At 41.6% G+C, this 288,358-nt stretch overlaps 3 protein-coding genes and 1 pseudogene across 15 annotated transcripts; 2 read left to right on the forward strand and 2 right to left on the reverse strand.

The window, feature by feature from the left end:
- The first annotated feature begins 47,308 nt into the window (after window positions 1-47,308).
- Window positions 47,309-72,322, forward strand: LOC101436850 (serine/threonine-protein phosphatase 2A 56 kDa regulatory subunit gamma isoform-like; annotated as a pseudogene).
- A 23,443-nt stretch (window positions 72,323-95,765) lies between these two features.
- CBX3 (chromobox 3) lies at window positions 95,766-108,856 on the reverse strand. 6 transcript variants are annotated; one of them, XM_004459949.5, is made up of 6 exons: window positions 108,752-108,856; window positions 107,258-107,309; window positions 104,024-104,166; window positions 101,434-101,596; window positions 97,598-97,692; window positions 95,766-97,160 (listed from the first exon to the last, which is right to left on the reverse strand). In XM_004459949.5, exons 2-6 carry the CDS (start codon window positions 107,279-107,281, stop codon window positions 97,034-97,036), a joined length of 552 nt encoding a protein of 183 aa, XP_004460006.1. In that variant the 5' UTR covers window positions 107,282-107,309; window positions 108,752-108,856; the 3' UTR covers window positions 95,766-97,033. The 6 variants fall into 6 exon arrangements, with proteins under 6 accessions (XP_004460006.1, XP_004460009.1, XP_004460008.1 ...); XM_004459952.5 differs by lacking the exon at window positions 108,752-108,856 and adding an exon at window positions 108,467-108,663; XM_004459951.5 differs by lacking the exon at window positions 108,752-108,856 and adding an exon at window positions 108,344-108,517.
- Window positions 108,857-109,297: 441 nt separating this feature from the next.
- Window positions 109,298-119,554, forward strand: HNRNPA2B1 (heterogeneous nuclear ribonucleoprotein A2/B1). Of its 7 annotated transcripts, none has more exons than XR_001118695.4 (13): window positions 109,298-109,758; window positions 112,473-112,508; window positions 112,606-112,716; window positions 112,905-113,051; window positions 113,378-113,588; window positions 113,728-113,829; window positions 113,905-113,985; window positions 114,634-114,696; window positions 115,957-116,076; window positions 116,338-116,460; window positions 116,916-116,998; window positions 118,371-118,506; window positions 119,032-119,554. XR_001118695.4 is itself a non-coding variant. In XM_004459957.5 (12 exons), the coding sequence occupies exons 1-11, from the start codon at window positions 109,753-109,755 to the stop codon at window positions 116,975-116,977; spliced, it is 1,062 nt and encodes a 353-aa protein (XP_004460014.1). In that variant the 5' UTR covers window positions 109,298-109,752; the 3' UTR covers window positions 116,978-116,998; window positions 117,156-119,371. The 7 variants fall into 7 exon arrangements, 3 of the variants coding, with proteins under 3 accessions (XP_004460014.1, XP_058152844.1, XP_071071214.1); XR_009185781.2 differs by having other exon boundaries at window positions 118,371-118,443; window positions 119,032-119,245; XM_004459957.5 differs by having other exon boundaries at window positions 117,156-119,371.
- A 1,834-nt stretch (window positions 119,555-121,388) lies between these two features.
- On the reverse strand, window positions 121,389-169,618 carry NFE2L3 (NFE2 like bZIP transcription factor 3). Of its 2 annotated transcripts, XM_004459953.5 has the most exons (4): window positions 168,839-169,618; window positions 141,170-141,349; window positions 130,317-130,400; window positions 121,389-123,843 (listed from the first exon to the last, which is right to left on the reverse strand). In XM_004459953.5, exons 1-4 carry the CDS (start codon window positions 169,382-169,384, stop codon window positions 122,587-122,589), a joined length of 2,067 nt encoding a protein of 688 aa, XP_004460010.1. In that variant the 5' UTR covers window positions 169,385-169,618; the 3' UTR covers window positions 121,389-122,586. The 2 variants fall into 2 exon arrangements, with proteins under 2 accessions (XP_004460010.1, XP_023445020.1); XM_023589252.3 differs by lacking the exon at window positions 141,170-141,349 and having other exon boundaries at window positions 168,839-169,491.
- Between the last annotated feature and the right edge of the window lie 118,740 nt (window positions 169,619-288,358).

Here is a 288,358-nt window from a genome sequence, read left to right on the forward strand (position 1 = left end):
GGAGATGAGGTGGCTCAAGCAATTGAGTGCCTCTCTCCCACACCAGAGGTCCTGAGATTGGTTCCCAGTGCCTCCTGAGGAGAAAGACAAGAAGAAAAGACAGTCATGGAAAGAACACACAGCAAATGGACACAGAAAGCAGATAGTGAGTGCAAACAACAACAGGAGGGCAGGAGAATAAAAGTACTCACTTCTGTGAGGGAGTGGAAATTTTTAAAAATATGCACTAGGGGGAAGCAGACTTGGTCCAATGGATAGGGTGTCCACCTACCACATAGGAGGTCTGCGGTTCAAACCCTGGGCCTCCTTGACCCGTGTGGAGCTCGGTTCAAACCCCAGGCCTCCTTGACCTGCATGGAGCTGGCCCATGCACAGTGCTGATGCATGCAAGGAGTGCCATGCCACGCAGGGGTGTCCCCCGCGTAGGGGAGCCCCATGCACATTTGCAAATGGACACAGAGAGCAGACAACTGGGGAGTGGGGAAGGGGAGGAAAATAAATAAAAAATAAATCTTAAAAAAAAAAATACACATCAGGGAAGCAGATGTGGCTCAAGTGATTGAGCTCCTGCCTACCACATGGGAAGTCCCTGGTTTGGTTCCCAGTGCCTCCGAAAAAGAAATAAGGAAGATGAACAGACACAGGCACAGCAAGTGCAAACAATGAGGGGGTTGGGAGAATAAATAAATTAAATAAATCTTTTAAAAACACACACACACATTAGAAGGAAGCAGATGTGGAATAAGCAATTGAACTCCCACCTACCAGACAGGAGGTTCATGGTTTGGTTCCCAGTGCCACCTAAAGAAGACAGTGAACTGGTGCAATGGGCAGGTGTGGCAAGTTGACACAACAAGATGACTCAATAAGAGACACAAGAAGAAAAACACAATGAGAGACACAACAAAGCAGGAAGCAGGGATTCCTGATGCCTCCTAAAGAAGATGAGCAAGACAGCAAACTGACATGGGTTCAGTTCCCAGTGCCTCCTAAAGGAACAAAGAAGATAGACACAGCAAGTACAATCATCAAGAGGGTAGGGAGAAATAAATAAATTGATCTAAAAAAAAACCCACATATATTATAGGCATACAACAGCAGACTTGTAATGATAGAAGAAAGAATAAGTGATACAGAAGACAGAACAGCTGAAATTGAAGAGAGAAAAGAACAGCGAGAGAAAAGAATGGGAAAAAATTGAGCAGGGGCTCAGAGTTGAATGACAACACAAAACACAACAACATACATGTCATGGGAGTTCCAGAAGGGGAACAGAGGGGAAAAGGGGCAGAAAGAGCATTTGAGGAAATAATAACTGACAACTTCCCAACTGTCATGAAAGAAATAAACTTATATGTCAAGAAGCGCTCTACACCCCAACCAGAATAAATCTGAATAGACTTACTTCAAGACACATTCTACTCAGAATGTCAAATGACAAAGAGAAAGAGAAAATTCTCAGAGCAGCGAGAAACAAACCATCACATACAAGAGATGCCCAGTAAGATTTAGCAAGGATTTCTCCTCAGAAAACATAAAGCCAAAAAAGACAGTGATATGATACAATTAGGATACAGAAAGAGAAAAACAGCCTGCTGAGAATTCTTTATCTAGCAAAATTGTCCTTCAAATATGAAAATGAGTATAAAATATTCACAAACAAACAGAAACTAAAGTATGCAAAAAGAATCCACATTTGGAGGAAATATTAAAGGAAGTCTTAGAACCTGAAATAAAAAGACAGGAGAGAGAGGCCTGGAGGAGAGTACAGAAGAAAGAAAAGCAAAAAAGAAAACCAAAAGAGTAAAAAGATGGACAAAAATATGATATGACATACAAAAACCAAAGAATAAAATGGTAGAAGTAAATAATGCATTTAGAGTAATATCATGGAATGTGAATGGATTAAACTCCCCAATCAAAAGATACAGGCTGGATGAAAAAACATGAGGCGTCCATATGCTCCATATGCTGCTTACAAGAAACTCACCTTAGTTCCAGGAATACAAACTAGCTCAAAGTGAAAAGTTGGAAAAAGATACTCCATGCAAACAGTAACCAAAAAAGAGCAGAATAAAACTAAGGGGAAAAAAAATAAAAACAAAACAAAAAACAGAAACAAAAGAATAAGAATATTTTTAAAAAGAGCAGGGGTAGCTATACAAATATCAGACAAAACAGACTTTAAAAGCAAAAAAGTTGTAAGAGATATGGAAGGCCATTATATATTAATAAAAGGGACAATCCACCAGGAAGATATAACAGTCATAAATATTTATGCACCTAACCAGAGTGCCCCAAAATACATGAGACAAACTCTGGCAAATCTGAACGGAGAAACAGACATCTCTACAATAATCACTGGAGATGTCAACACCTCAATCACATCATTAGATAGAACAACTAGACAAAAGATCAACAAGGAAACAGAGAACTTGAGCAATATGATAAATGAGTTAGACCTAACTGAATATACAGAATGTTGCATTCAAACTCACTGGGTTATATATTCTTCTCAAGTGCCCATGGCTCTTTCTGCAGGATAGACCATATTTCAGGGCACAATGCAGTTCTCAATAAATATAAAAAGATTGCAATTGTACAAAGCACCTTCTCAGATCATAATGGAATGAAACTGGAAATCAATAATAGACAAGAAACAGGTAAATTTGCAGATGTGTGGAGGTTAAACAACATATTACTAAATAATCAGTGGGTCAAAGAAGAAATTGCAAGCAAAATCAGTAAATACATTGAGACAAATGAAAACAACATAACTTATCAAAATTTATGGGATACAGTGAAAGCAGTCTTGAGAGAGAAATTTATAACCCTAAATGCCAATATTAAAAAAGAAGAAAGAGCTAAACTCAAAGATTTAACTGAACAACTAGAGAAACTAGAAAAAGAACAGCAAACCAACCCCAAAGCAAGCAGAAGGAAAGAAATAAATGAAGTTAAGAACAACAACAACAAAAAAAACATTAGAGAAAATCAACAAAACCAAAACCTGATTCTTTAAGAAGATCAATAAAGTTGACAAACTCCTAACTAGACAAACAAAGAAAAACAGAGAGGAGATGCAAATAAATATAATTAGAAATGAATAGGGGAAAGTTCAACTGGCCCTACAGAAATAAAAAGAACTATAAGAGGATATTATGAGAAACTGTAAGCCAACAAATTAGACAACCCAGATGAAATGGACAAATGTCTAGCAATGCACAACCAACTTGCATTGATGCTATTAAGAAATAAAAGAACTTAACAAACTAATCACATTTAAAGAGATAGAATCCGTCAAAAATCTCCCAGCAAAGGAAAGTCCAGGACCAGATGGCTTCACAGGTGAATTCTACCAAGCATTTTGAAAAGAATTAACACCAATCCTGTTTAAACTCTCAATTTGCAAATGACATGATCCTGTACTTAGAAAATTGTCACATACCCACAACAAAGCTATTTGAGATAATAAATGAGTTCAGCAAAGTGGCAGGATACAAGATCAACACAAAAAAATCAGTAATGTTTTTGTACCCTAGTACTGAACAATCTGAGGAGGAAATCAGGGGGAAAATTCCATTTTCAATAGTAACAAAAAGACTCAAATACCTAGGAATTAATTTAACCAAAGAATTACAGGCCCTATATGCAGAAAACTACAAAACAATGCTAAAAGAAATTAAAAGACCCAAACAAATGGAAAGACATGTCGTATTCATGGATTGGAAGAATAAATATCTTGAAGATGTCAATCTCACCCAAACTGATTCATAGATTCAATGCAATACCAATCAAAATTCCAACAGCCTACTTTACAGAATTAGAAAAGGCAATTACAAAATTCATTTGGAAGGGAAAGTTCACCCAAATAGCCAAAAGCATTCTAAAAAAGAATAGCAACATGGGAAGCACTTCACTGCCTGACCTTGAAACATATTGCAAAACTACAATGGTCAAAACAGCATGGTACTGGCATAAAGACAGACACATCAATTAGTAGAATAGAATTGAGACTCCAGAAATAAATCCTCACTTATACAGTCAACTGGTTTTGTTGGTTTTTTAAAATATTTACTTTTTCCACCCTCCTCATTGTTTTGCCCTCGCTTTCTGCTCTCTGTGTCCATTTGCTGTGTGCTCTCTGTGTCTGCTCGTCTTCTTGTTAGGAGGCACCAGGAACTGAAACTGGGGACCTACCATGTGGGAGAGAGATGCTCAATTGCTTAAGGCACCTCTGCTTCCTGCTATATTGTGTCTCTTAATATTGGTCCTCTTTGTTCTCCTTGTCTGCGTCATCTTGTTCCATCAACTTACCATACCTGCCCATTGTGCCAACTTGCTGTCTTGCTCATTTTCCCTGGGAAGCATCGGAAAACAAATCTAGGATCTCCCATGTGTTAGGCAGGAACTCAGTCGTTTGAGCCACATGCACTTCCCTTTACTAGTTTTCTTTTTAAAATTTATTATTTATTTATTTCTCTCTCCTTCTTCCCCCTCCCCAGTTGTCTGCTCTCTGTGTCCATTCACTGTGTGTTCTTCTGTGACTGCTTCTAGCCTTATCAGTGGCACCAGGAATCTGTGTTTCTTTTTGTTGCGTCTTCTTGTTGTGTTGCTCTCTGTGTGTGCAGCACCATTCCTGGGCAGGCTGCACTTTTTTTGTGCTGGCCAGTTCTCCTTACGGGACAGGGCTCCCCTACATGGGAGACACCCCTGCATGGCACAGTACTCCTTGAACGCATCAGCACTGCGCATAGGCCAGCTCAGCACATGGGTCAGGAGGCCCTGGGTTTGAACCTTGGACCTCCTATGTGGTAGGCAGACGCCCTATCCATTGGGTCAAATCTGCTTCCCTCAACTACTTTTTGACAAACCTACCAATGCCATGTTAATGGGACAAAACAGTCTCTTCAACAAATGGTGCTAGGAGAACTGGATATCGCTAACCAGAAGAATGAAAGAGGACTCTTATCTCACTCCCTGTATAAGAATAAACTCGAAATGGAACAAAGACCCAAATATAAAAGCCAGGGTCATAAAACTACTAGAAGAAAATGTAGGGAAACTTCTTCAAGATCTTGTGCTTTCTTGTGGTGGTTTCTTGGAACTTATACCCAAACCATGCACAACAAAAGAAAAAAAACAGATAAATGGGATCTCCTCAAAATTAAACACTTTTGCACCTCACAGGACTTTGTGAAAACAGGGAAAAGGCAACTAATTCAATGGGAGAAAATATTTGGAAATCACATGTCCGATAAGGGTTTAATAGCCAGGATATACAAAGAGATGTTACAATTCAATAATAAAAAGACCAACAACCCAATTTAAAAATGGGCAAAAGACTTGAAAAGACATATGTCCAAAGAAGAAATACAAATGGCAAAAAAACACCTGAAAACACAGGAAAAGATGCTCAACATGAAAATGTTTTCCCTAATGATTAGAGAAATGCAAATCAAAACTACAATGAGATATCGTTTCACACCTTCCAAAATGGCCACTATTAAAACGACAGAGAACTGCAAGTGTTGGAAAGGATGTGGAGAGATAGGAACACTTATTCACTATTGGTGGGAATGCAGAATGGTACAACCACTGTGGAGGACTGTTTGGCAATTCCCGAAGGAGTTGAATATAGACTTGCCCTGTGATCCTGCAATACCTCTATTGGGAATATACCCAGAAGAACTGAGAGCAGGGACACAATCAGACATTTGCACAACAATGTTCATAGCAGCAGTATTCACGATTGCCAAAAATTGGAAAACAACCCAGGAGTTCATCAACCAATGAATGGATAAAGAAACTTTTGGTATATTCACATGATGGAATATTATGCAGCGGTAAGAAACAATGAAGTCATAAAGTATATGACAACATAGAGGAACCTGGAGGACATTATGTTGAGCAAAGCAAGCCAGACACAAATGGACAAATACTGTATGTTTGTTTTACTATCAACCAAATATATTGTATAACATATTGTATGATTTTTAAAAATTTTACGTATCCACTACATTTAATTGAGAAATGTATGTTTTTATTCAACTGTCTTTCTTTTTATTTTTAATTAGTTTGTATTTTCAATTATTAAACGTACAAAATAAAGTTTAAAAAAATTTTTTTAAACTAAGAAAAGAAAATATTGAGGGAAGCAGATGTGGCTCAAGCAATTGGGCTCCCATCTACCATGCAGGAGGTTCAGGGTTCAACTCCTGGGGCCTCTTGGTGAAGGCGAGCTGGCCTGTGCGAAGAGCTGGCCCATGTGGAGTGCTGGCCCTTGTGGTGTGCTGGCCTTCACAGGAATAGTGGCCCTCGCAGGAGTGCTGGACCCGCAGAGAGTCGGCACAGCAAGATGACACAACAAAAAGAGACACAGAGGAGAGACAATAGGAGAGGCAGCAGGCCAGGGAACTGAGGTGGCACAAAGATTGGGCACCTCTCTCCCACTCCAGAGGGCCCCAGGATCAGTTCCCAGTTCTCCTAAACGGAAGAGAAGCAGACACAGAAGAATACACAGTGAATGGACACAGAAAGCAGACAGCGAGTGCAAACAACGAGGGGGGTGGGGTGGGGAGAGTAAATTTAAAAATCTTTTAAAAAAAAGTATTGAGAGATTGGAAAAAAAAAAAACTGACAACAACAACAATAAAACAAAGCATGGCATTACTGAGAAAATTCTGACATAAATCCAGTTCCGTGTCATCTAGCTTCTAAACCTTTGAAATAAATTGCAGTATGGTACAATTAGTACTAGCCCTAAACTAAAGAATAAGAGACAGACAGAGAGGCTAATTCCCTTGAATGGAGCAGCTGGGGCTCCCTTCCTGCGCGGCATGTGCTGCGGCTTTTATTTTGTGTACAGTCCTAGTTCTAGCTCATAGGTGCACCATGGTCAATGGCCATGTGGAGGAAGCAGCTTGCAAAGGTTAAGGTTCAGGCTCCGCGGGCAAAACCTAATCCCAAACCCATTTAGTAGCCAGATGGCCTTGGGCAAGTCACTTCACCTCTCCAGGCCTTAGTTTTCTCATCTGTGAAAGAGTAACTATCCAACAGGGTTGTTCTTAGGAGATAATAAGTACAAATAACTTAACCCATTATTGCAGGAGAGTAAGACAGCTTCATAAATAATACTTAGATATTATCATCATATATATCTCTGCAATATATATCAAATCTTTCCTGAATACTGGTTGCAAAAATGTCAAAATCACATCATGACAACTCTTGCAGAAGAGGATATGCTTATACTCATTTATGTAATTTTCTGCGCATGGACATGCTCAGGCATACACTTTTTAAAAGAACCAGCTCATGTATATTTAAAAAATATTTCTAAAAGAACACATTTTGGGGAAGAGAACTAGGGTGTGGGGGGAAAGGGTGGGAGGAAGATTACTTTTTACTCTGTATCTTTTTTGTTTTTTTTGAAAAGGAGGTATTGGGGATTGAATCCAGGACCTCTCACATGGGAAGCAGTCACTCAACTGCTTGACCTACATCTGCTCCCCTCTATATCCTTTTGAAACTTTCAAACGTTACCGAGTACATTCAAAATCATGTAAACAGAGTGAGAAATAAGCAGTAAAGATATGAACAGAGGATTCACAGAAGAGGAAATACCAAGAACTGGAAGAAAGTTAAATGTCTGCCAGCAAGGAGATGCTTAAATAATCGATGATACACTCATAGTGTGGAATACAATGCATGACTAAGCTAACTGTTGAAAAATGTATTCTCTTTTTATGTTTATTAGCTCTTGGTATTTTTATTAGTCAAAAATTTTTCAGTTGTACCAAATGTTAACAACAGGTATTTTCATGCTCTGCTCAAGAGAAAGGTAGGTCCAAACACATTGATGTTGAAAGATCTCCAAGATATTCAGTGAAAAAGCAAGACATAAAATAATATAGTGTGCTAGTATTTATGCAAAGGAAGTTTGAAAATGATGAAACCTGTTCTTTTTCCTATATGCACATATATTTATGTATGTGTATATGTGGTCTAGAAGGACAACATCAAGCTTTTAACAGAGGTTACTTTCTGGGAGAGGGACGACCCAGCACCACTCGCCAGCCCATGTAACACCTTTAGGAGAATTAGAAAACGGCTTCTTTTCTTCCAGACAATTTACTGCCATCTGCTGGAAAACATCATTCAAAAAGTAAAAATTAAGTACCAAGGGAATAGCACCGTTATGACTGCTCAGGACACAACCTGTACAACTATACCTTGTAGTTATCTAATTATATCCAATTATAGTTATCTGTAATGACTGGACATTTTATAGTAAGACAGAGATCAAGTTTTATTCTGAAGTCTAAACAAAATAAGTTAAACTGGCCACATGGATAAACACTAGTTGTTTTTTAACATGCTAAACTTTAGCACGCCGTACTTTTCAGTGCATAAAAGCAGCAACATCCCACAGCGGTGAGGTTTCTGGGTGAGGTCACTGCCAGACTCAGAGATATCCTGCCTCCAGGTGCAGGGAGGAGCTCAGTGGCAGCAACGCTTGAGTAACACACACCAGACAAAGTAATTGCCTGTCAAATCCTTCCTTTCAGATAGCAGGAATGCAGTTAATTCTTGCATAATGAAATCAAAAGAAGTATTGTTTTTCAGTAGCATCAGGTGTCCATTTTCTTGCTTCTCTGTATGTTTCAAATCATATTTTGGAGGCAAGAGGAATGGTAAGGTATTTACACCAACTGCCCATGGCAGCTTAGAACATTTTGCAATATTAAAGAGTCCAAATTATTATTAAATTTCTATATATGTGAATTTAGGCATATGAATGAAATGGGATACTGACAAGCCAAATGGACATTGAACATTAGAATTGCAAGTGTTTTTTAAATCTGGAAACATTAAGTAATATTTTGTTAGCTTTTCCAAAAATCAAATTAAAATTTCCAGTTTTAAATAGGTTTATTTTTAAAATGTGTCTATTAATTTACATTTTGCTTTTTAATTTTGGTGGATGATACTGAATGTTTTAGAAGAAGAATTTTTGAAAACCTGATGAAATTTTTGATAAAAATATATCCAAATTTTGTTCATTTTGACTATAAACACACATCTTTAAATTCTTTTGATTGTTATATTAATAAAAGACAAAATATGTATATAAAAATCCTGATTATAACAACAAAATTAATGATTTTGCTAAAGTGAAGTTAAAGTAACTTTATGGATTAAATATATATAATACCTTAGGAATTATGAATGCATTTATCTTAGCACTCACACAAGCATATCCAGTCCCTCAACAGAACACTGAGACATGCCCTATAATAATTAAATCCAGTCATCTTTGGTATTTACTAAATGTCAATCACATACAATCATGATTGTAAACTTATTTTTCAATTTTGTCGCTATGAGGAAGATCTGTCAAGATGGGAGACTAGATAATATTTCATTTAACAGTTTGTCAGCTTGATTTATAATGTTAATATTTAGACTTATGATATGTGTCTCCATTTTACTCTTGGCAAGACCTACAAGTGTTATGGGCACATCTATGGATAAATATATGGAAACTAAAATTAATCCTGACCTGAACTTCATACCGTATAGGAATATTGTTTCAAGACACATCATAGACCTATATGTGAAAGGTAAAACTATGGAGATATTGGAAGGAAATTTAGGATGCTATTTGCTGGACTTTGGTGTAGGCGAAGATTTTTTACAACAGAGCATAAAAATTATTTCTCATGTTCTAATTTGACCCCTCTGTTAAGGTGCTGACTGCCAGGTATCCAGGTACATTTTCTACTTTGAAATTAGAAGTAATCTTGGGGTGACATTTTGGCACCATCAGCATAAAAGTTTTTAATTTTCTGTTTTCCACTTTCTGTTTCTCCTCTTGTAATTCTCATTTTCCAATTACTTTTTTAGTATCTGTTTTACCCATAGTCTCTGTTTTATGTTTTTTTAAAAGATTTGTTTTTTATTTATTTCTCTCCCCCCCTCCCAGTTGTCTGCTCTCTGTATCCACTATGTGTTCTGTGTCCGCTTGTGTTCTTGTCAGCAGCACCAGGAATCTGAGTCTCTTTTTGTTGTGTCATCTTGCTGCGTCAGCTCTCCATGTGTGCAGCGCTACTCCTCGGCAGGCTGCACTTTTTTCCTGTGGGGCGGCTCTCCTTACGGGGCACAATCCTTGCACGTGGGGCTCCCCTATGCGGGGGACACCCCTGCATGGCAGGGCACTCCTTGCATGCATCAGCACTGCGCATGGGCCAGCTCACCACACAGGCCAGGAGACCCTGAGTTTGAACCCTGGACCTCCCATATGGTAGCCGGACACTCTTATCAGTTGAGTCAAATCTGCTTCCCTGTTTTGTTGATTGCTGTATTCTGGTATATAATATGCGCACATTGAGTATTTGGGGGGAAAAGGCATTTTTCATAAAGAAGGCATTTTTCATAAAGAACTACATTAAAATTAAGAAGTTCTGTTCATCAAAGGGCATCATTAAAAGAATGGAAAATTAACCAGAGGGAGAGAAGATATTTGCAATACACAAATCTGACAAAAGGCTTGAATCCAGAATATACAAACAACTCCTTAATATCAATTTTTTTAAAAGATTTTATTTATTTATTTATTTCTCTCCCCTTTCCCCTCCCCACCCCAGTTGTCTGTTCTCTGTGTCTATTTGCTGCATCTTCTTTGTCTGCTTCTGTTGTTGACAGTGGCACGGGAATCTGTATTTCTTTTTGTTGTGTCAGCTCTCCGTGTAGGCAGCGCCATTCCTGGGCAGGCTGCACTTTCTTTTGCGCTGGGCGGCTCTCCTTACAGGGAGCACTCCTTGCGTATGGGGCTCCCCTACACGGGGGACACCCCTGCGTGGCAGGGCACTCCTTGCACGCATCAGCACTGCGCATGGGCCAGCTGCACACGGGTCAAGGAGGCCCGGGGTTTGAACCGCAGACCTCCCATGTGGTAGACGGACACCCTAACCACTGGGCCAAGTCCGCTGCCGATATCAATTTTTTAAAACACAGAAACCCAATAGAAAAATGGGCAAAGTTTTGAACAAGCACTTCCCAGAAGATAACATTCAAATGAAAATTACATGTATAAAAAGGTTTTAAATCTTATTAGTCATAAGGGAAATACATATTAAAACCTTTCACCAGAAAATTGAAAAGACAAACACTACTAAATTTTGCTGAAGATATGGAGCAACTGGAGCTTTCATAACTTATTCTGGAAAATCATTTGGTGGTATCTACTAAAACTGAATATGCATGTACCCTATGGCCCAGCAAATGCACTCCTGGATAGATACCCAACAGAAATCCACACACATGTGTTCACCAGATAACATGTACAAGATTGTTCATAGCATCACTTCTCACAATTTCCCCAAACTGTCGACAAGCCAAATGATCATCTGTATCAGGAGAGAAAAATAAATTGTGGTGTATCCACACAAAACAGCACAGAGTGAATGCAGCTGGTGCTATGCCCAACAACGTAGCTGACTTTCATAAGCAGAATGTTCAGTGAAAGAAGCCAACACCAAAAAGTATGTAAAATACAATAGGGCGAAACTCATCTGTCTCGTTATTAGTTATGGTAGTAGAAGCTGTTGGGGAGGCCACAACTGGAAGAGAAACCAACTGGCTTGATCACGCTTACACCTAGGGACTTACACCTCACTTCCTGCCCACCGTAAAATTATAGGACTGTGCAATTTCCCTCCTGCAAACGCTTTATCATCCCTATAAAGGTTCTTCCCAGGACTCCCTGTTGGGGATGGAGCACTTTGGTAATTCTTTAGGAGGTCACATGCCAGCGAGTATGAGATGTCTTCCTCTTGCACCCCAGGGCAGCCCAAAATAACCCCTGAGGTCAGGTCTGTGGTTACACTGGCCCCGACAGTGGACCTGGCCTCTTCTTCATGAGATTGTTTTCTTGATTCAGTGTTTGGTAATTTCCGTTGCCTCTCCAGTGTCCTGAGGAGCATCAATGGAAAGTACGTATGAAGCGTCAAGAAATTCCTGCCTCAGCATTTACGCAAGTATGAATTGCAACGAGAAGAACTTGAGCAGTACATTTTCCATGAGGGTCTTCTTTCACCATAGACAGAATTTCCCCTGGCTAACCTAGACTGGCTTTCCAGCCAGTGAAGTGTGCCTGTACCAACATCAGATGATTTTATTTGGTTGACTCTCTTAAAGCAAAATAAATGATCTTTGTGAGCAAAGTTTCTGCAATCCCAATTAGACTTGACTATTGCATTAATTCCCACACAGTGACACATTTTTTTCCCATTTAACACTCCTTGTGTGGTTTCTTGAACCAATGCCAAGGCACACTGGCTCCTGATCCACAGACACAATTGATGACCTAGTGCAGGTGGTGGCAGCATCATCATCATTATCAATGAGGGCAGTAGCAGGGACAGCTAATCAAAAGGAAAAGAATGTCGGATAGGGCAAGACTCAGGGATGGGGTGCGATAGAGCAAGAGTATCTTTTACGTATATTAATTGGTCTTTTTTTTTATTTTAAAAGAACTCAAATTTAATGGTTCATTATTTTGTCTGCATGAAAATACAGCATGTCAAAACATCAACATCAGCTGCAACTAGCTGGCACCAAGACAACTATGTTAACAGGTCACGTACTGTAATAAAGAGTCTGGCCCCATTTTTTGATGTTTGACTGTTGACAGCTTTTAAGCATCACCCCCCTTTTTTCCCCCCCTTCTGTTCCACATCTGGGCAAGATGATAAAAAAGTCCAGTGCTCCCTCCTTTGGCACCAGTGGGAAGTTCAAGCACATGCAGAAACCCTCATCTCAGTGCCACCTCCTAACCATGCAAAACCCAAGTCAGTCCCTGCGGCAGTTTGATATTGTTTATGAACTCCAAAAAGAGATATTGCTTATGTTTGTAAACTGGTCAGTTCCTCTGGGCATGATAACCTTTGATTGATTTAAATTCAATGGCTTTACATTTACTTGATGAAATCAAGATTAGGGCTTTGATTTGACCACATCGTTAGGATGACTCAGAGTTGAGATCCCCACCCCTTTGGTGGGCTGTATGAATGGACACTCAATCATGGAGACAGAAGCAGAAGATATACAGGCATAGAGGGAGATTCCTAGGCGTGGCAGAGGAGAGAACTTGATCCTGGAGCCCCGGAAAGAGATGAGCCACAGTTTGCAGCTGAAGAGACCAGAGTCCTGAGCAGCTAAGAAGCGCCCCCCGCAAAAAAAAAAAATGAGACTTCCGGCCTACAGCTGAGATTGGAAGAAGCTGGGCCCACAGAGCCCTAAGAGAGAGAGGAAGGCTGAACCCTTGCAGACATCTGCTGCCATCTTGCTTCAACACGTGGCATCAGACTTTGGTGAGAAAAGTAACCTTGAGTTGGACTCTTCAGGGCCTTGTAACTGTAAGCTTTTACCCCAAACAAATACCCTTTGTAAGAGTCAACAGATTTCGGTACTTTGAATCAGCACCCTTGTGGCTGACTAATACAGTCACCTTTCCTTGCTATCTCAGGCTATTTTTGGGCCTGCTTAGGAGCCACCCTACTCTCCCCAGAAAGCCTCATTATGTGAGGAACAAACACTTCCATGTCGTGTGTGTGTGAGAGAGAGAGAGAAAGAGAGATTGTCAGTCTTGAAATCTCAACTAAATCCGGGTGGGGGCCGATTCTGTTTGTTCAGGGTGACCACAATTTGTATCCTTGGCAAATGTCAGTTTCTCAAAATTCTCAGGTAGTCAATTATGCAGATGTACCAGATGAAGTCCCTTAAATAAACCTGATCTGTAAGTGTAAAAAAAAAAAACCCTGATCCTACATTAATGCCCAAATGATAATGATTTGATCTCCAGCTTCCCTCCCCAGGCTATCTTTGGAAGCCCCCAAAGGAGTGCCTCACATGTCTCTATAAATCTATCAGCCCCAGTCACCACCCATCACTATGTTTTTCCTCTTCTGCTCCAACAATCACTGTTATTGCCCACTGTCCTTGAAGTTTCTTCAAGAAAGTTTGCATCTCTTGTGGTGATGGAGGCAAATTGGAGAAGAACCCTTGTCTAATTCCTGTCATGTAAGCATCAGCTCTGACCAAGCCCAGACATTCTCTCAAGTTGCTCTCAGTGTATGTGACAGAGAGCACCAATCAAATCTGTCCACTGCTATGTCACTAACAGTCACAGGAGAAGAACATTAGGCACTTTTCTCAATACAAGGAGGCTTTGAGTAGCTTTTCAGGGAATCAGACAACTTGACAGCTTCAGAGTGACTTTCTGTGAGACATAAAACCCATGAACCATGATTGAGCATGATTTCCTTGCTGCATCCTGGCTGGCACTAGCACTTCTTGACAAACTTCCCATCAGCACACAATCTCTGTTTCCATGGCAACAGATAAGCCTAAAGGAACACTCTCTTCACCTTTTCCTCCATAGGATGAAATCAGTGCTCACAAATAAGTTCTTTAAGGAAACAAAGAAAACTGGATAAAGAAAAAATCCTTTCTAATCTCAAGAATGAACAAACTAAAAGAGGAAAATGAAGTTAACAAAAGCAAAAGAAAATCTGTAAAAACAGAAAGACAGTCATATTATAATGTCTAGTGAAAAGTCAGATTATAAAAGTGTGAAAATTATGCTTGCATTTTTGTTTTCTTAAAGAGATCATGTCTAGTAAGTATAAATTTACAGCCACAATCTCATTTTTGCAAGAAATGACCCATTTCTTTATTTTATTTATGAAAGTAAGTCAGAACTTAAATCCTACTCCACTGCATGTGTGGGAAAGTTGATCTCAGGCTCAACTGAGGTGCCTTCGAACCCCCTCCTCCAACCCAGTAACTGTCTCCATGGCAAGCCAGAAAGGGTCTGAGAGGTCTTACTCAGAGCTAAGTATCAGGGGAGGCTTCAGGTCTTCAGTCTCCACTGGCTACATCAAGGTGACCATGGTCCATGCCCTGATAGCCCTTTCATGTTACTTCTGTACCATGGAAATTTGATGGAACTATATATATACCAAATAAATGAATGATATCCATTAAAGAGAAAAGGAAATTATAAATCCAAAATAGGCAGAAGTAAAACAAGAATAGGTGGGTATGAAAAAAATTACCAATTAGAACTCTCAGAAAGGAAAACTGTGGCCACTGAAATTTAAAACTAAATACACAAAATAAACTTTGGGTTGGACACAGGTGAAGAGGGAATTAGTAAAGTGGAAAAAACAATTGCAGCATTTGCCCAGAATGCCTCGCTGAGACAGTTAAGAGATGTGGATAATAGATTAAGAGACTCAATCTATTATATAAACATTCAAGTGGTGCTCCAGAAGAAGACACTGGATCAAAGAGTAGAGAAACAATTTTCTAGGTGATGATAGTTGGGAATTATGTTGTTGAAAGGTATGATTCTTCAGATGGAAAGGGTACTATAAAATCCAAGAAGGAGAAGGAAAATTCAAAATAAACCCAAACCTAGACTAATTGAAGTGCTATTACAGAAAATCAAGGATAAAAAAATCTTTAAAGCTACCAGAGGGAAAAAGGTAGATTACAAGAATGATTTCCATGGACAACAGATTTCTTGGCAGCAGCAAAAGATTCCAGAAGGGGAGCAGGTGTAGCTCAATGTTTGAGCACCTACTTCCCATGTACTAAGTCCTGGGTTCAATCCCAGGTACCTCAAAAAAATAAAATAAGGTAAGCGTACTTGGCCCAATGGCCCTACCACATGGGAGGTCCACGGTTCAAACCCTGGGCCTCCTTGACCTGTGTGGAGCTGGCCCATGCACAGTGCTGATGCACGCAAAAGGAGTGCTGTGTCACGCAGGGATGTCCCCCACATAGGGGAGCCCCATGTGCAAGGAGTGTGCCACGTAAGGAGAGCCACCCAGTGCAAAAGAAAGTACAGCCTGCCCAAGAATGGCGCTGCACACACGGAGAGCTGACGCAGCAAGATGATGCAACAAAAAGAAACACAGATTCCAGGTGCTGCTGACAAGAATACAAGCAGACACAGAAGAACACACAGTGAAAGGACACAGAGAGCAGACAACTGGTTTCGGGGGGTGGTGGCGGGCGGGTAGAAATAAATAAGAAAAGAAATCTTTAAAAAAACAAAAAATAAAATAACATAAAAAGATACCAGAAGACAATAAAATCGGATCTTCAATGAGCTCAGGGAAAATAACTGGCAACCTAGAATTTTTTTATCCAGCTAAGTTATCATTCAAGAGTAAGGTCAATTTTTTAAAAAAATAAAATTTTATTGAAGTATATCATTCATATATGAGCATACATAAACAATAAATGTATAGTAAAATTTGCGAATTTACAGAACAAACATGCGTATCATCGTACAAGGTTCCCAGACATCTCCCCCACCACCACCACCTGGGATTGTTGAGAAACATTTGTTACAAACTATGAAAAAACATTGTATTAGTCTGCCAGAGGGGTGCAGATGCTAAGTACCAGAAAACTGTTGGCTTTTATAAAGGGTTTTTGCTTGGGGTAAAAGCTTATAGTTGCAAGGACCTAAAGAATCTAACTCAAGGTTGCTTTCTCACCAAAGTCTGTTGCCACGTGTTGAAGCAAGATGGTAGCTGATCGCTCCCCTCTGAGCTTCCTCTCCTCTCAGCTGCAAGCTGGCATAGGACTTGCCTCTCAGGGCTTCCTCTCTCCCCTGGCATAGGGCTCATTTCTTTATGAACGTTCTGTATCAGTCTCAGTTCCCTTCCCAAGGTCAGCTCTAAGGTATCAAGCAAATGCCTCATCTCTCCCCAGGGTCTTTGCTATTTGAGCCTTCTCCTCTCTGTCACATGGCAGGATCAAAATGACAAGTTCTCTCCTCTTCCCGTATGTTTTCTTGAGTAAGTGTCCATTTATATCAGGCCACTAAGGGGGCAGGGACTTAACCTGAGGTACGCCTTTCTGACATAGCCCAATCAGAAGCCCTAAACTGATTTTATCAAGTAAACTTAATCAGAGGCCCCTCGCTGAATTTAAAACAATTAAAGGGTATCACACCCAGAGGCATAGATTACTTCATAAACATAATCTTTCTCTTTTTGGGATTCACAAAAATAATCTCAAACTGTCATAAACATTGTCAAAATATTTATACTTACAATAATATTTAGCTCATATTTCCCCCCCAACCCACCTAATTATTAACACCCTATTTTACTATTATATAATTGTAATCATTCAGGAGAAAACGATCTCATATTTGTCCAGTTAACTGCAGTCCATCATCCAGCACTGAATTCCCTGTGTTATAGAGTCCCATGCTTTGTAAAATTCATTCAAAGTATATACTCAGTGACACTAATTTTCATTACAGAGTTGTGCTGCCATGACCTCAGTGAACTATAGAATGTTTTCACTACTCCATACTGCCTTATACATATACCAGTATTGCTGTCCTTTAGTATTGAAATGTCTTCTTGCCATTGTTGCAAAATATTACAATATTACTGTTAACCAGCATCCACAAGTTGTATTAGTTGTAGTTTTCTCATTTATCACCATATTCTTAGCACTTTGTAAAAGAAGAGCATTCTCATATTTATATTATTAACCACAATCTTCATCCACCACTGAAATCAGTTATACAGCCCCTAGAGTATTCTCTAGTTTCCTTTCAATTGACATTTACTTCCACATATCACCCCTTTCAGTCACAATCACATTTATAAATCAGCAGTGTTAGTTATATTCATTATAATGTGTTACTCTTAGCTCTACTCATTTTGACGCTTTTACAGTTAACCTTTTTAATACTACTACATACACTGAGCATCATCTCCCATTCTCAACCCACATATTTCCTTGTAACCCATACTCTAGAGCAGGAGTTCTTAACCAAGGGTCCATGAGCTTGAATTGAAATTCAAAAAAAACCATTATTCTTGTAGGGACATATTGGTGCAGGTGTGATATATTTATTAAATATTACACAGTATAGTGTGGACTTAGTTAAGGAGTCTGTGGTTTTCACCTGACTGGCAAAGAGGTTTGTCGAATAAGAAAGATTAAGAATCCCTGCTATAGAGTTTACCTCTGTGAATTTACTCATCATATTTAGTTCATATTAGTAAAACCATATAGTATTTGTCCTTTTGTGTCTGGCTTATTTCACTTAACATAATATCCTCTAGGTTTATCCATGTTGTAATATGCATCCCGATTACATTTCTTCTTACAGCTGAACAGTATTCCATTGTATGTTATACCACAATCTGTTTATTCATTCATCTGTGATGGACACTTGGGCTGGTTCCATAGTTTAGCAATTGTGAATAATGCTGCTATGAACATCAGTGTGAATGTCAGTTCAAATCCTTGCTTTCTGTCCTTCTGAATGTATCTCTAGTAATGGGATTGCTGGATCATACGGCAGTTCTATAGTCAGTTTCTTGAGGTACTGACAAACTGTCTTCCACAGAGGTTGCACCATTCTACACTCCCACCAACAGTGAAGGAGTGTTCCTATTTCTCCACATCCTTTCCAGCACTGGTAGTTTTCTGTTTTTAAAATAATGGCCATTCTATAAGGTGTGAAATGGTATCTCATTTTAGGTTTTGATCTGCCATTTCTCTAATAGCTAGTGATCTTGAGCATATTTTCATGTGCTTTTTGGCCATTTGTACTTCCTTTTCGGAGAAAAGTCTATTCAAGACTTTTGCCCATTTTTTAATTGGGTTGTTTGCCTTTTAAGTGTTGAGTTGTATGATCTCTTTATATTACATGGATATCAAACCCTCATGAGATAGGTGGTTTCCAACTATTTTCTCCCATTGAGTAGGCTGCCTTTTTACTTTTTTGACGAAGTTTTTTGCAGAACAAAAGTGTTTAATTTTGAAGAGGTCCCATTTATCTATTTTTTCTTTTGTTACTTGTGCTTTGGGCTTCATGTTTAAGAAACTACTGCCTACCACAAGATCTTGAAAGTGTTTTCTTATATTTTCTTCTAGGAGTTTTATGGTTGTAGCTTTTATATTTAGGTCCTTGATCCACTTTGAGTAAATTTTTGTATAAAGTATGAAATAGGGGTCTTCTATCTTTTGAATATGGATACCCAGTTCTCTCAGCACCATTTGTTGAGTAGACTCTTCTGGCCCAGCTGGGAGGGCTTGACAGCTTTGTTAAAAATCACTTGACAAGGGAGTGGATATAGCTCAAGTGGTTGAGCGCATGCTTTCCATGTACAAGGTCTGGGAACTGATCCCTGGTACCTCCTAAAAACAAACAAATGAAAAAACCAGCTGTCACTGGGGAGCAGATAGAGCTCAGTGGTTGAGCACCTGCTTCCCATGTATGAGGTCCAGGGTTCATTCCTCAGTACTGCCTGGGAAAAAAAATATCATTTGACCAGAGATGTGAAGGTCTATTTCTGAGTTCTTGATTCGGCTCCATTGGTGAATATGTCAATCTTTATGCCACTACTATGCTGTTTTTACCCCTGTAACTAAGTAATATGTTTTAAAGTCAGGCAATTAGAGTTCTCCAACTTTGTTCTTCTTTTTAAAGACATATTTGGCTATGGGGCCCCTTGCCCTTCCAAATAAATTTGAGAATTGGCTTTTCCATTTCTGCAAATAAGACACTTGGGGTTTTTGTTGGGATTGCATTGAATTGGTAAATCAGTTTGGGTAGAGTTGACATTTTAACAGTATTTCATCTTCCAGTCCATGAAAACAGAATTTCTTTCCATTTATTTAGGTCTTCTTTGGTTTCTTTTAGCAATGTTTTATAGTTTTCTGAATATAGGTCCTTTATGTCTTTGGTTAAATATATTTGAAAATATTTGATTCTTTTAGTTGCTATTATAAGTGGATTTTTTTCCTGATGTCCTCCTCAGATTGCATATCAGTAGTATACAGAAACACTACTGATTTTTGCATATTAATCTCGTATCTACCATTTTGCTGAACTCATCTATATGTTCTAGTAGCTTTGTTGTGGATTTTTCAGGATTTTCTAGCTACAGTATCATATCATCAGCAAATAGAAAAGTTTTACTTATTTCTTTCCTATTTGGGTGACTTTTCAAAAAAACAAATCCGTTTTATTGATACATATTAATAAAGCCTATATCTGAGTGTACAACCAATGTTTGGTATAATCTCATAATTATGCATTTATCATGGGTGCCTTTTATTTCTTTATCTAGCCTAATTTCTTTAACTAGAACTTCTAGCACAATATTTAGTAACAGTGGTGACATTGGGCATCCTTGTCTTATTCCCAGTCTCAGTGGGAAAGTTTTCAGACTTTCACCATTGAATACAATGCTTACCAAGTTGTTTAAAAAAAAAAAAGATTTATTGATTTATTGATATATTTTATTCCATTCCCCTTCCTCTTCTCCTCCCCCCACCCTCCTATTTTTGCTGTCTGTATCCATTTGCTATGTGTTCTTCTGTGTCTATTTCTTTTTTAATATTTATTTATTTATTCCCACCCACCCCCCCTTGTTGTTTATGCTTGCTGTCTGCTCTCTGTATCCATTAGCTGTTGTTCTTCTGTGTTTGCTTGTCTTCTCTTTAGGCAGCACCAGGAACTGATCCTGTAAACTTCTAGAGTGGGAGAGATGCTCAATATCTTGTACCACCTCATCTCCCTGGTCTGCTGTGTCTCTTATTGTCTTTCTTCTGTGTCTCTCCAGCTTATCATAGTCTTCATCCATGTAAGCGTCAGTTCAAAACCTTCCTCTCCCCACCCCCCAAATTCCTTTAAGCCTATCTTCCAGTCTCTAGCTCTCTGAGACAGCTTGGTTTGCTTGTTTCATATCAGAGAGGTCATGTACTATCTGTCCTTCAATGCCTGGTTTGCTTCACTCAATGTAAAGTCCTCAAGATTCATCCATGTTATCACATGTGTTTGTACTGTATTCCTTCTTATAGATGAGTAGTATTCCATTGTATATATATACCATATTTTCTTTGTCCATTCATCTGTTGATAGGCATTTGGGTCAATTCCAACTTTTGGCAATAGTGAATAATGCTGCTATAAACATTGGTGTGCATATAACAGTTTGTGGCCTTATTTTCAGTTCTTCTGGGTATATACCCATCAGTGGAATTGCTGGGTCATATGGCAAATCTATAGCTAACTTTTTCAGAAACTGCCAAACTGTCCTCCAGAATGGCTGGATCCTTCTGCATTCCCACCAGCAGTGGATGAGTGTTCCCATTCCTCCACATCCTCCCCAGCACTTGTAATCTTCTGGTTTTTTTATAGCTGCCAGTCTTATGGGAGTAAGATGGTATCTCATTGTAGTTTTGATTTGCATTTCCCTAATAGCTACTGATTTTGAGCATCTTTTCATATGCTTTTTAGCCATTTGTATTTCTTCTTTAGAGAAGTGTCTATTTAAATCTTTTTCCCATTTTTTAAGTGAGTTTTCTTTTTATTTTCACAATATAGGAGTTCTTTATATATGCAGCATACCATTGGGTATGCTCTCTTTTCACTTTCTTGACAAACTCCTTTGAGGTGCAAAAGGCTTTAATTTTGAGGAAGTCGCATTTATCTATTTGTTCTTTTGCTGCTCGTGCTTTGGGTGTGAAGTTCATGAAGCCATTTCCTATTACAAGGTCCTGTAGATGCTTCCCTACTTTGTTTTCTAAGGTCTTTATGGTTTGGGCTCTTACATTTACTTCTTTGGTCCAACTTGAGTTGATTTTTGTATATGGTGTGAGATGGTAGTCCTCTTTCCTTCTTTTGTGTATGGATATCCAATTCTCTAGACAACATTTGCTGAAGAGGCCATTCTCTCCCAGTTGAGTGGGCTTGGTGGCCTTGTCAAATATCAGATGAGTGTATGTATGAGGATCTATATCAGAACTCTCAATTCACTTCCATTGGTCAGTGTGTCTATCCTTGTGCCAATACCATGCCATTTTCACTACTGTAGCTTTGTAGTATGTTTTGAAGTCAGGTAGTGTGATCCCTCCAATTTCATTTTTCTTTTTCAATATGTCTTTGGCAACTCGGAGTCTCTTTCATTTTCAAATAAATTTCACAGTTAGTTTTTCTAGTTCATTAAAAAATGCTGTGTTGATTTTTATTGGGATTGCATTGAATCTGTATATCAGTTTTGGTAGGATAGACATCTAAATAATATTTAGTCTTCCTATCTATGAACAGGGAATATTCTTCCATTTATTTAGGTCTTCTTTGATTTCCTTGAACAGTGTTGGGTAGTTTTCTGTGTATAAGTCTTTTACATCTTTGTTAAATTTATTCCTAGGTATTTGATTTTTTAATTTACTATTGTAAACGGTATTTGTTTCTTGATTTCCTTCTCAGATAGCTCATCATTTGTGTACAGAGATGCTACTGATTTTTGTGCATTAATCTTATGACCTGCAAGTTTACTGAACTCATTTATAAGTTCTAGAAGCTTTGTTGTAGACTTCTCAGGGTTTTCTATGTATAGGATCATATCATCTGCAAATAGTGAAATTTTTACTTCTTCCTTTCCTATTTGATTCTTTTATATCTTGTTTTTGCCTCAGTGCTCGAGCAAGTACTTCTAACACATGTTAAGTAGAAGGGATGATAGTGGGCATCCTTGTCTTATTCCTCATCTTAGAGGGAAAGATTTTAGGATTTCACCATTGTAAATGATGTTAGCTGTGGGTTTTTCATATATACCCTTTATCATGTTGTGAAAGTTTCCTTCTATTCCTATCTTTTGCAGTGTTTTTATCAAGAAAGGGTGCTGTGTTTTGTCAAATGCTTTTTCTGCATCTATAGATATCATGTGATTTTTTCCCCGTCAATCTGTTTATGTGGTGTATTACATTAATTGATATTCTTATGTTGAAACATCCTTGCATACCAGGAATGAAACCGACTTGGTCATGGTATATGATTTGTTTAATGTGTTGTTGAATATGATTAGCAAGAATTTTGTTGAGTATTCTCACTTCTAGGTTCATTAGAGAGATTGCTCTGTAATTTTCCTTTCTTGTGGTGTCTTTGTTTGGCTTTGGTATTAGGGTAATGTTGGCATCATAAAATGAGTTAGGCAATATTCTTTCTATTTCGATATTTTGGAAGAGTTTAAGCAAGATTGGTGTTCTTTCCAGAATGTTTGGTAGAATTTACCTGTGAAGCCATTAGGCCCAGGGCTTTTCTTAGTCGGGAGGTTTTTAATGACTGATTCTATCTCTTTACTTACGATTGGTTTGTTGAGATCATCATTTCTTCTTTCATCAATGTAGGTTGCTTATATGTTTCTAGGAATTTGTCCATTTCCACTATATTGTCTTTCTTGATGAAATACAGTTTTTCAAAGTATCCTCTTATGATAGTCTTTATTTCAGTGGGTTCAGTGGTGATATCCCCTTTCTCATTTCTTATTTCGTGTATTTGTATCATCTCTCTTTTTTTCTCTGTTAGTCTAGCTAAGGGTTTGTCAATTTTATTGATCTTCTCAAAGAACTAGTTCTTTGTTTTATTTATTTTTTTCGAGTGCTTTCTTATTTTCTATTTCATTTAGTTCTGCTCTGATCTTTGTTATCTCTTTCTTCTTTCTTTGGGGTTAGTTTGTTGTTTTTTTACTAATGCCTCCAATTATGCAGTTAGTTCTTCAATTTTAGCTCTTCTTTTTTGATGTATGAATTTATGGCTATGAATTTCCCTCTCAGTACAGTTTTTGCTGCATCCCATAAGTTTTTTTGTTTTTTTATCCCCTAAGTTTTGCTATGTTGTGTTGTCATACTCATTAGTTTCAACTGATTTCTGTTGAGATTTCCTCCTTGACCCATTGTTTTTCTAAGAGTGTATTGTTTAACTTCCATTTCTTGGTGCCAAATCTGGGCCTCTGGCCCACAGATTTCCAGCTTCATTCCACTATGGTCAGAGAAATTATTTTGTATTATTTCAATCTTTCTGAATTCTTTGAGATTTTCTTTGTGGCTTAGCATGTGGTCTATCTTGGAGAATGATCCATGTGCACTTGAGAAAATGTATGTCCTGCTATATTTTGGTGCAATGTTCTGTATATGTCAATTAGGTCCAGATCCTCTAATATATTGTTCAAAGTCTTTGTTTCTTTATTGGATTCTCTTTTGAGATGTTCTGTCCAATGGTGATAGTGGTGTGTTAAAGTTCCCCACTATAATTGTAGAGGCATCTATTCCTTCCCTTAGCTTCTCCAGTGTTTGCCTTTGTTAGGGGCATATATGTTTATAGGATTTCTTTAGTGTTTGCTTTTGTTAGGGACATATATGTTTATGACTGTTCTTTCTTCTTGAAAGAGTGTCCCTTTCACTAATATATAGTGTCTATCTTTGTCTCTCAAAATAGTTTTGCATTTAAAATCTATTTTGTCTGATGTTAATACAGTGACAGCTGCCCTTTTTTGGTTATTATTTGCCTGTAAGATTGTTTTCCAGCCATTCACTTTCAATTTCCTTGAATCCCTGAATCTAAGATGTGTTTCTTGTAGACAACATATAGATGGGTCATATTTCCTTATCTATTCTTCCAATCTGTGTCTCTTAACAGTTGAGTTTAATCCATTGACAGTCAGTGTTATTACTTTCAAGGAATTACTTATATTAGCCATATTTTTTTTGGATTTGTGTTGCTTGATTTTTTTTTCTCTTATTGTCATTTTAGTTGTTCTTATACTCTCCTCCAACTCTGTCTCTCCTGTTTTTTTCTTTCCTCTTGCAGAACTCCTTTTAGTATTTCTTGAAGGGCAGGTTCTTGTTGGCATACTCTCTTAGTTTCTGTTTATCTGTGAATATTTTGAACTCTCCATCATTTTTGAAGGCTAGCTTTGCTAGATAGAGTATTCTTGGTTGGTAATTCTTTTCTTTTAGGACCTTGACTATGTCATACCACTGCCTTCTTGCCTCCATGGTTTCAGATGAGAAATCAGCACTTAATCTTATGGAGCCTCCCTTGTATGTGATGGCTCTCTTTTCTCTTGCTACTTTTAGTATTTTCTCTTTGTCTTGCACACTGGATAATTTGACAACTGTATGTCTTGGGGTAGGCCTTTGGGGTTTTATGCTGTTTGGGGTATGTTGTGCTTCCTGGACATGTACATGCATCTCCCTCAATATGTTTGGGAAGTTTTCAGCCATTATTTCCTCCAACATCCCTTCTGTCCCCTTTCCCTTCTCTTCTTCTTCTGGCATGCCTATAATGTGTATATTTGTGTTTCACGTTGTCATTCAGGTCCCTAAGTCCCTGCTGGATTTTTTCTATCTTTTTATCAATCAATTCTACTATCTGTTTGATTTCAGATGTACTGTCTTCCACATCACTAATTCTTTCCCCTGCCTCTTCAAATCTGCTGATATTTGCTGAGAGTGTATGTTTGATTTCTTGGATTGTGCTGTTGATCCCCATCATATCTGTTATCTTTTGGTGTGTGATTACAATTTCTTCTGTATGCTCTCCAAGTGTTTTCTTAATATGCTTATTCCCTTTTTCACTTCATTAAATTGGTCATGATACATGTTTTGAGAGCTTTAATTAGTTGTTCAATGTTCCATTCCTCTTCCTGGTTTTTAGTTTGTTCATTGGATTGGGCTATGTTTTCTTGATTATTGATATGGTCTGTATTTTTTTTTGTCACTGTCTTATCATCATTTTATTTTGTTGGGTTTATTCAGTTGATTAGCTTCTTCATCTCGGGGTTTAATTAGTGGTTTTTTTTTTTGAGTGTGTGTTAAGTTTTCTCTTTGTCACTTAATTCTTCTTATTCTATTTCCTTGTTGTTGGCTATGTTCCCTTAAAGGAAAATGTTAGGGCCAGAGAAAGCAAAAGGGGTAAGAAAAGAAAAATATAATAGTAGTATTGATAGTGAATGTTAGCCGAAGAACCATGTGAGATATAAGAGAAAGGATATTGAACTCATGTAAGCTGTGTAGTTATAACAGTAAAAAGTGGAGTACCTATAATGAGATAGTAAACTGAGTATGGGGAGGAATATAGTATGAGTTAAAAGGCCAGTGTGGTCAGGAGAGAGGGAAAGGGAAAAGAAAGAACAATAATAAAAAGAGTGAATAAAAGAAAAAAAACAGAATAAAGGTTTTAGAGATAAAAAGTCAGAAATATTGGGGGCTAAACAGAGAGGTGGAATGTAAGAGAAACAATAAATGATGGAGGATAGAAAGATGTAAAGGAAAGGGGATAGTGTTGGTAGCCAAAATCAGTACAGAAAAGAGGAAATTGAGAATGAGGAAGCACAGATAATAAGAAATGTTGCCTGCAGCACCTAATATAAAAAAAGAAAAATGAAAAAGAAAAAAAAGGCAGGGGGCGGGGAAAGCAAGCAAGAAAAAGAGAAAGGCAAAAAAAAAGGGCCCTTGAGGAAGCACTAATTTTGTTGCCGTCTATCCAGCTCGATGTCCAGACATTTCCTGCTTTGTAGGTTCTGGAAACACCCTGCTCTGGCAGGATTTCATCACCACTCAGCCAGTCGTGAACATAGGGATGCATAAGTCCAAATTCTGCATGGCAGGCTGCAAACAAGGAGCTCCAGTGAAGGTCCTTGATGAGTTCCCAGGATGCTGACTGTCTAAAATAGAGATGGAAATTCTCTTTTTATTTTTCTTTTTGGTCTTCTCTTCTCATTTTTTCTCTTCTAGGATTCACCAGGATTTGATCCTGGGGACCTCTGATGTGGAGAGAGTTTCTCTGTTAGCTGAGCCATGTCAGTTCCTGGTTTCTGCTGTGCTTCACCTTGATTCTCCCTTTTATCTCTCTTTTGTTGTGTCATCATCTTGCTGTGTGACTTACTTGCATGTGCACTGGCTCACCACGCAGGCACTCTTGCCTCATGGTCACTCAGCTCTCCATGAGGGCATTTGCTTACCATGTGGGCACTGCCGCACTGTGCAGGCATGCTTTCGCTTCTTTTTTTTTCCACTGGGAGGCCCCAGGGATTGAACCCATGTCCTCCCATATGGTAGGCAGAAACCCTATCCCTTGAGCCACATCTGCTTCCCTAAGTATAGGTTTTTAATATATGCACTTAATCATATTGAGAAAACTTCTTTCTTTTCCCATCTTTTGGAGTATTTTTATCAAGAAAGTATACCATATTTTCTCAAATTCTTTTCTAAATCAATGGAGGGAAGTGGACTTGGCCCAGTGGATAGGGCATCTGTCTACCACATGGGAGGTCTGCGGTTCAAACCCCGGGCCTCCTTGACCCATGTGGAGCTGGCCCACACACAGTGCTGATGCGCGCAAGGAGTGCCGTGCCATGCAGGGGTATCCCCCATGTAGGGGAGCCCCACGCTCAAGGAGTGCACCCCTTAAGGAGAGCCACCCAGTGCGAAACAAAGTTCAGTCTGCCCTGGAATGGTGGCATACATATTTACTGAATTCTCTTGCAACTTTTTCTTTGACCCACTGGTTATTTAAGAGTGTGTTGTTTAATCTCCATGTATTTTTGAATTTTCACGTTTTCTGTCTGTTATTGATTTCCAGCTTCATTCCATTATGATCAGAGAAAGTGTTCTTTTTACATTTATTGAGACCTGTCTTGTGACCCAACATATGGTCTATCCTATAGAAGGATCCATGAATACTTGAAAAGAATGTCTATTCTACTGTTTTGGAGTATAATGTCCTATAAATGTTTTTTAGGTCTAGTTCATTTATTTTATTATTCAAGTTCTCTGTTTCTTTATTTATCCTCTCTCCAGATGTTCTATCCAATGTTGAGTGTTGTGTATTGAAGTCTCCAACTATTATCATAGAGACATCTATTTCTCCCTTCAGTTTTGCCAGTGTGTGCATCATGTATCTTGGGGCACTCAGGTTGGTGCATAAATATTTATTATAGTTATTTCTTCTTGGTGAATTGTCCCTTTAATTACTATGTGATGACCTCCTTCTTCCCTTATAAGTTTTACATTTAAATTCTATTTTGTCTAATATTAGTATGGCTGCTCCAGATCTTTTTTACTTACTATTTGTGTGGAATATCTTTCACTTTCTTTCTTTCTTTTTTTTTTTTAAAGATTTATTTATTTACTTAATTCCCTCCCCTCCCCCGGTTGTCTGTTCTCTGTGTCTGTTTGCTGCGTCTTGTTTCTTTGTCTGCTTCTGTTGTCGTCAGCAGCACAGGAGGTGTGGGCGGCGCCATTCCTGGGCAGGCTGCACTCTCTTTTTTGCGCTAGGCGGCTCTCCTTATGGGTGCACTCTTTGTGCGTGGGGCTCCCCTACGTGGGGGACACCCCTGCGTGGCACAGCACTCCCTGCGCACATCAACACTGTGCATGGACCAGCTCCACGTGGGTCAAGGAGGCCCAGGGTTTGAACCGCGGACCTCCCATGTGGTAGACGGTCGCCCTAACCACTGGGCCAAGTCCGTTTCCCTCTTTCACTTTCACTTTCAACCTGATTTTATTCTTACATCTGAGATGATTCTCTTGCAGACAACATATAGATGGCTCATTTTTTTTTTTAATCCATTCTATCGTCTATGTCTTTTGACTGGGGAGTTTAAACTATCAACATTCATCATTATTACTGTAAAGGCATTTCTTATTTTGTCCACTCTTCATTTGGCTTTCCATTGTCATACCTTACTGTTGTCTGTCTTTTTACCATTCCGAATAATCTTTTTTTCTACATTCTCCTCCAAGTCTCTCTCCTTTGTTTTTTCACTCTCAGGCTACAGCACGCCCTTTTTTTTTTTTTAATGATTTATTTATTTATTTATTTATTTCTCTCCCCTTCCCCACCCCACCCCAGTTGTCTGTTCTCTGTGTCTATTTGCTGCATCTTCTTTGTCCGCTTCTGTTGTTGTGAGTGGCATGGGAATCTGTGTTTCTTTTTGTTGTGTCATCTTGTTATGTCAGCTCTCCATGTGTGTGGCACCATTCCTGGGCAGGCTGCACTTTCTTTCGTGCTGGGTGGTGTCCTTACGGGGCACACTCCTTGCGTGTGGGGCTCCCCTACACAGGGGACACCCCTGCGTGGCAGGGCACTCCTTGCGCGCATCAGCACTGCGCATGGGCCAGCTCCACACAGGTCAAGGAGGCCCGGGGTTTGAACCGCGGACCTCCCATGTGGTAGACGGATGCCCTAACCACTGGGCCAAGTCCGCCACCAGCACTTCCTTTAATATCTCTCATAATTCTGGTCTTTTTTTAACATACTCTCTCAGTTTTTCTTTGTCTGTGAAGACTTTAAACTCACCCTCATTTTTGAAGAACAGTTTTGCCAGACACAGAATTCTTGGCTGGTAGTTTTTCTCTTTCAGTACCTTAAATGCATCATACCACTGTCTTCTTGCTTTGATAGTTTCAGATGAGATGTAGGCATTTGATCTTATTGAAATTCCCTTGTATGTGATGCATTGCTTTTCTCTTGCTACTTCAAGAATCCCTTCTTTATCTCTAGTACTTGTCATTCTGAATAGTAGGTGTCTCAGAGTAGATCTATTCAGATTTGTTCTGTTTGGGGTGCATTGTCCTTCTTGGATATTGATATTTTTGCCTTTCATAAGAGTTGGGAAATTTTAGGTCATTATTTTCTCAAATATTCTTTCTGCCCCTTTTCCATTTCTTCCCCTTCTGGAACACCAATAATGCATGTATTTGTGCATTTCACATTGTCATTCAATTCCCTGAGACCCTGTTCTATCTTTCCATTCTTTTCTCTTGCTGTTCTTCTGTTTTTTCAAGTTCAGATGTCCTGTCCTTGATATCACTAATTCTATCCTCCATCAACTCAAATCTGCTGTTATGTGCCTCTAATATATTTTCATCTCATCCATTGTGCCTTTCATTCCCAAATGGTTTCTTATACTCTCCCAGTGTATTTTTAATATCCTTTATCTCTTTAGTCATATTTCCTTTCAATTCTTTGAATTGATTTAGGAGACTTGTGTGATTATCATTGATTTGTTGTGTTAAATCTTGTACCTTGTTAGGATATTTGGTTTGTTCTTTTGGCTGGACCATCTCTTCCTGTTTCCTAGTATGTAATTTTTTGCGAATGTCTAGGCACCTGATTACAATGGTGAGTTTACTCTGATGCTCAATTTCTCTCTCTTGTGTAGGAATTTGGTAGCAGGAAACTGTCTTACTGGTGTTTTTTCAATTCTTGGTTTAACCTGTTCTAGGTCTTTAGGATTGTCTCTGTTTAGTTGCTCAAATCTGGGCCACGGACCAGTAATGAGTTACAGACCTGGGTCAAATGGCCTTGGGGAGGGAAGCTATAAAGTCCAGAAAAACCCTCTTTTATTCACTTTTAATTTCCTCACATGCAATTCCTTGGTCCACCAGCAGATGGTGCTCTTTGGAAGCCCTCTCAGTTCAAACCCTGGTCAAAATGAGTTTGCTGCAACACTGACTATAACAATGTGACAGAGGATCCTACCAAAAGACTCTTTTATGCTTTGCAAATCAAACTTTCTCAGAGGCTGTTCCCCAACATTTGCTGGCAGGTCTCTTCCTTTTCCTGGGTAGGAAATTCCTCTCCCTCTCTGCAGCCTCAATAAATAGTCCCGGGTCAGTAGGGAGGTTGTTTGTGAGAATCAGGTCTCTTTCATTTCCTGCTGGCTCCTAGGGCAAACAGCGGCATGGTCCCACCCAGACTGGAAGGGCTCACAGGACACAGCAGACAAACTTGTTGGCCAGAAGCTGAATCAGCCTTAGGTTGCATTCCTCTCTCTTCCTTTTACTGGGGAGACAGGCTTCCTCTGTCCATAGCCACCAAACAGGCTGGAGAATTCAAAGCTGTCTGCTCTGAGGGTGGGGGGGGGGGGGATGGGCACCTGCAGCTACAGCTGCAGCTTTTACTCACAATTTTTCTGTTGAGATTCTTTTCCTTTGTCCCGTCTCTTCTGGGTGGTGTCCAGCCTGCCCCTGGTGTACTAATTCCTAGAACATTTTTTGCATGCCATTTCTGCCTGTCATCTAGCTATTTTGGAGAGAGAGAGGAGAGTTCTATGTTCCTCTAATCTGCCATCTTCCTGGAAGTCAGTAGTCTTTTTAACAAACAGTGCTTGGACAATTGTATAGCCACATGCATTTACTGAAAACAGGAAACACAAAAATAATGTGCACACCATATACAAAAATTAAATTAACATGGATCATAGGCATAAATTTAAGAACTAAAATTATACAACTCTTAGAAGAAAACATTGTAGTTAATTTTTATATCCTTGGGTTAGGCAATGATTTCTTAGATATGACACCAAAAACACAAGTAACAAAAGAAGACATAGATCAATGAATAAGTTACAGAAGGTATGACACCTTTTTAAATGGTTAAAATCGTGCAAAACAATATTAGAGTTTATTTATGGAGACATATCTAGTAATGCTATAACAGATGCATGGAAATGAAAACTACCAAATTCAATATGGTGGTAGAGAGGAACATAAGATTCAGAAGGGATAAATAGGGGGTTTCAATTTCTGTAATATTTAATCTCTTTAAAAAATCTGAAGCAAACATGATATGACATGAAGATTTGATAAATGTAGGTGGTGGGTAGATAAGTGTTCATTATATTACATTCTATGCATTTCTTGTTTAATATTTGAAAATGGAAGGTTTTCTAGAAATCATATGCCTAGTGAGTGGTATGAATGAGTACTTTACTGAGGTAGGAAAGGCATCCTGAGGAGACAACATTTTACCTGAGACCTAATAACCTAAAGTTAGCAAAGCAGGGGAAGGATGTTCTAGGTAAACAGAACAACAAGAAAACCTTAAAATGGGAAGGAATACTGGATTCTTCAATGAACTGCAGGAAGGTTGGCATGACACGTCATTTTTCCTTACATACACGGTAGCCTGATCTTATCAGTCAAATTAAGGATTTGGGACTTTATCTTAAGGAAGCTATTGAGGGGCTTTAAATAAAGGCAACAAGTTTGCTTTTTTTTAAAATTTTTTTATGATGGTCACTTTGGAGGCATGGAGAATGGATTAGAAGTGAGTAAAAGGGAATGCTAGTGATTCCTGCTGGGAGGAATTTCTAACAGTCCATGGAGAAGGCAGTGGCTTGGCCTCCAGGACTGGTGGGAGGAATGGGTTTGTGAGCTATTCCAAGACGGAAAGGTCAGGATTGGTGGTGTATGTCAGTGAAGGCTGAGTCAGACAAAATTCCCCAACTCTTGTTTTAAGCAATGGCCCCAGAGTTCTTCCATTTACTGAAAACAGGAAACAAAAAGATAAGAGCAGTTTTGGGGGACAGGGGAGATGGAATCCAGGAATTTTGTTGGTGTCCTCTAGGTGGCTGTGTGCTTAGCACCAAAACAGGCCGAAGGTGTTCCTAAGAGTAGTCCAATCTGAGTTTGTAGATTAACAAGAAGTTAAGGGAGTTTCTATCTTATTGTTTTTATTTTTCTGTGTGAAGGAGGCAAGGTCATTTGTCAAAAAGGAGAGGCAAGGGGGAGAGTTGAAGTTTTAAACAAAGTGAAGATATGAAATATTCATTGCAGGGGTTGACCTTATTTAGACACTGATTTAAAAGAACATTGGGGTCAGGGAGAGGAAATTGACCCTGCACTAGGTATGAGATAAGATTAAGGAATTATTATTAAATTTGTCAGGTATGATTAAAGTACTGTAGTTTTGTTTGTTTAAATCCTTACTTGCTAGAGATACAGATGGAAGAATTCACAAGTGAAATGAGAAGATATCTGGGATTTACTTTTTTAAGATTATTTATTTATTTCTCTTCCCTTCCCTGCCACCACCCCACCCCCGCCAGTTGTCTGCTCTCTGTATCCATTCACTGTGTGTTCTTCTGTGTCCGCTTGTGTCAGCGGCACCCAGAATCTGTGTCTCGTTTAGTTGCATCATCTTGCTGTGTCAACTCTTCATGTGTGCGGTGCCACTCCTGGGCAGGCTGCACTTTTTTTGCGCTGGGTGGCTCTCCTTACAGGGTGCATTCCTTGCACGTGGGGCTCCCCTATGTGGGGGACACCCCTGTGTGGCACAGCACTCCTTGCACGCATCAGCACTGCGTGTGGGCCAGATCATCACATGGGTCAGAAGGCCCTGGGTTTGAACCTTGGACTTCCCATGTGGTAGGCAGATGCCCTATCCATTGAGCAAAATCTGCTTCCCAATGGAATTTGCTTTAAAATACTCCAGCTCCTCTGCCCCTTAAGGTAGTTCAAGAGACAAACTTCGGCAGGATGTTTCTGGGCCCCTCTGGGGAGATCTGCCTCTGTTTGGTGAGACACTGTAGCTGAACTGTCGAGAAAGATACAACAAGCTTGATGCAGTTGGACATCAAGGTCATGCAGCTAACCTCATGTACAAACAGCAAGGACATGATTATAACTGAGTTTTCCCTGGAATTTTCTTTTCCTCCAGGGAGAGGATGAGTTGAGCAGCTCATATGATATCCTATATATTCAGAAATTGTAATCTTCCTTGTGAGTTAATAAGTTGTCAGTGTAGTTGTCCTGTGAGGCAGATCGGCTCAGAGGTCCTGGGCCAATTCCGTCTGGGGAATGTGCTGACCGTGGCATTGTAGACTCCGCCCAGCATCAACCTGGGCCTGTGCAGTTTGCACATTTGTGGGACAGCACAGAGAGGTGCCAGACAGATTGAATCTTGGCTCTGCTGCTAACTAGCTGGGAGACCTTGGGCAATCTCTTAAACTGAATTTAAACAGGTATCATAAATAACTACACATAGCTCATAGGTTTGTTGCACGAATTAATGCATATTTGCTTTTTAGCGTGGTTCCTGGTACACAGTGAGCATTCAATAGCTCTTCGCTTTTGTTGTTATCCCTAGATGATTTCTAGCAGTAACACTTAGACTTAACAGAAAATGAAGCTATAAATACAGATTAAAACATAAAAACAATCTACAAACCCACTGTTTCTAACAGTATACAGGAGTCTATACCTGTACTTTCTTCAGAATAATCTGGACATTGCTAATTAAATAAAGGCACAGGTCAGCTTTCAAGCCATTTTGGCAGGAACAGGAAGTCCACATGCTAATGTGTCAACCACGGGACCCTCTTCAGTGAAAAATATAGAACGACTCACTGGGGAGAGAGGTTCCAGGTTCGGTTCCCAGTGCCTCCTAGAAAAAAACAAGCAAAACAAACAAAAAGACCAACTCGGGGGAGCTGAAGTGGCTTAGTGGTTGAATGCCAGCTTCCCACATACAAGATCCAGGGTTCCACCCCCAGACCCTGGTATCTTAAAAAGAAAAACAAAATAACCCCCCTGACTCACTCTATTTTCCCACTGACAAACATTATGTGGAGGTAAATTTCTGCTGCTCGTGTTTTTCACAATAACATTACTAGACTTTAAATAGTGCGAACGTTTCAAGGATAAAAAAAATAAAAATTCAGCAGAGCAAGGACAATAGTAATCCAAAAATTGTAGGTCCTCAGGGCCTCTCAAAAGGGGCCTCGAGGAAGCCAGGGACTGGGCCCACAGTAAGATCGGGTGTTGCTGAGGAAATGCATCAGCTAGATAACAGTTGCCATGCTGGCCAGGCATTCTCAGATTCCATTTTGCTTAATCCTTCCAGCACCCCTGCGCTGCACGGGATCAAAGTACATAAATGTCAAATAGGAGGGAATGCAGGCATTCCTGTAATGTGCTTAATATCTTTGAAGGATAAAGTGTTACACATTTTCCAGATGACTAAAACACCATCCCTTTAGATAACAAAACTCGAAAAGAATTTTTTAAAATTTACCTTGAGATAAAAGAGAACAGAATAACAACCTCTCTTGCCTAGAGGCCCAGGTACAGGCCATCACAATTGTCTGGAACGAAGCTCTACCTACGATTACTCTAAAAGAAATACAAGTTATAGAAGTACAGGTAGGAGACCTTCAAAACTCACAGAGTTCCTTTCCTTTTATTTGCTGCTGTTCTTGAAGAGCTGGCAGCCCAGAAAACAGAAGGAGACAGGAAATGTGAGAAGTAGACACCATGTCACCAGGAAGGAGAAGAAAGAAAAACTGAAAAGCAAATCCAACAAGAGCCCTGAAGACCCCACATCACTACCAGGCTGCCCACCTTCCTCACCAGACTGTGAGCTTCCTGAGGGCAGGGCATGTGCCTGTAGACAGTTGTGGTTCCAGACACAGTGGCCAGCACACAGGCCCCCAATAAATAGTCATCAGGTGGAAGGAAGAGAGGATGAGGGGAAAAAGGGAAGAGGGAAGCAAGCTGAAAGAACACCCTGGGGATACCCTGCCGAGAATGCCCCAGTTGGCTTGACTCGTTTTTATTTCCTAAAGAAATATATCCCCATCTAAATACTAGGAGAGTGTGGAGAAGAGAGATATGCCATACGGATTTTTCTTGTAATTTCTATTCCACAAAGCAAAAGGAAACTTGCAAAGAAAAATGCAAGGTTTATGAGAAAACAAACAGCCCAAATCTTTGCATTAAGTCTTCCCCTGAGTCACCTAAAAAGAGGGTCTCTTCTTCCCAAGATGCATTTTGGTCAAGCCCGAAAGCGATTATAGCTTGTTTCTGGAATGTTTTAACATTTTACCATCCAGAGAGCTTGTTTCAGTTTCCAGTTGAGAGAAAATAAGCCTAGCAACAGGAGCATTCGTTCCTTCGATAATCAAGCATGCAGCAATGAGAAGAAGTTAGTCACGGTCGGTCCTGTTCCTGTGGATCATTTAGAACATTTCTCATTCTTTGGTTTCACTGTGATTCACTTTTCCTGGAAATTCAGGTGGACCAGATGAAGTCAGTCATAGGCTGTCCTGGAATATTTTTCCTATACAGAAGTGACCATTTTTTATTTTTTTGCACATCAATTTTACTGATATGTATTAATAAAGCATACAATTCCTCCAAAGTGTACAATCAATGATACTTGGTATAATCACACAGTTTTGCATTCATCAAGAAGTGACCATATTTTACCTGTATAACAATACCCTCATATAAAATATCACCTTCACACCTATTTTTTTTTTAATAATTGAAATGTCTCCTTCTTTTCCCCCCACAATTGCTTCTGTGTAAGAAAGACCATAAAAGTAAACTCAGAACCATAGATAGTCAACCTTCCCCTTAGCCCTTGCTTTGGTTTATATTTACCATCTTAAAATGTATTCATTTAGTCAACAGGTATATATTGAGCACCTATTGTGGGTGAGTCCACAAGATAGTTTTGTTCACTAGACATTATCCCTTACTTCGTGGAGGTAACAATCTAGTAGGAGCGATAGATATTAATCTAATAACCACACAAATTAGTGAGTAAGCATAACCTGTGTTAAGTACGATGAAGAAATGGTACTGGGCGTTATGAAAGTAAAAACTGAGGGAACTGGCCTTACCTGGAGGGAATCAAGAAGGCTTCACTGGGAAAGTGAGATTGGCACCAGAGTTAGAAGATCAGGATGATGTGAGAGAGTGTTTCAGGTGTTTGGAACATGTGTAAAGACCCTGTGGCTGAATCACAGCGCTGGGAGGGGAACAGCAGATGAAGCTGCAAAGGTGGTTACAGGATAGATAGTGCAGGTACTTGTAGCTAAATTAGAGATTTGAGGCTAAATCCTAAAACATCGTGAAATCAGAGAGGGATTTTAAATAGAACAGTAATATGGTCAGATTTCTACTTTGAGATTATTCCAGATAGTATTTGGAAAATGGAATGGGGGTAAGGGTGGGAAGAAGAAGGGGAGTTGCCAGCAGATTAGATAGGAAGCTATTATAAATATTTAGGTAGATGATGGTAACTGGTCTAGGGTGTTGGCGTTGAATGTGGAGAAGGTGAAAAAATTGGGGAATAATTTAGAGGAAAAAATGGACGGTCTTGGTTAACTGCAAATGGTTTACTTGGCAGCAATTTCAGAAATAAAGAATACCATTCTCATCATGCTTGAGAGGGAGCAAGTTAGAATGGGAAAACCCTAGGTTGTGGAAGCAAAAGTGCATTCCATTTTCAGTTGCTCTTGGATTCTTTATCCTCTCTGAGCTTTAATTTCTTTGTTAATAAGTAATTCATGTTACTATCACTCAAACTTGTGTATACAAGAAAGATCTTGACTTTCTTTCAGTCAATCAAACTATTGGTTCTGGTTTCCTATTTCACCTCATCCGAGGCTGGGCAAAGGTCCTGGGGTCTTACATAGTGCTGAGGCATCAAGGAGGACTTGGGGCATCAGCCACCCATTGTTTCAGCCTGTAGGACCCTTCAATGTTTGCCACGTTTGCCACCAGAAAATGAAATGCAGCTACTAGTCCTTCCAGACAGGCTTGACAAAGAGGAACCTGCATAGTCAAGACAAATTACTTAACCTACAGTCTAGAAGGGTGTCAGGAGCTCAAATATAAACATGTGTAAAGAGTCACAGCAGGGGGAAGTGGACGTGGCTCAATTGATAGAGCATCCGTCTACCATATGGAGGGTCCAGGGTTCTATACCCAGGGCCTCCTGACCCGTGTGGTAAGCTGGTCCACGCGCAGTGCTGCCTCGCACAAGAAGTGCTGTGTCACACAGGGATGCCCAGGAGTGGTGCCACACACATGGAGAGCTGACACAATAAAAAAGAGACACAGTTTCCCAGTGCTGCTGGATAATGCAAGCGGATGCAGAAGAACACACAGTGAATTAACACAGACAGCAGACAATGGGGAGGAAGGGGAGAGAAATAAATACAATAAAATCTTTAAAAAAAAAATTCACAGCTGGGGTGCGGATGTAGCTCAGTGGTTGAGCAACTGCTTCACATGTATAAGGTCCTGGGTTCATTCCCCAGAACCTCCTGAAAAAAAAATATTCATAGCTGGTGCACCTTTGCTGGGGAATCCCCAATTTTGGGGGGTCCTTCTTGCAGGATCCACAGACCCAGCACCTAGGAAATTTCTCCTTTTCATTCTGCGACTTCTCGAAAGCATCCTCTTCTCTCAATCTCCTAGACACCTCTAATATCATCTCTGTTAATGACCTCACCATGGGTAGAATAACACCTTCCTCTCAGGGTGGGCTGGGAGGAGGTTGGTAACATGAGTAAATCTCCTAGTACAAAGTTTGATACTCACTGTTCTCCTTCCCTTAAGATGTTGGAAAAGGAATGCTTCAAAAGTAGGAAAAAAATTGTTCAAGACAGAACAATGCCCTGACAATGGTATCTGCAAGTGCAAAAGGTAGTTATAACCCATCCAGCCTCAGTGCTCTGCCCCAGTTGGTTCTCAGCCCAGTGCAGCAGTCCCATAAACATAGAATACTGGAATGGAACCACAAGAACCAGCTTAATGGCTCCTTTTAAGACAGAGGTAAAATTCTAGGTTGGTCCAAAAATAATTGCATTTTTACTTTGTTGAAATTTGCCTTTTGATAATGGCATACATTCATAAATAAATGTGGTTATGTGATACATCATTTTATTGAGCATTTCTCGCTTTATGGTTTTTTGCTAATGACTTATTACTTGCTATTTATTTTATATTTATTTTAGACTACGAAAATGATGTTAGACACATTTGAGTGATTTTGAGTAGAAAATGGGTTGTAAAGCAGCAGAGACAACTTGCAACAGCAACAACGCATTTGGCCAGGAACTGCTAACGAACACACAGTGCAGTGGTGGTTCAAGAAGTTTTGCAAAGGAGATGAGAGACTTGAAGATGAGAAGCATCTCGTCTTCTGTGATGAAGCCATCTTCCGTGGCTGGCCATCAGGAGTTGACTATGACAAATTGCGAGCAATCATCGAAGCTGATCCTCTTACAACTCCATGAGAAGTTGCTGAGGAACTCAACATTGACCCTTCTATGGTCAATTGGCATTTGAAGCAAATTGGAAATGTGAAAAAGCTCGATAAGTGGGTGCCTCATGAGCTGACCAAAAATTTTAAAAATCATAGTTTGAAGTTTCATCTTCCCTTATTCTACGCAACAAAAACTGAACCATTTCTCGATTGGATTGTGATATGTGATGAAAAGTGGATTTTATATGATAACTGGTGACAACCAGCTCAGTGGTTGGACAGAGAAGCTCCAAAGCACTTCCCAAAGCCAAACTTGCACCAAAAATAAAAAGGTCCGTGATTGGTGGTCTGCTGCTGCTGGTCTGATCCACTACAGCTTCCTGAATCCTGGCGAAACCATTACATATGAGAAGTATGCTCAGCAAATTGATGAGATGCACCAAAAACTGTAATGCCTGCAGCAGGCATTGGTCATCAAAAAGGGTCCAATACTTCTCCACGACAACGTCCAATGGCAGTTGCACAACCAATGCTTCAAAAGTTGAATGAATTGAGCTACGAGGTTTTGCCTGATCTGCCATATTCACCTGACCTCTTGCCAACCGACTACCACTTCTTCCAGCTTTTCGACAACTTTTTGCAGGGAAAACGCTTCCACAACCAGCAAGATACAGAAAATGCTTTCCAAGAATTCATTGAATCCTGAAGCAAGGATTTTTATGCTACAGGAATAAACAAACTTATTTCTCATTGGCAAAAAAAAATGTGTTGATTGTAATGGTTCCTATTTTGATGAATAAAGATGTGTTTGAGCCTAGTTATAATGATTTAAAATTCACGGTGTGAAGCTGCAGTTCTTTTGCATCAACTTAATACCGGTTTATGAAGGAGTAGCTGCTAAGAAGAGGAAGAACAGTAAGCAGTGAGTTAAGGCAAACATAGGGTTAATCCTGACACTGAAAACACAATAAGCCAAGGTAGGGAGAAGAAAGAAAGAAAAAGGATGCTGCAGTATAATTTTTCCCCAGTAAGTATCACTCTTCCTTGTGTCTTAAACTCATCTTTTCTCTGTACTCCAATATCTATCAGGTTTTTCTCCACAGCAATTTAAACCCAGTATATATAGTCAGGGAAGCAAATTATATCCTTAGATGGTCCTCAGACTTTTTCCAACTTTCTTTAAATTCTTACGCTCTGTTCAGTTCTCAGGTCTCCATTTGGGAGCAAGAACTAACCATAAAGGGCAAGAGGACTACACACCACAGAGAGGCTGGGGCTGAGGAATTAGCCTCCATGCAAGGCCTGCCCTCCATGCTCTAAACTCTAGCCATAATGTACTCTTATGGCAGGATTGTATTTTAAAGGTATTATCTTGTATTTTTCCTCTTTAACTCCCGCCCACAGTGTTTTCTTTTTTTCCCCATTCAAACTAAAATCAGAAATATTATTGGGTCTCCTGGCTTTGGTTTCCAAAAGCTCACACCTATAGAGATTAAACTAGTATCCTTGGGTGAAACATCAAGTGAAAGGAAATACTACTATTAAGAGAATGCATTGGGGGAGCACATGTAGCTCAAATGGCTGAGCACCTGCTCCCCATGTACGCGGTCCCAGATGCATTTGGAAACTAACAGAGGTTTAGTTAAGAGGAATTTCTTTTTCTCACACATCAGGAAGCTTCGCTCTTTAGGTTCAGAGGCTCTTTGAGACCAGAGTTCTGGGTATCTCTAAGATTCTCTCTGCCTTCATTTTACAGATGGCTGCAGCAGCTCCTCGCATCACATCCTCACAAGATGATTTCAAGAAGGGAAGCGAGGCGAGTGGGGCAGATGTTGTTAGTACCTGCTCCCATCGCTTGGCTTTTTACCATTTTCATGGATGCTAGCCCAACTTCAAAACTCTAGCACCTTCCACTCCTTGTCTGAGGGCTCTCTTTGGCCTTTCGAGACTGCAGCTGCGGAAGGAAGGGAGGCAGGGCATCTGGGAGCAGTTCTCAAGGAATAACTGATGGCAATTGGTGAATAAATCCTTCTCCCTTGGGAGGACGTGATCTCTTTGAAGCAATGTTCTACACTATTTCCCAGAGTTAACTGGTGAGATTACACTGCAGCCACCCACACTGAGAACTTGCTTGATAGTTTTCTTTCCCTTCACTGTCTTAACTCCCACACTCCTCCACCAACTCTACCACTTACAGAGTCTTCCTGGGACCATATTCCAAATAAACCACTGGCACTTAACCACTGTTTCAGGATATGCTTCTGGGTGAACCCACATTAAGACAGCGGGTGAGTGACAGCAGCAAAAATGGCACTCTCTTGCTTTTGACCTGGGAAGAGAGAATTTCCCAGAAGCCCTCATGCAGACTTCTCCTTACTGCCTATTGGCCCAAAGGGGTCACGTGGGAAAGCCGCCAAGGGAGAACGGGATTGATAATGGCGTTCACCCAGCTGGTGTGTTAGGGTTAAGCTCAGTGGCGAGGGACAGAAAATCCAAAAGAAGAGTGGCTTAAACAAGATGGAAGTATATTTCACTTTCGTATTTAAAAACTGAGAGGTAGTCACTGCATTGACGTCATGCTTTGACTTTGTTGCTCTGCTGTGCATGGCTTCCAAAACCAAAAGAGCCTCATGCTCTAAGACAGGTCTCCTACATGGCTGGCACTGTTCTCAGCAATTTTACATGCTTTATCTCGTGCAGTCCTCATAACAACATCCCGTGAAGTAAGTGCTATTATTATCTCCTCCATTTTACAGATAAGGAATCTGAGACTAACTTGCCTGCACTCTTACAGCTAGTAAGTGGCAGAGCCACAGGTAATTTGGCTCCAGAATATATGCTCTTAATCACATCTTTAAATATCCTCCCATGAACATGTATATCTCTGCATATGTTTAGTTCTTAAGTTACTTGTGCGTTTTTTATTGTTTATTACTACTTTTTTTTTTTTTGCTATTAATACTATATTACAGAAATCATTTTCTTTATGGCTGGCATATCTAAATATAATAGTTTTTCAGTATATTGATTTGCTATCTAGCCATCATACTAAACTCTTATTAATTACAGTAGTTTGTTCAAAGAAGCTTTTGGTTTCCTTTGCAAACGTTCATATCATCTGTGAATAAAACCAATTTGTTTCTTCCTTTTCACTTCTAATACGTTTTATTTTTTTATTTATCCTTAGTCTTACTGCACTGGCTAAAATCTCAAGTAAAATGTAGACTAGAAATGATAATAGTGAACATCCTTTTCTTTTTCCTTATGGAGAAAGTTTCTAATGTTTTATTGTTTATTTTTAAGCACAGGAATCTGTGTTTCTTTTTGTTGCATCATCTTGCTGTGTCAGCTCTCCGTGTGTGCGGGACCATTCTTGTGCAGGCTGCACTTTCTTTTGCACTGGGTGGCTCTCCTTGCGGGGCGCACTCCTTGCGCGTGGGGCTCCCCTACGCGGGGACACCCCTGCGTGGCAGGGCACTCCTTGCGCGCATCAGCACTGCGCATGGGCCAGCTCTACACCGGTCAAGGAGGCCCGGGGTTTGAACTGCGGACCTCCCATGTGGTAGATGGACACCCTAACCAGTGTGCCAAGTCTGCTTCCCTCTAATGTTTTATTATAAAGAATGATGTTTACTGTAGATGTGTTGTGGATACTCTATCTGGTTAAAGAAATTCCTCTCTATTCCTGATTTTGCTAAGGAGTTTTTCACAAATGCTTTTTCTTTTTCTTTTTTTTTATTTCTCTCCCCCCCACCCCCACCCCAATTGTCTGTTCTCTGTGTCTATTTGCTGCATGTTCTTCTTTGTCCGCTTCTGTTGTTGTCAGCAGCACGGGAATCTGTGTTTCTTTTTGTTGCGTCATCTTGCTGTGTCAGCTCTCCATGCGTGCAGTGCCATTCCTGGGCAGGCTGCACTTTCTTTCGCGCTCGGCGGCTCTCCTTACGGGGCACACTCCTTGCGCGTGGGGCTTCCCTATGTGAAACACCCCTGCATGGCACGGCACTCTTTGCGCGCATCAGCACTGCGCATGGGCCAGCTCCACACGGGTCAAGGAGGCCCAGGGTTTGAACTGTAGTCCTCCCATGTGGTAGATGGACGCCCTAACCACTGGGCCAAGTCCGCTTCCCCACAAATGCTTTTCCTATAACAATTGAGAATATATGATTTTTCTTTAATCTGTTAATGTTATTGATTACATTTTAAAATTTTCTACTGTAGATGAAACTTATATACCAGAGATAAACTGAATTTAGTTACCATGTATTATCTTTTTTCACATATTGCTGGATTCAGTTTACTAATATTTTGTTTAAGGTTTTCAATTCTATGTTCATGAGTGAGACTGGTCTGTAATTTTTCCTTCTTGTACTATCAGTATCTGGTTTAGGTATCAAGGTTACACTAGCTTCACAGAATAAATTGAGGAATTTTTCTTCATTTTATAATCTTTGGAACACTTATATTCAGGTGGAGTTATCTGTTCCTTGAAACTTAGTAAAGTTTTCTTGTAATATTTGCTTGTAAGCCTGGTGATTTATTTGATTTTTAAAAACATTGTCTTAACTTTTTGTTTTTAAAAAATTTTAGCTTATAGTAAAGTTGTAAGCATAGAACAAAGAACTCCCTTATATTCTTTACCCAGATTCCCCAACTGTTAACATTTTACTTTATAATTTTCTCATTATATATTAAGTATATATATATCATTTACATTACATATATTATTTATATTTTTGAACAGTTTGACAATAAGTTGCAGACATACTGTCCCATTATACCTTGACGTTTCACACAGCATATTTCCTAAAAACAAAAACACTCTCCTACATAACCACATATAACCATTAAAATAAGGAGATTAATATAGATATAATATTTTCATCAATCCATAGACTCTATTCAAATTTCACTGATAGTCCCCATAATGTCCTTTCTAGGTCTGGAAGCCAATCCACAGGGACACGATTGCACTTAGTTATGTCTCTTTCATCTTTTCAATCTGAAACAGTTCCTCAGTCTTTTATAACCTTGACATTTTTTTAAAAAGAACAGCCCAGTTACTTTGTAGGTGAACATTTTGTAAAATGTCCCTCAGTTTGGATTTGTCTGATGATTCTTCATGATTAGATTCAAACTATGCATTGCTGGCAGAAAAACACACAAAGTGATGCAGTGTACTCAATGCAGCTTATCAGAAAGTACTTAATGTCGACTTGTCCCATTACTAGCAGAGTTAATCTTATCACTTGGTTAAGATAGTGTCTTCCAAGTTTCTCTACTGTAAAGCTAAATAGTAAGTATTTTGTACTACTAATTAATAAGTAGTGAGTATTTTGTGAAGAGATCCTTGCACACTATGTAAATATCCTATTGCTCATCTAACTTTCACCCATAAATTTTAGCACTTATTGATGATTCTTGTCTGAATTATTTATTACTCTGGTCTTTGGCAATTGGTGATATTCTAATTATGTCATTCATTCCACATTTATTAGTTGGCATGCAACTAAAAGGTAGAACTTCCCTTCTCCCCCATTTGTTTATGTAGTCATTTGTTTATATCAGAGTCAATTCAGGGGTCCCTATTATATTCAGTAGGTTATAATCTGATACATGGGGTTCCCTTATCTTCTACACAAAAATATGGAGGGCTTCCCAGGTGTATGGTCTATAAGGAGTGAAATGGTGTCATAAAGATATTTATTTAAACCAGGAAGTGGACACTCTAATTCACTTTAAGTGGGAATGCAGATTGGTAGAACACATTTGGAAGACAATTAGTACATTCTATTCAATTTGATAAAGCATATACCTTTCATAAAATTATTTCCCACAACTAGGAATATATGCTTTCAGTTATGCAAAGGACACAAATCCAAGGATATTCACTTTAGCATTGTTTAGAAATGATCTAAATGTCCCTCACCAGGGGACTGGTTAAATAGATGGAATGTACAGCTGCTTAAAAAAGAAAAAAGAAAAAAAGAATAAAGGGTAAGTGAATTATGACCTGAAAAGGAGTGACTTCCAAGTTGACTTTTTAATCACTTGGTTAAAAATTATGTAGAGAGACTATTCCCGTGCTTATACATCCCAGGAAGGATATATAAGAAATGTAATTTTTAAAAAAAGAAAAAGAAAAAAAATGGAATAGTGGGCTGCTGTGGGTAAACCACCCCTACGGCCAAGGGAGCCACACCCACTCAGGGATCAGACATGAAATCTTGTAGCATAGCCAGTGACAGGGGAATGATGCAAGGCCCTTTGATTGACCCCTGTCTCTTTGTGTCCGGTAATTTCTACCTCTCTACAATGAAAACATAGGGCAGTGAAATTAGATTAAACAAACCGACTGGGGAGCCAGACTATTTGGGTTTGAATCCCACCCAGCTCTACCACCTACAAATTGCACAAACTTGGGCAAGTTTAACTCATCTGTGTTAGTGTTCTCATCTGAAAAATGAGCATTGTAAACAATACAGCAATACATATTCATATTCAGAGAGTTGTAGGGGGTCTCAGTGAGTTGATGTTTGTAGGCAATTTAGTTTCTGCCACAAGTAACCACTCAAAAAATGTGAGGGAGAGGATGTGGCTCAAGCCATTGAACACCTGCTTCCCACATGGGAGGTCCTGCTTTTCAATTCTGTTTCCTCCTGAAAAAACAAACAACAAACAAAACAAAGGAAGAAACCAACTCAGGGTAGCCGATATGGCTCAGTGGTTGAGCACCGACTTCCCACATATGAGGTCCGTGGTTCAATCCCTGGTACATCAAAAAAAAAACAAAAACAAAGACTTAGTTATTCTTACTAGTATTATTAGACCCAGAGAGAGAAAGAAGGTAGTCTCTAACTCTGGCAATCTCCAGACAAAATTGCTTCCATTTTACCTTATAAACATTAATAATATTTTATTTTTTAAAACCAAGTCCGTGATTTCCTTCAAGGAAAAAAAAATTATTCTGCTGAGTTATGAAAAAAAAAAAAGTCCAGGCTTTGGACTTCATTCATAACCTTGCATTTGAATGAACTATCTGGCTCTACCCCAGGTTATGCTGGGCAAATCATTCATTCATTCCACCTCCCCAACTCCATAATACTGGTTAAAGTATACCCAAATTACCATACAGACTATCCACTGTTAATTCTTAAAGCACAACATAAATGTCAGGTTTGGCCTTTCTTAGGTATAATCACTTCAGACATACCCTTAAGAGATCCAGATAATCTTAATTGGCTTTTTTTTTTTAATTTTTTAAGGAGGTGCTAGAGATTGAACCCAGGACCTCATACATAGAAAGCAGGTGCTTAACCACTTAACTGGATTTTGACTGCTCTGAGTGCTCCAATCCCTCTTCACAATTTAGTTCGGACCTAAGTACTTCTCACCTGGTCTCCCTGGCTCGAGGTCTACTCCCTTAACCTACCTCATGAAGCTCCTGCCCCACATCAAGGGAAAGTTCACCTACACTGTTCTGGGCTGTGAGCAGATGGCCACTGCCACATTGTTCCTTTCTCAGGAGAAGAGCTACAAGCTGCCCAGCGGGGAGGTCATCCACTGCCCCAGGCCCTCCTCCCAGCCTTCTTTTCTGGGTATGGAATCACGTGGCACCCATGAGACAACATTCAGCTCCATCAGGAGGTCTGATGTGACATCTGCAAGGACCTCTCCACCATAACAGGGCTGTCTGGTAGTACCACCATGTACTCAGGCATTGCCCACAGGATACAGAAGATCACAGTGCTGGCTGCCAGCACAGCAAAGCTCAGGATCATTGCTCCCCTGAGGACAAGTACATGGTATGGATTGGTGGCTGCATCCTGGCCTCACTCTCCACCTTCAAGCAGATGTGGATCAGCAAGGAGGAATACTAGCCGGACCCCTCCATCATCCACTGCTAACTCTTCTAGCCTAAATGTTACTTAGTTGTGTTTGACTAAACCTAACTTGCTTACAAAACAAGATGAAATTGGTGTGCTTTTATTTGTTTTCTTTTGTTTTGGTGCTTGACTCAACATTTTAAAAACTAGAGCAGTGAAGGTGACAGCAGTCATTTGGCACGAGCATCCCCAAAGTTCCACAAATGTGGCTCAAGGACTTTGTGCATTGTTCTTTTTTTAAATAGTCATTTCAAATACTGTGAGACGCATTGTTACAGGAAGTTCCTTGCCTTCCCAAAAGCTGCCCCACTTCTCCCTAAGAGCAGCCCAGTCCTTGCCCACATCCAACTTGGAAGAGTGACAGCATTGTTTCTGTGTAAATTATCTCATCCAAATTTATTTTTAAATCTTACTCCATAATACTTGTTCTTTTCATTAGTTTAGTGTGAATGGCCAGGCATCTTGTTCACTGTTTGTTCCTGACGTTAGCTGTGTGAAGGCTTCTGGTCACCCCCGGAGCTGGTCATGACGTCGGGGCAGTCAGGGCTTCCCTGTACGTTGCCTTGAGACCGGATCAATAACGGTGCGCACCTTAAAGGAAAAAATGTTTGACCCATGGAGGGTATTCAATAAATATTAATTGTCTGAATCACTGTCCATAAATTAGATGGAAAGAAAAAAACAGGTAATCAAACGGATCATATATTCCTGTTTTTGTTTTTAAAAATCAATTTATGGGCCGCCGCCGCTGCCTCTGGGCACCCGGAAAGGGGACGAGACGCGACTCGGCAGCCCCGGGCGGGGGCGCTGCTGCTGTGGGCGCGGCAGGGACCGGGGTGGCCGCCCGTACCGGCCTTGCCGAGGAAAAGCAAGAAGGTCAGAGACTCATCAAAAGCAAGGAAAAGTGGGAAAAGTTCGAGAGAAGGACAAGAGAGTTAGAATGGAAGATTCCCAGCAGGAAAAACGGTATTGCTGTCCCCCGATCTGCAGTATCTAGTAAAATAAAAACCAGTTCCTCAGCCTGTAAGGAAGAAAGACAAACAGCAAACTTCTTGCAGGCTTACTGTCAGCAATACTAGGGAACTTCAAAAACAACCAGCTTTAACAGGTGTTCCTCTGGCTCATCAAGAGAAGCTTTTTATTCAGAAGTTATATCATTTTGTGGGATCTATGTATCTTTTAAAAATAAATTAAAAATATATTAAAAAAAAAAGTTATATCAGTGTTGCATCCTCTTTGCCTTTGTTTCTGATTGACTAAGTGACCCAAAGTGGATGGAAGTAAAACGAGCTGCTTTAAGGGAAACGGTAGAATGTGTCACACACATCGGAATGTGATCACGGAGTCTATTTACCCAGAAGTCATCCATATGTTTGCAGTTAATATGTTTCGAACATTATCCCCTTCCTCCAAAACCCTATGGGAGCAGAAATTGAACCAGAGGAAGCCGAGCCAACGTTAGAAGGAGCCTGGCCTCATCTACAGTTTGTTTATGATTTTTTCTTATTATTTTTTGAGTCTCCAGATTTCCAACCTAATATGGCAAAGAAATATATTGATCAGAAGATTGTATTGCAGCTTTTAGAACTCTGTGACAGTGAAGATCCTTGAGAGAGATTTTTCTAGAACTAATCTTCACAGAATCTGTGGAAAATTCTTAGGTTTAAGAGCTTACATCAGAAAACATATAAATAATATATGTTTATTTATGAAACAGAGTATCACAATGGCTTAGCAGAATTACATGAAATTTAATGGATTTGCCTTACCACTAAAAGAAGAGCATGAGATTGTCTTATTGAAGGTGCTATGACCACTGCACAAAGTGAAGTCCACGAGTGCCAACCACTCACATCTAGAGCTTATCCTGGTCCCTCCACCGAGGAGGCATGCCATGAGCCTGTGCTCTAGGACACACAAGCCTTTCAGGTCCGTCAGAAGTTTTTGGCATGGGGCAAATTACAGAAAGTGGATTTTAATGGCATTGGCTTAGAGTATTCTCTCCAGTTGCTATTCATGCCAGCATACTGTGTAGTACGGTTTTAAGGAAAGGACTGCACCCTCACTGGCCCAGTGGTAATGGCATTTCTCAAATACTGGGTAAAGACTCATGGTCCAAAAGAAGTAATCTTCTTAAATGAATCAGAAGAAATTTTAGATGTTACTGAACCATCGAATTTGTGAAGATCATGGAGCCACTTTCCAGGCAGTTCCTTAATGAAAAAGTAATATGACAATGCTCAGCCTTTGTTATTTTCTAAGGTATTATTTCCTTTCATTAATGACAGGAATACAAATTACGCGTCTCTAAAGCTGTATTCCTGTTTCCAGTCCACATTTCCAGGTGGCAGAGCGAGCCCTGTAGTACTGACACAATGAGTGCATTGAGTTTGATCAGTGACAATGCAGCAGAGATTCTGCCCATCATGTTTCCATCCTTGTACACAACTCAAAGAGCCACTGGACCAAGGTACACAGTGTATTAGCCAGCCAAAGGGGTGCTGATGCAAAATACCAGAAGACTGCTGGCTTTTATAAAGGGTATTTATTTGGTGTAGGAAGCCACAAAGCATAAGTTACTTCCCTCACTAAAGTCTTATTTTCACGTGTTGGAGCAAGATGGCTGCCGACGTCTGGGAGGGTTCAGGCTTCCTGGGTTCCTCTGGACTCAGCTCCCCTCTTTTCTCCACAAGGTGGTCTGTAGACTATGAGGCTCTCTACATTTTGCCTCTCTGCACAAGGTCAGCTGTAGACTTGTGTAAGGAGCCATCTCTATTCCTCTGTGTTCTCCTGGCTCAGGCCCTCTCTTCCTGGGGATGGCTTCTCTTTCCTCTGTGTGCTGACTTCCTGGGGCTTAAGACTTTAGCATCAAATTCTAACATCAAAACTCCAATATCAAAACTCCAACATCAGAAAACCCTCCCTCAGCTCTGTCCTTTGCCATGCCTTTCATCTGTGAGTCCCCACCCACCAAGGGGTAGGGACTCAGTGTCCTAATGACGTGGACCAATCAAAGCCCCAATCATAACTCAATCATTGAAAGCAGGAGAATTGCATCCATCATCCACGTGGAATCTAAGCCCCCTCTTGATATAGATGTGGAGTGGACAAACCATTCCAGGGTCCACAGGATGGCGGAATAGAGTATGGATTAGAGTGGACTTACTGATATTCTATTCATGAACTATTGTGATTAGTAATCGAAGAAAATGTAGCATTGATGTGGAGAAAGTGGCCATAGTAGCTGCTGAGGGTAGGGAGTGAAAAGAAGAGATGTGATGTGGGGGCATTTTCAGGACTTGGAGTTGTCCTGGGTGGTACTGCAGGGACAGTTACCAGACATTCTATGTCCTCCCATGGCCCACTGGGTGGACTGGGGGAGAGTGTGGGCTATGGTGTAGACCATTGACCATGTGGTGCAGCGGTGCTCAGAGATGTATTCACCAAGTGCAACGAAAGTTCCACGATGATGGAGGAGGTTGTTGATGTGGGAGGAGTGGGGTGAGGCGGGTGGGGGGTATATGGGGACCTCATATTTTTTTAATGTAACATTAAAAAAATAAAGACAAAAAATATAACTCAATCATGCCCATGTACAGACCAGATCACAAACAATCCAATGTCTATTTTTGGAATTCATAACCATATCAAACTGCTATACTTGGCTTAAGATGTGCTGAAACTCTTCATGGACATGAACCAAAAACTGTTAGATGAAACAAACAGTTTAAAGCAGAGAAACTGAAGCACAGAAAGATGAGAAGACTGTAAGTCTGAGCTGCCTCACGATACCCTCACCAAGAAAGCCTGGGAAGCCCACTGTGGAGCCAGGGAGCTGCTCTCTCCCGATTGCAGTAGCCTCCCAGAGCACCACGACAGGATTCTGGATTCTGTAGAAAACGCATCCTTTTTGTGCTGCACAAATCTGTTGGGCTAAAGTCAGAGCTTTCTTAACCCAGTTCTGTAGGAACCATGTCCTTCCATGTCAGCCCGAGATTAGGAGTTCAGGCAGTGGTGGGTGGTCTGAGGCCAGGCAGATGCCCCCTGGGAGTGCGCAGTGGGCTGCATCTGGCCTGGAGCTTGCCCTCACAGCACCAGCGTGTTCTTAAGAATCTTTCACAAAGGCAGCTATAGGAAAGCACCCTGATGATCATCTTCCAAAATGTTTAAAGTAGATGGTTCTAGGGCAGTAACAATGTTTTTCAAATCAAAGGAACAATTTTTAAAACTTTTGGAGGATGGGAAACGGATTTGGCCCAGTGATTAGGGCGTCCGTCTACCACATGGGAGGTCTGTGGTTCAAACCCCGGGCCTCCTTGACCCGTGTGCAGCTGGCCCATGCGCAGTGCTGATGCGCAAGGAGTGCCATGCCACGCAGGGGTGTCCCCCGCGTAGGGGAGCCCCACGCGCAAGGAGTGCGCCCCGTAAGGAGAGCCGCCCAGTGCGAAAGAAAGTGTAGCCTGCCTAAGAATGACACTGCACACGTGGAAAGCTGACACAACAAGATGAAGCAACAGAAGGAGACACAAAAGAAGTGGACAAAGAAACAAGATGCAGCAAATAGACACAGAGAACAGACAACCGGGGCGGGGGGGTAGGGGAGAAATAAATAAATAAATAAATAAAATCTTAAAAAAAAAGTTTTGGGGAGTGGAAGTGGCTCAAGCAGTTGAGCTGCCACCTCCCACTTGGGAGGTTCCGGGTTTGTTCGAGGTGCCTCCTGGAAAATAAACAAACACCAACAAGCAAAACAAATGAATAGTACAACTCAGGGAAAAAGATGTGGCCCAGTGGTCAAGTGTTAGCTTCCCACATATGAGGTCCCTGGTTCAATTCCTGGCCCTGGCACCTCAAAAAATAAAAATAAAAAAAGGTCTATGTCATTTTTAAAGACTTTACAATCTTGAAATTGTTATGCAAGTGGGTTTTTTGTTTTGTGTTGTTTTTCTCTCTTTGAAATGGTTCTTTGCTTTCATGTTCTATTGAAAAAGTACCTTGACAATCCTCAGCCTTTTTTACTTTCTAAGGTGTTTCTTTCCTTTCATTAATGACACAAATACATGTTCTACTTTTACATATATCTAAAACTGTATTCCCAAGTCTGTGATACAGCACCAGGATTCCAGGAGTAAGCTGGTAGAAGACACTTATTTTTAAAATAATGTCTTTCTTCATCAGCCTGACTGGAATTGGAATTTACAAGTGATGTGTTCATATTTTTATCTGCGGAATTTTTTTATTTAGACATTGTTGCCCTTTCACAAGGCTCTTGATTAATAAAATTAATCTCTAAGAATTCTGTAAGTTGTAGAAAGTTAGAATGAGGTCTTTCTGAGTTAAATAGTTCTTGACCTAATGTAAACTGCAGCTGCCTTTCAGCATAATGCAACAAAAATAGTCACAAAACAAGCCTCAATAAACTCAAAATATTGAAATTATGCAATGTATCTTCTCCAACCACAATGGCGTGAACCTAGAAATCAATAATGGACAACTGGAAAATCCACAAACATGAAAATTAAACAATGCAGTCTTGAAGAAATCACAGGGAAATTAGAAAATATCTTGCGGCAAATGAAAACGAAACCACAATATACCAAAACTTATGGGATGCAGCAAAGACCATGCTGAGAGGGAAACATATAGCTCTAAATGCTTGCATTAAAAAAGGAGAAACGTCTTAAATCAGAGACCTAACCTCACAACTGGAAGATCTAGAAAAATGAAAATAAAACCCAAAGCAGCAAGAAAGAAGGAAACATCCAAGATTAGAGCAGAGATAAGTGAAACCGAAAACAGACAAACAATAGAGAGAATCAATGAAATCCAAACTTGGTTCTTTGAAAAGATCAGTAAAATCAACAAACTTTAATCTAGACCGACAAAAAAATATGAGGGCACGAATAACTAAAATCAGAAATGAAAGGGAGGACATTACCTTTGACCCAACAGAAATAAAAAGGATTATAATAGGATATAATGGGGAAGCGGATGTGGCTCAAGTGATAGAGCTTCTGCCTACCATATGGGAGCACCTGGGTTCAATCTCTGGAGCCTCCTGGTGAAAAAGAAGAAGAGAAAGCATCCCCGCATGGCAAGCCAGGGCCCATGCAAGTGCTCGTGTGGTGAGTCAGCACCCACGCAGGTGCCCACATGATGAGCACAAGTGCCCATGCAAGCGAGTCTCGCAGCAAGTGATGACACAACAAAAGAGAGACAAGGGGAGAGTCAAGGTGAAGCACAGCAGAGACAAGACCAGGAACTTAGGTGGCACAATTGACAGGGAACCTCTCTCCACATCAGGACTCTCCAGGACAGAATACCAGTGAATCCTAGAGGAGAGAACATGAGAAAAGAAGACAACACAGACAGCAAAAACAGCAGGGCAGGAGGAGGGGAAGGGAGGAAAATAAATAAATAAATAAATCTTAAAAAAAAAAAAACGAGGATATTATTACAATTGTGCATCACCAAATTAGATAACCTAGATGGAAATGCCCAAATTCCTAAAAACACACAAATCACCTACACTGACTCAAGAAAAAATAGAAGATTTCAACAGACTAATAACAAGTAAAGAAAATGAATTAATAATAAAAAAATTGCCAACCAAGAAAAGCCCAGCATCAGAGGGCTTCACTGGTGAATTTTACCAAACATTCCATGAATTAACACCAGTCCTACTCAAACTCTTCCAAAAAATTGAAGAGGGGAGAACCTTCTTAACTCATTTTATGAGGCCAATATCACCTTAATGCCAAAGCCAGATAAAGATACCACAAGAAAAGAAGATTCAGATCAATATCTCTAATGGATATAGATTAAAAAATCCTCAACAAAATATTAGTAAGCTGAACCCAACAGCTCATTAAAAGAATTATATGCCATGATCACGTGGGATTTATACCAGGTATGCAAGGGTGGTTCAATATAAGAAAATCAATTAAGGTACTACACCAAATTAATAGAATGAAGGGAAAAAAAACACACAATCATTTCAATTGACACAGAAAAGGCAATTGACAAATGCAGCATCCCTTCTTAATAAAAATACTTAGAAATCTTGGAATAGAAGGAAACTTCCTCAACATGATAAAGGGCATATATGGAAAGCACACAGCTAACATACTCAACAGTGAAAGACTAAAAGCTTTCCCTCTAAGACTAGAAACAAGACTGTCACCACTGTCACCACTATTACCCAACACTGTACTGGAAGTTGTAGCCAGAGCAATTAGGCAAGAAAATGAATAAAATGTGTCCAAATTGACAAGAAAGAATTTAAATCTTTCCTTATATGCTTATGACCTGATCCTATATAGAGAAACCACTGAAAAAATCCACAAAAAAGCTACAAGGCTAATAAATTAATTCACCAAGTGGTAGGGTACAAGCACACAAAAATTAGTAGTGTTTCTATACATAATGTGATTTAGGGTAGGGGATTTAGATCAACCACATGGGTAATCAATGAGTCTTGCCTGTGTACTGGAGCCTCAATTTAAAAATTTTGAATGCTCAGGCTCAGATGAGCTTCCCTGGTTGGCAATAATCCATGCATGTTTTCACACACTGATACTGAGAAAGTAAAGAATCTTGACTCCATGGGGAGAGGACAGAGGAAGCCCTATGCTAGGGTACATCCCAAGACTGTCCAATTCACTTCTCGCCTCAGCTAAATTTAGTTTGTATCCTTTCCCTGTAATAAACTGTAACTTTGAGTATAGTAGCTTTCAGTGAGTTATGTGAGTCCTGGAAAATCACTGAACCAGAGTGTGGTTTTAGGAATCCCCTGAACCTGCCATTGTTATCAGAAATAAAAGTGGTCTTGTATGGATTGTGGTCCCTTTAACTCTTGTAGTTGGCCCTAGACTCTGAGCAGCATCTAGTATGATCCTAAGGGTTGTTTTTTTTAAATGTATGTATGAAAAAGATTGGAAGAATATATGTCAATAGATTCATAAAAGTGAATATTTTTATTTCTGCCCTTTTTTTTTAGGAGGTATCAGGGATTGAACTTGTATATGGGAAAGGAATTCAGCTACTGAGCTACATCCATTCCCCAGTGAAAGTTGTTTTTTTGTTTGTTTGTTTTATTTTTAGGAGATACCAGGAATTGAACCCAGGACCTTTTATATGGGAAGCAGGCACTCAACCAGTTGGGCTACATCCACTTCCTCTGCCTTTCTTTCAATATCTTTTCTACAAGAAAAGTATTACCTCAGATATTGAAAAAATAGTTCTGTTAAACATGTTTCTGAGCACAGATTTTTCTGCTTTGCTTTTTTTTTTAAAAAAAAAAAGACTAATTTATTTATTTCTCTTCCCCTCCTTATTATTTGTACTTGCTCTCTGCTTCTGTGTCTGTTCTTGTGTGTTCTCTGTGTCTGCTCATCTTCTTTTTAGGAAGCACCAGGTACCAAACCTGGAACCTCCCATGTGGGAGGGAGGCACCCAATCAGTTGTGCCACATCTGCTCCCTGCTTGTGGCACCTCTCGTTATGTCAGCTTGCCACGCCAGCCTGTTGCATCAGTTCACTGTCTTACTCATCTTCTTTAGGAGGCACCTGGAACCAAATCCAGGATCCCCAATGTGTTAGGCAGGCCCAAACTGCTTGAGCCACATCTACTTCCCCTCTGCTTTGCTTCTATTTTTAAGATTTATTTTTATTTATTTACTTCCCCCCCCCCCCCCATTGTTTTGTGCTTGCTGTCTGCTCTCTGTGGTCATTCACTGTGTGCTCTCTGTGTCTACTCATCTTCTTCTTAGGAGGCACTGGGAATGAACCTGGAATCTCCCGTATGAGAGAGAGACACCCAATTACTTGAGCCGTATCCATACTCTGTTTATTGTGTCTATCTCTGTGACAGCTCACTGCACTGACCCATTGCATCAGCTTGCTGTCTTGCTGGTCTTCTTTAGTAGGCACCTGGAACCAAATCCAGGACCTCCCAAGTGGTAGGCGGGTGCCCAACTACTTAAGCCATATCTGCTTCCCCTCTCCTTTGCTTTTGATAGGATATTGTAAATGCTTAATTTTCATTTTGCAGCTGAATATGAAGGTGTTTCTACTAATAGTTATGGACTCAGCGAAGCATATCTTTTTCACTTTGTATTAAGTCCAGTTTTCTGGGAATTTTTCTCTCAATTATGCTTGAAAATATATTTTTCCATGTTCCAATGGAGGAGGCAGAAGTAGGCATTGGAGCCTGTTGTCATGGATATAGATGATACTAAATTTGTTTAAAGGTATGCAATGACAAGATAATAGAAAGTAATTACATAGTCTGTGAGACAAAGTAGTCCTTTAGAAAAAACAATTGTTGGTGAAAGAAAATTTGACAACAGTTTTCATAGAGTGTTTTATGCTTCCATTGTTCTTTATTTTAATTATATGGCTATGAGGAGAGATAACTGTTAGTGTGACAGTCACACCTTCAGGTGATACAAAGTCCTGCCCTGAATTGTGGTCTTTGCACTGACACTAATTTGCTATGTCAGAGGTGCTCTGAGCCCATTTCCAGAAGGTTTTAAACCAGATGACCTGGCAAGGCCTTCCAGCGTTCAAAATAGTGCCTTAGGACTGGATGGTATGGTTTAACAACTTTCAAAATCTTTTTGCCTGCCGTTTCTCTTGTCCTTTTCAGAGTACTGTATATTCTGAAAATGACAAGGTATTATTTAATTTATAGATGAGACATTGAGAAAAAGAGAGATTAAAAGTTGACCTCGAAGCGGACTTGGCCTAGTGGATAGGGCATCTGTCTACCACATGGGAGGTCCACGGTTCAAACCCCGGGCCTCCTTGACCCATGTGGAGCTGGCCCATGCACAGTGCTGATGTGCGCAAGGAGTGTCCTGCCACTCAGGGGTGTCCCCCATGTAGGGGAGCCCCACATGCAAGGAGTGCGCCCCGTAAGGAGAGCTGCCCAGCGCGAAAGAAAGTGCAGCCTGCCCAGGAATGGCGCCACACACATAGAGAGCTGACATAGCAAGATGACGCGACAAAAAGAAACACAGATTCCCGGTGCCACTGATAAGGATAGAAGTGGTCATAGAACACACAGAGAATGGACACAGAGAGCAGACAACTGGGGTGGGGGAAGGGGAGAGAAATAAATTTAAAAAAAATTTTTTAAGTCTAAAAACAAACAAAATAAGTGTATAGTAAAGATTGTGAATTTACAAAATAAATATACATAACATCACACAGGGAACTCGTACATCACCCCTCCACCAACTCTTTGCATTGTTGTGAAACATTTGTTACAAACTCTGCAAGAGCATCGTCAAAATATTACTACCAACTATAGTCCTTAACTTACATTTAATGTATTTTTCCCCCAACCCATACTATTTTTTTAAAATATATTTTTTGTCACAGATATTGTGAACTTGCAGAACAATCATACAGAAGTATAGATTTCCCATACAACTCCACACCCTGGTGGAACATTTGTTACAGATTATGAGACAATATCATCAGACTATTACCACCAATCATGGTCCATACCATATATTTGACATACTTTTTCCATACACCTCCATTATCAACACAGCACAGCTTTGGCATTGATGCAAGAATATTATTGTTGTTAACCATAGTACACCAACTGAAGTTTCCCATGCTTCTCCATATTCCCATCACCCTGCAATAGTGATGTATATATGCTCCAGCTCACAGAAGTACTCTCTTACGTTTGTGCCCTTAACCACACTTCTCAACCGCCTCTAGATTTACTGTGTTATTCAGTCCCTAGATTATTCTTTAGCTTTCTTTCTATTGACATTTACTTTCCCAGACTACCTTTTTCAGCCACAATCCCATTTATAAGCCAGCTACTCACTATACTGTGTTACTATCAACTCTATCCAGCTCCATACTTTTACAGTCAAGTTAATTAAAACTTCCACATACATTAAGAATCCATAGTTCTTCTCAACCCTCCTCTTATCTCCTAATAACCTATACTCTAGGTTTTAATTCCATGTGTTTATTATTTGTATTTAGTTCATATTAATGAGACCATGCAATATTTGTCTTTTTGTGTCTGGCTTACTTCACTTAGTATAATGTCTTCAAGACTCATCCATGTTATCACCTATGTCCCAATTTCATTTCTTCTTACAACAGCATAGTATTCCATCGTAAGTATATACCACATTTGTTTATCCATTAATTGGTGGATAGACATTTGGATTGTTTCCATCTTTTGGCAATTGTGAACAACGCTGCTATGAACATTGGTGTGCAGATGTCTGTTTGAGTAATAGTTTTTATTTCTTCTGGATATATCCCTAGTAGAGGAATTGCTGGATCATATGGCAGTTCTATATTTAGCTTCCTGAGGAACCACCAAACTGTCCTCCACAGAGGCTGCACCATTTTACACTCCCACCAACAGTGAAGGAGTGTTCCTATTTCTCCACATCCTCTCCAGCACTTATTGTCCTTTTTAATAATGGCCATTCTATGTGGTGGGAGATGATATCTTATTGCTGTTTTAATTTGCATTTCCCTGATAGCTAGTGATATGGAACATTTTTTTCATGTGCTTTTTGGCCATTTGTATTTCCTCTTTGGAGAAATGTCTATTCAAATATTTTGTCCATTTTTAAATTGGATTGCTTGCTCTTTTATTGTTGACTTGTATGATCTCTTTATATAGAATGGAAATCAAACCCTTATCAGATAAGTGGTTTCCAAATATTTTCTCCTTTCTACTGGGCTGCCTTTTCACCTTCTTGATGAAGGTGAAAAGAATCACAGAATGTTTAAGTTTGAAGAGGTCCAATTTAATCCATGTTTTCTTTCATTGCTTGTGCCTTTGGTGTAAGGTTTAAGAATCTACCACCTACCACAAGGTCTTGAAGATGTTTCCTTACATTTTCTTCTAGGAGCTTAATTGTACTTCCTTTTATATTTCGGTCTTTGATTCATTTTGAGTTAATTTTTGTATAAGATGTGAGATAGGGATCTTCTTTCTTTCTTTTGGCTATGGATATCCAGTTCTTCCAACACCATTTGTTGAATAAACTGTTCTGCCCCAACTGGGAGAGCTTGAGAGGCTTGTCAAAAATCACTTGGCCATAGATATGAGGGTCTGCTTCTGAATCATCAATTTGGTTCCATTGGTCTATGTGTCTATCTTTATGCCAATACTATGCTGTTTTTACCACTTATAGCTAGGTAATATGATTTAAAGTCTGGAAGTGAGAGTCCTCCATGTCTACTTTTCCTTTTTAAGATGTTTCGGGCTATTCTGGGCCTCTTACCCTTCCAGATAAATTTGATAATTGTGTTTTCCATTTGCTTAAAAAATGTTGGTGTAATTTTTATTGGGATTGCATTGAATCTATATATCAATTTGGGTAGAATTGACATCTTAATGATATTTAGTCTTCCAATACATGAGCATGGAATGTTCTTCCAATTATTTAGGTCTTTTAAAATTTCTTTTAGCAATGCATTGTAGTTTTCTGAATGCAAGTGCTTTGCATCCTTGGTTATTCCTAAATATTTTATTCTTTTAGTTGTTATTGTAAATGGAATTTTTTCCTGACTTCCTCCTCAGATTGTACATTATTAGTGTACAGAAACATCACTGATTTTTGCATATTGATCTTGTATCCTGACACTCTACTGAAATCATTTATTAGCTCTAGCAACTTTGTTGTGGATTTTTCAGGATCTAGATATACAATCATGTCATCTGCGAATAGTAAAAGTTTTAATTCTTCCTTTCCAATTTGGATGTCTTATATTTCTTTTTCTTGCCTGATTGCTCTAGCTAGAACCTCTAGCACTATATTGAATAACACTGGTGACAGTGGGCATCCTTGTCTTGTCCCTGATCTCAACAGGAAAGCTTTTAGTCTTTCACCATTTAGTACAATGTTAGTTGTGGGTGTTTCATATATGACCTTTATCATGTCGAGAACATTTCCTTCATTTCCTGTTTTTTGTATTATTTTTATCAAGAAAGTATACTGTATTTTGTCAAATGCCTTTTCTGCATCAATTGATAAGATCATGTGATTTTTCTTCTTTGATTTATTAATGTGGTGTATTATGCTGATTGATTTTCTTGTGTTGAACCAGCCTTGCATGCCTGGTATAAAACCCATTTGATCATGATGGATAATTCTTTTAATATGTTGTTGAATTCGATTAGCCAGTATTTTATCGAGGATTTTTGCATCTGTATTCATTAGAGAAATGGATCTGTAATTTTCTTTTTCTGTAATATCTTTATCTGGCTTTGGTATTAGGGTGATATTGGCATCATAGATTGAGTATGGTAGCCTTCCTTCTTGTTCAATTTTTTGGAAGAGCTTGAGTGAGAGTGGTATTAAATCTTCTTTGAATGCTTGGTTGAACTCACCTGTGACACTGTCTGGTCCAGGTCTTTCATTTTGGGGAGCTGTTTGATGACTGTTTCAATCTATTTACTTGTGATTGGTTTGTTGAGGTCTTCTATTTCTTCTAGCAACAGTGTAAGTTGTTTGTACATTCCTAGGAATTTTTTCATTTCATCTACATTGTCTAATTTTTTAGCATAAAGTTGTCCATAGTATCCTCTTATGATCTCTCTTATTTCTGTGGGGTCAGTAGTAAGGTTCCCCTTTTCATTTTTTATTTCATTTATTTACATCTTGTCTCTTTCTTTCTTAGTCAGTCTAGTTGAGGGTTTGTTGATTTTGTTCATCTTCTCAAAGGACCAACTTTTGGTTTTGTTAATTTTCTCTATTTTTTTTTTTTTTTTTGTCTCAGTTTCATTTATTTCTGCTCTGATCTTTGTTATTTCATTCCTTCTACTTGCTTTGGAATTAGCTTGCTGTTCTTTTTCTAGTTCCTCCAGCTGTGTAGTTAGGTCATTGATTTTAGCTCTTTCTTCTTTTTCAATATAAGCATTGAGGGCTATAAATTTTCCTCTCAACACTATCTTTGCAGCATCCCATAGGATCTGATATGTTGTATTCTCATTGTCATTAGTCTTGAGGTATTTACTGATTTCTCTTGAAATTTCTTCTTTGACCCACTGATTATTTAAGAGCGTGTTGTTTAATCTCTCTCTATATATGTTAATTTTCTCTTTATTTGCCACTTGTTGATTTCCAACTTTATTCCATTATGATCAGAGAAAGTGCTTTGTATAATTTTGATTTTGTGGAATTTATTGATATCTGCTTTGTGACTCAAATATGGTCTATCCTGGAGAAAGATCCATGAGCACTTGAAAAGAATGTATATCCTGCTGTTTTGGGGTGCAATGTTCTGTATATGTCTATTAGGTTTAGTCCATTTATCATATTTTCAAGCTCTCTGTTTCTTTATTGATCTTCTGCCCAGATGTTCTATCCAATGCTGAGAGTGGTGTATTGAAGTCTCCAACTATTATTGTAGAGATATCTATTTCTCCCTTCAGTTTTGCAAGTGTATGCCTCATGTATCTTGGGGCATCCTGGTTAGGTGCATATATATTTATGATTGTTATTTCTTCCTGGTGAATCATCCCTTTTATTAATATATCATGTTCTTCCTTGTCGCTAATAACAGTTTTGCTTTTAAAGTCTGTATCATCTGATATAAGTATAGCTACTCCAGCTTTTTTTTGGTTACTGCATACGTGGAATATCATTTTCCAACCCTTCACTTTCAGTTTATTGGTATCCTTGGGTCTAAGGTGAGTCTCTTGCAGACAGCATATAGATAGATGGCTTATATTTTCTTATCTGTTCCACCAGTCTGTGTTTTTTGATTGGGGAATTAAATCCATTAAAATTCAATATTATTACTGTAAAGGCAGTTCTTATTTCATCCGTTTTGATCTTTGTGTTTTATCTGTCATTTTATATTTGACACTTTTAGTTACTGTTACGGATATAGTTGTCGTTTCTAGACTCTCTTTCAGGCCTCTCTCTCCTGTCTTTTCTTTTCAGGCTGTAACACTCCCTTTAGTATTTCCTGCAAAGCTGATCTTTTTGTTGTAAACTCTCTCAGTTTCTGTTTATCTGTGAATATTCTATCTCATCCTCATTTTTAAAAGGTAATCTTGCTGGGTATAAAATTCTTGGCTGGCAGTTTTTCTCCTGCAGTATCTTAAATATATCATACCACTGCCTTCTTGGCTCCATGGTTTCTGATGAGAAATCGGCACTTAATCTTATTGGGTATCCCTTATATGTTGCGCATTGCTTTTCTCTTGCTGCTCTCAGAATTCTCTCTTTGTCTCTGGCATTTGACATTCTGATTAGTATGTGTCTCGGAGTTGGTCTATTTGGATTTATTTGGGTGGGAGTACATTGTGCTTCTTGGACATGGATCTATGTCCTTCAATAGGGTTGTGAAATTTTCCACCATTATTTGTTCAAATATGCCTTCTGCCCCTTTTCCCTTCTCTTCTCCTTCTAGGACACCCATGACATCTATGTTTGCATGTCTCTTGCTGTCATTTATTTCCCTGAGACCCTGTTCAATTTTTTCATTCTTTTCTTCATCTATTCTTTTGTTTGTTCACTTTCAGAGGCCACATCATTGATCCTTTCCTCTGCTTACTCAAATCTGCTGTTATATGCCCCCAGTGTATTTTTTATTTCATTTATTGCACCTTTCATTCCCATAAAGTCTCCTATTTTTCTATGTATGCTTTCAAATTCTTCTTTGTGCTCATCCAATGTCTTCTTAATATCCTTAATCTCTTTAGCCAATCTCATTGAATTTATTAAGGAGATTTGTTTGAACATCTAAGATTAGTTGTCTCAGTTCTTTTATGTCATCTGCAGGCTTATCTTGTTCCTTTAATTGGGCCATCTCTTCCTATTCCTTGGTATGGATTGTAATTTTTTGTTGGCGTTTCCACATCTGGCTTGCTAGATGTATTTATTCTGGGTACAGTTTCTCCCTTTAGTTTAGGGGTTTCTTATCTTTTCTCCCTTGCTGGTTGTGTAGTAGGAGCCAAGGATGTAGATGGTGCTGTAAGCTATGGAGGCTGAAGCTACCCATGTTACCCCAGGAAGTGATGAAGCTTCTCCCACTGTTCTTCTCTGTCAGGGGTAGGAACAGAGCTACAACCATGTATAATAATCCAAGTTGGGCACAACAAGACTGCCTGTAGTCACCCAGAGACTTATGAAGCTTCACACCCCTTCCTCTTCTACCTTAGGCAGAGATGGAGCTATCTATAATCACAATCTATGCTGTGTGGGTCCAAAATGACCACAGTTGCTCAGGTGAACTGATATAGCATCAGACTCTCCCTGCCAGGGGTGGGAATGGACCCTCTGGAGTGTCCAACAATCTAATCTCTGTGGGCCAAATATGCCTGCAGTTGCCATGAGAGGTTGAGGGCATACTGTCCCTTCTGCCCTTTAGGGGGTGGAAACAGAACCACAAATGCTCAACGGTTCAGTCCTGAACTGTTGGCTGAAAGTACCCACCATTGCCCAGAGAGGTTGCAGAAGCACCAGTCCCCTCCTATCCTGTTGTGTGGTAGGGGTGGTTCTATGGGTGCTCGACAGTTTAGTCCCTTTAAGCTGAGAATACCTGCTGCTGCCTGGATAGGCTGAGGAAACACCAGGCCCCTTCTTTCTTCTTAAGGTGTAGGATTGGATCCACAGGCACCCAATAGTTCAGTCCCTGTTGGCTGAAAGTACACGCCATTATCCAGAGAGGCTATGGAGACACCAGACCCCTCCTATCCTATTTGGGGTGGGGGTGGATTCATAGGCATCCAATAGTCCAGTCCATGCAGGCCACAGGTCTGCCGTTGCCCAAAAAGGCTGTGGAAAGACCAGCCCCTTTCTTTCCTATTGGGGGGTGAGGGTGGGTCCACAAGTATCCATCAGACCAGGCTGTGTGGGCCCAAAGCACCTGCAGTTACCCAGAGAGGCTGGGCAAACACCATCTATCTCCTGTCCTATTGGGGATGGAAATGGTGCCACAGGTGCCCAGCAGGCTTGTGCAGCCCAAAAATGTCTGAAGTTGCCCTGAGAGGTTGAGGCAACATCAGCTCCCTCCTATCCTATGGGGGGACAGAGGTGGAGATGGGCTCAAAAGCACCCAACAAACCTGTTTGTGTGGGCTGAAAACTCTTTGCCATTGCCCAGAGAGGCCGAGGATACCTAGCTCCTCTCCTCTTCTCTTGGGGTATGGGGATGCAGCCCCAGGTGTCTGACTATTCAGCCTGTGCCAGTGGAGAGAACTTGCAGTTGCGTTGAGAGTCTGGTGCAGGTCCTGCCTGCTACCTGTCTGCTGGAGGTGGGGCTGGAGCCTAGGCTAGGGCTGTAGTCCAATCTTGGTGGAAAGAAGCCCATCTGTAATTTCACTGAATTTTAGTCAGCCCAGCTTCCTCTAATGCTGGGGGGTGGAGTCAAACGGTAGCTACTGGACTCTTTCCTGCTTGGACACACTCAGACCCCAGCTGTCTCCAAGATTATACTTTAGCCAGCCGAGTCCACTAATCAGTACCTGAGGTCAATAGACATCTGCCTCTTTCTCCACTATTTATGGGAAATGGAGTTTCCAACTCCAGCCACGGAATAGCTCCTGAGGTGGCTTATGCCTCTAAAGTAGGATGGGCACCAGCCTCTGCAGTGTGGCTTTGCAGTTTCCCAGAGAGATGGTGTTACTGGATTTTATCTAGGTTCTTGGCTATGCTGCAGACATGAATTTCAAGAGCATGCTGGGTGAGTTAGGCCAGTAATTTATTCAGGTAGGGAGGGAAGAGAAATGGGAGAAAATAACAGAAAATAACAGAGCAGGGGTCCTGGGTAGTGAGGAAGGTGATGACAAGGGATGACGAGGGCTGATTTATAAGCTACAATTTCCCATTATAGATTATAAATTTCCAGGGTTACTCATGTGGCCACATGGCAGAGGGAAAATGGTGAAAGTGGTGCAAAGAGGACAGGGAACAGGTCCAGAGGCAAGAGAGCAGGGCAAAAAGCCCATGCTCCAGTTTGGGCCTGGCTTTTAAACTGTTAATTATTCCACCCCTTTTCTAATGGCAGGGGAGGGGATTCTAGCTATTTGCTGTTTCAATTGATTACCCTACCCATCAATCCCTTAGTGGGGATCCAATGATAAACTTTCTAGGGAACATCCAGGCTTTTCCTTGTTCTCAAGAAGGAGTCTTTGTTCTAGGTAGCAGAATCCTGGGGGTGGGGCTCCTCCAGCAGACACTTTGGGGGTTTCTGATGTCCATATCGACTCCCTGTCAGGTTCCAGATCCATCTATTTATTCCCTATCTTATTAGCCTGCTTCAGTGGTGCAGGTTCCCCCAGCTTCCTCCCTGCCGGAAGTGGAACTGGGGTTTAGGCTAGACCTGCAATCCAGCCTGGGTGGAAAGAAGCTGGTCCTTACAAGCATTATGATTTTCAGTCAGCGTCGCTTCCCCTCATGCCTGGAGCAGAGTCAAAATGGCGGCCACTGGCTTCCCTCTGACCTGGACAGGCTCAAAGTTTAGTTGTTCCTAGGACTCTACTTCGGCCTGCCAAATCTACTAATCAGTAGCTGAATTCGGTGCCACACCGTGTTTTCCTCCTGTTTTTAGGGGAAATGGAACTTCCATGTCTAACCATGGAATAGCTCCCGAGGCAGCTTGCATGCCACAGGCACCGTTGCATTGAGTGCTCTACTCACGATTCCTCTGTGCGGATGGGTAGCCTCTTCCTTCCACACTTTCAAGGATGTTGCAGGATACTCCTCTGGTCTCCTGGGTCCTCCAAACAGGTGCTTTAGATAGCTCTGGGTAACCACCAACTGACTTGTTTCATGGTCTGACTCCAGGAGGTCCTTACTGTGCTGACATCTTGGCTCCACCTCCTCCATGCCTTAATTTTTATTTTGCTTATTTTTATTACAAAAGTGATATGCATAATGCAGAAAAACAGAAAAGCTAATACAGTTGTTAGATCATTGCATTTTTTCTTTTGTTTTTTTCCTTTTAATATCCACTTAATTTTCATTTCATCTTCACATCATCTTATGAAGTAGGTACTAACATTATTAACATTATGTCCATTTCATAGATGAGGAATCTAAAGCATAGAGGGGTAAAATAACTTACCAAAAGTTATATTAAGTGACACAGCTAGGATTTCTGACTCCAAAACCTACTGACTATACTATTCTCTGAGGAAATATGTCCCAATCTACCTGTCCTACCAAAAAATTCTCTATAGTCTCACCTCCTAGAGATAATCACAAATAAAATTTTATGTATTTCCTTTTTTCCTTTAATGCATATTTTTTATTACATAAAATAAATATAAGTAGGGTAATACTATATATGCATAGTTTTATACTTTAACACTTGTATTAGTCTGCAAAAGGGGAGATGATATAAAGTACCAGAAATCTGTTGGCCTTTTTTGTTTTATTATTTCATTGTCTTTTGTTGTTGGCTTTTATAAAGGGTATTTATTTGGAGTAAAAACTTACAGCCTCAAGGCTGTGGAAAGTCTAACTCAAGGTACCATAAGAGGTTCTCACCGAAGTCAGCTGCCGTGTGTTGAAGCAAGAGGGCAATGATCTCTGCCTGGTTTCTCAGGGCTTCCTATTTCAATCTCTGGCATAGGTCTCAGTTTCTTTCCGGGCCTTCTAGGCATCTCAGCTGCTCTCTTCTCTTCAGCTGCAAACTATCAGGCAAATGGCTCATCTTTCCCTGGGCCTCAGGACCAAACATGACAGAGCTCTCTTTCTCTTCTTATGTGTCTTCTTGAGTGAATGCCCATTTATATCAGCCCACCAATGGGATGGGAACTCAACCTGAGTCATGCCCTACTGACATGGTAAAATCAAAAGCCCTGAATTGATTTTATCAAGTTAACTTAAAACCTTTGAATTTAATACAATCAAAGGGTATCATACCCAGAGGAATAGATTAGTTTACAAACATAATGTTTCTCTTTTTGGGTATCATAAATAATCTCAAACTGCTACAGCACTATATCAACAACATTGTCCAATTTCAGTGTTCTTAATTAAAATTATTTCAAATGGCTGCATTGAGTCAGTCATATTAATTTCTCCAAAGAAAAAGTCAATAAGCATATGAAAAGATGGACACCATCATCAGTCACCAGGGAAATGCAAATCAAAACCACAATGAGATGCCACTTTATATCCTTAGGATGGTTGGAATAAAAAAGCACCCTGCTAGTGGGCCCTACTTTGGAATTTATGCTCCCAGTGTGACAGAGTTGGACTCAATTGTGGTTTCCCTAAACATGGCTCTTCTGCCCCTTCTATTTGAACCTAAAGTTACTAGAGTTTGTAGGTCTATGTCCAAGAGACTTAAATCTTTGGGTTTTCCATGTGCCAGTTGGGCCCTGAATCTCAACAGAGTTGCAACACCTGCTTTCCAGTTCATTGGACTCTGCCAGGACAACTACCAAGGAGATGATGATGGACAAGGGCCATTCCACAGAACAGAGAGAATCTACAACTGCAAGCAAGATAGTCCCATCCTCCTACACTAATGAAAGAAGTTGTTGATATGGGAGGAGTGGGGGTGTGTGGGAATTGGGGTATATGAGAACCTCTTATATTTTTTAATGTAACATTGTGTGTGATCTATGTATCTTTAAAAAAATAATAATTTTAAAAATCTGTAAAAAAAAAAAAAAAAGATAGTCCTATCCATCTGCCACATGGGATCTAAACCCCCTCTCAATTAGAGGCAGAGTGGGTCTCAGCATCCCAGAAACCTTAGGATTGGGGAATGAACAATGGGCTAGAGTAGACTTGCTGTTATTCTACTATATATTTATTATTCTAGCAATGGAAGAACTTTTTTCATTGATGTGGAGGCTGTGGCCACCAGAGGTTCTGAGGGGAGAAAGAGGGGAAAATAAGGGTAATATGGGGGCATTTTCGAGACAATGGAACTGTCCTGAATGACGATGCAATGATAGATACTTACAAAATTGTGCGGGAGAGTTTAAACTATAATCCACAACTTATTGGCAATGCTCCAATATGAGTTCATCAATTGTAACAAATGTACCACACTAATGAAGGATGTTGTTAATGGGGGAAAGAGTGGGAGGGGTAGGGAGTGGGGCATATAGGAATCTCCTACATTTTTTATGTAACATACATGCAGTCTAAGTATCTTTTAAAAAAATTAAAAAATATATATATATTCACACACACACACACACCACAGTGAACTTTACATCCTTAGAGCGGTTGGAATTAAAAAGCCAGCTCAAATGTGGCCACTCTCTAAGCCAAACTCAGCATGTAAATGCATTACCTTCCCTCCAGCGTGGGTCATGACTCCTGGGAATAAGCCTCCCTGTTGCCGAGGGATTACTACCAAGCACCAGGTGATGATGTAATTAGAAAAAGACCTTGAAAAAAAGGGTCAACTCAGACCAGCAGAATATCTCAGCCTATATGTAATATCAGGTGTTAAAAACTATTTTATGACCTTGAATAAAAGGAGGAAATGGAAAGGACAAGTGAGTTTATATGGCTATGACTCTCCAAAAAAGAGTCAGGAGGTCATCAGAGGGGTCTCACTTATGCATGCCTCAGCAGGGTCCCAGAGACAGCCAAAGTAGATACAACCCCAGGTACTGGTTCTCCTGAGGTCTACAGAGACCCACAGGTTCTATGGTCATGGGAGATGGCTCTGGAGTTCAGTGCTATGTCAGTTGGCCCTACTTTGGAGTTTGTGTCCCTGAGTGTGATGGTGTTGGACTTAGATGTGACCTTTCTATACATGCCTCTTCTGTCACTTTTACTGGATCTGTGGTTGGTGCTGGGGTTGGTGTATACGCAGGAGACCTGAATCTCTGGACTGTCCATGTGACAGCCAGGCCCTGAACCTCAGCAGACTTGCAACTCCTACCCTCTGGTTTATTGGACTTACCCTGGCCAGCTAACAGGGAGGTGAAGAAGGTCAACCACTACACCAGGGAGCCAAGAGTGCCTATAACTGCAAGCAGGAGCATTGCATCCATCATCCATGTGGAATCTAAGCCCCTCTTGATCTAGAGATGGGGTGGACATAACCATCCCAGGGTCCACGGGATGGAGGAATAGAGTATGGATTAGAGTGGACTTACTGATATTCTACTATGGAACTATTATGATTAGTAATGGAAGAAATGGTAGCAACGATGTGGACAAAGTGGCCACGGTAGCTGCTAAGGGTAGGGAGAGGGAAGAAGAGATATGGGGCATTTTCAGGACTTGGAGTTGTCCTGGGGGGTACTGCAGGGATAGATGCTGGACATTGTATGTTCTGCCATGGCCCACTGGGTGGACTGGGGAGAGTGTAAACTACAATGTAAATCATTATCCATGTGGTGCAGCAGTGCTCCAAAATGCATTCGCCAAATGCAATGAATGTCCCACGATGATGAAAGAGGTTGTTGATGTGGGAGGAGTGGGGAGAGGGGAATGGGGGGTATATGGGGATCTCTTATATTTTTTGAATGTAACATTTTTAAAAAAAGAAAGAGAAAAAATAAATAAATAAAGGGTATAAAAACTGAAAGAAAGAAAGAAAAAAAAAGCCAGGTAATAAGTGTTAGTGAGGATATAGAACAATTGGAAATGTCAGGCACTGCTGGTGGGAATGTAAAGTAGTAAGCTGCTTTGGAAAACAGTCTTGGCAGTTCCTCAAATGAATAAACATAGAGTTACCAGCAGTTCCACTCCCAGATATATACCCAAGAGAAATGAAAGCATATATCTTCACAAAAACTTGTACACAAATGTTTATAGCAGGATTTTTCATAATAGTAAAAAGGGAGAAACAACCCAAATGTCCATTAAGAGATGAATAATTAAACAAAATGTGTTATATCCATACAATAGAATATTATTTGGCCACAGAAAGAAATGAACTGCTGATCCATGCTACGACTTGGATGAATATTGAAAACATTATGCTAAGTGAAAAAGCCATTCACAAAAGACCACATATTATATGAGTCCATTCATGTGAAAATGTCTAGAGCAAGGAAATCTAGAGACAGAAAGTAGATTAGTGGTTGCTTAGGGATTGGTGGAATGAGGAGATGGAGGATGGGAAATGATAATTGAAGGGTATAGAGTTTCTTTTTGAGATAATGAAAATGTTTAAAATTGACTATGGTGATGGTTGAATTGATACACATCTGTTACCAAAACCATTGAATTGTACACTTTAAATGGGTGAGTTGTATGTTATGTGAATTACATCTCAATAAAGCTGTTTTTAAATAGTGTCCATCATATATCTGTGCCATAATTTACCAAAGGTATTGTCTTAGTTTGCGAAAGGGCTGCCAATGCAAAGTATCAGAAATGGGTTGGCTTTTATAATGGGGATTTTATTTAGTGTAAATTTTACCATTCTGAGACTGTGAAATGTCCAAATCAAGGCACCATCAGAGATGCTTTCTCACCAAAGTCAGCTACGGGTAATCCTGGTGTCTGGCCACATGGTGAAACAAGATAGTGGCTGATCTCTGCTGAGGTTCCTGCCTTCCCTTCCAGAATCTACCATCTCCTGGAGCTCAGCTATGGGCAACCAGGCATAGGGCTTACCTCTTTCCAGGACTCCTCTCTCAGTCTCTAAGGGCTTCTTTGCCTTTCTGCAGCTCTAGGTGAACCTGGAGTCTTCTCTCACATGGCAGGATCAAAAATGGCAGCTTCTTTTCCATGTGTGTGTCTCCATTTACATCAAACCCAGCAAGAGGGTGGAGACCCAAAATGGCTCATGCCTCACTGATGCAGTCCAATCAAAAGCCCTAAAGTGATCTTATCAAGTAATCTAATCAAAGACCCCTCAACCAAATTTAATGCAATCAAAGGGCCTCACACTCACAGGATTAGTTCAAGAACATAATCTTTTTCTGGAATTTCACAAAACGCAAGCTGTCAGGTATAATTAGAATCTTGCAAAGATTGATACAGTTGTTAATACTTCAATAATAAAGGAATAAGCACTGTAGGCACCATCTAATTGTCCTTAAAAGATTATACATGTGTTTGCTTTTCTATTCCTGGGTCTTTTTTTTTTCCTTTCCCCATTCTGATGGTGTGTCAGAGTACCAATCTAATTTCATTCAGTTTTCTAAAAGAGTTCTTTCTGTGAAAGACAAGGAGGACATCAGTATTAGTTATCTCTTGCTGCATAACAAATTATCCCCAAATTTAGCAGCTTAAAATAAACATTTATCTCACAGTTTCCGAGGGTCAAGAGTCTGGGAGTGGCTTAGTTATAGTGGTCCTGTGGGTCTCATGAAATTATACTCAAGCTGTTGGCAGGGACTGCAGACATCTCAGGTCTCAAGGAGGCCTGGAGAATTTGCTTCCAAACTCACTCACAGGACTGTTGGCAAGCTCATTTCCTAGCTGGCTATTTGCTGGAGGCTTCAGTTCCCTACCACACGGGCTCCATAGGGTTGCCCACCGCAAGGCAGCTTGCTTCCCCCAGAGCAGGTGTCCTGAGGGTGGGAATGGGGGTGCAGACAGAGAGCATCCCAGTCAGAAGCTGCAGTATTTTATTATCTAATCTTGGAAGTGACGTACCATCTTTTCTGCTGTATACTTTTGGTCTCACAGACCAACTCTGGTACAGTATGGGCGGGGACCACACAAAGGTGTGAATACCAGGAGCCAGGGTAATCGAGAGCCTTCTCGGAGGCTCCTACACCAGCTAATCAACACTTACCGCCTCCGCAACCCACTCTTACCAACTGAAAATCAGTGGAAACAGGAAGGAGAGTTTCATTTTTTTAAACGAAGAGTTTCCTACTTGAGTTACACTGGGAATTGTAAAGTTACCTATGGTTTGCCAAGCCCAAATGTGGTTTGGAGAGGCATATGTCACGTGGAGTGGAACTTTTCTTTCCTTTCTTGGTGGTATTTAATTGGCATTTTTCCATATTTTATCTGACATCTGGACATGGCACACGATACATGGTTGGTATTAGTTTCTAGCTCCTACTTCATTATGGCTCTTTATTTCCCTATTGAAGCAACTAACTTTATAAGAAATGCCACGAGCTCTCTATTTATAAGATTATTGGTGTTTTTGACATTAAATGTTTTTTTTCCAGCTTTAGGTTAATAATTACAACACATTTTCATAAGGTTTTTGTTTTATTGTGGGCCCAAATTCACATACCCCAGCATGTATTAGAAAAGAAACACATATAACATTGTGGGCATATGAATGAGAGTAAGAATGTAGCTATATAATTTACTCTTAAATTTGCCTATGCCTAAATAAAAGCATTTATTAGTTAGCCTACAATTTAATTTAAAAATCTGTTGGCAAACAAATTTACAATTAATATTCCACAAAAATGCATTATAAGAGATAAAAGATCAAGAGAAAAAGGACATTTTTGTTTTCACATGTTATCGTATGGCCCTAGGCATTCTGTTCCTCAAGAAAGGACACAAATGTCCAGTAAAGGATATTGTCTGTGATGGTAATAATGCAATCCTGCATATTTGCTCTTTACTATTAAATACGAACCTGTGAATAGAAGCTAACATTTTATTTGATTTCTGGTCTTGTGTTCTCTAAGTTTTTTTTATAGTTCAAGTACTACTGCATACTGTCGGCCAAGGAAACACACCAACTGCTGCAAGACACAAGGAATTCCTTCCTCAGCCTTTATGCAAATGGAAAAAGGATTTCTGAGGCCTTTGAATACAACCAGCTGTGTCTAGCCAAGACCGTGCCACTTTCCATGCTGGGTGACTGGTCAGATAGTCCGCTCCTCTGAAGCCTGAAACATCGTGCTCATCATCCGTATTTAGTTGTTCTACTCCCCCTTTCCTACTTTCCTCATGAACAACTTCACCAAACCAGGTGGGGACAGCTTTTTGGTCTCGCTTTAGTCTTCCCCACCTTCCACATCCAGTCATCAGCAGGTCCCACTCATCCTTGCCCATTCCTGCCTCCAACAGCCAGAGTCCAACCCAGATCTTTACTTCCGCCTTCCCACAGCCCCACTGCAATGCAACGATCTGCAGCACATTATGTTCACGTTATAATGTTCCTCCAACTCTAAGCTCAGTCTCGCCCCCTCATCATGGCCATGCAGACACAATTCATGCCTGTCTTCCTGCCACTGCAGTGCTGTGCCCTCACTTGTGATTGTGGATACACAGCTTAGCACTGTGCTTCTAGTGTGTTCTTTCCCATAGACCAAACTGTGGGTGTTCAGAGCAAGATGCCTTAGAGGAATACCAGCGCTCAGGGACTGACTTTATGGAACTCAGTGATTCTCAACTTGGGATGATTTTGCCCTTCCCCGCCCCCCCAACGGGGGATCTGGCAATATCTGGAGACACTTTGGTAATCTTAACTCAGAGAAGGAGGGGGCTGGTGGGCAAAGGCTAGGGGTGCTGCTTAACATCCTACAATGAACAACAAAGAATTATCGAGCCCCAAATGTCAAGTGTCAAGGTTGAGAAACTCTGATATCCACTGTTGCATTTAGTCCTCACAAAAGCCCTGGAAGGATATTATTATCTTCCTTTTCCAGATAAGGAGGGTCTCTATTCCTCAGTTTCCATTTCTAGGAAACTGAGGCTGAGGTAAGTTACTTGCCCAAGGTTTACCTTGCCAACAAGATGCAGAAATAGAATTTGCACTTAGGTCTCTCCTCCTAGAGAAATTGTGCTTTTTTATTTCCCTACTTCGTGCCTGGTACAAGCCTCTGATGACTGACAGCTGGCAGTTGCTAAGGCTATCTATGCCAGAGTTGTTCAAATGACAGGTTCCTATCTGTTAGTGACTATAACCTGAAATTAGTGGTGGTCTGGGGCCATCAAAATCATAATAATGAGAAAAGACAAAAAGAGTACAGTCCACATAGAAGTGTTTTGTGAAAACTTTAGTTTCAGATACATATTTGGGGAAGTGTTATTCTGCATCCTAATTTCTCATTAAGCTTTGCCATCAAAATGTTTGAGCAACCTGCACTACACAGTTACTAAGTTGGGGTGCATCTGTGTAATCCATTACGAAACGCTTAGCCTTAATCCTTCCAGATACACGATTTTTTATATCCTGAAGCCAACTTGCTCCAACCCATGGGGGATAGGAAGGAAAAGGTGGAATTGGGTTAATTATGTACTAGAGATGTTATCTCCCCAGTAAGCATTCGTTCATCAAATATTTACTAAGCATCTGATCCATCTTGGCCTCTTCTAGGCAGTAAAGAGATGGAGAAAACAAAACAGGTAAGTTCTAATGAAGCTTACATTCTGGTGGGCCACAGTCAGGGAAACAGAGTAGAAATCGCCCACCTAATAGAGACTGCAGCTACTTTAGGAGCTGCGATCTGCATGGGCACCTCCTCCCCGAAATTCCAGTCATTCCACTTACAACAGGTTCTGATTCATTATGCCCTTCAGCATCAATGAGGTGATCAACCTCAACACACAAAATTTAGAAAAAGGAAAAATTGGAAAATGAAGGCAGCTGGAAATGAAGGAGAAATTGGATAATGCAATCCCAAAACTATTTACTACAGCTTTCAGAATACTGTTAAGATGCTCTAGAACTGCCATGAAGAGATGACAGTAAGTCATAGAGCTTTTAGCCCTATAGTTAAAAATATGTCCTTTTGACCTGTGGGTAAGATTGTTCTACTGCTTTTGAGAGTCTTTTTCATGTTTATAGATGTTGATACTTTCTGAACAATGGATTCTGTATGTAGGAGCAAATGGGCTATGAATCATCAATATGGAGTCAATAAATAATTGGACTAGTGCTTCCTTTGTTGCTACACTACAGCAAAGCTGTATGATAAAGAAACTTTCTTAGAGACTTTTTTTTTAAGTTTAGCAAATGCTATATGCATAGACGAAGCACATGTGCCTGGGGATGGAAGTATCTGGGGATGGTTTGCAAAGTGAGTTGAATTTCTGGCCAATGGCAGGTAAGGACATGGCAAAGGATGAAACTGTGAGCTCAGGTGGAAATGGTCTTCAGGCCCTGGGTGCATGTGTCTGTGTGTGGTGCTTGAACAGGTTGAGATTTTATTCCAAAGTTCATCAAATGGTTAATAAGAACCAACTGTGTGTACATTAGGCTCATATGCTAACACAAGGAAAAGACACAGTCCCTGCCCCCAAGTTGCTGATCAGGGGAAGACAGGAAAAGGAACTGGCAATTATGATACCTTGAGGCAAGAGGTGTGATGAGGCAGGGACAGGACGTTCTCAGGAGGAAGACTAACTCATACTTCTTTCCTGGGAAAAAATGTAAATTAGTAGGTAGTTGGTAATTAGAAAGCAAACGAGGGAGGTAAGCAATGAAAGAGGGAAGTAAAATTAAGGAGATCACAGGAAAATGTCAGGCAAGTTAAAGAATAAAGGACTATTTACATGTGCAGTCTAAGGGATACCACAAGACCTCCAACCTGCTAGAATATCTGTAATTCCAACAGTGAAACTAGGAGTATCATTTTCAGGACACTGTATTGCCAGGATGGAGAAGGGGCATAAAGAATTTCTTCAGCTTACCTATTTTACCATGGAAAGCAGAATCCATGGCTCTGAGAAGATGGGAAAGAGGACCCATGGGTTTGGAAGAATGCTGCAGAAAAGAACTAAAAGTTTTAAACAAACTTTTGGTCATGGAATTCTTTGAGAATATGTTGTAATTAAGGGCCATTTTCCCAGAAAAAAACCATACCACAAAGTTTTGCATTGAATTTCATGGGGCCTCTGGCATCAGGTTAAGAATTCCTGGTGTAAAGCATAGGGCTTTATCTGGTGTGGACAGCCTCCAGGGGAGTGCCATGGGGGAGTCCCTGGGCAGCCGGGGGAGCCAGTGAAGGGAGAAGGAATGCTCTGGAAGAGAGGACGAAGGACTCAACAAGAAACTTCACAAGTTTCGAAACATTGGCTCTGGAAGGTAATGATGTACTATGATGAAAAGAAGCTATGCCATGTTGATAGCGTAAGGTAAAGATTCTTAGCCATTCTTTTAAAATGAAGGTTTATCTACCCACCTTATTCTTGTAGAAGAGGGGTTGGCAAACAGGTTTTCAGCCAAATCTAGCCCTCTGTTTTTATATAGCCAGCTGTTTATTTTCTTGTGATCTGAAAGCTAAGAAGCTATAAATGGTTGAAAAAAAAAGATCAACAAAAGAATATTATTTCATAATGTGAAAATTATTTGAAATTCAAATTTCAGTGTCCATAAAGTTTTATAGAAATGCAGCCAGTTGCATGTGTTCCCATATTGTCTGTCTATGGCTGCTTTCCTACTACAGTGGCAGAATTGGGTAGTTGCAATAGAAATCAAATGACCCCCAAAATCTGAAATATGTACTATGTGGTTCTCTACAGAAAATTTGCCAAACCAAAAGTCCTAAGTGAAGGGGAGCGGTTGTAGCTCAGTTGTTGAGTACCTGCTTCCCACGTCTGAGGTCCTGGGTTCAATTCTGATACTTCCAAAAAATTTTTAAGAAGTCCTAAGTGAAAATGTGAATTATTTGTGGCTAATACTAACAAATTAATTACTCTCATAAAACTGATCATTTAATTTCTACCTAAACACCAGTTGGACTAGAGCAGTGTTTCTTAACCAGGGGTCCATAGACCCCTAAAGCGTCCATGAAAGATTTCAGGGAGTCTGTGAGCTTGAATTGAAAATTAAAAAAAAAAAAGTTATTCTTATGGGGACGTGTTGGTGCAGGTGTGATATATTTATTAAAAAATACACAGTACAGTGTGGTCTTAGTAAGGGGTCCATGGTTTTCACCTGACTGGTGGCAAAGGGGTCTGTGGAACAAAAAGGTTAAGAACCCCTGGACTAGAGATTGATTTTTTAAAAAGATCTCAACTAATCTTCATACTTATATTGAACTTTAGGAACCCCTATCACTAAAGAGAATAAAAATAATGCAATAAATCCATACATGAACTTTTTTTTTTTAAGATTTATTTTATTTATTTCACTCCCCTCCCCACTGCTGTCTGCTCTCTGTGTCCGTTTGCCATGTGTTCTTCTGTGTCTTCTTGTATTCTTGTCGGCGGCACCAGGAATCTGTGTCTGTTTTTTGTTGTGCCATCTTGCTGCGTCAGCTCTCTGTGTGTGCGGCACCACTCCTGGGCAGGCTGAACTTTTTACGCATGGAGCGGCTCTCCTTCTGGGGCGTACTACTTGTGCTTGGGGCACCCCTATGCGGGGGACACCCCTGTGGGGCAGGGCACTCTTTGAGCGTGGCAGCACTGTGCATGGGCCAACTCACCACATGGGTGAGGAGGCCTTCGGGATCAAACCCTGGACCCTCCATATGGTAGGCAGACGCTCTATCAGCTGAGCCACGTCTCCTTTCCCATACATGAACTATTAATCTAATGTGATCCCTTAAAAATTTTTAAATACGGGGGGAAACAAGGCGATATAAAAATTATGAGATACAATTTTTTAGTATGAAATCATAGAATCTGATTTATTTCTCTTGACTACTACTCGGTTTCTAGTCTTTAGGAAATCATTAGCAGTCCAGGGGGGTAGGAACAATCTAGAGGAGGTACCAAAAGACTGACTCTGGAAGTGGCAGTAATGAATCTTGGGAGCAGTAGCTGAGAATGTGAAATAAAATTTAAAGTTGTCTTGCAGCACCAACACATAGCATCTGGGTTCTTTGTGGTATAGGCCCCCAGGCAGCACAACTACATTTCACTAAGAGTCAACTGGGGCAAGCAGATTTGGCCCAATGCATAGGGCATCCGCCTACCACATGGGAGGTCCAAGGTTCAAACCCAGGGTCTCCTAACCCGTGGAATGAGCTGGCCCATGCACAGTGCTGATGTGCGCAAGAAGTGCCGTGCCATGCAGGGTTGCCACCCCACCCCCAGGGGAGCCCCACGCACAAGGAGTGCGCCCCCTAAGGAGAGCCACCCAGTGCGAGAAAAGTGCAGCCTGCCCAGGAGTGGAGCCGCACACATGGAGAGCTGACACAGCAAGATGACACAACAGGGGGAGACACGGATTCTGGGTGCCGCTGACAAGAATACAAGTGGACACAGAAGAACAATCAGCAAATGGACACAGAGAGCAGATAACTGGGGGGAGGGACAGGGAAGGGGAGAGAAATAAATAAAAATAAATAAATCTTAAAAAAAAAAAAGAGTCAACTGAGAAATCTGATTGTAAGAATGTCCCCCATTCCCAGGCCCAGGTTCGTGAAGTAGAGGGCATTCCAGGATTCAGATGTTGACCCAATCATGCCATTACATACCAAACACTTCAGTAATTATCCTGTCATTTCTATGAGATACATAATATTATGGCTATTTTATGCATGTCACATCATAAAACAGTGTGAGGGAGGGAAGATACAGAGCAAGATAGGAAAGTTTCTAGAAAGTGCCGGAAAAATGAGATAATCAAATCAAAGAGTCTATCAAGGAGAAAAATAAGAGGAATGACTTTTTAAAAATTATTTTTTCAGCTAAGAGCCCTCCAATGCTTCAGGTTTTTTCTTTAAAAAAAAAAAGTTTTATTGAGTTATAATTTACATACCATACAATTTACCCATTTAAAGTGCACAATTCAATAGTTTTTTAAATAAAATTTGACTAAAGTATATCATTCGTACATGAACACACATAAAAAGTTGTAAACTTACGAAACTAATATGCATATCATCATACCCATATATCACCCCACCAGCAACACCTTACTTGTTGTGAAACATTTGTTACAAACTATGAAAGAGCATCATCCAAATATTATTAATTATAGCCTATATCTTATATTTGGTGTATTTTATCCCCAACCCACCGATTTTTAACACCCTGCATTAGCATTATACATTTGTTATATTAATAGTTCATGAGAGGCAAGTGGACTTGGCCCAATGGACAGGACGTCCACCTACCACATGGGAGGTCCACGGTTCAAACCCCGGGCCTCCTTGACCCGTGTGCAGCTGGCCCATGCGCAGTGCTGATGCGCGCAAGGAGTGCCATGCCACGCAGGGGTGTCCCCCGCGTAGGGGAGCCCCACGCACAAGAAGTGTTCCCCGTAAGGAGAGCCACCTAGCGCGAAAGAAAGTCCAGCCTGCCCAAGAATGGCGCCGCACATACACAGAGCTGACACAAGATGACGGGACAAAAAGAAACACAGATTCCCGGTGCTGCTGATAAGGATAGAAGTGGTCACAGAAGAACACACAGCAAATGGACACAGAGAGAAGACAACTGGGGGGGGGGGGGAAGAGAAAGAAGAAAAAAAAGTTCATGAGAGAACATTCTCATATTTGTCCTGCTAACCACAGTCCATCTTCTACCACTGGATTACCTGGGTTATACAGTCCAATGCTTTGTACAAATCCATTCAAAATGTACACTTCAGTGGCTCTCATTTTCATCTCAGAGTTGTGCTGTCATCATCTCAGTCAATTTTAGAACGTTTTTATTACTCCAAAAGGAAAAATCCCTTATCCCCTTATACTCCACAGTTTTGTCTCTTAGAATTAATATATCTTCTTTGCCATTGCTGCAAAATATTACTGTTATTAATATCTATCATCCATAAATTACATTAGTTGTAATTTTCCAGTGTATCACCATACACTTAACAGTTTGAAAAAGAACATTCTTATATTTATACTATTAACCACAATCTTCATCTACCACTGAAATCACTTTGTTGTACAGTTCCTAAATTATTCTCTAGTTTCCTTTCAACTGACATTTACGACCACAGACTACCCCTTTCAGCCACAATCTCATTTATGAATCAGCAATGTTAGTTATACTCACTATAATGTATTACCATTAACTCTATTCATTTCCACACGTTTACAATAAACCTTATTTAAAATTCTACATACACTGAGCATCAATTCGCATTCTCAACCCACATTCTATTTCCTAGTAACCTATACTCTGTGAGTTTAAAAATCATCATACTTAGTTCATATTAGTGAGGCCATACAATATTTGTCCTGTTGTGTCTGCCTTACTTCACTTAACATAACATACTCAAGGTTCATCCATGCTGTCATATGCATCCCAATTTCATTTCTTCTTATAGCTGAATTGTATTCCATGGTGTGTATATACCACATTTTGTTTATCCATTCATTGTTTGATGGACACTTGGACTGGTTCCATATTGTAGCAATTGTGAATAATGCTGCTATGAACATCAGGGTGCAAATATCAGTTTGTGTCTTTGGTTTCAGCTCCTCTGAAGATATTCCTAGTGATGGGATTGCTGGATCATACGGCAGTTCTATAGTCAGCTTCTTGAGGTACTTCCAAACTGCCTTCCACAGAGACTGCACCACTCTACATTACCATTAGTGAAGGAGTGTTCCTATCTCTCTACATCCTCTCTAGCACTTGCAGTTTTCTGAGTTTTTTTGATGATGGCCATTCTATAAGGTGTGAAATAGTATCTCGCTATAGGTTTGATCTGCATTTCCTTAATAGCTAGTGATGTTGAACATTTTTTCATGTGCTGTTTGACCATTTGTATATCTTCTTCGGAGAAATGCCTATTTCAGTTTTTTGCCCATTTTTAATTGGGTTGCTTGTCTTTTTTATCATTGAGTTGTAAGGCCTCTTTATATAACACGGATATCCAACCCTTGCTGAATATGTGGTTTCCAAATATTTTCTCCCATTGAGGCTGTCTTTTTACTTAACAGTCTTTTGAAGAACAAAAGTTTTATTTTGAAGAGATCCTATTTATCGGTTTTTTTCCTTTTGTTGCTCATGCATTGGGTGTAAGGTTTAAGAAACTGCCACATACTCCATGATCTTGAAGATGTTTCTTTACATTTTCTTCTAGGAGTTTTATGGCTGTAGATTTTATATTTAGTTTGTGGTCCATTTTGAGTAAATTTTTGTATAAGGCATGAGGTAGGGGTCTTCTTTCTTTCTTTTGGATATGGATATCCAGCTCTCCCAGCACCATTTATTGAATAGGCTGTTCTGGCCCAGGTGGGTGAGCTTGACAGCCTTGTCAAAAATCATTTGGCTGTAGATGTGAGGGGCTATTTCTGGGATAAAACTCACTTGATCATGGTATATAATTCGTTTTTTAAAAAAAAGATTTATTTAATTTATTTCTCCCTCCCCCCTCCACCCCCCACCCCCCTGAATTGTTTGTGCTTGCTGAGTCTGTTCATTGTGTGCTCTTCTTCCTTTTATAGGAGACACCAGGAACTGAACCTAGGAGCTTCCATGTGGGAGGGAAGCGCCTAATTGTATGAACCATCTCCACTCCCTGTTTTATTGTGTTTCTGATGTTTCCCTCCTTGTGTCTCTTGTTGTGTTATCTTGTTGCATCAGTTTTGTATGCCAGCTAGTCATGTCAGCTCACTGTCTTGCTTGTCTTCGTTAGGAAGCACCAGAACCAAACCCAGGACCTCCAATGTGGTAGGTGGGAGCTCAATCACTTGAGCCACATCTACCTCCCTATAATTCTTTGTGTGCTTTTGGATTTGGTTTGCAGGTATTTTGTTGAGGATTTTTGTATCTATATTCATTAGAGAAATCGGTCTGTGATTTTCTTTTTTGGCAGTATCTTTATCTGGTTTCAGTTTTAGAGTGACACTGGTTTCTTAGAACGAGTTTGGTAGCGTTCCTTCCTGTTCAATTTTTTTGGAAGTGCTTAAGCAAGATTGGTATTAAATCATTTTTGAATGATTGGTAGAATTCAACTATGAAGCCATCTGGTCCTAGTCTTTCCATCTTTGTGAGGTTTGTGATGATTGTTTCAATCTTTTTACTTGTGATTGGTTTGTTGAGGTCTTCTATTTTTTTCTAGGGTCAGTGTAGGTCATTCATGTTTTTCTAAGAATTTGCCCATTTCATCTATGTTGTCTAGTTTGTTGGCAATAGTTATTCATAGTAACACATTATGATCACTTATTTCCACGGGGGCCAGTAGTAATGTCCCCCTTCTCATTTCTGATTTTATCTATTTGTATCTTCTCTCTTTTTCTTTGTCAGCCTAGATAAGGGTTTGCCTGTTTTGTCGATCTTCTCAAAGAATCAACTTTTGGTTTTGTTGATTTTCTGTATTGTTTTTTGTCTCAATTTCATTTATTTTTTAAAAAATGTATTTATTGTCTTATTTTTAAAGATATATAGATCACACAAAATGTTACATTAAAAAAATATAAGAGGTTCCCATATGCCCCATTCCCTATCCCCCCCACTCCTCCCACATCAACAACCTTTTTCATCAGTGTGGCACATTCATTGCATTTGATGAAAACATTTTGTAGCACTGCTATACTGCATGGGTTATAGTGTACATTGTAATTTACACTCTCCCCCAGTCCATTCAGTGGGTTATGGCAGGATATATAGTGTCCTGCATCTGTCCCTGCAATATTAATTCAGGACAACTCCAAGTTGTCCTGAAAATGCCCCCATATCACACCTCTTCTTCCCTCTCCCTGCCCTCAGCAACTCCTGTGGCCACTGTCTCCACATCAATGACACAATTTCTTCCATTGCTAGACTCACAGTAGTTCTATAGTAGAATACCAGTAAGTCCACTCTAATCCATATTTTATTTCTTCCCTGTGGACCCTGGGATGGTGATGTCCACTCCACCTCTAAATCAAGAGGAGGCTTACATCCCTCATGGCTGATGGATGGGATTCTCCTGCTTGCAGTTGTAAACTCTCTTGGTTCCTTGGTTCACTTCCCTATTAGCTGACTTGGGTAAGTTGAATGAACCTGAGAGCGGGTGTTGCAACTCTGCTGAGGCTCAGGGCCCAGCGGCACATGGACAGGCCAGAGATTCAAGTCTCCTGAGTATGCACCAACCCCAATGCCATCCACAGGTTCAGTAAAAGTGACAGAAGAGGCACGTGTGCAGAGGTCACATCTGAGCCCAACTCCATCACACTCAGGAGCACAAATTCCAAAGTAGGGCCCACGGGCAAGGCACTGAACTCCAGAACCCATCTGCTATGACCATAGGACTTGGGTGTCTCTGTAGTCCTCAGGAGCACCACAACCTGGGGTTGTATCTACTTTGGCTGTCTCCAGGATCCTGCTGAGATGTGCATAAGTGCAACCCCTCTGATGACCTCCGACTCATTTTGAAGTCTCTTAGCCATATAAACTCATTTGTCTTTACCATTTCCCCCTTTTATTCAAGGCCTTTTTCTAGTTGCATCACCAGCTGGTGATTGGTAATAATCCCTCAGCACCAGGGAGACTCATCCTCAGAAGTTATGTCCCATGCTGTGGGGAAGGTAGTGCATTTACATGCTGAGTTTGGCTTAGAGAGTAGCCACATTTGAGCAACATGGAGGGTCTCAGGAGGCAACTCTTAGCACCCTTCAGCTCTAGGCTTAGTAGAAATTTCAAGCACACAGGTTCATAAGTGTAGCAGTTTGATATAGTTATGAATTCCAAAAATAGATATTGGATTATGTTTGTAATCTGGTCTGTACCTGGGCATGACAAAATTATGATTAAGGCTTTGATTGGGCCATGTCATTATGGCATTGAGTCCCCATCCCTTAGTGGGAGGGGACTCACAGATAAAAGGCATGGCAAAGGACAGAGTTGAGGATTCGTAATGTTGGAGTTTTGATGTTGGAGTTTGATGCTGAAGGCTAAAGCTGGATCCCTGGGAAGTAAACACACAGAGGAAAGAGAAGCAAGCCCCAGGAAGAAAGGAACCTTGAACCCAGAGAGAAGCAAGCCCCTGGAAGGGAAGAACCCAGGAAGCCTGAACCCTCACAGACGTCAGCAGCCATCTTGCTCCAACATGTGAAAATAGACTTTGGTGAGAGAAGTAACTTACGCTTTATGGCCTGGTATCTGTAAGTTCCTACCCCAAATAAATACCCTTTATAAAAACCAACCAATTTCTGGTATTTTACATCAGCACCCCTTTGACTGACTAACACAATAAGCATAGTCTTCAGTATCAAGGGTCCATCATTAGACCATCCTTCTTCATTGGTCTTTGCCCTTGCACTTGGAGGATTGTTGCTGCACCATTGGGGAATGTGACAGAGTTTCCCGGAATAGGAACTCAGCACTCTCTCAGTTGTTGTGTGTAATGCTACCCACTGGGAAAGGGAAAAAAGGGTTTGATGTTCAGTATATGGGAATACCCTATATTGCATATGTGACTTTACTGTGATCTAAAACTTATTTGAAGATATAATAAAAATTTTTTTTTAAAGTATTTAAACACTGAGGAAGTATGGAAGGATTGCCACTGTACATACAGGGCAACAACTATTACAGTGATGAAAGGCATAACATCAAAAAAGTTTTATGATACTTTTCATTTTTTAATACCCCAATTTATTTTTTACTTTAATTTTTCTAAATTATTATGTATTCTATTTCTAATCTTTAAACCTATCATTAATATTTCATTTTCTTATCAATTGAATTTGACAATATATTAGGTTTCATTTCTGAAGAAGTTTTGGATCACAGAGGGGTTCAACTATGGCAGGGGAGGAGCACTGATGTGGGGTGTCATTGATGGGGGATGTATGGGTGGGAATTCTCCAGGGCATACATATAGGGTATATAGATATATTCAGATATTCTTTGGGTATTGTCAATTTCATTTATTTTTCCTCTGATCTTTGGTATTTATTTCCTTCAGCTTCATTTGGGATTAAATTGTTGTTCTTTTTCTACTTCCTCCAGGTTTGCAGTAGGTTTCGTGTAATTTCAGTCTTTTTAAATTTGTTGAGACTTGTGTTGTGACCCAACATATAGTCTATACTAGAGAAGGATATAAGTGCTCGAAAAGAATATACATTATTTTAGTTTGCCAAAAGGGGTGCCAATGCAAAGTATGAGAAATCTGTTGGCTTTTATAAAGGGTATTTATTTGGGGTAAAACTTGCAGTTCCAAGGCCATGAACAGTCTAACTCAAGGAACCATAGAAGTGCTTTTTCATCAAAGTCAGCTGCCACTTGTTGAAGCAAGATAGCTGGTGATCTCTGTCTGTACTCTCTCTCCCTTCCCAGCTGGGGTTTCCTCTCTTGGGATCAGCTTCTCTGTTTTCTTACTGATTTCAGCTGAAAGCTATCAGGCATAAGGCTCATGTCTCCCCTGGGCCTCAGCTCCTGAGCCTTTCCTTTCTGTCATATGGCAGGGTAAAAAATAGCAGAGCTCTCTTTTCTGGGGTGTCTCTTTTTTTTATTGGACCCAGCAAGAGGGCAGAGACTCAACCTGAGCCATGCCTTAATGAGGTAGTCCAAATGAAAAAAGTTCTCATGCCCATAAGAGTGGACCAGCCCACACATAATCTTTTTGGGATTCATAAAATAATCTCAAACTGCCACATATATCATGCAGCTGTGGGCTGTAATGCTATATAAATGCCTATTACGGCTAGTTCATTTATCATATTATTCAAGCTCTTTGTTTCCTTATTTGTCCTCTGCTCAGTGGTGCTGAGAGTGGTGTATTGAAGTCTCCAACTATTATTGTAGAGATGTCTAGTTCTCCCTTCAATTTTACCAGTGTGTGCCTCATGTATTTTGGGGCACCCTGGTTAAATACAGAAATATTTATTTTTTTCTTGATGAATTGTCCCTTTTATTAATATATAATGACCTTCATCTCTTATAACAGTTCTGCAATTAAAATCTATTTTGTCTGATATTAGTATTTTTACTTCAGATTTTTATTATTATTTGCATAGAATATCTTTTTCCAATCTCTCACTTTCAACCTGGTTGTGTCCTTCTGAATGAGCTGAGTCTCTTGTAGATAGCATATAGATGACTAATTTTTAAAAATTCATTCTCTCAGTGTGTCTTTCGATTGGGGAATTCAATCCATTAATTTTCAATGTTAATATTGTAAGACATTACTTACTTTGTCCATTTCATCCCTTGGAATTTTCATTGTCACATCTTACTATTGTCTGTCTTTTTGCCCTTTAATTTCCCCTTCCTAATAATCTTCATTTCTACTCTCTCCCTTGTTTTTCCTTGTTTTCTCTCCCTTGTTTTTCCTTTCATATTGTAGCACTCCCTTTAGTATCTCTAGTAATTCTTACCTTTTTGGTAACATACTCTCTCAGGTTTTGTTTTTCTGTGAAGACTTTAAACTTACTGTCATTTTTGAAGGTCAGCTTTGTTGGATACAAAATTCTTGGCTGGCAGTTCTTCTCTTTCAATACCTTAAATACCACTTTCGTGGTATTTCGTACCACTTTCTGATGGGATCAGCACTTAGTCTTATTGAAGTTCCCTTGTATGTGATGCCTTGCTTTTCTCTTGCTGCTTTCAGAATCCTCTTTATTGCTGGTATTTGTTATTCTGAATAGTAGGTGTCTTAGAGTAGGTCCATTTGGATTTATTGTTTGTTGTATATTGTTCTTGTTGGATATTGATATTTATATCTTTCATAAGGATTGGGGAGTTTTCAGTCATTATTTCCTCAAATATTCTTTCTGCCCCTTTTTCATTCTCTTCCCCTTCTGGGCCACCTATTCCTTGTATGTTTGTGTGTTTAACACTATCATTCAATTCCCTGTGACCCTGTTCCCCTTCTGGGCCATCTATTACTTGTATGTTTGTGTGTTTAACACTATCATTCAATTCCCTGTGACCCTGTTCCATTTTTCTCATTCTTTTCTCTTTCTGTTCTGTCTTTTCATGTTCTGATGTTCTGTTCTCAATTTCACAAATTCTGTGGTCTATCAATTCAAACCCACTGTTATATGCCTCTAATGTATTTTTAATTTCACCCATTATGTCTTTCATTCCCATAAGCTCTTCTACTATTCTTTGCAGGCTTTCAAATTGTTCTTTATGCTCTCCCAGTGTCTTCTTAATATCTTTTATCTCTTTAGTCATATTTTCCTTCAACTCCTTGAATAGATTTAGAAGATTTGTGGTATCATTGATTAGGTATCTTAAATCCTGTGTCTTGTCAGAAGTTTTGGTGTGTTCCTTTGGTTGGGCCATCTCTGCCCAGATCTTAGTATAGTTTGTAATTTTTTTGCTGTTGTCTAGGTATCTCAGTATGTTGGTGACTTAACTCTGATAGGCAATGTATCTCGCCTAGTGGGTTTGTTTCACCGTTCTTTGATTTTTGGTTTAACTTATTCTAAAGTCTTTAAAAAATGCCCAGCTTGTTATCGAAATTGGGCCAGGGAGTACTAATGCGGTGCAGATCCACTCCCAGGGGTGGGCTGAGAGACACCTAAAAGATATTTTTCTCCTTACAGTTTCCTGGTCAGCCATGAGATGGCACTTGTCAGCATATCTTTCTATGCAGGTGATTTTTTCAACCTTCACACTTGCCCATGATTCTGGTCTGGCCAGAGCTGAGATTATAAATAGGCTCTGCTGGCTAAATTCACTGAAGAGAAGCCACTCTCTGCCCTCCATTGCATACTCCCTCTTCCCAGGTGGGAAAGGGTCTATTCCCCTCAGTTGGCTGCAATGTGCCATAGGTTTTATCCAGGCTGTTCACCTTGAGGGTGGGGGATGGTCACCATTCCCAGCCATAGGATCTATAAACTCAAGGTTTTCATTTCCGCTTTTTGTCTCTCTGTCCCTCACCCTCTTTGGAGATGTATAGCTATTTCCTGGTCTACAGATCCCCAAAGCAGGTCCCTCAGAAAGCTTTTTGTCCTTCCTCCATTGTTTAGTGAGAGTTGAGCCCTTCCTATCTACTCTGATGCCATCTTCTGGAAATCACAATTCAATGGTATTTAATATATTCCCAGAGCTGTTCAACTGGAGGCATAATTCTTTAATGTGCTGTATTCTTTCTTTTGGCTGGCTGAACAAGGTTGCACAATGCATGTGTTTGTTATATTCAATTCTTTATTTTCAGGCAAGCCTGATTGAGTATCCTCACTAGTCTCCATCTTAAAATGTTACTGCAGGGAAGCAGATATGGCTCAACTGATAGAGCATCCATCTACCATATCGAGGGTCCAGGGTTCAATACCCAGGGCCTCCTGACCTGTGTGGTAAACTGGCCCACACACAGTGCTGCCATGCACAAGGAGTGCGCCCTGCAAGGAGAGCCGTCCCATGTGAAAAAAAAAGTGCAGCCCTCCCAGGAGTGGCACCACACACATGAAGAGCTGATGCAGAAAGAGATGCAACAAAGAAAGAAATGCAGTTTCCTGGTGCCACCAAGACTGCAAGCAGACACAGAAGACACAGTGAATGAACACAGAGAGTAGAAAATTGCGGGGAGAGGGGGAAGGAGAGAGAAATAAAATAAAACTTAAAAAAAAAAAATGTTATGGCAACCAGGAAAACAAATATATCTATGACAGACCTCTGTCCAATACCTAGTACAGTACGAACTAAGTGTGGAGCAAATGGTTAAGACTTGTTCCATAATAATTGTATCACTGAAAAATTGTGGAGATCAACTGGGATTTCACAGTAAACCTGTTTTTCATTGTGTTGCCACTCTACATAACAAATTGCAAAAAGTATTTCCTTGGCAAATATGTCCAAACTTTTATCCTTTCCAGCATATCACAGAAATAAGTTTCTATTACTCAGGAACATTTCCTAGTGCAGAAAAATCAGATATCCATGAAAGCTATATGAAGAGAATAGAGAATTGAGAAGGTTTAACAGGAAACTCAATGCAACACTTTGCTGGAAAGATGAATTTACCTTAAAACAAGTCCATTTTGGGAAGCGGACTTGGCCCAGTGGATAGGGCATTCGTCTACCACATGGGAGGTCCACGGTTCAAACCCTGGGCCTCCTTGACCTGTGTGGAGCTGGCCCACACGCAGTGCTGATGTGTAGGAGTGCTGTGTCCCGCAGGGGTGTCCCCTGTGTAGGGGAGCCCCACGTGCAAGGAGTGCGCCCCGTAAGGAGAGCTGCCCAGCGCGAAAGAAAGTGCAGCCTGCCCAGGAATGGGGCCGCCCACACGGAGAGTTGATGCAGCAAGATGATGCAACAAAAAAAGAAACACAGATTCCCATGCCGCTGACAACAGAAGCAGACAAAGAACATGCAGCAAATAGACACAGAGAACAGACAACTGGGGGGAGAGAAATAAAATAAATAAATCTTTAAAAAACACACACACACAAAAAACCAAGTCCATCTTGGTACCTATCCAAAGATGGTCAGTTCCCCAAAACCTAAAAAGGCCTAGCTTAGTAATGGCATGGATCCTGAATGTAGTACATATCTTCTTTGGCTTACTAATCTGATTCTTTTTTTTTTTTTTTAAAGATTTATTTTTATTTATTTAATTCCTCTCCCCTCCCCCGGTTGTCTGTCTTCTGTGTCTCTTTGCTGTGTCTTGTTTCTTTGTCCACTTCTGTTGTCGTCAACGGCACGGGAAGTGTGGGCGGCGCCATTCCTCGGCAGGCTGCTCCCTCCTTCGTGCTGGGCGGCTCTCCTTATGGGTGCACTCCTTGCGCGTGGGGCTCCCCTACGCGGGGGACACCCGTGTGGCACGGCAGTCCTTGCGCGCATCAGTACTGCGCATGGGCCAGCTCCACACGGGTCAAGGAGGCCTGGGGCTTGAACCGCGGGCCTCCCATGTGGTAGACAGACGCCCTAACCACTGGGCCAAAGTCCGTTTCCCATAATCTGATTCTTGATTTCCCAATGCCCATTCACACCTAGACTTTTTCCTTCATTTTTCTGCTCATTTAATTCTCTCCTACTGCTCCTCATCAAAATGACCAAGAGCTATGAGACACTACTTTTCCTAAAAGTGGCTTTGGAGCTCTTAAAATATTAGTTAAATGTAACAGAAAGACCATTTCAGGGTATTAAACCAAGGTGTTATCTTATCCAGTAAATGAATCAGGGGAATAGGCAGAAATTGGTGGATATCATGAAACTTAATCCTTATCATAAAAATGGAAATATGTTAAGGAAACAGTTTGCTATAAAAGGTCACTTAATATTAGTTTCAATGCATATCATTTTCTTCATTAAAAGGTAAACTATGGAACTTCTGAATAAGGATAAAAGGTTGAATCTATGGTTTTATTTTCAAAATGTGAAAAATTTCCGTTCATTAAGGAGCCTTCAAAATATCAGAGTAAAGTTTTGAAATATACAAGTTATTGTCCTATCCTGTTTTAATTTACTTGCTGTTAAAGCAAATACTATGCAATGGGTTGGCTTAAACAATGGGAATTTTTTGGCTTATGGTTTTGAGGTCAGGAGAAGTCCAAAACCAAGGCGATGCTATCTCCCAGAAGACTGGAGCTGGCTGCAGGTGATCCTTAGTCCTTAGTTTTTCTGTCACATGGTGGCCTTTCCTCTTCTGGATTCTGTTGACTTTCAGCTTTTGGCTGCTCCCTCTGTGGGACCTTCCCTATAAAGCCTTCAGTAATGAGAGTAAGACCCATCCTGATTCAGCTGGGCCACACCTTAACTGGTGATCTTATCAAAAGGTCCTATTTATAAGGGTTCATATTCACAGGAATGGGTTAAATTAAAAACATGTTTTTCTGGGTACCATAGTTCCCAGCCACCATACCTCCCAAGTCAATTTCCCCCCAATACTTAACTTTAAGGAAAAGGGCAGATTACAATATTCACTTGAAAATATAAGAGTTGGTAGGAAGTTCTAAGATATTTCAGGACACTGACAGTATTCACTTTTCAAATTTTCTAAAAAGGACAAAAGGTATTTTAAGAAGGCATTTTAAAATTGGCTGAAATTCTGTTAATGGGTTATATGTTTGGTCCAAAGTACTGCACACCTCTGGTTGCAGTAGCTTGTTCTAGGAAGGGCACCTGGCACAAGCCAGGACAGAGATCTTTCAAAGGATTTTGGAACCAGACACCACAGAAAGTGAAACTCAGTGTCTCTCTTGAAGCAAATTTGGGGATTTGAGAGATGCCAGCAGTTATTTTGGCTTTCAGATATCAGTCTGAGAAGAGCCAAAATAAAGCAAGCAGCAGGAATCAGAGATGGCGAATCTTGGGTTCTGCCATTCCAGGGTTCCAGTCATTCCCTCATAGTTATTTAGTTAGCCTTTTACGTTTCTCATTTAATCCTGAAGGCTTCATGAGGTAAGTACCACTGTTGTCATCTTCCTTTCTTTACAGATGAGGCTACTGAAGCATAGAGGGGGTAAGTAACTTGCCTAAGTTCACACAAGAAATAGCTGAGCTGGGATGCAAACCCAGGAGGGTTGAACCCAAGAGTCTCTATGCCAGTGAGTAATCTCCCTTCTCTAAGGAAATGTGACTTGGCTTTCTGTCACTTGCAGCCACATTAGGGAATATATATTGTAGTAATACTAAGTAATACATTAACTAATGAAAGGAATCCCTTAGTAGGTCCAAAAACTATCTTCTACCTCAAACTTATTTCTCCCTAGGTTCCCTTTCTCCCTAAATGACCTTTTCATCCACCCAAGAGGAAATGAAATTAATCATCCTGGATTCCTCCTTCTTCCTCATCTCCACATCCACTTAATTTTACACCCCCAATCACTTCATTCCACAATCACACATTGGTCAGTTACAATGGATGAAACCCTGTCTTCAAACAAGGCCCATTCTCTTTATTCCTATAGAAAATGCCCTAGTTCATTAATAATGGCCTTGATCTCAGTTAACCTTTTTGTGTCCTAGCTCCCTCATTTGTAAAATGGGTTTAATCACTTCCACAGAGGGTTGTGAAGATTAAATGAGATAAAGTATGAAAAGCACTTAGCTTTTCTACCTGGCAGAGTGTTCAGCAAATGTTAGGTATTTCCTCTAAGAACTGAACAATTCTTGGGTGCTCACAGAGATCTATATTGTTTTTTGCTTTTATGGCAAAAAGATTAGCTGTAGTCAGGAAATAAAGAATCCAAATTAATATTTCATTTTTGTACTTCTTCAAGAGTGACCTGTGTATCTGCAGAAATCTGCTTTCAATATAACTAAATATAAATTCTTAGAACACACAAAACTCCACCAAAAAAAACCCAACTCACCACCTCCCTAGTTATTCTCTATTAGAAAATACTTTAATGACTGTATGTAGCTGAAAAGTGTAGCAAATTCACAGGAGAGAACAAACTATGAAGAACTAACAAGAGGGACTGGCAACTACTTTAACTTCTTTGATCCTATAAATGAGCTACTGGAGCTGTAAGTTGTTAAAATTGTTCGCCTTGTTTAGTGAATATTCCAAAAGTGCAAATTCACTTATGCAATAAAAGACATGAATCTATGTATCTTATAGATTACATATAAACACACACTAAATATTCATATTCCATTTCATATTAGGAATTTTTGTCTTTTTCTTAGAACCCAATTTTCTGTATTTAATAAAACTTAAATATAATGCAAGACAGCCTTTCAGCTTTGTGAAAACACAAATCAAAAAATAAATTAAAGCATTTGTCTTTCCATTTACCTTTAATGAGGATGTAGTCATACATGATCCCAGCTAGGAGCCTGAGGGTAGGGTGGTCAAGACAAAGAACAAACAAAAACAAATATGGGCAAAAAAAACAAAACAAAAAGCAACAAAAAAACATGTGTTGTTCTTTATATGACAGAAACTGAAAAAGATCTAGTAACGATCAAGCTCAAATTCACAATTTCCTTACATTCTCTTTTCCAGTATATATCTTCATTGCATGAAGTTCAAAGTCAATAGGAAAGGGTGTAAATTTTACTTTTTTATTGACTTCACAGTGACGCTGAAGGACAACTTCCCCTTAACAATTTTCATGTATCTTTCCACTACTATCCATATTATTTACTACACATCCTATGCAGTATCTGTCAACAATGACTATTTTAAAATCAATCTGTCACAAAAAGCACTTGTAAAGATGCTCAACATTATTAACCATTAGGGAAATGCAAATCAAAACCACAGTAAGATACCAATTCTTATCCACTAGAATGGTAGTAGCTGCTATCTAAAAAATGGAAAATTGTGGAGAGGATGTAGAGAAATAGGAACATTTGTTCACTGTTGGTGTGAATGTAAAATGGGGCGGCTGCTGTGGAAAAGTTTAGCAGTTCTCAAAAAGTACAGAATTACCATGACCCAGCAATCCCGTTTCTAGGTATATACCCAAAAGAATTGAAAGCAGGGACTTAAACAGATATTTGCACACTGACATTCAATGCAGCATTATTCACAATTATCAAAAGATGGAAGTAACCCAAGTGTCCATCACTCAATGATGGAATAAAATGTGGCATTTGTACACAATGGAATATTATTCAGCCCTAAAAATGAATGTAGTTTTCATCTGTGTGACAACATGGATGAACTTGAAGACATCATGTTGAGTAAAATAAGCCACAAAAGACAAATACTGTATGTTCTTCCTTACCTGAAATAAACAGAATAAGCAAATTCATAGACTCAGAAACTAGAATATGGGTTACCAAGGGTGGAGGTAGGGAACGGGGAGTTAATGCTTTATTGGTGCAATTTCCATTTGGGATGATGGAAGAGTTTTGGTAATGGATGGTGGTGATGGTGGCACAACAATGTAATCAACACCGCCGATTAATGCATGCAAATGTGATTAAAAGGGAAAATTTTACTGGTATATATGCTGATAAAAAGTAAAAAAAAAACCCAAACAAACGAAAATAGGACTGTACAACACAATGAATCCTAATGTAAAGTATGGACTATGGTTAATAGTACAATTATAGTGATATCCTCTGAATTGCAATAAAGGTGCCATACTAATGCAAAATGTTAATAATGGGGGTAGATATATGGGAACTCTATATTTTCTGCAATTTTCTGTAAACCTACAACTTCTTTAATAAAAAGTAAATCAGGCTGTTAATAAGCCCTGTGAGAATTACAAAGAACAAGATCTCTGGCTCATAAATAAGGGATATCCATTTGTTTTCAACTATCAAAGGAAAGCACAGAGAGAAAGATAAAAGTAGTAAGGGTTCATACTAGAACTTCAGAGACTCTAAAAGTAGTTTATCGGTAATAAGTTCCAGGTCAAAGTGACCCCATTCTTTCACAATGGTATTAAACTCAGGGATCTTGCCAAACGAATACTTGTCCAGGTGTTTGAGCAGATTCAAGGCCTTTAAAGAGGAAAAAGAAAAATTCTTGTTTTGCTATGCTGACTTTTTTCTAGTGGCACAATGATTATTTTTGTTGATCCACAGAATAAGGGAACCTTTGCTACCTATATATGTAACTTCTAAAGCAAAAGCATTGATATGCATCTTGTACAAGAATGAAAGCAAAAATCTGGAGCCTTTAACACAATATTCAACAAAATCTAAGATTAAAGACTTAACCACAAATAATTCAGTGAAAATAGAAAACTTTTAAACTATTCATATAACTTCAATTTCAGGATGAGAGAGGTCTTTTTAAACCAGACAGTAACTCTACAAGCCATAAAAGAAGCACTGACTACATGAGAAAAATACAAAATCTTGTACCACAAAAACATGAGAAAACATGTCAAAATACAAACACTGGAAGAAAAAATTTGCAACACAGAAAACTATTATAAAAGGAATGCCTCTCAAGAAAAAAAGTAATGAAATTGGCAATTAATTTACAAATGAGGGAATGCAAACAGCCATTAAGCATGAAAAGAAGACAACAAAAACATCAAAGACTTGGAAACTAAAACAAGATGTCATCAGATGGGCTAAAAATGAGTATGACCATTAACATGAAATACTTGTGGGAATATGGGATGCTGGCTAGGAATGAAATTAGTGTAAACTTGACTTTACAAACAAAAAAGGTCATAATGTATACGAATGTTTACTACCTCAATAAAAAAAACTACAAACAACTAAACTTGCACTTACACCTAGCAAATGGTAGAAAAAGTTGGGTAACATCCATACAATAGCTTAGTACTCCTTTTTAAAAATAGGTAACACACTATATATAAATACAAGTGACTGTTTACATGCCTCAGGGATTTATTTCACCCTTATAGCAACCCAGTAAGAATTACCTTTATCTTATAGTTGAGGAAACTGAAGCACAGAGGAACGAAATAACTTGTTCGAGGTCAAGCAATAGCAGATTCCAACCCACGCAATTTGACTTGAGTGGTTAAACAGCTATGATAGAATGAGGTAGATAGATTTTAATATATTTACTAAGCAAGATGGCTCGAGTTTGGGGGGTGGGAACAAGTTACAAAAATATATGATCCCATTTTTGTTAATTGTATGGAGAATAGAAATATGGGGAAAAAAGGTCTTTTTTTTTTCCTATAGCTAATGGTCAAATATTTGAGAATTTAGGAAACATGAAAGAATGTTTTGTGTTCAATCTTCACACAGTACCCTTGCGGTAGAAAAAAATAGCCCTTCAAAGAAGTCCATGTCCTAATTCTTAAAAGGGTGAATGTTACCTTGTGCAGCAAAAGGGACTTTGCAGACATAATTAAACTAACGATCTTGTGATGGAAGATTATCCTAGATTACATGGGTTGACCAGAAGTAATTTCATGATCCTTACCAGGAGGAGGCAGGAGTGTCAGACAAAGGAAGGAGCTGTGACAAAGGAAGCAGAGGTCAGAGTGAGAGGTAGGGAGAGGTTGGAAGATGCTATGCTGCTGGCTTCAAAGGAAGGCGCCAGGAGCCAAGGAACACAGATGGCCTCTAGAAACTGGAAAAGGTAAGGAACCAGCCCTACTTGATATCTTGACTGGACCAGTGAGACCGATTTTTTAACTACTAAAGTAATAAATGTGTAACACATTGCTTCCAGAAATTCTTACTAAACTGAAAATTGTGAAGCCAGCAACTTCTGATAGGAACGGAACAGATAGGAACCATCTGTAAACCCACTACTGAGAGAAGCATCAAAACCATCAATTGCTTAGTATAGACAGAATGATCTCCCTTTTTCTTTATGGATTTTGAAAACCAACAAAAATGTTCCTTATTACCAGAGGAGAATCAGTCGTATCAGAATTATCTATACTGTAAATGTTTTATAGAGAACGGTTTTAACCAACTAAATTTTAAGCACCAAAATTCCATTTTAATGAAGCAAACTTCTGTTAGGAACCACAGGAAACTAATTTTTATCTCTTCATAAGAAAACTTTTCTGTGGAACTAAACTGTTAAGTTTAAAACTCATAAGCTCAAAGGATCTAGGATATGTATTTTAATGCCTTAATATCATCTGATTTATAAACAAAAATAAATCAATGTGTTTATGAGGCAGGTGTTATCTATACTCCCACTGTAAAAGGCAATCATATATATATATATAAAAAGTCTAACCACAGAAAGGAATATAAAACTATTTATTGACCACTGTTCACCAGTATTTACAATAAAGTAAACAATATACAGTCATATAACATTCTGATTAAAGTTATTGTTTTTCCTGGCTTCTGCTGAACCAGCAATCCAAATACTGAAAAGATTGAGCCTACATGTAAGGAATGCGCTGGGGGGTAAAGAAAAACATGCAGGTCAATAGTTTAGATTACAAAAATCTGTTTACCCATTTATGCCAACAGGTCCTAAATAGTAACATCTAACCATCTGACTAATTTCCATGTGCTACACTGCACAGGGATTTCAACTTTCCATAAAGAAATGGCTCTCTAGAAGCAAACTTTAAATGCTCATTTAACTAAGCCTTGCTTGGCCAACAAAAACACAACAGTATTTACCTTGTTTTCTCATCTGGGTTGGGAGATTGTTGGTGGTGTCAGATTTTCCTCTCAGAATTTTGAGAATATTTTGCATTATATGACTACAGATATAGACAATGAGTTTTGATCTGGTTGCTTTTTTTTTTTTTAAAGGTGCTACCGGGGATTGAACCTGGGACCTTGTACACAGGAAGCAAGTGCTCAAACCACTGAGCTATACTCACTCCCTAAATTATCTGTATTATTACCCTGTCCAATTAATTACTGAATCAACTATTTGATTTGAAAGCTTATGACTCCAGGAAATTTTTCAGTTTAATTTCAAGTGATATCTTGGTTTGGTAAGAATGATGGCATCCCAGAAGCAACATGGACTTATCTATGGTTGTGAAATGCCAATTTTATTTTGAATGGTTTTTTGGTGAATGTTAAAAAAAAAAAATACAAAAATAAAAATTACATATGTATTTATATACACACACACAAATAAACAAAAAATCTCCAAAATGGTCCTTGGGCATATATGGGTTAAACACAAGTTCTAATTCAGTAATGACTGGAAAATTTTTCCCACATTTATAAAAGCTGTTCTCTAATGCAGAGGAAATAATATACCATGGTAGCAAATGTTCTTTTCTGATAAATGAAGCAACTACAGAAAGCTTTCATTTGTGCAAAATAACCAGTGACACTGATGGAAAAAAACCCAAAAAACCACACAACAAAAACCAAAGTCCCCCAAAAACCCTAACTCCCCCAATACTTCTACTTCAAAACAAACATATCAAACTTGATTTCCATTAGAATGTAGTTATTCTTCACACTAATAAATCAAAAAACCAAGACCTAGATTTTATATATATATAAATATATATAAAAAGCAACAATGCAGACAATTATTGAGCTTCATCTTCTGGACAAGAATGCCAAGTTAGTCTCTCTTCATAAAAAGCAATTACAATCTGAGGACACTTCATGTTTGCCTCTTTTGCCAGCACCAAGTCTGCCTCATCTGAATCTTTCCTGTTATGAGAAAAACAATACTCAGTTAAAATTCTAAATAGTTTTCAGCAACCAAGAGCCCTACATTTAAAAAAGAATGATTCAATTAAACAAAAGGCATATTTAATCACTTCAAGAGGATTGTGGATGCTTTTGGCTGTGTTCCAAATTAAAACAACATCAGAAAAAAAAAAAAAAATAGGCCACAGTTTGCTGACTCTGCATCCTTAGTGGGGAGAGAGTATAGCTCAGTGGTTGAATGCTTGCTTCCCATGTATGAGGTCCTGGGTTCAATCCCCAGTACCTCCACAAAAAAGGAACTAGAATCCTTTCTACAGGTAATTACACTTTAATAGTGGAAACTACAAACATTTCCTAGGTAACACTTCACAAAATTTTAAAAAAAGTCTGTCTATTCCTTCTTTAAATTTTATAATGGCTATCACATACACACTTACCATTTCATAAGAAACATGAGCTCTCCACTGCTGTCTGTGGCACCAATTATGCGTTCAGGATCAAGACCTCTAGCAAAGCCTCTTGGTTTGTCAGCCTGTTTAAGAGGTTAAGTGGTTATTTACACAAATTCTTCCACATATTTGTCTATACAGCAAAAAGAATATAAACTTCTAATGTTTTTGTTATATACAGCTTTTAAATAAAAACCTTCAAATACTGAAATAGAAATGATTAGAGCAAGATCCCATATTTAGTACTAAATCACATTATTTCCATTAATTTCACAAACAGTAAAAGCAAATCTGGGGGGAAGCACATTTGGCTCAACTGATAGTGTCCACCTACCACATAGGAGGCCCAGGGTTCAAACCTAGGGCCTCCTGACCCATGTGGTGAGCTGGCCGATGTGCAGTGCTGATGCATGCAAGGAGTGCCCTGCCATGCATGCATGGGGGGGTGTCCCCCATGTGCAAGGAGTGTGCCCCTCAAGGAGAGTTGCCCCATGTGAAAAAAGCGCAGCCTGCCCAGGAGTGGCGCAGCACACATGGAGAGCTGACGCAGCAAGATGAGGCAACAAAAAGAGATAGAGGGAAGTGGACTTGGCCCAATGGATAGGGCATCCGCCTACCACATTGGAGGTCCGCGGTTCAAACCCCGGGCCTCCTTGACCTGTGTGGAGCTGGCCTATGTGCAGTGCTGATGCGCACAGGGAGGGAATGCTGTGCCATGCATGGGTGGCCCCCACGTAGGGGAACCCCACGCACAAGGAGTGCACCAAGGAGAGCCACCCCAAGTGTAAGAAATTGCAGCCTGGCCAAGAATGGCGCTGCACGCACGGAGAGTTGACACAGCAAGATGACACAACAAAAAGAAACGCAGATTCCCGGTGCTGCTGATAAGGATAGAAGCGGTCACAGAAGAACACACAGCAAATGGACAAAGAAACCAGACAAATGGGGGAGGGGGAATAAATAAATAAAAAATAAATCTTAAAAAAAAAAAAAAAAAAAAAAGACAGATTCCTGGTGCTGCAGACAAGAATCAAGTGTACATAAAGAAAACACAGTGAATGGACAGAGAGCAGACAACGGGAGAAAGGGGAGAGGAATAAAAAAAAAACAACAAAAAAAGCAAATCTCGGCATCTGATATTTGATGTGAACTAAAATTTCTAAAAATATTCTGAATGTAAAAGATGAACCATAATGTAAACTATAGACCATGGTTAGTAGCAATGCTTCAATATTTGTGCAATTGTAACAAACTAATTAAAGATGTTATTAATAAGGGAAAATGTGCGGGGGGAGTGGTGGGATATATGGGAATTCCCTATATTTACCATGTAACTTTTCTGTAATCTAAAACTTCTTTAGAAATAGAGGGAAAAAAAAGTGCTATTGTCAACTGTTACAAAAGTTCCATACAAGATGTTAATAATAGGGTGGCATATGGGAATCCTGTATTTTGATTGTTCTGTAAATCCCAAATTTCTCTTAAAAAAAAAAAAAAGACAAGAAACAGACAAATTATTCAAAGTTAGCAATTGGAGAACAGCAAGGGAACAAAGAAAAAACTATTTAATCTATTCATATCTGGGAACTCTAATCAAGCTGTATTTATCAACCCTTGAAACAGTTATTTCGAATTACTCTAAATTACCCATCTGTTTTTAAAGCATACACAATATAGTAAAGATTTTTAGACTTATACTAAATATTATTATAGTCAATATAAATCATAGGAAACCGTAGAAATTTCTAGTTTTAGTATAAACCAGTGGCTTTCAACATATGACTGAGGACCCTGGGGAATCCTTGACACCCATCAGTGGTTCTGCAACATCCCCTCTTTTCCATGTATGCATCTGTGCAACTTTGGATTGTCTTCATGTACTTCAACCAAAACTACATACTGCAACAAATCAAATGCAGAAGTAGACATAAAACAATGCCACTCTTCTCACTAAATTTTGTTTTAAAAAGTTTAATAAAAAATGTTTTCATATGTAATAGGTTTAAAATTTTTTTAAAACTGTGGGTAACCTAACACTTCTCATTTTTATTACTTTCAAGTATACCATTTAGTGGTGGTAATTATATTTTATAATGCTGTGCTACCATCACAACCAGAACTTCAGCATCACCTGAAACAGAAACTCTGTACCCATTAAACATTAACACCCTGTTCCCTGTACCCCTATTTTTGGCACCCTGTAATCTACCTTGTCTCCATGAATTTGCACCATATAATAAATTTTTGTTATTCTTAACTGAAGAAATTACATAAATATTCCAGGAACTTTTCAGCTTTAATTTCTAATACAGTAAATGTGAATAGTTATAATTCATATAAAAAAAAGTTCTTCGGGATCCTCAATTTTCTAAAGTGTAATGGGGTCCTCAGACCAAAATATCTTGAGAACTGCTGATACCAACAAATTCTCTCTCTCCCAGTGTTCCACCAATGATCCAGGCTCTGGAATCAGACTTCCTGGATTAGAATGATGGCTCTTACACCTTACAAAATGTGTGGCTCTGGTTAAGTTACTTAATCTCTTTGTGGTTCAGGTTCATTAACTATAAAACAGGAATCATCACAGTATCTATCTCATAAGTTTATGAAATACAAGTTACTGAGAACAATGACTGGCAAAGCATGATTCTGTTAAGCACGCACTTTACTTTCATATTATAAACACTGATTCTTACCTTTTCACCTTGGCTGCTAAAGCATTCAGAACCAAATTGGGTGGCAAGTATCTATAAACTTGAGTTGTCATGAAGACTTTTTAAAAAAGACTTATCCCCCTCAATTTGTGCTTACTGTATGCTCTCTGTTGTGTGCTCTGTGTTTGCTTGTCTTTTTTTTGGGAGGCACCCAATCGCTTGGAGCCAAGCCCACTCCGTTTGTTGTATCTCCCATTGTCAGTACTCGTGGAATCATTCCACCATGCGAGCCCACAGGTCAGCTCGCTGTCTTGCACTGGGAACCCAACCAGGACCTCCCATGTGGTAGGCAGGCACCCAACTGCTTGAGCTACATCTGCTTCTCATGAAGATTTAACGGATCATCTGCAAGGCATTTGGCATCTAGTTCAAAGGACCAAATTTTAAATCCAAAGTCCTTACTGATTATATAAAACCTACCTGGATATGTTCAGTATCCAAGCCTACAAACAATCTAGCAACAAGGCCTTTCCCCAAATTGTCATACTAGCCAGTAGGCAGGACAAGTATAATCTCTGTTCTTGAGCTGAGGGCAGAAAAAGTTTTCTGATGTGATTAAAGCCACAGAGATACTAGTGAAGCAAAGACAGGATCAATATACAAACCCAGTGTCTCAATCCACACCAATAAAACCTAATTTTTATTATCAAAAACTATAATCTTCAAAATCAAAGTACTATTTGGAAATACTTTGCCAAAATAAAAATCACATGCCAAAGTACTTCCTGGTGATCAATGCCACTAATGGTCTACAATCAAGATGTGAACTGTGGATTGTTCTCTCTGTAATATGAAGGTTATCAATGATCCAAAATCTTATTGTTGCTTGTATTTAAGACTGTGAGGTCTGGACTGCAGGAAACTGGTATGACCAGGGATCAAATCCAGGAATCCACCTAAAACAAGCACGTTGGAATTTAAGTTGTATAAGCACTTAATGCACAATTACATAATGCAGGCTAAATGATGCTGATTCTCCTTGTTGTTAATATTAAGCATCTTAAGAGTCTTTATACTGTTTAACCTTGAGTTTTAAAAATTACCTTAAGAGTATTAAAAAAATATCAATGCACCAACCTTTTGCAAAAACTCAGTTTGATTTATACTTACAGCATCTCTTTTCTTCTTTGATTTGCTGTCATCAGATTCACTGTCAGATAAAGATTTTCTTTTTGTACCATCTTTTTCTTTACCAGCTTTTTGAGAATTAAGAAATGCTTCAATTAACTCTGGGCAATCTAAATTTTCTTCAGGCTCCCAAGTATTGTCAGCACTGTGTTCAGTAAAAAACAGCAACAAAAAAGTTGCTTCAATTAAACAAGGTTTATCACCATTACCTGGATCCATTTAATATGTATCTGAAACAAGTGTCTTCTGTTCTACAGATGCTAGTTGTTTCCTTCCTATCCCCTATGTTCTTCTGAAAGAATTTGCCAATATTTCCTTTTAAGAATGCTTGCTTTCATAACCCCTACACTAAATGTGAAATCTATATTATCTTCAGGTTAACTGACCCAAAGGTAGATACATGACTCGGACAGAATAATGAGGGATAATACTTCTCCAGGTTACACAGATGATCTGGCCTCAGAATTTCTCTGGAGGTGCTTCTTAAAAACAGATTCCTGATTACCACCCAAAATGACTAAATCAGATTATAACTAGGGTTGAAGCTTCCAATACTGAGGAATTTTCAAATTTGAGACATTTTCAGCCTGCTGTGTACTCAGATTGGGAAATGATATAAAGCAGAGGTTGGCAAATCATGGCCTGGGAGCCAAACCTAACCTACTGCCTGTTTTTGTATGACTTGACTCTGGGGGCTAAGAATGCTCTTTAAAAATGTATCTTTTAATAGTTACGGGGAAAAAAAAGGAAAATTATATGAAATTCAAATTTCAGTGTTCATGAACAAAGTTTTATAGGAACAGTCATGCTCATTTGTTTAGCATTTAATTGTTTATGGCCGCTTTCATATGACATCCAGAGTTGAGTAGTTCCTAGAGACATATGGCCCCCAAAGCCCAAAATATTTACTATAAAACCTGGTACAGAAAAAGTGCTGACCTGATACAAAATTAGGCCAACATGACCATTTCCCTTTGTTTTTTCAGAGGGGCCGAAAAGAAAATGAATATAAATTATCAACTTTTAAAATTAGATTATCCTAAACTAGCGATAGGCTTTGCTAAACTTTGTGTGTGGTGATCCAAAAAGCCTTTATAGAAGCAGATGAAATGAAATCAATCCTTTTAAGGAAGCTGGGAAAGTGCTATTAACCTCTGGCACTTCCAGCTGGTCTGGGAGTTAAGACATTTGTGGATATTCCCAAACTCCAAGACTGGTAAACCTAAATTAGTGGGTGGAAGATGAAAGAATTGTCCATTCTTGTTTACAGCCTTCTGTATTATCAAATACATTTTAATGCACATGGCAGGTTCTCAATAAATACCAATGGCCTTAACTTTGGGGAGGAGAAAGAGAAGAGTTAGTTTCTAAGGTTTTGATGGGTAGGAGACAGATAGTTGTTTGTTATCTCATGGAATTCCAAAAAAACTGTCTTACCATTTGAAAGTAATTCTGTGGCAAACTGTATAAATCTAATCTGCAAAAAGTTCACAGGCCTATTTTACTTAGCTTGGCTAGCTGTAATTTTTTGATAATACATTATGAGTTTATGTATAATTAAGTTCAACTAAAGAAACTAGAAGGCTAATATAGATACCTAAATCTTCCACTCTTCACATAATTCCCAAATTGTTATGGAGGCATTATGAAGGGTGTGAAAATAGGGAACAAGTATTTGAAGCCTTATATTTGGCTATCACACAGCTCATCACTACCATGCTCAGAAAAAATGGAAAATTGTTCTTGTCAATCTTTACCTATCCTTTTTTTTCCTTTAAGGAAGTACCAGGGATTGAACCCGGGACCTCGTATATAGGTAGGAGGTACTCAACCACTTGCACTACACTGGCTCCCCTATCCATTATTAATTATCAAACTACTTTGCTGCTAATCATGGCAGGTTAGCACGTGATAACTACAAGTGTAAAAATTTAGATTTTCTTCATTTTAGCTGTCACAAGACAGCTAAAATTACAAGAGTGGTTATGAGAACAATTCTTAACAAGGAAGATGAGAAATGAACTTCAAAACTGCCCAGGCTCTACTTCTTAGAAATTAGAATACAGTGAACAAAGTATAGGACCTGGATTGTGATAAGCAAGCACTTCTGTTGAAGAATGACTTGTCTATATTGTATAGCTTCAATGGTTTTCAGTTCCTCCTCTATGTTCTAAGGGACAATGTAAATTAGTATTTTAACTACTAAAGTATCTAACTACATTAAAACCACCTTACATCATAAACTGATCTCAATTTACAAACATGACTCTCCAGAGTGATGAACTACTCTCAAATATAGCTGGTTTCAACTATAGGCTAAGGACTAGGCTTTTTCTTTTTTAGGAGGTACTAGGGATTGAACCTGGGACCTCATACATGACAAGCAGGCACTCAAACAGAGCTACGCCCACTCCGCAGGACTTGGCTTTTCAAACAGACCTAAACAAGAGACCCTGGAATTAAAGGTATCTTTATTCTGCTAAAAGATCCCAGGCTAAAAACAAATTTTAAACACCATATTAAGTTCAGCTAAATAGCTAAATATATAATAAAAACCACTAAGGTTTCTTACTCGGTAAATCCCTTCCACTTTAGGAAATATTCCACTTTCCCATTCACTACACGTCGATCCAGTACTTTCTCCACCACAAATTCTTCAGGCTCTGCCTCTTCAACTTTTTTACTCTTTCCATTCTGCTTCTTTCCCATTTTTTGCTAAAACCAAACAAAAGAGAAATTTAAGGGAAATACTCGTTTTTGAATTTTGAGTATATTTTAAAAGGTTAATTGCTTATATTAGTGTTGCTTTCGGAACATAAATTTTTACTTCTATATGCCAGGGTAGAAGAGTTATCTACTGAAAAGATAAGTCAATGAATAATAAAATAAAGGAATGCTTAATTCCACTGGTTTAGCCCAAACTTATCACCCAGCACCATTCACCAAAAGACAATCAAAAATACTACCTGAAAAATAATTATCTTTTCCCAGTCTTATTTTTACACAGCCTACACGACCAAGTTTACCAGAGTTTTTACTCACTTTAACCACAATACAGAAACAATTAGGTGTTAGAGGATGATAAGGAGAGTAAGTTGCAGAGACACGTCTTACTCATTAAGTGAACCACAGATCTGTTAAACTATATAGCCCGTTGACAGTTCTAAGATTCCCTTTCCTAATTCAAACTACATTCAAATACTAGAGTTAAAAGCCTCAAAAATACAGAGAAAAGGTCATGGTGAAAACAACTTTTATAAAACATAACAGCCTTAATACTGAAGAGCTCATTTCAGAATCCTGGTATTTATCAATTGCAGGGTCAACCATGGAGACCATGAGTAGGTTAAAATGACAAGATTATTTTCCCATGATCTCTGTAGATACTCCTGAACACTTGGAACAAACCTATAATGTTGTCCCTTCAAGTGGTCAAAATGCTGAATCATTTTAACCAAGGTAAAATGCTTCCTTCCCAGTTCCTTAATAGAATCTAAATTGCTAAACTGGTAGCCAACCAAATTCACTTTAAACAGTATATTTGGGGGAGGGGGTGTTCCTTTTTTTGGGTATAACACTAAGTGAAGTAGGAGAGCCAATTCAATGAGCCATTTCTCAATAACTCAGATTTGTTATGGAAGGACTAAAAATGGGCAGATAAAAAACTTATATGGTTAATTAGAAGAGACTAAGTGGAGAAAAACAACCCTAATGTTATGTTCATTTTAAAATCATCTGAGAAGTCAGTACTACTAAAAAAAAACAAACTCAATTGCCCAGTCAATAAAGACACCAGAGAAGTATAGCATGCATGCATGCATGCCAAAAAAAAAAAAAAAAAGAAAAAAGAAAAAAAAAGTAACAGCAATGTCTCAAGAATGCAAAAGGACATTAAAGCTACTTAGGGTTGGGTATGCAGACATAGGCAAAAAACAAAAATTCTCTTGAAATAAACAAACAACCCCCCCCAAACAGGAAACATCTGATTTTGACTATTCCAGGTCAAGCCTTAAAAGTTTCAATCAACAGACCTGAGTAAAATAGGCTTTCTGCCTCTCTACAGTACAAGGAAGAATAGTATAGGGAAGAGCAAAGAGACATATTGGAATAGACAAAAATTTACTGGATGCTGAAAAACAAAACAACTACTGTCTGAAAATAAGAAGTTAAAAGACTAAAGAGAATGCCCAAAAATACAGAAAATGAAAAGATACAAAACAAAACAAACTAGCTTCAGGTGTGCATCCTTTTCTTTTAAATTAAAAGTATGACTGGTTTAAGCCAACAGATTTTTCTTCCCCAAGCAAAGCATGGATTTTGAAGCCAAAAAGCACTTATTATTTAAAAGGAAAATTTACTGTTTTCCACTTCAATTATAGCACATATCTTAGAAGACTAATAAAATTACTTTTAAAATGAAATAGATCAAAACACTGTGATGCTATATGAAAAAATATTTAAATATCAATAAAGCATAAACAGTGAAGACTACCAAACTGCGTGTAAAAGCAGTATAAATCTAATGGGAGCATCTATTCGTTCGCTTTCTGTATTTACATTCATCCTCAAAGCCTCCTTCTGCCTCATGGACAGCTAGTTCTCTTCCCATCAATATTTGACGAAGGATACAGCTGACTGGTAAAGTCAACTCACGATCTACATTGGTTTACTGATTACGGAATTTCAAGGCTCACTCAATTCTGAAGGCCTTAGAAAATGCTGTTTTTTACCAATGATGGTTTTGCATGGTATTTGAGAACCATGTGCCACAGAGACTGGCCAGACAAGCCTTAATTTCAGATTTCAAACTGTTTCCCAGGATACTTGACTAAAACATGCAATTTAATGATGACACAAATTTAAAATGACCAATTTGCCCCTTTCAGTGTGAAACTCAAGGGGAGAATATACAGACCAAAACCAAAAGTTTTGCTTTACATATTAACACTCACCTTCACATGCTTAAGACTAAACGGATGATTAAAAGTCAATACTGTGGGAACCATAACTTTGAATTTCGTGATTTTTATGTGAATACCAGTGTTGTTTTTTTAAAAATGTGTAACTTGACATGGCTGAATATATTTGTCTTTATATATTTCCAAGATTTTTTAACAACATGTAAGTAAGCAAACTTTGGGTTTAAGAAAACAGGTAGAGAGAAAAACAATTTCTCAAAAGATATAGCCTTCTTTCCTTAACAATATTTATTTGTTTCATTTTTTGTTTAAATAAATCACTGCAATGATTTAAATTTAAGATCTTTCTGTATTTTAAAGCAAGCAAGCTGAAATGTGACAAAGTGACCAAAGTAACAGGAAAAATTTAGTGGCCCTTGCTATAATCTAGGTGTAAAAGGTACCTGTTCTTTAACTTGGGTATTACTGAAAATACTTTATTTCTCTAGGTTTCAGGCACAGTGATTTAGACAGTATTTATTGTGCCAATATGAATGGCAGTACAGCTCTAGCTGCGTATACTTTTAACGTATCTTCTATGTTTTGTATTTTCTTTCAAAATAAAAACACTCCACAAAATTCGGTTTGTGCTGTCCTCCCAAAGTCTCTAGAATTAGATATATTAAAGCTTTAAATGAAAGAAACTATTAAGCCAAGCCAGTAAGTGTCTCAATATAATTATTATGTTTTTGCCCCTGGTTCTCCCCCAAAATACTGTGGGGAGGTGTGGGGTGGTGGGGGGAATATATGGATGTAAATTTCTCAACCACAGAGATGCAAAGTTATAATTTTCGGGGGAAAAAAACTCGTGTTAGATCCTTACATAGTTTAGGTTTTCATTAACTTACCAATGTAGTTTTATTGGAGGCCATTTTTTATTGCAGACTTGAAGAGCTATTACTAGAAAAATGCATGACAGTTAAAAGGAAGTTTGCATGACATATAAAAGGTAGCTAAATACAAGTCTTGTCTGGATTCCAACCCCCACGTAGGTAGTGCACATATTAAACACGGATATAAATCAACAGGGCAGATTTGAATTCCTACGTAAACTATTAGTATTATATGACAAAGTACATCTATGTTCCAACCAAGTGGATCCAGAAGACCTTATTGGGACCATTTGTACCTGAACCTGAGTTTTGCCTGTGCAGAAAAACAGTGGACAAATATTACTTCCGATCTAATTCCCGTTTATACCAATTCTACAATATTTAAAAAAACAAGCGTCTTATTCAAAATCATAGACCATTACCCAAACCGCCACACCAGTAAATTACCGTGAATTTTTCCTCTAGACCTAACAGTCCAAAATAACCTCTAATCTAATCCTAACTTGATTTCTACTCAGAAACCCTTTCTCATTCCAGTTACTCGTTAAGCAACTACAGGGAAAACACACGGAGAAGGCTCACTCCCATTTAATGTCACTTTAAAAAACAAACCGTCTCCCTAAGTTCCTCCGGTCCCCCATGGCTCCAGGTCTCTACCGGCTTAATTCCGGGGTGATAGGGCCCAGGCGCCCACCCCCCACCCGGGAGCGCGGGCCTCGTGGCGGCGTATCCCGGGGAGAAACAAAGGCCGCGGGGCCGGGGCTCAAGGGCACTGCGCCACCGGCCGCGCCACCCCCACCCCCGGCGGCGGCCACGTAACGGAGCGCCCGCCGCAGCCTCGAGCCAGTGGGCCGAGCGCCCTGCCAGGCCGCGCGGATGCTGGAAAATGCGCCGCTCTCCCGGGAGGCCCAACTCGCCGACCAGGCCCGGCGTGGCGGGCTCCCCATCTGGAGCGTGGCTGGGGGAGAGAAGGAAATGCGCTTTGTCTGGATTTCAGGCAGCTGTCGACTGAAGTCTCCACCGTTCCGAGGACACTCTCGTACCCCCCAACTAACTACAAGCACAGGCCCTGCTCCCTGCCCGTCGCGGGCCTCCGCTCACCCAACTCCTTCCCGCCAGAGCTGGGGATCCGGCGGGAGCAGGGGGCTGAGGGGTACCCGGGGTGCACGTGGTATCTGAAGCACCACCACCGAGTAATAACTAGGGAGAAAGAAAGACACCGACTTCACCGCCTCCGTGCTGCTCCGGGTCTCGGGTCCGCGGCGTCTCCGGCCCTGCGCGCCTCCAGCCGAGCCACATCCGAGGGGGAGGGGGCTGGGGAGGCGCGCGCGGGGCCGCCGGGGGAAGGGGGGGAGCGGCACCGCCCACGCCGGGCGGCCGCGAAGGGAGAGCAGGGGCGGGGTGGGCGGGCGCGCGTGCGCGCGTGCCCACCGGGGGGAGGGGCCCAGTGCCCTGCCCGCCGGGAGTCCGGGGTCGGCGGTGGGGGGCTGCGGCCACGACCGCACTCACCATTCGTGGCGTGGCGAAGGGAAAGGGGAGGAGGGGCGAGGACGGTGGCCGGAGTCTTCTAGGTGGATGCTTTTCTGCTTCGCAGCGGCGGCGGCTGGCGCCAAAATCGGACTCCGCCCACTTCCTCGCCCCCGGGGTGGGTGCTTCTAAAGGCTGGGATGGGGGTGGAAGGAAAACTTGGGGCTGGGGGAATTGGTAAGAAAGGAAGACAGTCCCTTTTTGGACCAACCTCCCGAAAGACCTCTACCGAACCCAAGGGATAGACTCCAAGGACGTGGGCCAGGGTTAGCTTGGTGGAGCGGGAATAGTAATTTGTTGACTATAAGGCGCTTCGGGTGTTTCCGGAAAGGGCCGAGTCATTCCCCTGGCGTGGAGGAGGGGAAACGAAAGGGAAAGACCACCAAGATTTTTATGCGGGATAACCCGGTGGGAAGGGAGGGATCATCAAAAACGTTGCAGCGGGCACCACTTTCTTGGCTGAAGGGGCTGGACTTTGGGGCAACGGGTTAAGCTCCTCCCGACAGCGTTAATTTCGAAATGCGCGACCGTTTCTAACCTACCCTGCGCTAAGGCGGGGGCTGGACCCAATTCTGAGAAACGGAGATGCGCAGGGCTCGAGCGTTCCGCAATTCACAGCCCCCACTTACGCAAGTGACGTCAAGTACAGTGGCTAGCCGTATATGGGGGAGGGTTACGCATTTGGCGTAAGCCTGGAGTAAACTGTTCCCGCCATTGGCGGCGGTTAGGGCGTTTACGCAACGGCCTGACGTAAGGGAAGACGCGTTAGTCGGAGGGAAGGTTCTAGAAAAGCGGCGGCAGCGGCACTAGCGGCAGTAGCAGCAGCGCCGGGGTCCGTGCGGAGCTGTTCCTAGCGGCGTTGTTTCTTGAGCAGCGGCAGTTCTCACAACAGCGCCAGGACGAGTCCGGCTCGTGTTCGTCCGCGGAGATCTCTCTCATCTCGCTCGGCTGCGGGAAATCGGGCTGAAGCGACTGAGTCCGCGATGGAGGTAACGGGTTTGAAATCAATGAGTTACTGGAAAGGGCATGGCGAGGCCGTTTGCGCCTCATTGGAAGTCGGCCGCGCGCGTCCCTGGGAGAGCGCTAGTGGAATTGGGCCGCTTCCGAAGGGGTTGGTTTGGAATTACTTCTGAGGGGAGTCGTTGGCGGAGGCCTAATGGTACAACGCCTTCTCCACCCTCAGCTTCCCGGCGCCATTTCCCTTTACTGGGGTGGGGGATGGGGGAATTTTTACATGGCGAACGCAGGCCTGCTTCTGTGAAAGTGGGGCGTGGAGGCGGAATTCTTTCCTTTTTAAAATAAGGTCGTTTGGGGGCCCCGGCGTTTCCGCGTTTGAGCGTTTCTGCGGCCTCGTGAGTGAGCCTGCGGAGCTTCCCCTCCCACTCTCCCGGGAACCGGATTTGGCGGCCGCCATTTTCATCTCCTACTTCGCAGCGTTTTTCTTTTAATAATCATTTCTGCTAGTTTCGTTCTGTTATCGAAGAATAAAAGTTAACTGCTTCTCTTTTTTCTCGGGGTTTTCGTATCGTTTCGAGGTGGATGCCGAGTGTCTTGGATCTTTAAAGCTCTGCGCACCTCGTTAAAGGCTCTCTTCCCCTCGATGAAATGGCGCCATTACGTTCCGAAACCACACGGGGCGGGCGGGGGGAGCTCGCCGGGGCTTGTTCGTTGGGTTTAAGAAAAGGTATAAAGACTTAGGGCTTTGGGCCAGGTTTAAGCCGAGCCATGTTATAAAGAAACCATTTGTTTTCTAACCCTTGTTTCTTTAAATAACGGTTTTATCTGGAGCGATTAAAAAAATAAAGTTGGATTGCAGAAAACTTTAAAAGTGAAAAATGAAAATTTGGAGCCACCGTTTTTAGTGCCGGCTACTAGGGTGGCAGTGGGGGAGGAGGTTATTTGGGATATATTCTTTCCAGGATCCTTGCCTATCCTGAAGCATAGTAGAATTGGTTCATATTTTAAGTATGAGGTGGTACAGGAGAATTTAGTATTTACTGGGTAAAAATTGCGTTGTACGCTGCTAGAAAACATGGCTCAGTCTTTCGTGCGTCAGTGCTATGTACAAAACTCTTAGTCTGGGGTCGTTCTGTATTTGGACTTGTTTATGTTTGCAGTCGTGGTTGATCATTACATTTGATAAGCTTAAGGTCTCAGGCAGGGGGGAGGCGCCCATCTGGTTATTTTCTTTGACCCTTAAAGCACGCTTATAAAATAACTTTGTTTATAATCGATAGAGTGGACATCGGGTAAGTTTGGAAAAAACCGAGGTAAGTACTAAGTTTTTGCTTTTTGTTACTGATTTGTAAGAATTGTGCGTTGTGATTTGAGTTTAAAGAGACATTTAGAGATATTTAGAGTAAGTTAAATGGCTTGAGAATCCAAATATCAAATGTACAACATAATCGCTTTACCAGTGTTTTCTTATATAAATGTTTTGTAGCAGAATAATAATTTCATCATACTCTTAATACTCAGAATCCTGGAAACACTTAACCATGCGGGGGTGGGGGGGGGGGAATTGTGTATCCTCCCTTGAGCAGTTGGGAGAATACTGTGCAACGAAGGAGAAACCTTCATAAAACTGTCGTGTAGAGAGCAGTAATGATATTCTCTTCTGGGAGTCAAATATTTCTTAGTTTTCAGAAATCACACCTGTCTTTGTAGCTTGTTTTATGCTTTCTTTGCAGTTGCCTCTGGACTTCCTGATCTATTTTGGTTTATGACTTGAAGGTTTTTAAAGTTAGTTACTAGTAAGCCTTTCCTGATTGATTACCCTACAGGAAGGGCTGCTAATTGAGATATTTGCTTGCTAGTTTCCAGGAGTTAGATTTCAACTCCAATTTTTTTTCTCTTTAAAATTGGAATTTTTTGAGACATTTCCTAAATATGTACGTTTTCCAGATAGCCACTAAATTGAGAATGCCTAAACGAGGTTTTTTGTTTTTAATGAACAAGTGAAGTGAAATAAATGGTGGTACAATACAGGACTGCTAAGTAGTTATGTGGTCAGCCATTTTTGATGGCTTTTTAAATGTGGGGTTATTATAGGTGAATGTTTTTATGGTCGTTAGCCTGGTAACATTTTCTGTGTTCTAAATGCCAAATGTAAAGATGTTTGCAAAAAAAAACTTTCAGTATGTGTTCGGAGTAAGTTTTAGAAGACGTCATAAAATTAACCTGCCTTGGTCAGAAAAGGTTAATTTTAAGATTACAGTAGCATTTGTCTCTTATTGAAGAGCTGTTAATGAGAAGAAACTGCAGCTCATTTTTACTGGAGTTTTTTGGTTGAGATACATTAGAATGACCACCAGAGGGAGCTTTAAAGGGAAATCTCTCTCCAGATAATTCTGAAATATAAATTAGAGTGTAAGGAAACAGTTATTTTAATACTTTATAAAAACATCTAGTTAATTCAGTATTTAAAAACTAAAATCTCTATAGTTGGGTGTAGGATTGAGTGAAAATTTTGATAAGAATCCTTTAAGTCAGTGACCAGTATAGAAATACTCCTTTCCCCCCAGAAAGTTTAAGAATTAAACGATATTAAATTTGCTTCAAATAATGTCAAGTAAATTTAGATCAAGAACTAATGATTTTGAAACTTATAGTTCAGTTAAGGCAGTATTTTTGGTGTAACACAGCTAATAAACAGTTTAACATATGGTTTAAATTTGATGTAAGTTTTTTTTTTCCCCCCCAGAAAACTTTAGAAACTGTTCCTTTGGAGAGGAAAAAGGTACTTTGCCAGCAGGTCACCTCATATTTAAGAATTTAATTTCCTGCATACAAAGAGAAAATGTAAATAAAAATTGAAATGGTGTTTTCCTTTACAGAGAGAAAAGGAACAATTCCGTAAACTCTTTATTGGTGGCTTAAGTTTTGAAACAACAGAAGAAAGTTTGAGGAACTACTATGAGCAATGGGGAAAACTTACAGACTGTGTGGTACGTTAACAATGGAAATCTGCCTGCAAATAGTAGCCTTAAAACTGATTTATTGTGTTAGGTTAAGTGGGTCATATAGAAAAGAATCACATACAATCTTTAGATCGTAAAATGCTTTCTTAATTCATATTGCTAATTTATAATGTAAGTAATGAGGCTTAAGACTGAATTCATATTTGCTTTTGAAGGTGATGCGGGATCCTGCAAGTAAGAGATCAAGAGGATTTGGTTTTGTAACTTTTTCATCCATGGCTGAGGTTGATGCTGCAATGGCTGCTAGACCTCATTCAATTGATGGGAGAGTGGTTGAGCCGAAACGTGCTGTAGCAAGAGAGGTGAGCAGAACATAACTTCTTTAAATAGTACATGTGAAGAAAAAATGCCATTATCACTGAAGATCAGAATGTAGTTTTTGGAGGAATGAAGTTCTGTTTATCTGGGATCAAGGTTTTTTTGTTATTAAAGTTAATGCCCCTTTTCTGGAACTCCCATCCCCCTCCCAGTCTGTTTGTTTGTTTGTTTGTTTTTTGAAGACTAGGCTCTTTGTAAGTTATTATCTACCTGGCATGTTATCATAGGTTATAAGCTGTATGTGGTACCAAGATAGTGTGCTCTGTTGTATTTTAGAATACACTATTTAAAAATAAATATATTATTTTAGGAGTCTGGAAAACCAGGGGCTCATGTAACTGTGAAGAAGTTGTTTGTTGGTGGAATTAAAGAAGATACTGAGGAACATCACCTTAGAGATTACTTCGAGGAATATGGAAAAATTGATACCATTGAGATAATTACTGATAGGCAATCTGGAAAGAAAAGAGGCTTTGGTTTTGTGACTTTTGATGACCATGATCCTGTTGATAAAATTGTATGTAAGTATCCCTGAGCCCCACTATCCTACTTTTTAATGGTCTTACATGTTTGAGTTATATTGACAACATAAAGCTTTATTAACTTACAGTTTGGTTGCCATTAGAGAATGCCTGTTTGAGTGTGAATTTCTCATTGCAGTGCAGAAATACCATACCATCAATGGTCATAATGCAGAAGTAAGAAAGGCTTTGTCTCGACAAGAAATGCAGGAAGTCCAAAGTTCTAGAAGCGGAAGAGGAGGTATCTTTAAATTGATTTTTTTTCCCTCTTTAAAATTTTTTAATTCCTTATTACTGACCATGGTATTTATTGTAGGCAATTTTGGTTTTGGAGATTCACGTGGTGGTGGTGGAAATTTTGGACCAGGACCAGGAAGTAACTTTAGAGGAGGATCAGGTAAGTTCTAAGTGCTGGAATGGTGAATATACTTAATGAAGGAAAAGCATGGGTAGACTCTGATTAGATTCTGGAAAGTGACCTAATTTTAAGATGTCCCTAAGAAGTTTTAAAAAGACAGCATCCTGATAGCTCCTATGACCTGGGCAGGATTTAAAAAATAATAATAGAGATTAATACCATAAATATGCAGAGATGGATCCGTTTCCGGAGATCCTTCTGTGGTCTTCAGTTTCAAATAAGTATGCAGTTATGAGGTGCTTCTGAATAGTGAAAAGTATCAGAGGTTTACCTGTAGGGTTAAAAATGTCTATAACCACTCAGTTCTTTGGTAGGCTTCAGATGTATTTACCTGAACTAATAATGTAATGAGGTAGGGAAAAAAAACTAGTGTCGTGATATATTATGGGTATATGGAGCACCTTTCAGTTGAGGCTTACCAAATCAAAGCCAAAAATTTAGGTATGTCTTGGTAATTTAATTACACAGTGTTGATGATTTATTTTTGAGAAAACTAGAAACGAGTTCGGTCATATGGGGAATGGTTTCTAATTATCCAGAGGCATTAATAGAATGTGGCACAAAGGCATGTTAGAAATTGAATGAGTAAGGTATAGCACTCAATCTTTTTTTCTCATCACTTAATAGATGGATATGGAAGTGGTCGTGGATTTGGAGATGGCTATAATGGGTATGGAGGAGGACCTGGAGGTCAGTTTCTTCTAGTTTGGTTTGTGTAATTTAGTCATTGTATGTGTTTTCTAGTTGATTTGTATAGATTTGAGTTTTGTTTGTTTTTTTTTTTTTAGTGTGTTGTGTTTCACCATATATACTTGCCCCCTGGGCTTAGGTGGTTGTGATTCAGTTTGGTTTTTCCTACAGTTCATCTCACCTGTGTATCTTAAGTGTGTATTAGTAAATGTGTAGTTTCTAAAATCATGGGTAGATTCTGAATTAGAATTTAAAGATGCTGTCCTATTCAAGCAAAAGAATTGGACTTAGATGTAATACCTAATGTGCAATACATTTCTCAAAATTGTGGAACTTGGGATATGACTGAAGTCCACGTGTAATTAAGGAGTATATATATAATAGTAATTCATGTTAGTCCTTAGCGTTTATCTAGATGATGAGTCCTTCAGGATAATTTCCCAAAATATGTTCATCTAAGAAACATTTGAAAAATAATACAGGTGTGCTCCTGGCCTCATACTTTTGTGAGCTAGTTATGTCAGGTACAAATAGTATTAGATACTACAGTTTTGTCATAGTATAGAAAAGGTTGATAGTTGCTTATAGATTTCCTAGTAGTAAAGGTAAAAAGTGAGCCCAGCTATAGACCTGGTTTTAGCAATGCATTAAGTCATGGCTACGAGTAAGTTACTCCTACATCTATCTCACTATTCCAACCTTGAGTTGAAACTTAAAATTTGTTTTTGAAAGCTGAGTTCTTGTACTTGAAAGTAATTTGAGACTGTACCAGTTAAGTTTAGAATTAACTTGCTAGTTTCTGGTCCTCCCCCCATTTCTACTCAGAAAATCAGGTTTTGGGCATATTGAGACATAGTAACTTACAGGAAATACAAGTTGGGAACTGCTTTGTACCAGTAGAAAAATTGCAGCTCTTTTGATATATCCCAGGGGCCCACATCACTTGTCTGCCCCAGAACCCTTGCCCAAAATACGGTCTTTCCTAGATACCTTCAAGAGACATTTAATACCTCCAGTTTTGGGGGGGAGAGCTGTGGTGGTAGAAGTACAGAAAGTAGTTTTATCCAGTTGGCTATGGGTAGACTACCTGTGTCCCCCATACCCTACAATAGGTATTCTGCCCTTGAGGCAGCTCTAGATTTTAGAGGATGGACATTTTACATAATCGGTGTGTTTGGAAAGCAGGAAATGGGTGTGATAAGACAGTTCAAACGGCATTGAAAGTATTAAGTAATTACTTAAAGGCTTATTTTATAATAGGTGGCAATTTTGGAGGTAGCCCTGGTTATGGAGGAGGAAGAGGAGGATATGGTGGTGGAGGACCTGGATATGGCAACCAGGGTGGGGGCTACGGAGGTGGTTATGACAACTATGGAGGAGGTAATAAATTCACCTGAAACTTTATGTGGGAATTTGGATTGGAGTTAATGGCTTAAAACTTCAGACTTTTCATTTCAATGTTGTCATTAGTTGCCTTTTAAAATTGTAGATCTGTAGATAGGTGTTTTGCATTTTTTTCTGATTTGTCTTTGTGGGATATTTGTCCTAAATACTCAGCATGTATTAGTGGTTTGGTGTTTGGATGTATTGTTCTAAGATTCATTATGTAAAACTGGTATTCCAATTTTTTTTTTTTAACAGGAAATTATGGAAGTGGAAGTTACAATGATTTTGGAAATTATAATCAGCAACCTTCTAACTATGGTCCAATGAAGAGTGGAAACTTTGGTGGTAGCAGGAACATGGGGGGACCATATGGTGGAGGTAATTTATAACTAAAATATTAGATTAAAATTTTTCAGTTGAAGGCATGGTTAAATGGTTCAAAGGAAGATGATGATTAGTATATCTTAAAGGGTATTATTCCCATCACATTCATTACTAATGAAGTAAGTTTTTTGGAAATTCTCCATAGAAATATTTCAAATAATTGTTATAATGTATGGTTTTTAGTAGGAATGGACAGATAATATCCTATTTTTGTACTTTTAAGTCCCTCACCAGTTCAAGTGGTGGTAGATGGCTGTCTTAAAAATATCAATTTAAGATGTTTACAAATTTAAAAGGAAAGGTTTGTAATATCTGTGAACTTAATCCTTTCCCAAGTAATTAGGTTAACTGGAAATAATGGGTTATGATTGAGTAGTAGCTATAGAATAAAATAGGCAGATCAAGGGAAATAAAAATAAACTATTGTCCTGCTTTTCCAACACTTCTAGGAAACTATGGTCCAGGAGGCAGTGGAGGAAGTGGGGGTTATGGAGGGAGGAGCCGATATTGAGCTTCTTCCTATTTGCCATGGGTAAGTAGCTTTTGAGTTTTACAATTTATTATTGTCTTGGGAGACCTAGCTGCCAGGAGTAAAAGCTTTTTAGGATCATGTTATCTTTCCTTAAAATCTGGTTAGATGGATAATTTCATAACCTATTTTTTTTTACTCTTTACTTCTGTTGAAACAGGCTTCACTGTATAAATAGGAGAGGATGAGAGCCCAGAGGTAACAGAACAGCTTCAGGTTATCGAAATAACAATGTTAAGGAAACTCTTATCTCAGTCATGCATAATATGCAGTGATATGGCAGAAGACACCAGAGCAGATGCAGAGAGCCATTTTGTGAATGGATTGGATTATTTAATAACATTACCTTACTGTGGAGGAAGGATTGTAAAAAAAAAAAAAAAATGCCTTTGAGACAGTTTCTTAGCTTTTTAATTGTTGTTTCTTTCTAGTGGTCTTTGTAAGAGTGTAGAAGCATTCCTTCTTTGATAATGTTAAATTTGTAAGTTTCAGGTGACATGTGAAACCTTTTTTAAGATTTTTCTCAAAGTTTTGAAAAGCTATTAGCCAGGATCATGGTGTAATAAGACATAACGTTTTCCTTTAAAAAAAAAAATTTAAGTGCGTGTGTAGAGTTAAGAAGCTGTTGTACATTTATGATTTAATAAAATAATTCTAAAGGAAATTGTGTAATTATAGACTTTTTTTTTTAAATAAGTTAAGGAGTGGGTAGTATAATTAAGGTCCGTGGCAAAGCTGTTGTTGTAATTGTGTAAGATAAATGCTGGTCAGATATAAGTGTGTTGTATGCAATTCATCAGGATTAAATTATCTAGATAACTTAAGGGATATCTCTGCAAGGAGAAACACCTTTTTAGATCTTTTAGATGCTGCTTCTTCAATGCAAGGAAAGGAAATAACCCCAGCGAGGTACTCTTCAGGGACACAGGTCTAGTACAAGAGAACTCTTGACGGCTACTAAGTTCAGCCAGTCTTAAAAAACTGTGCTGTTTCTACAAAGCTTTAACTACAGTAGTTATAAGGATGTCAACGAAAGCTGAGGGTGTAGAGCAAAATAGTTCTAAGCTTCAGTTAAACTTCTTTAGGTAAGATCTTATTTACTTTTCCTTTCTTAATTTTCCTCCCCAAAAGATAAACTAATAACTCTTCAATGGTCTATTTCAGTATAGTGGTTCTTATGTAGTTTAACATAGCTATAAATTGAGTTTAACAATTATAAACTCGAGAATAATTTTTATAAACCCTGTTTTCCAATCTGTCGTTTACTTAAATTATTTTGGTTGTTTGTTCCCTTTTTTCCCTTCTTTCCCATCCCCTCCCCCTCCATGAAGATTCAGGTGCTTAACATATCACTTTTTTCCCTGCTGGAATTTAGCAATGATATGAACCATGGACAAGTATATTCTGCTGCCACAAAGACTGTAAAGTGCTTCATTTCAACAGCTGAGGCAAGCCAAGTGATCATTAATAAAGCTTTTCTTGGTTCCTTCAGTGGTGTTGGTAGTAAAATGGTAGGTAAAAGTTAGGATGCAAGTTCAATAAATCATTTCCCATCGTTACACCCTTGTGTATTCACATTTCTTGGATCAAGCATTTTGAGTGATTTAGGGGTTTTTATTTAAAGACATTGTGGTCTTCTGTTACTTGATACGGTTCTGTCTAGTCTTGGTACTTCTCAGGATAAAGGTAGGGCAAAAGGTTGAGTCTGCTTACAGATAATAGATTTTATACTTAGAAGTAAAGTGTCTGTCTACATTATAATCTTGAATGTATCTGATAATAGTTGGGATTTAAATGTGCCCTACCATATAGGAAAGATGGAGTTTTTATATAAATAAAAGCTGAAGTTTTTATTTCTTAAACTGTCTACAGTTTGATTACCTGGCTTTATTGCCTTTTCAGGAATGTGATACTCAGGGCATATTCTCCTATATCATCAGTGAGTCTTCTTTGATCCTAGTCCACCACTGAAGTTATTTAGGTTCTTTCAACAAACATGATAAACTTCTTCAGATACTTTTTTTTTCCTTTGGCAGGAAGGTGTCTTGCTGCAGGTAACTAATGAAGAAGTGGTCAACCACAGAGTCTTCAAGAAATAAGAAATTCTGTACCATCTGAAAGTAGTTCTTGTTGGTGCCTTCATTTTAAAAAGCACTCCTTTAAAGGGAAATGTTTTCTGATAAAATATACACTTCATTTAGTACAGGTTCTTAGTATAAAACAATTAGAAATTAAGTATTGTTTGTAAAACAGTGACATTCTAAAGTCAGCTAGAGAGATAAATGTATCATGTTTTAAATTAGGTTTTGTGAGTGGACAGATTAAAACTATTTTAAATATAAAGTTTATAAAATAAATACTTTTGTATCCAAATAACTTGGTGTACTGTTTACACATAAAATGTGTGAATCTTCTTTTATAAACATTCCATTGTCCAAGATTGCCATTCCCTAAGATTTTTAAAGCACTATCAGTTTTGCATATTGACATTTTTCTTTAAATATTAAAAGCATTGGGGGCATTGGCTATTCCTAATAAAATGCCATTCTTTATACACTATATTCAGCATTTGAATATTGGTAGTTTTCTCACTTTACCTGTGTTTAACATTGGTGGTGTTTTAAAATCAAGAATTTTAACCAGCCTAGAGTGGTCCACATTAACTGGCTCTACAAGACTGAGATACAAAAGTGGTGTCAGTTAAATGGTAATTGGTTTTATAAATGATTACCAGTGATTTTTGAAAGGGTTATTATATAAAGATTGGTAAAAAAAATGAAGTGTGTTTTGACATACATGAATTTAAGGGAAAACTCCAGAAGGGTTCGGTTTAAAATTTGTTTTCACTTTGATAATGAGGTACTTAACAGGTAAGTCTAAGCTATTGATGGAAGTAAGAAACATAACAAGCCTAAGTTTCTGAAGTGTGAGCTTTCTATTTAAAATAGCTGCATCCATTATGGGCTACAGAATTAACGGTTTCATATTTGTTGGGGAAAATTGATTTTGAAAGTTGTTAATGTGGGTGTACAAAGAAGCTGGATTTTGGAGAGTAAATCAGACACAACTTCAAGGTATCTAATTCCTGTGGTTTAGTGCTTAGCCAACAAGGTTAAAGGAATATCATGGGGATGTTACATAATGGGATGAAAATGAGTTGTGTTGAAAACTCACCATAGGCCTTTTTCTGCATGTATGCTATATGTTAAGATGATCTTTTTAATAGAAAATGAGAATTGGGGTGATTTTTTAATAAAATTCTAGGGTGTCCTAAAACAGGAAATCACATTTCAGTATAGGGGACTCTCTGTATATTGCCCTCTCCCCCAACTCCTACATAACAAATCGTGTCAAAACTTGAAGAGTATGGAACAATGAAACACTTGTTTACCTTGTACAACCTGGGTTACCAATTTGGGAGCAACTTGGCTGTGTGGTTCTGGTTCAGTTTAAGGTTACAGTCATTGGAAGTCATGACCAGAGAACTTGCTTCCAAAATACCTTGAGTGTTTAAAGACAGGAAGAGAAGCTTGCAAAGCATATTGCAATTTCAGAAATTATCTATCTTGCCTGATAGTAACACAAAATGAGGGGTCTCATGGTCTTGCTTATCCAAGAGGTTAAGAATCATTGGACACTGGATGCTAGTGACTGGATCCACATTTCTTTCACTGGACAAGTTTTTAATCATACATTTCTGTGAAACTGGACAGTAGAGATTGGCAGGTGAAGTTTCAGATGGAAAAGTCACTACAGATTACTAAAAAATGTACTAGACTTAAATGGCCTAGAGTAAATTGCAGGTAAAACTAGTTGTAAAGAACCCAAAGACCAGCCAGTTGAGGTGACTGGGTAGAGTACTGAAGAAGAGAGGCCAAGGTAAATAAGGAACATATTATTTAACATCCTGTAAGTGGGTATCGGGCTAGCAAAGGGGGGGTGGGTATGTTAAGCACTCGCATTGCATGTGAGGTGCTTTCTGAATGCTTCTAGATTCAGACAAGTTAACAGACTGGAACCAACCTTGGCAAAGGACTCCAAAAATGCATATGGACTTGTTGAACACCTGAGTTAGAATGACTTGGAATCTAATGATTAGTGTTTAAACTAAAATAGCCTTTTCAGGGATGAATCAAACAGAACCTAACCTACAGTTGTACTAAGCTGGGTGGTTTGCAGCCTGGTCACAACGCATCAGATGCCTATACCTTCCAGTTTCAAGATTGTTGCATATTTTGATTCTCAACCTTTCTCTAGTACGTGCAGAGTTTTATTGCCCGTGTACTATTATATGCTCTACTGGATTTCACTGTGGTGGTAATAGATTGGAAAGAATGCAGTCTGACGATTAGGTACTTGGTGTTGAGTGAAAAAAGCCACTAACAGTCTTAAGTGACACTGATACTACAGACTTTATATTTTGTCTTAAAGTAATATGCCCTGAAACTAGAGAGACCTGAGACAATTTACTTGAAAACATGCAACCTTGGGAACAGATAAAAAGAAGTGGTCATTGAAGGTAAATCTTAACATCTAGAAACATTTGCTGGCAAAATCTAGAACTGCCGAAAGTACAGAGGGGGTGGTGGGGGTGTGGTGCCAGGGACCAACATGAAGTGGTTGAATATAATTGCAGTTCTGCAACTCATTATAATACTTCTATGACTTGATATTTACAAAAGCACCTGAATCTTATACAGAAATCCCTGGCCTTGATTCCAGTAACATGGAAATTTAACCTATACATGTTAAGTTTCTGCAGAAGGAAATATTTTCCTTTTTGAAACCTCAATGCTTTAGGATGTAGAAACTCCTACAGGCTGGCTCTACTAGTGACATGAAGGGGATTCTGTGGGCTTCGTTGCCTGTTTTATCTTTTCTTGGACTAAGTTGACAGTTTCCTTGCATTCTGGGACTTGAATAAAAAACAAGTTCTTATTGTAGTTCTGTTTATCTTGGTAACATTGCCATTATATACCTATAGGAGAAAGGCCTCTGACCTAAATTCTTTTTACCTATGACTTCAGAGATGTCTCAACCATAATAGCCTAACGTACTCAACGTTCTAAAGCTTCCTTTTTGGTGCCCTAGTTTAAGACCTTTGCCCATGTAAAATGACTACAACATGCTCTCTTTCTAGACTTTTACCTACATTCCTAAACTGGTATTTTGGGGAGAGAACATCAAAGGTTAGTTTTCTGTATAAAACATTGAAAATTTATTTTTATACAGGAAAAGTTATATGTAGTCAAAATATTAAAATTGCTTTTGAAAAGTTATCACTATAGTGCTAATACTAGATGAAAATGTTAAGGCAGCTTTGCATTTCAAGTCACACACCTTAATCCAGCTGTGTAATAAAGGGGCCATCGTAATATAAAAATGGCATATTCTTAGTATGTTTATGAATCTTACATAGACTGTAATCGGTACTTTAATGAGTCCTAAATTTGTAGAACCTTCAAAATTTAACAACTGATTTCGGTAGTACTTTGAGAAGTGACACTTCAGCTACATAAAATTCCAGTCATGAACTAAACTTTGAAGGTCAGTTTCAGTGATTTGTGATCCATGTATCACTATGTTCATCTTCAGTTTCTTCTCTGACTTTTTCTTTTTCTCTTTTGGTTTTCCTTTTGGGGGCCCAAGGTCACCAGTTCCTTGGGTACAATCAAAACACTTCCATCATGACTGTGTTGAAGAGCATACTGGTTTGGATTGACTGGCCTACCTTGGTCATCTCTTAACCTATTGAAAACATCACGATAAAGGTCATGCAGTTTGTGTTTCATTATGTTAATAGCTTTGTTACACTGGGCTTGTTCTCTCTCAAGGGCTTCCTTTTTTGCTTTCAAGTTATATATGTCATCTTCTAGATTTAAAATTACATCTAATTTGCGTTTACGACAATTCTGAGCTGCTACTTTATTCTTTCCTCTTCTTCTGATATCACGGATAAGTGACACTTGTAAGTCTGTCAAATAGTATCTACTTAGCATGCTGTTGAAAGAATCAACAGGCATGCGGACAATTTCATCCACAGAAAAAGGAATTTGCAGAGCTTTAGCACGTCGCTCATCACGGCTTAAGTTTCTGCCTGTGCCATCGAGATACCTACTCATTTTCTGAGACTTCCCAGGCCATGAAAGGGATTTAGAAGTGGATTCTGGTGCGCTTGTCTGTAAGTGGTAAGTGTGGTTATGAAATATGTGTTGAAATGCAAGTCCTTCATGTAAACCAGAATCACTCTGATCCATGTGAGAACACTTGCCAGGCTCTGGGTAGTAATCTACAGCTCCTAAGTCATGACAGAAAAGAGAATCAAGATCACTAGTATAACCTACAGCACCTTCGTCACACACAGAGTGAGAGGAATTAGACTTGGTGACAGAAGTGCTACAGTGACTTGAATTTAAGGAGAGCCCAGAATCAGGATCTGGTTCTTTAAAAAGCTGAGAAACTAACATTGGATCAAAACCTTCCATAGCCAAAGACACTAAATTGATCTCATCAAATATGTTTACATCAAGGTCATACAGCAGGTCCTGGCTTGTTAGATTCCATATCTGATTGTCAAAAGGTGGAAGAAATCCTGTCAAATTAGTTCCAGGAAGGGACTGTTCAGGATTGGTGGTAGGTGAATTTAATGGCAGAAAAGGTTCTTGTTGCTGTGAAGTCCTTGATACTGAATCTCTTCCAAATGTAGTATTGGGACACAGTAACATGGCCTCATGGAGACTCACATCGTGACTTATGGCCTGACTAAAATCTTCATTAAAATGTGCTGAAGAATTCATGCCGTCGTTGCTACTGCTGGGAAAAGGTGGGATATCTCCCAGTGAGATGCCCTGAAAATGGAAGAAAAACTATTTTAAACATGTATAACTATTTCACAGTAGTTAACATTAATGCTTTCCTCAGTTTTGCCAATTTCTCTATACTCATGAGGAAGTATTACTGGCTATAAAACTTTCTGTAGTTAAAAGAGGCAGTACAATAACATGATATAAGCTGAAATCAAAATATGCTTTACTTATGAAATCTACTCTTTAAATATCCTTAAAATATAACAAATTCTATTAGAATTATTTAAAAACAATATGAGACCAACTGTTAAGACTATGATCTTGTCGAACTTAGCACTTTACAATAAGATGCAATTCTCATTTTTGATAATTTTTAAATCTACATTTTGGAGATTTTGGAGAACCTAGTCTGGTGGGAAGGGGGTTCAGGGCGTGGTCTCACAATTCTTTTAAACAGACTCCTTAACACAAATACAATACTAGGTTGAAAAAAGCTCTTATGAACATTCCTTTTTAGCAGTCCAGCTAATGACTGAAATCCCTTCCATGACATATTTGCTCACTAATGCTTGCTTATTCACTCCATGCCCAGATACTTCTAATTACAAGGAACTGAAAAATCCTATTTAAGATGAGAGGGAAGTGGTGTGTCTCAAGCAGTTGAGCTATTTACCATATGGAGGACCCAGGTTGAATCTCTGGGACCTCCTAGTTTAAAAAAAAAAGAAAAGGCATCTCAGACCTGTGAGGTGCAGAGAGGCACAGGACCCTGTGCAGTAAAGCGATACACCAAAAAGACACGCAACCAGATAGAAAAAAATAAGGAAAAATCTATATATACCAATTTTTTACAATTAGTGTTATTGAGCCTTTTTATGGAATTAAAGAAAGTTTACAAGATCTCAAATTCTTTCTGCTCTGAATGTAGAAAGATTAAGAGATTGTAGCTCCCATCACATCAAAATGAAAAAGACCAAAAATCTAAAAAATAACTTTCCTTGATCCGATTAAAAGAACTGAGGTTGCAGGGTAACAGATAAACTGAATTCTATAGAGTGATAAGCCTTTTGAAGGATGGGACACAGTTTAACCATTAGCAGAGCACGAGAGAAAAAGGTGGCTGCTATAAAAGTGGGTAAGAAGGGAAGCAGCTATGGTTCAGTCAGTTGGGCTCCCATTTACCGTATGGGAGGCCCTGGGTTCACATCCCAGGGAGGGCCTCCTTGTGAAGGCAGGCTCACCCGCATGCTGCAGGGTGCTGCCCAGCCTGCAAGCGATGTGGAGAGTCGACTCGGCGAGGTGATGCAACAACAAAAAAAAGGAGACAAGCAACAACATTGAAGAGCGCACAGCTAATGGACGCAGAGCAGACAGCAAGCAAGCCGCGGGGGGGAGGGGAAATTTAAAAAATTGTTTAAAATGGACACAGAAGACAGCATGCAAAAAGCCACAAGGGGTGGGGAGGATAATGTATTTTTTTAAACTGGGTAAGAAGAGCTCGAAACAATAAAAGACTAAATCTCACTTGCTTGGAACTTTGGACAATAAAGAGACTAGAGAAGGACTCCAAATACTGAATCCAAGAAAAAGAAAGAAACACACAAGGTAGGGGATTTATAACCGGAATCTGCAACCCAGATCCATCTCGCTCACTGTACACAGTTTAAGTATGACGGAGGCAGCATAGCCTAGGGACCTCCTCTATGATTTCAGACCATAAAGCCAGTCACAGCAATGAGTAAGAACCAACCCAACGCTTATCCAGGCACAAGGACCCAAGTCCACAGAGACCCAAGGCACAACACAGGCAGCTGATAAGCACCTGCATACAAAAGAGCCCCCAGGAAACAAAAGAAAATTGGTCCAAGAACTGAAAAGTGTAACGAAAAGGCAACCTGAGTGAGGAAGAGATGTTAAATCTTAGGTGCAGGGAAGAAAATTCTACACTAAGACAAGGAGAAAAGATCAGGGATCCCAGGGAAGGAACATAGAAAAGGAAACATTCTCCAGGGGGTGAAACAACTGTACATAAAAGGGCACTCTTAAAAGTTGTAACACATGTCCAGGGCAAGAAGCAGGTGCAGAAGAACTGAGAAAATATGAAGTTAAACATAAGTTGGACCAAGCATCAAAGAGGAGTCAATACAAAGCCAATATACAATAAAACCCTAGGCAAGAGGGAGAAACTGATCTGATGTGTTAACACATCAAAATAATCAGATGCCCTGACATCAGCAAAAAATTACCATATTAAGAAACAAAGATATCAGTCAAATAAGGGAACAAGTTAAAACTTCAGAGCAGACACCAACTTTGGAGAAACCAATAAAAATGTTTAATAAAAAAACCTTAATTCAAGGAGATGAAGGAAAATAAGGATAAAAATTAATGGTGGATATAGAGCTAAACGATATCAAGAGGACACTGTGTGAGCAAAAAGAACTAAAAAGTTTGAAAAGAAATTATGGGCAATAAAGGCACAAAAGGGAGCAGATGTGGCTCAGGTAGTTGGGCTCCTGCCTTCCACATGGGAGGTTCCTGGTGCCTCCTAAACAAGACAGACAACGAACAGACATTTAGCAAAAGCAATGAGCAGACAACAAGCAAAAAATGAAACAACTAGCAGGGAGCGGAGTTGGCTCAAACAGTTGGGCGCCCACCTCCTGAACGGGAGGTCCTGGGTTTGGTTCCTGATGGCTCCTAAAGAAGAGGCGAGCAGACAACAAGCAACAACAAAAAAAGCAGACAATGAGCAAAGACTGAGCAAAACAGATGAGGAAGCCATCTCAAGGCAGAGATGTGAAAAGCACAGTAACAGAGATTAAAAATACACTTAGAAGTATGTAACAACAGGCAGGAAAATGAAAACCAGAAGACAGGACAATCAAAATATTATAGACAGAAGAGCTGATACAGAAAAGAATGAAGAAAAGTGAGCAAAGCCTAAGGAGACAACATGAAGCCAGCATATACGTTATGAGAATCCCAGAAAGAAAGAAGGAAAAGCTGGCAGAATATCTGAGGAAATAATGACCACACGTTTCCCAACTCTTAAGAAAGACATCCATGTTCAAGAAACTCAAAATACTCCAAACAAGATACATCCTAATAGACCCACTCAGAGACTTACACTAATCGAATGTCAAATGTCAAATATTAAAGAGAGAATTCTGAAAGCAACAAAAGAAAAGCAATTTGTGACATATAAGGAGCCCCAAATAGTCATCTTGAGAAAGAAGAAATCTGGAGGACGCATATGTCCTGATTTTAAAATGTATTACAAAGCTACAGTGGTTAAAAAGCATGGTATTGGCATAAGTATAGATATTTAAACCAATGGAAGAGAACTGAGAGTTCAGAAATAGACCCTCATATCTATGGCCAATTGATTTTTTTACAAGCCTGCCAAATCTATTCATTGGGAAAGAGTACTCTCTGCAAATAGTGCTGGAAGAACTGGATATTCATATGCAAAAGAAGGAAAGAGGACCCTTACCTCACAATATATACAAAAATTAACTCAAAATGGGTCAAAGACATAAATATAAGAACCAGAACTAAAAAAAAACTCCAGGAATAGAATGTAGGGAAGGTATCTCCAGGAGCTTGCATTAAGCAATGATTTCTTAGACTTTACACCCAAAGCACAAGCAACAAAAGAAAAAATAGATAAATGGTACCTCTTCAAAATTAAAAACTTTTGTGCATCAGAGGACTTTATTACAAAAGTAAAAAAGATGACATAATCCATGGGAGAAAATATTTGGAAACAACATCTCTGATAAAGGGTTTAAAATCCAGAATATATAGAAATCCTACAACTGAATAATAAAAAGATAAACCCATTTTAAAAATGGGTAAAAGACTTAAAGAGACATTTCTCCAAAGAGGACACACAAATGACCAAAAAGCACATGAAAAGATGCTCAACATCATTAGATATCAGGGAAATACAAATCAAAACCACAATGAAAAAACAAAAACAAACCACAATGAGATCCCACTTACATCCATTAGAATGGCTCCTATTAAAAAAACAGAAACAGAAATTTATAAGTGTTGGAGAAACATGGAGAAATAAGTAAATTCATTCATTGTTGTTGGAAATGTTAAAATGGTACGGCTGCTGTGGAATAGTTTGGCAGTTCCCTGGAAAGTTAGGTATAAAATTACCATGTGACCTGGCAATCCCTCCTCTAGCTATATACTCCAAAGATTTGACAGCAGGGTTTCAAACAGATATTTGCACACCAATGTTCATGGCAGCATTATTTACAATTGCCAGAAGTTGGAAGCAACCTCAGTGTCCATCAACTGATGAATGGCTAAATAAAATGTTGTATATACATACAGTGTGATTTTATTCAGTTGTAAAAAGAATGAAGTTTTGATAATACAACAACATGGTTGAACCTTGAAGACACTATGTTAAATGAAATAAGCTAGACACCAAGGACAAATATTGTATGATCTCAATGATATGAAATAATTAGAATAAACAAACTCTTAGAGTAAAAATTTAGAATATAGGTTACCAGGGGCCAGGGTAGGAGTAGGAGATGGGGAGTTAATGCTTTAATTGTACAGCGTTTCTATTTGGGTTGACTGTAAAGTTGTAATAATTGTAGTGGTGATGGTAGCACAACATGTTGAATGTAATTAATAGCATTGAATTACATACATGAACGTAGGTAAAAGAAGAAATTTTAGGTTGTATAGGTACAGGAAGGAGGTGATTAGCTTCTACTGGGGACAGGCATGGAGCCCCAGGTATTTCCCTATACATTTCTCTCCCAAGAAGCAAAAAAGCCCTAAGCCACAGGGGAATGGGCAGCAAATTTCTCATCCCCAGAAGTCAGGCAAAGATCTGCTGCTGCTGGGGGAAGCATGGAAGCCAAATCACTCTGCTTCTGAGGGAGGGACAGGCAACTACCCTGGGCCTGGAGCTCAGAGTTCTGCACCTAAATAGACCAACAAGAGGTAGGCTACTGGGAGAGGTGGAACAGGAAACTCCCACAAAAGACCAGCCACAGATAACTAGGCAATTTGCCATGGACAGGAAGGACAAGAATGTGGAGAAAGCCTATTTTCACCATTCAATACTCTACCTGAGGTCCTAGACTGTACAGGAAGGCTAAGGCAAGAAAATGAAATAAAAGGAATAAAGGATGGAAAGAAGTAAAATGTTCTCTATTTGCAGGTGACCTGATTGTTTATGTAGAAATCCTGTGAAGCTACAAAACAATTCCTAGAATGAGTTAGTGAGGTTACAGGAGACAAGGTTAATGTACAAAAATAATTATATTACAAATCAAAACTATTCCATTTACTATAGCTTTAAAAAGCATAACATGTTTAGGAATAAATTTTTTTAAATCCTTTTAAGACCTCTGTGCTGAAAACTAACATTCCTGAGAAAAGTTAAAGAAGCCCTAAATAATGGAGACACATACCATGATCATGGATTAAATGACTCTATTATTAAGATGTCAATTCTCTAAATTCAGGCAAAAATTGAATGGAATCCCAATCATAATATCAGCAGGCTTTATTGTAGAAATTGAAAATAAGAGGCTATTTGCTATTTAAAAAAAAAAAATTTACAAAGCAGAGATTTTCAGTTTAACTCTTTAGTTTAACCCCTTAAAAGTTGGCATACTTTTTCTGTAAAAGGCCAGATACCAAAAATTTTAGGCTTTGGATGCCAGAGTCTCTGTCAACTCTGCCACTGTAATAGAAAAGCAGTCATAATATATAACAGAATAAGTCTCGCTGTGCTGCACTAAAACTTTATTTACAAAAATAAACAGTAGGCCTTCGTTTGCAGACCTCTGCTCCATGTATTAGTGGGGTTTTTACCTTCTAACACGGGTTCTTCACGAGGGGACTGTGCGCTTGAACTGAAATTCAAAAAAACACTATTCTTGTGGGGATATGTTGGTGTGGGTGTGATATATTTATTAAATAATACACAGAATAATGTGGGCTTAGTAAGGGGTCCATGGTTTTTGCCTGACTGGCAAGGGGTCTGTGAAACAAAAAAGGTTAAGAACCCCTGTAACAGATCATCACAATGTCAAGATTATGAGCTGTTTCTGGATAAAATGTAATTTTATTCAGTTATATATGAAGCCTTTTTTGAAGGTTTTCTATTAAATTACAAACCTACCTGTAAGTTGGTAATGAAAAAAATCCTGCGTTGTTTTCCCCACAGTGTTATTCTACTAATGACATTCTTGTCAAGTGTTTATTGTCATTGTGCTTCAATATGAATGGTCTAGATTTGACTAGATCTTTGTGATTGTTATTTGCAAGGAAAGACATAACTGGGCTAATTGTCAGAAGTTGTAGTGTTTCTATAAAAAGTAAACCTAAGTCTGTGTGCTTAAATAATGCACTTAATATTACATAAGTTATTAAACTGCTATGCTATCAAACTAAAAGGGTTATACTTATTCATTGAGAGGTCAGTACAGATATATTTCCACAAGGATAACCACCAAGGTTCCAATTACCTCCAGTGAATTTTCAGGCTGTGATGAAAGCAGCTGAAGTAAGTCTTCTAGAGAGGAAATTGTATCTGTCCCATTTAGATGCCACTGTAGAAAAACAGAAAAGGTACATCATTCTCTGGATAAATTAAAAGATTGAAGTGGTTACCTGGGGCTTTATACTTACTCTTTAAAGGACAACCAGGTCTTACCTCCATGCTGGATTTTTATCCCTGTTTTATCCCTCAGTTGACTGGAAGTTTTACATTTTATTTCTCTTCTTTTGTACTCTCTAATATTCTAACATACATGAAGTTAAAAGGATACCTCTATCTCCTTCCTCCAAAATCCTTCTTCCCCACTCCTGCCCTAACCATTCTCCATTTAATTTCTGATGAGCATTTTCAGTTCCACCTTATTTTGATCCTCCTTAGCTGCCGCTCCAAATTAGTTTAACAATTATGTAATTTTTACAGTTAAAACTTAGTTAACCAAAATGCTTCACCAACTTCTTTATTCATCACTGCTTCTTACATCAACTTCTGCCTTCAGGGTTTAATTTCTTCCTTGTCGGAAAAAAACACTTTTGATAGTTCTTCTTAGGAAAGGTGTATGAGTAGTAAATACTTAGTTTTTGTAACCGGAATTATTTTTATATTGCCTTCAAGCTAAACTGATAGTTTAGCTGATAACAAAAAGTCTAATGCTTTCAATCAGTACTGTGTCTTCTGACATTTATTACTATTGATAAGTTTGCTATCAATCTAGTTTTCTTTCCCTTAGTCTTTGATCTGCTATTTTACTTTGATATGTCTGCCACTTAATTTGCTTTTCTTTACTCTCTTGGAACTCTGTGTTTATCTTTAATCTGAGGACTCATTTTTAAATCTGGAAATCTTTTCCCACAGTTTCTTTGAATACTGATTCCATTAGAAATAATTCAGATGTTCTCCTATCATTGATATATATTAATTTTTCCTTCATATTTTGCATATTTTTATTCCTCTGTGATACATTCAAGGTGATTTCCAATTCACCCTTTCTTCAATAATGTCAAATCTGCTATGCAACCCATCCAGTGAATTTATCATTACAATGACATTTTTCATATCTAAAATTTCATTTTGACTCTTCTAAATCCACTTTTTCTTTTCTCATATTCTGTTCTTGCCTTATAGAGTCTATTCCTTCATCACCTGGGGCAATTTAAGAAGCTAGATTTTTAAAGCCTTTTTCAGAGAATTAAAGAGTGAATCTTGACAATTTTTTGCATCTGCTGACTCTTCTGGGTGTTTATTTCTTCATGTCTTTTACAGTTTTTATAGGTAAGGGCATCTTTTCTGGGAGAGTTTCTGTAGGAATCTCACATACCAAGGGTTATGGACTATAACAGTTTTGTGTTTTCCTTGCAAGGATCAATTTTTATGTTTATATTTCTTGCCTTAGGACTCATTGGTGATGGTAGTGTAGATTTGGACCCTATATCTGGTGGGTGTTAAGCTCAGTTTGTGATAAAGAATCACAGATGAAGAAAAATGAAGGTGTACCCAGGAAGCAGACAATGGAGAAGCAACAGAGAAGTGGAAGTAAGATCAGGGAGACCAACACGGGATTTTCAAAAAGGTATAGTGAGAGTCTCATAGAGCTCAAAAAGAAATGGTGGTTGGGAAGCGGTTGTGGCACAACTGATAGAATGTTTGCCTACCATATGGAGGGCCCAGGGTTCAGTACCCAGGGCCTCCTGACGTATGTGGCGAGCCGGCCCATGTGCAGTGTTCCTGCGCACAAGGAGTGCCATGCCACGCAGGGGTGTCCCCTGCATAAGGGTGCCCCACACGCAAGGAGTGCACCCTGCAAGGAAAGCTGCCCTGCACGAAAAGAGGACAGCCAGTCCAGGAGTGGCACCACACAAACGGAAAGCTGACACAGCAAGATGATGCAACAAAAAAAGTGACACACAGTTTCCCAGGGCCATATGACAAGAATGCAAGCAGACACAGAACACACAGTGAATGGACACAGAGAGCAGACAAGGGGGGGGCGGGGAGGGTGGAGAAGGAAAAAGATAGAAATAAAATCTTAAAAAAAAAAAAGAAAGAAAGAAATGGTGGAAGCGAATGTGGCTCAGTTGCTGGGCACCTGCCTCCCATGTAAGAGGGAGGGGTTCAATCTACAGTACCTCCTTAAAAAAAAAAGTAATCATATCTGGGAGACATCTGAATGTCTTTAAAAAGGAGCCAATCAAAAACCAGACATTGGATTTCTGAGAAGGTGACACTGGAATAGATAGGCAGGACTCAGCTCTCAAAAAAACAGAGGAGGATGGATAAAAAAGCTATCCGAGGTACCTGCTTTAGGGCTCTGCAGAACAGGATAGTGATGTGCATACCCCAGAAGAGCAAGTTAACAGAGAGATGAAGAAGCCAAAATGAAATTTGTGAGTTAATCCTTGTGGCTGTGAACCGCACCCATCCCTCACCCTCAAGTCAAACAGCCTGGATAAAAACAGTGGCTCACTTCAGCTAACTGAGGGGCGAGCAGACATGTTAACACCTCCCTGCAGAGGCTGGCGAGTGGTTTCTCTTTAGTGAATTTAGTCAGCAGAGCCTGCATTGAATCATAGGCAAGTGGAGGATGGAAGAGTCACCTCTGTGGAAAGAGTCACTGACAAGTGTCATCTGCTGGCTGGCTGGGAAACTTCAAGGAGAACAACTGCTTTTAGGTGTCTCTTTTCTCAATCTCCAGGGAACAGATCTGCATCCCATTAGTAAATCCCTGGCCCTATTTTGATAACTTAAGCTGGGCAATTTTAAAGACTTAGAATAGGTTGAGCAAAATATCAAAGTGGAGTCATGAAAAGAAAACCACTAGGCAAGAGAGAGAAATTGAGCATCACAGTAAATTCACCAATATAAACACATGCTTGGACATTAGCACAAAGTTACAAGCTATACTAAGAAATAGGAAAAGAAGGCCCAAATAAAGAAACAAACCAATAATTCTGACAAGACACAAGATTTAAGACAGCTAACCAATGTTAAGGACATAAATCTCCAAATTTATTCAAGGAGTTAAAGGAAAATTGACTACAGAGATAAAGGACATTAAGACACTGGGTGAACATAAGAACAATTTGAAAGCTTGCAAAGAAAAGTAAACAGAGCTTTTGGGAATGAAAGAAAAATGGATAAGATTAAAAATACATCAGGGAAGTGGATGTGGCTCAAGTGATTGAGCCCCCACCTACCACATGGGAGGTCCATGGTTCAGTTCTCAGTACCTCCTAAAGAGGACAAGCTGGCGTGACAGGTAGGTGTGGCAAGCTGACACAAGATGGCGCAAAAAGAGACATAAGAAGAAAAAACATGAGGGACACAACAAAGCCAGGGAGCAGAGGTTCCCTCCTAAGGAAGATGAACAAGACCACAAGCTGATGTGACAGGGAGGCGCGGTAAGCTTTCACAACAAGATGGCCCAATAAGAGGTACAGGGGAAAAAGCATGAGAGACACAGCAAAGCAGGGAACAGAGGTGGCTCAAGTGATTAGGCACCTCCCTCCGACATCAGAGGTCCCAGGTTTAGTTCCCAATGTGTCCTCAAGAAGATGAGCAGCAGACAACAAGCAGACAGATGAGGGAGACATCTTGGAGGGGTGGGGGTGGAGAGTTAAAAAATACATCAGAAGCATGTTAGAGCAGATTTGAATTGATGGACGACAGAACAGTGAAATCAAGGACAGAACATCAGAACTTGAAAAGACAGAAGGATGGAAAAAGTAGAACAAGGACTCAGGGAACTAAATGACAACATGAAATGCGCGAACATATGTTAAAAGTGTCCCAGAAGAGGAAGAGAATGAAAAAGGGTCAGAAAGAATATTTGAAGAAATAATGACTGAAAACTTGCCAAACTTTATAAAATACATAAATATCAATATTCAAGAAAAATGCACCCCAAACAAAATAATTCCAAACAGATCACCCACCATTCAGAATGACCAATATCAGAGATAAAGAGAGGATTCTAAGAGCAGCAAGAGAAAACCAATGCATCACAGACAAGGAAACCTCAATAAGACTAAATGCTGATCTCTCATCAGAAATCATGGAGGTGAGAAGATTGTGGTATGATGTATTTAAGGTACTTAAAAGAAAAACTGCCAGCCAGGAATTCTTTATCTAGCAAACTTGTTCCTCAAAAAATGAGGGTAAGTTTAAAGTCTTCATGGACAAACAAAACCTGAGATAGTGTGTTACCAAAAGACCAGATTTACAAGAGCGACTAAAGGGAATGCTACAGTCTGAAAAAAAAAAAAAAAAAAAAAAAAACAAGGGCAAGAGACTTGGAGAAGAGTAGAAATAAAATTATTAGTAAAATTTAAAGGGTAAAAAGACAGACAATATTATATCACAAAGGAAAATTAAAGGATAAAATGGGTAAAGTGAGTAATGCCTTTACAGTAATAAAACTGAACATTAATGGATTGAATTGCCCAATCAAAAGACATAGTTGGACAGAATGGATTAAAAAAAATGAGTCATCTATATGCTGTTAGAGCAGTTTGATATAATTTATGAATTCAAAAAAAGACATTTGATTTTGTTTGTAAACTTATCTGTTCCTCTGGGCGTGCTGCCCTTTGATTGTATTAGATTCAGATTAGCTGTCTTTGATTAAATTATGTTAAGATTAGGACTTTGATTAGGGCATGTAGGGATGAGTCCCCACCCCTTGGTGGGCTGATAAAATAGATTCTCACACGGAAGTAGATACACTGGAGAAGAATAGAAAAAGTTCATCAGACATGGCAGAGGCCCCAAGAAGAGAGATGAGCCTGATAGTCTGCAGCTGAAGAAAACAAAGCAGCTAAGCCTGGAAAGAAACGAGTCCCAGGGAGAGAGATGAGACTTACGCCAGCCTACAATTGAGATTGGAAGAAGCGGGGACTATGGAGCCTTAAGAGGAAGGAGGAAGGCTGAACCATCTCAGACACCACCTGCCATCTTGCTTTAGCATGTGGCAAATGACTTAGGTGAGAAAGTACCTCTTATGGTACCTTGTGTTAGACTCTTTAGGACTGTAAACTCTACCCCAAATAAATACCCTTTATAAAAGCCAACAGATTTCTGAGACTTTGTATCAGCATGCCTTTGGCTGACGAATACAGGTGTCTACAAGAAACTCACCTCAGACAGAAGGACAAAACCAGGTTGAAAGTGAAAGTTTAGGAAAAAGATATTCCACACACATAGTAATTTTTTAAAATCTGGAGTGATACTAATATCAGACAAAACGGATTTTAATGCAAAGCTGTTATAGAAGGGGCAATTCCCCAGGAAGAAATAACTATAATATTTATGCACCTAACCTGAGTGCTCCAAGATATATGATACACACACAGGCAAAACTAAAGGGAGAAAAAGACGGCTAACCAGTACTGGCTGGAGCCTTCAATACACCACTCTCAGCACTGGAAAGAACATCTGAACATGGAATAAATAAGAAAAAAGAGAGCTTGAATAATATGACAAATGAACAACACCTAACAGACATTTTCGAGAATTAGACCCCAAAACAGCAGGATATGCATTCTTATCCTTCTCATGGATACATGAAAACAAGAACACAGAAAAACCTGTGGGATTCAGCAATGGCACTGCTGAGAGGGAAATTTATAGTCCTCAATACTGACATAGAAAGAAATAAAACTGAAGATCTAACTGCACTCCTGGAGGAACTATAAAAAGAGCAGCAAACTTATGCCAAATCAAGCCAAAGGAAAGAAATAGTAAAGAGCAGAGCAGAAATAAAATTGAGATTTAAAAAAACAATAGAGAAAAATCAACAATACTAAAAGTTGGTTGAGAATATCAACAAAATTGACAAGCCCTTTGCTATACTGAAAAAGGAAAAAAGAAGTTGCAAATAAAATCAGAAATGAGAGGCGGGACATTACTACAGACCCCAAATAAATAAGAGAGGTCATTAAGAGGGTACTATGAACAACTAACTGTATGCCAACAAATTAGACAAAGTAAATGAAATGGAAAAATTCCCAGAAACCCAGAACAACTAACATGAACCCTAGACAAAATAAAAGGCCTCAACAAACTAATCACAAGTAAAAAGATTAAAACAGTCATCAAAATGTCCCAAAAATGAAAAGCCCAGGAACCATATGGCTTCACAGGTGAATTCTACCAATCATTCAAAGATCATCTAATATCAATCTTGCTCAAGCTCTTCAAAAAAAAAAAACACTGAACAGGAAGGAATGCTACCAAACTCATTCTATGAAGCCAACATCACATCACCCTAATGCCAAAACCAGATAAAGATACTACAAAAAAAAAAAATCACAGACCAATTTCTCTAATGAATACAGATGCAAAAATCCTCAACAAAATACTTACAAACCAATCCAAAAACACACTAAAAAAACTATTCACTACAATCAACTGGTTTTTTGTTTTATTTTGTTTTAAATCAAGTGGGTTTTATCCTAGGTATGCAAGGGTGGTTCAACATAAAAAAATCAATTAGTGTAATAAACCACATTAATAAATTGAAGAAGAAAACTCACATGATCCTCTCAATTGACACAGAAAAGGCATTTGACAAAATACAGTATCCTTTCTTAGTAAAAACACTCCAAAGATAGAAAAAGAAGGAAGCTTCCACAACATGGAAAAGTGCACATATGAAAAACCCACAGCTAGCATTATATTCAACGGTAAAAGACAAAACACTTTCCTGCCAAGATTGTGAACAAGACAAGGATGACCACTTCAGCACTGTTATTCAATACTGTGCTAGAAATTCTAGCTAGAGCAATAAAGCTAAAGAAATAAAAGGCACCCAAATAGGAAAGAAAGAAGTAAAACTTTTGTTATTTCATGATATGATCTTTAATCTAGGAAATCCTGAAAAATCCACAACAAAGCTACTAGAACTAATAGTGGTGGAATACAAGATTAATATGCAAAAATCAGTAGCTTTTTTATATACTACTGATGAGTGATCTGAAGAAGTCAGAAAAAAAATTCTATTTATAATAGCAACAGAAAGAATAAAATATTTAGGAATAAACTTAATCAAAGATATAAAATACCTGTATTCATAAAACTAAAAAACATTACTAAAAGAAATCAAAGAAAATCTAAATAAATGGAAGACATTCTATATTTATGGATTGGAAGACTAAATACCATTAAGATGTCAATTCTACCCAAACCGATTTATGAATTCAACGCAATCCCAAAAGCCTTTTTTGCAGAAAAGGAAAAGCCAATTATCAAATTTATTTGGAATGGTAAAGGGCCCTGAATAGTAAAAAAAATGTCTTTTAAAAAAAGATGAAATTAGAGGACTCTCGCTTCCTCACTTTAAAGCATATTACTTAGCTACAGTGGTAAAAAAAACAGCATGGTACTAGCATAAAGATAGATATATTCATCAATGGAGCTGAATGAAGAACTCAGAAATAGACCCTCACATCTATGGCCAAGTGAATTTTTGACAAGGCTCTCAAACCCATCTAGCTGGGTCAGAACAAATGGTGCTAGGAGAATTGGATATTCATATCCAAAAGAAGAAAGAGGACCCCTATCTCACACCTTATATACAAATTCACTCAAAATGATCATGGACCTAAATATAAAAGCTATAACCGGGAAGCAGATGTGGCTCAAGCAATTGGGCTCCCATCTACCATATGGAGAGTCCCAGGTTCAGTTTTCAGGGCCTTCTACTGAAGGCGCACTAGGCCCGCACTGTGGAGAGCTGGCCCGTGCCACAAGTTAACAAGATGATGCAACAAAGAGAGACACAAAGGAAAGACAACAAGAGACACAACAAACCAGGGAGCTGAGGCGGCTCAAGCGATTGAGTGCCTCTCTCTGTCAGAGGTCCCAGGATCGGATCCTGGTGCCTCCAAAGGAGAAGATGAGAAGACAAGCACAAAGAGAAGAACGCAAAGCAGATGAACACAGAGCAGACAGTGAGCACAGGCGGAAAGGTGGGGACGGAGGGTAAATAAAATAAATCATAAAAAAATAAAAATAAAAAATACAATAATAGGGTTTCACATGACAACCGAGGGAGTGCTGAGTTCCCATTCTGGGAAACTCTGTCGCACTCCCCAATGGAGCAACAATCTCCCAAGTGCAAGGGCAAAGACCAGTTGTATTAGTTAGCCAAAGCAGATACCGTGCTCTGCCACAGTAAGCCTTAGCTGTACAGCAGAGCTATACACCCACATGTGGCATGAATGTTCCTCAGGAAACACCTCATTTCAAGCTCAGAGTGGGGAGAGAGCCTTGTGGACTGAGGCAGTGCCGTGGGCCTCTTAAAAGAGAAAACGGGTTTAGGATAGAAAGGAGCAGAGAGAAGAATGACAGCTCGGGTAAAGGTGTGGAGGCGGGACTGCTGGTGTGGAGGGGCCAGAGAAAAGATCACGCAGCTAGAGCCAGAGGCTTGTGTAGAGAAACAGCTGGAGGGAAAGGCTGGGGAGGCAGGGGGTGTTGGGTGGTAGGAAGTTTGATCATTATGCCAAGGAGTCTGGATTTTATCCCACAGATACTGGTGAGCCATGAGGCAAAGAAGGGATATGGGCCAGGGTGGGGGAGGAACACACCCTGTATTTTAGAAAGATAAATCTGGTAGATGTATAGGGTATGTGGGAACAGGGAAGACTGAAGGCAGAGAGGCCAAGCCAGTGAGGAAACTCATGACCAAGGGAATGGTGGCAGCTAAAGACGGGCTGAATGAGCCCGATGGCAGGAAGGCAGGGCTTGGGGAGATGATGGGGACCAAGGGAGCAGACAGCCAGAGGTAATGCTGCAGCTCCAGCTGATAGCAAGGAAAGTCAATTGGAAGTTTTTGGGTAGCTGAGGGGAGTGTTTGGTTTTAAACAAGTACATCAGGATGCTAAAATGGAACAATTCCCAGATGGCTTCTAATAAGGCCAAGGTAATAGGCGCCAAATACTTCACAAAGTGACACATACACATGCTAGGCTGCATTCAGGTCCCCCACACAATTAAGGGTTATGAGAGGGTTAAAGCTGGAGTGGTCAGAGAGTACAAAAGGGAGGATTCTTTAGGGGTGAGATCGCCACCCCTCCCTCTCACTTCAAGAGTGGCAAGAAGGGCTTCAAGAAGATGACTTAGAAAGCTTGGTGTGTGCTCCCTGCAGCTTGGGGAACACAGCGCATTCCCGTCCTATGCTTGCCTGAGAAATATAAATGGCAAAAGGCCAAGCAAGGGCTGCAGTTAGGGAAGTGATTAAACTCCAGAGCCAGCATGTGGTTAAAGAGGTGAGGTGTCCACCACTGAAAATTCAAGGGAGATGCCTTTACCCTCTCCCAGCTGTGGAACAATAGTTTACAAATAACCTTTGAAATGAAAGTTCCCATCAGACAAAGGATCAGTCATGGTCAAGGGAAACCGATGTCAGACTGGTGCCAGTCAGTAATTCCTTTCCTGAACCCTTACGACCCTCACCCCGCCCCCGCCAACTTCAGAGGAGGCAGCCTAACCAGGAGGAAGAAATGAGAAAGGAAGAGGAGCCAGCCATACACACCGTTTTCCATTTCAAGCTGCAGAACAAGATGAGAGAAAAGCTGAACTTCCAGTTGACAATTTCTGCGGATTATTCTGGATTATACTTATCAATTACTGTACTGGGAGGACCAGAGGGATTTTTATCTGAGAGAATCTAGAAGTCTCAGGGCCTCCCCTAAATTTCACCCAAGGTGTAGGAAAGAATTAGTTCCTCCAGAACAGGCTGGAGAGGGAAAACAAAGAGACAAAGCTGTTTTCTGATTTCACTCCACAAATTCCTCTTGTTTAATGTATTGTTATGTGGTTAAGGCTATGGTGATGATGGGCTATCTCAGAAGAGCCAAGGCGTGGCACCCTCCATCTTCCAAGGAGGTTCAAGGCACAGGGCCCCAACCCCCTCCTCCTGCGGAGGGGACACAGCTGACGCAGGTCATGGCTGAGAATACTGTCAGGGTCCAACTGCAAGGGTGCACCGTTCGTGTGGAAGTGCCCAGGCGTTCAAGGGCCGTTGCTCTGGAGCACCTGACTGGTGAGGTTGTGGGCAGGTCCACGAAGGGCTGAGTGGAATCCAGGGAAGCCCAGAGTGCAGGAAGGCTCTACCTTTAGCCTGTCCTGGAGCTCCTCTTTCAATACCTCTTCTCGCCAATGATGAGTTTGTTTAGACACTGAGCAGCCAAGGAGGTGATGCCACTGGACCTGCCATTAGTCTAGGCAAGAGGCACAAAACGGGCTCCTGGATGCCCAGTGACTCCGCTTGGCCTGCCAGGGGACTGATGTGGGCCCACGTCCTGGCGGGTACTCAGGTGACCTGCCCGTGGGGTCCTCTGGCTCTCGCAAGTTGACCTGGCCAGCCTGGCACTGGTTTCTCCTTATCCTTTGCCGTGGCAAACACAACTAGCAAAAGCTGCTAGCAAGTTCCTGGAGATTACTATATGGCACCCCTCCCTAATCCTGTCCCCCCTGCTGTCCCTGGGGGCCCAAGAGGGTAGCAAACACCTGCCAGTTTGAACCCCTTGGGAAGTAGATAAACTGTCCTCAACTGAGAGATGGTTATGAAATAGCCAATAAAGCCGCAGCTATTCTGAATGCAAAAACAAACAAACAAACTTGAGTTTAACCAGAAATAATTAATTCTATAGGATGATCCCTTTGTATATCAAATAGTCACTCCCTCAATTAAAAGAAAAAATAAGTATTTTCCTATATCAGATTTGCTTAGAGTAGAACACACTCAAATACAAAACTCATTCTCAACACAAATTGTCAAAGTCACAATATCTACAGTAAAGGCAGTGCCAATTCCGATACGCTTACCTCATTTCTAGGTTCAGTGGTCTTTTCTGCCTCCCAGTCGGGCTTCGCTGCTATTTTATTTTCATCTTCACTATTCTGCTGTGGTGATGCTTCCTTCTGGGCAGACAGCCTTAGCTCACTTTCCTCATGCTGGGAACTGTAATCCACAGCTTCACAACTCTCTCTTAGTATCTCAATCTCCTATAAAAATACAGGAAAAGTGTACTAACTAGAAATCTGTATTTCATCAAATAAATCACAGTGTCTTTTAAAACCGCATTGTATTTACTTTGCAGTGATCATGAAAACCCACAAGTCAAAAGCTAATACTGGCATTTTATTATCAATACCAAAGAAACACCTAATTGTGAAACAAAGGTCAGTTTTGTATCCTATCCCTTTTAAGTATACTCTCTGAGACAGACCATTTAAATCTGCATAATTCAAATTAAACTATATGCATCTATAAAGCATCTGCATTTAAAATGCTTGCAAATTTGATTACATTTGGAAACCAATGTTGCCAGCAGGCAGTTTTTATTTAATTTTCTGTTGAAAATAAATCAAACAGCTAAGTTGGAAGAAAAACTGGTTAGAGAGTTGACTTCCACTTTCCCTACATCTTTATTGTTGGAATATTTTACAATGAACATGTATTCCTTTTACAACGAGGAAAAAGATAAATGTTCTATTTTGAAAAAAAGTTAACAACAAAGTTTAAATGATCATTTCCACAGATATTTTCCAAGATGCCTATTTGCTCAGATGAATTCTTCCACGGAACTCAGAACGGATCATACATTCTTCTCAAGTGCTCGTGGATCTTTCTCCAGAGTAGACCACATTTTAGGTGACAGGGTATGTCTCAGTAAATATAAAAAGACTGAAATTATTCAAAGCACCTTCTCAGATCATAACGGAATGAACCTGGAAATCAGTAATAGATGGGATAGGGGAAATTTTGCAAATGTGTGGAGGCTAAATAACACACTACTTAACAATCAGTGAATCAAAAAAGAAATAGTAAGATAAATTAGTAAATATATTGAAATGAATGAAAATGAGAACACAACTTATCAAAACTTATACAGCGATGGCAGTGCTGAGAGGGAAATTTATAGCCCTAAACTCCTATATTAAAAAAGAAGAGGCGGCGGACTTGGCCCAGTGGTTAGGGCGTCCGTCTATCACATGAGAGGTCTGAGGTTCAAACCCCGGGCCTCCTTGACCCGTGTGGATCTGGCCCATGTACAGTGCTGATGCGCACAAGGAGTGCCCTGCCACGCAGGGATGTCCCTCGTGTAGGGGAGTCCCACGCGCAAGGAGCCGCCCAGCGCAAAAGAAAGTGCAGCCTGCCAAGGAATGGTGCCCCACATATGGAGAGGTGACACAACAAGATGATGCAGTGAAAAGAAACACAGATTCCCATGCCACTGACAACAACAGAAGCGGACAAAGAAGACGCAGCAAATAGACACAGAGAACAGACAACCGGGGTGAGTGAAGGGGAGGGGAGAGAAATAAATAAATAAATCTTTTTTAAAAAAAAAAGAAGAGTTAAAATGAACGATCTAACTGAACAGCTGGAGAAACTAGAAAAAGAGCAAAAAACCAATCCCAAAGCAAACAGAAGGAAAGAAATAATAAAGATTAGAGCAGAAATAAATGAAATTGAGACCCCCCCCAAAAAAAAAACAATAGAGAAAATCAACAAAACCAAAAGCTGTTTCTTTGAGAAGACCAATAAAATAGACCTTATCTAGACTAACAAAGAAAAAAGAGAGGGGAAACGGACTTTGGCCCAGTGGTTAGGGCGTCCGTCTACCACATGGGAGGCCCGCGGTTCAAGCCCCGGGCCTCCTTGACCCGTGTGGAGCTGGCCCATGCGCAGTGCTGATGCGTGCAAGGAGTGCCGCGCCACACCCCCCGCGCAAGGAGTGCACCCATAAGGAGAGCCGCCCAGCGCGAAGGAGGGAGCAGCCTGCCGAGGAATGGCACCACCCACACTTCCCGTGCCGCTGACGACAACAGAAGCGGACAAAGAAACAAGACGCAGCAAAAAGACACAGATAACAGACAACCGGGGGAGGGGAGGGGAATTAAATAAATAAAAATAAATCTTTAAAAAAAAAAAAAAAAAGAAAAAAGAGAGAAGATGCAAATAAAATCAGAAATGAAAGGAAGTTATGATGACACCACAGGAAAAAAAAAAGGATCCTAAGAGGATATCATGAGAAACTGTATGCCAACAAACTAGACAACCTAGATGAAATGGACATTATTCCTAGAAACACACAACCTACATTAATGCTACAAGAAACACAATAACTTAACAAACCAGTCACATTTAAAGAGATTGAAACAGTAATCAAAAATCTCCCAACAAAGAAAAGCCCAGGACCAGATGGCTTCAGGTAAATTTGACCAAGCATTTGAGAAGAAATGAAGGAATTATACACCATGACCAAGTGGGATTTATTCTTGGTAGGCAAGGGTGGTTCAACATAAGAAAATCAATCAATGTAATATATCACATTAACAAACTGAAGGAAAAAAACCACTTGATCATCTTGATTGATGCAGAAAAGGCATTTGACAAAATCCCACATCCTTTCTTGATAAACACACTTGGAAAGATAGAAGGGAAATTCTACAATATGATAAAGGGCATATATAAAAAACCCACAGTCAACATCCTACTCAATAGGGAAAGGTTGAAAGCTTTCCCTCTAAGATCAGGAACAAGACAAGGATGCCCACTGTCACCCTTGTTATTCAACATTGTACTAGAAGTTCTAGCTAGATCAATAAGACAAGAAAAATAAAATAAAAGGCATCCAAATAGGAAAAGAGGAAGGAAAACTCACTATGTGCAGTTGACATGACTCTTTGTTTAGAAAATTCTGGGGAGTGGATGTGGCTCAGGCAGTTGAGTGCCCACCTACCACACGGGAGGCCCCGGTGCCCCCGAAAGAAGACCAGCAGACGCTGCACCTGCCAGGACAAGCTAGACACCTAAATGAGCAGATGCCACAAGCCAGCAGACACCACAGCCTGAAGGAAGCATAGACGGCTCAGGCTGCTGAGCACTTGGCTCCCATGTGGGAGGTCCCAGGTTCGCTTCCTGGTGCCTCCTGGAGAAGGTGAGCAAACAATGCAGACAGGCAAGAGAACCATCTGGGGGAGAGGGGTTAAATTAAAAAAAAAAAAAAAAGGGAAAAGAAATATATCTTTAAAAAAAGAGAGAGAAGATGACAACAGACAATGAGCAAGAAAAACAAGCCAGACAAGGATACAATGAGCAAACAGCAAACAAAAACAAAACAAACAGGGAATGGATGTGGCTCAAGCAGTTGAGCACCTGCCTCCCAAATGGGAGGTCCCAGGTTCAGTTCCTGCTGCCTCTAAAATAAAAAACAGATGAGGGGGAAAAAGCAGACAATGGGCACAAACAACAGAGCCATCTCAGTGGGTTGGGGAAAGATTAAACTAGCCTCATAAACATTAAAAAAAAATTTTTCAAATAAAAAATATTCTGAAATGTCTAAGACAAAGTTACTGGAGTTAATAAATGAGTTCAGCAAAGTGAGAGAATAAAAGATCAACACACAAAAAATCAGTAAATGCTTCTATACACTATTACTGAACAGTCTGAGGAGAAAATCAGGAAAAAAAATTTCATTACAAGTGCAACAAAAAGTCTCAAATACCTAGGCATCTATTTAATCAAAGATGTACAGGACCTATATTCAGAAAACTATAAAACTATGCTAAAAGAAATAAAAGATAACCTAAACAAATGGAAAGACATTCTGTGTTCATGGATTGGGAACTAAATACGGTAAAGATGTCAATCCTACCTATATTAGTCAGCCAAAGGGGTGCTGATGCAAAATACCAGAAATTGGTTGTTTTTTATAAAGGGTATTTATTTGGGATAGGAGCTTACAGGTACCAGGACATAAGCATAAGTTACTTCCCTCAGCAAAGTTTATTTTCACATGTTGAAGCAAGATGGCTGCCGACGTCTGCCAGGGTTCAGGCTTCCTGGGTTCCTCTCTCTTCCCAGGTCCTGCTTCTCTCTGAGCTAAGGTCCTCTATTTTCTGCACAAAGTCAGCAGTCTAGGCTTTGCCTCTCTCCACAAGGTCAGCTGTAGACTATCAGGCAAATGGCCGTCTCTCTCCCTGGGGCTTCTGCCATGTCTAAGGAGCTGTCTCTGTTCCTCTGTGCTCTTCTTCTGACTCAGGGTTCCTCTATTCCTGGGGCTGGCTTCTCTTTCCTCTGTGAGCTTACTTCCCAGGGCTCCAGCTTAAGGCTTCAGCATCAAACTCCAACATCAAAAACCCTCAACTCTGTCCTTTACCATGCCTTTTTACCTGTGAGTTCCCACCCACCAAGGGGCGGGGACTCAACACCCTAATGACATGACCCAATCAAAGCCGTAATCATAACTTAATCATGCCCAGGTACAGACCAGATTACAAACATAATCCAATATCTGTTTTTGGAATTCATAACCATATCGAACTGCTACACTACCCAAACTCATTTACAGACTCAATGCAATACCAATAAAAATTCCAACAGCTTACTTTACAGAAATAGAAAAGGCAATTACCAAATTTATTTGGAAGGGAAAGTGCACCCAAATAAGAAAAAGCATTCTAAAAAAGTAGACTGATGTAGGACTCTCACTGCCTGACCTTGAAACATATTTCTAAGCTACAATGGTCAAAACATCATGGTACTGGCATAACGATAGACACATCAATCAGTGGAACAGAATTAAGAGCCCAGAAACAAACCCTTACCTCTATGGTCAACTGGTTTTTGACACACCTACCAAGTCCATGTCAACAGGATATAACAGTCTCTTCAATAAATGGTGCTGGGAGAACTGGATATTCATAACCAAAAGAATGAAAGAGGACCTCATCTCACTCCCTATGCAAGAATCAACTCAAAATGATCAAAGACCTAAATAAAAAAGCCAAGACCATAAAACTACTAGAAGAAAATGTAGGCAAACATCTTCAAGGTCTTGTGGTAGGTGGTAGTTTCTTGGCTCTTACAACCAAAGCACAAGCAACAGAAGAAAAAATAAATAGGACCTCCTCATATCTGATATGCAACTCAAATGACTGTCAAAAGGGTGAAAAGGCAACTCAATGGAAGAAAATATTTGGAAATATCACATCTGATAAGGATTTAATATAAAGAGATATTACAACTCAACAATAAAAAGACAATCAATTGGGCAAAAGACTTATTTAAACATTTGTCCAAAGGAAAAATACAAAGGATGAAAAATTACATGAAAAAACTGTTCAACATCACTATCAATTAGGGATATACAAATCAAAGCTACAATGAGATATCATTTCCTACCTATTAGAACACCATTATTAAAAAGACAGAAAACAACAGGTCCTTATTCACTGTTGGTGGGAATACAGACTGATACAGCCACTGTGGAGGACTGTTTGGGAATTCCTAAGGAAGCTGAATATAGATTTGTCACATGACCTGGCAATACCACTACTGGGTATATAACCAGAAGAACTGAGACATCTGCACAACAATGTTCATAGCAGTGTTGCTCGCAATTGCCAAAAAAATGGAAACCCAGATGTCCATCAACGAATGAATGGATAAAGTTGTAGTATATACACATGATGGAATATTATGAACTTGTACGAAGAAATGAAGTCATGAGGCATATGACAACATGCATGAACCTGGAGGACATTATGTTCAATGAAGCAAGCCATACATGAAAAGACATATACTGGAGAAGCAGATGTGGCTCAAGTGATAAGGCCTCTGCCTCCCATATGGGAGGAACTGGGTACAATCCCTGGGGCCTCCTGGTGAAAAAGAAGACAACAAAGCGTGCCTACATGGCAAGCCAGTGCCCACACAGTGAGCTGAGTGCCCATGTGGGTGCCCAAGCAGCAAGCCAGTGCCTGTGCAGTGAGTTGAATGAGCCAAGTGCCTGCGTGAGTGCCTGAATGGCGAGCCAGTGCCCGCGCAAGTGAATCACGCAGCAAAGACCAGGAACTGTGGTGGCGCAATTGACAGGGAACCTCTCTCCACATCAGAGGTCCCCAGGATCGAATCCTGGTGAATCCTAGAGGAGAAAGACAAGAAAACAAAAAGAGAAATAGATACAGAAGATCTTACAGTGAATGTACACAGAGAGCAAAAACAGCAGGGCAGAGGAAGGGGGAGGGGAGATAAATAAGTAAATAAATCTTTAAAAAAGAAGACATATACTGTATGATTGTGCTATTATGAACTAAACATATTGTGTAAACTCATGGCGTTTATAACTAGAATACGGATCACCAGAAAATAGAATGAGGTTAGAGAATGGAAAGCTGAGGGCTAATATGTGCAGAACAGGTAAAAAGGTTGTTTTTAATCTTTGGAAATGGATAAAAAAGGTGAAAGTGCATCGTAGTGTTTTTAACTTGCAATTATATGAAAGCGAAAGCCAAAGGTCATGTATATTACTAGAAGGAAAGCTAAAAAAAGTAACATGGGACTGTATAGCATAGGAAAACCTCATGTGAAATATGAATATGGGTAACATTGCATATAAAACTGGTTTCCTTTGAAACTGAACAAATGTATGTTAATGTTACAAGAAGTTAATATCAGGCAAAAATACAACCAAAGCAAACTGTGAGGAGGAGTATATATTAATAATCTTCCGGTAAGAATTAAAAAAAAAAGGATCTACTAAGAGCTAAGGGAGAGGCACTATACCCAAGGTACTACATATTGCTTGACTCCATCGATACGAAATATAAATATAAATAAACTAGAGCTAAAGAAACAGAACAGCAGCTATGTATGGCAGGGGAAGCACAGAGAGATATAAGATGATGAGTTTTCTTTGTTTTTGTTTATTATTATTATTGGAATAACAAAAATGCTCTACTAATGATTGAATTGATGACTGCACAACCCTGTGATTACACTAAATGCCACTGATTGTACACTTTGGATGGAGAGTATGTTTTATGAATATGTATCAATAAAACTGATTTTTTAAAAAGATGGCTTGCCTAAAACTCAGGAAGAGAAGGACTGAAGGTATCAGAGAAATTCTGTATGACCAGAACAGACACTGAAAGCAGCAGAAATTAGGCTGAAAATCTTATCTCATATAATGGACTATAATGTACTTTATAAATTCAGAATCAGTGAGTCCATTCAAATATAGACAAATAAATAAATAAATGTAAAGGGAAATCATCTTTATAATAGAAATGTAACTAATAAACACTGATAGAATTTAAAAATCATCAATGCAAGAGGAGAAGCCAAGATGGCGGAGAAAGGCGCTCCAAGAGTCAGCTCACCCTACAGGGCAGTTAGTGATCATCCAGAGCTATTGAAAGCACCTGTTTTGGGGTCCCAGGAGACCAGAGGAGCATCCTGCAACATCCTTACTTAAAAATATGGAAGGAGGAGACTGCCCATCTCCTGAGAAGATTCGTGAGTAGAACCCTCCCTGCCACAGAGGCCGGTGCCCACAGCACAAGCCTCAGGAGCTATTCTGTGGCTGGAGCTGGAAACTCCATTTCCCAAAAATGGGGAGGAAGACACAGTGCGGCACTCATGTGGCACTGACTTCAGCTACTGATTAGTAAATTCCATGGGCTAAAGTATAATCCTAAGAACAGCTAAACTTTGAACCTGTCCAAGTCAGAAAGAGTCTGGTAGCCACCATTTTAACTCCACCCCCAGCATGAGGGGAAGCCAGGCTGACTGAAAATCCAGTTAAGTTAGGGACTGGCTTCTTTCCACTAAGATCGGACTGTAGCCCCAGCAGGTTCCAGCCCACCTCCAGCAGGGAGGAAGCTGGCAGGACCTATGCCAGGCTCTCCAGGCAACTGCAGGGGTTTGGGCCTGCACAGACTGAATAGCAGGGCACCTGGAGCTCATCCCCGCACCCAATAGGATAGGAGAGGAGTCGGGTATCCTCAGCCTCTCCAGGCAACGGCAGGTATTTTCAGCCCACATGAACTGGTTTGTTGAGTGCCTTTGAGTCCATCTCTACCTCTGACCACCATGATAGGAGAGGGCTGGTTGTTCCCTCAGCCTCTCAGGGCAACTGCAGGCACTTTTGGCCTGCACAAACCCAACTGTTGGGCACCAGTGGCTCTACGTCCATCCCCAAAAGGATGTTGGCCCAGCCTCTCTGGGTAACTGCAGATGCTTTGGGCACACACAGCCTGGGCTAGTGGGTGCTGGTGGATCCACCCTCACCCCCCAACAGGAAAGGAGGGGCTGGTGTTTCCACAGTCTTTCTAGACAAGGCAGAACTTTCAGCCTATATGGACTGGACTGCTGGATGCCTATGGATCCACCCCACCACCCAATAGGATAATCTGCTGTCTCCACAGCCTCTCCGGTCAACGGCGGGTACTTCTGGCCTACAGGGACTGAACTGTTGGGTGTCAGGGGTTCCATTCCCACTCCCTAAGGGGCAGAAGGGACAGTATTCCCTCAGCCTCTCAGGGCAACTGCAGGCGTGTTCGCCCACATGGATTACATTGTTGAGCATTCCAGAGAGTCCATTCCCACCCCCAGCAGGGAGGTGATCTGGTGCTATGTCAGTTTACCTGGGCAACTGTGATCATTTTGGATGCACAAGACATAGGTTGCTGTCTACAACTGCAGCTCCATCCCCATCTCAGGTAGGGGAGACAGGGGTGGGAAGCTTCATAAGTCTCTCTGGGCAAATACAGTCTTGTCCTGCACAACTTGGATTATTACACACAGCTGCAGCTCTGTCCTTACCCCTGGCAGAGGAGAAAGGTGGAAGAAGCTTCATCAGCCCCTGGAGCAATGTGGAGCTTCAACCTCCACAGCTTATAGCGCCAACTACATGCTCAACTCTTCCTACTGTACAACCAGCAAGGAAGAAAAGACAAGAAACCCCAAACTAAAGGAAGAAACTGCACCCAGAATAAATACATCTAGCAAGCCAGATGCAAAGACACCAACAAAAAATTACAGTCCATACCAAGAAACAGGAAGATATGGCCCAGTTAAAGGGGCAAGATAAGCCTCCAGATGACATAAAGGAGTTGAAACAACTAATTATGGATGTTCAAAACAAGTCTCCTTAATAAATTCAATGAGACGGCTAAAGAGATTAAGGATATTAAAAAGACATGGGGTGAGCACAAAGAATTTGAAAGTATATACAGAAAAATAGCAGACCTTATGGGAGTGAAAAGTGCAATAAATGATATTAAAAATACACTAGAGGCATATAACAGCAGATTTGAGGAGGCAGAAGAAATGATCAATAAGCTTGAAGACATGACCTCTGAAAGTGAACATACAAAGGAACAGATGATGAAAAGAATGGAAAAAATTGAACAGGGTCTCAGGGAACTAAATGAAAGGAAAAGACGTGCAAATATACATGTCATGGGTATACCAAGAGAAGAGAAGGGAAAAGGGGCAGAAGGAATATTTGAAGAAATAATGGTAGAAAATTTCCCAACACTATTAAAGGACATAGATATCCATGTTCAAGAAGCACATCATGGGAAGTGGATGTGGCTCAAGCAATTGGGCTCCCATCTACCATATGGGAAGCCCTGGGTACAATTTTCAGGGCCTCCTGGTGAAGGCAAACTGGCCTGAGCCACGGAGAGCTGGTGCAGCAAGATGACACAACAATGGGAGCCTAGAGGAGAGACAGTGAGAGACACAGGAGACCAGGGAGCTGAGGTGGCTCAAGAGACTGAGTGCCTCTCTTGCACACCAGAGGTCCTGGGGTTGGTTCCCGGTAATTTCTAAAGAGAACAATGAGAAGAAAAGATGGGCAGACATGGAAAGAGCATGCACCAAATGGACATGGAGAGTGGACAGTGAGCGCAAACAAGGGGGGAAAATTAAAATTAAAATTTAAAAATTAAAAAAAAAAAGCACATTGTACTCCCATCCAAATAAATCCAAACAGACCAACTCCAAGACACATACTAATCAGAATGTCAAATGCCAAAGACAAAGAGAGTACTCAGAGCAGCAAGAGAAAAGCAATGTATAACATATATAAGGGATACCCAATAAGAGTAAGTGCTGATTTCTCATCAGAAGCCATGCAGGCAAGAAGACAGTGGTATGATATATTTAAGATACTGCAAGAGAAAAACTGCCAGCCAAGAATTTTATATCCAGCAATATTGTCTTTCAAATATGACAGCAAGTTTAGAATATTCACAGATAAACAGAAACTGAGAGTTTATTACAAAAAAAGAACTGGCTTTGCAAGAAATATTAAAGGGAGTGTTACAGCCTGAAAAGACAGGAGAGGCTTGGAAGCGAGTGTAGAGATGATTGTATCAGTAACAGTAACTAAAATAGTCAAGAGTGGTGAAAATAAAATGTCAAATTAGGGAAGCGGATATGGCTCGAGTGATAGGTCTTCCGCCTACATTTGGGAGGACCCAGGTTCGATCCCTGGAGCCTCCTGGTGAAAAACAAAAGAAGAGAAAAGCGTGCCCACATGGCGAACCAGTGCCCATGCGAGTGCCCGCATGGTAAGCCAATGCCTTTGTAGCAAGCCGAGTGCCCACACAAGTGAGTCATGCAGCAAAATGATGATGCATCCATAATGGACAAAGGGTATGGGGAAAGGCAGGAAGAGATGAGAGGTGGAGGCGTCTTCGGGACATGGAGCTGCCCTGGATGGTGCTTCAGAGGTAATCACCGGACATTGTAAATCCTCACAGGGCCCACTTGATGGAATAGAGGAGAGTATGGGCCATGATGTGAACCAATGTATATGAGGTGCAGAGGTGCCCAAAGATGTACTTACCAAATCCAATGGATGTGTCATGATGATGGGAACGAGTGTTGTTGGGGGGGGGGAGAGGGGGGGTGGGGGGGGTGGGGTTGAATGGGACCTCACATATATATTTTTAATGTAATATTATTACAAAGTCAATAAAAAATAAAAAAATTAAAAAAAAAAACAAAATGATGATGCATCAAAAAGAGAGGCAAAGGGGACAGTCAAGGTGAAGTGCAGCAGAGACTGGGAATGTAGGTGGTGCAATTGACAGGGAACCTCTCTCCATATGGGGGTCCCCAGGATCAAATCCTGGTGAATCCTAGAGGAGAAAAAATGAGAAGAGGAGACAAAAAGAGAAATAGATACAGAAGATGACACAGTGAATGGACACAGACAGCAAAAACAGCAGGGTGGGAGGAGGGAGAGGGGGGAAAATAAATAATCTTTTTTTAAAAATTAAAAAAAAAAAGAACAGATTAAACCCAAAGATCAAAATGGGTGAAATAAGAACTGCCTTTACAGTAATAACATTGAATGTTACTGCATTGAACTCCCCAATCAAAAGACACAGACCGGCAGAATGGATAAGACAATATGAGCAATCTCATCTATATGCTGTCTGCAAGAGACTCACTTTAGACCCAAGGATACCAATAGATTGAAAGTGAAAGGTGGGAAGCGGACTTGGCCCATGGATAGGGAGTCTGCCTACCACATGGGAGGTCCCCAGTTCAAACCCCTGGCCTCCTTGACCTGTGTGCAGCTGGCCCATGCGCAGTGCTGATATGCGCAAGGAATGCCCTGCCACGTAGGGGTGTCCCCCGCGTAGGGGAGCCCCACACGCAAGGAGCATGCCCCCTAAAGAGAGCCGCCCAGCGCAAAAGAAAGTGCAGCCTGCCTGGAGTGGCGCCACACAGGGAGAGCTGACAAAACAAGATGATGCAACTAAAAGAAACAATTCCAGTGCCTTAGGATAGAAGCGGTCACAGAAGAACACGCAGCGAATGGACACAGAGCAGACAATTGGGGGGGGGGCGGGGAGGGGAAGGGAGAGAAATTTAAAAAATAAAATAAAATAAAAAGAAGTGAAAGATTGGGAAAAGATATTCTATGCATGCAGTAACCAAAAAAAAAGCTAAGGTAGCTATACTTATATCAGGTGATATAGAGTTTAAAAGCAAAACTATTACACAAGGAAGGGCATTACATATTAATATTAATATTAATAAAAGGGATGATTCATCAGGAAGAAATAACAATCATAAATGTATATGCACCTAACCAGGATGCCCCAAGATACATGAGGTAAACACTGGCAAAACTGAAGGGAGAAATAGACATTCTCTATAATAATAGTTGGAGACTTCAGTACAACACTCTCAGCATTGGATAGAACATCTGGACAGAGGATCAATAAAAAACAGAGAGCTTGAGCAATATGACAAATGGACTAAACCTAATAGACATATACAGAACACTGCAGCCCAAAACAGCAGGATATACATTCTTTTCAGGTACTCATGGATCTTTCTCCAGGATAGACAATATGTTGGGTGGCAAAGCAGATCTCAATAAATTCAAACAAGATTGAAATTATACAAAGCACTGATCATAATGGAATAAAGTTGGAAATCAACAAGTGGCAGAAAAAGGGAAAATTCACACATATATGGACAGCTCTTGTGGTGTTTTATTTTTGGTCCTGATAAGCAACTCAAGCCCTCTATCCAGCTACCACTGGAAGGAACTTGGATGAGATTCTCAAAGTGATTCTCTCTCTCCAGCTGAAGGTAGAAAAGAGGGCTGCTATCACAGTTGATTGGAAGGATGGCCATCATATGATAATCCTTCCAACCCTCCCTGAAGAGGAACCCAAAAAACTTTTCTCTTAAAGGCATCCTCAACAAAGAGCTCCCATCTAGCCAGAAATACCTCCCCATACACTCCCCAGTCTTAAGTCTCTCCAGGAAGTTGGTGCTGGAGCTGCCCACTCAGCATAGTGAACAAGAGGATGCCATCGGCCAGTCAAGTTTTCCTGCAGCAATTCCATAAAAACTTCCTAGTGTGATCACAGCCAAGGTCTTTAAGTTGCTATACTGCTATACTACTTGTTTGTTAAATGAAAATGGGACTGAAAAATTCTTGGGATTCTTTACTCTGTGCCTTCACTAGTTTTTTATTCTGGTCATATATCTCAGAACTCTGCTGGCTCTCTCTGAAATGTATTCTCTATTTGCGAATGGAATCTCATTCCTGGGTTTATGATCAACAAGCATGGTCAAGAAAGCCTGTTTTGCTCCATCAAAGAATGGCTCAGCTTTGCAGCTGTCCTAATCAAATCCTCTATTTATCTGTTTATTTTTTTATCCACCCATCCATCCTCCTGCCCCTCACTGTCTGCTCTCTGTCCATTTGCTGTGCTTTCTTCTGTGCCTGCTTGTCTTCTTTTTAGGTGGCACCAGGTACCAATCCTGGGACATCCTGGAGTGGGAGAGAGGCGCTCAATCTTTTGCGCCACCTCATCTCCCTGGTCTGCTGCGTCTGCGCCAGGTCTCCACTCGGGCTAACTTGCCTAGGGAATTGAACCCTGGAAGTCTCATAAGGTACACGGGAGCCCTATCGCTTGAGCCACATCCACTTTCCTAAATCCTCTCTTTCATTAGCCAAACCTGAGATCCAACTTTCTCTGTAAATACCTAAGTATATAACCCAAGAACTTACAGTAACCCAGATATTCGACAATAAGTGTTTTAATCACAGATGGGGGAAAAAACTTATCTGCCCTAAAATGTGATCTACATAAAAGAGCACACCTTAGATAGATGGGAGAGGATGATTTTAAATGTTTTCTTATAGAGCTGTTCTTGCAGTGAGTGGCTATTTTTTGAATTTTGTTTTGGGGGATTAGCAAATGAAGACTTTTCACACTGGTAGAGATGAGAATCGAGTTTAGAGTGAAGGTGTGAGCTGGAATTATAAACTGGAGACACATCAACATAAAGGTAAATTTTTAAAAATCCATGAGAATTGATAAGCACCCAGCAACACTGAAGGAAAGGGCCTCAGCACAGAATTGGAAAAAACGCAACATTAAGAAGCTTGTAGAGGGAAGTGGACTTGGCCCAATGGTTAGGGTGTCCATCTACCACTTGGGAGGTCCGCGGTTCCAACCCCGGGCCTCCTTGACCCATGTGGAGCTGGCCATGCGCAGTGCCTTGAACAATACTAGGAGGTTGCACTGGATAGAGAAAAGTGTCCATTGATTTGGCAACAAGGGAGCTGTTGCTGACCTTCAAAAGAACAACTTTGAGTAGAAGCTAACTGGTATTATGCTGAAGGGTAAACTGGAATTGACAAATTGGAAACTGTACAGACAATTCTTTCAAGAATTTTGGTTAGGAAAGTGAATAAAAAAATGGGTCAGCACAGTGTTTTTTAAGATGAGAGGTACTGGGAAGCAGACTTGGTCCAGTGGTTAGGGCATCCGTCCATCACATGGGAGGTCTGCGGTTCAAACCCCGGGCCTCCTTGACCCGTGTGGAGCTGGCCCACGCGTGGGAATGCCCTGCTATGCAGGAGTGTCCCTGCCTAGGGGAGCCCCACATGCAAGGAGTGTGCCCTGTAAGGAGAGCCGCCCAGTGCGAAAGAAAGTGCAGGCTGCCCAGGAATGGTGCTGCACACACAGAGAACTGACACAACAAGATGACGCAACAAAAAGAAACACAGATTCCTGTACTGCTGACAACAACAGAAGTGGACAAAGAAGACGCAGCAAACAGACACAGAGAACAGACAACTGGGGTGGGGAGGGGAGAGAAATAAATAAATAAATCTTTTAAAAAAAAGATGAGAGGTACTAAAGCATGTTCGTAAGGGATGATTCAGGAAAGAGGATAACTGCAAAACAAGGTCCTTCAGGAGACAACTTGAGGCAGGACTGGTTTTAGAAGAAGGAAGAATAAAGCCCTGATTTTAAGATAAGGACTAAAAGGGTAGAAGCAAGAATATATTTGAGGATTTGAAAGACTTAAGATCCATCTATTCTAACTTTTGAAGGAAATATTTAAAAAATAGAAATGGGTATTGAACATTAAAATGGCTTTAAAATATATTTCATACTTATTTGATACTCCTTCCTGCACACACAGAGAGCTGATGCAACAAAGAGACACAGATTCCCAGTGCTGCTAACAGGAATACGAGTGGAACAGAGAACCCACAGCGAATGGACAGAGAGAGCAGACAACGGGGGTGAGGAGAAGGGGGGGGTTAAAAAATCTTTAATAAAAAAAAAAGAGGTAGACTACTTAATTCCTCTCCCCATAAGAGGTGCTAGGCATAGCGGTTTGCTTTTAAAACAGAGAAAACGGTAGGAGTGAGAGTATAGTATGACTTCAGAAACTAAGTGTTAAAAAGCATTGTGGCTTCCTCCTTGTGCGTTCCCTTAGATCACGTGCTCTGGTAAAAGCCAGCTCTCATGCTGTAGGGACATTCAAGCGGCCTTGAGGTGAGGCCCTCAAGGTGAGGAACTGAGGCCTCCTGCCCACAGCCATGTGTGTGATTCTCCTTGAAAGCAGATCCTTCAGACCTGATTAAGCCTTCAGATGACTGCAACCCAGCTAACATCTTGATTACAACCTTATGAGACCCCCAGAAAAAATCCCCCAGCTAAGACATTCCAAAATTTCTGACCCACAAAAACTGTGGGATAATATGTTACTTGTATTAAACATTTCAGTGTTGGGACAATTTATTATGCAATTGGAAACAAATACAAACATTTAAAAATGCTTTTTGTGCTTCACTCTTTGTACACCTTGCTAATACTTAATACTGTGAGTGAATTTTCATAAAAGAGTGGTGTTCTTTTTCAATGCGTTCTTTTAGATCTTGGTTATCACTGTCATGCTGGCTTTGGGAAAAGAATTGGGAAGCTTTATGTCATCAGAATTCTTTACTCTTGGAAAATCTGAAAGAATTCCCCTTGAATTCTGTCTAAAACCAGGAGTTTTATTTGTTTGAGGAAACTCTTTTGACAACTTTTTCAACTTTTTTCTTGGAGTATGCCAAACAACCCTCCATATATGATGCTCTAACTCATGCTATCCTCGGTACTTGAGTACCCACTTGATAGTTGGGCTATTGTGTCAACTCGGCCAGGTAATTGTGCCCGGCTGTTTGGTCAAGCAAGCACTGGGCTAACTGTAATACAAGGGCATTTATGGACTTTAGCCACCATTGACTTTATTGCAGTGGTAAATCATAGATAGCTGATTACAATTACATCAATCAGGGAGATTGCCATCAGCAATGAGTGACACTTTACCCAATCAGTTGAACCCCTTAAAAGGGGAAGTGATTCCAGCATTGAAAGAGAATTTCCAGGAAGCGAACTTGGCCCAGTGGCTAGGGCATCCGCCTACCACATGGGAGGTCCGCGGTTCAAACCCCCGTCCTCCTTGACCCGTGTGCAGCTGGCCAACGTGCAGTACTGATGCATGCAAGAAGTGCCCTGCCACGCAGGGCTGTCCCCCATGTAGGGGAGCCCCACGCGCAAGGAGTGCGCCCCGTAAGGAGAGCCACCCAGCACAAAAGAAAGTGCAGCCTGCCCAGGAATGGCGCCGCCCACACAAGAGCTGGTGCAGTGGGATGACGCAACAAAAAGAAACACAGATTCCAGTGCCGCTGACCACAACAGAAGCAGACAAAAAGAAGAACACGCAGCAAATGGACACAGAGAACAGACAACTGGGGCGGGTGGGGAAGGGGAGAGAAATAAATAAAATAAATCTTTAAAAAAAAGAGAGAGAGAATTTCCCAGCTCGTCTTTGGACAGCCAACGTCTCCCAGAACTCGTCAAGAATCTTTGCTGGACTTTCATCGGAGCCCGTTTGCAGCCTGCCTGCAGTACCTGGACTTGTGCATCCCCCCGGCTGTGTGAGAGACTGATAAATCTCTTATTATCAACAGACATCCCTTGTTGATTCTGTTTCCCTAGAGAACCCTGACTAATACAATCCACTTCTCCACACTCCCATCTACCCAGCGGTTGTTTCTTTCTTAATATTTGCTGATTAAAAGGCTAAAATCACAGCTCGTTAGCAGTCTACCACCTTGAAGAATCAATGTGCACAAGAAACAGATGACCATTGAGACAGTAGAGGCAGGGCTATAGACCAAGGCAGCGGACAAGATTCTACCTGGAAAGCTTGAGTACTCCTAGAGAGGGAGGAGTTAGAAGCCAAAGGAGCCAGCAGCAGGGAAGCCATGGTCAGAGGAAGAATCTGCTGTGCTGTCTTGGCTGCCTATTGGTATTTCCTTGTCCTCTTGAGACAGGTAGAGAGAGGCAGAAGGGAAGACATGGAGCAAGTCAATTCTGTGTACAGGACTTAAGTTTCCTGTGGGGGCCCTTTCCAGCTCTAATAATCCACGAGTCTATGAATAAGTGGCCAAGCCAGTACACAGTGATGAGAGAATAACTTTCTCCAGATTAGTATGATGCATATGGAGATGTCCAGATCCGATCTCCTTTCAAGGAAGGATTTGTGGTCAAATGCTGGGCACCTCGGGCAGACAGCCTCCAGCTGGGTCCCTTCAGGAATGCCTCAGCCGCTGAGACCAAAGGCCACGCCCTTCCCAGAGCACCCATATCCATGAATGACCAGGCCCACAACCCTGGGTTTATTAGCCTGCATCACGGCTTGACGTCGTACTTTCTACAGGGGCTAAACGCAAGGACACACCCTCACCACTCAGCCTGAATCTGTTTCCCAAAAAACCCAACTTGTGACAGCAATGCTAGCTTTTTAAAATTCTTTATTTATTTGTTGCTTTTCATTTATTTTATTCTTTATTTTTTCGCAATGCTCTCTTGCAGAGTGGGGGTACCAGAATCTCAAGCCAAGAAGGGGTGGAGAGTCAATATTATAATATTTATATTTAGAAAATGAAAAAGCCCTATCACATTTCTAATATAATTTGCACAGTCTGCCAAGCCCCACAAAAGCCTCTTGGCTAGGAGGGCTCAAGTTCTAGAAGACTAAGCAAAAAGGCCCATCCTACTTCCCCCACCCCTGCTAGACTCTGGACCTTAGTTTTCCTCCTGTGAGTAACGAGATGATAATATTATCTAATTTACATTTTAAGGAATTAGTTGAGAAAAAGCATTTTGTAAACTTTGAGATGCTGTATGTTAATGACTACGCCTTTCTACTTCTTTTTCATTCTGAAGAGTTGCAATTAATGGCTAAGTGTTAAATACTCAATCAGAATGTCAAGAGAAAGCGATACCAGCCCCCGGTAGCCAGTAATTACCATCACTTTGATCTGCTCCAGTTTTTCTCAACTGAATGGTAGGGAGTTGAGATGTAGAGAAGAGAAAATGTGTTTTACAAGTCTTGTACGTTCTGAAGGTTTAGGGTCCAGGTTTTTCATTCATAGGGTGAGTAAACTTAAACCCATTAAGTTACTTTTTATTTGTGTATAGGTGATTTGGTGATTTAAAAATCCCTTGTGTTCATCAAATGCAATGAATGTCTCATGATGATTGAGGAGGTTGTTGTTATGGGGGGAGGAGTGGGGGGAGGGGTTCGGGGGTATATGAGGACCTCATATTTTTTTAATATAACATTAAAAAAATAAATAAAGACCAAAAAAAAAATGCAAAAAAAAAAAAAAAAAAAAGCCCTTGTGGAGCAGGGATCCAAAAAGGAAAGTTTGCAGGCTTGCAATAGGAAGCCACTGTAAACTTGTGAGCTGGGGGCATAATTGTGCCTCAACCCCAGTGACCTGTACAGAACTGGCACCTGCTAGGAAAGCGCAAGGTCCCTCCAGGACACCCCTCCCTGCTGGGAACCCACTTATTCCATCACTCTAGGATCCAAACTCCTTAGCCAAAACTGGGTTCTCCTGTCTATAAAATCGTGCAGCTTCTAGGTTCTCTCTTATGGGGCTTATCCTATTTTATCCAAAATTATAATGAGTTGGGTCTTTTCTCTCCTATTGGGCTGTAAACTTGCAACACCTGCCCTCAAGCTAGTCCCCTCTGCTATGCATGTAGGGAGCAGGGTAGAGGGCCTGGCATGAAGGTTTTCTGAGTCAATAAAGAGAGCAGGAAGGGGGAAGAAAGGAACAAAGTTGGGCTTTTCTCTTCTACTTGCTAGGTCTCTGCAAAGAGCTGGATTCTCAGAAGCCGTGATAAATGGCAACATGGTTTCAAAGTGTACTTTCTAAGTGTACAGGACTTATTATACTGTACTGGGATCTCAATAATGGGAGGGATAGTTTGCCCCTGAAAAAACTCTTTGTTAACAGTTCAGCGGGCTTAGCTGGGGCCCGTTCATTTATTCATCTGGGGGAGGAAGGTCTGAGACCTGCTTTGACCCTTAGGGCTGTATGAACCTTCAAAGACAAAGAACAGTGTGGTGCCCAAGAGGAGGGTGCCATCAGAGGGAGCAGTGAAGGCCAAGAACACTGAGGCCTGTCTCCAGGCTGGAGTGAAACAAGATAAAGAGAGACTGTGTCCTCTTTGGCCTGGGTGGCTTTTAATAGTATATTATAATGATTATAGCCCACATTTACTGAGCACTTGCTGTGGGCTATATACATTACCTCATTCTTTGCTTAGCAGCCTCCTTTTAAGGTAGATTACTCTGTTATCCTCTCTTACAGAGGGGGAAACTGAGGCACAGAGACTTAACAGTCACAAAGCCAGGGAGGGCTATTACGGGCAGCCACCTGCCAGAAGCCAAGAGAGGTATGGGATGGATTGTCTCCTTTAAGAGGGAGGACGGTCTTGCGGACACCTTGATTTTGGACTCGTAGCCTCCAGAACTCTGAGACAATAAATTTCTGTTGTTTACTTTGTAGTGCTTTCTTACATACAGCAGCCCTGGCAAACAGTGCAGAACCAGGATGATTTTTTTTAAGATAACAGGGCTGGCGACTGAACCCAGGACCTTGTATGTGGGAAGCCAGCACTCAACCACTGGGCCACATTGGCTCCCTGAGTTGGTTTTTCTCATTTGTTTGCTTGTTTTGTTTTTACTTTTAAGAGGCCCTGGGAAATGAACCCAGGATCTCCCATGTGGGAAGCAGGTGCTTAACTGCTTGAGCCACATCCACTCCCAGAACCAGGATTTGACTGTGGGCATTTTTATTTCATAGCCAGCTCTTAGCCACGGTACCGGTTACTTGTTTGCCTTCCCAGGTCCACTGCGTCCTTTTCTGTGCCCCAGAAGCCAACTCCTACAAATGCCGTGTCTCTGCACAGGCTGCCTTCCAGCTGGATTCATTCACGGGAGGCTTTGTAGATTGGAGGTGGGCAAAGAAGGGCTCAGAGCATTTTTTCCTGCTCCCTGTGGGTGGCCGTACCCACCACCCATGACCTGTGCACTGCACGGTGCCTGCTGGGGCCCCCCTCCAGGGCTCCAGCTCTCACTGGTCTGGTAAGACCCTTTACCACCCCCTCCCACTGGTAATCTCTGGGCACGGCACCACCCCACATCTCTAAGAGCTTTTCATTCAAGTCTCCTCACTGAGGCCATCTAAGGAGAATTCTGTTTCCTGCTGGAACCCCAACTGCTACAACCACTACACACACTGGCTTCCCGCTGCCGTACACAGATTAAAGCAGCAGTAGTGGAAAGGGCTGACTCCACATAAATAAGTGAAGTCCCCAGCTGTATGAATATGACTTTATCCTGGGAAAACAGCTGGATAAAATGCAAGCTGTGGATTCTGTTTGGATTGCAATGTGAAGAAACGAACCGTGAAAAACTGGTATTTGATGTGATTAAAGGATTACTGGTAATTTTTTTAGGAGTGTTCGTAGTATTGTGGTTATGTTTAAAAGAACCCTTGTATTGTAGGGATATATACTGAAATATCTGTAGTAGGTTTTCCAAGAAAAGGAACAAAGCTGGGTTTTCTATGCTTCTGCAGAGTACAAGAATCACAGAAATGATAATATGTGGGATTTGTTTCAAAATAATGGGCGGGGAGTGGGAGTTACAGATGAAACAAGATGGGCCATGAACTGGTCACGACTGAAGCTGGATAATGGGACTGGGAGTTCATTATCCTATTCACTATTCTGCTTTTAATATATGCTTGAAATTTTCCATAATAAAGTGGGCTATAGACAAAACTACTCCTGAAGGTCCCTGGGAGAGGGAGAGGCAGCTTAAAAACACCACCACCACCATTGCTGGCAGGCATCCTCCAGGTGGCTGAAGTTGAATTACAGGAGACCAGTATGCAATACTTGTTAGGACTGCCCATCAGGAGAGATCAGGTACAAAAATAACCAGTGGTTCCTAGTAGGAACCTGATACAAGGCCAGGAGCTCCAACCTGCAGGCCTTGGTTTTAAAAGGAGATGCTGTAGAATAGATGTGGCTCAAGCAATCGGGCTTCTGTCTACCAATTGAAAGGCCCAGGCTTTGACCCCTGGAGCCTCCTAGTGAAGGTATACCAGGCTGGCGCAACGAGCAACACAGCAAGATGATGATGCAACATAAGAGAGACTCGGGAGAGTCAAGGCAAGACACAACAGAAACCAGGAACTGAGGTGGCACAAGCAACAGGGTATCTCTCTCCCACATTGGAGGTCCTGGGATTGAATCTCGATGAAGCCTAGAGGAGAAAACTAGAAGAGAAGACAAAAAAAGAAGAAACAAACACAGAAGATCACACAATAAGTGGACACTGACAGCAAACAGCTGGGGGGGAGGAGGAGCTGCTTCTCAGATGCAAGCTGAGGGTTGAGGAAGCAGCGAAGATTCATTATTTAAGGCTAGATAATGCCAGCAGGCAGGATAGGCCAAATAGCCTTCAAGTTTTCTGAGTATGGAAAATTTCAAACATATACAAAGTAAACAGGACACAGCATAATACAGTGAACCTCCATGCACCCATCACCCAGTTTCAACAATTATCCATATTCTGCCGTTCTTGTTTCATTGATAGCTCTACCTTTCCCCATTCAATCATTACTTTACAGTTTTTAGGTACAATTTACACACACTGAAATGCATAAATCTTACCTGTACTGAGTTTGAGAAAGGGAGACACCCTATAACCTACACCCCAACCACAACAAGGAACATTCCCACCTCCCCCCATCTCTCATGTACCTTCTGCTCTTTTTTCCAACCTCAGCTATGTCTGTTCTAGAACTTAAGAACAAGTTTTACACTGCGTTTATTTGCAAACTAGTTCTGCATTTATTGTTAGGTTTTTTGGCAAGCTAGTTCCTCATTCCCCACCCTACCCCCATACAGTGAGATGTTCGTTAGAATATGTGAGGAAATGTCAGTAAAAGGAGCTAGAGAAAGCTAGCTTGAACTTTGAAACCCTGGTAAGCCAGGGCTCCGGCCCTGGCCTTGAGGCCAAGGCAAGTCACCCTGGCCCAGTCCTTCAGCTATCCTGGGTCTTAAAGTCACAGCAGGAAGGATTCTCGGCTGGGGGAACCTCTCCACCCAGGAACTGCTGGATACCGGGTGGAAGGGGAAGGAATGCTAACTCGGTGGTCTTTAACACCCTCAAGAATTACCTGAGGGCCAGGTAACTTGGAAACTCTCCAGCTCCCGTTCAGCAACTGGGGTGGGCAGACAATCTGCATTTTAACAAGCACCCCAGGGGATTCTGATGCACTCAGTGGAGAAACTAAAGGAAGGCTAAGAAGCTCTAACTTTGGTGAGTATTAAGTGTGCCCAAAGTCTGCTTCTTCAACAAGTTGAACACCTCCTGCACACAACAGCCTTCAAATATTTGACGGTGAAGAACACGTTCCTCCCTCAGTCTGTCCGTCCCGGTTCATTCCACCACTTGCAATGCCATCTCCCCCGTTGGGAGGGAAGGGCTCCTGTCGTACCAAGGCAGTCCCCGGCATATCCTTGGTAATTTTTTCTAGAGGGCAGGGGTTCTTGGAGAATGACCCCAGCCGAGGAACAGTAAGTGCAAATCATCTGTTGAACTGTGCTGGGCTTTTACCGTACTGTGTTATTTAGGTGTTAGTTAATCTTTGCAAGAACTCTGCAAGAAAGAGGTGAACGCTTTCCGCTCAACAATTTGGAAACAGAGGCTCACAGAGGTTGCCTAGGAAGAAGAGATGGAGTTGGGACGGGAGCCCAGTTTTAACCAAGTTCAGAAGGTCACATCTCGCCTGCCTCCCTGCCTCTCTGCCCCACATCACCTGTAACTGACCACCTGGCATGTACCTGAGCCTCAGGAGGCTTCGGCAGTCCAGCAGGGTCTCGGGTCTCTGAATCTTAACACAGATTCTCAACAACTAGACTTTGAGAATAAACTCTTCTTCCTGTAAGGCCACCAGGAACAGACACCTGCTTTTACCTTTGAAGTTTTGTAGTGGGCGGGCAGAGTAGGTAAGAACAGTAACCTGTTCTAATCAGGGTAGGTCACTAAAACTTGCTATATGACTTCAGGCAATTCCCAGTTTTACCACCTCATTAATTATAATGAAAGCATGAAAGTCTGCTTTCCACTGCCCCAGTCCACTCAAATAATTGGCATTATCTGTTCAGGTGGCCCATCAGCATTCTAGATCTGACCTACTTTCTAATCGGTCCATCTAGGAACTCTGGCCTGGAAGGACCCAACACATTCAAGCTCTTGGTGTTCCGGAGGCTCGGCAAATCCACCGTGGAGCAGCGGATGGTAAGCACTCGACGGACGCCAGCTGAGCTGATCGACGCTCAGAGCTCTGACCTGGGGGCTGCTTGGTAAACGCCAAGACCCAATTTCCACACTCAGAAGGACACATCGCAGTTCAGAGGATGCCAAATCCCACAGAAGAGATGATACAAAGTGCAGTGGGGCTCAAAGGGAAGGACAGGAAATGACTGGCAAAAGAGATGATGGTTGGGATAACTCTGAGAATTTAACAGTAAAAGGGTTGGGAGGAATGAAAGGAAAGCATTCTGGGCAGAGGTAACGGAGTAAGAGGCAGGAAAGCATGGGGTCATTTGGGGAAAAGAAAGGGGCAGAGTTTCAGCTGGAAAGTAGGCTATCAGTGAGAGATGAGCTCAGCAAAGAGGGTTGGGGGCCTTCAGTGGCAAAATATCTGATTGGTAGATAATGAGGAACTAACGGAGATTCTCCAACTGAAAGTGGAGAGATGAATGAGGACGTGCTTTTTTGGAAAGCTGCACCTGGCCACAGAGCGGACGGTAGTAAACCAGGAGGCACTGCAGAGGTCTAGCTGAATTCGCTGTAGTAGCCAAAGTTACTGAGGGCCTAACTATGTACTGATGCTGCCGAACCTGACACATTATTTCATTTAATCCTCACCACTCCCGAAGGTACTGTTATCTTCCCATTTTACAGATAAGGGACCCACAGCTCAGGAAGTTAAGTGTGTCCTAGAACACATCCCAGATCACAGCGGCAGTCAGGAAGTGACACCTGACCACTGGGCCATCCTGTTTGAGATCTGGCACCTGGACTTTGCACTCCAGATTCAAGTCTGATTTCCCACTATCTAAGGAGGGGGGATGGAAGGAAGGTGAATGATGCCAGTGGCATTGCAGAAATGGTATCTCTGTGGCCTGGCAACAATTGAAAAAGTTGAACTTGAGTTCCCCAGGGTGGCACATCAAGCCAGCAAAACCCCACATTTCCTCATGTGGACATACCAAGTCCTGCTGCAAATGATCCTATACATAGACCAGCTGCTTCCAGAAACTCAGCTGACTTTGCTTTTAACACTGGAGTTTACTTACTAAGCTTAGAGTTACCAGGAGATGGGAGATGGTAACCTATACCACTTTTCCCCTTCCCACAAGATCATAAATGCCTATCTACAAAGTCCTTTAGTAAGCAAAATGAAAACCTACTATGAAACTCTGTTGCACTGCCATGTATGTATTAATAAGACTATTTATGTATCATAGCGGTGCCTTAAAAAACAGGCACATCTATTCCCAACTGCGCGGACATTAGGGATTATCTTTGATTTTGAAGCAATATATTTTTTACTTTATCAAAGACCTTCATTTTCTTCCCTTTACTCCTGGAATTAAGTATTGGCTATCCCAGATTCTTCCTGTGACCTGAAGAGACCCATGCCAACGGGTAATAAATCAGGAGGTCCTGCTGTACCTCTCACCCAGCAGAGGGTCCTGTCTCTGGGGCATGAAACCACACGAGGTTGACCACACAAGCACTCAGTTTCAAAGCGGTAACAGCCCTCCTGAAACACTGATGCTGGTTGTATGTGGCCACTCCATCATCAAATGTGTTCAGACATTCCATTCTTCAAAGAAAAAGCTCATTTATTTGTTTAACCTGTGCATTAACTTTGAAAAATACACGCTTCATTAGTTTAAGTGAACGGTTGTAGTTATGAAGGGAAGCGTGTCTGCCCTGGGAAATTCCAGATTCTGTTTTCAGATAATGATTAGCCCCACCAAGAAGTGAAACCCAAGCAGTACTTCTTTTGATACTTGGAAAATCCCCCACTCCAAAATATTTCTGCATATGTATAAAAATTATAGAAAATCATGCCATAAAACCAGATTCTCCTACAACTCGAAAGTAAGGGACCAGAATGACTTAAAACAAAACAAGACAAAACACCTATGACATTCCTATGGGGCAATGCACTTTCTCTTTTAGAGGTTAACAGTAGTTAACATTTGTTAAGTATTTAAGACTCGACAAGGCGCAGTCCTAAGCCCTTTACATGAAAAGTTTCATTCTCACCTCAACCCTAGGAAGCAGGCACCTCTACAATTCCCATTGTGCAGGTGAGGTAAATGAGGCACAGAAAGGTTGAGACCAGCCCAAGGTCCCAGAGCACGCAAGCCCAAGTGGCAGAGCTGGGACTCAAAACCAGGTGGGGTCTGACTGCAACACTTCCCCCACCCCTCCAACAACCAAGCTGCAGACAGACGAGCAAACCAAGAGGGAATGAGTGGGACAGGTTAAGGATGGGGGGTGAGGGGCAATAGAAGAGAACTACCTACCACGCATCAGGCATTGTGTTGGCCCTTCAGCATACCTTTCCCTTTTAATCTGCACATCATCCCTCCAAGGTAAGGATTACTCTTCCCCTCGAAAGAGGAGAGGCTGAGGCTTGGAGTGATTAAAGCAACTTGCGCAAAGGTGCAGTGGTGCTCCCAAATCCAGTCTAGCTGGCCGCAAAGTATAAACTGGATCTAAGAATGACTGGCCTGTGTACCTCACAAGGTTGATGTAAAAGGTATTAATGATAACATTGGTGAACTGGCTTTGAAAACTGTCAGGTGCATGACAGCTGATCATCACTGCTAAAACGAACAGAACCAAGTTATCCCAGCAACCGGGTTGCAGCTAACCAACAGCCAGCGGATCTACACACGCCAGCTGGGGAAGCCACCAGGAGAATGATCCTGTGTGAATTTCACCCTGGGAAAGAAGGACTCTAAGGCTCCAGGGAGGTCTGGCTGGGACCCCAGCCCCAGAGCTTCTTCAGCGCATGCCTGTCTAAATGGGTCCTAGTGATGGTGGGAGGGGAGTCCTTTAAAAGCCAACAGCCTCCCCTCCCTCAAGTAAGTCCCTGTGCACTCGGAAGGCCAGTTGCCCTTCAGCCGCGGGGTGGGGGCAGGGGGGGGGGGGTGCCATCTGCTACAGTACCCAATACCCAGGAAAGGTAGCAGCACAGACACCACTCATTAGAGAAAGAGGATTTGGGTGAGATGGGCACTTCTGGTTGAGATTGGCTCAGTGCACAGGGAAGAATCTCCCACTGTTTGTTCTTAAAAGCCAAGAACCCACCCAAACTCCCACTAACTAAAATCCCCCCATCCCTCCCCCCTCCCCGCCTTAATTCAGATCCCTAGGAAGAGGAAGGGATCAGATCAGCATAACAATGAATCACCGAGCACTTCGACACAATGACCCTCCAGGAGGGTGGAGAAGCTTGTCCGGCAGGTGCCACCACAAACAGAGCAATTCTGAAGAGCAGCAAGCAAACCAGTTTAGTCCCAATCTCCATTTTGCATAAGATTGCACGCCACAAAAAAAACAACATCCAAGGAACCCTAGTGGATGGATAACAATCCTTAAGGCTGAAAATTTGGGCCAAGAAAGAACTCAAAGGTCCCTTATAAGAAACCCTGGATAAGGTGGTTTTGTGTGAAATGGTGTAAGCGTTCTTAAGTCTCTTATGGGCCATTTGGAACACAAGATAATTCAAATCAACCGATCTTGGTGAACTTTGTTTCCAAAGGAAATTATGCGCAGGATTAGAACTCCTAAATCAAAGGAAACGAGTTAGTCGCTGGGTGGCTGTAAAGGCACCTGCCTTCTTTATGCTACTAAGGGGTTACACAAGCTCCAGGAGGGAGGTTAGGCTTGGGGGTTAGATATATTACAGCGGGATGGCCTGCCAGCTGGCCTCGGAGTGGACATTGACCATGGCTCTTTAATTCAGCGAAGCGGCAAAAACTAACGGCAATTGGGTTAAAATCAGCGCCGGTGCCAGAGCCTTAGATCGAGAGTGTGGTTTTTAAGAGAAACGTGTATCCTCCCAGAAGCCAAAGCCTCCTTCGTATCCCCTAGGTCCGGCCACGGGTTCACAGAAATAGCCATCTCAGTCTGCATGCAAACAGCGGGCAATTAAATCACTACCATCTCTTCTCCCCTCCCTACCGCCGACTACCCCTGACGGCCGTCAAACACAAGGAAAGGTGTCCTCTACAACCGAATGGATGGTTTCACCCCTTTTTATCAAAAGCCACAGAGACAACACCAACTTAGCCTCCGCTGGGATTCACATAAAGAAGCAGAGCTGTCCGCCAACCACCCCGGCGCCGAGGCCGGAAAGAGAGCGCGCATCTCGCTCGCGGTCCTGCCCCTGTTACCTCGTTGGCGCGTCCGCCGGCGTTCGGCACTTCAGCCGTCGGTTCCACTGGTGGCGTCTCCTCCTCTTCCGCGGCCAAGGGGCCCCTCCGAGCTGCGCGGGGGTCCCCGCCGCCCCCCGGCGAAGCCTGGCCGTCGCCGTCCACGCTGGCGCCGACTCCTGCCGTCGAGGCGGCGGTCCCGTCCGCAGCCCCGGCCGCCACGCTGTGCACCAACCACGCATCCACCCGCGTGCGGGGGATGAAGGGGGCCCCCAGCGCGCGCACCTCCCGGAGCAGCTGGCCCTCTAAGGGCGCCGCGGGTTCCAGTTCCCGGCCCTTGGGGTGCAGCAGGCCCGCGCGCCTCCACCTCTCCGAAGCCGGGAAGGGGCTGAGCGCGCAGGCTGAGCTCGTCGGGCCGCCCAGGAGCAGCAGTTCAGCCGGGAGCAGGGTGGGCGGCGGGAGCAGCAGGTACAGGTCCAGGTCTACACGGAGCCCCGTCAAACTCAGCAGGATGGTGAGGTGCAAGAAGCCCCCGCTGTCCAACCGCCACGGCTTCAGAATCTTCATCTCCCGCCGCGTGCCGGGGGACGCCCCCTACCCGGCGCCCGCGGGTCCGGCGTTCCTGCCGCGGTTTTGGTACGCGCAGGGCCCGCGCGCCGCCCGTACCTGCCCGAAAGAGAAAGAAAGTCGAAACAGAGGACCCCGGCACGCAGCGGCCGTCGCGGCTCCTCGAGACCGGCACAAAGGTACTCTTCCTCGGCAGCCGGCACCGTGCCCCGCGCGGCCCGCACCCGGGAGAGCAGGGGGAGGAGGAGCCACCTGCGAGCCGAGCGCGCCCGCCCCGCCGCCCCGCAGCCAGGCACCGCCCAAGGCCGCGGGCGCCGCCCCGGGGAACCGCCCACAGCCGCCGGGGGCCCGCGCGGGTGGGAGCGGCCTCCTGGAGCACCCGGCCGCCTCGCGTCAGGCTCCCGGAGCTCGAAGGCGCCTTCTGTGCGGTGCGGATCTTAAAGCTTTCCGGGATCAGGATATTCTGTGCCAAAAGTGGCCCCTTCCAACCCAGCGGCGGTGGGCTGGGCAGTCGTACTAAAAGACTGGGGGCGGGCGAGGGGGGAGGGAGGGACGGGATGTATGGAGGTGCAGACGAGCAGCGTGCCGAGGGCTTTCAGGGGAGTCTACTAGGCTGGCACAATGGCTAAGGCTGAATTTAGGAGGCTCAATTCCTGGATTCAAATCCCAGCCGCACCCCCTACCAGTTGTATGACTTCACCTCTTTGTGCCTCGCTTTCCTTGTCTGGAAAAAGGGGAATAATAGCAGCTGTCCAAATGGGGTGTAGTGAGGCCAGATAAAATATTATGTGTAAAGCTCTGAGTCTGGCACAGAGACCCTAAAGCGGCCATTGGGACCTAGTGGCTCTCCCACTCCGACACCTCCCCCCCCCCCCCCAGGTCCTGCGCTCCCGCCTCCTAGGCTCCTCGGTGTTCCCTGGACCTGCCTTGCTTCTAGGTAGTCCTTCTTTCTCAGTCTTTGCTCCTTAGCTTCGGTGAGAGGCCCACCTCTGGAGTTACTCTCTGAGTTCAAATTACTCCTCCCCCACTTACTATAATAGCCTGGACTTTAGACAAGTCTCACTCTGCGCCTCAGTTTCCTCCCTGTAAAATTAGACTAATAATAGCACTACCCATGCAGAGCATTTGTGAGCCCCAAAGCTTCTCCCTCTGTAGAGCTGGAATTAATCTCTTTTCCCCGACAGTGCTTTCTCCATTTGCCAACATTGCAGCCGGTGATGCATTCTACTTTGTATTACAGTCGAGGGTTGGTCTGATTGTAATTCTTGAGGCAAGGAACCTGTTTGGTCCACTTTTGTGCTCCCACAGTACCCAGCATTGGGTCTTGCAAATGTAGGTGTAACTAACCCTCACCCCTGGGGGGAGTTGGAAGGAGCGCAGGGTGCCGAACCGGGGGCTGGGAACTGTGTGAGAGGTTAAGCCAGGCTCCTTCCTTCACCTACTTTTCTCCTCCCTCTCCTCGGGCTTGTGTTTAAATAAGAAGAGATTTTAATTTGCCCAGTGGGGGTTAGGGGAGTGGAAGCAGAGTTCTTAAAGTTTGCTTCCTGGATGTAGGCCTTCCAGGAAGGATTAGAGAGTGGCGATGAAACTGGAAGAGCCAACAGTGGTTGCCATGTCAGCAAAATTTGCATTAGAAGCCTTGTTCAGGGCATTTAGGTCATGGACAGGGGATTTGGGTTCTGGGCTCAGGACTTACTCACTGCTGAAAACTGTGAAAAATGTGGAATGGAGTTCTTTTGCTTGGTAAGTTCATGGTTTCATTAGAGAGATTAGATATAGACTTGTGAAATACTTAGAAACAAGAGGGAGAATATACTCAAATGCCTACATATGAGTAGATATAAACTGACATCATGGTTTGTAAAGGAAGTGCTGTAAACAGTTGAGAATAGAGGTAGTAACTTCTTCAGTACGGTATTTTCCAAAATCTTACACACAGTTGGTGTTCAAAAAATGTCTTTTTAGAGGAGTTTACATTGGAGATGTGTTTTGAGAGATCTGAACTGATTATCACAGTATCTATCAGACTGCTTAATTCAAAAGTGTGGCTTAACTGTAGTTTTCAGGCAAGTGCAAAGGAGGACCTGTAAAGAACCTCGGTGTAAAACATTACACAGGAGACTCATCATCAACCCATTGCTCTTGACCACACAAGGTCCCATTTCTCAGAGTACAGAGAGAGTAAAGTCAGATTAGAAAGAAAGGCTTCTACATAGAAGGAATAGCCAAGTGAAAGTCCAGAGCGTTGTTTTGTAAGAGCCTTGAAAAATCATCTGCCTTCATTAAAATCCTTAAGTCGGTGCTACTCAAGGATAACCTGGAGCTGGTGCCAGTCCATGAATTATTTGTTACAGAAGAGGTAAGGAAAAGAAGAATTAGAGCGCAGCAAACTTTTATAGGAACGTTGCTGTGATGTCCAACATGTGACCAATGGGTTTGTTTTTTGTGTGCTTAAAAAAAATTTTTTTTCTAGAAATTTTTATTGTAGTTTACAAAAGTACTGACCTGTGACAGACTGGCAATTAAAAAAAAAAAAAGCCTGGTGCCTCACCAGGGTTAGTTTGAAAGCACTGGCTTAAATACATCCCTGTAAGGTTAGCAGCTTCTAAGAAGACCTCCAGTGTTCCCTTTCCTTGAGTGTCAGCTGGACCTAGCGACTTGCTTACAACTTAGAAAATGGCAAAAGTGATGGGATTTCACTTAGAAGGATAAGTTACAAAAACACTCTGAGTGGCTTCTGTCTTGCTTGCCCCCTCCCTGCATCCCACCCTCTCTCCATCTCCAAGCCCTCACTCTGGGAGACAGAAGCTGTCACTTTGTGAGTAGCTCTACAGAGAGGCCCATGTGGCAAGGGACTGCTGTCTGTCACCAATAGCCGGGAAGAACCTGAGGGCTGCTAACAGTCACATGATGAGCCTGGAAGCAGATCCCCACCCCCACCGCACCCCCCAGTCAAGGCTAGGGGTAGCTGCTGCCAGCACTTTTATTGCTGAGAGACCCTGAGCCAGAGGATTTCATCTAAGCTGTACCTGCTTTCCTGACCCGGGAATGACTGTTCTATGATAAATTTTGCTTTAAGCCAGTAAGTATTGGGGTAATTGGTTATGTAATGGGGTGGTTTGGAACTGTATTTACCCCCAGAAAATCATGTTCTTACAGCTTATCCATTCCTGTGGGTATGAACCCATTGTAAGTAGGACCTTTTTGAGTTAAGGGTGTGACTCACCTCATTCTCTATGGGTCTTAATTCCTTTACTGGAGTCCTTTATAAATAGAATGGATACAGAGAGAGAAAAAGAAAGCCCTGGAAACAAGAAGCTGAAAGCAACAACACCTGGAAGAGAAAGGAGAAACCAGCAGATGCTGCCACGGGTGTGGAGGATCTCAAGATCGCCAGCAGCCGGTCTTCAGGAAGAAAGCATCACCTTGCCTTGATTTGGACATTTTCCCAGACTCTACCTGTAAGCGAATAAATTCCCATTGCTTAAGCCAAACCATTTCAGGGTATTGCTTTAAGCACCCTAGGAAATGAAAACATGCACCCATAGATAACCCCACGTCAGAGGTAGATATTTGTAACAATGAAGTAACATTACAGCAGTACACTATGCAGTACAGATGCAATTATCTGGCTTATGCCTTTAAATGTAAAATTGGAACTTGATGTGAAAGATAGTCGCCATTAAAACATTGCCACCACCAGCTGGTGTGAGAAGCCCCCAAGGGCTTTCCTCCACAGTGATTTCTTGTAAGCATCTATCCAAAACCAGCAAGAAAGAAAATAGATTGAACCTTGACATATTTCACTTAGAAAGTTTCAGCTAATATTAGCCACAGGAAATGTAAGTTCGTGGTTGACATCCCAGGGTTAAGAAAACAGCCTATATATTTTGTTTTTCATTTTGAAAATTGGCTTTCCTAAGCTTGATAAAAAGACTAAAGGACAATTTTAAAAGTCCAAACAATTACACCCCCCTCCCAAAAAAAAAGTCCAAGCTATAAATTAAGATATAAGTCTTGTATGATCTAGGAGGAAAAACTAAGTATCGCTCATTTCAAAATGGCATAGTCCTTCAGACATAAAGACACAACCAGGTTAAAAGTGAAAGGCTGGAAAAAGGTATTCCATGCAAATAGTAACCAAAAAAGAACTGGAGTAGACAAAAAAAATGTAAAATAACAGATTAGAGTATATGAACAATAATTACTCAGTGCAACTGGCAGATTTGTACAGAATATTCTGTACAAAATATTTCATACAAAATAAACACTTGCTTTTAATTGAGGAGGACTGGAGAAGAGATATTTTTGGATACTTCATTTTTCTTTAACCCTTTCGTATTCATACTCTTAAAATCTGTCTGGATCAATAATTTAGCATGACTACTGTTGAACAAGATTTTGAGTTTTTCTACCCTTTAAATTATGAGAGGGAGTAGTTCAGGCCATTGGGTGCTTGCCTCTCATATGCGAGGTCCCGGGTTCCATTCCCTGGGTCTCCTGGAGAAGGCCAGCAAACAGTGAGCAGACAGACCACAGAACCGTCTGAGGGAGGGGGATAAATTTAAAAATCCTAAGAGTTTGCTCACTCAGAATTTTTTTTTTAATCTGCTGTAATTCATTCCAATAAGATGTGAAGAATTCCCAAATAGGAATTTGATTATCTGGAAAGAATTATAGCCCAAATAGAAATTAAATAACTAAGCCAATAATTTACTTCATTCTTAAAAATTATGTCCAATAGTTAGAGCTGTATTATAAAAATTATATTAATTTCTATTTTAATTATTTACATTTATAAAGGTTCATTGCTATGCTATTTTTATAATTGATTATATTAAAGCTAACCTGGCCTTGCACTCTTTTTTTTTTTTTTTGAGCGTTTTTTAAATTGTATTTTTTTTTGACAATACATAGATCACAAAAAAAGTTACATTAAACAATACAAGAAGTTCCCACATACCCTACCCCCCATGCCCCACTCCTCCCACATCAACAACCTCTTTCATCATTGTGGCACATTGTACTGTCTTTTAAAATTTGTAATTTCTTTTCATCTATTTTTTCTATTTATTTTACAATTTTATAATACAGGACTTTTTTTTAAGATTTATTTTATTTTATTTATTTATAACCCCCTTTGTTGTTTGCACTCTCTGTCTGCTCTCTGTGTCTGCTTGTCTTCTCTTTAGGAAGCACTAGGAACTGAACCCAAGACCTCCCGCCTACCACATGGGAGGTCCGCGGTTCAAACCTGGGGCCTCCTTGACCCGTGTGGAGCTGGCCCACGTGCAGTGCTGATGCACACAAGGAGTGCCGTGCCACGCAGGGGTGTCCCCCATGTAGGGGAGCCCCACGCGCAAAGAGTGCACCCAATGGGAAGAGACACCCAGCATGAAAAAAGTGCAGCCTGCCCAGGCGTGGCGCCGCACACATGGAGAGCTGACGAAACGCTGATTCCCGTGCCGCTGACAAAAGCAGAAGCAAACAAAAAGAGGAACACGCAGTGGATGGACACGGAGCAGACAGCTGGCGGGGGAGGGGAGGAGAGAAATAAATAAAATAAATCTTTAAAAAAAAAAAGAGACACAGATTCCCGGTGCTGCCAAGAATGCAAGCAGACATAGAAGAACACACAGCAAATGCACACAAGAGAGCAGCCAACAGGGGGAAGGGAGAGGGAGAGGGGGAGAGAAATAAATAAATCTTTAAAAAAAAAGGAAAAGGCTTGTGAAGGGTCTAATTTCTATCTAGTACCGGCCTTGTTAATGATGAAGGAACTGAAGAATTTAGCCTTTTTCTCTTGCTAGTCCACAGTCTCCTGAAAGTTTGACTTTAAAGTTGCTTTGGGCATTGTAGCAGTTTGACATTATTGATGAATTCCAAAAAGAAATATTGGATTATGTTTGTAAACTGGTCTTTTTCTCTGGGCATATTAGAGTGTATTGGATTCAGAGGTTTTACTTTTACTTGATTAAATAATGATTAAGGCTTTGATTGGGCCACGTCAATAGGACATTGAGTCCCTGCCCCCTTGGTGGGTGGGGCCTCCCAGAGAAACCACGCTGCAGAGAAGGGGGGTTGGAGTTTGGATGCTGGCACCCAGGAAATAAGCACACTGAGGAGCAGAGAGAAGGCTCAATTGGGCACAGCAGAGGCCCTGGAAAGAGACAAGCCATTCGGCTGATTGTCTACAGCTGGACTTGTGGAGCGAGCAGAGGACCCGAGCCTGGAGAGAAACAATCCCTGGGAAGACGGGAACCCAGGAAGCCTGAACTCTTGGCAGATGTTGACAGCCATCTTGCTTCAACACATGGCAACAGACGTTGGTGAGGGAAGTAATTTACACTTTATGGCCTGGTAACTGTAAGCTTCTACACCAAATAAATACCCTTTATAACAGACAACAGGTTTCTGGTATTTTGCATCAGCACCCCTTTGTTTGACTAATACAGACACGACGATGATGATGGTTGCTATCGCCATCATAGTATCATTGCTCACGCATGGCATTCACAGTAGATGCTACCACGTACTGAACCCTACCCTGTGCTGGGTCATTCTCATAAATAATTTCATTTAGTTCTCATGGAACTCTATAAAGTTGGTATGACCTCATTTTTCATTGTCTAGAAGAGGACACTGGTTCAGGGACCTGACAGCCTGTGCCCAAGGATGGGCCCTGGGTAAAGGGCAGAGTCAGGATTCAAACCCACAATCCCTCCATTTTCCACTATAACCCATCCCCCCACACCACTCACACACACTGTGTCCTTGTCTATTCATTACTCATCCTCCTCTCCTCCTGCAGGAGGGAATGCCCTTCTTCAATCAACACATTCTTCCCACAGCTCTTGAAAGCACAAAACCTGCTGATCCCCTCTGCAGAGTTTCAGGGGAAGTGAAGCATTCATTGTGGCCCTCCCTATGCTACTCCTCTTTCTTGATCTTTTACATAAAAATAACTAATCCTGTGTTTAGAGCCCCGATTTAGTTTTCTTGGCTGCTCAAGCAAATGCCATACAGTGGGCTGGCTTAAATAATGTGAATTTAATTGCTCATGGTTTTGAGGTTAAAAGAAAGTCCAAGTCAAGGCGTCATCAAGGCGATGCTTTCTCCCCTAAGGCTGTGGCGTGCTGGGGCTGGCTGTTGGCCATCCCTGGCCCTGAGTTTGTCACATGGCAGTACACACGGCAGTATCACCCAGGCTCTCCCTTCTCTTCCAGGGTCTGTTGATGTTCGGCTTCTGGCTGCTCCCCCTGCGGATTTCTGTCTCTGTCTGAATTCCATTTGCTTATAAAGGACTCCAGTAATAGGATTAAGATCCATCCTGACTGAGGCCGGCCACACCTTGGCTGAAGTCACCTCTTTAAAAAGGTTGGATTAAGTACACATTTTTCTGGGATGCACACAACTCCAAAACATCACAAGCACCTTATATGTTTGGCTGTTCGGTGGTCCCTGCACAGTTTTCATTCCCTGCCAGCCTCATTTGCCATTGGCAACACACATGAAGCCCCCATTGGTGACAGTCACTGGGTTACAAATCCATTCAAGATGAGAGCTTGCGACTGCAAGCCTGGAAGCAGGATGTGCACAGAATGAACTGCGTGCAGTGACTAAGACTCTTCATGAGAGAATATGTTTGTTTAAGGCCAGTTCCTAAGCCAAGGAAGTCATAAGCTAAGAGGTGGGCTGCCTCCCACCTAGTGTCTGTGGTGTGCGTTGGAATTCTTACATTCTGGTTAAGGGTCCAGCTTTTGAAGTTGCTTGGTGTGTGTGTAGAGGTAGAGGGATGGCAGAGAAGGGAAATGGAATTAGAAAGAGAGGCCTAGGGGTCATTGGGTCAGACTGATCACAAGTCTACAGCATGTTTACAGCATGCACATTTGGGAGGAAGGGGAGTGACCATTGCCAACCTTTGTCCTGCCCATCACATCCAAAGTGCCAGATTCTGAGCCTATTTTTGTTTAACCACTCACAAGCCTGGTGTATTTCTTAGGGCAGTCTAATCACTGTAACAAACAACCTCAAAAACTCAGGGGCTTAACCAATAAAAGTTACTTCTTGCTCATTTTATATCCAGGGAAATGTGTGTGGGATAAGGGGAGGCAGAGCTCCTTGGGGTCCTTGGAGGACCCTGGCCCTTGCCTTTTGTGGCTCTGTCATCCTTTAGGTTCTCAGACTCCTCTCCAGTCAACTGAGAGAGAACGAGGGTGAAGATCAGGCATAGGAGGGCTTTGTGGGCCAGGTCTGAAGTGCCCATGACTTCCACTCATGTTCCATTGTCCAGAACTCCGTGGCACGGCCACACCTGACTGCCAGGGCCTGGAAGGTGGAGCCGCTGGAGCCTCGCTGTGTGCCCAAGGCCAAGGGGAGAGTACGGGGGGCTCTCTCTGCCACCTACATTTTATTTTGCATTCCATTCGTTCAAAAGACATTTAGTCAGCATCCTCTGGGTATCTGACCCTTTTTTGTTTTTTGATAAAATGTTATTTTTGCCACTCAGTGAATTAATGCACTATCACAAACCTAGAGCAGTTTGTTCAAAGTAGAGAAACACTTGACCCCGACAGTCCAGGTTTTTAAGAAATGCTCGTCGGTGAGCATGATCAGCACAAGTGGCACACATCATGGAAAGAGCCCAGGAGTCCCTGGTCACCGCCCAGCTTGGCCCCAGCAGGTCAATTTAGAAGAGGCCCCGCATCACTGGACCTTGGGCCCCTCCCCTGCCCGGTGAGAACTGGAAGAGGACTGGCCTCTACGGTCCCTTCTTATCTTGAGGATCTCTGCAATTCTTGGCAATATTTGAGAAATTATGTTAGATTATTACTTAACTCTAGTGTTCTCACTTTACTATGAGGTTTTCAGTTTGCATAGCTTTGGAAAAGAAAGCAAAAGTAAATACACTCGAGATTAAATCTCCAAGAGGAAAATGATTCTGACAGGCGTCTCTCTCTGACTTTGGGATGCATCTTAACTTCTTTTTTGTCAGTAGAAAGACCTGCCTCATGATATTTTGCAAGTCTAACACTCGCCTTGCTCTGAATTCCCTACCTTCACACTATTTGATGCTATGTAAACAGCACATAAGTAAATTGTGTTGTGGGAAAAGTCATCGATTATCCAGAAAGTAGAAAAGTCAAGCACCCAAAATGGGCAATTATTAATACAAGTACAATTTGCGGAGGTTCAATTTATTGTGTCTTTGTGATTAAAAATTTTAGTTTTTATGCCAGTGGCCCTAATTATTATTGAAACTGACAATTAGTTTAGTATCTGAATTCTCTCATTTTATTTAATCATCTCCCTCAAGCACATTTATATTTCTGGTAGCAGCTATAATTTCTCTTTACTAATTCACATTGTTGGACACTTCCTGTTTATGTATCAACTGTTTCATTGTCCTTGCTGGTTTTCTCTAATTCCTAGTTTTATCTTCCTGTACTCCAGCATCTTCCTGATTGCCCAAGTACAAGCAGGACTTTCCTTAGCCATCTAGGTCCACTTATGAGTTCCCTCTGATATAATTGATGAATTCCAAAAAGAAATATTGGATTATGTTTGTAATCTGATCTGTACGTGGGCATGACTTAGTTATGATTAGGGCGTTGTGTCCCCACCCCTTGGTGGGTGGGGACTCACAGATAAAAGGTATGAGGAAGAACAGAGTTGAGATTTCTGATGTTAGAGTTTGATGTTGAAGACCCAGGAAGTCAGCACCCAGAGGAAGGAGAAGCCAGCACCAGGAAGGCAGGAACCTTGAACCCAGAGAACAGCAAGCCCCAGGCACGTAGGAACCCAGGAAGCCTGAACCCTCCAGACATCGGCAGCCATCTTGCTCCAATTGGTGAGGGAAGTAACTTAGGCTTTATGGGCTGATATATGTAAGCCCTGGCCCAAATACATACCCTTTATAAAAACCAACCGATTTCTGGTATTTTGCATCAGCACCCCTTTGGCTGACTAATACACCCTCCCATCCTCTACCTGCCTCTTTTCTCCTTTTTTTTTTTTTTTTTTTGAGGTCCTGGACCTGGGGATTGAAGCCGGCACTCACCCACTGAGCCACGTTGGCTTTCCTGACTTGGTTTTTTTGTTTCTTTTGCTTGTTATTTGTTTTTGATTTTTCAGGAGGCAGGGAGAACCCAACTCAGGACCTTCCATGTGGGGGGCCAGGCACTCAACCACTTGAGCCACATCCGCTTCCCTCCTACCTTTTAAGAAGTTAAATACTTGTACTCATTTTTTTTTTTAAATTAATTTTTTTTATTGACTTTGTAATAATGTTACATTAAAAATATATATGTGAGGTCCCATTCATCCCCACCCCCCCCACCCCCCCTCTCCCCCCCCAACAACACTCGTTTCCATCATCATGACACATCCATTGGATTTGGTAAGTACATCTTTGGGCACCTCTGCACCTTATAGACAATGGTCCACATCATGGCCCCCACTCTCCTCCATTCCATCCAGTGGGCCCTATGAGGATTTACAATGTCCGGTGATTACCTCTGAGGCACCATCCAGGGCAGCTCCATGTCCCAAAGACGCCTCCATCTCTCATCTCCTCCTGCCCTTCCCCATACCCATCGTCCACCATGTCCACTTTTCCCAATTCCATGCCACCTCTTCTATGTGGACATTGGATTGGTTGTGTCCATTGCACCTCTATGTCAAGAGGAGGCTCAGATTCCACATGGATGCTGGATGCAGTCCTCCCATTTTCAGTTGTAATCACTCTAGGCTCCACGGTGTGGTGATTGTCCTTCTTCAACTCCATCTTAGCTGAGTGTGGTAAGTCCAATAAATCAGATTGTAGGTGCTGGAGTCTGTTGAGGCTCAGGACCTGGCTATCACATTGTCGGTCCAGAGATTCAAATCCCCTAAATATATCTTAAACCCCAACGTTAACTGCACCTCCGGCACATTAGCATGAAAGACTTATGAAGGGAGATCCCATCTGAGTCCAGATTCATCACACATACACACCATTTCCAAAGAGGGGCCATCTGCCCTGATAGTTAACCCCATCGGCCATGACCATAACTCTCATGGGTCTCTTTAGCCTTCAAAGGAACCATTATCTGGGGGTTGTATCTGCTTTATCTGTCTCTCTGACTCTGCTCAGTTGTGCATGAGGGCAATCCTTCTGCCAGCCTCCAGACTCTTTTTTAGAAACTCGTAGCCATATAAACTCATTTCTCCTTTCCATTTCCCCCTTACTTTAGGTCAAACAGCATTTTAAAGTCATGGTATTTTATGTAGACATGGATATTCTGCTGATCCGCATTGAACCTTCCGTATAAGGTCCTTTTCCAGTTGCATCATCAGTTGGTATTTGATAGTGGTCCCTCGTTGCCAGGGAGGCTCATCCCCGGGTGTCATGTCCCACGCTGGAGGGAAGGCATTGCATTTACATGCTGAGTTTGGCTTCGAGACTGGCCACATTTGAGTAACATGAAGGCTGACAGGAGGAAATTCCCAGGCACAATGTTGCTCTAGGCCTTGTTCTTATTTTAGGTTTATCAGCTCACAAGCATAGTCATTAGCATCAGGGGCTCACCGTTGAACCCTCACTCCCTCCCGGTCCCCGCCGCTGTACCTGGGAGACTGTCGCTGCTCCCCTAGGGACCACGACAGAGCACCACTGGCCAGGAACCCAGTACCCCCCCTGCTGTGGTTTCCAATTGTTGCCACCATGAGTATATCCAATCATTACCATGCACCCTGGACATATGTTCTGTATAGCTCCCTGTCAGCCATATATCACCTGTCATTGGTATCCCATACCAGTATTCCTCCTTTGCCATTGTTGAAACACTCTGTGATCCAGAACTCCCCGAAATTTGAGGCCCAATATAATGTCATGGTCCCTTACTAGGGAATGGCATATAGCGATGGGTTTAAAGGATAGATAAAGAACTTGGATAAAGTTAAATAAAGAACTTAGATAAAGAATGTTGACTTGAAAAAATTTCCACATCCTATCCTTTTTTTCCCCCCCCCCCCCCCCTAATTATTCAGCATTTCTTCATAGGAGTCCTAGACCACAGCAATGCATATATACAATATACAGCACTCCCATACATCCATCACAAAACCTTTTCCCTTCCACAGCGATACTCTTACACCCTATTCACATCATATTTACTTAAAGTGATGTACAGAGTCTGAGACATTAGCTTTCTAACAAGGTAATATCTGTGCTTACATTATGGTGCATACTTTAGGATACACAGTTCTTTACATTTTTAGTTATCCTATGTTTTACATTATGGTTTACATTATCAGTCTATCATCTCCTATATGTTATGGTGTAATATTACATGTTTTATATCCATCCTTGTGTACTCTCAAGAAACTCCTCTCTTGCCCCCCATTTACTTTGGTTCCACACATTTAGCGTCCATTTTCCCTTCCACCTTGGTGCCCACAGTGACAGCCAACCTCCGTTTCCTGAGGAGCCACTTCCAGAGATAGATGGAATAGTGTTCAGGGCCTAACCTGCTCAACTGCCCCAATGCCCTGGGGGCCACCCTTTCTCTCGAGGGATAGAGTTCCCTCTATTTGGTGGCATCAGTCCTCCCCAGGATGTGGGTCCACCCCCACTCTCACTACTTGGGATTCTACCCCATGGTGTCACCCACTCTGGCAGAATGAGCATTTAGACATTCCCCAGGAGCCCGTCCTGCTTCAGACCCTCCCCTCCGAGCATTCTAAACAGGTAACCCTCTTTATTATATTTTGTTATGATTTTCTCGGCATTTTACTCTCCACCACCTCCTGTCCCTCTCCTGTGTTCGTATGCTACCCCTCCCTCCCCCCACTTTTGGGCACCGTTACCCAACCGTCCCTCCCCAGCCACCCTCAAACCCGTAAAGCCCCAACAAAAGGTAACCCCTTGCCCCCATTTTATCTCTTCTTTGTGTTCATACTTACCACCCTCTCGTCTTAAATTGCACCCCTGCAGACATCGGCTCATATCCTTCCTCCACCCTCCGATTTCCTGTAAGCCTATCGTTCAGTCTCTTGCTATCTAGGGCAGCTTGGTTATTTCATATCATTGAGGTCATGTAGTATTTGTCCTTCAATGTCTGGGTTGCTTCACTCAACATAAGGTTCTCAAGATTCATCCATGTTATCACATGTGTTTGTAGTGTGTTTGTTCTTACAGCCGAGTAGTATTCCATTGTGTGTATATACCACATTTTATTGATCCACTCATCTGTTGATGGGCATTTGGGTTGATTCCAACTTTTGGCAATAGTGAACAATGCTGCTATGAACATTGGTGTACATATATCGGTTTGTGTCCTTGTTTTCAGTTCTGCTGGGTATATACCCAGTAGTGGTATTGCTGGGTCATATGGCAAATCTATGGCTAGTTTTTTGAGAAACCGCCATACTGTCCTCCAGAATGGTTGGATCCTTCTGCATTCCCACCAGCAGTGGATGAGTGTTCCCCTTCCTTCACATCCTCTCCAGCACTTGTATTCTTCTGTTTTTTTCATAGCTGCCAATCTTATGGGTGTAAGATGGTATCTCATTGTAGTTTTGATTTGCATTTCCCTGATAGCTAGAGATTTGGAACATTTTTTCATGTGCTTTCTTGCCATTTGTATTTCTTCTTCGGAGAAGTGTCTGTTTAAGTCTTTTTCCCATTTTTTAAATGGGTTGTTTATCTTTTTATTTTCAAGATATAGGAGTTCTTTATATATGCAAGTTATAAGTTTCTTATCAGATATATGATTGCCAAATATTTTCTCCCACTGTGTGGGCTCCCTTTTTACTTTCTTGACAAACTCCTTTGAGGTGCAGAAGGCTTTAATTTTGAGGAAGTCCCATTTATCTATTAGTTCTTTTGCTGCTCGTGCTTTTGGTGAGATATTCATAAATCCATTTCCTATTACTAGGTCCTGTAGATGTTTCCCTACACTGCTTTCTAAGGTTTTTATGGTCTTGGCTCTTATATTTAGGTCTTTGATCCATCTTGAGTTGATCTTTGTATAAGGTGTGAGATGGTAATCCTCTTTCATTCTTCTACATATGGCTATCCAGTTCTCCAGACACCATTTGTTGAATAGGCCACTCTCTCCCAATTGAGAGGGTTTGGTGGGTTTATCGAATATTATGTGGCTGTATATGTGAGGTTCTATATCAGAGGTTTCAATTCGATTCCATTGGTCTATGTGTCTCTCTTTATGCCAATACCATGCTGTTTTCACCACCGTAGCTTTATAGTATGTTTTGAAGTCAGGTAGTGTGATTTCTCCAATTTCGTTTTTCTTTTTCAGTATGTCTTTGGCTATTCGGGGTCTCTTTCCTTTCCAAATAAATTTCATAGTTAGTTTTTCTAGTTCCTTAAAGAATGCTGCGTTGATTTTTATTGGGATTGCATTGAATGTGTAGATCAGTTTTGGTAGGATAGACATCTTAATAATGTTCAGTCTTCCTATCCATGAACAAGGAATAGTCTTCCATTTATTTAGGTCTTCTTTGATTTCCTTGAACAATCTTGTATAATTCTCGTTGTATAAGTTCTTTACCTCTTTAGTTAAATTTATTCCTAAGTATTTGATTTTTTTATTTACTATTGTGAATGGTATTTGTTTCTTGATTTCCTCCTGATCTTGCTCATTATTGGTTTGTACTCATTTTTGATGGCTGAACAAATGTGACTATGATATGCTTTTTCTTTTCCTTTCTTCCATTTCACTGACACTGGGGGGAATTGAATGGCAATGAAACAACATACTTCAATTTTTTTGTTCTTGTTGTTCTGTAAGAACTCTTTTTTCTCTGATTAAAGACTGGGATCCTCTGGGTGCTGCTGGGTTCATGGCACTTGAGAGCAGGGTACGGAGGGCAGCCTTGCAGCAGCAGGGTGTGGGGACACTGAGACTCAGGAGGCAAGGCTTCATCCTAGTGGTGGAGCGTCCTCCTCTTATCCCTGAGTAGCCTTCAAGGAGCAGTTTATACCCTTCCCCGTTGGACTCTGTCCCTCTCGCCCACAGCAAGGCCCTATCCAAACACCACCTCAGGCTTGTGTAAAGAAGCCAAATAAAAGTTATCTGTGCCTTGCTTTTTTTAAATCTTTGTTTTGGTTTACAATTTTTAAAAATAGACGGTTTTTAGAGCAGTTTTAGGTTTACCAAAAAATCCTACAGGAAGCAGAAGGTTCCATATTGCCCCACTCCCACCCCCACCCCCAGTTTTCCCTATTACCAACATTTTGCGTTAGGAAGGCACAGTTATTACAATTGATGAACCAATATTGATACATTGTTATTAGCTAAAGTCCATAGGGACTTACTTTTTATAAACTGGAAATAACTTTAGCTTTCTTCTGAACTATAGAAGTAATATGTGCTCATGGTAAAATAATACCAAAGGATGGTTGAGAAAGGAAGCAAGAACTTAAAATCACTTTAATTCCTCCACTCAAAAATAACTACTTTTTTCTGTGTATTATACACTTGTGTATATATATATATAGTTTTGAGATGTTACATGGCCTTTTTGTAACTTACTTTTTTTTTTAATGAGGTACTGAGACTGGAGATCGAACCCAGGACCTTGTATGTGGGAAACTGGTACTCAACCATTGAGCCACATCAGCTCTCCTGAGTTGACTCCTTTGTCTGTTTGCTCATGTTTTCCTTTTTTTTTCTTCTCATTGTTCACTCATTTTCTTTAGGAGGCACAGGAAACCAAACCTGAAACCTTCCATGTGGGAGGCGGGTGCTCAACTGCTTGAGCCACATCTGCTCCTTTTAATTGCTTTTTAAAACCACTTATATTTAACATATCTTCCATAAAAACAGATACAGTATCATCTTTAAAGGCTGCAAAGTATTCCATAATATGAATGTACCTTGATTTGTTTAAATATTTCCCTACTGATAAATGTTTAAGTAGTTGTCAAGTTTTCACTATTATAAACAGCTTGTGATAAGCTCTTCTTACATATATTTTTGGGAATGTATCTGATTATTTACAAAGTGTAAATTCCCTTAAATGAGATTTCTAGGTTGAAGACTATAAATTTTGGGGGAATTTAGATATATTCTGTCAGTTGCTGTCTGGACTGTATATTGGAACTTTCAACAGTTTTTTTTTTTTAAACAGTATATGCTAATTTTGAATTACAGTAAATACTCCCTGATTTTCTGAGTATAGCTAGTATAACTTTGATGTTTTTATCATCTAGATTAGAGTCTTTTTTAAATGTTTTATATAGTAATTTTATTTGTTTGTTTGTTTTTGGTAAACATTTTTCTTCTGTCATCTCCTCTCTTCCTTTCTGTCCTGTATCATTTCTGTTTGAAAGTGCTCTGTGAGCACAGCATCCCAGTATTATTTACAACGTTGTGATTTTTACAGGCATCAATTAACCATGAACATTACTCTCCTTGATGTATGTCTTTTTACAGTTTAGTGGCAAGTAAATTTTCCTAATTCTACAGGACTATATCTTTCCAAACCTCAAACCTTCAAGATTATCAAGATGAGTTAGGAAGAAACAAGGCCTGGACCTGTTTCCTAGAGAAGTGTCAATATTTGTTAAAATAAGGAGCTGGGAGTACCCCCCATGGAATGCCATCTGTCTTTGTCTTTGAGAGCCTGCCAGAAATCATAGCCAAGAGATGATGGTTTGAGGGAAGCAGATGTGGCTCAAGTGATGGAGCTTCCGCCTACCATATGCGAGGACCTGGGTTCCATCCCTGGGGCCTCCTGGTGAAAAAGAAGAGAAAGCGTGCCCGCATGGCAAGCCAGTGCCTGCATGAGTGCCCCCATGGTGAGCGCAAGTGCCCACGTGATGAGTCAGTGCCCACGTGAGTGCCAGTGCCCCATGCAAGTGAGTCATGCAGCAAGATGATGACGCATCCAAAGAGAGGCAAGGGGAGAGTCAAGGTGAAGTGCCGCAGAAACCAGGAACTGAGGTGGTGCAATTGACAGGAACCTCTCTCCACATCAGGGGTCTCCAGGATCAAATCCTGGTGAATCCTAGAGGAGGGAAATGAGAAGAGAAGTCAACAGAGACAGCAAAAACAGCAGAGCAGGAGAAGGGGAAGGGGGAAAAGAAAGAAAGAGAGAAAGAAAGAAGACGGTTTGCTTTCAGACCAGAAATTGTGGTTTATGTAAAGAGATGTGCTATGTAAACCTGAAGTATAGAAATATTTTTTAAACTATAACTTGGGGATTCTTTACCAATGTATTCCCCATAAGAATCTTTTAATCAGCAGGATCACATAGTTAGCTTAAACATTCAGATCACTGCCAGCGATTTATCTTGTACAGGTTCCTGAACGATGGATAAGATAAGAGAACATTCCCCTTTCATGAGGTCATTATTTCAGCCATGTGGTCTCTTCAGCAAATAAGCTCACTGCTTTCTTCTATTACATATGGAGACTCTGTTCTGGTGCAGTTTTAGGGTAGGGGCATGGCACCCTGACCCCCACGGATCAGAGGTCCAGTGCTCGGGTCTGTGCATATGCGTCACCTCGTCATCCATAGCCTCTTTTTGTGAGGCAGATGTGCCGATGTGCTCTTGAAGTGTGGTCAGTTACCCGACTCGCATTCCAAAGGAAGGACATAGCTGCCTGGATGCCTTGTTTCAGGGTGGACTGGACTGGGAGTTGTTCCTTCTCTTATGATAAGGCCTTGGGCTGCTCTGCAGGCATCTGAGCCCAGGTGAACTAGATCCAGCTAATCCAGTAAGGCTTGGCCATTATGCAAATAAATAATCTCAACCCTCAAGATACATGGGCATGTTTACCTCACAGGTTCTCTGTATGGGCTGAGTCAATTAATCCAATAAATATTTAATGTGTTAGGCATGATTTGGAGAACATGGTTCTGTGAACAAAACAAAGTCCTCTCGAATTTCAGGAAGTTTGTGAGCCAGGTGGGGGAGACAGACAATAAACAGACAGATGACTACCCAGGGGTGCTAAATGCCAAGGAGAAAACTAAAGTAGGGGAAGGGGGGGAAGGGGATGAAGGGGAGGAGAGTGATGATACATGTCTAGGTGTACATGCCTGCGTTACCAGGGTGGTGGATGGGGAAGGCCTGACCTGAAAGAGGTGAGAGAGAGATCCTCACAGTGAGCAGGGGCAAAGAGTATTCCAGGCATAGAGAACAGCAAGTGCAAAGGCCCTGAGGCAGAAGAGTGACAACTATGCTCAAGAATAGTGGGGATGGGAAGCAGACTTGGCCCAATGGATAGGGCATCTGCCTACCGCATGGGAGGTCAGCAGTTCAAACCCCCGGCCTCCTTGACACGTGTGGAGCTGGCCCATGCACAGTGCTGATGCGCGCAAGGAGCACCCTGCCACACAGGGGTGACCCCACATAGGGGAGCCCCACGTGCAAGGAGTAGGCCCCATAAGGAGAGCCGCCCAGTGCAAAAGAGAGTGCAGCCTGCCCAAGAATGGCGCCGCACACACAGAGAACTGACACAACAAGATGACGCAACAAAAAGAAACAGACTCCTGGTGCCGCTGATAAGGATAGAAGCAGTCACAGAGGAATACACAGCGAATGGACACAGAGAGCAGACAACTGCGGGGGAGGGAGAGAAATTTAAAAATAAATAAATAAATAAATAAAAGAATAGGGGGAGGCTAGTACAGCAGGACGGAGAGGGGTGTTGGGTGCCAAATCATACTGGACATCACGGACTATGGTGGAGAATTTGTATTCTACTCTGCATGGCATGGGAATGAATTAAAGGATTTTGAATCAAAATTAATATATGCAAAACACTTAAAATACTGCAGAAAGTAAGTACTCAAAAATGCTCATTTTTATTTTTACTTTTCCTCACTGTGAAGGTGATCTCCATTCTGCTTTATAAGAATTGTATTTTGTTTTTCCTAAAATGGGCCAGGAAGGATGCAGAGCAAATATAAAAATACTGATCTTAAAATCTTTAAGTCCTATTTTAACATTGTACATCTATGAGAGATTATTAGAAAGTTAAAACCTCATGTTCAAGATTTTAGTTCCTCTTTTTCATTCTACTCAGCAATATATTTCTATGGACATTTTCAAACTTAATACAAAATTAGAATACCCAACTTCAAGCAATTACCAATTCATGGCTAATCTTGCTTACTCTATTCTGCAGTTCATTTTCCTCCCCTTACTAACTGAATTATTTTAAAGCAAACTCCAGAAATATCTTTTCATCTCTAAGATAAAATCTTTTTTTTACATTACCATAATACCATTATTGCACCTAAAAATTTAACAGTTTCTTAATATCATGAAAAAAATCCTTTCATCCTGATTGTCTCATTAATGCTTTTTAAAAATAGTTGATTTATTTATATCAGGATCCAAACAAGGTCCACACATTGGATTTGGATGATGGTTCTTATAAGTCATTTAAAATCTGACTGTTCACCATCCTTCTCCTTCTGCCCCCATCCCACCCTTGTCATCTATTTGTTGAAGTAATCTGGTCATATGTTCTGTAGATATATCTCATTTTGGATTTTGCTGAATGTATTCCCATGGTGTTGTTTACTGTGCTCTTCTCTTCCCTGTATTTCCTATAAACTGGTAGTTAGGGCTTGGAGTTGTCCTAAATGATATTTCAGGAACAGATGCTGGACATTATATATCTGCCATAACCCACTGAATGGACTGGGAGAGAGTGTAAACTATGACATAAACTATAATCCATGCAGTGCAGAAGTGCTCCAAAATGTACTCATCAAATGCAATGAATGTGCCATAATGATGAAAGAGGTTCATGTGGGAGGAGAGGGATGGGGTGGGGTATGGGGTATATGGGAACCTCTTATACTTTTTTTTTTTAAAGATTTATTTATTTTTTAAAATTTATTTCTCTCCCCTTCCTGGTCCCTTCCCCCCCCCCCAAAATTGTTTGCTCTCTGTTTCCATTTGCTGTGTGTTCTTCTGTGTCCACTTGCATTCTTGTCAGCGGCACCGGGAATCTGTGTCTCTTTTTGTTGTGTCATCTTGCTGCGTCAGCTCTCCGTATGTGTGGCGCCATTCCTGGGCAGGCTGCACTTTTTTTTTGGCACTGTGTGGCTCTTCTTATGGGATGCACTCCTTGCATGTGGGGCTCCCCTTTGCGGGTACACCCTTGCATGGCAGGGCACTCCTTGTGCTCATCAGCACTGTGTGTGGGCCAGCTCATCACATGGGTCAGGAGGCCCTGGGTTTGAACCCTGGACCTCTCATGTGGTAGGTGGACGCCCTGTCCACTGAGCCAAATCCACTTCCCTCTTATACTTTTTAATGTAACATTGTTTTGGATGATTTATGTATCTTTAAAAAAAAAAGCCAAGAAAAAAAAAGAAACTATAGTTAGCACTAGAGGCATAATAGACTTGATTTTTTGGCAGGACGCCTCCTCAGCGGTGCTGTGAACTTCCTCTTGCTGTCCTGCCTTGTTGCGTCTCTTTTTGTGATGTTGGACAGACCCACCCACGGTGAAATTCCCCGACAGTCTTCCATCTTATGTTTTAGCCACCACAGATGACCTCTGCCTAGCCCAGCAGGGTTCCAACAGCACCCTTTTCACAAAGGTCAAGGCAGTCCGACTATTTTTCTTTTACTTTCCATTAAAGCAACACTGTCCTGGGCAATCCAGGGCATGCCTTTCTTTGAGGGGAAAAATGCAGGGGGGGGGGCGGGGTTGCTGTTGATGACCAAAAGTTTTGTGAAACGCTGCAAACGACGGACCCCTCTTGCTGCAGGTTCCAACCCAGTCAGGTATGAAGTCCCCTGGGAAGTCCTGTAGGAGAGAAGCCTGCTTAGCTTTGTTCAGTTCTGTGTTTCCCAAGTTTATTTGACTACACACAGTTTTCTCTTCCTAATCCCTCTTTCTGTCCACTGGAACCTACTTTGGAGAATATTATTTTAGTGTCTAGATTACTTATAATAAGAAAAATACCACTTATTAATATACACATGTGTTCCTTAGCTGTCTGGAACCAACTTGACAGCCTTCTGAAACTTATATTCACTCAGTGGCTGTAAGCTAACCGTATAACTTTGAAAGCCTTGTACATGAGAATTGGCAATATTTCTTGCAAAGTTTTACCTGGAAATTCAGAATTGAGAAGATTATGTCCCCAGTATTGAATATTTGAGCCAAAACAGAAAATGTAAGTTTCACTTATCACCTCCGTCTTAGAGTGACTGAGGGAAGCCCCTCTCATGTGTGGTAGAGCAAAGTCCCATTAGCCTGTAACCCGTGGGAAACCAATACCAATGACTCTCAGAGCCCTTCATCACTTCACTCTGCACAGTCCCCAAATCAAGAGTACTGTGGCCATTGTCCCTGTGTGTTTCCCTGCGTCACACTGCTATTGACTGTCTCACCATCCACTCAGGTGAGATGATGACAAGTAGGGAGAGCACAATGGGGAGAGGATCTGGCCAATTCCTTGATCGACTTTCCCAGGTCAACACTTAGACAGCCCTCCTTTCAAGTGACCTTTAGGAAGAAGCATTCATTTTAATTACATTTCGTTTAGCAGCCTGCTTGTCAGTGAAAGAGCAGATGCATGGGGAGGGGTCCTCCTGTGGCATGCCTCTAAGACATATATAAATATGTTCAAGTGTTCATGTGGCATTGTCTTGGTGGGTGGAGACCCATACAATAACTGAAAGAATATTGAATTCCCATCCTGGGGAGTTCTGGTACATTCTCCAATAAGATAGCAAGAATCCCCTGAGTCCAAAGGCAGGGCCTAGTGAAGGAAGACAGATCATCATGGCAGGCCCTTGATATTGATGATTGTATTCATGAACATTTTCTTGTGAAATTGAGATTTAGCTTAGTATTATATATTGCCTAAAAGTTATCTCCTGAAAGCCTCCTTATTGCTCAAATGTGGCTTCTCTCTAAGCCAATCTCAGCATATAAATGCATATGCACTACCTCCCCCCCTCCACCCCAGTGTGGACATGGCTCCCAGGGATGACCCTCCCTGGTACTGAGGGATTATTACCAAGCATCAACTAGCAATGCATCTGGAAAAAGACCTTGGCCAAAATGGGGAAATGGTAAATACACGTGAGTTTTTGTGGTAAGACATTTCAAAGTGAGTTAGGAGGTCATTCCAGTGTTTATGCACATCTTAGCAGAATCTTATTGACTGATACAGTAAATACGTCAAATAGTGGAGCTCTTTGGGGCTCTAGAGACATCCAGACACTAAATGTAGGGCAGACAAGTTCAGGAATTCAGCACCCTGTCAGTGGGCCTTACTTTGGAATTTATGTTTTCCAGTGTAACAGATTTAGACTCATTTATAGTTTCCCTACATTTGGCTTTTCTGTTCCTTTTATTTAAACCTATAATTAGCATTATACTTGTTAAATATATGTCCCAGAGACAAATCTTTTGTCTGTCCATGTGACAGTTGAGCCCTAAATCTCAGCAGAGTTGCAGCACCTACTCTCTAGTTAATTGGACTCACCCAGGACAACTAACAAGGAGAGGATGATAGACAGTGCCCATCCCAAAGAAGAGAGGGTGTCTACAACTGCAAGCAATCTGGTTCCATCCATCTGCCCATGGCATCTAAGACCCTCTCAATTAGAAACAGAGTAGGCATCACCATTCCACATTCCTCAAAATTGGGGAATGAACAATGGGCTAAAATAGACTTCTTATTCTTCTAGCATTAGAAGAATTTTATCATTGATATAAAGGCAGTGGTCACCAGAGGTTCTGAGGGGAGGGAGAGGAAAGAATGGATTTAATATGGGGGCATTTTAGGTACATTGGAATTGTCCTATATGAAATTGCACTGATGGATACAGGCCATTATGTATTTTGTCATAACCTACAAATTGTGCAGGACAGAGTATAAACTGTAATGTAAACCCTACTCCATGGTTAGTAACAGTGCTTCAATATGTGTTCATCAATTTTAACAAATGTGCCATATTAATGAAGGATGTTGTTAAGGTGGGAAAGTGTGGGAGGGGGAGGGGGCGGGGCATATGGGAATCCCCTACACTTTTTATGTAACATTTATATAATCTAAAGCTTCTTTTAAAATAAACAAACTAATTAATTAATTTAAAAAGCCATTACTGGTCAATTAGCTGTGCCAAGAGTGCTGACCATGTGATCTGTACCTTTGGGGCCCTGTCAGAAGCAGAGATGGTCCTGGCCCCTCATAGAATGTTTAAGCTCATCATAATTTAGGTGGGCTCAGTATGGACACATGGTCTTGGGGAACAGGGAAGGAAAAGTCATTGGCAGCCCAGTGCAAGAGACCTTAGGCATCTCACCATCGAGGGGCCCAGACGTGGGTGGTGGTCTGTGTCTGGGGCTTCTAGGTAGAGGTGGTACTCAGAGTCAGCCAAGGTGCAGCATAGTGGTCCCATGCGAGTTTTCCATTAAGCTGGGGATATGGGGTTAGGGTCAAGCCCCATGGAAAGGGGCCTGGTAAGAGCTGGGCAGGGTGTCAGGATCCCAGCCATCACCTACCTTCATCTAGGAATCAGGCAGGGCTGCGTCTACACGTAGAAATCTTCCTTGACTATGCCCTAGCCTGAGGAGTAACTTACACAGCCCAACTCCAATGGCAGAGGACATGCTGCAGCTGAGAAGCGGCATGATGTGCTGGTTAAAGCGTGGGTGCTGGCAACAAAGTTCCAGGGTTCAAATCCTAGCTCTGCCTCTCCCTAGCTGTGTAACCTTGGGCAAGTCTCTCAACCTCTCCGGGCCCCAGTATCCTCTTTTGTCAAATGGGGGTAAAAATAATACTTACCAAAAATACATACATACATACATATATATATATAAAATAATAATAATAATAAAAAGAAAACCAAAATAATACCTACCCTATTGGGTTGTTATGAGGATTAAAGGAGTTACAACAGTGGCCAGCACTAAATTGTAGGCTTAAATGGGTTCCAAGGAAATGACCGAACTTCAGTAAGACCTCAGAGAGCAGAGTGAGAGCTGGGTAAGCCATGGAGAGCGGGGAGTGTGCTGCAGGGCAGGTGGGCAGGAGCCCAGGCAGGGAGGAAATGGACATAAACTTTGGTAGGACAGTGAGGGGCGAGCTGGACCTTGTCGTCACCCAACAGTCCTTTTGGGACTAGGGAAGGTTCTAGCTCCTCCTTCCCATGGTGATCGGCCCGGTTCACAGTTAGCTGCTGTCTCCCGGGGAGAAAGGGGGATGGCCAGGTTCACGTCCGTGCTCCCAGCTTACCTGACTCCCCCTCACTGCCTCTCTCGAGTGGCTCCCATGTGTGTCTCGCCTTGTTCTCTTCAGCCCACAAAAGTTTCAGTTAAACTTGGTAGCAGGTTGTAATTTTCTTTTTAATTGCCCGGCTTAGTTTTTCTTTTTCTTTTTTGCATGAGAAAAGATTTGGCTCATTGTGGTGAAGGAGGAGACCTTCCCTGAGACCATTATACGTGTCTTTCTTTTCTCTCGACAGTCGTTCCGTGACAGTGGCGCAGGAGTGCCTGGAAACTCGCAGGCGGTTGGCCCGAGTCTCCCCATGTCCCGGGGTGCTGAGGCCTCTCGCCTCTGCCCGGCCTGTTGCACCCAGAGCCTCGGCCGGGCCCTTAAGTACCGCCCTCACCAGCCAGGTGCTTCCAGCCACCCGCCCCCAGTGTTGCGATTTGGGGATCTCTTTCATCTCCTTAAATAATCAGCTAATATCAGACCAAGTGACTACATTTATCAACCCTTTTTAACTCCCTCTTTATCCCACTTATCTAAAATGCATTTTTATTTTAAAAGTACCTGGTCCTTTCCAGTTTGGAAATATATTTCTGGGTTTTGTTTAAAATAATATTTTTTTTCATTAAGAGTGTCAGTGCAATTGCTTTCTTCTCTAACTGCCAGAGTCCCACTGCCTCCTACTTGGAAAATCCCGGTTCCCTCCTGCCCTGCCTCGACTTTCTCACCTTTGCCCTATCTTCTCTAGGTCATGACCCCAGTCCTGTGGTTGAGTGTGACAGCATCCTGGCTATTGGGCACCTAGGTCGTCCCACCTCTTGCCTCTGTTTATGCCCCTCTGTCTCCTCTCAATGCCGTCTTGGGACTGGTTTGACCCAGGGCAGCGTGGCTCCCTGCCCTTGGTTCAGACATTTCTATCAAGAGGTCATAGCACACCTCAGTGTGTTAAAATCCGGGAAGGCCTGGTCATTTCTAATAGACTGCTTTGACATTCTCTGATCTGAAGCCTCAGTATGCAAGCCACCCCCTAATTCATAAATGTTTTTTTTAGGAGGTACCAGGGATTGAACACAGGACCTTGTACATGAAAAGCAGGTGCTTAACCACTGAGCTACATCTGCTCCCCCATAATCACTTTTAACCATAAAAAAGTAGGCACATATTAATAGTTGGTCTGGCCACAGAGGAGGTATGAGATGCTATCTGAAGTCTTCACTGTTTGGTGTCAAGGCTTTGGCGATCTGAATCAGCGTTCTATTTACCCTCCTCAGTCTCTAAAGGTGTATGTCTTCTTTTCTTTTCTGTCCTTGGTACTATGAGTGAGGAGAAAGGTGGTGAGATGTTCCTTGGGCCAAGCCCACAACCTGCCCCCACTTTGGGACAGTCTCCAGACATGGTCTCAGTTCCCTGGCTAGGGACTATCCCAAACAACACATTCTGAAGTCAAAAGTGGTTCCACAACAGAGAGAAGTTGCTCATAAGAATGAAAGGACAACTTCAAACTTGCTGTCAATAGTTCACAAATGACAGTGATGAAGCAACTAGTTCAGGTTGTGCTGGGCAGCCAGCCCATCCTGGGGTGAGAAGAACCAGCTGCAGCTGAGAGGAGGAAGCATACCTGAGCCAACTTGCTCAGGACCTGAAATAGTCAAACGTGGGTACAGAGTGAGCACTTAACTCTTGCACCTGTTCTGACTCAGCACATACTGAAGGGTTGAACCAAGACTTGGTAGATGCCAGCAGCAGAAGCAGATATTTCACAGTGATACCACCTGTGTGGTGCCAGGGAAGGGACAGAGAGAGCCCATTGGGACCCTGCCATCAGTTATGGGAGACTTTCTCATGCAGGGAAGACTTGGGCTGACTTTACAATTCACATTTGCCAATTGTAGGGTTTTAAAACTTTATTTATTTATTTATTTATTTATCTTTAAAGATTTCTTTATTTCTCTCCACCCCCTCATTGTTTGCTCTTGCTGTATCTGTTCGTCTTCCTTGTTTTTTTTAGGAGGCACTGGGAACCCAACCCAGGACCCCTAATGTGGAAGGGAGGTACCTAATCGCTTACACCAGCTCCATTCCTTGCTTTGTTGTGTCTCTCATCATGTTTTTCTTCTTGTGTCTCTTGTTGCATCATCTTGTGTCCGCTTGCCGCACCTGCCTGCTGTCTTCTTTTGGAGGTACCAGGAACCAAACCAGGGATCTCCCACGCGGTAGACGGGAGCTCAATCCTTTGAACCACATCCCCTTCCCATAATTGTAGGTTTTTAAAGTGCATCAGTTGGTTTTGGTTTCGTGCTTGCTGCTAAAAACATTTAGAGCAACTCACATGACTATATACAATTTTCATTGATTTGATTACTGCTTAAAAAGGAGATAGTCAGATTTAGGTGCTGTCTTAGTTTGCTGGGGCCACTATAACAAAGCATACACAGGTACAACGGCTTCAGAAAACAGCAGGAATTTATTGTCTGGAGGAGAGAAGACTGAAATCTGCAGGTGTCGGCAGGTCTATGTTTCCTCTGATGTCTTAGGGCTCCGGCAGAACTCAACCTCAGCGTCTGTCACGTGGCCATCGTCTTTCTGTCTCTCTCATTACTGACTGTCTAAATTTCTTCTGTCTGTAGGGACACCAGTTGTCTTGGATTAAGGGCCCACTCTAATCCAGTTTGACCTCATCTTCACTGACAATATTGTCAAAGGTCCTATTTTCACACGGGATCACATTTGTGGGACTGGGGATTAGGATTCGAGTGTATATTTTTTGGGGGGGAGGGGAGGCACAATTCAGTCCAAAACAGCTGCCAGGAAAAGCCATCGGTGGCGTGCAGCGCCCTTCTCAGGAGTTCAGGGTGGAGTCGGTGGTGGCGAAACCCTTCCGGCAGCCTTTAGTCTCCACCCCGTGCTTTAAAGTGACCTGTGATTAGCTGACTTATTTTGTGGGCCCCTCTTCATGACTGTGCATTGGACCGCATCAAAAGCGATCTACCAGCAGCGGTTTATATAAACCTTTAAGTTCAGTATCTTGTGGGCGTCAATGAAAAAATAATTGAAGAACTTTTGTTTGCAGAATATGCCAGTGCTTTAAAGTGTATGTGGGAGAAAATCTTAAAAAGACGGTAGACCCATTTATAGGAAAGGTAGCAAACTATGACCTGTCTGAACTATGGAAAATGTGTTCATCTTCTTTAAACAACGTTTTATTAGTAGAATGCATGGCTTAGTTTGTAAATAGTATAGCCTAAACCTTGGCAGCATTTCCAGTTCTCCAGGAACCACAACTTATTGGTAGAAGGACTAGTTTGGCTCATGGTAAGGTGAAAGTGGGTTATAGAATATTTAGACAGAAAACCCAACTCAAAATAAATGTTGTCGGAGTGACTGTAAGACTCAGAGCTGTTACTGGCAGATGGAGCATCTACTGTTTGGCTGCATTTCAATCATCACCATAGAGTGAGAAAGGACCTAAGCTGCCACCTCCTCTACAATTTTTTTTTGACAATTTAGATGGTGGAACCTATCTGGGACTTCCCCAGGCAAACTTTCTCGTGGTGGATGCCTGCCCAACTCCAATTTTATAAAGTTTCCCCGAGGCCTCTAACCACTTGGCCTGCCCTCAGGAACTGGCCAGAGTGATGGCCATCTCTACAAGACAGGTTTTCTAATATTTGAAATTACATCGCATGCGCCCCCCTACCTGGCCTTTTTCCTTATCTAGGTCGAGTCTGTGGTTCTGGGTCCTTCTGGGGTTGCTCATTTAATCAAAGAGGGTGAACTTCGCAGAGAGAAGAGAACAGTACTTTGGCTAAGCAAACAGCAATAGCCGTGCTCCGTGATCACATTTCCCTCTCGTTCAGAGCCCCCTGGCAGAGTCTGCAGACATTTCTCCTTCTAGAAGTCCACCACTAGCTGGGTGTCACTTAGCCGATGGTCTTAAAATAGAATCCCAGGAAAGGACTGAAATACGGCAGGTATGGTCTGCTTGGAGCTCCTTTTTTTCTGGACAGTGCACTTCTAGATGCCTGGGATGAGAGATTCATCTCTGTCCTTTTGGATATAATTTAACATTTCCTGAACATCTTTTACAAGTTATTTTTATGATGTTAGTTATTTAAATTATACAACCACTTCAAGCAATTTGCATGTAATTTAATTGTGAATTTTGTGAGTTATAAATACAGAAATACGAGACATTCATTAAAAGTCTATACCCTACCCACTTCTCCTCAACACACACACCCTTATAAGGAGGGAGTTGTTAGGGTCCAGTTGTTTTGTTTTGTTTTTTAGGAGGTACTGGGGATCAAACCCAAGACCTCATAAATGGGAAGCAGGCACTCAACCACTTGAGTTACATCCGGTCCCCAAGTCAAGATTTTAATAATAAAGATATCGGTACTGAGATGTGAATCTTAGCAGTTCACACTGGGGCATGGTTTCCTCTCTCCTCTCATTTGCAAATTTGCTGATCAGGCAATTGTAACCCTCAATCCCAATCCCTTCCCTGATTGCTAGTGATGCTCTGTGTCACTGCTCCCAAACACAGGCTCCTCATGGCTGCTCTTGAAAATTTTGCCTAGAGACACTGTTCTTTCCACCCCCAAATGGAAAGACATTTTCTTCAAGTGGTAGAGCCCTCAGCCCTCAGTGAATAGTCCAGAGGCCATCGGGTTGACGGCTCCTGAGGCGTATGGCTGGGGACGTTCACGTGACACATCCTTGATAAAGCACACAGCTGTCAAATTTCCCTTCCCATAGTTTTCCCTCTGCTGGGGGGCCATGGTCTCCAAGAGGGCAGCTTTCAGGGTCTTGACCATGGTGTCTGGAGCTTGGTCTTTAATCCCCAACCTCCTTCTCTGTCCCTCCTGGGCGCCAAAGGTTTCTCTTGTCAATACGACCCCTAGAGCCCACTGTAGCAGCTGGTTAAGTCCAATGGAGGGTTTCACTACATCTTTTTTTTTTTTTTTTTTTTAGGTACTGGGGCCGGGGATTCAACCAGGGACCTTGTGTGTGGGAAGCCAGCATGATATCCTTTCCCCTGAGTTGGTTTTTTCATTTGTTTACTTGTTGCTTTTTGTTTGTTTTGTTTTTGTTTTTAGGAGGCCCTGGGAACCAAACCTCGGACTTTCCCATGTGGAGAGCTGCGGTCACCCCTCGGGCTGAAGTGTGGTTTGCTGGCCTGGCGAGGGGAGCGGCCGCAGTAGGCCTATTCCAAACCGCTGCCCCCATAATAGGGTGGTTGGTCAGGCCCACCGCCACCCCTGAAGGAAGCTCGGCATGGGCGCAGAGTGCCCTCGGGTCTCCCCTTCTCGGCAGCCATGCTTCCACGGCCGCCCCTCCTCCCGGATGGAGCCACACGATGCCTTGTGGGGCAGCACCCTTCTTCTTCTTTCTCCCTGCGCAGGCGCAGGGCGGAAAATTCCAGTCTGCCCTTTTCCCCTCCCCCGACAGCAGCAACAGCCGGGTGTGGGCGGAAAAATCCAGCCCACCCTTTTCCCTTCCCCCGACAGCAGCAACAGCCAGGCGTGGGCGGGAAACTCCAGTCTGCCCTCTACCCCAGCAACAGCAGCCACCAATCCCTAAACCCTGCCACTTCCCCCAGCAACAGCGACAGCCAATCCCTAATCACCACCCCTCCCCCATCCAGTACCGCCCACTGACCTTTCTCCCCAGTAACTGCTTGCAGCAGCCAGTCAGAACACGGCATAACTTCGACCAATCAGCCTTCCCCAGCCCCTATAAAACTGTAGCCACTTCCCCAATAAAGTTGGACCTGCGTGTTTACCTTGTCTCCGCGGTAGTTCTTCTGCCGTGCGCCCTCCAGTCCTGAGAGCCCCCGACAAGGGCCTGGCCTCCCTTGTCCCCGGTTCGTCGCCGGCTTCTCCGGGCGACCCCCTCGTCGCCGGCTTCGCTGGGCGACCCCGTCAGCCGAACCGCGCAACCCCTGTGAGACCGACCCCTCGTCCCAAGCGGGACCGACCCCTCGTCTGCAGCCAGACCCCACCTCTACCGACCAAGCAAGCCGTTGCAGAGAGCAGGCGCTCAACCACTTGAGCCACATCCGCTCCCCTCTCACTACATTTTTTTTAAAGATTTCTTTTTTAATTTTATTTCTCTTCCCTTCCCCCACTCCCGTCGTCTGTTCTCTGTGTCCATTTCTTGTATATTTTTTACGTCTGCCTGTTTTATCAGGCGGCACTGGGAAAATGCGTCTCTTTTTTGTTGCGTCATTTTGCTGCATCAGCTCTCTGTGTTCGGCGCCACTCCTGGGTGGGCTGTGCTTTTTTTTTCATGGGGCGCACTCCTTGCGTGTGGGGCTCCCCTACACAGGGGTGCCCCTGTGTGGCATGGCATTCCTTGCGCGAGACAGCACTGCGCGTGGGCCAGCTCACCACATGGGTCAGGAGGCCCTGGGTATTGAACCCTGGACCCTCCATATGGTAGGCAGATGCTCTATCAGTTGAGCCACATCCACTTCCCTCTCACTACATCTAGACACCAAATAAAATGCACAAACATCAGTAGCCTGCAGTGAAGTGGATCAGGGAAATGGATGAAACAATATTTTGAAGTGACTGTTTCTCTTAAAAGAAAAAGTCTTGACTTAAATTCTGGCAATCAGTTTCTCCGGGCAGCTCCATTATCTTTAGTACATTTCCACTTGCAGTGGGACTGACCTGTCCTGCAACTCTCTGCCAACTGAGAACATCAGATATTCACAGTCCAGATTCCTGTTTGTGTTGAGAGAATCTCTCCATAAGTTTGTTAAATCCTGAAGGCCTTCTAGGTTGACCTTCACAAAATATCTTAATTCAGGATGGGGTTAAAAAGGTGACAAATTTCACTCTCTGTGGGTGTTTACTTATAAATTCACGTACTGTTGGCAGTTATTTTGTTGTGATCTTGTAAACTGATAAATGAAAAGAACCCGCTTTACCTTTTCTCTTTCTCTCATGTCGTTGTCTTACTTTGCAAGGTTCTCGGCAGGAGGAAATTAAAGAGGACCAGGGCTAGGTCGGGCTGGGCGGCCAGTGCCAAACAGCTACAGACCAGTCCTTTCCTTTTTCCTTTTTAAGACTCCTTTCATTTATTTACTCCCCCTCCTCATTGTTTGCACTCCCTGTCTGCTCTCTGTGTCCGTCTGCTGTGTGCTCTCTGTGTCCACTCGTCTTCTCATTAAGAGGCACCAGGAACTGAACCCTGGGATCTCCCAGGTAGAAAAGAGGCACTCAGTCACTTGAGCCACCTCAGCTCACTGGTTCGTTGTGTCTCTCATTGTCTCTTGTTGAGTCATCTTGCTGTGTCAGCTTGCTGCACCTGTCCGCTGCGCCAGCTTGCCTTCTCCAGGAAGCACCGGGAACCAAACCCAGGACCTCGCATGTGGTAGGCGGAAGCCCAATTGCTTGAGCCACATCTACTTCCTCAGTCCTTTTCTTGAGAACAGGTGTGTATTGCAGGAGTGTTATTCTCCAAAAGATGGCTCACAGCCCTGCACTTCAGAGCCACAGTCAAAGTCACCTGCAGGGCCTGCCCTGAGAAGAGGAGGAGAGAAAATGGCCTAGTGTCTTTCAATTATGAGGTTGCTAATACTCACCTTGAAGGAGAAATTCACATTAGTCTAACCAACATTGTATGCCTCTGATTCAATTAAAAAAACATGATGCTGCCAAATAAGAACTTGGGCCCTTACTCATTTCTCAAGTAGAATGAAATAAAATTGATTGTCTATAAAATATTTATCAGATCTAGGCTAGTGTTTGAATTATAATATCTCTTCCAGGCTTTACAATGTATTCTCTCTGGTTATTTCATTATTGATTAGTCAGACAAAGATTTTACTTAATGCCATGACTATAATGTGTTTACTAGGATTAATTTACTTACCCTTGAGGATTAATTTAATTCCTTTATGAAAGCAATTTTTTCGTGGGAGTTTTTTTTCCCAAAGAGTCACATCCAACATTTTTAGACTCTTATATGGGTCATAATAATTTGGGTGTAACTGAAAATTTTCTACTTATGTTTGCCAAACAGAATTAAATGGGGAGTGTCAAAAATTCCCAGATTCCCCAGACCCAGTGAAGCAGAATCTTCTGGGGGCACGGCTTGGGAATTTTTCCATTTAAGAGGCTTCCCTGTGATACAAGCACAGCAGCCTGGTGCCTACTGGTGGACTAGGGTTTGGGAACTGATCTCTATGGTCAGGGTTGGGTAATTTTAAGGTAAAATGTTATTGCCATTAAATGCAGAATTTGTTGTTGCTAACACCATGTGTCCTTGTTTCTTTTCATCCCCCACCCATTAGAACTGCCCACGCTCCCCTCCTTACCTTAGACGTGAACACGTGAGAGGGGCAGGTTTGGGGAGGAACCACTTTGGATGTCACTGGCAGTGGTTGCAGCGATGGGAGGAGCCAGCCAGAGCAAGAGAAGAGCCAGGTGGCACGTTCTCTCTCCCTCTTGCTGGCCTGGACGCAGCTCTTTGGGTCTGAGTCACTCCCCTTAATGGGGTTGGTCCTGGGATAGTGCCCAGCAGGATTCACTCTGCTAATTAGCAAGCCAGAGAACTGACCCCCCCATGTCGGTGGAATGCACTAGTACCTGGCCATGGGACTTGAAGAGCCCTGACCTGTGAGGTCAGTTGACGAGCAGAGGCACAGTTACATGATTTCCAAGTTACCGAGGAGCCAACTGCAGCCACAACAGTGACAAGAGACACCCCCACCCACCAAAAAACTCCTCATGTCCATGAACAGGCTTATTTTTACTCAATAAAGGCCATTTGTTTTTTTAAATTTATTATTATTTTTTTAAAATTTCCCCCCTTCCCCTCCTCCTGCCCTGCTGTTTTTGCTGTCTGTGTTGTCTTCTCTTCTTTTCTCTCCTCTAGGATTCACCGGTTTCAATCCTAGAGACCTCTGATTGGGAAATAGGGTTCCCTGTCAATTGCGCCACCTCAGTTCCTGGTTTCTGCTGTGCTTCACCTTGACTCTCCCCCGTCTCTCTTTTATTCAGGCGCTGGCTTACCACGTGGGCACGCTTTCTCTTCTTATTCACCAGGAGGCCCCAGGGATCGAACCCAGGTTCTCTCATATGGTGGCGGAAGCTCTATCAGTTGTGCTATATCTGCTTCCCAAGGTCATTTGTTTTGAACTAAAACTCATTCTCCTGGTTTGATCAAGGATTTTATAAAAATAAATTGATTAGAGAAGGCTTACATGTTGTACAGAAAGCAAATCACGTATAAAGTCATGCATTTAATAAAGTGCATTTTTGAGGGCATGTGGCAAATAAATTCTATATGGTAAAAAATAAACCTTCTCATCCTCTCTAGGTTCTGTTCCTAGAGACACTCAGAGACCAATTTCTTGAGTATTCTTTGAAAGATACATTTTTTAAAAATTTATTTTTTATTTGTTTCTCTGCCCACCCCACCCCGCTTGTCAGCTCTCTGTGTCCATTTGCTGTGTGTTATTCTGTGTCCACTTGCATCCTTGTCATGTGGCACCAGGAAACTGTTGCGCTTTTTTTTGTTGCATCATCTTGCTGCATCAGCTCTCCGTGTGTGTGGTGCCACTCCTGGGCAGATGTGCTTTTTTCGCGTGGGGCAGCTCTCCTTGTGGGGCGCACTCCTTGTGCATGGAGCTTTCCTATGCGGGGGACACCCCTGTGTGGCAGGGGACACCCCTGTGTGGCAGGGCACTCCTTGTGCACATCAGCACTACGCATGGGCCAGCTGACCACACTGGTCAGGAGGCCCTGGGTTTGAACCCTGGACCTCCCATGTGGTAGGCAGACGCTCTATCAGTTGAGACAAATCCACTTCCCTGAAAAATATTTTATGCTTATGTCATATGCTAGGTCATACATATAGATAGGTATCTCCTTTTAAAAATACAAGTTATTTCCAGCCTTTTTGCTATTCTAAAAAAATTCCCTAATGAACACATACATCAATATACATATTGTATATGTCTCTGAAACCATGGGGCAGTATATCTGAAGGATAAATTTCTGTAAGTGGAATTATTGGCTCAAAGGGTTTGTAGACTCTTAGTTTTGATAGATGATCCAAATTGCCTCCCTAAGGTATAGTACCCTTTCACTTGTATGGGAGTCTTTTTTCTGAATGATTTTATTGTTTCTAATAGTTTTTCTGTTCATTTATTCCTTCAAGTTATATAATATATCATCTGCAAATAAAGATAAATTTACCTCCTCCTTACCTATTATTTCTTTTGCCTGGCTGAAATTCCAGAGCCATGCTAGATTGTAGGAACAAAAGTGGACGTTTTTGTCTTTTTTTCTGACTCTACTGGGGCTTCTACTATTTGCCTATTAAGCATGAAAATGAAAAATAAATTTTTTCTTTAAGAATTTTTTTAAACACCAAGAATATGTGTTAATTTTATCAAATCCTTTTTTAGAATTTATACAAATTATTCTTCTTGAAAATAATTATTATATTAAATTAAGATTGCTTAGGAAATTCAAGACTTCTCATAGCCCTGAATCTATTAAAAATGATATAGTTGGATCATTATTTGTAATATCAAAAAAGGAAGAAGGAGCAGATGTGGCTCAAACAGTTGAGTACCTGCTTCCCACATGGGAGGTCCTGGGTTTGGTTCCTGGTACCTCCTTAAAAACAAAAAAACAACAACAAAGAACAAGCTAACAAATGAAAAAACCTGCTTAGGGGAGCCATTGTGGCTCAGTGGTGTGGGTTTCCCACATACAAGTTCCCGGGTTCAATCCTTGGGCCTGGTACCTCAAAAACAGAAAAAATGTCTCAATTGTTCATTTGGGAAATGTTTAAGTAAATTGTGGTACTTTCATATAGTGGAAAACTAGGAAGCTCTTTAAAAAATAATGAAGTAGATTTATATATGCCAAGAAAGATCAACCTCTGAAATCTATTGTCAAGTAAAAATAGCAAGTGCAATATAGTGTGTGTTCTTACTTGTGTAAAAAACAGAAAGGAACATGTACATGTAAATATGCATGTATATGTAAAGAAAATTTCTGGAAGGACACAGAAGAAATTATTAATAGTGTTTGCTTCTTGATGAAGCATAGAGGTCTGGGGAGCTGTAGTAATATATCATTAGAATTTTTTTTCACCATGTAATTTATTCCTTCTCCAGTGGGTGGGGGTGGGGGGGGGCAAAAGAAGAGTAACTAAAAGTAATAATTAAAGTTACTAAAAAAATTTTTTTTGGTAATGTTTAATTGCTAGTCACTAACAGGGAAAAGACAAATAATAAAATAATATTAAACATAATTAATATGTGAGAAATTTGTCCCTTACAGCTTTTTGTTTTTTTTTTTTTTTTTTTTGGTAGGCACCTGAGGTAAGAGACTCACTCCTCTCCTTCCAGTTCTGGCTTTGTAAGGGACCGTGAGCCTCTGGACTTTTCCGCAGGCCCCCATACTCTTCGGCAGTGGGAGATTACCCCAGCTGAGCTGGCCTCATTCTTGCATCTAGGGAAGTGATGTAGAGCTCTTATAGTCATTGTTACTCCTATAGATTTCCCAACTCCAATTGTCTCGGAAAACGGGAGAGAGTGGATGCGGCTCAAGTAGTTCAGTCTTGGTGACTCCTAAAAACAACAAAAATCAAATAGAAAGCAACAAACAAATGAATTTAGGGGAGTCAATGCGGCTCAGTGGTTGAGCGCCGGCTTCCTGCATAGGAGGCTTGGGGTTCAATTCCTGGCACCAGGACCTGAAGAAAAAAAAAAAAAAGACGGCAAATGGGAGCCTCCTTGGCCTTATACTAATAGGGACTCTTGCAACCTGGGTGACCTACAATAGGAAGATGATTTAATAAATTAGGGCTAACAATATGAGAATGTGTGATTTAGTTAAAAATGTTAACTATGATGACTTGCAATGGGGGGAAATGCCTGCCAGAATTATAAGTGAAAAAAGCATAAAACATATCAAATATACACTATGATTTTAAATTTGCAAAAATAAAAGGGAGATAGATTGATAAGGACTGAAGGGTAAGGGGCTTTGGTAAAGAGATGAGTTTACTCCAAATATCTTTTTAACGTTGGTATTACATCAGAGTATTTTATGAAAAAATAAAAAGAGTGATAAAAGAAATTGTTTTGAGATCTTGGTATGAAAAGAGGAAATACATTTTCTTTTTTCCCTTAAATGTTCTGTATGGAGAATGGAAGTCCCAGGTTCAAGATCACAAGTAGCAGTAGCTGAGAATTTCAAGACAGCATTATCATTCAGGGAGGGCTTCCTGTGTGTGCCACCAAGACAATGAATTGAGCGTCCATGGCAAGGCTAAGCACAGCTCTGAGGAAACATCTCTCCCATTATGGAAAGATTCCGCTTTGAAGCTTCCCAAATGAATGGTTGCCAGTGCGGTTATAGTTTATATCAGTGTGACTGCTTCTGGGCTCATTTATCATTTGCAAGTGATCTGTCTCACCAAGTCTTGATACAAGACCCGACTGGTCTTGCTTGGTGTAAATTCTTTCTTGCAGGCAGATAATTGTTTAGCAATTTAGGGAAAGCTTTAGAAAACGCTTCCTGATTGTCCAGAGAGCTTTGGCTCTTGGACATCTGATTGATCTCCTTTGTTGAAGGGCAATATTTGCCTCTTTTTATTTTCCCACATGGGTTATCTTTCAGCTAATTTGGTGAACCACACTGGGCTCTGCTCATTAATTACCAGCATATCAGGGAAGACACAACTTTCCTGAAATTCTTTCTTCTGGTTCTTAAAAAAAAGGGGAATGCCCAGAGGTTATTATGTTTCTCTTCTTTCCAAGGTGTATGCTTATCTCCAGAGGTAGACAGAGCCCTAGCGCCCCTCGGGCTGGTGATAAACGGCTTGCTGCTGAGCTGAGTGCTGCGGAAGGCCGGCCTCCCCTAGAACCTAACCCCTCTCCTTCCTGCACTGCTTCTTTTGGACTAGATCCCTGGGAAGGTGGTCTTCAAAAAATGACCCTTGAGACCTTCCTCCTTTAGCCAGTTCAGGGAATGATGATGATGAGATAGGGGAGAGAAGCCTCCATCACTGAGATTTTGTGGATTTAGAGCTAAGAAAATTCTTACATTGTAGGGAAAAGTGAAACATGAAGTATGAACTTGGAGAAAGGCTGAGTTTTTGGGAAAATGTGGTATGTAAAGATGTGTTTCTGCAACCAGTTCTCAGCCACATAATCAACTTTAGGCATAAAGCAGAGATAGTAATAGAGAAGAATCAGGGAAGCGGACTTGGCCCAGTGGTTAGGGCGTCCATCTACCACATGGGAGGTCCACGGTTCAAGCCCCGGGCCTCCTTGACCCGTGTGGAGCTGGCCCATGTGCAGTGCTGATGCGCGCAAGGAGTGCCCTGCCATGCAGGGGTGTTCCCCACGTAGGGGAGCCCCACGCACAAGGAGTGTACCCCATAAGGAGAGCCGCCCAGCATGCAAGAAAGTGCAGCCTGCCCAGGAATGGCGCCACCCACACGGAGAGCTGACACAGCAAGATGACGGAACAAAAAGAAACACAGATTCCTGTGCCGCTGACAACAACAGAAGCGGACAAAGAAAGAACACGCAGCAAATGGACACAGAGAACAGACAACTGGGGTGGGGGCTAAATAAAATAAATCTTTTTTTAAAAAAAGAAAAGAATCAATGGACAAATCCCAAAGAATGATGCACAGGAAAAATCTTAGTAAAAATAGCAAAGATTGCCAAGTAATTTAAATGTATAAGTAGATAGGTCCCCTTGCCAACCCCCTATCTGGGATTTAAAGAACCTGATTTTTCTTTTTTGTCTTGGGAGAAGGGATTATAAAATGTTGGGGCCTGAATCATGTCTCCCACAAAAGACATGTTTAAGTCCCAACCCCTGGTCCTGTAGGTGTGAACCCCTTTATGAAGAGGACCTTTGAAGATGACATTTTAAGCTTTGCAGCCTCTGTAGAGAGGAAGGCATATTGGGAAAGGGCAGGGACGATAATGGCTGGCTGTCAATAAATGTTTAATCACTATCAGCTAGGACCGGTTTCTACCTTTACACAGTATGGTTTCATCTTTTATATGGATTTTTTTGATTCCATGAGCCGCTTGTTGGGGACTGAATCAGTTCCCCACAATGACATGTCCAGTTCTTAATCCACATTCTTTTGGGCGTGAACCCATTTGCAAATTGGACTTTTGAAGATGTTGTAATTAGGTGAGGTGTGACCAAAGTGAATTGGGGTGGGCCTTAATGCATATGATGGTAGGCCTTATGAAGAGGCAGTCAGAAGAAGCCAGATGTGGAAGCCAGAAACCAGAAGAAGCAGTAGCTAGAAGTCAGGGGGAGCCAGAGAGAAAGAGATGGCCGTGTGATGGAGGACTGCCATCCCCAGAACAGTGCAGACTCCACGAGAAAGCATGGCCTTGCCGACCTCTTGATTTTGGACTTCTAGTCTTTAACAAAATTTATTGAGACAATGAATTTTTGTTGTTTAAACCAAACCTTTGTGTGGTATTTGTCATACCAGCCCTGGCAAACTAAGACACTTCCCCTATTCCTTGGATACTTTTTTTTTTTTTGCTTATGAAAAAAAGTGTTGTTGTAGGTTCCTTGCAACCAAGGAAACCTAGCATAGACAGTACTCAACTCAAGGGCATCAAGATCACAGAGGTTCAATTTTTAAGGTAGAAACAATGGCTACTATTAAAAGTGCTTGCATAGTAAACACGTAATACAACTTGTAGCTGAACGATCTACCTCTAGGGACCCTTTCAGCTCTATAATTGCAAAATTCCCAGGTCACATGCAAAATTCAGTTTCATTAACTTGAAATTATGCTTCATATCTTCTGTGATTGCAAAGAGAAGAATTGCAGTTCATGGGCCCTCCAGCAGAACAGAGCATTTATTGCTTGCATCTTACTGACTCCCTTGAAATGCAGTTTTAATAGTGCAATTCACTTTTTTAATATTGGCCCTGTGAAATGGAGACTCGGGCAGTACAATCACAGATGCTTCGAATGAGAAGTACTCTGGACCGCAGGAGCCTAAGTCCAGCAGGGAGGAGGCAGAGAAGGAGGCTGTGGGAGCTGATCCTGGAAAAGCCTCCACAGTCAAGTGTCAGCTGTGGAAGAGAGTGGGGATACTCTTCTGCCTTGCAGAAGGGGTGGTGGACGAGTAACACGTTAGAGTCAGAGACGGCAAGGTCAGCTGAGCTCAGGCTTCCGTTCATACCTGGAGAGCTAATCTAACAGCAGAACATTTCACAGGCAATGTGCGCACTGGGGATGTTCAGGGGCTTGCCTAGGAGAGCTGGGTACAGGGGTATCTGTCCATACACAGCCCCACCTACCTAGTGGTGGTGGTGGGCAGGGCTGGAGTGTGAGTTGAGGGACTCGCGGAACAGAAGGGCTATCAGAGCCCCTTCTTCCTACAAGTCACCACTGGGAGGTTGGCTGGGTCCCAGTTACCCTAAGCAGAAACCCTACTGGGTCAGCATTTCTCGCACTTGAATGGAATAAAGACCATTTTTAGCAGAAAAGCAAGTCTCAAAGCCGAAGATTGGATTAAATGGTTTTTATTTTAACCTACTTAACTGTGTAAAAAGACAAAGCTATCCCAGCTCCTTTTCTGCACAGCACTTACATAATTCCATCGGCACATACGCACATATCCTGATACAAAACAGCACAGTGCTGTGGTTAGGAACACAGGTTCTGGAGCCTGGCTTAATTGGGTTCAAATCCTCAATCCACCGTTTACTTGGTGTGTCATTTTAGGCAAGTTAGTTAATCTCTCTGTCCCTCAGTTTACTTATTGGTAAAATGCAGGGAGTCACAACTATCTCATAGGCCTGTTGTGAGGATTAAATGAGTTCATTGATGGAAAGTGCTTAGCACCGTGCATGGCACATAGTGAGCCTTTGGTAAGGACTAGTGAGTCAGTTATGAAAACAGAGCCAAGGTACGAATGAAACAGCAACACAACTGCAAACCCCGTATCATTCAAGGAGGCGACGTTAGTGTGATATGATGGATGGTGCTGTCCTGACACGGATTGGTGATGCTTAACAGTAGGGAGAAGGGGTCTCAGGTCCAGTTCTCTACTTCCTGTCTTTGGGTTTTTGGGTTTAATATTAATGCAGGGAATGCCTGTTAGCCTGGCCTTATTGCAAGTTCAGAATAATCAGACCTCATGGTTAATTAAAACTCTGCCTTTGAGCATTCTTGAAAAGCCAGTTCTAATGAAATATCACTTGATAACTCTATGGAAGAGTCTTATTCATTCAAAAGTAAGGTTAGCATTACCATGTGTACAAAATCTGCATTAAATTAGTGTCTGGCTTCATTCCTAGGAACAGAAAAATTCTTTATTGTTCATTTACTGCTACACTCACAACAAATGAGATTTTACACATTGGTAGGTACAAAATGGGATCCATGAACACAAATAAGAATGCAATTCTGATTGCTATACGGACCCTTTGAGAAGTTGGCCTTCCAACTATTTATCTCTTTTCAAATTATGGTAGACCCCTCATTGTTTGTCATAATGTAATATAATTTGGCCTTCACTCAGTGAGAATGAATTTATGGATATAAACTCTAAATTAATTGGCAGAACATTAAATTTTTTAAAAAGATGATCAATTGAAGTGATGAATGCACAACTATGTGATTATACCAAATACAATCGATTGTACACTTCGGATGAATTGTATACTTTATTAATATGTATCAATAAAATTGATTTGATTTTTTAAAAAAAGATGGTCATCAAATGAAACATAAAATTGAAAAAAAAATCTTGTGGAGAATTAACAAGCCCTAGGAATCCAAGGACTCTCCCACTTTGACAAACCTGCTATGTAGCATACAGCAGGTCCCCAATAAATATTTGTTGATTGAATGAAAGAAATTGCAGTATGAGAAGAAAAAAAAAATCCAATAGAGCATTTCCAGGGATTGGGTCAATATGGCAAGGACAGGTAACATGCTGGACCTTAAAGATTTTTGTGTACCTCCAGGTCTTACCTTTGGTACTCCAGCTTGAGGGGTGGAAGGTGTTGGAAATGAGAGCACCTTCAGGGAATACTTAGGAGCAAGGATCGTTGGACCCAGGATAACAGGTCTAGAGAGAACGACCTAATTACTAGCCCCAGTGGAGAGAGGGTAGAGCTGAAATCCTAAATTGGGAGAATGACATCAGAAACTGGGGCTCTGGGTAAAACAGAGAGTCTAGCGTGGAGGCAGAGAGTGAGATAACCTCCTCCTAGGTACCACATCTCACTCAGCGGTGGGACAAATCACACCAGATAGATTTATGGGAACACTGTCATTGGCCTCAGTTTTGTTCACCTGGAGAAAAACTGAGCCTACCCTGAAGCTGAGGACAAACAGAACCCAAGAGCAACAAGGATTTTCCCTAACATTTCAAGATGGCCCTGTCTCCCCACGCAGTGTAGCCCACAGCATTGTGCAGATTCCTTGGCCCCAAGCCCTAGAGGCTAGGATGCAGTAAGAGCCTTTAAAGCCTGGGTATCTGCATTTTTAACAAGCTCCCCAGGGGATTCTGATGCAGGAGGGCTCTGCAGCCTTGACCTCACACACCCTGACCCATAGTTTCTGTTTTAGTTTGCCAAAGGGCTGCTGATGCAAAGTATCAGAAATGGGGTGGCTTTTACAAAACGGATTTATTTCGGGTAAAAGCTTACAGTTCCAAGGCTATGAAAAGTCCATATTTCTCACCAAAGTCAGCTACCACGTGGCAAAGCAAGATGCCTGCCATCTCTACTGAGGTCTCTTCTTTGTGCAGCTGGAGGCAAACCTGGCATTGGGCTTGTCTCTTAGTGGGCCTCCCCTCCTCTCCCCCTTCCTTTCCCTCCCCTCCCCCCCTCCCTGTCCCTTGCTTCCCCTCCTCTGCTCTCTTGGACTCTGACCCGCTCTGGGGCTTCTTTTTTTGCAGCATAGCTGTAAAACTTCTCTCGGGTAGCAGGATCAAATAGGGCAGCTTCCTCTTGTGTCTGTGTCTCTCTGTGTTCTGAGCCCCAGCAAGGGGGTGGAGACTCAACCTTAGTCACCCTCACTGACTTAGTCTGATCAAAAATCCCAAAGCGCAGAGTGTTGTAACTCAGTAGTTGAGTGACTGCTTTGCATGTAGGAGGTTCCAGTTCAATCTCCAGTTCCTCCTAAGAAAGTCATCCCATTACACAATCCAATTAGAGGACCTTCAACCTAATATAATGCAATCAAGGAGTATTACACCCACAGGAATAGATTAGTTTAATAAACATCATCGGTCTCTTTTGGGGACTCATAAAATAACTCCAAACTTGCGAAGTTTCCTTAAATGCTCAGCAGACCTGGTTTAGCTAAACAAGTTGTTGCGTTAAACAGCTGGACAAACTTCAGTGATTTCCTACCGCCGCAGGGTTCAGTGTTGGGCCTCTGCCAATGAGGCAATTGTTCAACCTCCTCAGCCGCCTCTCTGCGCCCCACATCTCGTGACTGCTATCTCTTTCCTGTAATTAAGCCTGCCTCTTGCGCCCCAGTTTTACTCACTGGGCACCTGCATTGTTCCTCAGGGCCAGGATCCGTGTGGGCATTTGTCTCTGTTTTCCTCCCGGACAGACTTCCAGGCTGCCCTCAGGACGATGGGCCTGAGCCCTGCCTGCTCCCTGCCTGCTCCCTGCTGTCACGCGTCATGCTGCTGCAGGGATGTGACAGGTTTTTGGCACTTGCTGCCCTGCTAGTTCCATGGTTCTCCATGCCCCTCTCTGCCCACAGCCTTTTGGCCAAGGCTAACCCAAAGCCATCCTGCGGTGGCCAGGCTGCAGGCCTGCGTTGCTGAGAGAAATGAGCTGATGGCTTTCTTGGGAATTTGGAATCTGGTGATGGGTGCTGATACACAGGCAGATCTTAGGTGCCAGCTTTGTAGAATTGTTAGGTTTATTAGGAAGTTGCTTAATTTACACCTTGTTTGAAGTAACATAATACAAAGTACAGAGAGCAGAAAAGAAAGCAGCCAGTTCTCAGGTGCGCCACTTCCACCCTCTCTGAGTTCGGCAGCTCAGCTTTTCCTGGGGTCTCCCTGTATTTCCAAGGCAACAAGTCCTTCCTTCCTGAAACTTCACCTCTGACCTGCATGGCCCTTCCCACCTGCTTGGATGTCCACTAACCTCTGGCCCACACTCTGTGTCACCTTTTCCCTCTTACTTCCACAGCCATCCCCACCTGCATGGGGTGTAGACACAGCATCTCAAGTGCCCTTATTTTTGAATAAGCCCAGCCGGGGACCAGTCATGCTTGTGATATGACCTCATGTTTAGGGCTCAGTGTAGAATGTTAAGTTTTATTTCAGATCCGTTCTTTTTTTTTTTTTTTTTTAATGGACTTTATTTTTTTGAGCAGTTGTGGGTTTACAGAAATAAGCAGAAAAAGTACAGAGTTCCCATATACTCTACCACTACCACACAGTTTTCCTTATTATTAGCATTCTGCATTAGTGTGGTACATTTGTTAGAATTGATGAACTAATATTGTCAGAATTATATTGTTAACTAAAGCCCATAGTTTACATTAGGTTTCATTATTTGTGTTGTATAGTTCTCTGTTTTTTTTTTTAAACATAAATTGCTGTTGTTTAAAGATTTATTTATTTATTTATTTCTCTCCTTTTCCTTCCCCCTCGCCCCCCGCCCCAGTATTTTCTGTGTCTATTTGCTGCGTGTTCTTCTTTGTCCACTTCTGTTGTTGTCAGCGGCATGGGAATCTGTTTCTTTTTGTTGCGTCATCTTGCTGCGTCAGGTCTCCGTATGTGCGGTGCCATTCTTGGACAAGCTGCACTTTCTTTCACACTGGGTGGCTTTCCTTACGGGGCGCACTCCTTGCACGTGGGGCTCCCCTACACGGGGGACACCCCTGCGTGGCATGGCACTCCTTGCGCGCATCAGCACTGTGCATGGGCCAGCTCCACACGGGTCCAGGAGGCCCGGGGTTTGAACCACAGACCTCCCATGTGGTAGATGGACGCCCTAACCACTGGGCCATGTCCACTTCCCTCTATGTTTGTTTTTAAAAATTTTTTTAATTTTGTGATAACATACAACATAAAATTTTCCATTTTAACCACTTTCAATTATACAATCAGTGGTATTAATTACATTCACTGTGTTGTGCTACCATCACCACCATGACCTGTGCTTACATTTTGGAAGAGAAATTTCACTTGCTAATTTTTTAAAGATAGGGAGCCAAAATACCAGCCTTCTCCATTTTCATCCTTTTAACAAACTTCAGAATCATTTTGTGAAAATAAATGAGACTTAAAAAGAAATGAAATTTTTTTTATGGGCACTGAAATTTCTATTTGAGGGCCTGACTGTATGGAGACACATGTACAACTGTTTTTTTTTTTTTCAGGTAGGAGACAAAATGCTTCCCTAATTGTGATTCCTTGTGTAAAAATTGCTAACCTTCATGCTTTCTATACCCTGCTATTATAAAATGACAGTCCATAAAATTATACCTGTTCTTTTCTTTAGCAATTTTTAGGCAGTACCTGCTGTGTTTCGTGTTCTGAGCAGTCACTGGGGATGTGTAGTGAGTGTGTAGCCATATCTAATCCTAGGATATAGTTCTCTGATTTTTATCTCTTCCGCTTTTCCCTTGCTAGGTGCTCATCTCTCTTGGAACTGAACCAGATTGTTCTGGAAACCAGCATTTCACCTCAGTGCCAAAAGTTTTCAGCTGCAGAGGCTGCTGCCCCGTGGTTGTGACACGCGCTGGGCTATCCATTCCCTCAAGCTGGAACAACCCATCAGCCCTGGGACTTCTCTTTTTGGTGGAGCTGGTGGATGGTACTAATGAGTTTTTATGGGTGCTTTAGAATATGGGAAACATTTATAGAGAGCTAACTAACTGCAAGGGCCCATGCTGGGTGCTGTAAATAGTTCAATGATGAAATCTTTTACTCTAGGATCTTTTACAATATTAAAAGAGAAAAAAAACATTTACAGGAATAATACAAAACACAATAAAGAAGTGCCACATGAAAATGGATGGTTTTATAGGAAGTTTATGCCACTCTACCAATTATCATGCAGATATAAGGGAGGAAATTATTAAAATGGCTACTGTAGGACTGTGAGCTTCTAGAGCTGGCAGGAAACTGGGAGATTATTTAATCTATTGGCTTTATATAGTTGACTGCAACTGACACTAAGCAATCAATTTTACACTGCAATCCAGTATACACACACACACACATATATATATACATAATTGAAACAAATGTTATACAAATAATACTTCCTTACCATATTTAATACCCTCTAACATTTTCTAGTTTGTTTTATTCTATTTTATTCCATAAATTAAAAACGTTGTTTGCAATCCACTCAGTTGATTTTTTTTTAAAAGAGGAGTTATAATCTTTTATTTTATTTTATAGATTTATTAATTTATTTCTTTCCCCTTCCCCCTCCCGCCCTAGTTGTCTGTTCTCTGTGTCTATTTGCTGCGTGTTCTTCTTTGTCCGTGGCACGTGAATCTGTGTTCCTTTCTGTTGCGTCATCTTGTTGTATCCGCTCTCTGTGTGTGCGGCACCATTCCTGGGCAGGCTGCACTTTCTTTCACGCTGGGCGGCTCTCCTTACGGGGCGCACTCCTTGCACTTGGGGCTCCCCTACGCGGGGACTCCCCTACGTGTTATGGCACACTCCCTGCGCACATCAGCACCGTGCATGGGCCAGCTCCACACGGGTCAAGGACGCCCAGGTTCAACCGCGGACCTCCCATGTGGTAGACGGACGCCCTCACCACTGGGCCAAGTCCACTTCCCCACTGAGTTGATTTCATGAGGATCGATCTTTGGTCTGCAGTTTGAAAACATGGATGTGGTCCAGCTTCTCGTTTACGCACAGCAGCTCTGAGGCCCAGGGAGGCAATGTGCCATGGCCGAGGTATCCCTCTGAAATTGCAGTGGAGGGCTTGCCTTCATTTTCTTCCCCCACTGTGTTGGATCACAAGCAATGATAACTTGGGACTTGAGACGATCTGAACTCCATGTGAGAAAGTTATAGCCCAAAGAGAACTATTATTTCCATCTTTGGTGTGACTTTTGACAACCAGTGGGAACTTAGTGGTCTTTGCAAGTCCATGGGAACCCAATCACAGCCTCTCTTGTGTGTGCAACCCACCCCGTGTTGCCAGAAAACACTCCTTAAATCCTCCCTCCCGGTATGTTCCAAAATTAGCTTAGGAGAATATTGGTGTCTTACAAATTCATTTGGTGGTTCACAGATATTTCATGGGTTGTGGATATTCTGATGAAATGATTATGTCTGGGTGAAAAAGATGCAAAGTAAGAAATGGTAAGAAATTACAAACCTAAGAATAATAACAAAGATATTTAATTTGAAATTAGGACCCTACATTTCTCATAGTTGTTTAACTCCCCAACTTCCTCTTTTGTTCTGTTGGTTCAGCCTTTGTATGAAATTAGATTTTCCCAACTCTAATATCACCTACTGGGGTGATCTCTTCCCTCTTCCTGATACTGACTTGTGATTACCTCCAAATAGCAAACTTTATCTTGAGGCTGCTGTGGACTTGGGGAGACACATTTAACTGCTAGAAAGATCTCTCAAAATTGAGGGAAACTACTGATACACTTTCATTATTTATTTATTTATGAGATTTATTTTTATTTATTTCTTCCTGTCTTGTTGTTTGTGCTTGCTGTCTGCTCTCTGTGTCTGTTTGTTCATTGTGTGCTCTCTTTGTCTGCTTGTTCTTCTTTTTAGGAGGCACCAGAAACCATGAGTTTGCAATCAGACCTGAGACAGGGGCAGTTGTGAAGAACAAACGAAGCACTACTTTGTGAAAGCATATTTTTTGTAACCTATAAATCCAAACCCATATGTTAGATATAATGACACATGATGTCTTCTTGTTTGTTTTGACTCCTCTGTGGCAGTGGAGAGATTTACCAAATCAACCCTCAAAAACCATCTCTGAAACTGCTTCTTTGGATTGCTTCAGGAGCCAGATGTAAGGAAATTACTTCTCATTACACCATCATCACATTGCACTTTTGCTTTATAACCTAGAATACTCAATTGCCCACCTGTTCCTAGTGCCTTTTTGCTGTCTAAAAGAATCAAATTTACCCTCCAAATATGAAGACTTGCCACTGTACCAGGTTTTTAAAAGTATAGGCCCCAGAATTTGTATGAAATTTCTAAAGAGAAATTTTAAGATGTTTTGAGTTTCATTGTTGGAGTAAGAATATGGCCTCCTGAGATTTGCACTCATGAGGATGCATAAGTTCCCTATGTATTTATTTTTTTAAAAAAAAACAACTGTCATGTTGCTTTAGAGTCTCTCTCTCTATGGACTTAAATAACACAGATAATTTGTACCAAGTATCAGTTTGCCATTGTTTGCATCCAGGCTTTAGCCTGCAGGAATACATGCATAGCGCTCTAAATTATTCTTTTTTTAAAAAAGATTTATTTATTTATTTTTCTTCCGTTCCCCACCCCCACCCCAGTTGTCTGTTCTCTGTGTCTATTTTGCTGCATCTTCTTTGCCCGCTTCTGTTGTAAGTGGCACGGGAATCTGTGTTCTTTTTGTTGTGTCATCCTGTTGTATCAGCTCTCCGTGTGTGTGGCACCATTCCTGGGCAGGCTACACTTTCTTTCCCGCTGGGCGGCTCTCCTTACGGGGCGCACTCCTTGTGTGTGGGGCTCCCCTATGCGGGGGACACCCCTGCGTGGCAGGGCACTCCTTGCGCGCATCAGCACTGCACATGGGCCAGCTCCACACAGGTCAAGGAGGCCCGGGGTTTGAACTGCAGACCTCCCATGTGGTAGACGGTCGCCCTAACCACTGGGCCAAGTCTGCCGCCTCTAAATTATTCTTAATGGAGCATGTACGTTTTCTATAACTCAAATGATCATGTCATGTAATTTATTGGATTCTTCATATTTTTCTGATTTGATATTATTATGCCAACCTAGTTCTTGGGACCTGTTTCTGATCATTGGGATAGATTTGAGCAAATAAATTAGTTTATTGGACCACAGAGTAAATATTTACTGAGCACTTACTATGTCCTTTGTCCTGTGTTGAGGAATGCTTTGAGTGCCCTGTGGTTCTAATGAGTTGGATTTCCCTCTGTGTTTGAGAACTTCCTTTTACCTCAAGCCTTTAAAGAAATTCAAGGATTGTGAACACCATTCAAATGAGAACAAAAAAACCCTCACAAATCCTCTGTAAAGTGAAACCTCACCTCTCCTGGCAGGCAGGATAATTCTCAGATGACATGGGGTATGTTTTTCTTCCTTGGGATCTGCTAATCAAAGCATTAACTCACTTTGGGCAAGCTTTATCCAGCTCTCACAACTTTCATCTAAGTTCCTAAGGCTCTCTATAAACAGCAATTATGTCTAGTAACAGCTGTGTTCGTCCCATCTGGCAGAGACGAAAAGTGAGGTGGAGCAAAATTCAATTGCTTACAGAGACGCCACCAAGGAGGAAGAAGGCTTCCCTGGAAGAGTTCAGCTCTGTCTGATCAAAGAACTCCTTCTACTCCCGTGTAATAGTTGAGTTAATTAACTAATTTTGTTCTTTGGCTAGATTTTCTGACCATCTGGGTTCATAAGTAGGGTTTCTAACACAAACCCTAGGGAGTAGAAGGGTGATGGGGTCCTCAAAACCCACCACTAAACATTTCCCTTCTTTCTATGTATATGTTAGATATGGGAAAATTGCTCTGGCCTTTTCTGGAATGTGAATAGAAGTAAATACGGATCATATTTTCAGAACCCAAAACTGGATATGTAGTATGAAAAGTATGAGTGAATTTACAGAAATGGAGAAATTAAAAATTGGGATTATACTGGAAAATCCTGAGCATGTGACCACTCTAGGCACAGAGAGTATAAGTGTCAAGGAGGGTTATAGGCAATAGATAAGATTTTGGATCCACTGTTATGAGAAATACTGCATTTCAGCAAAAGATGGTGGTTAGACGGGAGCAGGGAGTAGAAGTGCAGTGATCTCTTCAAAGCTCAGCAAAAGAGGAGGATTTTGAGTACACATTCATGTTGCTCAATCAAAGTGGGAAGGAGACTGTGATCCTCCACGTTATATGTGCAATGACTTATGCCAGTATAAGTCAGATGATTAAAGTATAGCTGCAGATGGTTAAAGATCTTTTGGGGCGGCGGATTTGGCCCAGTGGGTAGGGCGTCCGTCGACCACATGGGAGGTCCACGGTTCAAACCCCGGGGCTCCTTGACCCGTGTGGAGCTGGCCCATGCGCGGTGCTGATGCGCGCAAGGAGTCCCCTGCCTTGCAGGGGTGTCCCTGTGTAGGGGAGCCCCACATGCAAGGAGTGCACCCCCTAAGGAGAGCCGCCCAGCGCGAAAGAAAGTGTAGCCTGCGCAGGAATGGCGCCGCCCACACTTCCTCTGCCACTGACCACAAAAGAAGCGGACAAAGAAACGAGACGCAGCAAATAGACACAGAGGAGAACAGACAACCAGGGTGGAGAGGGGAAGGGGAGAGAAATAAATAAATCTTTAAAAAAAAAAAAAAAGATCTTTTGGGTTTCAACTATCATCAATACTCCAAAGTAACTTAACCATCATGTTTTTCTTCACTTTCCGATGCTTTGGAAGCCTCTGTGATCATATGTAAGTGCATGCACACACACTTTTGAAAAGAACATTTCCACCTACCTCTCCTTACTTAGAGGCCCTGTGGTTTTTCTGTCACTGAGTCAAGTCCTCTAGCAGTACACTACCTTATTTCCCAGGAGAAAATAACTGTCAAAATGCTTTGGGCTGAGAAAATTAAAGGGAAGGGATGGAGGAAGGTAGAAAAAGGAGTGATGGGTGAAGGTGGGGTCCAGGGGAGAACTGTTGGGTTAGTGCAGCTGTCATTAGCTGCTCCTTTAGGGGTGCAAGCACACACCAAGATAATATGCTACGAGGTGCTTTTCTAGTACGTCCAAGGGAACAGAATGGCTTTGGGTTATGTGAGTTATTGTAGGTAGTGGGCTAAATAACGGCCCCAAGAAGATATGTCTGAACCCCCAGAATATGAACTTGTTTGGAATAAGAGTCTTTGCAAATGTAATTAAGGTAAAGATCTGGAGATGAGAACATGCTGGATTTAGAGTGGGCCCTAACCAACGACAGGTGTCCTTATAAGGAGAAGGGAGGGGACACAGAAGCACAGCAACCCACAGAGACGGCCATGTGAGGCTGAAGGCAGAGACTGGGGTGATGCTTCCACAAGTCAAAGCACGCCAGGAGCCACCAGAAGCTGGAAGGAGCAAGGAAAGACCGTCCCCGCAGAGTCCTGAGAGGGAGTGTGCCCTGCCGACACCTCGGTTTCAGACTTCTGGCCCCCAGAACTGTGAGAGAATGCATTTCTGTTGTTCTATCACTGTTTCTGTTTCAAGTCACTAAGTTGTGGTAATTTTCTATGGCAACCCGAAGGAATCTAATACACTGTAGTAATGATGATGGTGATGGCGAAATAATAATTACCAATAGTAATACCTCCCTGTTATTGAGTCCTTATGTGCTAGTCACTTTCAACATTTTAATTCCTAAAACATCTTTTTTATCAGAGTTGCAAATTCATTCGTATTTAATGCATTCCTGTATGCTAGAAAATGTAGTATCTTTTCTTCTCTGTCACTAATCTGATCTGCTTTACCCCCATCCCACCACCAGTATACAAAATTCCTCTATTTCTTTTTTTTTTCATGATGTTAAAGTTTATTACAAATTTTTTTCTTTTCTTTTTTTTGTCTTTATTCATTTTTTAAATATTACATTAAAAAAATATGAGGTCCCCATATACCCCCCACCCCCCTCACCCCACTACTCCCCCCATAGCAACATTCTCCTCCATCATCATGAGACATTCATTGCATTTGGTGACTACATCTCTGAGCACCACTGCACCTCATGATCAGTGGTCCACATCATAGCCCACACTCTCCCACATTCCATCCAGTGGGCCATGGGAGGACCTACAATGTCTGGTAATTGTCCCTGCAGCACCACCCAGGACAACTCCAAGTCCCGAAAACGCCTCCACATCTCATCTCTTCCTCCCATTCCCCACACCCAGCAGCCACCATGGCCACTTTCTCCACACCAATGCCACATTTTCTTCGATTACTAATCACAATAGTTCATGAATAGAATATCAGTAAGTCCACTCTAATCCATATTCTATTCCTCCATCCTGTGGACCTTGGATTGGTTGTGTCCACTCCACATCTCTATCAAGAGGGGGCTTAGATTCCACATGGATGCTGGATGCAATCCTCCTGCTTTCAGTTGTAGGCACTCTTGACTCCATGGTGTGGTGGTTGACCTTCTTCAACTCCATGTTAGCTGAGTGGGGTAAGTCCAATAAACCAGAGTGTAGGAGCTGAAGTCTGTTGAGGCTCAGGGCCTGGCTATCATATGGTCAGTCCAGAGATTCAGATCCCCTGGGTATATATTAAACTCCAGCACCAACTACAATTCTGGTAAAGTAACAGGAAAGGCTTCTGAAAAGAGATCACATCTGAGTCCAGCTCCATCACCCAGAAACACCAACTCCAAAGAAGGGCCCGCTGATATGGCACTGAACTCCATCTGTCATGACCATAAAACCTGTGGGTCTCTGTAGCCCTCAGAAGAACCAATACCTGCGGTTGTATCTACTTTATCTGTCTCTGGGACTCTGCACAAGTGTGCATAAGGGCAACCTCTCTGATAACCTCCCGGCTCTTTTTTAGAGACTCATAGCCATATAAACTCATTTGTTCTTTCCATTTTCCCCTTGATTTAGGTAAAAAAGCATTTTTAACTCCTGTTATTATATGTAGACAGAGATATTCTGCTGGTCTGAGTTGAACCTTTTATTCAAGGTCATTTTCTAGTTACATCATCAGCTGTTACTTGGTAGTAATCCCTCGGCACCACGGAGGCTCATCCCCGGGAATCATGTCCCACACTGGGGGGAAGGCAACGAATTTACATGCTGAGTATGGCTTCGAGACTGGCCACATTTGAGCAACACGGAGGCTCTCAGTAACTCTTAGGTGTACTGTTGCTCTAGGCCTTGTTCTTATTTCAGGTACACAGGCTCACAAGCATAGTCATTAGTATCAGGGGCTCATTGTTGGACCTTCATTCTTTTTTGGTCTTTGCCGTTGCACTTGGGAAATTCCTCTATTTCAGTCCAACCTGGTAAACTTAGTCGAATTCAATAATGACAAAAATCTTTTTTTTGAAAAATGCTCTCAACATCTGTTGGATGAAATGCTCATGCTTACTGAGCTCCACTTCACTCCAGCAACTCTCCAAAAGGCCTTCTCTGTGGGGGATGCAGGGCTCACTGAACCTTGTGGTGTGTTGGGGGGTGAGGGCCCTGGTCTGGTCTGACCTTTGGGTGTGTGCTGGTTGGTGACTATTTCTGTTTGGTTGGTCCAGTCCATTGTCCATTCTGTTGATACTCATTGCTTGAATCTCACCTCCTTCAGGGCATGGCAGCTCTCTCTGCTGAGCAGAACCTGCCTCCTTTTGGGGGCCTTATGGCTCCCCCTGAAGTTGGCTGTGGTTCCCATCTGGGTCCCACTCTTACCATTGGCCCTCTGGCTCTCAGCTATAAGCCTCCTCCTCTGAGCACTATGCTGAACTCCTTAGCCAGATTCTCAACTCCCTCCTGAATCCCTGCCCTAGGGACATCCAAGAGCTTTGAGAACCCTTCTGAGCCTCAGGGTAACCAAGAGCAGCCAGGTAAGCAAGCAGCATGTGACCCATGCTGCCCTACAAGGCTATTTTCATGTGCAACTCATGCAATGGGCAGGCAGCTGGAAATCTTTCAGGGCCCCTGTCGCAAAGCCCGCCCTTCTCTCTAGGACTGGAGCCCAGGGAGGGGAAGCTGGGCTACATGTGACCGCCTGTCTTCCTTCCTCTGTCGTCCCTTTCTCCTTTAATACCTCTTGATATATTAAATGGGAGCTAAAGGAGTTTAGAAAATATGTTCTTCTCTCATCCATATCTATAAAAGATGTAAACAAAAGTCAGTTTTTAAATTCAAAGTTCCGTGTTCTAGGCAGTAACTGCCACCTTTTCTGCAGTAAGAAGACACATGGCAAAATTCCAGAACAGGCAAGTCTGTAGAGACAGAAGGTGGATCCATGGTTGCTTAGAGCCAGGGAGATGGGGGAATGGGGAATGACTGCTAAAGGCGACAGGGTTTCTTTTTGGGGTGATGGAAATGTTCTAAAATTGACTATGGTCATTGTTCCACAATTCTGCATATACTAAAGGCCATTGAATCATACATTTTATTAATAAATGGGTGAATTATATAGTATGTGAATTATATGTCAATAAAACTTATTTATTTTAAAGCACCTCATGGCTTGGACTTGGAGGAAGCAGATGGCAAGACAATATGATTTAAATGGATTTTTAAAAAATCTCACAGTATTTTCATACAACAGAATATAGTACAACGGAGTATGAGTGAGAGAGGCCAGATATAAGGAGTACATATCATGTGATTCTGTTTACTAAAGTTCAAAAACAGGCAAAGTAGGTCTATGGCCTTAGAGGTCAGGAGAGGGGTCACTCTTGGGAGGGGATGAGCTGCTGGTTCTATTCCATTTCTTGATATGGAAATACTTGCTTTGGGAAGATTCACTGAGCTCATTATAATTTGTGCACTTTTCTACAACTATGTTATACCTTATTAAAATGTTTACTAAAAATGGAACAGTTTATTATTTGCAGAATAGTATCCCCATTATACCTGTAAGCTGGGTGTGTAAAATTCTCATTTTCCAAATGAAGACACTGATGTTTAAGTTTTAAGTGACTTGTTGAGGGCTGTGCCACTAGTGACAGAGCCGGGCTCTCACCAGGACTGCCCAGCAGCCACCACGAGCAATGCTTTCACTCCCTGGGCTCCGAGCACCTGTCCGGCCAGGTAGCTGATCCCATTTCCTTTTGGACTTGAGTGGCGTTTCCATGGCTTTGTCTTATGGAGAAACTTGTTCCTTTTTAAAAAAAATTTATTTATCCCCTTCCCCCGCCCTGTTATTTTTGTGCTTGCTTTCTGCTCTCTGTGTCCATTTGCTGTGTGTTCTTCTGTGTCGGCTTGTCTTCTCTTTATGCACCGGGAACCAATCCTGGGACCTTCAGGAGTGGGAGAGAGATGTTCAATCTCTTGCACCACCTCAGCTCTCTGGTCTGCTGTGTCTCTTATTGTCTCTCCTCTGTGTCTCTTTTTGTTGCGTCATCTTGCTGCGCCAGCTCTCTGCACTGGCCAGCAGGCCACGTGGGTCAGCACTCCACATGGGCCAGCACACTGCATAGGCCAGCACTCCGCTTAGGCCAGCTCTCCACTCAGGCCAGCTTGCCTTCACCAGGAGGCCCTGGGACTCAAACCCTGGACCTCCTGTATGGTAGATGGGAGCCCAATTGCTTGAGCCACATCCGCTTCCCACTTGTTCCTTTTATACGACAGCTACAGAGCTAAGAGGCCATCCCTCCTTAGGAGGGGAGGCTCTGTGGTGGAAGGTCTTTTTAGGCCTGTTTGAATGCTGTGAGCAGCTCCATCGCCTTAGCTGTGGCCGTCTCTTCCCCCAGCACCTCTTCCCAGCTGGAAATCCCCCTAAGAGCTTCAATAAGGGGAGCAGCACTCAACATGGATGGATGTATTCATCTGTCACATTGTAGCTGAAAGTAAAAAAGGGGAGGCTATAGTGAGATGCCATTGGTGTCATGATACCAGCTGATTGGCACATTCTTGTTGTTATTTCCAGGGAAAGGAAATATCTAAAGCACAGCTGGGCCTGTAACCCAACATGGCAGCAAATGCTGGTCGCTCATTAGTACATTTTGAGCTAGAACAAGGGGTTATGAGAGAAACTACCAATTGCAGCATCTTCCTTGAATACAAGGGAAAAGGCAATACAGTGAATAGTGAACTCTACACATGCTTAGCCTAGGATATTGGATCAATGTTGCATCAAAGGACGACTCTCCCTTCCACACATAGGAGTGGTAAGTAATGAGCGTCTCAGGCCAGCAGACGGGTGGAAGGACAGCCAGGGCATGTTTGGGCTGAGACTCCCAATGTGCATTCCATTTTAACATGTTTTTCAATAGTAATTGTTTCCTTATACTGAATTAGAATTTGTTGTGGACTTTTGGGATCTTCGGAACAATTATTGGAAGTTCTTGGGGACTTTTTCAGTCTATTCCTAAAGTGCCCTTTTTTATGTGTGCATGTGCTTTTAAGTGATGAGAGAGGAATCGATGAGTTTGGCTTAGTTGTCAGGATGTAAAAGGCTGTTACCATGGAAACCCCGATCTTGATCGGAACAGTGTGCCTGGGGCAGGCTTTTGGCACTTCCCATTCAGAGGTTCTGGATGAGAAGGTTTCTGCGTCTCAGGAGAGACAATGGCTCCTGAGAAGACGACCAGCAGAACGGGGCCAGTGGCGATGCAGGGAGGCGATTACTCAAAGTGCCCCATGGAGAGATGGAAAATTGGGCCTCAATTTGTTCCTGGGAGGGAAAAACCTCAGCAATGATTATTCTTATATTTAGTTGTTGTTTTTTTTTTAAAGATTCATTTATTTATATTTTTATTTATTCCCCCCCCCCCACGTTGTCTGCTCTCTGTGTCCATTCGCTGTGTGTTCTTCTGTGTCCGCTGATATTCTTGTCAGTGGCACCAGAAATCTGTGTCTCTTTTTGTTGCGTCATTTTGCTGCGTCAGCTCTCCATGTGTGCGGAGCCACTCCTGGGCAGGCAGCACTTTTTTTGCAGGGGGTGGCTCTCCTTATGGGGCATACTCCTTGTGTGTGGGGCTCCTCTATGCAGGGGACACCCCAGCGCGGCACGGCACTCCTTGTGTGCATCAGCCCTGAGTGTGGGCCAGCTTGTCACATGTGTCAGGAGGCCCTGGGTTTGAACCCTGGACCTTCCATGTGGTAGGCAGATGCTCTATCCATTGAGCCAAATCCGCCTCCCTGTATTTAGTTTTTTTTTTTTTTTTTAAAGATTTATTTATTTATTTAATATCCCCCCCTCCCCCGGTCGTCTGTTCTCTGTGTCTTTTTGCTGCGTCTTGTTTCTTTGTCCGCTTCTGTTGTCGTCAGCGGCACGGGAAGTGTGGGCGGCGCCATTCCTGGGCAGGCTGCACTTTCTTTCGCGCTGGGCTGCTCTCCTTACGGGCGCACTCCTTGCGCGTGGGGCTCCCCTACGCGGGGGACACCCCTGCGTGGCAGGGAACTCCTTGCGTGCATCAGCACTGCGCATGGGCCAGCTCCACACGGGTCAAGGAGGCCCGGGGTTTGAACGGCGGACCTCCCATATGGTAGACGGACGCCCTAACCACTGGGCCAAGTCCGTTTCCCGTATTTAGTTTTTAAATTCAGGGTTCCTGAGGGGAAAAAGTGGAGCAGGAAGAAAGCAAGAGGACCTCTATATCACACTGTGGGAACACTGAAAAAGAAATGTTACTTCTATCATAAGGTTAAATTCCTTTCCAGTGTCCCTTCTGCCCCAGGACTCGCAAAGGCGCTTCCACCTCCACTCCAGATGGGGCTTATTTCATTAATAATTAACGAAAGGCAGTCCCTTTGAAAACTTTTATTACTTTGAGGGCCCAGAACTTATACTTTATCCTTGAGACAAATCCACTTTTCTTAGGCTAATTTTGCCAGTATTTGAGTAGAATCTACAGTGAGGCATAAACTTGTGAGTAGTAAATCCTTTCTTTTAAGCTTGGTTTTATAAGACTTGTAAGAAATGGGACTTGCATGTTGATTTTCAGGAGATATAAAAAATATTGATTTCATTATATTTTCCCATCTAAACCCTACAGAGGAAGGACAGTGTTTGCTTTTAGGCAAAGGCATGTTGGTATCCCTGGGGACAGGTTGAGAAAGCGTTTTATTTAATTGGCTCTGAAATGTAGTGGCTGCGAACAGAGGGAGCAGAATTCTTTTAGGAAAAACAGAGACATCTGCTGGTGGATCGGCAGACTTACTCTTCCTGAAAGTCCAAAGGCCGTGGAAGGGGTCATATTTGCAAGGCTGGGGCACATCTGTCACTGCTACGCTGTCTCCTTTTTAAAAGAACCCTTGTCTAATCATGGAGTAAGAGTGTTTGATAAAAGAGAAAACAATCTGCACATGCAATTTACTGAGCTAAGCTGCTTTGGTAAGACTGTCTCTTGACTATATCTGTATTGGAGAGGCAGAATTCTTTCAGAAAAGGTGTGTTTTGGGGAGCAAATGTGGTTCAAGTGGTTGAGCACCCATTTCCCACATGGGAGGTCCTGGGTTCAGTCCCTGGTACCTCCTAAAAACAAAAATGCAAACAATAAAGAGAAACCAACTCAGGGGAGCTGATGTAGCTCAGTGGTTGAGTGCAATTTTCTCACATACAAGGCCTGGCATTCAATCCCTGGCACCTAAAAAAAAAAAGGTGTGTTTTGGTCTATTCTCTTTTCTGAGTCCTTTTAATCCAAAGCCTTTTCCATCCTCCACAGAGGCCCCAGCAGAAGCAGTTCCAAGAGAAGGGCCACTCGTCCTTTCGTCCAGCCAGATGGCATCCTGATGTCTGCAGGGTCTGGGGTAGGGAGTGGGTAAGCTGGGGTCCAGCCCAGCCTCCCTCCCGGCTAGTTGCTTTAAGTTTGCTAGCTGCTGTTACCTTTCAAAGGGCTTAAGGCATGACCGCTTCTAGTATGATTATATGGATTAAATGAGATTGTGCATGGAAAGGTCAAGCAAGGTCAGTCTAGGCTGGTTTCTTACCTCCTCCCTGTCTCTAAGCTGAGCAGGAGCCTCCATGCTCAGAGATAAGTGCTGTTCTTCATCTAGCATTTTCAACTTCCTGCACAAATGCACCCCAATGTTAGCTCAGACTCACGTAACCCCAAACAGAATCCATCACCTCTGACTGCTTCCCTGGCCTCACAGGGCTTTGAAGAAACAGAAAGGAGCCATTCCTGACACGCCGTTGAGGCAGCGATTTGTTGCCAGCGTCTGCTCGTGTCACCGAGAGCACAGGCTCTCGAGTCAGGGTCTCCGGTTTCCTTGTCTTTGGAATGGGGACAAGACCCCACCACGCCGCAGGATTGTTGCAAGGACACAATAACAAAGGCATACAGGGCCTGGCCTGGCGTAGGCACCCAGCGTGGTGACGTATTTTCGGTAATACGATCTCACAAGGTGCGTCGTCTTCTGTTTACTTCTACAGCCTCCAGGCCTGGATTAATGCAGCCATTGCCAGGCTAATGTCCTTTAGGTTCAGTTCTTATAAGGCTCTTCCCGAGCCAAGAAACCAGACAGGCTTCTTAATCAGCCAAACTCCCTAGCCTGGGTCTAAGCCCTTTATAACCTACCTCCACCTCAAATGATCTAAGCTGACGTCTCACAACCTCCACTGCGCAGTTTATTTGGCCCCTCTGCCTTCGTTTAGGCTGTTTCCTTTTCCCTTTACGCCTCTCCTCTCCCACCTCCCAATCTTGACGGTAATTTAACATGCAGCTTGAATTCCTCCTCTTCCATGAGGTTTCCTCCAGTTCTGCATCCTATGATTATTTCTCTTATTGCATCAGCAGTCCAAACTCCTCTTGCGTTAATAAATCCCACCCAGCATCCACTAATTAAATTTAGTGTTCTCAGATATTCTTATAAATTCTGGAAAGTAAGGGCTTGTGTTACTTTTCATTTCTCTGTGCCTCAATTTCCTCCTCTGTAAAATGGTGATAATGGTAGTTCCTGTTTCATGGGATTGTTGTAAAGATTAGGTTTATGCATGTAAAGGAAGTGCCTAGCACCCAGTAGGTGTTCCATGGATATTACCTATTGTTACTGTGCTAGGCACATAGAAAGGGATCGGTACAGCTTGTTTGATTATCAGGCATGTTTCATGGAAAAGCTACCAGGCGCTAGATCTGGGCTCTTGGCAGTCATCTGACGCCACATTGTGTCTTTTAAACAGGATACCAATTCATTTGGCAAATATTTACTGAGTGCCTACTATGTTTCAGGTACACATTGTACTGTAGGTGCTGATCTTAGGTTTGTTTATTTTTACGTATGTGGCCAGTTAGCCATTCCCATTAGGAATGAACAGCTTGGGCCAAATGTGCTCATCCAAGAGACTTTAAGTCTTGACTCCACTGATACAATCATGAGCAAATAATTTAGTTCCTCCACTGTAAAAGGAGTTCTGATGGCTGTTTCTCTACCTGTCAAAAAACCAAAATGTGGTTTAAGTCACTTACTAGCCAGGCAGGTGTTGGCCTCTGTTCTTGTTCTTGTCTGCCTTGTCCTGATCTCACTCACCAATGGCCTAGTCCAAAACTGCTGGTTACTCCACTTTCTACTCTTTAAGGAAGGGCCTTGGAACTCCCTGACCTCATTGGCATTACTGACCATTTGTTATTTTCAGTGAATAGAGAAGAATGTGATCTTGATCCTCAAATGTCATAAGAGAGGAAGGGATGTGTGCACCTTCATCCATTTTTATCATCTCCCTCTGCCTATCCCCTGATTTCCCCGTCTTTCTATAACTAAATTATACAGCCATATACACCTCATATATATGCTCCTTAGGGCAAGGGTCTAAGTTATATTAAAAAGAAAATTCTATCAGTGCTTAGCATACTCCTAGTCCTATGTGCTTGCTTAACAAATCCTGCTAACAGATGGACATCACCCTAGCTGTCATCATGGAAATGGAATACTTTGATTTTCTAGTGGCTTTCAAGTGTGGGTAGGCTGTGAATCTTACCATTTCTCTCTCCGTCCTCCCCAACAGAGTTGGAATTTCTGGATTTAGGGGTCAGGAACCTGGATTTTGACAAGCACTCCTGGTGATTCCTCTGCACACTAAAATTGGAAGCCTACAGAGTCTGGTCTGTCTATGTCAAATTCAAATCACTTTACAGGTGTGAGCTACGTGAGGACTTATTCACTGATGGGTCAAAACCAGAGCTTCTCTGGAAAAGCCAACAGGCTCTTCTGTTCTGGGGTGTTGAAGGCCTGTCAGTGCTGATTTGCTAGTTTCCAACTCCCTGTCTCTCAGCCATTAAGCAAGGTGTTCCTATGTACTACGTCAGTTTCCTTAGTCAACTTGCCTAGGTTATGGTGTCCACTTGTTTGGTCAAGCAAACCCTGGCTTGATTGTTACTGTGAGCTTATTTCATAGATAGATTTGCATCTATAGTTAGTTGATTGCATCTACAGCTGATTGTATCTACAATCAACAAAGGAGATTATGCCCTCAACAATGAGAGGAGTCTCCTCATCTAATTAGTTGAAAGTCTAGAAGCCAAAACTGAGGATTTCAGAAGTCAGAAGGAAGAATTCCTGCTCTACTTCAGCCAGCCAGCTTTCCCTGGGGAATTCAACTTCACCTTCACTGGGGTTTCCAACTTGAGGTTTGCCCTATGGAATTCCGACTTGTCAATCTCCATGGTCTAGTGAGCCAGTTCCTCTAATCAATCACTTAGTATTTACATGTGTATATATTCCGTCAGTTCTGTTTCTCTGGAGAACACAATGGCCTCTTGTCCTTTTATTTTTGGCTTTTGTAAGGGGGTGGCTTCCCAAATGAAGTTGGCCTTCCTTTGGATATGAGATTTGCACACCTGCTCGTGGTCCAGTTAGCAGGATTTCTCAGGAATAGGCTGCTGTATTCTGGGAAGTAACATATTCTAGAATGGTAGATTTCAAACTTTTATCACCATGACTTGGTGTTAAGAAATACAGTTTCCCCTAAGACTCAGGATACACACCAATGCATATACATATAAATATGCCCAATGAAGAAACAAATGTGTCTATCATATCTTTGCATTTTGATACTTTCTGTTCCATTTCATCAAAAATATGATCTTGAGCTACAAAATCCAGGTCTAGAGATTTGATAGAGAATCTGATGAAAATTGCCATTCTACACTGCATATAAATAACATTTTCAAGTGATTTGTGTCCACAATCTCCCTGGACCATCAATAGAGCCCAGCTGTTACATTTTCTTACCTGCCTGATTAAGAAAGCATACCAGGAAGCAGATTTGGCTCAGTGGATAGAGTGTCCGCCTACCACATGGGAGGTTCAGGGTTCAAACCCAGGGCCTCCTGACCCATGTGATGAGCTGGCCCATGTGCAGTGCTGATGTGCGCAAGGAGTGCCCTGCCATGCAGGGGTGTCCCCAGCATAGGGGAGCCCCATGCGCAAGGAGTACGCCCCATAAAGACAGCCGCCCTGCATGAAAAAAGTGCAGCCTGCCCAGGAGTGGCGCCGCACACACAGAGAGCTGACGCAGCAAGATGACGCAACAAAAAGAGACACAGATTCCTGGTGCCGCTGACAAGAATATGAACAGACACAGAAGAACATACAGCAAATGGACACAGAGAGCAGATAACTGGGTTGGGGAGAAGAAAGAAATAAAAAATAAATCTAAAAAAAAAAATAGGCTTCTTGAAATTACCTGTGGAATTTTTTCAAAGTATGGTGCTCCCCAAAATGCATATTGGAGTAGCCAGGAAGTTCTCAGCACTGAGAAGAGCCTTTCAAATGATTTTGATCCCCCCCACCCATCCTGGGTATGCTTCTGTGTGGGGGGTGAGGCACAACCCTCTGAAAATCATTGCAGTTGGCAGCTCTGATCCAGGCCACCCACGGTCTTCCCGCCCCTCCCTTCCCCTCCCCTCCCCTCCCCTCCCCTCCCCTCCCCTCCCCTCCCCTTCCTTTCCCTTTCCGATTTATTTAATTTATTTCTTCCTAACTCCCCCACCCCCTGCCTTATTGTTCGCACTTGCTGTGTCTCTTCGTCTTCCTTCTTTCTTTAGGAGGCATCAGGAACTGAACCTGGGACCTCCAATGTAGGAAGGAGGTGCCTAATTGCTTGAGCCATCTCTGTTCCCTTGCTTTGCTGTGTCACTCATGTTTTTCTTCTTGTGTCTCATCTTGTTACATCATCTTGTTGGGCCAGCTCACTGTCTTCTTTAGGAGGCACCGGGAACTGAACCAGGGACCTCCCTTGTGGTAGGCAGGAGCCCAATCTGTTGAGCCACTCTAGCTTCCCTCTTGGTATTTTCAAGGTGGACAAAAGGTGGAGATGCTTTTTGCTATTAACAGCAAAGGACTTGCTATACATACAACAACCAACCATGCGTGTTGCGACATCATCCCTGACAAGCTGGTCCCACCCTCCTCCAGGGGCCTTCACGGGCCCTCCCACCGCCCCTCCCAGCCGTGGGCCTGGCCACTTCCACACGGGCCTCCCCCATGCCTTTCTGAATGGGTCTCACCTTCTACAGTTTCTCCCCCTGCACCCCACATTTTGTCCCCGTGACTCCCTGCTGGCATGACTGCTATCAGATAAATATATCTTAACTCCAAACGACGGGGGGACGGGAACCAGGTCTTGTCTCTCCTTGGGTTTAGCACCATGCCCTGGAAATAGCAGGGGCTCAGTGAGGATCTCCCCTTAGGAGCCCAAGCTCACGGCTTAGCACCATACCCTCTGCCTCCCTCTCCACTAGTCCCCAGAGGCCTGTGTCAGAATGGTCATCAGCATGGCTCTGGGTGCTGGGCAGTCTGAGCCAAGTCTCAGCTTTACGTATGCTGACGTGGAAAGTTCTCTAAAAAAATTACTCAAACTTGAGGAGGAGAAATAAACTACACGGCAGTGAGTTTACTCTGCTATCATCCCTGAGTGAAAGAACACATACACACACATTTGTTAATGCATGGAACTTCTTGGAGTGAATCCAGGAGAAACCAGTAAAAGCAACTTCCTCCAGGGTGGGAGACAAGAAAGGAGACTTTTTCACTTATGTTCACTATACACCAATTGAATTTAGTGACACGTACTGCCTAGTCAAAAAGTTTAAATTCGAAAAATTCCAACTCTGCTACTTACTAGCTTCGTGATCTTTAGAAAACTGATTTTCCTAGTCCTCAGTTTCCTCATCTGCAAAATGGAGCTAAGAAGCACAACCTGACTGGATTGGGTCATAAAAGAAGATAGTATGTACAAGGTATTTAGCAGAACGCCTGGTACATTTATTGTAAGAATGCACGAAATGGTGACTATTATTATTTTACTAACTGATTCAGGTACTTGGAATTCTGTCCCTTGCTCTCTTATTTCAACCCAAAGGCTGGAAGCGAGGAAAGTCACGGCCTTGTCTGTTAGTGACTCCCGCCAGGTCAGTGTCTGGCTTGAAGGCAGCTAGTGGAGCTGCCTGCGTTAGGGGCTGACCCTCTCGTCAGCTCCCTCCCTCAATAATTCTTCCTTCTCTTCTTTTCTACCCGGAAGGCACACTAAACTTCGTTCCTTCCAGTGTTTGTTCTCTAAGCTAATCCCTCATATACGCCTCACATGACGCTAATGTGCCTCTTAAAAAACTGGAAATTCTTGAATTAAAGTGCAAGAGATTCCACCCACGGTATCTAACTTCCAATTGGTTGCTTTTGCCACTGCCAGGAGAGCTCTTTCAGCCATGATTCACTTCTGTTCAGGTCGCCTGAGTCTGTGGAACTTTGTCAGAATTATTCATGAATCATATCAACTCTGTGCCTTAATTACTTTTTCCTGTTAAAGTGGTTATACGATGATTTAAACCATGGGAAATAAATAGAATGTTGAATTTCGAGAGTCTAGAGACCGATGCAAAATGATTGTGGACTCCTGTTGTCCGGTGGGTTTTCCTAAAATCTTCAGGTAGTGAAGCCACACTGGAGAGGATTACTTTCCTGAGTTTTATTTGAGTATGAAGTGTATCCTAACTTGGGGATACATGGGAAGATGTACGAGAATAATAAGTATGCCAGTGTCTAATCATATTAAAGTCTAATAAGAGGTAACATTTACTGAACACTTGGTATGCAGCAGGCCCTGTGCTAAGCACTTTATTGGCAAAAACTTTTTTTAGCTTAATTCTCACCCTACCTCTAGAAGTCATGTTCCCCTTTCAGGGTTGAAGGGTTCAAGTCACTTGCCTGAGAAATTGATAAGTGCCTGAGCTCACTAAGAGCCTGTGCTCTTAGCTACTAACTAGATCAGGGATCCCCAAACCTTTTCAGAAGAGAGTCAGGTAGTAAATATTTCAGGTTTTGCAGCTGATAAGGTCTCTATTCCAACAACTCAACCTTGCCACTGTTGTGAGAAAGTAGCCTTAGACAATCTGTAAGTAAACAGGATGTATTCCAATAAAACTTCATTTATAGGCAGTGAAATTTAAGTTTCATGTAACTTTCATATATCATGAAATCTTCTTTTGGTTTCCCCCTCTATTTAAAAAATGTAAAAACCATTCTTAACTCACAGGCACAAAACAGGTAGCAGATGGGATTTGACTGGCGGCCCACAGTGTGCCAATCCCTGATCTAGATCACTGAAAACAGGACAAGTTACAGAGAATGGAGTGATCCCTATCAGAGGCCTGTACGACCTATACTAGAGACATCTAGACTTTCAGCGGTGGCTAAAATGAAGATGTGAGGACAAATTAGGCCTCCCCTGGCTACCCTAATTCTCCCAGATCCACTCTTTCCACCCCCCAGAGCCTCCTTGCTTTCCTGGGTTGTGCAGAGCCCTCTCCTGGTCCCCAGCTCAGATTGCCCCTCCCTATGCAGTTTTCTTTCCTTCCTTTGCCTGAGCTTCCCATTTCTTCTGAGAAATGGTGCAAGCTAAAGTGCTGTTTAAAAAATCGCCTGAATGTATTTCCATCTGAAAGGAAGCTTCTGGACAGGGCAATCCAAAGACAGGAATCACAAGGCGGGGAAGATGGATATGGTGCACTGTGGGGTGGGAGGAGTGAACTTTTGATTCTTGCACCCCTAAAATCACACCTGAGCAGAGCCATATGTGAGGCTGGCCCCAATCCAGAGAACCCTAGGGATTCCCAGAGCCCTTTTCAGGTGAGGGTTGGATACGGGTAAGTGACGGGCTATCAGGGAAGTGCTATGAGCCCCCTCGGGGGCTCTTTACCATCCCCTCCAGTAGCCAGAGGGGTTGAAGTGGCAAATTTAGTTCAGAACTAATAGTTAGTGATTGATGAGCTGAGGGCTGGATGCAGGAGATGACTTACTTCCCTGGCCCACTTAGGCAGATTTCCCCTGAGGTACCAGCCACTCCAAGCGCTCACCTCTGTGGCTATACAGCCCATGGGAAGATGTTACATCAGCTTGTGGTCTGAGAAAGACCTTCAGTTGCATCCGGTGGTTCTTAAGTACTGTATGTGGTTGAGACTGTCTGAACCCCTGGACATAGCAGAGGAGTCGGCTGTCAGTCTTCTCAAAGGGGCTCAGGCTGCCTGGGCTGTTTTGTGTTTCCTGAGCTTTCCTGTGTTTTATGATTGTTCTCCCTGTCCCCCCAAATAGAACTTATTGACACTTAAATCTTATGTTAATTACATGTGTGTTTCTGGGTCCATCTTATCCATTTGCAGGAAGATGTTTTCCCTTTTAGCCCATGTCAATCTCACCATAAAGAAATATAGGTGCTTCCATTAACCTTTTTAGGAAGGTGGGAGGATACCTGGCTCCTTTTATTATGGTGCCAGCTAAGATTTCATCGCTGTCTGGAGTGTTTTCTGTGGTATTCTCATGTTTACTGCAATGGGGAGAGGTGGAAGAAGAATATTTGGCAGGCCCATCTTTAAGGAACAGCAAGATAGGAAGAAATGCCTGATGATCTGTATCCTCACAGGTACAATTTTGTCAAAGAAATACCTTTTTTAAACAATAGACTTTTTTTTTTTTTTTTGCCAGTTAAGTGTGTGTGTGATTTTTGGACCTGGGAAAACAATTTATTGACTCCAATATTGTATTTTTTGTTTTCCTAGGAATGTTTTACTGCCTCAGATTAGGTTAATTTATAGATAGATTCTTATAGTTTCAGAAATTTATGTTTTTTCTGAGAGGAAAAAAAGTAAAATGAATAATTAACTTGTGACACTCTTTGACATTCCCATGTAGCTTTAAAAAGGAAATATGTAAGGTAAATATTTGCCTTTTGACCTACTTTCCTCCAGTGTCAAGTCTGACTTTAAGACATAGCCTTTGATATCTTTATATCGACACATTGAGTTTGAAATAATCAATAATTGAATAACATTCCAAACAGGATTGTGTATGGGAAGTGTTATTTTTGGCTTCTGTGTCTGCCTGAGAGTTGGGGGTTAAAACGCATTGATTAATTCAGAACGTTAAGCCTAATAATAGTATTTTGGATGATTCTGAGTTTGTAGCACTATATACAGACTTTTGGGTGCTGAACAATTTGGTAGCTCCATTCACTCTGTGCTGCTTTTTTTTTTTTTAAGACCTGTACTCCTTTGCTACACCCCCAGATCTGAATTTCTGTTCTTGTCTGAACAGAGGCAGGGAGCCGTGAACACACTGTCAAGATGAAACACACAGGGCAGGCAACCCACTAATGTATTCCACTTTCAGAGAGCCCAAATGTCTAAGACAGTGTGTAAAAGAGCCACGGGTATTATCTAAATTTGTGTTTTAATTTCGTTTTCGACATAATCAGTCTGCGGGCAGCGAAGTTGCTATGGTGATGTCCCTCGCAGATCTGGGATGACGATTAGAGCTAGGGCGGCGCAGGCTAAGAACGACCATTTTATTGAGCGTGTAGCACGTACCACTATACATGTGCGTTCCCTCTAGTCCTCCCAGTAATTTCACAAGGTGCTTTTTTTTCTTTTTTTCCTGTTTGGGGATATGGAAACAGCTACGAGAGATTAGCAATTTGCCCTAGTCCACCGTTAGCGGGAGCAGGAGGCGTTGGATCCCTGACCAGCCGCCCCGGGCCAGTCTGTGCGCTTTCAACCACGTGGGCCTGCGCCGCCGCTCCCGCCCGCACGGGGCATGCGCGAGGCTCGCGGGGCGCGTTCTTGCTCCTTTGTCTGCAGCGAGGGTTGTGCGGCCCTCAGCCCGAGCCTTCCCGACTTCGTTTTCGAGTCTGTTGTATTGTTTACGAGACCTTTACTCCCTGAGTGTGGCGTGGTTTCATCAGTGCAAAGAGGAGAGATATTTCGTTTTACCCGAATTTATGTTCAAAATCTTGTGACGGGAGGATGAGACAGGAAGTTGGATAACACAGCCCCCGAACTGTTTGCGAGCAGTAGCATCTAATAAATTGTCCTACAGAAAAACCTCGTAAAATAATGAGTTATGTGAGATGAAAGAACCAGCTACGTGGATCTGGGCAACGTAAAGACTTTCTCTGCTGTAGCAACAATAAAAAGGTGATAGATGACACACTCACTTGGATCTTGTCCCCTGGGTCTGTTTGCTTTCAATTTTTAGATCCCGCTCCTATTAAATAAAAAAAAAGATTTGCTCTACCTACCCTATTAAAAAATGATTCTTTTTCCCCCTACCAAAGATGACTGAATGATTGATTTTAAATTGCTTTGAAAAGTAATTGGTAAAAAAAAAACACAAAGTAATTGGGGCAGTATCTTGTTGAAGATGACAGTTTACAGAAATTTCTGACACAAATTCAGATAGGTAAATGCTGATGGGGAGTCCTGGAGACTCTACCAGAGCATAAAAATTGCTCCCAGTCTCTAATTAAAATCCTAAATAAATGCATAAGAATTGAAAGTTAGCTGTAAGAGATGAAGATACAGGAATTTTGAATTTGCTTCATTTTATTTTCAAAATTATAGTTAAATGATAAAACATCACTGTCCATCTGGATACCTAGTTTTGGTTTCCCTCAGTTTTGTTTTGTATAGTATTTGACACATTTAAATTTCCTAAATAGTGTAATAAAAGCTAACATTTTAAATACTGTTTAAGCCATTTCCTCTCTCCCTCCCCCCCTTCTTCGTTTCTTCCTTTTCTCTCTTCTCTCTCTCTGTCTCTCTGCCATCTTCTCCTCCTCCTCCTCCTTTTAGAAGGAACTTTTAGTGGAAAAGTTTTTTAAAATATTAATTTAAATTTTAAATATTAATTTTTGTTTGTTTAGAGATGTCATTTGAAGTGAAACTCCCATACATTTCTTCCTTTATACTAAAGGAACAACGTGTTTATCTTAAAGCAAGTCTTGTTGAAGTCTGAAAGGCAGAGAGACAAATTTTAGTTCTAAGACACGTTTTATGGAGACTCTGATAGCAAATGAATGGAGAGAATGCTACTTGATGCACTGTGGAAATGTAATGTTATTGTTCTGCTGTCTTGGCGCAGCCTGGAGTGATAGATAGCCACCTCTCCCTGGCATGGGAGATTAATGAAATGACTCTAATTTTGGCAACCCTTTTACACTCTCAGGATTCCCCTTAGTGGATAACATAACTCTAAGTTGATTTGTGCAAAGGGCGGGGCCGGCTTTAAACAGTGCATCAGGGCTTCTAGGCGCTTTGGTGCCATTCATGGTGCAGTCTCAGCCTTTTTACCTCCTTCGCCTCTGTGTCCATGCCGCTCCAGAATGACCCTGTGACTGGCCGAACTCACAAACATCGTCAGCTGACATGTCCTTTCAATGATTGTGCTTGCCATTTAATAAAGTTCCTTGGTGTTCTGATCATTCTTCAACAGAATGAATGTTTTTGTTTTTCAAGATTCGAACAGTTTTGGGTCACTGTTTTACTTCTACCTTTTAAAATCATCCATGCCACGTAAGCAGCCAGGGCTCCTCCTTAAGCAGTCTGCTAAGGAGATTTGTTTCTGGAGCAGCTGAGAGAGTGGGCTTTGGAGTCAGACCGACCGGGTTCAAGTCCTACCATCACCGCCTCATGGCACTTTGCTGTGAAACACTCAATACAGGGCCTGGCACAGAGTAAAACTCTTCTTTTTTTTAAAAAGCAAAACCTTTGGAATGTTTTGGTTCAATGGTTTCCTCTGAACAGCCCAGATTAAGAGCCTGTCGACATCAGTGCCCACTGACATCACCAAAAGAGAGAAATCCGACACTATGTCACTTCTGATGGAGGTACAGGATACCTGTAATAAAAGTCTTGCCCCCAGCATCAAACCTGAATCTGATCAAGCTTGATCTAACCACCACTTCTCAGAAAATAATAGGGCACTCTGGGCACGTGGCCTGATGACTTCAATAAGAGAATGGACAGGAAAAGGAAAGTGTAGGGGTGGGAGTAGAGCTTAGAAATGAAAAGAGACTCAAGAGACATGGCAACCAATTGTAACATGTGGACCTTATCTGGATGATTCCCACCGATGACTTGTAAAAAGCAATTAGGAGACAATTGGGAAAAGTGAGCACTGACTAGATATTTGATGAAATTAAATAATTATTTTGAGTTCTTTAGTGCTTATAGTGGTTTGGGTTATGTTTTCAAATGTCTTCATTTTTAGAAATAGATACTTAGATATTTTAGAAATATATACTTAAATATTTTTAAAAAAATTTATGCCTGAAATGATACGCTGTCCAGGTATAGATGAAGCAAGAGTGGTTTTGACTCAGTAATGCTGAAGCTCGATGATGGGTATGTGGGAGTTTATTACACTGTTCTCTCTACTTTTATGTATGTGGAAAATTCCCATGAAAAGAACATAAAGGAATCAGAACAAAGCAGAACCAAAAAAAATCTCCCAAACCCTGCCAAAATCTAGTGGGCACTCAATATAAAGCAATGAACTTCCAGAATTCCTCACACTTGATGCTTTCCACCGAAATCATGGTTCCTGTTTCTAGATCATTTATTACAAGAGGCTTTCTCACCCAGGTGGGTGAATCCCCCCATCACTGCTTATTAGCTTTAACAAAAATTGAGAGAATGGCTGTTTCAGGCTAGTTTTTGTCACCTGCTTCTGAGGTCAAATCCTGCTATCGGGAGTTGACAGTTGCTATTTGGCTCAAAGTACTTGAGGTCGTGCTCATTCCATTATCTTTCTAAGACTGTAATTTTGAAACCTGACTTTGCTGGATATCAGGTGCTTGGTTGGTCTTCTTTTTATAGATAGCATCAATATCAAGTGGCATATAAAAGCTTTCCTAAACCATGATTGCCTTATTAATCAATTCATAAAACTGATCAGGAAAGTGTAAGGGTATTTGTTAATGTAGTAATCAGGAAATAAATCTGAAGTCTACCTTTGTTGGATAAGTAGGCTTTTAAAAAAGGAGTGGTGTAAAGTTCCAACAAACAAATGTATCTTATTATATAATCTATTTTTCTCCCTCTTGACCTATAATTTTTGCTCCATGGCAATGTCTTCAGTAACTAAAAATATTTCTCTTTTCTGAGTGCTGATACCCGTAATTTGACAGTTCTGATTCCTTTTGTCGTTAGTGTCTTTATCTTGGCAAAACTGGGCATAAGATTTTGAGGTTATTAAAAGAAACCCAGAGCTAAAAGATTGTGGTTTTTAAAATTTTTTAAAAAATCAATTCATTTGGCATAAATAAGATTCTGTCTTTCTTTAGGCCATCGAATTTAATCAAGATGGGCAACAAGAGTCTTTCAGAAATACTAATCAGTTTATTGGGACCTGGATCAAAACATTTACTGCTTAATTGAAGGAACTTACTTATATTATTAAAACCATTACCTTAGGGGAATGGATGTAGCTCAGTGATTAAGTGCCTGCTTCCCATGTGCAAGGTCCTGGGTTCAATCCCTAGTACTTCCTAAAAAAAAATCATTACATTAGGGAATTCTGATTGGAGATTAAAAATCCATGGCCACTTTAAAAGTATTATATTTGATCTTTAAGTGATACAAATATTATAATATCAGAGACAGAATGGAATGAGTATAATTGTTATAATTCATTAAAATTTCACATATTTATGAAGGACATTAAATTTGAATATAAGGTTGAGATTTAGAGTCAGAGTTTTTGATCCCTGCCAAGCTAGCCGAAAGGAGAATGACCATTTGTGTCACTCTCCTTTCAGTGCTGGACAATTAACCTAGGTCCCTACGCTGTGGAAGAAATATGATGTCTACGTAGGTCTCTCTATTCTCCTAGGACAGGATTTTTTTTTTTAATTCTTTTTTTTTTCACCAAACACCTGTCATTATAATTTTAAACATTAATATTCTTTCTTATGTACGGTCCACTCCTCCCAAGAGAAGAGAATTGAGCCATGACTCATTCCTTGATTTCAATCCCCCGGCTGACTTTGTTGCTATGTCCAGAGCCTCAGGAAGTGCTGGGCCTCAATGCTACCCGTGGGATTCTAAGACTATGGACAGGGGGCAGCCACCTGGGTGCGGGGTGAATCACCTCTGAGCCCTCCGAGTTTACAAGCTCTGTGTGCCGCCTTGATATGTAGGATTCATAATAGGGGCAGCAGTATGTAACACAGCGTCTTGCATTTCTCTTTCTGATCGCAGCCTTTTGGAGTCCTGAGTATTTTCCCAAAAAGTGTGCCACTAAAATATGACAACTGTATAATCTCCATTTCATAAATCAGGGTGCTGAGATCTGAGAGGGTGGCCGAGTCCTTTAAAGAAGAGAGATTTGCTCTGGCTAAACTATCACTGATTCAGGTCTGTGCTCCCAGCCGGCCTGGCCTTTCTGGGTGCCGATGTGACTGATGTTTCAAGGCTGAAGTTAGGTGCATTTCATAACATAGTGAACACACTCGCATCTAGCTAAAAAAGGGTTAGAGCACGGGCTCTGTCTGTAACTTGTACATGACTCTGCATACCAGTTTACAGTAATAGTGTAATAAAAATTGCTTAGGAGAGAGTTGCTTTGCAGCACGGTTTAGCAGCTTGCTTCCAATATTGCATTTACAAAAATTACATATTTCATATAATCGGGCCTGTCTCTTACTTAATCATCCCACACATCATATAAATCTTTAAAATGGACAGGTCTATAAATCACGAGCGTTTTTCATTTACCACTTATTCTAAGCCAGGCAGTTTCTTATTTAAATTGCCATACGAATAAATCTAATAATCCTTATTCACTTACATCATCTCAAACTTTAAATCTTATTCCGGCTGAGGTCATAAGTGAAAATCAGTATTGAGGGCAAAACTAGCAGCTGTAACTACTATAATAGCTTGCCAAATTATATTAAAGGGCCCAAATAACATTAAAAAAATGAGGAAGAATTGAATTACATTATTAAAGTGTGATCTGCTGAATCAGGCAAATGCAGGGCCTAAACAGAGCTCCTGCATGGGGTGAAGCTTCCATGTGGGGTCTGTGCCTATTGGAGGAATGAGCTCCCTGCCTAAACCCTCTTATTTGCAAACCTTGGTTGAAGTCTTGATCAAGGCTTCTTGACCTTGACATGGTTAACATTTTACCAGACCCCAGTAACACCCCCTCCCCTGAGTTTTGACAACCCAAAACGTCTCCAGACGTTGCCAAATATCTCCTGGGGGGAAAGCTGCTCCTGTTGATGACTGCTGGTCTAGATGATCATGCAGGGTTGAATGTGGGCCTTTCCTGGGGAGAATCAGGGGTGTTCTGACTGCCACGGTCTTGTTGGTTGACATCTGCCTGCTGTGTGCCTCTCCTGAGCATTGGCACCCTGGCTTTATTGCACAAAGAGGGGGTTCAGTGTGTTTCTCAGAGTAATTGTAGTGTGGGTGGGGAGGGAGGTAGGGGGAATGAACCACTGATGAGGACACAAGGGAGAACATTCAGTGACACAGGACAACCCTCCGAATTCAGGAAAGATGTTTCCAGTGCGTAGGACAGGCTTCTTACCCTTCCCCATTGAAATTAGAAGCCTGCACCTACTCTCTTCCGGAGAATGCAAGGACAGCACAGATCTGCCATTCATAGCAGCTATGTCAGCATGACTGGAGGACCAAAATTATTTTTGTGTGCATCTTAAATGGCTCAGAAAGATATGACTTTGTAATGATCAAAGGAAAATGGTAGATGTTGATGGAGGGGAAGTTTAGAATTTCAATAACTGGCTCCCAAGCAACTTAGCATTATCAGGCATGTATACATGTTGGGAATGAAGAATCTGGTTCCCTCTCCTCTTATGGTTGGCAGATTGTATCTTATGATGGCTGGCAGAGACGCCCATAGTTCATCTCCACACCGTAGAAGGAACTGGCTGCAATTAGTTTTCCCAGAAAGATTCTGCCAGGTCTTTGACAGACTAAGGAGTTATTCCCCATATAAATCATTTTTGCTCTGCCATCTTAAACGTACATGCTTTTCTAGAAGGGCATCCATCCTGTATCACCCAAGCCCAAATAAAGTAAATAGCGCCATTACAATTTGGAGATGAAACTCCTGACAGCTCCATGTAACAGAATGCCGGGGGAGAGGCATTTGTAATTATGGCTTGGCAGTACTGCATGCCTAACTAATAGGAGTGGGGACATCATTTATCTTGGGGTCCAGAAACACAGAACCTGCAAACAATATCAGAATCACATTTGTCGTGTCCAGGAACTATCCTTTTTAAAGGTTTTTGATCAGTATTGAGAATGGCAAAGGCATGCCATTGTCTTAAACCTATGGCGACTTCGGAGTCATTGAGTTGTCAAGGTGACTCACTTTGTACAGGAAAACGATCATTAATCCAGCACATTTGTACCCAAGCCCAATTTTTGGAGACTTACTCCATCTTTCTCCTTCATTCCTCTGTATAAAATATCCTTTCATTCATGTTCTTTAAAAATGAGTTTATAGCTCTTGGCTATTTCATTTAGTTGTTCTATAGAAGACATTGATTATACCTTCTGGTGCCTTCCCACATATGAAAATGCCTGATATTTAAGGTGGCATTATTACTTCAAAAACAGAGAGTACTAATGTTCCCCATTTTCTTCATGTTTTAGAGACAGGAGGAGCAGGCAGGGGTCTCGGCTACTTCCCTGGGGTAACTGGGCTCCATGGCCAAGGTGGAGTCAATATCTGAAGCTCTGCTTTATCCTTCTACCAACTATCAGTATTAGCACTTCTTGACATTGGTGTTTTGGGATTAGTTTCTACATTTTACTTATGCACGTAAATATATTTTCTGAGTTCTAGCATGAATACTGATGAGGAGAAAGAGAAGTAGAGGCAAGATTTCTTGGCCTCCCACTAACAGCATCCGTGGGCTCTGCTCATTTACCTGGGTCTGCAAGTTACTTCTTCCAAGGCCCCATGCCAGCCATGTGGGGAGCTGTTCTATCTGAGAAAACCCTTTCCTAAAATGAGCTCCCATCAACACAGTTATCACCTTTTTAGGAAAGCATCAACGACTTTCAAACCAGAACTACAGTCTGCTGTATAAACAACTCACTGACAAATTCATTCTTTATCAGGTAAGATGATTGAGCCAATGCCTATTTTACTGAAACAGGTTATTTTGAATCTTAGATAAAAATAGTTTGCATGTTTAATGACCCTTTTATTCTGGAAGAGTGGAACCTTTATAGACCAGTATAGGCCTGTTTTTCTCCATAAGCATTGGTGCCTGCTGGGATGGGATTCATGCTACAAAGTGGGTCACCTAGACCCCTGGGATGGGGTAACACCCACTAGGGATTTCACTCCAGAGGCCCACAGAACACATTGTCGTTTATGAAATGACTAGACTGCCGTTGTCTGTGTTTTGTGTATTACCCATGCCTAGCCCAGGTCCTGTTATAAAACAACGACAGCTTTCACTAAGCGCTCAGTACATGGCAGGCCTATTGCTACGCACTTTACCTGTACATCTCATTTAAATCTCACAACAGCCCCACATAGCCGTTGAGTGATTATTTACCTATTTGCTCTCAACTCTCCCCCCCTTTCCTGCTCTGCTCTGTGTCACAGAGGCTGGGGTCAGCCAAGAGGAGGCAACGGCAAAGACTGGAGGGCCGGAAGAAGCAGGAGTCTTTCTCTCTTTCTCGCACTGGCCATGGGTCCAGCTCCCGTGGCCCTGGCTTCTCGGCTCTGCCATCGCTCCCTGCTCTCCTTCTATCTCTAGCCCTAGGAGTGGGAGCACAGTTACCTGATAGAACTAATCTCTAGGTTGCTTCACTAGCCCATTTGGCTTCTCAGCTCTTTCATGCTCAGATAACCAATTCCCTATAATAAATACCCTTTGATATGTCCAGTGTGGTTTCTTCTTTCCTGACTAGAAACTGACAGACACAGGTAGATACTGTATTACCCACATTTTACATATGGGGAAACTAAGGCGGAGTGGTGTTTAGAAATGTATTCAAGCTGGGTCATTCAGCCCATGCTCCTTAACCATGAGGAAGCACTGCCTCAGGACACAAAGAAAAATTGTTGAGTGATTAACTAACAAAGCAATTTTAAACAGGCTCATCGGCCTTGAAAATATCATCTACTACCCCTGCATTCAAAGATGAGCCTGGGCAGTGGACTTGGCCCAATGGATAGGGCGTCCACCTACCACATGGGAGGTCCACGGTTCAAACCTCCTCGACCCGTGTGCAGCTGGCCCATGCGCAGTGCTGATGCGCGCAAGGAGTGCCCTGCCACGCAGGGGTGTCCCCCGCGTAGGGGAGCCCCACGCGCCAGGAGTGCGCCCCAGTAAGGAGAGCCGCCCAGCGTGAAAGAAAGTGCAGCCTGCCTAAGAATGGCGCTGCACACACATGGAGAGCTGACACAGCAAGATGACGCAACAAAAAGAAACACAGATTCCTGGTGCTGCTGGTAAGGACAGAAGGTCACAGAAGAACACGTAGCGAATGGACACAGAAAGCAGACAACTGGGGGTGGAGAAGGGGAGAGAAATTTAAAAAAAAAAAATTTAAAAAATACAAACAAACAAAACCCCCCCCACAAAGATAAATGCCAAATGAGATCTCTAGTCTAGTGCTACTTACACTTCTAGTAAGTTGTGTGACATTCTAAAACTGTCTTAATTACTTCACAGGATGATTCTAGAATAAAATGTAATGCAAATGGGAGGTGAGGTTTAACAACTTGGCTTCTGCCAAGAAACCACACCCCTGGGGCTAGCTCTTGCCCATACCATATAGTTTATGCAGCAGTAGCATAGGGAATGCTTTCTACCTCCTTTTGGTTGAACTACAGATTTAACAAATGCTTTTGAGTGATTGCCATGTTCTAGGCACTATTCGAGGCCCTTGAGATAGCCCTAAATGAAACAGACAAAGACTGCTGCCATCAAATGTAATCTACTTTCTGTTTTATTTTGTTTTAAATGTAAGGTTAAAATGCTGTTCCTTAGGGCCTCGATGTTGAACTGGAGTCTTAGATGTCAGTTGAGACCCTGGTTGTATTTTAAAAAGCACGATACAGTTGTTCTCCCAGAACATTCATGCTACAGTGTGTAAAACCTGGACATACCTGTGGGTTGACGAGGGGGACAGAAGATGGGACTTTGGTCTTTTCAGGAGGCAGTGCAGTGGGGCGGTGACGAGCAGGAACCCGGGACTCAAATGATCCAGGTTAAGTAACTTGCAATCTCGGGCAAATTACTTAACCTTTCCACACCTCAGTTCTCTCATCTGTAAAATGGGGAAGACAAAAATACCACAAGGGGTTTTTTGAGGGGATTAAAGGAGAATATATGAAAATTGGTTAGAATGTTGTGAGACCTGCTAAAATGTATTATTTTGAATTTACAGGGAATTAATTGAGATAGGAACAAGTTTCATGGTGGTCCCTTAAGGTCAAACCTTGAAGTTTTAAACAGAATAAAATTCCATTAATATGGAATGCTGCCCATTTTGCTTAGACTCTTACCCTTTGGAATCCATTCTTCTCATTATTGTAAAATTGTCTCTTTTCCCCATAATGCTCACATTCTCTGTGCTGAATAATTCCCCTTCTTTTGAGGTATTTTCATCAATAAATAAGCCATTTTAGAAGAGCCAAGGCATTTGGGACTCCACCACTGAGGGTTTTTTTAAAGATTTATTTATTTATTTATTTCTCTCCCCTTCTCCCCGCTCCCCGCCCCAGTCGTCTGTTCTCTGTGTCTATTTGCTACATCTTCTTCGTCTGCTTCTGTTGTTGTCAGCAGCACGGGAATCTGTGTTTCTTTTTGTTGCGTCATCTTGTGTGTCAGCTCTCCGTGTGTGCGGCACAATTCCTGGGCAGGCTGCATTTTCTTTTGTACTGGGCGGCTCTCCTTACGGGTTGCACTCCTTGCGCGTGGGGCTCCCCTACGTGGGGGACACCCCTGCGTGGCAGGGCACTCCTTGTGCGCATCAGCACTGCGCATGGGCCAGCTCCACATAGGTCAAGGAGGCCCGGGGCTTGAACTGTGGCCCTCCCATGTTGTAGACGGATGCCCTAACCACTGGGCCAAGTCCGCTTCCCCACCACTGAGGTTTTACTATAATTTAATTCAATCCAGAGAGTATTTTATTAGATATCTACCATGGACAGCTGGATCATTGAGGGAGCTCCTGCAACAGCCATACACTGAAGTAAGAGGAAGAGGAATCCAATTTTGTCCAAAGTTTCATGAAGTCAGCTGGCTTTAGCAGTCCTTGTAATCTCTATTTACCAAAGATTTTGTTTACTTCATTAGTAATTCACCATGAACTAGTTTTTTCAGTCATTCATTCATTCAACAAACACCTTGTGTGTATTTGGGCACTGCACTGCACCACAGGGACAGCAGCAGCAGTAAGCCAGAAGTCCTGAGTCCCACTTGTCGGCTTGTCCCACCATCCCAGAGGTTGGACAGTGTAACCAGTCATACGAAAAAACATTCTCCATAAGAAACATAATTTTTGTTATTGGTGCACAATTAGCTTTTGGGAACATCCATGGGCTTATGGGAAGCTTTCTCAGCTCCAGGAGGACTAGGAAAACAGCCCAGTAAGAAAGCAAACTTTGCCATTTCTGCAGCTTCCCACAATCCTCAGAGTTTTTCTTCCTTGGGAACAGAGGGAGCGGTTTTTGCTCCCTGCCTGTATTCCCCAGCTTTGAAGAGAATGCAGCTGCCTTGGGAGACCACTGCGTGGATGGTGGCTGCAGGACAGGGAAGGCTCGAGGCAGCCGTTGAAGCAGGAGAGTGTTGATGGCTTAGAGGGAGGTATCCTGCCATGGGCGGAATCCAATCAGCTACATCAATCTCCTTGGGGGACAAATGAAATTAATCCTCTCTCGAGATGGCAGCAAAGTGACAAGAGTGCAGAGATTAAAAGAGATTGTGAGGTTATATGGGCAACGGCATCATCCGTCAGGTTAGAAACCCATCACTCTCCTCTCTCCAAGGGCAGGGGCACCACCTCATTTCTGCCAGTTTGACGGGGTTGGCATCCTGGAGGAAAGCCCACTGCTATGAACTCTCTTCAGCTCTGCCTTCTTTAAATTTCAGAATTTCTATTTTTCAGAAACTATTTTCATTTCTCTGTTAAACATTCTTTACTTATCGATGTCTCTTCGCTGATGTTATCATTTTCTTTTTAACTTTTCTTTTTTTTTCCATTATAAAATTGTTTAATCTCTCAAAAGATTTACGTGCTGTTTGGATAAACTATACAAATGTGAAATGTGCATCCTTCAGCTTTAATATATAAATGAATAAATATTTATATATAAAACATATATATATATTTGCCTCTATATTCAAAACAGAACTCAGGGTATTTTCAACCTAAGTATTATTATATGTACGTGTGTTTTTTAAAAAAACGTATTTTTAGTATATTTTATAAGATACAAAGATCACACAAAATGTTACATTAAAAAAACACAGGGGAGGGAAACGGACTTTGGCCCAGTGGTTAGGGCGTCCGTCTACCACATGGGAGGTCCGCGGTTCAAATCCCGGGCCTCCTTGACCGGTGTGGAGCTGGCCATGCGCAGCGCTGATGCGCGCAAGGAGTGCCGTGCCACGCAAGGGTGTCCCCCGCGTGGGGGAGCCCCACGCGCAAGGAGTGCGCCCGTGAGGAAAGCCGCCCAGCGTGAAAAGAAAGTGCAGCCTGCCGAGGAATGGCGCCGCCCACACTTCCCGTGCCGCTGACGACAACAGAAGCGGACAAAGAAACAAGACGCAGCAAATAGACACCAAGAACAGACAACCAGGGGGGGCGGGGGGGGGGGGGGAATTAAATAAATAAATAAATCTTTAAAAAAAAAAAAAAAAACACAGGGGAGTCCCATATGCCCCACTCCCTACACCCCCACTTTTCCCACATCAACAACTGTTAGTGTGGTACACTCATTGCAATTGATGAACACATTTTGGAGCACATGGATTATAGTTTACATTCTAGTTTACACTCTCTCCCAGTCCATTCTGAATGTTATGGCAAGATATTTAATGTCCTGCATCTGTCCCAGAATGTCATTTTTTAAACTCTTCGACTGCACTGTGGCCGTTGGGTTCCCTGGGAAGCAGACTCTGCGATGGAGGTGAGCATGAAAGAAGTCTGCCGGGGGTGCTTCAGCGTCAACACCTGTGCGGGGACGGGTAGGAGATGGGTAGGGATGCAGTGCACTGAGCCCCGAGGCTAGGATGGCCCTCCCGAGCTGTCCCAATTTGGGGTGAAAGAACTGGGCCTTTATACCCACAGCTCGGCCACAGCTGAGGGCTGTGTAAGGAAGGGGCACGGCCTTGAGCAAGGTGGCTTTTTTCAGCTGAGAGCTGTCCACAGACCACCGTTCCGGGGGGATAAAACCTTGGGTCCTGAGGGGAAGAGCTGGGCAGCACAGCACAGTACCCGTGGATACATGCCAGTCATTGAGCAGAGGGCCTCGATGGGAACCGTACACTTGAAACCCTTCTGTCAGTGACCTCATAATTACCTCATCCAAAGGCACCCTTAGCCATTCTTCATCTCTTGGTAGCACTTGGCAGCAACTTCTCTGTCTTTCTCAACACTCTCACTAAAATAATTTGCTTCTCTAATTTTCTGGTTCTTCCCTCTCTTTCATGGGCCCTTTCCTAAGCTGTAGCTATGACCATGTCTCCTAAAATTCATTCCTAGAACTCTTCTTTCAGCCATTTCTCAGTTATCTCAGTCATCTCCATGGCTTCAAGGGAAGTCCCCACGGGAAGAGATTCTGAATCTACACGGAGATCCTTCATCTCTCTTCCGAGCTGTAGTCTGGCATCTCTAACTGCCTGATGGGTACATTCACTGCAAACTCAGCACGTGTCAGATCAAACTTGCCCTGTCGCTGCAGTTCCCTTTCCTGACCCCTTTTCCTATCGGTTTCCTAATCATTAGGATTGAGTGCTCATATTCACACAGATCCCCTTCTTATACCTCATTTACCATCTTACTGTTACCAAGTCTTGTAAGTTCGTATGCCAGAAATGCCTGCCCCTTTTATTTCATTTCCACAACTGAGATTTGTTCAAATTCCTAGCATAGACCATATGGAATATTTCAGTAGTGGAAGTAATCACAGCTACCCCTTATATAGTATTTATAAAGTGCCTATAAAGTGCCAAGCACTGATTCAAGTGCTTTAAATATAACACACGAATACATTTATCCCTCCCAATGACCCTGTGAGGTAGGCACTGTTATTAGACCCACTTTACAGATGAGAAAGCTGAGGCTCAGAGGAGTTAACAGCATTTCCCAGTCACTCAGCTAGTAAGTAATAGCACCAGGATTATGAACCAGGAGACCTGGCTCCAGGGCTTATGCTCTGAACCATTAAGCAAAACGGCCTCAAGGTGGTGCCTGGCTGCTGGTGACATCGCCTTCATGCTCCGCCTCCACATTGTCCTTGCCAGCAGGGCTTAGTCCTGGCTCACTTCCTGCCTCGCATCTCTTGTGAGTTCAATCGGAGGTTTGCCGATCTTATTTCCCCAACTTGACTGAAAGCTCTCCGAGGGCAGGGACAGTATCTTATTCTTCTCAGAATCTCCTAAACAGCAGGAATTTGATGAAATGAATTCATTGAATTGTTTGAAATACCACGGCAATAGCTCTTCATGGGCCTCTCAGATTTTCCGCTTGCAGTCAATTCTCCCTGTTGCACACAGAATGAACTTTTTAAAATGGAACGTGGATTTAGCTAGTTCTCTGCTCAAAACCCTCCACTGGGTTCTGGTAAAATTCAAAGCTCTGACCATGGTCTTGGAAGGCACTGCCCCTGGGGGCACCTGTCTCAGGCTCTGACCCCGTCTCCTCAACCTGCCCTCCTGCCTCACTCGGCCACCCTGGCCTTCTGGCTGTGCTTCCAACAGGAAAACGCCCTCCCCGTGCACCATTCCTCCTCCGCGCCCTCCTGCTTGCTCTGCCCCCCTTGCCTGGAATGCTCCTCCCACAGCTCTTTCTCCTGCTTCCTCCCTCACTCCATTCAGTTCAAATGTTCCGCCTTGCATCTAAAATAACAGCCTCCTCCCATCATTAGCTGCTGCTTACTCTGCTCCCTGCTTTTTGGATAGTATTGATCACTACTTGACATTATATTGATCCCTACCTGACATTATATTGTAATTTATTTTCTGTTTCCCCTTTTACAAAGTAAGTTCCATGCAGGCATGGGGGTTATCTGTCTCATTTAAGCCCAGAATGCTGTGGGCCACATAATAAGCTCTCAACAAATATTTGTTGCATGAATGAAAGAATAGTTGGGGGGATGTGGATATGTTCAAGCGATTGAACGCCCGCCTACCACATGGGAGTTCCTGGGTTTGGTTCCTGCTGCCTTCTGGAGAAGGTGAGATTGTGCGACAGGTAGGCATGGTGAGCTGATGCAACGAGGTGATGCAAAAAAAAAGACACAAAGAGGAAAGACAATGAGAGAACAACTAACCAGGAGGCTGAGGTAGCTCAAGCGGCTGAGTGCCTCTCTCCCACATGGGAGGTCCCAGGGTCGGCTCCCAGTGCCTCCTAAAGAGAAGACAAGCGGACACAAAGAGCACACAGCAAATGGATACAGAGGGCAGACAGCGAGCACAATCAACAAGAGGAGGGAATAAAATAAATCTTTTTTAAAAAAGAAAGAAGAGTTGGGGGAAAACGGTATCTCCCCTGGTTAAACAAAATTAAGGATGTTTCTTTACTACAGAACATGCAAATTCTGAATATGCACCAAGAATGTTGGCAGTGGGGCATAATATACATTGTTTCCAAGTCAAACAAACACGAACAAAAAAATGGGGACTAATAGGAGGTGTATGGAAAAAATAAATCAGGTGAACGCTGTGGACCATAGTTATTGGTAATAGTCTGATCATATTCTCTCGTAATCTGTAACAAATGTTCCACAGCAAGGTTAGGTGTGTTGGTGGAGGGGTGTTGTATGGGAATTCTGCACATTACGCAGCCTCAAAATTACTGCCCTTGCACCCATTCAGGTCTTTCCCCTCTTTAGCCAGCAGGGGGCTCTTCTACTCTCTAGAATTCAGAAGAGTACACAAGTACCTTCATAACAGTTTACCCAAAGTTCTACTTTTTCATAAAATCAGAAATATCTATTTTTCCTCCCAGGATTGTGCTAAACCAGGCTAATATTGATCTTTGTATTAGCTAGCAAGGTTTGCTTTTTAAGGTGATCTTTCAAGGCTTTTTGGGATTGGTTTTTGAAAGGTGTAAGGTTTGCTGCAGGAAGTTCTACTCTTTTATTCATTCACAAAGACACATTATCATAAACAAAATGTATGGAACCAGGGGGACAATAGCACAGCTGTAATGTAACTTTATGTAAGTGCTCACGTCCAGCAAATTAAATAGCCTACTGAATGAAATCAATCAATTATAATAACATGTATTTATATCCTTTTGAAAGGGAGACACCTTTCTCTCTGGTTCTTTGCTGAATGCTTTCTCCCTATTAACTGGGAAATATAATATATCTTGTTGGGAGCCGATGCCAGAAATATATTGGTAAATAGATCATCTTCTTTTAGAAAATCAACTTAAAATAGGGTGGTTTTAAAGTTTGTATTAATTTAAAAATTAAAAAAAAATCCCCCTGGAAGAAATTGCTAATGCATTTGAATGAACTTATTGTCTCTTGCCTATTTCCTTTAGAGTAGATTCTGGCGGGAGTGCCAGCTTCATTGCCAAGACCAAAAAAAAAGTGTACATGATGGCTTATTCTCTGCCAACACAAGGGAAAGCTAGTTTGGCAACAGTTCACCGTTGTTGGGAAGGCCCAGGTATAGACACAAGGATATTAATATGGCTTATATTCAGTTACTCATGTCTGCTTCTGTACAAACAGTCCTTAATTTCATACACAAGAAAATCTGCCTCCCTAGTCAGGCAATAGATTCCTGGAAAAGCCACAGTAACCTTCTGTAAATGAACCACAGTAAATGGATTCTTGTGGAGAAAAGAGCAGTGAAGGACTCATAGTAATGGATAGATTATCTTGATGGAGAGGGCTGCTTTTCAGGGTGTTTTTAACAAACAGAATCCTTCATGGCAGCCTTCAGCTTCCAAACTATAAACCAGCTTTGGTCCAAGCATTTGTTTTCCTTTCAATTCAAAATAATTGAATTTGTTGACTGTGGGCAGGGGGAAATGAACCTTATGGCTCTTATGGCCTGAGGAAGCAGGTGAAGGTGTGTGTTGATCCTGGTGAGCTAACTCAGTAAGCTATTGTTTAAAGAGGATCCTTGGAAGGGAGTGCTTATAAGTAACTGTGCTACCCTGAAATGTTATGCTTAGTCAATTGATAATGTTTGCCCAGTGTGGGCAGAGATCCTTTCCCGGTAGTGTACATAGGCAACAAAAATAGACACAATTGCCGCCCTGAAATAACTTATAAAACTGTGCACATGGAATGCACGTACTTGAAAGAGACTTAAGAGCAATACAAAGCATGATACTAATAACAGTGACCAAGACTATTTCAGGAAAGTGTGGTTGGGCTGAAGTTAGGGCATGTCTAGTCTCCAGAAAGGACATCATGGCATATTCAAAAACGTTTAGCAACATGGTGGCCCTCCCAAGCACAAAAGCACCACTCCAGAAGGTAGATCTGGAAGGTAGAAGGCCAGTGTATTTTAAAAAGCATTAAATTGGGAAGTGGCTGTGGCTCAATAGATTGGGCTCCTGTCTACCATATGGGAGGCCCTGGGTTCATGTTCCAGGGCCTCCTTGTGAGGGCAAGTTGGCCCGCATCTATGGAGAGCTGGCGCAGCAAGATGACACAACAAAGGGAGACAAGCAGATACAGAAGAACGCTCAGCGAATGGACATAGAGAGCAGACAGCAAGCAAGCCTCAAGGGAAGAAATAAATAAATAAGTAATCTTTGAAAAATAAAAAGCAGTAAATGGCAGTTCATTCCTTCCAAGGTTTACTGAGCATCTACTATGTGTAAGGCACAGTGCTAGGGGCCTCAGGTTGCTTATGATCAAATAGGGTATGTGACATGTACATATGTTGATAAAATAGAATGGACATAGGAATGAGTGTCTTTTTTTCTCTAAAGAAGTTTTATTTATATATTTTTTCTTCTCCTCCCTTTCCCCCTCCCTGTTGTTTTTGCTGTCTCTGTTCATTCACTGGAAGAATGTGGTCTTCCGTATTTATTTTCTTTTTGTTTTCTCTTCTCGTTTTCTCTTCTCATCTTTCTCCTCTAGGATTCACCAGGATTCAATTCTGGGGTCCTCTGATGTGGAGAGAGGTTCCCTGTCAATTGTGCCACCTCAGGTCCTGGTTTCTGCTGTGCTTCACCTTGACTCTCCCTTTGTCTCTCTTTCGCTGCATCATCATCTTGCTGTGTGACTCACTTGTATGGGGCACTGGCACACCACGTGAGCACTCGGCTCGCTGCACCGGCACTCAGCTTGTTGTGTGGGCACTGGACCGCTGCGCAGGCACGCTTTCTCTTCTTTTTTTTTTTCACCAGGAGGCCCCAGGGATTGAACCTGGGTCTTCCCATATGGTAGGCAGAGGCCCTATCACTTGAGCCACATCTGCTTCCCAGGAACGAGTGTCTTAAGAGAGGTACACATGAGGTATTGAGAGAGTGAGAGGAAGATGGGTGGCCCTGGCGAAGGGGTCAGTGAGCAGATGGATCTTATGGACAAATAGAACTGAGTGCAGAGCAATCACAGGTTCTGCAGTTTTCGTTCTTCTGGCTTTGTGCACAGGATGCTCAACCATGATGCCATATTGATAAATCAAACCCAGGATATCAGTTCAGCCTTCACTCAGTGTCTCTCCTCTGCCTATCTAAACATAAGAAGTGTTTCCTCAGGTTGTTTTAGTTCACTAGCTCCAAAGCCATTCTTACTAGTAGGAGCTAATGAGTAAATGGTATAATACGTGTTTTCCCAATTCTTTTCTGTCATTTTACTCATGCCAGTTGCCACTCAGGCTCACCAGATCATGGGCCTTTTTACAGATTTGGCACAGCCTTGTTTTAAACTGAATGAGGGTTATGTTGCTTTTATACTTTTGCACCACAGAAACCTGATCAGCTGCCCATGATATTCGTTGGAAAACTGGGCACTGAAAGCTGTCTCCATGTTCTTCTGCCTAAATAGAAAATTGATGCATGTGCCTTGAAGAAGTAGAAAATGGAGCAGAACAAATGAGACTTGTGTTTTGAGGATGAGACTTCCCATCTGAATCAGCAAGCCTCCCAGCTGGGGTCTTGTATTGGGCTTCCATGGACACACCCAGGTTTTGAGTGGCTACAACACTGTCACAATGGAACCTCATTTTACTTAACATGGTAGGATGGTAAGATCTGAAAGCATACTGAGACCACCAACCTGGAATAGATGCTTGGTCCAACATAACTAAATATGGACTTATTTGTGTCTGACATAAAGATGATATAATTATAGAGCTTTTAAGATGTGCAAGCACTCTAGTATTAATAGTTTAAAAACAGAAAAAGGTTTGACATGCTAGATGCTTTACGAATGTCATTAGTGTCATCTTCAACTGTCAAGAATGAATTTACAGAGAGCTGCTTGCTTTTGTCCACCTACTTACTGACTGATGCCTTTTGATGATGGGAGTCCTTCCCCAATGAAACCTTCAGATGAGACGCAACCCTAGCCAACTGATGGAATCCTCACAGAGGACCCAGCTGTTACCACCCTTAACCATAGTCCTCACTCATTTGTTCCCCAAGTCATATGATTTTGTACCCAATTCATGTATATGGAATCCTGTTAAACCATTTGGTGGAGGACAGAACCAATAAACTTTGCTGATTGCTGGTAGACTTTAGCCATCACCAAACCACCAACATTTTTATCATCTTTTCATTTATAAGAATACACATTGTTTCCATTTTCAAGGCTGCAAAAATGCAATATACTAGAAATGGGTTGGCTTTTTACAATGGGAATTTATTTGCTTGCAAGCTTACAGTTAGTTCTGAGGACACGAAAGGGTCCAAATCAAGGCATCATCAGGTGATGCTCTCTCCCTGAACCTGGCTGCCAGTGATTCTGACTCTTTTGTCACAAGACAAGGCGCATGGCAGCATCTGCTGGATTCTCCCTTCTCTTCCAGGTTTCATTGCTTTAATTTCTGGCTTCCTCTGGCTTTCTCTCTGTTTGTCTGAATTCATCATATTTATAAAGAACTCCAGTAAGAGGATTAAGACCCATCCTGAGCCATGTCTGAAAGGAAGTTATCTAATCAAAAGGTCCCACTCAACACAGGTACACACCCACACTAATGGACCAACTTAAAGAACACGATTTTCAGGGAGTACGTAGTCTCAAACTACCATGCACACCCACCTTCGTTGTCCATTAGTTGTGCTGCAAGAAATCATCACAGCTGAATTCTTTCAAAATCTGTTTCCTACGTGTAGAGTCACAGACTTACCTGAGTCTGTCTTACAGACTCAGGTAACTACTTCTACATGCCTTTTCTGAAGTCCCTTCTTTGTCTTCATCAAATTTCCCTCTTTACCAGCAGATTGCTTTCTGACACACATGGCAGTTTTCCATCTAGGTTGTTTCTAACCCTCAGTTCCCCCACATTCCACCTGGACTAAAATTACTGCCTCTTTTCAGATGTGCAGAAAGTAATGTGGGCTATACCTTGTATTTCCTTACAATCATTTAATTATTAATTTAGAACCCTGGAAATAATTACAAAGTACTCTTCAAAAGAAAATAACACCCAGCTCTCACTTTGCTACCTTTGAGAGCACTGCGAGAGCAGTATATGCTACTTCTGCTCAAGGGCATAAATCCATACTTTTGTTTTAAAAAATGTGCCTACTTTTATACAGCTTCCAAATTTAATTACTCCTAAGGCTTTTTAGGATCCCAGATGAAAGATGCTACTGCAGTGTAAGGTTCTAATATTATTTATTTCCCTAGTCATCAAATCTGTTGGTTTCTCCTTTCTTGAAACCTATTTATCATTTGTATAAATATAGTAGTTTGGAGCTTCCTGCATTAGATCATCTCCTGTCCTTTCAGTGTCCTTGATGTTCATTGCCCTTTCCTGGAGAGGTTCGCTGAGACACAAACGCAGTGGCCTCTTTTCTTTTAATACCTTTGAAAGTTCTTTAATGTTACCTACTGCTATGGAGATGGGCACTGACAATCTTTTTTTCTCTCTCATTTTTGTCCTATGTGGAACAGTATATTCTTTCTTATCAGGGTGATCAGACTTTTCTTCCGGTCTCAGTATTCACTCACAAGCATTTATTTTTGCTTCCTAAGGTACTGGGCACTGAGTTAGGTTTTGGGGCTGCCAAGTGATTCTTGGGCCCTAAACACTCCCTTGAAAGCCAGCAGGGATTATCTGTCCTCTGAGAAGCTACCTCTGGCATGTCCCCTCCCACCCTCCTTGCTTGTGGTTTGGTGGACAGACTCTAAGGTGGCCCCCATGATGCCTGCCTCTTGGTATTGGCACCCTTAGGTAACGCCCTGTCCTTGGGGAGAGTGGGACCTGTGGCTTGCTTCTAACCGATAAAATAGGGCATGGGGAACAGGCTGTCACTTTCATGATTATGTCACAGAAGATTGCTGGTTTTTAAATTTATTTATTTGTTTATGGCACTGGGGGCTGGGGATTAAACCTAGGACCTCCTATGTGGGAAGATGGCACTCAACTGCTGAGCCACATCAGCTTCCCTGAATTGGTTATTTCCTTGTTTTGCTTATTGTTTGTATTTTCAGGAGGCACCGGGAACCAAACCTGGGACCTCCCATGTGGGAGGCGGGAGCTCAACCACTTGAGCCACATCCGCTCCTCCTTACTGGTTTTGATGTACCCCAAAAGAAGCAAAGGTAGATGTGAGAAGGCCCATGTGGCAAGGAACTGAGTATAGCCTCTAGCTGACAGCCAGCAAAAAAACTAAAAATCCAACACCCTATAAGGAAATGAATGGGGCCAACAACATGAGCTTAGATGCAGCTCCTTCCCTGATTGAGCTTTCAGATGAGAACACAACCCTGGCCGAAGCCTTACAGAGGACCCAGCCATGACCAGTCCTCTGACCCACAGAAACTATAAGATAATAAATGCATGTTGTTTTAAGCTGCGAAAGTTGTGGTAATATCATTATGCAGCAATAGAAAACTAATATACATAGCTAATTTCTCTCTTCTGTGGGACCTATGGATATTGTACACAACTTTATTACTATATTTACTTTGTGTTGTAATTTTTTGCATGTCTGGCTTTCCTATTTACAATGAGGATCATAATCATCATCATTATTAAAGCAGAGTAGAGATACATACTGTATTTTTCAAATGTGCAAAAAAGAGAGTATTTTTTTTCCTTGCTCTCTCTGACTGCTCTCATCTCATTCTCAAGGCCCTGCCCTGCTGGTGGCTGTGTGCATGGAGAGGAGGAGATACTTAAAGTTGACATTGAAAGTATGAATCTTCAAACTCATCCTCGCTGACCTGGTCTTTAGGCAGTCAAATTCAAGAAACAAATTCCTTTATCAGAGCCGTTGCTGCTCTCCTCTCAAAGTTTTCCTGCTTTCCTCCCCCATTTTGGTCACACAATGTTGAGTGACCAAAGGAAGGTCACAGCATGAGGAAGAAAAGGCAAACATGAGTGCCTTCCTTTAAAGGTCAAAAACAGGCAAAACCAAGCAATATTTTGTTAAGGATGTAGACATTAAAGCTAAAATGAAAAACAAGGTACAGATCAAGGTGATGGGGGAGACTGGCTGGTTCTCATGATGGTCCTTGTGTGGACATCTGCAGCCTCTGCGGCTTCCCCAGCATTGCCCCTTATTCCACCACATCATAAGGAACCAACTGCAATGGTCCATCTTTTGACCTGATCCACAGCTAGTAGGCATCTTTTTGCTGACTGAGCCCTGCATTGGCCTTTGGTGGTCCTGCAGATACTCTGAGTCCCTTCCATGTCCTCCATTCAATACCTGTCCTAGAATGTCCATTCTGTAATCTCTGCTGTGGTTACCTTGTGTAAGCCATGCCAACCTATAAGACTCTATATATACCTAAGAATAAGATCAGAAAAAGACAAACTACCCCAAAGAAAAATAGGTACAGGACATGAACAGGAATTCCACAGAAGCATGAATGACCAATAAACATAATAAAAGTTGTTTAACCCTATTAGTGACCAGGGAAATGAAAATTAAAACCACAGTGAGATATTTTATACCCCCAACTTGACACACATTAAAAAGTCTGACGATATCTAGTGTTGGGTACAATGGGTACTCTCCTAACTGGGATGGGAGTACAGAGTGGTGCAACCACTTCAGAAAACATGTTGGCATTACCTAGGTCAAGCCAAATAAATGCACATTTAGTAATTCAACTCCTAGAGCCAGATCCTGAGAAACTCTTGTCCCAGTGCCCTGGGGACGTGCAGGAGAATGTTGCCAGCAGCACTATCCACAGCAAAGAATTGAAACATCCATATGAGAATGGATAAGTGAACAAGTTGTGATGTAACCATACAGTATAATCCCATACCACGGTGAAATGAAATGAATGGATCACAGCCATACATAGCAATAGGGCTGAAATCTCAAAAACACAATGTTGAGCAACCAAAGGAAAGTCACAGCATGAGAAAGAAAAGGCAAACACGAGTCCTTTCCTTTAAAAGTCAAAAACAGGCAAAACCAAGCAATGTTTTGTTAAGGATATACACATTAAAGCTAATATGAAAAACAAGGTACAGATTAAGATGAAATTCAGGATAAAGATGACATCTTTGTGGGAGAAGGAAGGAGGAAGAGAGATGCGATCAGGGCTGGGCACCCTAAGGATTCAAAGGTAATGTAGCTTTCCATTTCCCAAGCCAGGGGTCAGCAAACTTTTCCTGTAAGAGGCATGATAGAAACTATTTTACACTTTGTGGACCATATGGTCCCTGAACAATTGCTCAGCTCTGTGGTAGTAGCATAAAAGCAGCCCTAGACGAAGGTAAAGAATGAACATGGCTATGTTCCAGTAAAACTTTATTTATATGCAATTTTCACATGTAATGAAATATTATCTTTTTTAGATTTTTTCAATCATTTAAAAAAATGTAAAAAATTCTTAACTTGTGCATCATATGAAACTAGGTGAAGGGCCAGATCTGGCATGTGGGCCATCATTTATTGACCCATCTTAAGCTATTATTTTAACTTATGTAGCTACTTATGTGTATAGATGTATAAATTGAGTATACATAGAATATATATATATATACACACTATATATACCTATACAATACTTTTTTCTTATTTACTTATTTTAAAGATGATTAGAGTCATAAATGTTACATAAAAAGTGTAGGGGATTCCCATATGCCCCGCCCCCTCCCCCTCCCACACTTTCTCACATTAACGACATCCTTCATTAATATGGTACATTTGTTACAATTGGTGAACACATATTGACACATTGCCACTAACTGTGGATTCTAGTTTACATTATAGTTCATGCTCTGTCCCATGCAATTTTGAAAGTTATGACAAAATATATATACTTTTGCATATGTTTGATATAGTTTAAAGAAAATCTTCTTTAAAAATAAAAAAAAAATTGCTATCTTACACTATTTAGCATCTGCTTTTGTGTAGGCATTGTTCTCTTTAATTTTGGCAATAAGCATGAAAGGTAGGTACTGTTTATTCCTATTAGATGATGAAATTAAGCCTCAGGAGGTTAACTGACTTGAACACTGGCCCCAGGAAGTAAGGGGCAGACTGGAGATGAGAGCCCAGGTGTGTTCCAATCTCACGTTCCATACGTTCTATCATTCCGTGTCTCTGAAGTACAACAACTGTATTTTATTAATCTCTGTGCCCCCATCTCAGAAACAGGCACGTCCAAGGATTCCTTAAATGTTAGCAATATGCTTCTTCCTCATCTAGCTAATTAGCCTATAGTCAATTTCTAACTGGTACAAAAGAGGCCAGGGTTTTAGTATCTTTTTCATATAAACTCAGCTGGGATTCTGGTAATGAGCTTCCCAAGTATCTATGTCTAACTTAAGAGGAAAGGAATTTCCTGGGAAGATTCTGGATATTTTGCATACAAAGTTGAATAACCAGGTCTCGGGAAGAAACAGGTAGAGGGAAATAATGGCTCTCCCTTTTGCAGCACCTTCCTTAGAATGATCAGGGAAGTCATTTTCACATCTGTGTTCCTTTATTTCTGGGAGGGTGAGTGGCTGGTCTTCCTGGGGTCAGATGCTTACCCCTTGATCATCCCCTGAGGACCACAGGGCACAGCGAAGGGAAGAGTTCCCAGAAGGAAAGACAGCAGTCCAGTATGTCAAGGAAAGAGATGGGCCTTATTTCCCTGCTCCCAGGACAGACCAGTGAGAGTTAGAAGGAGCAGCACGCATCAATCCCTCACGGCTCCTGGGGAATGGGCTTGGAGCACTGGCAGCCAGTTAGCAGGGGCATCCTCAGGCTCAAAGGATGGTTGTAAATGCAGATTTCCTAAGTAGCCACACCTGCTTTGTTTTTAGCGGAGCCTTTCTGTATCTAATTCATTTCTACATTTTGTGGCATCCTAGGGAACCTGTTTTTTTAGGAAGCCACGTGGTTAATGGGGCTATTTTTAAAATGTGGATTCTATAGTCTAGAGCTGAGATAACGTTTTTGCCCAGTTGGAGTACATTTTAAAATGAGGGCTATTAGCTATTTGTTCCCTGTACTTTATCTAGAGTGTGGAGTGCAGGAAGTAATGGGAACACTGAACGAAAGAATACAAAAGAATAGCTCACACTCCAAAGCCCTGAGATGCTGCTCCTGACTGATGCCATCACCAAGATGACAGAAAAAATTTTCGTTGAAGTAATTGTAAGTTGAGAATTGGCCAGACTCTTTCCAAGTAGAAAAGGAAAGAAGTCTTAAGATGCATACTGTTCTGGGAAGCAGATGTGGCTCAACTGATAGTCCAGGATTCGAACCCAGGGGTTTCTGGCCCATGTGGTGAGCTGGCCCATGTGCAGCGTTGCTGCGCAAAAGGACTGCCATGTGCGCAGGGGTGTCCCCCATGTAGGAGAGCCCCACATGCAAGGAGAGCCCCCATGCAAAAATAGCACAGGCTGCCCAGGAGTGGCGCTGCACACATGGAGAGCTGACACAGCAAGATGACGCAACAGAAAAAAGACACAGATTCCTGGTGCCACCGAGAATGCAAGTGGACATAGAAGAACACACAACAAATGGACACAAGAGAGCAGACAAGGGAAACGGACTTTGGCCCAGTGGTTAGGGCGTCCGTCTACCACATGGGAGGTCCGCGGTTCAAACCCTGGGCCTCCTTGACCTGTGTGGAGCTGGCCCATGCGCAGTGCTGATGCGCGCAAGGAGTGCCGTGCCACACAGGGGTGTCCCCCGCGTAGGGGAGCCCCACACGCAAGGAGTGCACCCATAAGGAGAGCCCCCCAGCGCGAAGGAGGGAGCAGCCTGCCGAGGAATGGCGCCGCCCACACTTCCCGTGCCGCTGACGACAACAGAAGCGGACAAAGAAACAAGACGCAGCAAAAAGACACAGAAAACAGACAACTGGGGGAGGGGAGGGGAATTAAATAAATAAAAAGAAATCTTTAAAAAAAAAAAAAAGAGAGAGCAGACAAGGTGGGAGGAGAGAAATAAAATAAATAAATTAATAAAGTAATTTTTTTAAGAAGAAGGAAAAAAGATGCATACTGTTCTATTTTATTTCTGTATTTTGGAAAAAACAGAAGTAACATTTTAAGGAGAGGGATTAATGATGGGCTTATGCCCCCTTTATGTCCTCATCAATGGTATCTCCACTTTTATAATGTAATGAACAATATTATACTAATTTAGCTCTACTTATCTGTTATAGTTATATATTCTAATAGATAATTTATTATGTTATTACATTCAGGATATAATCATTTAGTAGATGAAAATCCCAGGTATAGTTTTTTGGATACGTGGATTTAACGAAGACTAGATTATGTTTAAATAAGTAAAAGCCAAATATAAAATAAAGTGTAGCCTGAAACTCTAGGCGGATGATGTTAACTGTGATATGCTCAATTCTGAGAGTAAATATTGAAAACACAATGAATAGATAAGAGTATCCAAGGAAAAAACAACGGAAGGTCACAGCTTTGCTGAATAACAAATAGGAGAGGGATTGGAGGTAGGTGGATAAAAGAAGGAGGTGTCTCAAGCAACAACGCTGAAGCAGATTCAAATAGCTTCAAATCACCTAGCTTGAAGAATGAAATCTAAACTCAAAGCATATGATGCAACATGTTAGAAAAGAAGCCTTGTTGCTCTGGGGGAATGGAAAAGAACTAAAAAGATGATCATCAGCGTGGCATCGAATCATGCCAGTGGCTCACAGTCCCCAATTCTGTCCCTGCCAGTGACTCTGTGGAGTGTTTTGTGACAGGCCCAGCCCAGCTCCCATATTAGGCTGAGATTGAGCTATCATCTATGACCTGATGTCAATGAGCATTATTTATATTTTCACCTGGTGCCAGCTTTAGTGTAATGTTTTCTACAGATAATACTTACCACTTATTGAACCCAAAGTGAGCATGTTCAAACTTTAAATCATGTCTTCACATCTTCATGTCCCGGGATTTAGAGAGCAGCTCTCTGATCTGTGCCTCCGTGTCTTCCACGGTTTTTACGCTTCATTCTTGAGCACTCTTTGCTTGAACACCGGAGCCCTCTCGGTCTGTACAGGGTTTAGAAATAGCCCTACCCCCTGACTGGCTTGGTCTCTTCTCTCCGAGTCTTCTCCTGCTCTTTTACATCTTTCTTGAGGTCTAACCACAGAAATCCAATGGATCATGACTGTACACAGCCGATTGCTGCTGTTAAAAGTTTGCTTCAGGAACGTAGAACGCTGCAGCACTGAGTGGATAGCTGGGCCGGGCATTGGCAGCTGGACGACCTGGGGTAAGTCATTTGGCCACCCCGAGCTGGGTTTCTTCTCCCGTTTTACAATTTTCCTGGGGTAATCATAAGGATCAAATGAGACAAAGTAGAGGCAAGCATAAAATACATAGAGCTTTATTTTTTTCTGATTTAAAAATTAGTATATGCTCTTGTAAAAAGAATAAAGCATAACAGGATTATATAACGAAAAGGAAAATTTCTAGAAGTAACTAGCAGTGATTGGTTATTCTCCCCTGGATGATTTTTGCCTCCTCTTGCTTGCTATTACCATATGATTATAACTTCTTTGCTATTATAAGAACAAGATGATTCTACATCCTGTATTTTCTCTTGCTCAGTTCACTTCATGCATTCTGACATCTTTACGGGTCAATGTATGTAGAGCTTGCACATTCTTTTTCATACCTCTGTTGGCTCCTAATTGCACTGATGCCCCATAAATTATTTAACCAGTTCCTTAGTGGTAGCCATTTTAGCTTGTTCCTGGTTTTTTGCTATTTTAGCCAATGCTGCAACAAACAGCTGTGCTATAAAATGTTTTACATTATTTGATTATTGATAAAAATGATTATTTCTGTACATTCCTAGGAAAGGAATTGCTGGGTCAAAGGAATGAGCATTTAAAATTTGATGGATATTGCTAATAGGACAAATGTTTTAAAGCTGTGGGGCTCTGTGTTAATATTCATTCTTAAACTAGGTTCTAGAAAACAAGTGAGTGGAGGTCAGAGAACGAGACTGGGAACAGAGCAGGTGGCAGGGGTAAGTCACTTGGCCTGTCTGTGCCTCAGTTTCTTCCTCTGTAAAGTAGAGACAAGAAGAGTTCCTATCTGGTAGGGTTGTTGTGAGGGTTAAATGAGATAATAGATGGTAAGCGCTGAGAACCCTGTCTGGCCCAGTGGAAGCACTACATAAATGAGAGCTCTTCGTATTATGACTATTTTAGGCAAGGACTGTGACCCTGGTGTGAGCTATTCACCCCCAGAACAGGGCTGGACTCAGCAGGTGGCCAGACCCCCTGGGGATCCTGCCCAGCACTAACTCCAGTAGCCTGCACCTGCCTTCTTTGGACATAGTCTAATTCTTTCCTCTTGCTTCCATGGCCTGATGAAGTCATTTTTACAGTGTATCTGTGAGTTTGGTCTGTTGGGACCAGGAGAGCTTCCATCATTGGACTCTTTGAAACTGCCTCCCATGAAGGAAGAGAGACAAGTACTGTTTACTGAGCTCCTACTATGTGTGAGGGCTTACCGCGTGTTAAAACCCCAAGACATTACTCCTTTAGTCCTGACTCTCTCCTTGTCTGGTTGGTATTGCTATCCTCTAGTTAGAGATGAGTAACCTGAGGCCTGGTGATAAGGCCCTTGGCCAAGGCCACACAGTTAACAGGTGGCCTCCTTGTTCCCTGGTGACCTGCCGACTCTCAGCCCAGAGACCGAGGTAGCCATAGCCATTCTCTGTCCATAATTTTTAATAGCTTTTGGTGGGGAATCTTGTTTAATATTTTCAAAGCTGAAATAATCTTCACAAATGAAAAATTCTATTTATCCACTCAACTAGTAGTAGATGACAGAAGCCACAGTGCCATTGGCCCATACTCTTCTGAAAGTTTTCAGGGGTCTTACCCATTTTCCTGCACAGCACCACGCAGAAGGGAATTGTATTGTGATTTCCAGAATCTTCTCTGGAGAAAAGACCTTTGTCCATCATTGTGGCCTATGTTGGAGTTGTATATTCCACAAGGTTATTCAGAAGCAGGACTTTCCTCCTTAGACCAAAGCAGGAAATTCTGAGTCCCTCTTCTTTCCTTTATGTAGCTCTGAGCAACTTCTAAATTGTGATAATCAAATAGCCCTGAGCTTGTATATAAGCTACGATGTGTCTCAGGCATTTAAAGGATAGTTTTGTATTACCTTCTTCAAAATTCTTGTTTAGCCTGACCAGGGACACTTTCCCTTGCTTCCTTTGGATGAATTTCAAATTTTTTTGATCCACCCCCTACTTCCTCAGCAGCCTAATGAGTCATTTGCACTGGGGGCTTTGCACCTATTGATCTGCATGAGTTTCTTTTCTAGATATTTTAATAAGTAATGATAAAGCAAGCTCTCAACTTCCTGAGGATTATTTTCCAAAATCTTCCTTTCTGAGTGTTCAAAGAAGTACCTGTGGCTTCTTGGTGTTTCTCGCAATTGGAGAGACTCTTCTTTCCTTCTACATCCAGAATGGTGACTCTAATCACACTTTCATACCAGTGACCCCACGAATACTTCCTGCACGTCTTCCTGTCTGTTACTTGGAACCATATCTCGTGTATTTTCTTTCCCTGTAGTTTCTAAAACTATGTCTACTTGGAAGTTATCATTTTGATCTCTCTTCCACACAGGACTGGCTGAGCTTGCCCCTTGAGAGAACTGACTATAGTACAGGTATAATTTGAAAGGTACTGGGAAAGATTTCTCCCCAAACCTATCTTGCATCTTCAGTCATGAAATAAATATTTGTTAAGCAGTCTATGTGCTTAATTCAAACTCAGATGTAGCAATGAATGGGACAAGCAAGAGCCTCACTTGTACAGACCTGCTATCGGAGAGTGGGGCTGTGGGGAGAGGGGTAAGAATCAAGGGGGTTTAGGTGGTGCCAAATGTGCTGATGACATTAAAAAGGGCAGTGTGATGGGGCTTGATTGGAAGAGCTGCTTTGAACCAGGGAAGGCCTCTCCGATGAGGGGATGTTTGGGCTGTGCCAAAATGGTACAAGGAGCCAGCCACGTGGTAAGCCAGCTAAGATCTTTCCTGGCAAAGGGAGGAACAGGCCTAAGGGCCCCAAGGCAGGGCCTGCTTGGCCTATTCAGAGAACTGAAAGGAGAACAGTGTGACTGGAGCAGTTAGCCAGGGCAAGAAAGCAAGAGATGGGGTCACAGGGGATGGGGCCTTGAGTTCAGAGTTCACTTGCAGGGCAATGGGAAGCCATTGGGGGTCCATGGTCTAATTTGTGGTTTGAAGAGCTTGCTTGGCTGCCATGTAGAGAACAGATCGTAGAGGGGCAAGCAGGGAACCCAGGACCAGTTGGGAGGCTGTTTCCATAATCCAGGTGAAAGATGATGGTGGCTTGGACTAGGAGATGGAGAGAAGTGTATGGGTTTATGATATATTTTGGAGGTAAAGTAGGTAGTTACTGGTGGATTAGATGTGGAGGGTGATTTAAGAGAAGGATCGTGAACAAGGCCTAGGATTTTGGTTTGAGTGCCTATTTGGACAGTGGGTGCTATTTCCTGAGATGGGGAGCACTGGAGGAGGAACTGGTTGGAGGGGGGAGGTTAAGAGTCTTGTTTGGGTCAGAAGTGTCAACTAGGCAGTAGGCTGTACATGTCTGGAGCAGAGGCTTTGTTGATACATAATTTTACGTGACATACAGCCCACAGCAGTGACATAACGCTCGCACAGAGAAGACATTTCCTAAGTGCTTAATGAAAGTTGTTCTCCTTAAAATGTAAATATGACCAAACTTGCATGTTTTCAGCCATTCTCACCTGGTATGATTTACACAGTTATTTCATGAAAACTTGAAAGCTGATGTCTTAAAAGGAATAGAAAGACTTTAGGAGCCCTTGTGGGTATCCTCAGGAGGGAGCGGAAGGATGCTAAAAGAGAAGGCAAGAAAACACTGTGACAAATGTAATTTGGGAGTGAGGGCTGCTGTATTTCTTTGTTTCCAGACAAGGTACAGTCTTTTTCAAGTATATAAGAGCTGCCTGCCTTGTGGTTTTAACAAAACTGCAATTCTATATAGCATTTTCAGTTACATTTATTCTAGTAAGGTGTTCGATTGCATAGTTGTATTATTGTGCTTTTATAATGTATAGAATTTCTACCCACGGAGATTCATATCATGCTTTTATTACCTGGGAACATTTTAATATACTAATACAATTAAAACCTGACTAACTAGTCTTTCTGTAAGCTAGTGGTGTATATCTCCATCCCACTTTTTGAGGAAACAATCTTCAAAAAACACGAACCTTTCCTTCCCCGACAGCCTTGTGTTTAGCACTCCATCCTGCGTTCCCTGACGACAGCAACTGGCTTCATCTCAGAGTCTCTCTGCGGCTCACCAAGTGTAGACTCAGGGAAGGTTTGGATGAGAAAAGCTAATTTAAACTGAGGCCAATAAGAACTAAAGAAACTGCTCCTTAGGAATCAAAACTAAAGAAAACAGGGCAGTGGACATGGCTCAACTGAGAGAGCATCTGTCTACCATATGGAGGGTCCAGGGTTCTATATACAGGGCCTCCTGACCTGTGTGGAGCTGGCCCATGTGCAGTGCTGCCGTGCACAAGGAATGCCGTGTCATGCAGGGGTGTCCCCCGCATAGGGGAGCCCCATGTGCAAGGAATGTGACCCGCAAGGAGAGCCGCCCTGCGAGTAAAAAGTGCAGCCTTCCCAGGAGTGGTGCCGCACACTTGGAGAGCTGACATAGCAAGATGACGCAACAAAAAGAGACGGTTTCCCAGTGCCACCTGATAATACAAGCAGATGCAGAAGAACACACAGTGAATGGACACAGAGCAGACAACAGTGGGGGAGGGGGGCTGAGAAATAAATAAATCTTAAAAAAAAAAACTAAATAAAACAAAGAAAAGGCTTCCAAGTTAGGTGTTCTGGTAACTAGTGACTCTGCGTTGCAAGTATGAGTCTTACTTTCCACCTTGGGTATAATTATTATTACATTCCTTTTATTTTCTAAATGGAATTAAATCTGACACTGTCTCTGCTGATGATGGTGTGGAGAAGTTTAATCTCGGTAATGTTTTTTTTTTTTAGATTTATTTATTTATCTCTCTCCCCTTCCCCCCCTACCTCAGTTGTCTGCTCTCTGTGTCCATTTGCTGTGTGTTTTTCTGTGTCTGCTTGCATTCTTGTCAGTGGCACCAGGAATCTGTGTCTCTTTTTGTTACGTCATCTTGCTGCATCAGCTCTCCGTGTGTGTGGAGTGACTCCTGGGCAGGCCGTGCTTTTTTTGGGCTAGGTTGCTCTCCTTGTGGGGTGCACTCCTTGCGCATGGGGCTCCCCTATGCGGGGGACACCCCTGCATGACATGGCATTCCTTGCGCATGGCAGCACTGCGCGTTGGCCAGCTCACCACATGGGTCAGGAGGCCCTGGGTTTGAACCCTGGACCCTCCATATGGTAGGCGGATGCTCTATCAGTTGAGCCAAATCTGCTTCCCTTGGTAATGTTTTGAGGGGCTCTCCTCCTTGTTAAAGGATAGGTTTTTTTTTTTTTTTAAGGTAAAATCATGACTCTCGAATGTAGAATGAACACGTGTCAAAAATTTTATTTAATTCATAAAGAAATGAGAAAACCAGTAAGATATTTTATTACCGGTTCAAAGGAGAATTTAAAAACCACTCAGGTGTTGGCAACTAGGAATGCTGAAACCATTTTAAAAATAGATGCAAAACTGGTCAATATCCACAGGGCAATAATCAATCCTGTTCCACTGAACAAAATTCATTTGCATTTCAATGGACAGGATTCATTTGCATTACCATCCATTTTCTTTTTTTTAAAAACAGATTAAAAAAAATTTTAAAGATACATAGATCATACAAAACATTACATTAAAAAATATAAGAGGATACCATCCATTTTCTAAAGGTATAGAGTTGTACCACAGCTCAACAATGAAAGGCATGCTAGACAACACCCAACAACCTTTTTTTTTTTTAACGATTTCAAAATCTTTAAAATTTTGAAGGAGACCGGAAGGGTCCATGGCAGAATAGATCGTGGCTGGGAAGGAAAAGAGGTTTTGCTGGCTGGGAGAGGACAGGAGATCTAATCAATCTCAAATCTGCCTCCTTGTTAAAGGGTTTTCTTATCGTTTTAATACAGGTTTGAAACAGAGAATTAATCATAGGTATTTTTTTTTAACAAATCAATTTTATTGATACTTATTAATAAGGCATAAATCCATCCAAAGTGTACAATCAATAGTATTTGGTATAATTACATAGTTGTGCATTTATCACTTCCGTCATTATTAGAGCATTTTCATTATTCCAAAAACAATAATAATAATAAAAAACAAAAAAAAACCAGACAAGCAAAAACTAATCATCTCTCAATCTCTCTATGCTTCCTCTGCTGGACATAGCTGCTATTCTGTTTCCTTCTCACTGGTATATTTGTATTAATATTTTGTAAAAACAGTCTTATATATGCAATATTACCCATATTTGTTTTTCGTCTGAGGTTTCACTATGTTATACTATTCCATGTTACATTTTTTAGCTTTCCTTCTGGTAATATATATGTTCTTAAACTTTCCCTTTCATTCACTGTCATACCTATTTAATAGCTCTGCTAGTTAGAAAGGTATGCTGTGCTTTCACCATTTCTATTCATTTCCAAAGATTTACTAATATCCTTTTTACCAATTCTGCACAAGTTAACCCTCACCTTTCCATTCTCTAACCTCATTCTATTTTCTGGTGACCCATATTCTAATTATTAACTCCACTAGTTTACACAGTGTATTTAGTTCAGGGTAGTGCAATCATGCAGTATTTGTCCTTTTGTGTCTGGTTTGCTTCACTCAACATAATGTCCTCCAAGTTCACCCATGTTGTCATATGCGTCACGACTTCATTTCTTCTTACAGCAGCAGAATATTCCATCACGTGTATACAACATAGTTGATTTATCCATTCATGGGTTGATGAACACTTGGGTTGTTTCTATTTTTGGCAATTGTGAATAATGCCGTTATGAACATCAGTGTGCAGAAATCCATTCATGTCACTGCTCTCAGTTCTTCTGGATATATATCTAGTAGCGGTACTGCTGGGTCACCTGGCAAGTCCATATTCAACTTTCTCAGGAACTGCCAAACAATCCTCCACAGTGGCCGTACCATTCTACATTCCCATCAAAGTGAGTAAGCATTCCTATCTCTCCACATCCTCTCCAACATTTGTAGTTTTCTGACTTTTTAATAGTGGCTATTCTAATAAGTGGGAAATGATATCATTTTAGTTTTGATTTGCATTTCCCTAATTGCTAGTGATGTTGAACATTTTTTTCATGTGTTTTTGCCATTTGTATTTCTTCTTTGGACAATTGTCTATTTAAGTCTATTGCCCATTTTTAGTCAGGTTGTTTGTCTTTTTATTACTGAGTTGTAGTTTCTCTTTATATATCATAGATATTAAGCCCTTATCAGATACGTGGTTTCCAAATATTTTCTCCCATTGAATTGGCTGCCTTTTTACTCTTTTGAGTAAAGTCCTTTGAGGTGCAAAAGTGTTTAATTTTGAGGAGGTCCCATTTATTTATTTTTTTGTTGTTGCTCATGCTTTGGGTGTAAGGTTTAAGAAATTACCACCTACAACAGATCTTGAAGATGTTTTCCTACATTTTCTTCTAGGAGTTTTATCGTTGTGACAGTGGGCATCCTTGTCTTGTTCCTGATCTTAGTGGGAAAGCTTTCAGTCTTTCACCATTGAGTACAGTGACAGTGCTAGCTATAGGTTTTTCATATATGTGCTTTACCATATTGAGAAAGCTTCCTTCTATTCCTGTGTTTTGGAGTGTTTTAATCAGGATGCTGCATTTTCTCAAATACCTTTTCTGCAAAATCAAGAGGATCATGTTATTTTTCGTCTTCATTTTATTAATGTAATTCATTACATTAATTGATTTTCTTGTGTTGAACCACCCTTGCATACCTGGGATAAAACTCATCTTGATCATGGTGTATAATTCTATTTTTTAAAGATTGATTGATTGATTGATTTATCAATCACTATCACTGCTCTCCTGCTTGTGCTCGCTGTCTGTTCTCTGTGTCCATTCTCTGCACATTCTTCCATGTCTGTTTGTCTGTCTTCTTATCTTCTCTTTAGGAGGCAGTGGGAACTGATCCTGGGACCTTCCAATGTGGAAGAGAGGCACTGAATCACCTCCCTGGTTTGTTGTGTCTCTCACTGTCTCTCTTCTGTGTCTTTTTTTTTGTTGTATCATCTTGTTGCACCAGCTCACCATGTAGGCCAGCTCTCTTTTATCAGGAGGCCCCAGGAATTGAACTTGGGACCCTCCATACAGTAGATAGGAGACCAATCGCTTGAGCCACATCTGCTTCCCTGTATAATTCTTTTTTTTTTCTCCCCCTACCTGCTGTTTTTGCTGTCTGTGTCCATTCGCTATGTGATCTTCTGTGTCTATTTCTCTTTTTTGTCTTCTCTTCTTGTTTTCTCCTCTAGGATTCACTGGGATTTATCCTGGGGACCTCTGATATGGAGAGAGGCTCCCTGTCACTTGTACCACCTCAGTTCCTGGTAACTCTTGCGTCTCACCATGACTCTCCCCTTCATCTCTCTTTTTGTTGTGTCATGACCTTGCTGCATGGCTCACCATGTGGGCACTGGCTAGCCATGCAGGCCTGGCTCACCACGCAGGCACATCTTTACTAGGAGACCCTGGGATCGAACCTAGGTCATCCATATGGTAGATGGAAGCCCAATCACTTGAGCCACATCTGCTTCCCAGGGCTTGTAATTTTTTGCTGATGTCTAGGCATCTGGATGTTGGTGAATTTACTCTGATGGTCAATTTCTCTCTTGTGCCCAGTGTGTTTTTTTTTTTCTCGCAGCTCTTCTTTGATTTTTGTTTAAATTTATTCTGAGTCTTTAAAATTGCTCAGCTTAAGTTATTAAATTCAGGCCAGACACTCACTAATTGGGCATAGATTTTCTCCCAGGAGTGGGGCTAAAGAGAGACCTAAAAGCAGTTTTTATCCTTGCAGTTCCTGGCTGGTCAGGTGATGGTGCTCATCGGGAAACCTTTCAAGGAGGTGTTTCTTTTTTTTTTTTTTTAAAGATTTATTTATTTATTTATTTATTTATTTATTTATTTATTTATTTATTTCTCTCCCCTTCCCCCCCGCCCCAGTTGTCTGTTCTCTGTGTCCATTTGCTGCATCTTCTTGTTTGTCCGCTTCTGTTGTCAGCAGCATGGGAATCTGTGTTTCTTTTTGTTGCATCATCTTGTGTCAGCTCTCCGTGTGTGCGGTGCCATTCTTGGGCAGGCTGGACTTTCTTTTGCACTGGGCGGCTCTCCTTACAGGGCACACTCCTTGCGCGTGGGGCTCCCCTACACAGGGGACATCCCTGCGTGGCACGGCACTCCTTGCGTGCATCAGCACTGCGCATGGGCCAGCTCCACATGGGTCAAGGAGGCCCAGGGTTTGAACTGCAGACCTCCCATGTGGTAGATGGACTCCCTAACCACTGGGCCAAGTCTGCTTCTCGAGGTGTTTCTTTTAATCTCCACTTTCCTGCATTTCTGGTTTGGCCAGAGCCTAGATTCAAAGTGGACTCTGCTGGCTGAAGGTCTCTGACTCACCCTCCTTCTTCCATGTAACAGCTGACAGGGAGGTAGATGTCTGTTGCCCTGTCAGTCAGCTGAAATGAGCCAGGAGTTTTATCCATGGTAATGTCTTGAGGGAGGGGATGGGAACCCTTTCCACCACTTTGGGAGTTTGATAACTCATGTTTGTTGTTTTGGGCTCTTCATCTTTCTGTCCCTTACCCTCCTGGAGTTGTGCAGCACTGTCCTGGCCTGCTTACCCCCAGAGCAGCTCCCTCAGGCAGCTTTTGGCTCTTTCTCCAATTGTTTTTGGGAGACAGTTGAGCCCTGCCTGCCCACTCTGATGCTATTTTCCTGGAACTCCTCCTCCCATAGACATGATTTGAAACAAAGAAAATTAATCATAGACTTGACATCCTTGGGAAGGGGTTTGGGAAGCTTTTTTAGTTTTCTGCTCTGATTCACATTTAAGATTCATATTGTGCCTCATGGCTCTAAGTTTCATGATGGTAAGAATAGGGAATGAGTGATGTTTTCTTCACAAGTAAAGTAAGTAAAAGTTCTGGTTAAAATTAAACTTGACAGGGAAACAGATGTGGCTCAAGTGATTGAACTCCCGCCTACCACATGGGAGGTCCCTGGTTCATTTCCTGGTGCTTCCTAAAGAAGACAGCAAGCTGGTGTGATGGGCAGGTGTGGCAAGCTGATGCAACAAGAGACACAAGAAGAAAAACATGAGTGACAGCAAAGCAGGGAATGGCAGTGGCCCAAGCAATTAGGTGCTTCCCTCCCACATTGGAAGTCCCGGGTTCAAATCCCAGTGCCTCCTAAAGAAACAAGGAAGACGAACAGACACAGCAAGTGCAAACAACAAGAGGGTGGGAGAAATAAAAAAATAAAATAAATCTTTGAAAAAAATATTACAACAACAGAGCTATGTGCTTTTCTATAGAAACTGTATGCCTATTCTAAGGTGCTTGCTAGGTTAGAAGTACAATATGTTTTGCTCATGCTACTGTTCATGCTACAATTTTTCCTGTTACCTTTCCCAGGGTTGCCCAAGAATTTGGGGATCTTATTCACACTGGTCACTACTGGCATGCTTGCTTAAAGGCAAGGGGCTTTACGGCATCTGGACTAGCCAAGGTCTTGAGGCCTTTTTCTGAGACCCAGTGCTGTCTTAAAGATTCCAGGGGACCAGGTACCCCTTTCTGAGGTGGTGCCGCAGTTAAGTGTGATGTAGGGGTAAGGCTGCTCCTCCTGAAATGCTGAACTCCACTCCCTTCTCAGGCTGGGACATCACTTCCAGCTCTGTCCTTTCAAATGCTCCAAGCATTTCTCACCTTTCCTTTCCTCTCTGGGCAGTCATGGCAAGTCTCCCAAGGTTCCTGCAGAAACTTTTGGTCACTGTCTTTTGGGGTGAGGGTCGGTATGAGCTGCTCTTTCAAACTCATCTATGCTATATATATTTATGATAGCTGGAAAGTTAAAATGATGAGATGGGCTTTTGCATCGGAAGACTCTGAATCCATAGCTGTGCTGCACTTGAAAATGGAGCACAGGCTAATGAATTTGAGAAAGGGTGATGTTGAAATGGAAAGGGATTTCCTGTTCACTTTAGCTTAGGAGGAGAGCATGCCATTCCCAGAGCATTCTGCTAGTGACGCCTTTATGCAGTTGCTGTTTAAATTACTCTGCCCCTGTGATACCACCTCCCTCTGTGCCTGCTTATCCTTCCTATGGGGAACAGTGGCATTCAATTGGTGAGTAAAGGATTTTAGTTTCACCACTTCTGATTATTTTTCAGATGTCTGTAAGGACACAGTTCTGGTTGTGCTTTGCAGCCTGTTCTACTTGTTGTCCCCAAAAGGCCACTCGATGCATCCTTGACCATCCTGTGGGGCTTATATGAATCTGAGTGCTGTTTAGTTTGATAGTCAGTGTTTAGAAATGGCTGACCCTCTTTAACAAATCTAATCTTAGCAGCTTGACATTTTTTTCCAGGTAATATATTTTTTTTTTCTTTTTTAAAAAAATCTAAATGGGTTCCCCAAACCCTCAAAGATCCCCAAACTATAGTTTAAAACAATACACTTTAAATGGGGGTGTCCCTCCCAGGGCATTGGCAATTTTCATAACCAACATTTTTTATTGTCATAGCTGTGTGGCTGCTACTGGCATCCAGAGGGTAGGGGTCAGGGGTGCTCTTAAACTTCTTACAAAGTGCAGGACAGCCCCCCCCCCCCACATTCAACAAAAAATTATCAAGTCCAGAATGTCAATACTGCTGAGGCTGAGAAACTTTGGTTTAAAAGAAAGAAAAAAGAAAACTCCATTTAATAAAACTACAAAATAATATGTGAATCCTGATGAAAAAATTAGAAAATACAGACAAGCTTAAAAGAAAAATGTGAATCTCTTGGAATCCCAGAAAAGTACATTTTCTTCTAGGGTTATTATTATTTTTCTTAAAGACATATTAAGAATAATTTGAATCCTTTCTCATTCTCTGTAAAACTTAAGAGGTAAAACCTTTATTCCTGCTCATTTATAAAATGCAATGGGCTGAAGCAAGTTGGTCCAAGCCTAGATGAGCTATTGGGAGAGAAAAGCAAAGCAACAAATAAGAATTGAGTCTGTTTCTCTTACACAATGGGCTGATGACGGACCTATTTCTGGATGTGGACCTAAAGTGTGGAGGAGTGGACCTTGGCGTAGGGTAGGAAACCCCTTACAGGTAACTCAGGGTGTGAGCACACATTGGCCTGTTATTGAGAGGAGGCTGGTAATAGCGGCTATTTTTAAAAGAGAAGGCTTCTAAAATAGTAAGATGTTAAAATAATGACCTGTGAAAGAGAAGCAGCCCTTTTGTGGGGTTAGAAGCTGGAGACAAGGTGGCACCAGCTCGGGAGTGCCCTGAGTGCCATTTTGGCTGGGTGGGGACGCAGGAAGGTGGGCGGCTTAGTGCGTGCGGGGGCGTGGACTTCAGCAACGCTGCTGCGGGCTGGAAGGCTGGCGGAGAGAGCTGAGCAGTGTGGGGAACGCCAGGCTCTGTGAGCTCACGTCTGCCCTGGAGTATCTTTGAGAAAGTGGAGAATTGAGGGAACCAGGCACATCCTCTCAACGAGAACTTCTTGAGCTCCCCGTCTTGAGGCTTTGTGCTGGGCTGCGTGTCTGGGGACACAAAGAGGAACTGGATTTTTGTTTGAGTAGATGAAGGTGTAGAATTGGTTGAGTCTGGGGCCACCTCTTCACTTTCCTAAGCAGGAAGTTGCTTAGTGTTGAAATTTAGAGCTCTGTAAGAAATTTTAGAGCTGCTCTTGTTCCAGTAGTTTGTATCACCTTAATCTAGGCAGAAGTAGTCAAAAGTTAATCAAAAGGGCTTTTTGTTTGATGGGAGGGGTCAGTGCTCCTTAGAGTAAGTTCCTTCAGCTGAAAAATGTCTTAAGACATATAAATGGAAGGGACTGCAGAGAGAAATGCAGACATGAATACAAGCAAGTCAGCAAAGGGGTGAGAAACTGAGGTCTGAGATTAAGGGTAGAAGTGGAACTAGACCAATAGCTTGTTTAAATTTAAAATTTAGGTGACATCAGTATGGCTTATATACATGTGACTGACCCACTTGCTGTGTAACTAAAAAAGTTAGTATGAAACATTTCAGACATAAACATAGAAAAAATAGAATAATAAATCTGATATAATTATTGCTTGATTTTACAAATTTTTAATAAATGGCCTATTTCATTTTAGCTATCCCACCATCTAACCAATCCTATGATAATTTTGAAACAAATCCCAGATAGCATATCATTTCATTTGTAAATATTTCAGTGTATATTTCTAAAAATAAATAATACATATTTGAATTTTAGTTCTCTGAATAGTACATAGCTGTGCTTTAAAACACCTGACACTGTTGATCTGAAACATACTGAGGAGAAGTTTCACCTCTTCAGTGATTCTTCTGTGCTTCCTCAGCATCCTATGAATAATTTGCTCACTGACCTCAACATAACATATAGAAAAATCATTGTTATCTGTGTCCCTCATTAGTGTGGTATTTTTTTTCCAACCTTTTTTTTTTCCTTTATTATTTTCTTTTTATTTTTAAAAAGATTTATTTATTTCTCTCCCCTTCCCCCGCCCCGGTTGTCTGTACTCTGTGTCTATCTGCTGCACCCTCTTCTTTGTCTGCTTCTGTTGTTGTCAGTGGCACGGGAATTTGTGTTTCTTTTTGTTGCATTATCTTGTTGTGTCAGCTCTCTGTGTGTATGGCACCATTCTTGGGCAGGCTGCACCCTCCTTCGCGCTGGGTGGCTCTCCTTACGGGGTGCACCCCCTGCACGTGGGGCTCCCCTACGCGGGGGACACCCCTGTGTGGCAAGGCACTCCTTGTGTGCATCAGCACTGCGCATGGGCCAGCTCCACACGGGTCAAGGAGGCCCGGGGTTTGAACCGCAGACCTCCCATGTGGTAGACGGACGCCCTAACCACTGGGCCAAGTCCGCTTCTCTTCTTTATTTTAATTGTACAGTACATTCAGTGGGTTATGGCAGATATATAATGTCCAGCATCTGTCCCTACAATATCATTTAGGACAACTCCAAGTCCCAAAAACACGCCCACATCACTTCTCTTTTTCCTTATCCCTGCCCTCAGCAACTGCCATGACCACTTTCTCCATATCAATGCTACAATTTCTCCCATTACTAGTCACAATAGTTCTATAATAGAATATCAGTAAGTCCACCCTAATCCATATTTTATTCCTCCATCCTGTGGATCCTGGGATGGTGATGTCCATTCCATCTCTATATCAAGAGGCGACTTAGATCGCACACGGTTGATGGATGTGATTCTGCAGGTTGCAGTTGTTAGCACTCTCAGTTCCCTGGTGTGGTGACTGACCATCTTCACCTCCCTGTTAGCTGACCTGGGTAAGTCCAACACTAGTGTAGTATTGACATTTAGTGCTAACCAAATATTCATGTGCTTCTACATTTCCCAGACTCCCTTGCAGTTAGATTTGGGTTATGTGATTACTTCAGGCCAATGGCCGGTGAGTAGAAGTGATATATCACTTCCAGGCTGAAGCACTGAAAAGCCAGTGTGCCTCCTCCATGCTTGTTATTTCCTTCCTGTGACCCTGAATGTCATGTGTTAAGATGGCCTGAATCCCTGGGTCACCATATGGAGGAGAGCCTTATTGGTCTACATTGGTGCTGAGCCACTGAGTTTTCAGGGTGTATTTGTTACTTCAGCATGAAATAGTCTATCCTCACCGAAGCAACTAGACTGAAACTTCATCTAGGTCGGGGACTGTATTTTCCATCACTCTATCCCTAGTACTTCACATTGTGCTAGGTACATAGTAGGTTTTAAGAAACGCTTGGGGAAAGAAGGAAGGAAAGATGGAAAGAAGAAAGGAAGAGAAGAAGAAAGGACAGAAAGAATGATAACAAGCAAGTTTATTCTAAGATGCCAAGATTTAATGTATGGACTCAAAATTTTTAAGTCTTTGGGGATGATAGTAAAAAATAATAATAATACCTAGAAAGATCTCCTCAGGAAGCTTTCTTTCTTTGTTTTTCTTTTTCTTTTTTTTTTTTTACCAGGGCTAGGAATTGAAACTGGGACCTCTTATGTGGGAAGCCGGCATTCAACTGCTGAGCCACATTGACTCCCCTGGGTTGGTTTTTCATTTGCTCGTTGTTTGTTTTAGGAGGCACCAGGGATGGAAACTGGGGCCTCCCATGTGGGAAGCAGGCTCTCAACTGCTTGAGCCACACCTGCTCCCCTGGAAGCTTTCTGAAAGCCTATCCTAAGATGTTTATCTTACATTATTGCTTTGTTCTCCCTGCCGATATATATTCAAAACTAAGATTTACAAATAAGCGTCTTATCCATGTTGCATGCCTCGATTTCAGAACTTGACCTGCATCCTCTAGAGCCCATAGACAATCACCTCCTTCAGTCCTCATTGGCCTCTCTTGCACCCATACTCCTTGTGCACCTGCTCTCTTCCAGGCACCGTTTCCAGGAGCTGGGGATGTCACGCTGAGCATGAAAGGGCACCAGCCTTGTCCTCAGGTGAACAGCCAAATGAACAGTCGATTGTGATACAGTGTGACAAGCGCTGTGGATGCAGCTGGGAGGGCCCCTTTCCTGGAGCAGAAGTTAGTCAGGCGAGGGGGCATAGTGGGGAAGAATGTCTTCATTATCTGCCCACCACTTCTTTTCAGCCTTGCTCTCTCCCCCCTTCCCCCCTCCCTCCCTCCCTTCCTTCTTTCCTTCCTGACTTTTCTTCTTTTTTTTCTTTTAAATGTTACATTCAAAAAATATGAGGTCCCCATATACCCCCCACCCCCATCACCCCACTCTTCCCACATCAACAACCTCTTCCATCATCGTGACACATTCGCTGCACCTGGTGAATACATTTTGGAGCACCGCTGTCCCACAGTGGTCTACATTGTAGTCTACACTCCCCCAGTCCATCCAGTGGGCCATGGCAAGACATGCAATATCCAGCATCTGTCCCTGCAGTACCACCGAGGACAACTCCAAATCCTGAAAATGCCCCCACATTGTATCTCTTCTTCCCTCTCCCTACCGTCAGCACTTTCTCCACATCAATACTATAATTTTCTTTCATTACTAATCACAATAGTTCCCCAGCAGAACACAAGTAAGTCCACTCCAATCCATACTTTATTCCTCCATCCTGTGGACCCTGGGATGGTTATGTCCAGTCCCCCTCTACATCAAGAGGGGTCTTAGATTCCACATGGATGATGGATGCAATTCTCCTGCTTACAGTTGTAGGCACTCTTGGCTCCCTGGTGTGGTGGTTGACCTTCTTCACCTCCCTGTTAGCTGGCCGGGGTAAGTCCAGTCCTTCCTGACTTTTCAGGCATTATTTTATGCAACACTAGCAACAGCCCATGAGGTTCTGGACGAGGAAACTGAAGCTCAGAGAGGTCAGCCCAAGGTCACATAGCTAGTAAACAGTAGAGCTCGGATTTAAAACTAGGCCTGTCTGATGTAAACCAATGGAAAAGCAAAACCCATCCCCCAGCCCCTGCAGGCCTTCCAGCTCAGGCCTTGGCTCCAGGAAGCCCAGGGAAGCCCAGGTGTCCTGACAACTACCTGTTCTGTGGCGGTCAATCTCAGGCAACTGCCTCAGGCCCCATGTGTGCTTGTTCTAGCCCCAGACCACATGTATGTCAGATGCCATGAGGAGATTTTGTTTCATCTCAGGGTAGAGACACCAGGGAGAGGCAGTGTATTTTTAAAGTTTGCTCTTCTCTCTGCACTGATTTTCTTGATGATGCTCTGTGTACTTTCTCCTGTACTTTCAGGGAAACAGATGACCATCCTAAGTACATTTGGGGGAAAAGCTAACAATCTGGTTTACAGCATGAGCCAAAGCTTACAGAGAGACCCCCTTGCAGAGGTGGTGCACATGTGTGCAATATTAACAGTAAATCAGTGTGGATTAATGGCAGTCACCCTGAAACAGATCCAGTTAACCAAACGTGAAAGATGTTACCCCTGTCCCAGGAAAGGGAATCATCATGGGGGGCTAGGAAGGGAAGAAGTTTTCATCATAACCTCTTCATCACCTTCATTTCCTGTCGTCTTTATACACATTTCACCACATACTTAGCAATGATAGAATTTGCTGGCCTTTTAGGTACAGCTAGGAAGATGGCCATTCAGCTCTGCAGGATGTGTCCGTGGCCCAGAGCCCTGCGGGTAACATCCCCAAATGGATTTCAGCTCCTACCAAGCCGGGCTAGGGTTAAGAGAGTGTTCAATTGGTTTTTAAATAGAGCAGTGTGTTTTGCAAATTCCTGAAGCTCCCATTTAGGTTTAGCTCGAGCCCCTCCGTAATTGAGGCTGCCCGAACAGTAGGAACCTCTTCCCAGGTTAGGCTGCAGACATCGGCCGGGAGTCAGGAAATGGAGTTGCACTTTTTCTGTCTAAACTGGCCCAATCCCTGGGCCTGAAGTTGGAGACCTAACCTTAGCAGCCTGCCAGGAGCTGTATAGCCTTTAAAGGAAACCATCTCCCGGTTATCCTTGGCACAAACGGGAACATTTTTAAAGAGGCCGCTTTTCCATTTGGCCTGTGTTTGGGAGAAAAGGCCTATGACATTGAGGAATGTGGGGGAAGTTATAGGGAAATTCTTCTCCGGCTCATCCTTTGCTTCTCTCATTTAACTCCAGCAGTTATAAAGGAGACCGACTTCATTGCCCAACAGAAAGAGAAGTTTCAGAAGGAAGGACACTGAGTTCTTCTATTTTAAAAATCCATTACTATAATAATTAAATAAATGAATGAATTTTTTTTTAAAAAGGAAACTAAACACACGCACACCAATACCCATTACTCTAATGCAGAGCACAGAGAGGAGGGGACACTTAGGGGAAAAGGAAGAAGTGGAGAGTCATTTTTTCTTTTTTAAAGCAATTGTTTCATTTGAAAATAAAGAATGAGGCTTAGAGGTGTAATGGGGTTATTTCTAGAAGAGTAGAAAAAAGATTTATATGTTTCAAAAACATATTATTATGAATTTATTCTACAGAAATAAATGTCCCAGCAAATAAGGATAGATGTGCAAAAAAAAAAATTGTAAAAATTTAAAAATAAAATATCAAAGTCCTGATCGGAAACTTTTATTCTAATTTTAAATTAAACCTTTCCATGATTGTGATTTTTTTTTTTTGCTGTGTATATTGATTGGTGAGATATTCCTAACATGCTGTTGCAAGAAAAAAGAAATTTGCAGAAGATATTATATGATATGAACCTATCATCTTTTTAAACGGACAAATCCCCTATATACGATAATGTGTTTGTGTAAACATAGACAAAGAATGGAAGACATACCAGGTCATTAATTCTGGCTTTCTTCTGTGGTCATGGTGGGAGCGAGGCTGGGAAGAGTGTATTTATTTTTTTACATACTACTTTTGTGTTCTGGTGTTTTGTTTTGTTTTGTTTTGTTTCAATAAGCATGTTATAGCAAAAAAAAAAAATCATAATCATGGAATGGTTTAATTTAAAATTAGGATAAAAGTATTAAAATATGAGTCGATGGGAAACGGACTTTGGCCCAGTGGTTAGGGCGTCCGTCTACCATATGGGAGGTCCGCGGTTCAAACCCCGGGCCTCCTTGACCCGTGTGGAGCTGGCCATGCGCAGTGCTGATGCACGCAAGGAGTGCAGTGCCACGCAAGGGTGTCCCCCCGCGTGGGGGAGCCCCACGCGCAAGGAGTGCGCCCGTGAGGAAAAGCCGCCCAACGTGAAATGAAAGAGCAGCCTGCCCAGGAATGGCGCCGCCCACACTTCCCGTGCCGCTGACGACAACAGAAGCGGACAAAGAAACAAGACGCAGCAAATAGACACCAAGAACAGACAACCAGGGGAGGGGGGGAAATTAAATAAATAAATAAATCTTTAAAAAAAAAAAAAATATGAGTCGATATGAAAAAATGCAGCATTAATCTTCTCATTGCTTGTAACTAATTGCTAACAAGTGATTTTTATTCTTATGGATGTCAAGTTCATGGATATAAATCTAAAGTGGAGGGTTTGGATGTTAGGACAAAACATGCAAAGTTAGAAGGCATTGAACTAAACAGAGGAGGAAAAGCTGGGAAGGCATCTGATTTGGGGCCGTTTAAGGTGAGGGTGTGTGTTTCTATTAAAGGGATTAATTGCTGAGCTGATGTAGTAGGATTATGGCCAACACGAATATGCATGAGTTGCCAATGGCCATAAAAGCCAAACACAGGGCCAATAATGCTACTTTCATGTTGGGCAAAAACTTGTCTGATTGGTTCTAAGTCCAGAAAATGAATTACCCAATTTATAGACACAGTTTCTGAAACTGTAGCATTTATTGTGAGAAACTGAGCAAGGAATAGATGTGGAGAGGACTTGGTGAAGGGAATGCGTAGGAGGTGGCACTCCGCTTCTACTATGAAGAGAGATAGGAAGAACTTTACAGAAGTGAAATCCTTACTTCAACGTGCAGCATTCCATGTGTTCCTCCTTATTTCCACTACCTTTGTGATCCTTGTCTCAGGAATGACCAGGAGTCAGGAAGCAGAAGCCCATGTAAACTATCTCAGGTGAAAAGGGGATTCATTTTATTTTATCTTTTATTTTTTTAAAGATTTGTTTATTTATTTCTCTCCCCTCCCCGCCCCGCCCCACCCCAGATGTCTGTTCTCTGTGTCTATTGCTGTGTGTTCTTCTTTGTCCACTTCTGTTGTTGTCAACGGCATGGGAATCTATGTCTCATTTTGTTGCATCATCTTGTTGCGTCAGCTGTCCGTGTGTGTGGCGCCATTCCTGGGCAGGCTGCACTTTCTTTTGCGCTGGGCAGCTCTCCTTACAGGGCACACTCCTTGCGTGTGGGGCTCCTCCACACGAGGACACCCCTGCATGGCATGGCACTCCTTGCATGCATCAGCACTGTGCGTGGGCCAGCTCCACATGGGTCAAGGAGGCCCAGGGTTTGAACCACAGCCCTCCCATGTGGTAGACGGACGCCCTAACCACTGGGCCAAGTCCACTTCCCGATTCATTTTAAATATACAGGAAACTCTCCTAAAACCTAGCTCTTGGCTTCCAGGAAGATGGGGGGGGGGGGCGGGTTGGGAGGCAGAGGGATCATTTCTCTCCCAGAAAAATAGCTAGAGGACAGGTGGAGACTGTCTGGAGGGCTGTTCTGTGAGGCTTGGCCTGCCCTGAGGACATTATTTCTGCATTGCCATCAGGTGAAGTTATAATGAATACATTCTCCCCTAGCATTTGGGATCTGAGCTGAACAGACTGCCAGAAAGCATCATCTGTTGTCAGACCAGAGAAGTGCATGAAATGAAGGGAGGGGAAAATAAATAAAAGAGGTAATCAGGATCCGTTACTGGAACCCTCTCCAAGGCCCTTAGAAACTGGTCTGCACCCCATTACTGGGTCCTTAGCCCTGGTTTGAGCAGTTAAACAGGGACAATCCTAAATATCTAGAACAAGTTAAATAAAGAATCAAAGAACAGTGGTAGGACATAGCTACTTAATAGTAAGTCCCTAGGCAAGAGAAAGAAACTGAACATCAGAATAAACTCAGCATAATAATAAGATGCCTAGACATCAGCAAAATATTACAAGCCATACTAAGAAAAAAGAAGATATGACCCAGGCAAAGGAACAAATCTATGTTCCAGACAAGATACAGGACTTGAAGCAACTAATCAAAGAAGTTCATACAAATCTCCTAAATCAAATCTTGGAGTTGAAGGACCACATTGTTAAAGAAATAAAAAACATTAAGAAGACACTGGGCAAGCACAAAGAAAAATTTGAAATGTTGGATAGAAAAATAACAGAGCTTATGAGAGTGAAAAACACAATAAGTGAGATTAAAAATACAATAGAGATATGCATCAACAAATCTGCAATCATGGAAGAAAGAACCAGTGACATAGAGGACAGAACAGCTGAAATTGAAAAGAATGAAGAACAGAGATAGAAAAAAAATGAGAAAAATTGGGCAAGACTCAGGAAGTTGAATGATAGCATGAACACCAAAATACATATTATGAGAGTTTTAGAAGGTAAAGAGAATGGAAAGGGGACAGAAAGAGTATTTGAGGAAATAATGGCCCAAAATTTCCCAACCATGAAAGACATGAATGTGTGTGTCCAGGAAGCATAGCATACTTCAATTAGAATAAGTCCAAATAGACCTACCACAAGACACATAATATTCAGAATGTGAAATGTCAAAGATAAAGAGAAAATTCTGAAAGCAGCAAAGTAGATGTGAAACATCACATACAAGGGATGTCCAGTGAGATTTAGTGCAGATTTCTCTTTAGAAACCATAGAGGCAAGAAGGCAATGGTATGATATAATTAAGGCCCTGAAAGAGAAAAAGTGCCAACCAAGAATACTTTATCCAGCAAAACTGTCCTTCAAATATGACAGCAAGTTAAAAATATTCACAGATAAATGGAAACTAAGAGAGTCTGTAAACAAAAATCCAGCTCTACTGGAAACACTAAAGGGAGTTCTGTAGCCAGAAAAGACAAGACAAGTGACAGAAGTTTGGAGGAGAATGCAGAAGTGAAGACTTTCAGAAAGGGTAACAAAAAGGGTAAAAAGACAGATAAAAATAAGTTGTCGCATATGAAAGCCAAAGGATAAAATAGTTGAAGTAAATAATGCTTTACCGTAATAACATTGAATGTTAATGGATTAAACTCCCCAATCAAAAGACATAGGCTGACAGAATGGTTAAGAAAATACGAGCCATCCATATGCTGTCTGCAGAAGACTCACCTTAGACCCAAGAATGCAAATAGACTGAAAGTGAAGGGTTGGGATAAGATATTTCACATAAACAGTTACCAGAAGAGAGCAGGGATAACTATACTGGTATCAGATGAAACAGACTTTGAATGCAAAAAAGTGTTAAGAGATGCAGAAGGCCATTATATATTAATAAAAGGCAAAATCCCCCAGGAAGGAGTAGTAAATATCTATGAACCTAACCAGAGTACCCCAAAATACATGAGGCAAACTCTGGCGAAACTGAAAGGAGAAATAGACTTCTGTACAATAATAATTGGAGTCTTCAGCATACCCCTCACATCAATAGATAGAACTAGATAGAAAATCATCAAGGAAACAGAGAATTTGAACAACATGATAAATGAGCTGGACCTGACACATATACAGAACATTTCACCCCAAATCAGGAAGATATAAATTATTTTCAAGCCCTCATGGATCCTTCTCCAGGAGAGATCACATGTTGGGTCACAAAACAGCTCTCAATAAATTTAAGAAGATTAAAATTATACAAAGCACCTTCTCTGATTATAATGGAGTAAAACTGAAAATCAATAATAGGAAAGGGGAAAATTTTCCAATGTGTGGAGGCTAAATAGCACACTCCTAAACAATCAGTGGGTCAGAGAAGAAATTGCAAGAGAAATTAGTAGCTATCTTGAGATGGATGAATAAGAGAACACAGCTTCTCAAAATTTATGGTATACAGCAAAGGCAGAGCTGAGAGGGAAACTTATAGCCCTCAATGCCTGTATTAAAAAAGAAGAAAGACTCAAATCAAAGACCTACTGAACACCAGAAGAAACTGGAAGAACAGCAAACCAATACTAAAGCAGATAGACAGGAAGAAATAACAAAAATTAGAGCAGAAATAAATGAAATCGAGACCAAAATATTGGAAGAAAAGCAAAAACTGGTTCTTTGAAAAGATCAATAAAATTGACAAACCCTTAGCTAGACTAACAAAGCAAAAAGAGAGAAGAGGCAAATAAATAAAATCAGAGGCGGGGAGGGCATTATGAGTGACCCTACAGAAATAAAAAACATCATAAGAGGATATTATGAGAAACTGTTTGTCAACAAATTAGACAACCTAGATGAAATGGACAAATTCCTAGAAAAGCACAAGCAACTTACACTGACTGTATAAGATATACAGGAAGTCAACAAACCAATCACAAGTAAAGAGATTGAGTCATTCATCAAAAATCTTCCAACAAAGAGAATTTCAGACCAGGTGATTTCACAGGTGAATTCTTCCACACATTTCAAGAAGAGTTAATACCAATCATGTTTAAACTCTTCCAAAAAATTAAAAAGAGGGAAAATTACCCAACATATTTTATGAAGCCAACATCACCCTAATACCATAGCCAGATAAGGCTACTACAAGTAAAGAAAATTACAGACCATTCTCTCTAATAAACATAGATGCAAAAATTCTCAACAAAATATTTGCAAAGCAAATATGATGGTGTATAAAAAGAATTATTCATCATGATCAAGTGGGTTTTATTCCTGGTATGCAAGGGTGGTTCAACATAAGAAAATCAATTAAAATAATACACCTCATTAACAAATTGAAGGGAAAAACCCCACATGATCATCTCAATTGATAAAAAAAGGCATTTGACAAAATCCAGCATCATTTCTTGATAAAAGTACTGAGAAAGATAGGTATAAAAGGAAAGTTCCTCAACATAATAAAAGGTACATTATGAAAATCCCACAGCCAACATTGTACTCAATGGGGAGAGGTTGAAAGTATTGCTTCTAAGATCAGGAACAAGACAAGGATGCCCACTGTCACCACTGTTATTCAACATTGTGCTAAAAGTTCTAGCTAGAGCAATTAGGCAAGAAAAATAAATAAAAAGGAATCCAAATTGAAAAAGAGAAGTAAAACTCTCACTATTTGCAGATGACATGATCCTATATTCAGAAAATTCCAAAATATCTATAACAAAACTATTAGAGCTAATACATGAATTTAGCAAAGTGACTCCTATTGACAAGATCAACATGCAAAAATCAGCAGTGCTTCTCTTCACTAGTAAAGAGCAAGCTGAGGAGGAAATCAAGAAAACAAATTCCATTTACAGTAGCAACCAAAAGACTGAAATATCTAGGAATTAATTTAACTAGGAATATAAAGGATCTGTATTCAGAAAATGACAAAACACTGCTAAAAGAAATCAAAGAAGACCTAAACAAATGGAAGGACATTCCTTGTTCATGGATTGCAAGATGCAACATCATGAAGATGTCAGTTCTATTCAAAGTGATTTATAGATTCAGTGAAATACCAATAAAAATTCCAACAACTTAGAGAAATAGAAAAGGCAATTACCAAATTTATTTGGAATAGAAAGGGGTCCCAAATAGCCAAAATCATTCTAAAAAAGAAGAGTGAAGTTGGATGACTCATGCTTCCTGACCTTGAAGTATATTATAAAGCTACAGTGGTCAAAACAGCATAGTTATGGCATAAAGATAGATACATTGATCAATGGAATTGAACTGAGAGTTAAGAAATAGACTCTCATCTCTCTGGTCAATTGATGTTTGATGAGCCTACCAAGTCTGCTTTTCTGGGACAGAACAGTGTCTTCAACAAATGGTGCTGGGGGAACTGGATATCCATAAGTAGAAGATTGAAAGAGAACCCCTATCTCATTACCTACATAAGAATCAACTAAAAATTGAGCAAAGACCTAAGCATAAAAGCCAAGACTATAAAACTCCTAGAAGATAATGTAGGGAAACATATACAACAACTTATATAGGTGGGGTCTCTTAAATCTTACACCCAAAGCACAAGCAACAAAAGACAAAACAGCT

This window comes from Dasypus novemcinctus, chromosome 5, assembly GCF_030445035.2.
Source record: "Dasypus novemcinctus isolate mDasNov1 chromosome 5, mDasNov1.1.hap2, whole genome shotgun sequence".
Lineage (NCBI taxonomy): Eukaryota > Metazoa > Chordata > Mammalia > Cingulata > Dasypodidae > Dasypus > Dasypus novemcinctus.

Excerpts from the sequence above, each read along its gene's own strand:
- CBX3 (XM_058296864.2), bottom strand. The coding sequence starts at position 108,541 with ATGTGGCTCGGCTGGAGGCGCGCAGGGCCGGAGACGCCGCGGACCCGA. Across the intron at positions 104,167-108,466 it reads AGCAGCACGGAGGCGGTGAA|CAAAAAATGGGAAAGAAGCA; the intron begins GTCGGTGTCTTT and ends GTTTGGTTTTAG. Across the intron at positions 97,161-97,597 it reads CTCATGTTTCTTATGAAATG|GAAAGATTCAGATGAGGCAG; the intron begins GTAAGTGTGTAT and ends TTCTCATAACAG.
- HNRNPA2B1 (XM_004459957.5), top strand. Across the intron at positions 113,052-113,377 it reads AACGTGCTGTAGCAAGAGAG|GAGTCTGGAAAACCAGGGGC; the intron begins GTGAGCAGAACA and ends ATATTATTTTAG. Across the intron at positions 114,697-115,956 it reads GTATGGAGGAGGACCTGGAG|GTGGCAATTTTGGAGGTAGC; the intron begins GTCAGTTTCTTC and ends ATTTTATAATAG.
- NFE2L3 (XM_004459953.5), bottom strand. The coding sequence starts at position 169,384 with ATGAAGATTCTGAAGCCGTGGCGGTTGGACAGCGGGGGCTTCTTGCAC. Across the intron at positions 141,350-168,838 it reads CCGGCGGACGCGCCAACGAG|GAGATTGAGATACTAAGAGA; the intron begins GTAACAGGGGCA and ends GTATTTTTATAG. Across the intron at positions 123,844-130,316 it reads AGCCTGAAAATTCACTGGAG|GGCATCTCACTGGGAGATAT; the intron begins GTAATTGGAACC and ends TTCCATTTTCAG.